The sequence below is a fragment of the Apiospora hydei genome (genome assembly GCF_038363865.1).
Source record: "Apiospora hydei strain CBS 114990 chromosome Unknown utg000004l_segment0_segment0, whole genome shotgun sequence".
Classification (NCBI taxonomy): domain Eukaryota; kingdom Fungi; phylum Ascomycota; class Sordariomycetes; order Amphisphaeriales; family Apiosporaceae; genus Apiospora; species Apiospora hydei.
This window is the reverse complement of record NW_027117363.1, coordinates 3,801,832-4,032,699: the sequence shown is the minus strand read 5'-3', so window position 1 is coordinate 4,032,699 and position 230,868 is coordinate 3,801,832. Positions and strand designations below refer to the sequence as shown.

The 230,868-nt window shown below is 54.0% G+C and overlaps 75 protein-coding genes across 75 annotated transcripts; 38 read left to right on the top strand and 37 right to left on the bottom strand.

The window, feature by feature from the left end:
• Positions 1–679: 679 nt before the first annotated feature.
• On the bottom strand, positions 680–4,931 carry PG997_003806 (C2 domain protein; the record flags this gene model as incomplete). The annotated part of the gene is made up of 4 exons (XM_066808121.1): positions 680–1,606; positions 1,661–2,242; positions 2,297–3,188; positions 3,271–4,931. The coding sequence occupies 4 exons, from the start codon at positions 4,929–4,931 to the stop codon at positions 680–682; spliced, it is 4,062 nt and encodes a 1,353-aa protein (XP_066671739.1).
• A 3,380-nt stretch (positions 4,932–8,311) lies between these two features.
• PG997_003805 (ADP-ribosylation factor (ARF)) lies at positions 8,312–9,315 on the top strand (the record flags this gene model as incomplete). The annotated part of the gene is made up of 4 exons (XM_066808120.1): positions 8,312–8,375; positions 8,439–8,572; positions 8,632–8,976; positions 9,037–9,315. 4 exons carry the CDS (start codon positions 8,312–8,314, stop codon positions 9,313–9,315), a joined length of 822 nt encoding a protein of 273 aa, XP_066671738.1.
• Positions 9,316–9,439: 124 nt separating this feature from the next.
• Positions 9,440–11,908, top strand: PG997_003804 (uncharacterized protein; the record flags this gene model as incomplete). Its single annotated transcript, XM_066808119.1, has 3 exons — positions 9,440–10,156; positions 10,209–10,528; positions 10,579–11,908. 3 exons carry the CDS (start codon positions 9,440–9,442, stop codon positions 11,906–11,908), a joined length of 2,367 nt encoding a protein of 788 aa, XP_066671737.1.
• An 8-nt stretch (positions 11,909–11,916) lies between these two features.
• On the top strand, positions 11,917–12,231 carry PG997_003803 (uncharacterized protein; the record flags this gene model as incomplete). Its single annotated transcript, XM_066808118.1, has 1 exon — positions 11,917–12,231. The coding sequence occupies one exon, from the start codon at positions 11,917–11,919 to the stop codon at positions 12,229–12,231; it is 315 nt and encodes a 104-aa protein (XP_066671736.1).
• A 1,363-nt stretch (positions 12,232–13,594) lies between these two features.
• PG997_003802 (uncharacterized protein) lies at positions 13,595–15,802 on the bottom strand (the record flags this gene model as incomplete). The annotated part of the gene is made up of 5 exons (XM_066808117.1): positions 13,595–14,206; positions 14,275–14,475; positions 14,534–15,205; positions 15,258–15,695; positions 15,764–15,802. 5 exons carry the CDS (start codon positions 15,800–15,802, stop codon positions 13,595–13,597), a joined length of 1,962 nt encoding a protein of 653 aa, XP_066671735.1.
• A 2,198-nt stretch (positions 15,803–18,000) lies between these two features.
• PG997_003801 (uncharacterized protein) lies at positions 18,001–19,331 on the top strand (the record flags this gene model as incomplete). The annotated part of the gene is made up of 2 exons (XM_066808116.1): positions 18,001–18,398; positions 18,485–19,331. 2 exons carry the CDS (start codon positions 18,001–18,003, stop codon positions 19,329–19,331), a joined length of 1,245 nt encoding a protein of 414 aa, XP_066671734.1.
• A 447-nt stretch (positions 19,332–19,778) lies between these two features.
• Positions 19,779–21,359, top strand: PG997_003800 (Bcpcd1; the record flags this gene model as incomplete). Its single annotated transcript, XM_066808115.1, has 3 exons — positions 19,779–19,959; positions 20,249–20,414; positions 20,651–21,359. 3 exons carry the CDS (start codon positions 19,779–19,781, stop codon positions 21,357–21,359), a joined length of 1,056 nt encoding a protein of 351 aa, XP_066671733.1.
• A 353-nt stretch (positions 21,360–21,712) lies between these two features.
• Positions 21,713–22,747, bottom strand: PG997_003799 (uncharacterized protein; the record flags this gene model as incomplete). The annotated part of the gene is made up of 4 exons (XM_066808114.1): positions 21,713–21,830; positions 21,901–22,033; positions 22,376–22,559; positions 22,619–22,747. Coding segments are annotated over 4 exons (564 nt in total), but the record flags the coding sequence as incomplete, so codon positions are not given.
• A 1,260-nt stretch (positions 22,748–24,007) lies between these two features.
• PG997_003798 (3-hydroxyanthranilate 3-4-dioxygenase) lies at positions 24,008–24,741 on the top strand (the record flags this gene model as incomplete). The annotated part of the gene is made up of 4 exons (XM_066808113.1): positions 24,008–24,039; positions 24,100–24,230; positions 24,285–24,484; positions 24,541–24,741. The coding sequence occupies 4 exons, from the start codon at positions 24,008–24,010 to the stop codon at positions 24,739–24,741; spliced, it is 564 nt and encodes a 187-aa protein (XP_066671731.1).
• Positions 24,742–25,146: 405 nt separating this feature from the next.
• Positions 25,147–28,220, bottom strand: PG997_003797 (uncharacterized protein; the record flags this gene model as incomplete). Its single annotated transcript, XM_066808112.1, has 3 exons — positions 25,147–26,718; positions 26,785–27,390; positions 27,435–28,220. 3 exons carry the CDS (start codon positions 28,218–28,220, stop codon positions 25,147–25,149), a joined length of 2,964 nt encoding a protein of 987 aa, XP_066671730.1.
• Positions 28,221–29,964: 1,744 nt separating this feature from the next.
• On the bottom strand, positions 29,965–31,221 carry PG997_003796 (uncharacterized protein; the record flags this gene model as incomplete). The annotated part of the gene is made up of 1 exon (XM_066808111.1): positions 29,965–31,221. One exon carries the CDS (start codon positions 31,219–31,221, stop codon positions 29,965–29,967), a length of 1,257 nt encoding a protein of 418 aa, XP_066671729.1.
• Positions 31,222–32,017: 796 nt separating this feature from the next.
• Positions 32,018–33,024, top strand: PG997_003795 (uncharacterized protein; the record flags this gene model as incomplete). Its single annotated transcript, XM_066808110.1, has 3 exons — positions 32,018–32,152; positions 32,331–32,575; positions 32,844–33,024. 3 exons carry the CDS (start codon positions 32,018–32,020, stop codon positions 33,022–33,024), a joined length of 561 nt encoding a protein of 186 aa, XP_066671728.1.
• A 1,447-nt stretch (positions 33,025–34,471) lies between these two features.
• On the bottom strand, positions 34,472–35,259 carry PG997_003794 (40S ribosomal protein uS19; the record flags this gene model as incomplete). Its single annotated transcript, XM_066808109.1, has 4 exons — positions 34,472–34,541; positions 34,608–34,904; positions 35,010–35,086; positions 35,239–35,259. 4 exons carry the CDS (start codon positions 35,257–35,259, stop codon positions 34,472–34,474), a joined length of 465 nt encoding a protein of 154 aa, XP_066671727.1.
• Positions 35,260–36,279: 1,020 nt separating this feature from the next.
• Positions 36,280–38,592, bottom strand: PG997_003793 (C2H2 zinc finger protein; the record flags this gene model as incomplete). Its single annotated transcript, XM_066808108.1, has 1 exon — positions 36,280–38,592. The coding sequence occupies one exon, from the start codon at positions 38,590–38,592 to the stop codon at positions 36,280–36,282; it is 2,313 nt and encodes a 770-aa protein (XP_066671726.1).
• Positions 38,593–49,031: 10,439 nt separating this feature from the next.
• PG997_003792 (glycoside hydrolase family 132 protein) lies at positions 49,032–50,379 on the top strand (the record flags this gene model as incomplete). Its single annotated transcript, XM_066808107.1, has 2 exons — positions 49,032–50,276; positions 50,335–50,379. 2 exons carry the CDS (start codon positions 49,032–49,034, stop codon positions 50,377–50,379), a joined length of 1,290 nt encoding a protein of 429 aa, XP_066671725.1.
• A 1,770-nt stretch (positions 50,380–52,149) lies between these two features.
• On the top strand, positions 52,150–53,929 carry PG997_003791 (uncharacterized protein; the record flags this gene model as incomplete). Its single annotated transcript, XM_066808106.1, has 2 exons — positions 52,150–52,318; positions 52,461–53,929. The coding sequence occupies 2 exons, from the start codon at positions 52,150–52,152 to the stop codon at positions 53,927–53,929; spliced, it is 1,638 nt and encodes a 545-aa protein (XP_066671724.1).
• Positions 53,930–54,438: 509 nt separating this feature from the next.
• PG997_003790 (uncharacterized protein) lies at positions 54,439–55,937 on the bottom strand (the record flags this gene model as incomplete). Its single annotated transcript, XM_066808105.1, is given in 2 exon segments — positions 54,439–55,518; positions 55,530–55,937. 2 exon segments carry the CDS (start codon positions 55,935–55,937, stop codon positions 54,439–54,441), a joined length of 1,488 nt encoding a protein of 495 aa, XP_066671723.1.
• Positions 55,938–57,480: 1,543 nt separating this feature from the next.
• PG997_003789 (PHD-finger domain-containing protein) lies at positions 57,481–58,842 on the top strand (the record flags this gene model as incomplete). The annotated part of the gene is made up of 1 exon (XM_066808104.1): positions 57,481–58,842. One exon carries the CDS (start codon positions 57,481–57,483, stop codon positions 58,840–58,842), a length of 1,362 nt encoding a protein of 453 aa, XP_066671722.1.
• A 566-nt stretch (positions 58,843–59,408) lies between these two features.
• PG997_003788 (putative UTP-glucose-1-phosphate uridylyltransferase) lies at positions 59,409–61,618 on the bottom strand (the record flags this gene model as incomplete). Its single annotated transcript, XM_066808103.1, has 3 exons — positions 59,409–60,699; positions 60,789–60,961; positions 61,517–61,618. The coding sequence occupies 3 exons, from the start codon at positions 61,616–61,618 to the stop codon at positions 59,409–59,411; spliced, it is 1,566 nt and encodes a 521-aa protein (XP_066671721.1).
• A 3,230-nt stretch (positions 61,619–64,848) lies between these two features.
• Positions 64,849–65,608, top strand: PG997_003787 (uncharacterized protein; the record flags this gene model as incomplete). Its single annotated transcript, XM_066808102.1, has 2 exons — positions 64,849–65,385; positions 65,471–65,608. The coding sequence occupies 2 exons, from the start codon at positions 64,849–64,851 to the stop codon at positions 65,606–65,608; spliced, it is 675 nt and encodes a 224-aa protein (XP_066671720.1).
• A 185-nt stretch (positions 65,609–65,793) lies between these two features.
• PG997_003786 (uncharacterized protein) lies at positions 65,794–68,072 on the bottom strand (the record flags this gene model as incomplete). The annotated part of the gene is made up of 3 exons (XM_066808101.1): positions 65,794–66,000; positions 66,072–66,812; positions 67,785–68,072. 3 exons carry the CDS (start codon positions 68,070–68,072, stop codon positions 65,794–65,796), a joined length of 1,236 nt encoding a protein of 411 aa, XP_066671719.1.
• Positions 68,073–68,814: 742 nt separating this feature from the next.
• On the top strand, positions 68,815–70,633 carry PG997_003785 (uncharacterized protein; the record flags this gene model as incomplete). Its single annotated transcript, XM_066808100.1, has 3 exons — positions 68,815–69,393; positions 69,493–69,682; positions 69,744–70,633. 3 exons carry the CDS (start codon positions 68,815–68,817, stop codon positions 70,631–70,633), a joined length of 1,659 nt encoding a protein of 552 aa, XP_066671718.1.
• A 1,494-nt stretch (positions 70,634–72,127) lies between these two features.
• On the top strand, positions 72,128–74,333 carry PG997_003784 (uncharacterized protein; the record flags this gene model as incomplete). Its single annotated transcript, XM_066808099.1, has 3 exons — positions 72,128–72,572; positions 72,634–74,039; positions 74,115–74,333. The coding sequence occupies 3 exons, from the start codon at positions 72,128–72,130 to the stop codon at positions 74,331–74,333; spliced, it is 2,070 nt and encodes a 689-aa protein (XP_066671717.1).
• A 993-nt stretch (positions 74,334–75,326) lies between these two features.
• PG997_003783 (tetratricopeptide) lies at positions 75,327–77,357 on the bottom strand (the record flags this gene model as incomplete). The annotated part of the gene is made up of 2 exons (XM_066808098.1): positions 75,327–77,123; positions 77,184–77,357. The coding sequence occupies 2 exons, from the start codon at positions 77,355–77,357 to the stop codon at positions 75,327–75,329; spliced, it is 1,971 nt and encodes a 656-aa protein (XP_066671716.1).
• Positions 77,358–78,267: 910 nt separating this feature from the next.
• On the bottom strand, positions 78,268–79,066 carry PG997_003782 (nucleic acid-binding protein; the record flags this gene model as incomplete). Its single annotated transcript, XM_066808097.1, has 2 exons — positions 78,268–78,706; positions 78,771–79,066. 2 exons carry the CDS (start codon positions 79,064–79,066, stop codon positions 78,268–78,270), a joined length of 735 nt encoding a protein of 244 aa, XP_066671715.1.
• Positions 79,067–80,659: 1,593 nt separating this feature from the next.
• PG997_003781 (28 kDa ribonucleoprotein) lies at positions 80,660–82,254 on the bottom strand (the record flags this gene model as incomplete). Its single annotated transcript, XM_066808096.1, has 4 exons — positions 80,660–81,018; positions 81,074–81,666; positions 81,720–82,068; positions 82,134–82,254. 4 exons carry the CDS (start codon positions 82,252–82,254, stop codon positions 80,660–80,662), a joined length of 1,422 nt encoding a protein of 473 aa, XP_066671714.1.
• A 10,702-nt stretch (positions 82,255–92,956) lies between these two features.
• PG997_003780 (uncharacterized protein) lies at positions 92,957–94,178 on the bottom strand (the record flags this gene model as incomplete). The annotated part of the gene is made up of 3 exons (XM_066808095.1): positions 92,957–93,319; positions 93,385–93,940; positions 94,012–94,178. The coding sequence occupies 3 exons, from the start codon at positions 94,176–94,178 to the stop codon at positions 92,957–92,959; spliced, it is 1,086 nt and encodes a 361-aa protein (XP_066671713.1).
• A 1,410-nt stretch (positions 94,179–95,588) lies between these two features.
• PG997_003779 (FMN-dependent dehydrogenase-domain-containing protein) lies at positions 95,589–97,175 on the bottom strand (the record flags this gene model as incomplete). The annotated part of the gene is made up of 1 exon (XM_066808094.1): positions 95,589–97,175. The coding sequence occupies one exon, from the start codon at positions 97,173–97,175 to the stop codon at positions 95,589–95,591; it is 1,587 nt and encodes a 528-aa protein (XP_066671712.1).
• Positions 97,176–97,587: 412 nt separating this feature from the next.
• On the bottom strand, positions 97,588–98,833 carry PG997_003778 (uncharacterized protein; the record flags this gene model as incomplete). Its single annotated transcript, XM_066808093.1, has 4 exons — positions 97,588–97,791; positions 97,922–98,366; positions 98,741–98,747; positions 98,803–98,833. The coding sequence occupies 4 exons, from the start codon at positions 98,831–98,833 to the stop codon at positions 97,588–97,590; spliced, it is 687 nt and encodes a 228-aa protein (XP_066671711.1).
• Positions 98,834–100,968: 2,135 nt separating this feature from the next.
• PG997_003777 (uncharacterized protein) lies at positions 100,969–101,754 on the top strand (the record flags this gene model as incomplete). Its single annotated transcript, XM_066808092.1, has 1 exon — positions 100,969–101,754. One exon carries the CDS (start codon positions 100,969–100,971, stop codon positions 101,752–101,754), a length of 786 nt encoding a protein of 261 aa, XP_066671710.1.
• A 729-nt stretch (positions 101,755–102,483) lies between these two features.
• On the bottom strand, positions 102,484–104,747 carry PG997_003776 (major facilitator superfamily transporter; the record flags this gene model as incomplete). The annotated part of the gene is made up of 6 exons (XM_066808091.1): positions 102,484–102,854; positions 102,985–103,270; positions 103,333–104,070; positions 104,140–104,206; positions 104,281–104,381; positions 104,475–104,747. 6 exons carry the CDS (start codon positions 104,745–104,747, stop codon positions 102,484–102,486), a joined length of 1,836 nt encoding a protein of 611 aa, XP_066671709.1.
• Positions 104,748–107,396: 2,649 nt separating this feature from the next.
• PG997_003775 (uncharacterized protein) lies at positions 107,397–109,636 on the top strand (the record flags this gene model as incomplete). The annotated part of the gene is made up of 2 exons (XM_066808090.1): positions 107,397–107,976; positions 108,033–109,636. The coding sequence occupies 2 exons, from the start codon at positions 107,397–107,399 to the stop codon at positions 109,634–109,636; spliced, it is 2,184 nt and encodes a 727-aa protein (XP_066671708.1).
• A 1,068-nt stretch (positions 109,637–110,704) lies between these two features.
• On the top strand, positions 110,705–112,415 carry PG997_003774 (uncharacterized protein; the record flags this gene model as incomplete). The annotated part of the gene is made up of 2 exons (XM_066808089.1): positions 110,705–111,734; positions 111,781–112,415. Coding segments are annotated over 2 exons (1,665 nt in total), but the record flags the coding sequence as incomplete, so codon positions are not given.
• A 424-nt stretch (positions 112,416–112,839) lies between these two features.
• PG997_003773 (WD repeat domain-containing protein) lies at positions 112,840–116,925 on the bottom strand (the record flags this gene model as incomplete). Its single annotated transcript, XM_066808088.1, has 7 exons — positions 112,840–113,613; positions 113,660–114,105; positions 114,511–115,716; positions 115,780–115,793; positions 115,976–116,472; positions 116,543–116,819; positions 116,903–116,925. The coding sequence occupies 7 exons, from the start codon at positions 116,923–116,925 to the stop codon at positions 112,840–112,842; spliced, it is 3,237 nt and encodes a 1,078-aa protein (XP_066671706.1).
• A 799-nt stretch (positions 116,926–117,724) lies between these two features.
• PG997_003772 (uncharacterized protein) lies at positions 117,725–119,027 on the top strand (the record flags this gene model as incomplete). Its single annotated transcript, XM_066808087.1, has 2 exons — positions 117,725–118,260; positions 118,331–119,027. The coding sequence occupies 2 exons, from the start codon at positions 117,725–117,727 to the stop codon at positions 119,025–119,027; spliced, it is 1,233 nt and encodes a 410-aa protein (XP_066671705.1).
• Positions 119,028–119,279: 252 nt separating this feature from the next.
• Positions 119,280–119,804, bottom strand: PG997_003771 (GroES-like protein; the record flags this gene model as incomplete). The annotated part of the gene is made up of 1 exon (XM_066808086.1): positions 119,280–119,804. The coding sequence occupies one exon, from the start codon at positions 119,802–119,804 to the stop codon at positions 119,280–119,282; it is 525 nt and encodes a 174-aa protein (XP_066671704.1).
• Positions 119,805–121,305: 1,501 nt separating this feature from the next.
• Positions 121,306–122,229, bottom strand: PG997_003770 (60S ribosomal protein uL1). Its single transcript, XM_066808085.1, has 3 exons — positions 122,134–122,229; positions 121,865–122,064; positions 121,306–121,780 (listed from the first exon to the last, which is right to left on the bottom strand). Exons 1-3 carry the CDS (start codon positions 122,150–122,152, stop codon positions 121,346–121,348), a joined length of 654 nt encoding a protein of 217 aa, XP_066671703.1. The 5' UTR covers positions 122,153–122,229; the 3' UTR covers positions 121,306–121,345.
• Positions 122,230–123,358: 1,129 nt separating this feature from the next.
• PG997_003769 (TfdA family taurine catabolism dioxygenase TauD) lies at positions 123,359–124,837 on the top strand (the record flags this gene model as incomplete). The annotated part of the gene is made up of 4 exons (XM_066808084.1): positions 123,359–123,548; positions 123,687–124,209; positions 124,294–124,599; positions 124,675–124,837. 4 exons carry the CDS (start codon positions 123,359–123,361, stop codon positions 124,835–124,837), a joined length of 1,182 nt encoding a protein of 393 aa, XP_066671702.1.
• A 373-nt stretch (positions 124,838–125,210) lies between these two features.
• PG997_003768 (uncharacterized protein) lies at positions 125,211–125,792 on the bottom strand (the record flags this gene model as incomplete). Its single annotated transcript, XM_066808083.1, has 1 exon — positions 125,211–125,792. The coding sequence occupies one exon, from the start codon at positions 125,790–125,792 to the stop codon at positions 125,211–125,213; it is 582 nt and encodes a 193-aa protein (XP_066671701.1).
• A 2,055-nt stretch (positions 125,793–127,847) lies between these two features.
• PG997_003767 (uncharacterized protein) lies at positions 127,848–128,418 on the top strand (the record flags this gene model as incomplete). Its single annotated transcript, XM_066808082.1, has 2 exons — positions 127,848–127,911; positions 127,961–128,418. 2 exons carry the CDS (start codon positions 127,848–127,850, stop codon positions 128,416–128,418), a joined length of 522 nt encoding a protein of 173 aa, XP_066671700.1.
• Positions 128,419–130,518: 2,100 nt separating this feature from the next.
• PG997_003766 (uncharacterized protein) lies at positions 130,519–131,139 on the top strand (the record flags this gene model as incomplete). Its single annotated transcript, XM_066808081.1, has 3 exons — positions 130,519–130,719; positions 130,776–130,888; positions 130,953–131,139. 3 exons carry the CDS (start codon positions 130,519–130,521, stop codon positions 131,137–131,139), a joined length of 501 nt encoding a protein of 166 aa, XP_066671699.1.
• A 13-nt stretch (positions 131,140–131,152) lies between these two features.
• On the top strand, positions 131,153–132,490 carry PG997_003765 (uncharacterized protein; the record flags this gene model as incomplete). The annotated part of the gene is made up of 3 exons (XM_066808080.1): positions 131,153–131,521; positions 131,604–132,158; positions 132,359–132,490. 3 exons carry the CDS (start codon positions 131,153–131,155, stop codon positions 132,488–132,490), a joined length of 1,056 nt encoding a protein of 351 aa, XP_066671698.1.
• A 1,258-nt stretch (positions 132,491–133,748) lies between these two features.
• Positions 133,749–135,754, bottom strand: PG997_003764 (uncharacterized protein; the record flags this gene model as incomplete). Its single annotated transcript, XM_066808079.1, has 5 exons — positions 133,749–134,367; positions 134,425–134,562; positions 134,715–135,482; positions 135,626–135,653; positions 135,715–135,754. The coding sequence occupies 5 exons, from the start codon at positions 135,752–135,754 to the stop codon at positions 133,749–133,751; spliced, it is 1,593 nt and encodes a 530-aa protein (XP_066671697.1).
• Positions 135,755–137,281: 1,527 nt separating this feature from the next.
• Positions 137,282–137,489, bottom strand: PG997_003763 (uncharacterized protein; the record flags this gene model as incomplete). Its single annotated transcript, XM_066808078.1, is given in 2 exon segments — positions 137,282–137,423; positions 137,434–137,489. 2 exon segments carry the CDS (start codon positions 137,487–137,489, stop codon positions 137,282–137,284), a joined length of 198 nt encoding a protein of 65 aa, XP_066671696.1.
• A 26-nt stretch (positions 137,490–137,515) lies between these two features.
• On the top strand, positions 137,516–137,821 carry PG997_003762 (uncharacterized protein; the record flags this gene model as incomplete). The annotated part of the gene is made up of 1 exon (XM_066808077.1): positions 137,516–137,821. The coding sequence occupies one exon, from the start codon at positions 137,516–137,518 to the stop codon at positions 137,819–137,821; it is 306 nt and encodes a 101-aa protein (XP_066671695.1).
• Positions 137,822–138,690: 869 nt separating this feature from the next.
• On the bottom strand, positions 138,691–140,683 carry PG997_003761 (uncharacterized protein; the record flags this gene model as incomplete). Its single annotated transcript, XM_066808076.1, has 6 exons — positions 138,691–139,426; positions 139,481–139,602; positions 139,661–139,871; positions 139,939–139,996; positions 140,055–140,263; positions 140,628–140,683. 6 exons carry the CDS (start codon positions 140,681–140,683, stop codon positions 138,691–138,693), a joined length of 1,392 nt encoding a protein of 463 aa, XP_066671694.1.
• Positions 140,684–143,805: 3,122 nt separating this feature from the next.
• Positions 143,806–145,032, top strand: PG997_003760 (uncharacterized protein; the record flags this gene model as incomplete). Its single annotated transcript, XM_066808075.1, has 3 exons — positions 143,806–143,849; positions 143,905–143,952; positions 144,162–145,032. The coding sequence occupies 3 exons, from the start codon at positions 143,806–143,808 to the stop codon at positions 145,030–145,032; spliced, it is 963 nt and encodes a 320-aa protein (XP_066671693.1).
• Positions 145,033–145,892: 860 nt separating this feature from the next.
• PG997_003759 (uncharacterized protein) lies at positions 145,893–148,929 on the top strand (the record flags this gene model as incomplete). Its single annotated transcript, XM_066808074.1, has 6 exons — positions 145,893–145,925; positions 146,376–146,846; positions 146,911–147,345; positions 147,466–147,993; positions 148,066–148,687; positions 148,751–148,929. 6 exons carry the CDS (start codon positions 145,893–145,895, stop codon positions 148,927–148,929), a joined length of 2,268 nt encoding a protein of 755 aa, XP_066671692.1.
• A 2,180-nt stretch (positions 148,930–151,109) lies between these two features.
• PG997_003758 (C6 transcription factor) lies at positions 151,110–152,115 on the top strand (the record flags this gene model as incomplete). The annotated part of the gene is made up of 3 exons (XM_066808073.1): positions 151,110–151,638; positions 151,840–151,921; positions 152,007–152,115. 3 exons carry the CDS (start codon positions 151,110–151,112, stop codon positions 152,113–152,115), a joined length of 720 nt encoding a protein of 239 aa, XP_066671691.1.
• A 710-nt stretch (positions 152,116–152,825) lies between these two features.
• Positions 152,826–155,585, bottom strand: PG997_003757 (uncharacterized protein; the record flags this gene model as incomplete). The annotated part of the gene is made up of 4 exons (XM_066808072.1): positions 152,826–154,784; positions 154,842–155,158; positions 155,245–155,428; positions 155,511–155,585. The coding sequence occupies 4 exons, from the start codon at positions 155,583–155,585 to the stop codon at positions 152,826–152,828; spliced, it is 2,535 nt and encodes an 844-aa protein (XP_066671690.1).
• Positions 155,586–159,151: 3,566 nt separating this feature from the next.
• On the top strand, positions 159,152–160,997 carry PG997_003756 (dynactin p62 family protein; the record flags this gene model as incomplete). Its single annotated transcript, XM_066808071.1, has 3 exons — positions 159,152–159,462; positions 159,600–159,868; positions 159,916–160,997. The coding sequence occupies 3 exons, from the start codon at positions 159,152–159,154 to the stop codon at positions 160,995–160,997; spliced, it is 1,662 nt and encodes a 553-aa protein (XP_066671689.1).
• Positions 160,998–161,497: 500 nt separating this feature from the next.
• Positions 161,498–162,628, bottom strand: PG997_003755 (40S ribosomal protein eS7; the record flags this gene model as incomplete). Its single annotated transcript, XM_066808070.1, has 3 exons — positions 162,382–162,628; positions 161,928–162,010; positions 161,498–161,864 (listed from the first exon to the last, which is right to left on the bottom strand). Exons 1-3 carry the CDS (start codon positions 162,538–162,540, stop codon positions 161,498–161,500), a joined length of 609 nt encoding a protein of 202 aa, XP_066671688.1. The 5' UTR covers positions 162,541–162,628.
• An 892-nt stretch (positions 162,629–163,520) lies between these two features.
• Positions 163,521–164,024, top strand: PG997_003754 (uncharacterized protein; the record flags this gene model as incomplete). The annotated part of the gene is made up of 1 exon (XM_066808069.1): positions 163,521–164,024. The coding sequence occupies one exon, from the start codon at positions 163,521–163,523 to the stop codon at positions 164,022–164,024; it is 504 nt and encodes a 167-aa protein (XP_066671687.1).
• Positions 164,025–164,858: 834 nt separating this feature from the next.
• PG997_003753 (NADP-dependent alcohol dehydrogenase 6) lies at positions 164,859–166,077 on the top strand (the record flags this gene model as incomplete). The annotated part of the gene is made up of 3 exons (XM_066808068.1): positions 164,859–165,063; positions 165,129–165,357; positions 165,426–166,077. 3 exons carry the CDS (start codon positions 164,859–164,861, stop codon positions 166,075–166,077), a joined length of 1,086 nt encoding a protein of 361 aa, XP_066671686.1.
• Positions 166,078–167,916: 1,839 nt separating this feature from the next.
• Positions 167,917–168,720, bottom strand: PG997_003752 (uncharacterized protein; the record flags this gene model as incomplete). The annotated part of the gene is made up of 2 exons (XM_066808067.1): positions 167,917–168,621; positions 168,670–168,720. The coding sequence occupies 2 exons, from the start codon at positions 168,718–168,720 to the stop codon at positions 167,917–167,919; spliced, it is 756 nt and encodes a 251-aa protein (XP_066671685.1).
• Positions 168,721–169,217: 497 nt separating this feature from the next.
• Positions 169,218–169,886, bottom strand: PG997_003751 (uncharacterized protein; the record flags this gene model as incomplete). The annotated part of the gene is made up of 1 exon (XM_066808066.1): positions 169,218–169,886. The coding sequence occupies one exon, from the start codon at positions 169,884–169,886 to the stop codon at positions 169,218–169,220; it is 669 nt and encodes a 222-aa protein (XP_066671684.1).
• Positions 169,887–170,513: 627 nt separating this feature from the next.
• Positions 170,514–172,744, bottom strand: PG997_003750 (uncharacterized protein; the record flags this gene model as incomplete). Its single annotated transcript, XM_066808065.1, has 2 exons — positions 170,514–172,331; positions 172,427–172,744. The coding sequence occupies 2 exons, from the start codon at positions 172,742–172,744 to the stop codon at positions 170,514–170,516; spliced, it is 2,136 nt and encodes a 711-aa protein (XP_066671683.1).
• Positions 172,745–174,271: 1,527 nt separating this feature from the next.
• Positions 174,272–175,561, top strand: PG997_003749 (alpha-1-3-mannosyltransferase; the record flags this gene model as incomplete). The annotated part of the gene is made up of 1 exon (XM_066808064.1): positions 174,272–175,561. One exon carries the CDS (start codon positions 174,272–174,274, stop codon positions 175,559–175,561), a length of 1,290 nt encoding a protein of 429 aa, XP_066671682.1.
• A 3,221-nt stretch (positions 175,562–178,782) lies between these two features.
• Positions 178,783–181,035, top strand: PG997_003748 (WD domain-containing protein; the record flags this gene model as incomplete). The annotated part of the gene is made up of 2 exons (XM_066808063.1): positions 178,783–179,990; positions 180,042–181,035. 2 exons carry the CDS (start codon positions 178,783–178,785, stop codon positions 181,033–181,035), a joined length of 2,202 nt encoding a protein of 733 aa, XP_066671681.1.
• A 1,831-nt stretch (positions 181,036–182,866) lies between these two features.
• Positions 182,867–183,705, top strand: PG997_003747 (uncharacterized protein; the record flags this gene model as incomplete). Its single annotated transcript, XM_066808062.1, has 2 exons — positions 182,867–183,077; positions 183,461–183,705. 2 exons carry the CDS (start codon positions 182,867–182,869, stop codon positions 183,703–183,705), a joined length of 456 nt encoding a protein of 151 aa, XP_066671680.1.
• Positions 183,706–184,746: 1,041 nt separating this feature from the next.
• On the bottom strand, positions 184,747–187,089 carry PG997_003746 (uncharacterized protein; the record flags this gene model as incomplete). Its single annotated transcript, XM_066808061.1, has 5 exons — positions 184,747–185,866; positions 185,914–185,963; positions 186,056–186,457; positions 186,517–186,622; positions 186,773–187,089. The coding sequence occupies 5 exons, from the start codon at positions 187,087–187,089 to the stop codon at positions 184,747–184,749; spliced, it is 1,995 nt and encodes a 664-aa protein (XP_066671679.1).
• Positions 187,090–187,862: 773 nt separating this feature from the next.
• Positions 187,863–190,344, top strand: PG997_003745 (bacterial low temperature requirement A protein-domain-containing protein; the record flags this gene model as incomplete). The annotated part of the gene is made up of 7 exons (XM_066808060.1): positions 187,863–188,051; positions 188,114–188,137; positions 188,205–188,252; positions 188,314–188,366; positions 188,437–189,008; positions 189,061–189,719; positions 189,808–190,344. 7 exons carry the CDS (start codon positions 187,863–187,865, stop codon positions 190,342–190,344), a joined length of 2,082 nt encoding a protein of 693 aa, XP_066671678.1.
• Positions 190,345–190,882: 538 nt separating this feature from the next.
• Positions 190,883–192,545, bottom strand: PG997_003744 (uncharacterized protein; the record flags this gene model as incomplete). The annotated part of the gene is made up of 2 exons (XM_066808059.1): positions 190,883–192,315; positions 192,410–192,545. 2 exons carry the CDS (start codon positions 192,543–192,545, stop codon positions 190,883–190,885), a joined length of 1,569 nt encoding a protein of 522 aa, XP_066671677.1.
• Positions 192,546–194,057: 1,512 nt separating this feature from the next.
• Positions 194,058–199,283, bottom strand: PG997_003743 (uncharacterized protein; the record flags this gene model as incomplete). Its single annotated transcript, XM_066808058.1, has 1 exon — positions 194,058–199,283. One exon carries the CDS (start codon positions 199,281–199,283, stop codon positions 194,058–194,060), a length of 5,226 nt encoding a protein of 1,741 aa, XP_066671676.1.
• Positions 199,284–201,315: 2,032 nt separating this feature from the next.
• Positions 201,316–203,110, top strand: PG997_003742 (glutathione synthetase; the record flags this gene model as incomplete). The annotated part of the gene is made up of 4 exons (XM_066808057.1): positions 201,316–201,617; positions 201,672–201,747; positions 201,803–201,945; positions 202,000–203,110. The coding sequence occupies 4 exons, from the start codon at positions 201,316–201,318 to the stop codon at positions 203,108–203,110; spliced, it is 1,632 nt and encodes a 543-aa protein (XP_066671675.1).
• A 775-nt stretch (positions 203,111–203,885) lies between these two features.
• On the bottom strand, positions 203,886–206,123 carry PG997_003741 (small glutamine-rich tetratricopeptide repeat-containing protein a protein; the record flags this gene model as incomplete). The annotated part of the gene is made up of 4 exons (XM_066808056.1): positions 203,886–204,126; positions 204,182–205,343; positions 205,433–205,806; positions 205,918–206,123. 4 exons carry the CDS (start codon positions 206,121–206,123, stop codon positions 203,886–203,888), a joined length of 1,983 nt encoding a protein of 660 aa, XP_066671674.1.
• Positions 206,124–208,311: 2,188 nt separating this feature from the next.
• Positions 208,312–209,225, bottom strand: PG997_003740 (uncharacterized protein; the record flags this gene model as incomplete). The annotated part of the gene is made up of 2 exons (XM_066808055.1): positions 208,312–208,733; positions 208,793–209,225. Coding segments are annotated over 2 exons (855 nt in total), but the record flags the coding sequence as incomplete, so codon positions are not given.
• Positions 209,226–211,305: 2,080 nt separating this feature from the next.
• PG997_003739 (Spindle pole body interacting protein) lies at positions 211,306–213,912 on the top strand (the record flags this gene model as incomplete). The annotated part of the gene is made up of 4 exons (XM_066808054.1): positions 211,306–212,181; positions 212,217–213,452; positions 213,509–213,520; positions 213,580–213,912. 4 exons carry the CDS (start codon positions 211,306–211,308, stop codon positions 213,910–213,912), a joined length of 2,457 nt encoding a protein of 818 aa, XP_066671672.1.
• A 1,136-nt stretch (positions 213,913–215,048) lies between these two features.
• PG997_003738 (uncharacterized protein) lies at positions 215,049–215,627 on the top strand (the record flags this gene model as incomplete). Its single annotated transcript, XM_066808053.1, has 3 exons — positions 215,049–215,144; positions 215,237–215,385; positions 215,468–215,627. 3 exons carry the CDS (start codon positions 215,049–215,051, stop codon positions 215,625–215,627), a joined length of 405 nt encoding a protein of 134 aa, XP_066671671.1.
• Positions 215,628–216,427: 800 nt separating this feature from the next.
• Positions 216,428–217,303, top strand: PG997_003737 (S-formylglutathione hydrolase; the record flags this gene model as incomplete). The annotated part of the gene is made up of 1 exon (XM_066808052.1): positions 216,428–217,303. One exon carries the CDS (start codon positions 216,428–216,430, stop codon positions 217,301–217,303), a length of 876 nt encoding a protein of 291 aa, XP_066671670.1.
• A 624-nt stretch (positions 217,304–217,927) lies between these two features.
• PG997_003736 (RNA polymerase Rpb6) lies at positions 217,928–218,728 on the bottom strand (the record flags this gene model as incomplete). Its single annotated transcript, XM_066808051.1, has 3 exons — positions 217,928–217,964; positions 218,076–218,474; positions 218,685–218,728. The coding sequence occupies 3 exons, from the start codon at positions 218,726–218,728 to the stop codon at positions 217,928–217,930; spliced, it is 480 nt and encodes a 159-aa protein (XP_066671669.1).
• A 605-nt stretch (positions 218,729–219,333) lies between these two features.
• On the bottom strand, positions 219,334–221,814 carry PG997_003735 (uncharacterized protein; the record flags this gene model as incomplete). Its single annotated transcript, XM_066808050.1, has 2 exons — positions 219,334–220,460; positions 220,515–221,814. 2 exons carry the CDS (start codon positions 221,812–221,814, stop codon positions 219,334–219,336), a joined length of 2,427 nt encoding a protein of 808 aa, XP_066671668.1.
• Positions 221,815–222,510: 696 nt separating this feature from the next.
• Positions 222,511–224,594, top strand: PG997_003734 (uncharacterized protein; the record flags this gene model as incomplete). The annotated part of the gene is made up of 5 exons (XM_066808049.1): positions 222,511–223,167; positions 223,238–223,378; positions 223,483–223,917; positions 223,941–224,447; positions 224,565–224,594. 5 exons carry the CDS (start codon positions 222,511–222,513, stop codon positions 224,592–224,594), a joined length of 1,770 nt encoding a protein of 589 aa, XP_066671667.1.
• A 785-nt stretch (positions 224,595–225,379) lies between these two features.
• On the top strand, positions 225,380–227,173 carry PG997_003733 (c2h2 transcription factor protein; the record flags this gene model as incomplete). The annotated part of the gene is made up of 1 exon (XM_066808048.1): positions 225,380–227,173. The coding sequence occupies one exon, from the start codon at positions 225,380–225,382 to the stop codon at positions 227,171–227,173; it is 1,794 nt and encodes a 597-aa protein (XP_066671666.1).
• A 710-nt stretch (positions 227,174–227,883) lies between these two features.
• On the bottom strand, positions 227,884–230,540 carry PG997_003732 (uncharacterized protein; the record flags this gene model as incomplete). Its single annotated transcript, XM_066808047.1, has 2 exons — positions 227,884–228,982; positions 229,057–230,540. The coding sequence occupies 2 exons, from the start codon at positions 230,538–230,540 to the stop codon at positions 227,884–227,886; spliced, it is 2,583 nt and encodes an 860-aa protein (XP_066671665.1).
• Between the last annotated feature and the right edge of the window lie 328 nt (positions 230,541–230,868).

Sequence of the window (230,868 nt, the reverse complement as noted above, 5' to 3'; positions counted from 1 at the left end):
CTGTGCGTAATTACAGACAACGGCACGAATCGACCCGAGATGACCCAACCTGATTTTCCCCTGTGCAAAGTTGGAGAGAGTCGTGCTACATACAGATGGCTCGAATTCGTGTTTATGTGTTGGATTAATTACTGGAAAGGCCCAAAAGAAATCGCAGTCAACCAAATCCCTTGCCATCATGAGGGTATAGAATAACGACAAAGATGATGATGACGACGTCCGAATGAACCACCTAAAAATAGCCGCATGGGGAAAAGGAAACACTAACGCCGTTACGCTTCGCTCCTCCCACACACCTCGTCTCCCCGTAACCCCCGTGGTGCGCCACTATGTAAACATTCTGCGGCTCGGGAAGGGGCTGATGTTTGGATGCAAAGTCACAGCTCGACGCTTCCCATCCCTAGTGCCCCTGTCACTTCCCATATGACATAACAAAACCATGTTCGAACAACGTGAATCGGCGTCATGCCTGCCGGGCCACATCCCCATTCACACCAGAGCTGGCAAGCATGTCCCGGTCTGTCGCCAGCACAGCAAGTTTGGATGGCCGTCCCGAGTCATGCTCCCGCAATGTGCCGCCCCATCTGGCACCCACCGCCCATACCAGCGGTACTACAGTGATAATGTATGCACGCCGTAAAGGGTATGCTGCTCGTCACAATGCCGGTGGAAGGAGGTTTCATCTTCTCGGTACGCCGCCACGGCCGAACCCCCCACTGCCGCCGCCATTCCAACCTTGTGCGACGCTCTGCTTCCAGATCATCTGCGCTGCGTTCTGCGCAGCCAGGCGCTCCTTCTGACGGTGCCGATGTTTCAGGTAGTCCGCAGCCTCCGGACGCATGCGAAGGATCCGGAGAATCATGTCGTCGCTGGGGTCAGCCTGCGCTTCTTTGCGCTTCTCCTCCTTGGCCCGGCGCATGGTGCCTAGGTTACGGCTCATCATGATACTCTTGCCACGACGAATTGTTCCCATCGAGGCAAAGGCCGGGCCTGCGCCCACGCCCATGCTGCCAAAAGACGCGGGAGCGGAGAGACGGTTCGGGTTCGAGGTGAGCTGCTGCTGCATCGCCTGCTGCTGGCGCTGGGCTGTGGCTGCAGCCATGCGCTCTGATGTGTGAATCAACTGGTCGGTCTGTTCAAAGTAGAAGAAGTTCAGCGAGGCGAGCTCGTGATACTTAGGCGACTTGAGGACTTCGGCAGGGACGCCGAGAACCTCGCCGTCTTCATCTCTTGCATTGAAGAACTCGAAGAGCAACCCGAGCCACTTATACACCACCTCGCATTCCCGCTCGGTCAGTGGCTTCTGGTTCGATGGCTTATCAGACAGGGGGGGCACAAGAAGCGACTCGATCGCCATAAGCACCTCTTTCCAAAGACGTGTCATGACAGCAACCATGGTGGCTTCTGTAAGCGTCTGCTTCATAATGGCGAAATTGTCGTTGAAGTAGGTGAAAAGCGACTGGAGCGCGTTCTCGATATCAGCACTGGTGATAGTCGGCACGCGAGATTGACGCTTGAAGAAGATCTGAGCGGACTGCATTATATTTCTGCCGAGTAGGTTGCGAAGATTCTCGTGGGATAAAGTCGAATTGATATGTGCCGTAAGCTTGACATCAGGTTAGCGCGCATTTCCATTGATGATGGGCGTGGGTTTCCATACCTTGTCGGTGATTCCTCGAACCATGTCTCGCTCCGCCCGTTTGAGAAGTCTGAAGGCCTTGCCAAAGTAGAACTGGATGTCATCTCGCTCGCCTTCCATGCTGACACGGAGAAGTATGCGGCCTTGCGTATCGAGTTCGAGCCAGAACTCTCTCGGGAGGTAGTCACTGAAATGTATTGGATCAAGCTTCAGCGACGTTCGCCCAACAAAGTCATGGTCCCCGAAAGTATCGTAATCCCATATTGTTGCAACGACATTCAGGGGACCAGTGACAGTAATATCGACAGACTCGTCCCACCGGGGGTTCAGGCTTCTCATGACCACTCTGGTCTTGGCCAGGCGCTTTTGGTACTCGTCGCCCAGAACCACGTAGGGATCACTAGTGCCATTCGCGTCACAAGCTTTCAAGTCCTCGGCTTCGACGATCTTGATCGTAAACACATACTTGTTCGGCCGCTTGGCTTGCTTTCTAAGCCCATCGGCTTTCTCCAGCACAACAGCACAAGCGTCAACATTCATGGACTTCTCTAGTTTGTCCAGCTCTTGCATGGCATACTCGACGTTGTTGAGTTTGACAAGCGACTATAAGAATATCAATAAGGGTTTCGTTTGTGTGGCCTGGTTTGCTCGACTCACCTGGGAATAGAATTGGAATGGCTCGAACTTGTCTTTCGTATTCCACGCATCCTTTGCGTACTTCATGAACTTGCCCTGAGTTGTTTGCGCGGCCTCGGCCTCAGCCTCCTCGTTTGTCCTCGGGGTATTCATTTCTCTGAAAAACTCCGTGTCTACAATCTCGCAGTACTTGCATATACCATTAGCAAAGATCCTTGACAGAGATGTCATGAACCGCGCATGGTGAACATCGTTGTCCCAGCCAAGCTGGAATATCTGGTCTGCAGTTTGGTTGAAGCTTCTGAACATATCAATAATCGAATTACTGTGCCGTTCAGAATCTAAAGTTATGTGTCCCTCTCCTTGTGACCGTACTTGGAAGCTGTCCAGTTTGATGGCTTCAGTGACAATTTGATCTGTCAATCGTTCGGCATTTTCGATCCATCGCCAGACGAAGCCGACCAGGACTTCCTCGATGTCAAAGGAGAAGGGTTTATCCGGCAAAGACGAGTGGTGGATTTGACGTATCTCACAAAGTTCCCGGTAAAGCGCGAAGCCATCGTCGGACCCAAACTCGACGCCTTGGGCTTGTGCAACTTCAATGATTTGGATGATACATGATTCTGCATCCTGTTCGAATGACGGGAACATTGTTTCCACGAGGATGGTCAGAGGGTTGACCCCCATGATCTCTGGCTTAGATCGATACCGTTTCTTGATCCTTTCACACAGTTTAACCACACTCTTGCCCAGTTGGACGACGTGGTTAAAGTCCCATTCTTCTTTCTGCACCGGAAGAACATCCTCGAGGAACCCGCGGTAAACCGCTGCAGCCTTGGCCTGAAGACCCTCCCCGTAATGTGTTCGTGTAATTCTCGTCCTCCTCAGGTCGTGTGGAGAAGCTGGGGTCACACTTGATGTGATTGTCAAGTACGTGCAAGGCCGGGCCAACCGAAGGGGGTTTAGTATCGTAACAATTCATGAAGGTGTCGTACAACTCGCGGAGGAGGGCCTCGTGAAGGGAATTCAGAGTGTGCTGATAGACAGCAAAGTCGTGTAGTGTCCATTTGCTCCTGTCTATGGTTGCCAGGCTTTCATTGAATAAGTATATGTGAGGCGGCTTCTTGGGCTCAGGTGGTGCCTCTTTCACCAGTTCGAACGCATTGTCCAAGTCCGGTACGGTAAACTGTGTATCTAGGAATCTGCCGGCTGCCACCTCCAGGAAGACGACCAAGCGCGTGAACTGAGGAATCCGCCATTGCACACATAGCTCTGTCAAGAGGTCCATGGAAACGTCCGAGAACGGGCCAGTCTGCTCCGAATCTTCACCATGGACAGCGTCAAATTCCATGGTATACTTGGCTATGGTTTTGAAGAAGGCACGAGGTTCTGGCGGGATGAACGTGTAGTGTGCCTCATCAACGCTCCTGATGCTACTGGTATCATCCAAGGTCATGGACCCTAGGTTGAGCTGGTCAAGGCTATACTCAGAGCCAGGGCTCGACAAGACTCTTCCGATGTCTGAATAGGCTTGGTCTTCGGCGGAAGATGAGCCTGGGCTCGAAGGCAAGGGCTTTTCCACCGCCGCGAAATACGTTGAGGTTCTGTTCAGACGTGGATTGGCTGTGAGAATATCCATCATCATCTGGGACAGATGAGGGGCCTCTGCTTTCTTCCATTCTTGATATGCCTCGTCAACATCAAAGTCTCTACTCTGCAGCGCCCCGGCCATACCAGAGTTCATGCGGTGCTGATATGATTTGAGATCCTTCAGTGCAGCCTCTTCGGTCCAGTTGGGCCTTTGTGCATCAATATGCTCCTGTACGTCCGAGTTGGAGACACCGAAGATCCTGGCGACTGATTGTACCATTGGCATGTCTTTCACATCATAGCTCAGAGGAACCGTGACTTCGACCGTGGTTCCCCCGTTCTGTCCGGTGTCGATAAAGAGGTTCTGATCGTTCGTGAGGAGCTTGTTCTCCAGAGTCTTTAGGCGGCTCATGAGTTCAGGCTTGTCTCGATCGCTTCCCATATCTCTCAAGATGTTGCTCACGAGCCGCACGAACATGGCCAGGTGCCTGTCGACGAGAGTCTTCCAATGGTCGTCACCTGGCTTATCTGTCGGGGCAGCACGGCATGCCTTGGTCGCAGAGGAGAAGAATATCAAGATGAGAGGCTCCAGTTTTCGTTCCTTGTCAATGCTCTTTCGAAAGCTTTGGTCGGTAAAAGCAGTGTAGGCTTCGCCAAATGTTCTCTTGAGGGCGGCGTCATTGTATCCCGGGGCTCGTTCGGTTCCCATCAGCACACCCGTCATTCGCTTCTCCAGTGGGCTACGGAAGCCGTGGGGCAGCTTCACGCTCCCTGAATTTCCGGGTATGAACTCCTTGACGAGGTCCGCGACATTGGCAACACTAGAGGCGTGCGATCGTGTTGTAGGCTTCGGTGCAGGCACAAACTGCTTTCGCTTCTGCTTTGGTTGGAGGAGGTACTGCAGGTAGGCAACCCTCAGCGCATATGTGTAGGCGTCATCGTGGCTCACGGTAAGCTGTCGGGCACTCGAGCTGGTCCGGCTGCGTCTGTCGCCTCTCTCGCCTCTCTGTACGCTGTCGAGTCGGCGATTGAGCAACTGGAACGACTTCCTCGATCCCTGGGACATGGCGACGAACGATCTACACGTCGGGCGACGTGTCTTGCTGCGTGCGCCGGTGGTCGGTCAACTGTGGGATGATGGTGTAGACGGTCATCACAGACTGACCGACTTTAGACCAATCAATCGAGCTTCGACGTAGCTGGAAAGGGCGGCAATGGTAGGAGTGAGGAAGGGAGAGAGAAAGAGAAGAAGAATCGGAGCAGAAATGGCGACACGGGCTCAAAAGTCGATGAAGGATCTTGTTGACCTGGCCTGTATCTCGGGTGGGTTTGAGTTCAGGCGCTGGGGCTCGGGAAAGGTTAGGTTTAGATTTGGGACAACGTCATTGCCCAAGGCGACGCATGATACGATGGGAGAAGAACGAGGGGCTGGATTCTCCCAGGAAAGGAAATGCCGCTGAAGCAAATTGAGTGCCCCTGACGCTATCGCTGTGTGTACCGACAGTACACATGCCCGAAATAGACGGAATATTGCTGCGGCGGCTAGTCCCTACCTAAACGTTCGAGCCTGCACGCTAACCTGGGGAGGTAGTGAGTGCCAGGTTCGTAGTAGCACGAGGTGCTAGGGACTTTGGGACTTTGGGACCTGTTGGGGCGCCTGGTTCATTAATTGATTGATTGATTGATTGATTGATATTAAAGTCGGTGAGCTGGGCACAAGTGACATTGATGGAAGTACCCCAGATGCATGTCGTCGGGTAGTAGCGCTCTGTACCGCAACTGGCAAGAGAGCATTGGATCAATCAATGATGATGAGCCTCCAATTCAGATTGATCGATACACACACACTCTCTCTGTCTCTAATGATCCAAAAGAATCTCCCAGGCCCCCGGCTTCAAAAACACGTTGGGCAAAGGACTGTGAGAGTACCCGGATCGCCAAGTCAACAAACAAACGCCGTCGTTGTCATTGCAAAGGTGACCTTAGCAGCCATGTAGGTACATGTATGTAGTTGGACCCCCGCCCCCCCTAGGTAGCATCCATCAATCAATGCTCCTCAAATGTATTGCGACCCTCGCATTCGACAGTCACGGTAGGGCGCTACAGGCGGACAGAGTAGGGCAGGGCTTTCAATATCCTTCTTCACCATGCGTCGGGGAGAGACGACGCATGGAAGAAGATCAGGCCGTGAAGCAGGGCAACCTAAGCGCACGCGAGAGGAGAAGTGGGATATCTGCGATTCGCTCCAAAATGCCCGAATCGTGAGTCTATTTGTAGTACACACGAGATACCTAGACTACTCCACCGGCCCCGTCGACAAACATGCCTCAAGGTAGAAAACTAGTCGCCTAGCCGTGTTGTATGGTGCACATAATCTGGTATTGGCCTTCAGGCCACCCACTTAGGCACAAGCAAGTGAGCGTGATTCTCGATGTCTTAACTGGGGGCCTTGGCCTTTCGTTGGATGCTGCTGGAGTCGAGTAACGCCCTGCAGAATAGTGCGATCGACTTGGTGGTGAAGCGGGGCCTGCTCAGCCTGAATAGCTTCGCGAGTGCATGCACATGATGAGTCCGAGTAGTCAGAAGAACGATCGCGTGGTATGCCAGTAGCGCGTACCTAGTATAAAGCAAGGACGTCAGGGCAACAGGGCATCTATAGAAGGAGAAAATAATGATGTGGAACCGCCCACTACATACCTGCCAATTATGTAGGATGGGCCGAGGACGCATATAGTCGACTACATGTCCTCCGTACGGAGTATATCTATATCTATACCTATACCTATACAACACCACTGCCATACAAGCTGTGCTTACGGATTTTGTGTTCGTTCGTCTGGTTGTCGTCTGTGAATCCGACCAGGAGTGGCAAGGATGCACGAGTACCATGGGCGCGTACGTAATGGGCAGGAACAAGCCTCGTTGAAAACGCCATGCATTCGTATTCTAGGCTACAATGGAAGAAGCAGGAGGGCAGAGGAGCAGAGGAGGACGGTATCAACCAGGGGTAATGAGCTAACAGGAGACAGTCATACGCAGTCGCACACGCACATATTCATACACGGATACGATATCGCGGCGCATTCTTTTCCTCGAGGAAGGAGTCATGTGCTTGGCTGCTTGCTCGGTTGACACATTCCAATAAAGCCAGGCGATTCACAAAGCAAGTGACCGGACAGCCAACAGAGGACGAATTTCGACCTTTGGTTACTTAGGTAAGTGCATGTACGTAATTCCAGTGCTGCTTGCAGCGTCTTGCAAGGGGCACACACATAACAACAGCCTTGGTAATATGTCACCAAGTATGTAGGTAGAGTAGAGTAGAGAGTACAGGTAGGTAGGCGGTGCCTGGTGACAGGTTCGTGGCCACCCCTCAAATCTTTAATACCTATAGATGCGATGAGGGGGCGCAGACATCTAGATGCATTTGATAGACCTGGTTGTCTTTTGACTTTTCTTCTTCTTCTTTTCTGTCACTGCTTGGAGTTGTGGTGGATTCCAGCCAAATACCTCCTGCTATAGGTACGTGCCAAGTCCACCTTACATGGTTCATGTTGATAGGTGCTTGTCGTTAACTCCGTACCTAGGTAAGTTGGGTACCTGGCTCGGCATCATTTCTTTGATGAATCAGTCAGTCAGTCCGTCCGTCCAGTCACTCACTTGTTAGTTCTTCCTCTTCGCTCGTCCCTCGTCCCTCGTCCCTCGTCCCTCGTCCCTCGTGCCCGTATGCTGGCTACGGACGAGATAAGAGACTGACTGCCCTACAGAGGAGCATGCATCCAATGCATTAATAAATGGCTGCTTACAAGTACCCAGGTCCAGGTTCATTGCAGGGTGGTCTCGGCATCGGTCTCGTCCCCTTGGCCAATCCGCCTCCAGTCTTCATGTATCAATCAAGTGGCTCTTCCCAGCTCGCAGTTATTAGAAACAACAACCCCGCCAGCCCCCGTCGCATTCAAGCCTAAGCTTTTGGAGCACCAGATTGGCCGGCCGACGTCGTAGCCCCCCCTCTGTCGCATACCTCCCACTGCAGTATACTGGGCTGCTGCTGCTACTGCTGCTACTGTCGCTGCTGCTGCTACCATCCTTACATACATACATACTGACATACATCAATACCTCATACTCCCAGTTCGGCCAAACACTAAGTACGCTACATCCATTGATTGCACCGCCTACCTTACTGTATCGACGGCATGATTTGCTTACAACCTTCGATTCCCTCGACTTCCCCAGCATTGAATTGACTCGCCCTGGCCATTCAACTTCCGCCCTTGCATTTCTATTTGCATCCAGTCTCAGCCCCAGTCCCAGTTCCCGTCCCAGTCCCCGTCCCCGTCCCCAGACGACGAAAGAATATCGGTACCGTTTTGGCGCGCGCTTTCCGGACTGTGAACACCACGTCGTGAATCGCGGCCAACTTACTGGCTGCAGCCTTCTGCAAACATGGGCATTGTCAGTAGCCGACTCGACGATGGCGCCGCCATCTACCTCAGAGACCAGAACCGATGTGAGTGCGCAGGCTGCGTTGCATTGCATTTATGCGCCAGAAGTGCTGACCCTCTTTCTGTAGTATCGATATCTTCTCTAGTCATATCAAACCCTCGAAGGCGCTCCGCCGTCACCGTCGTCCCCAATGCCTTCCCAGCGACACGAGCCACAGCCACACGAGCGCCGGGCGATACTGGTTCCGTAGAGTTTGTGCAGGTTCGTTGCATATGCGGAAATGTTGTTCTTTGCAGCAAGTCTGACTGCGTTTAAACTAGGACAACGAACCTTCTGCGACCCCAAATTTCTTACTGAAGCTCAGCAACGAAGACGAGCTCGTCTTCAATTTCACATTCATCGTGCGGCAAGAAGCCGGCGCCAGCCCGACGAATACGAACATCAACGGCCTTACCTACGTCTATGCATCCACGGCAAGGGAGGTGGAGAACCTCGTCACCAGGGAGTTTCATGCAGACCCCAACTTACACAAGAACTCCAATGTCGAGCTAGTAGGGGACTTCAGTACCGGCGGCAGTTCCTCGGTAAGCTTTGAGTGGTCTTGGAAATGGAAGCCGCCACGGCCCATCGAGGACAGGGGAGGCGGTTGGAGGAATACTTGCAGCGTATGTTCCATCGACACTGGGAGGGGGAGAGATGGACGCCAGTTGCTGACATGCCGGTAGTTCGTCGAGTACGACCCAAGAGCCCACAAGCTCGTTACGCTTGCCAGCTTCTCGTTTTGGGTTGCAAGTAAGCATCTGCCTGGAGTCGCGATAGAATTGCTGCCTGCGAGTCCTAACGAACCAACAGACGCCGGATTCGCTCCCAGCCATCCCAGCTCACCATCTCCAGTCTTTCAGCTAGCCGTTCCTCCCAAGATTCGCGTTGCCTCGGCCCAGTCGGTCGACTCCCGCATTAGCGAGCAAGATGAGCCCGGGTCACCCCCTGAACTTGCACTATGACCTCTCACCTGCTGTGCCCACCATCTCCCAGTCCACGTATCAATCCGTCAAGGTTGACGTGGCTTGCCCCAGGCCCGGCGACGACATGACTGCGGGTGACGACGGTCCGGTCTTTCGCGCTACAATGAAGGCGCTCGAGCAAAAGACGGGCAATATGCGGGCACAGATGAAGAAGGTGCTGAAGAAGGCGGACCATGCTTATGTGGCCCAGCTCGAAGCCAACGATGCATTCATGAGCTTCATCGACGCGCTGCGGGAAGCCGCCTCGACTAATGCCAATGCTGTTCAGCCCGCCCTGAATCACTACTTCGACCATATTGCCAAAGAAATCGCATCGTACGAACGGCAAAACGCGATAAACTTACAAAAGATCATTGTGGAGCCCGTCAGCAGGCTGTACACTTACGACATTAAGCAGGCAGAAAGCAAGAAGCGTGACTTTGAAGAAGAAAGCAAAGATTACTACAGCTACGTGTCACGTTATCTAGGCCAACGACAAGATTCGGTCAAAACCAAGAAGTTAGCCGACAGCGACACAAAGTACCAGACAAAGCGGCGCAACTTCGAGCTGAAACGTTTCGATTACTCTTCTTTCATGCAGGACCTGCATGGCGGTCGCAAGGAACAGGAAGTACTGTCTCATCTCACAAGATATGCCGACGCTCAAGCAAGGGGTTTCCTGAATACGGCCAAGAAGATAGATAACCTGTTACCCCAGCTGGAAGCTCTCTCGACCGAGGTCCAAGAAGCCGACAAGGAGTTCCAGTATCAACGGCGGGAGAGAGAGGAGAAACGTCGCGTCTTAGAGAAGAGTAATCTCCAGTATAACGAACCGGAGGGTGTCATCTCTGCCCCCGGCATCGGCGTTGTGGCCGCTCTATCCAATGGCGTAGTGTCAACCTCGGAGGGGGGACCTTGGCCGCGCTGATAGCACAGGCTCGCAATTAAGAGCTGTGCCAACCAGCAATTCGGGCTCAGCCACCGTGGGAAGCGAAATCACACGCTCGCCCGGCAGTCTGCACCAGACAGCCGGGAGCCCCGCGCAAAATGCCAAATTCAAGGGGATTCGCGATCTCGAGGAACGAGACCTCAGCATGGTGGCCATTGCTGAAAAGAACTCGGCCCAACGCAAGGAAGGTCTCCTCTGGGCCCTGAACCGGCCCGGAAGCCACGTTGACCCCAGGGCGTTGACAAAGCAGCAAGGATGGCACAAGTGAGTATGGCGGCACCCGGGATGTTGATCACCTAAGCTAACTTCATTAGATTTTGGGTGGTGCTGGATCAAGGCAAACTATCCGAGTACAGTAACTGGAAGCAGAAGCTCGACCTTCATATGGACCCCATCGACCTGCGCATGGCATCTGTTCGAGAAGCGAGGAATGCAGAACGAAGGTTTTGCTTTGAAGTCATCACTCCGCAATACAAGCGCGTTTACCAGGCTACCTCGGACGAGGACATGAACAGCTGGATCGTAGCCATCAACAATGCCTTGCAGAGCGCGGTGGAAGGGCATGGGCTCAGAGAAAAGCCGTCTACGGCATCTTCAGCTAGTGATACTCCGAGCCTGAAACGAGACATTGGCTCGATACTTACAGGCAAAAGTATTAGCCTGAACCATGGGCACAGCCAGAGCGTGAGTGGTTCGGCGGTGCCCCCTCGCCGCACAACGGTTGGAGCTCGGCCAGGTCTCAGCCATCGGCCTTCGAGCAGTACATATGACGAAAGCCCTGATAAGCTCTTGCAATCGCTCCGCGACAACGATCAAGGCAACTGCTGGTGTGCAGATTGTGGCAGTGGATCCAAGGTGGAATGGGTTTCCATCAACCTGGCCATTATCCTGTGTATCGAGTGCAGTGGCATCCACCGGTCTCTTGGAACCCACATCAGCAAAGTCAGGTCGTTGACTCTTGACATCACCTCGTTCACGCCCGACATCATCGAACTGTTAATGCTGGTAGGAAATCGAGTCTCCAATATGGTGTGGGAATCCAGATTGGAGCCGAACGTCAGACCGGGACCTCAGGCGACTCGTGAACAGCGCCTGAGGTTCATCACGGCAAAGTATGTGGACAGAGCGTTTGTCGAGCCCATCTCTGCCACACTGTCGAGGTATCCGTCAGCCGACGAGACACTACTTGCAGCAATTAAGCGAAGCGAGATCCAGCAGGTCATATACGCCTTGGCCCTGAAAGCGAACCCAAACGTGCTGGATAAATCGCGGGGCACGCATCCAGTCTTTCTCGCCCTCGCTGCTGCCGACCCAGCATCGCCTTCCCCGACGACGACGAGCGCGGAGGGACGCTCCGAGCCCAATATACGAACAGTGCCCTTCCCAATTGCCGAGATGCTGGTCCAGAATGGGGCCGAAATCCCGAGCACTATGCCTGCGATCCCTCTCAGCCGTAGCGCGCAGCTCTACATAGAGCAGAAGAGAGGTCGCGCGGCTGCCATCGAAGGAACGGGCCCGTCTACGGGCGCCTCGAGTCTTAGTCCTAGCCCCAGCGAGCGACTCCCGCAGCGGGATAAGGACCGTCTGCAGAAGCGTATCAGTGCGGGAGGCCGTCTTGCTAGATCTCCTATAGCCGAGCGATAGAGACAGCTATGGCCATATGCTACGGGCTCCAGCACACCATCGACCGTGTCACTGCCATTATCGCCGTTGTCGCCGTTGTCGCCGCCACCGACAAGCAAGTGGCTGTTTCGCGCGAAGTCCTTTGCTGGATCGCCTACGTCCACGAGTCCTTCAGAGCGCAGCAGACGACGGTCTCGCTTGTCTGCCCCCTCGCTACAGAATTCGTGTGCGGCAACGCTCAGTGCGCTCTGTTTTCGCGGCACACAATCTACAGCGCAGATTTCACATATCCCAATGTCTCCCTGCGCGGTCGACACGCTCGAAAGCCCCCATGCACGATATGACGTGTGAATCTGACGGATCAACCAATGATGCGAGGCTATATTCTCCTGTCTGGTCTAAGCTGTCAAAGACAGATCATCAGGTGGGGGGCTTCTGGGGGGCTATTACTACGGCTTTACCTGCCCATGGCGACTATCCGGCACGGTTTGTCTAACCTTACAAGGTATCATATGAAACCACTTATCACGAATCGAGGCCAGAAGAAATTTTATTCTGGCTCATATTGGTTCGGTGGCGTTCACGAAGAGCTGCTATTCGAATAGAGTCTTCTGAGTTTTATCATTTGAGGGAAGGACGTCTTTTTAGGTATATACCAAGCAGGTTTACGAATGGAATCCGTAAGCAGTAGTGTGGGCACCGAACGGGTCACGAACCCCCACCCCTTTTGTCTTTTTTCATTTCTTTCTTGTTCTTATTGACGACAAACCGATATCCATGGCGAGAACGACGACGAGAGTCGTGATCTGCTCTGAAATTATATTGCAACGCAAAAGCTTCACTCGAGGAAAGAAAGGAGGAGAAGCCGAGTGTGGGAAAGGAATGGCTATACATTACATTATACGGAAACGGGGGAATATGGGCAGGTGAGAGGCAAAGAAACCTTTCGTGGACTGAGCGTTGCGACTGTGGTTGGATTACAATATCCACATCTTGGTCAGCTAGACCATAGTCGTGTGTGTATGGATAGGATAGTAATGGTAATGCCCATGTGTATGATGCCAAAGACCAACGAATAAAAGAGATTCTAGTTTCACATTGCGGCTAGCTACGTATGCTTTACCCACTCGCCCATATCGTCGACAAGACCATGCTGGCCCAGCGCAGCGACTTCGTGTTGTATTTCTGGATCGGATGCCCTGGAGCATCATTCCCAACAACAACCCGACATGCACCAGGTGAACTGGATAGTACAGATTCAAATCTTTCCATTAAGTCGGCTAGGCTAGGATCATCCCTCTCCGGGACACCTCGAGCTCTTCTTAACCAGTCTCCAGTCTGGTCTGGGATCAACTCTGGCTCCATGTGATAAAGACAGCAAATACATCCTATGAGTACATACATGCAGAGGGCAAAATTAACAAACTAGTTGCGCACCCCGGGCATTCGAGCCGAAACCATCATCTGAACCATGGCCACTCACTTTTGAAATACATATAACGCCAGTCAGTCCTAAGCCGAATGTAAAGATGAGGTAACCGGAAGAGATATTTACACGAAGAGTTGTAGTGCTTGAAAGGTCCAATTAGATTGCGAGGCTCTGTGGAAGCCAGCCAGGGTAGGACAGGGCGAACGTAGAAGTCGCCAAGCTGCGACGAGTTGAAATGATAACATCTAAGAGGATATAGACGGGTCGTAGGGGGTTCCTTATTTCCCGCCTGCTTTCGCTTTGCCTTTATCCTTGGCTTTGGCATCGTCTTTGGCATCGTCTTTGGCTTTGCCGTTGGCGGCGGCGGCTTCTTCCTTGGTATAGTAGCTCTCACCATCGTGACCAAATAACTCCTGGTCGCCTTTGCCTCCCATCTCCATGAACTCGCGAGCGTCGCGTTTGTCTGCCGGTCGCGCTTCCATGGGAGTGACGTTCGTCGGGCTGTGAGAGTGCTGGTTTTTGGCATAGACCTTGAGGGACTGATCCTTCTGCTGCTTGGGGCCAAGAGGTACCTCATGCGCTACCGTGACCGAGTTGATGGACGAGAGCAGTGTTCGCTCGCGGGCCATCCCGCGACGTTTGACATCGAGACCACCGATGCCAGCAACCAGCCCATCGGTACTGTCATTCACACCGGGCATCTGCTGGGTGATCCATGGGTGGGACAGGCACTGGTCGACGGTGAAACGCTTCTCCGGCTCCACAACCAGCATTGAATCAATAAGATCAAGAGCTGGATCGCCCACCGAGTCCCAGTACGGAGAAGGGTAATCGAATCTGCCACTTCGGATCTGTTGCGACAGGGTATATGGGAACTCCCGCGAGTACAGCTCGTCGGAAAAGGAGGGAAACCACACAAACAGATATACAGGACAACTCCCAACGACCAAACGTCGACAGCTTTCGTGTATTTCCTGTGCTTACCGTCGGCGAGGATTTCTGGTGCGACATAGCTGGGGGTGCCACAGAGAGTGGTCGTAAAGGACTCCTCGCCGATGATCTTGGCTAGGCCAAAATCTGCCAGTTTGACATGGATTTCCTTGTCCACGACAAGAATGTTTTCTGGCTTGATATCCCGATGGACAATGTTGCGGTCATGCTATTTCCTTGTTAGTATGATACTCACTAGTAGAAAGCCAGTTAGTTGAAGAGCTTACCAAATACTTGATGCCTTGGAACAGTTGAATAAAAAGCTTCCGGCACTCGTCTTCTGTCAACTTCTGCTTCATAACAATATGGTTGAACAATTCTCCTTCTGGGGCCAGCTCCAGCACCAGATAGACAGCATTCCTCTCGTTAAAGGTGTCCTTCAGACATAGGACATTGGGGTGGCTGACACCCATAAGCACGGCAATTTCCTGCTGTAGACCATCTGTCTTGGACCGCTCTTCCATGCCGGGCTGCTTTGTAAAGATCTTGACGGCATACCTAGTGCCTGTCGATTTCTCAACACAAAGGAAGACCTCGGCAAAATGGCCCTTGCCGAGCCGCTCAAGCAGTGTGTATTGCTGGAGAAAACGGCTTGACATGCGGCTGCGCGGGTATTTGAAAATGAAGCGCGTCTTATCATTGACGGCGATCTCGTCCGAGTCGTGGAGCTCCCGCCGTTGGTTGCGGCCAACCAGATCTTCATTAACAAAGGTGCCATTGCTGGACAGATCTTCCAGGACGGCGATGGCGTCGCTGCCCTTATTTTCGGTGAAAATCAGCGTGTGCCGGTTGGAGACTATGGGCTCGTTGACCACGACGTCGCATTCCTGATGACGGCCAATCAGATAGCCGCCTGCTGGAACGCCCTTGGACTTTTCCTTCTCATACGACTCCTCCTGCTCCAGTGCCCGGGTTTCTTTCTTCTCCCTTGACCTTCGGGGCTGCGCTTACAGCATCGGGCATCGGACAGGCAGCTCTCTTCCGCAGGACCACGCACCTTCCATACTGGGTATCCAGAGGGAAGAGGTAACCCCAGACCCCTTCCTTCACTTCGTCTTCGACCTGGTCAGACAGGGCAACCTGCTGGTCGATGAGTTGTGAAGGGAAAGCCTGGGTATCCTGCGGAGGGGACGAGAAGCCCTGGTTTTGCGAGTAAGTCTCTTCCGGCGAGCGTTGTGCTATTTGGCTGGGCGGGCCACCCGGAGGCGGCGGCGTTGCGCTTCGGTCTTTGGTTGCATCGTTGGAACTGTTGTTGTCGCCAAGCGCGGTCACCGGAGAAGGGAGCTGCTGTTGGTTCTTGGTCACGGGCGTCTTGAGATGCTCGCCGTTGTGGGATATCCGTTCCGACCTGCGCGGCTTCTTGGAATCGGAGGTTTCGACGGGAGAGTCCTGCGCCATGGCCGGGTTAGCCTGTGTCCTTGTCGGCCAGAGACCACATGCAGAGCATATGTACTTACCCGAGCACGCTTCAATTGGCTTTTCTCTCGCGGAGCCATGATGGCAGCTTGTTGGGGTGTGGGTGCGGCGGCAGAAGAGGGCCAAGATAGGATGCTGGTGCCTACCAGACAGGGTAGACTTGAGTCAACCGGTGTCGACTGGGGCGTGCAATTGATTATATAGGACGGGGGTGACCGGCTGGGGATGATTCAGAGTCTGTTGGTATCGAATGCAGCGAGGGATCTGACACGGTTGGTTGTGCTGGTGCGAGGTAGGTTTTGTTCAGCAGGATGTGTCGGTCGATAGGTTGGCCTAGCTCAGCCTAGATGTCGAGGATGGAGTTTATTTGCGAAACAGACTGGGGACCCTGAAAAGCAATTCTTGGGACGTCGGGATGGGTATTGGCCAGCAGTGGGTGATGTGAAATGATAGGTTCTCGAGTTGGTCCAGGCCGTTCAACACCCTGCATGTGCATGTCCTCTGGGAACAGGCAAGTAAGTAGGTAGGTAAGTGCTAAGTAGGTATGCTAACGGGCAGACGGGGAGCGATGGATCAAATGGCCGATCGAGGCAGCGAGGTTCAGTCGGCAGGTCGGGTCACTTGTCACTTGTACGAACGATATGATAGCTAGAAAGGCAGTGGATAGTGGATTAGCCAGTCATCACTGATCAGGCTTGCGGCCAGGACGGGCATGGTCTGACCAGAGGACCAGAAGCCAGAAAGCGGCAGGGCTGATTCGACCGATGATCCGTGGTCACTGCTCCCGCTTCCCTGCAGGCGGCAGCAGCACGGCAGCAGCACGGCAGCCGCAGCCAAAACATAGCAAGAGGTAACATGGGACGTCAACGATGGGCTTTCTCGTCTCTCGTCTCTCGTCTCTCGTCTCTCGTCTCTCGTCCATCCCTGATCAATCATCGCAAACCAAGATGGCCAGACCTGCTGGAGGCGCATAACCATCAGATGACGTCGCTCGTGCTCACTGCTCTGCAATCGGGCCACTGCGCCCTTCCACTTTTTTCCCTCTCTCTCTTTTCTCCTTGCCTGCTTACAAGGCTCGATGGCTCGTCACGTCAAACTGGACGCGAACCACCACCTTGGACAGGCCATGCTCCACCGGCCATGACGATGCCTTGGCTAAAGGCTTGCTGGCTACGGCCCATCTCTGCAGCGCAAGTTGCAGCTAGCCAGGCGCAGTCAGCGAGTGCTGTTTGTCGACTAAGTGCAAAGTACATATGTAAGTACATGCATGTAGGTGTAGTCCAACTTGCGCCCCGCCCCGCAGTCGACTCAAGTCCCATCATCAAATTGATCCAGGCCCAGCTGAGATGAACATGGGAGCAAATGACTCCCTCCCTACTCCCTCCTAGAGTGTCTTGCGGCGACGACTCATCACAAGCCCAGATCATTAGCTTTCTTCACTTGACTGTGTCCGCGATTGCACATTGATTTCTTGCAAAGTCGTCCATTCATCGTCTTTGGCTTTAGGCCCCCTCTTTTGTTCCTCGCTTGTGTGGGAGGCGAAAGAACACATGCACACATTAACGAATTTCCGTCCATGGGCAATTTGAGCAAGTGCCGTGTGTTGGCTGTGATGGCTTACGCATACTTACATGTTCGTCCAAGCATTATCGAGCATCGAGCTACTCCTACACATCATCTGGCAGGTCTGCCAATTACAGCCATGCTTGGATCTTTGGTTTTGGTCGGCCTAAGGCTGTATTCATTGCTAATTTCGTTTGCGGCGTTGTGGAATGTGTACCTGCTTTCCAAGCCGCCTACCGTAAGCCATGAGCCTCTCGAAGGAGCGACATACTATAGCGTTATAAAACTAGTACTTTCAGATACCAGCAATGCGTCTGCATATAAAATGACGATATCACAAGCGACAGTGTTTGCTTCGAGTATACCACTACTGCGCCGTCTGTATTTCCATTTCTTGTGCATTCCCTTGGGGGTTGTGCAATGCCCGATCTCCGTGGCTCGCTCTCTTTCTGTGGCAATCTCCCTTTGTCTGTATACAATGCTTCCTTTTAAACCCTTAGCTACGCCGGAAGCATGTGGAACATAGGTGAGTATTTCGTCTTTGTCGGTTGCGAAGCTCCATCGCCTCCGACGGCGTGCAAGGTATCGACATGACCAGGGATATCATGTCGACATATTCTATCCCCCCAACGCAGAAGTACCACTGCGGAGCACGCTGTCTTCTAGAGTGATATGGAACACCGATTTGGGGAGCCGCAACAGTCGGACGGAGACCATGGTCCAGGCCAAAGGCAACAGAGCCAGCGTCCTCCTGGGGGCCCTTCCACCGGGGGACGTTACCGATTATGTAACAAGGCCACTCCCCAGGATTCCTCCGCCAAGGCCGTCATCAGCTTCCTCCTCGGACTATGAGTCCGCCAGCGTTAGCTCGCGAGACGCCTCGCCAGCTCCGTCGGGAACAGGGACGGTACCCGATGTCGAGTACTCGATGATGGTCGAAGAATGCGGCGGCACTCCAGAAGGTTTCGCACAGAAACACCATACAAATCCGGATCAGAAGACTGCGTCTATGAAAAAGGATTTACCCCTAACTATCAAGACAGAATACGCCGACTACAACGACTACGATGTTGTCAGCCCTGTCTCGCCCGCAACGCCGACACAGTCCTATAAGTTACACGTCGTGTCCCCTCACCACCTGCCCCGGACCCCGGAGGGAGCGTCGACATGCCGGAGCTGATCGAATCCTACAATCATAGCCCGCGTCGGGGGAACTATGACCACACTGCTACCAATAGAGCCTACGGCGCCAACGACGCCAGGCGAACGCAGCCACCACATTCATACCAGGTTCCGTCCAGCCTGCGGGTGCCCAGGCCGCCTCCAAACAACAAGCCAGCCCACAGGCGCAGTGACCCAGGAAGCCCGTCAATCAAGGAGCCGTCGATCTCGGGCGACGCCGCCCAAGGCACCTGGCAGCAAAACAGCCCTCTCCGCCTGGGGCAAATAGGGGCCCCAGTCCACCGAGCGCGAAGCCACGATGAACAAAGAGTCACGCACTACGGCTCCGAAGTACCGGCACCCCCTTCGAACCCCGGTAGCCAATCAGGACTTGTCGGCACGTACAGCCCGGAGCAGAGCAGACCGCCGACCACAAAGGGGAAGAAGATATCCTTTGCCGGGCCCAGGGTGAACAGCTACTTGAACCGAGCTAGGGTCAGCAAGCAAATGCCGCCGCCGCCTCCGCCCCCGTTGAAGCTTGCCGACAACAGCAGCAACAACAATCGAACGACGGAAGGGCACATCAAGACGCCGTTCCCAGCCAGCTCCTTCGACACGGACGAGTCGGATGACGAGGTCGAAAAGAAAGGCCGCAAGTTCCCAAGTCTGTCGGCGTTTGTGGGCCAGAGCCATGGCCAGAGCAAGTCCAAGGCAGAGGGGTACCGAGGGCTAGGAGGGCTCGTGTCACGAGTAACCCACCGCTTCTCGACCGAAGATCCGAAGAGGGACAAAAGGGGCACTACTGCCGCAGAGCAGGACCGGTATTTGCAGGCCGCCCAAGCAGTCCAGCAGCCTCCTCCGGGCGATGAACATAACTGGATCTAAGCTGGTGGCGGCATGGCGTCATTGTCGGATGGACACGACCACCCACAATGGGATATGTGTAGATCTAGATGTAGAATACCAGTGCGCAGTGCCTACCAACTGTCATGTTGCCTTGGAGCTATGTTCACGTATGCTAGGTTTGGTGCAATGTTGGATTCCTCCAGCCAATGTCCGAAGCCACATGCAGTCCGCGGGCCGAGCTTCCCTGTGGAAATACCCCGCGGTCCTTTAAAGCCGTTTGTTGCTCCACGTTCCAGATTTGGACGTCGCATATCTCCAAATCTGATCTTCATACCGTCCATACCCGGCAAGGTCCCCCAAACTAGGTTCATTACGTATGGTCCATGTCGGCTGAAGTTGCAAGCTTACTTGCCTGTGTACCTATCGACCTTGACAAGCGGGCTTATTACATATCTCTCCGTCCTTTCACCCCTCCCTTCGTGTATCATGAACAACACCACCACCAGTCAAGGGCTGGATACTAGCAGAGACAACAAATTGAGCTGCCCACAGCCTGACGTTGACATCGACATCCAGCGGGCGCTTGACCTCGATCTCACTTCGTACGAGGCGGCGCATTACTGGGATGCGTCGACCATGGCACCGCTCAATGAAACCTCGGCGGTCAGTACAATCTAAACCACTTTTCCGCTTTCACATACACATATTTTTTTGTACCGCAATACTTCGTTGCTTGCCCCAATATTCGTGGTTTGATGGGACGGCTGGTCGCACGTCTCCCTCTAAGTTGCCCCTACGTCATCATCCCTTTTGGTGAACGAGAGAAAGAAAGAACACAGCCCCAATCAAGTGCGAATCACGGAGAGGGGAGAGGAGAGAGCAAGAGCGAGAGAAAGAAAGAAAGAAAGAAAGAAAGAAAGAAAGAGACAAGGGACAAAATGCTGAGGAGCTCCAAGGCCGCGATCGCGCGCTTACGCGCCTATCGACCACCTCCGTTCCCGACATGGGACCGGCTGCCCGTAAGTCGGCGGGCCGCGGTACTCATCTTATTGTTCGCCGACCGGCGCGGGGACTTGCGGGTAGTCATCACGATGCGGGCGGCGAGCTTGCGCAACTTCTCGGGTACGACCCCACCCCCTCCTTTGGCCACCTGCGGCCTGCGACAGACCACGAGACCGTAGAATTGACCGCTGGCATTTGATACAGGGCACGCCGCTTTCCCGGGAGGCAAGGCAGATTCTGTAGAAGAGACGCCCTGTAAGCGTTTCCTCTCCCTCCTACCCCTTCTTCTGGCCCTCTGAGACACAGGGCAAGAAAGGGCACCCGATGCTGACCGCGCACCGCAAATGACCCAACAGACCAAATAGCCCGCCGCGAAGCCTGGGAAGAGATCGGGCTTCCCTCGACGACGCCAAGATCCCCAAACCCTTCCACATCGAGCCGCTGTGCCAGCTGCCCTGCAGCCTCGCCAAGACGGAGCTCGCGGTGCGCCCCTGCGTCGCCTTCCTGCACGCCGACAACGTCCCCGGCAAGCCGAGCCTCGTGGTCGACGAGAGCATGATCCCGCAGCTGAACGCCAAGGAGGTCGCCGCCGTCTTCTCGGGCCCCTTCCACAACTTCCTCAAGCAGCGCGACGAGCGCCGCCGCGGTGATGGTCCGGACGCTGAGGGGGAGGAGGAGGAGCTCCCTTTCCCCGATGGCGACTGGTACGACGGCCGCTGGACCGAATGGCACGCCGAGCCCTGGCGCATCCACAGCTTCTACGTGCCCATCAACAACCAGCGGGTCACGAAGCCGCCAGCCCGGGACGGCGGCCAGGCGGCGCTTGCCGACGAGCTCGAGGAGGACGAGGTGCAGCGATTCCTGGTCTGGGGTCTCACGGGCCGCATGCTTGTGGACGCGGCGAGGATCGCCTACGCGGAGGAGCCCGAATTCGAGCACAACGATCACTACGGGGACGAGGCCATCATCGCGCGACTAGAAACTGGCGGGATGCTGCCCGAGAAGAAAAGGAGGGAGGTGGGGCTCGACGCAGTCAAGGATGACCCCAAGGATGCTAAGATGTAAAAGACGTCGTATCGTAGGCCTCCGTTTGAAACTAACTGGTGCGTTTGGAAGAGCACTTAGACAGCATCAAATTTAGACGTGGGTACTTGGGTTGGTCATTGTGCCCGGTGCCCCATTTCATATGCAGTATTCGAACAAACATGGACTTTAGGACCTTACAAGTCGGGAATGACCATTCATGGTCGGCCTGACTCTACTCAAGATAGAGCCGGGATGCCAAGTGAGTGTCACCCCTATCACTCCTGGATCATGTACCTCCCCCAATTCACTTGTTCTATACGCGTGTAATTCTTACACCACGCTTGCTCTCTCTGCTACACTGGGCGTTACTTTCACATCCCGTAAATGATTCTCTAGTGGCAGGCAGTCTCCTTGGTTGCGCTCGTCGATTTGCCGAACACGAGGTATCCCAGGAAAGCCCCAACGGCGACGGCTACCATGATCCAACCATTATAAGTCATGAAAAGCAACCTGAATACCGGGGTCAGTCAACCGCAACCGCCTTCTTGCCTCGCGGGCAATGGCGTAGTAGTGAACTCACATTATCATAAAAGCGTAGAAAGTCTGAACGGCATATAGTGCGGCCTTGACGACATGCGAGCGCTTCTCGACAGTGACCTGGCGGAGTCCTGTGGACCAGAGGAACGGCGTTGACTCAGTAACTTGTTCTTGGGCTTGTTTCCGCAAAGCAACCATGATAAATTAGAATCCAGTTCTATCATCTTTGCCCACGGACAATCTGCCTTTTCTTATGGGGGCGAAGAAGAAAAGGGGTGTGTGTGGACGGATCATGCGCATGCAATGGGTGTGTCTGCCCCGTCTCTCTCCCCCCGTACGAGGGGCCAGAGAGGTAGAAAGGGCAAAGCTGCAAGGACGTAACGCTCCGTGAAGTGGCAATTTCTAGGCTGGGAGAAAGGCAAGGGCGGCTGGGATATAGGAGGCTCGTCTAACACGGTAGCCGCCAAGCCTCCTATACTGCATGTATGTAGATGTAGTAAGGGTTGGGGAGAACTCACTCGGAAGCTCCTCTGCCCTCCTCGCGGCCGAGGCTTCATAACGCCGGATGAGGTCGCGCAAGAACTCGTAGCCGGCGCAGATAAGAACGACGGCCAGAAGGGAAAAGATGAGCGAGACGGGCCCGCGGACATGCCATTGCCGGAACACGATGCAGAGGTTCGTTGTGTCCCACGTGAACAGCATCTAACAAGAAGTCAACCCGCCGCTGGGGGAGTTTGTAGGTCGCATCAGCAGCAACTCACATTCATGTTGCACATGTCGCTCATTCCGCCGCCGCCACCGTGTCCCATGTCGCCGTGATCCATGCCTCCATGGTCCATGTGAGAGTGGTCCATATTCGTATAAGTATCTTTGAAGGGCTCCAGCCGGGTTGCTTCGATCGATCGAGTGGTCCGTCGGAGATCAAAAGTACAGCGTCTAGTCTGTCGGGGGACTAATCGGTAGGGGGATGAGGCGAGTTGGTTTGTTGTCGAGAGCGGGAATGAGGCGCTTCTTATAAAGCTGTACCTATGCCTCGGGTCCCTCGTTCCACGGTACACGTTGCTACGTTGTGTCGGGAGGCAGGCGCATCAATCAATAGCAGGTCGGGATGGTCTGGAATACGGGAATATGGCAGTATACCTGGTGCAGGTATAAGCAGGAGCCAAGGCCCAACCTTGCGCAGATTAGGGAAATGGCGGCCGGATACGTTTTAGCTTGCTTGCCCGCACCAAAACCCGCGCAAATGTGCTCAATCGTGCGGCTGGCGTCGACCGTCCACCGTTGGCAAAGGTTACGTGGGCTCGGTCGCGGCGCGTGGCATGTTTCGGGTCGGTTTAATGCACGTCGCTTATCAGATCAGCCTATCCACTGGCCGTCGCATTCCAGAAAAGCAGATCCTCCATTTCAATGGCCGTCACACGTCTCAAGCCAGGGTTCTCCAAACCACGCCTCCCAGCCGCCGTCCGTTCGAGTAAGTGTCTGAGAGGACTGACTTTCAATACTTGCTCACCATCCTGCAATATTGCTTCATCACGCCTTAGGTCTGGTAGGTAGGTAGGTACCTAAGGCAGTCGACATGCAAGCAACGCAGCACTGCATACTTCAATGTTACCTATATAGCCTGGCAAGAAGTGTGTACTAAACATGTGCGTTCGGTTGTTCTATCCCCAGAAGAGAAGGCCTGAGGGAATATGTGAAGTGCAATTGTATGTGACTGCCGCCCACTCCGTACTTACTGTACATCCTACTGTAAGTTGAGCGGAAGGTGCAATTGTAGCAGATGGTGGGGAAGTGGGGAGAGTTTACAGTGGTGCGGCAACTCGCGGATAGCGTCGACAGAAGGCAGACGACTGCTTATTCACAACCTCCAGTCTCGTACATCTGAAATCCAAACGTCCTTCTTACTTCGTACATGCCAGTGAACAACCGGCCAGACCCAGCATCCTATCACGAGCTATACAACACCCACGAGCTTGAGAAAAAAGTGCTCAGGCTCGACATCAACCGCCTGAAGCGCCGACTCCATGTAAGTGCCACCACTCTCCACACCTCACACTACCCCGAGTCCCTGACTCGTACTACCACGCCGCCTGTACTGACCAGACGGGAAGCAGACCAGTGACAGTAACTCAAAGGATAAGCTACCAACCATGCTTCCCGTACCAGTAAATCTGCCCAAGTGGTGAGTACCGCGAGAACTTCTCCAGATAGAAGAATGGGGATCTACTCACGCTTCGCACAGGCTGGAGGAGAACTCCCATCTCCTGAAGCCCCCGGTAAACAACTACTGCGTGTACAGTGATGGCTTCACCACAATGGCAAGCAACCCCCTTTCCTTGTACATCGAAAAAAAAGGAAAAAGAAAATGGGGAGGTAAGACAAAAGAGGAACGTAATCTCATTTTTTTCTCCCACAAACAGATCGTAGGCGGCCCCAACGCGCGGACCGACTACCACATCAACGAGACCCCCGAGTGGTTCTACCAGTACCGAGGCGCCATGCTGCTCAAGGTCGTGGACCCGGAGACAAACGCCTTCAAGGACGTCGTCATCCGCGAAGGCGACATGTTCCTGCTGCCGGCCAACACGCCCCACAACCCCGTGCGCTTTGCCGACACCGTCGGCATCGTCTTGAGCAGCGCCGGCCCGAGGCCAGCCTCGACCGCATGCGCTGGTACTGCCAGGCCGACGCCGGTACCGGCGGCGGCGACTGTGGCGCCATCGTCCACGAAGCCGCCTTCCACTGCACCGACCTCGGCACCCAGATCAAGGCCGCCATCGAGGAATTCATGGCCAGCGAGGAGAAGCGCAAGTGCCCCAAGTGCGGCGCGCTGGCGGACTCGGTGCCCAAGGCCGGCTCAATTCAGGATCCTAACCTGGCCTAGGTGGGAGGAAGGATCGGCTGTGTTGTGCATTGAAAGCTGCTTTGTGCCCGCGTTCCTCGAGAAAATGCGAGACGGGCAAAGTTCCGAACGGAGAGTTCTTTGCTTGCACCATCGAAAACAGCACTGGATGCATGGATACCGAGTGATTCTTGATGTTTCATTATATTATGGGTGTAAGTAGTATGTATGAATGCCAATATCGCTGTTTCCCCCTTAATGCCCAGCAACTTATGTAGAAGAAGCTCTATCCAGGAATGAAGCCCTTTTCTTCTTCCCCTTCCACTGCCTCTTTTTCAAGTCACCCTAAAATATGAAAAACACCTAAGCTATGCAAAATGACAAATATTTTCGCTGATCGACGACGGCCAATCAAATGATACAAATGGAATTTCATTCTCCCTTGAATTAATATAGCTGTTCCTTGGTCCTCTGCGCAGACTTCTTCCCTTGCCAGTTGACCCATTCGCACTTGCAGCCGCCCGTGCCGCCGTCCACGCCGCCGAGCGAGAGGTCGGGCTCCTTCGAGAGGTCGTTGACGAGCGCGCCGCCAAAGCCCCGGTTGACGAGGATGAGCTTGCTGTCGGTCTGGTTGACGCGCGACTGCCGGTCCATGCCGTAGTAGAAGGTCGCCTTGCGGAACGGGTTGCCGCCGTGCAGGTCCTCGGCGATGGTCACGGGGTACGGCATGGTGCCCGGCCGAGCGTGCACCGTGGTCCCCTCCTTGCCGGGGGCGGTGCCGTTGCCGATCAGGCGCGAGCTGTTGCCCATGCGCGTCCACATCTGCACGACGAAGCGCACCTCGGTCCAGGTGACGAGGAAGCGCGCGTCGGCCAGGCGGGCGCCGCCGCTGCGGTCCGTGGGCGTCGTCTCGGCCGTGTTGAAGAGGTACACCGTCTTGTTGAAGTACGTGTAGAAGCCGTAGTGCTCCGTCGGCAGGCCGCGGTCGTACAGGCGCAGCGGCTGCTGCGTCGCGAGCGGATACAGGCGCGCCTTGGCGCCCGTACCGTCCGGGTTCGTCTCGGGCGGCGGCAGGACGTTGGTCAGGTTCCAGCCCGAGGTGCCGTTGATGGGCGCCGTGTCGATGCCGGAGCCCAGGTCCCGGCGGCCGTTGTTGCTGGCCGAGTCGTCTTGCGTCATGTTGGGGCCCACGGTCGCTTCGAGGGACGGCAGCAGGCTGATGTAGAAAGGCGTCGGCTCGCCGGCCTTGTTGTCCGACTGGATCTCGTCGGTCGTGTTGCCCAGGAACGACATCTCCCGCAGCGACGGCGGGGCCGGGTTCGGGTTGAAGCCAAAATCGTATTTTCCGACGTCTCTTTGGCCTATCGTTCCTGATCCTAGGTCATTCTTCGGGCGGGATGTCGGGGCTGGTTTGCTTGCTGATTGGAAAATCTCTTGGTTTCCTCGCTGGGGTCCTTGGTTGTTGTCATTCTTCCACAGCTGACGGCTGCTGTTATCGTACTGGATCTGGAAGATGAACTCGGGGACCTCGGAAGGGTTGGGGTTCCGAGGGTCTTGCTGGTCCTTGGGCACCGCACAGCTCCACGCGGTCGACGCAGTCAACTCCACACAACCGTCAGTGACGACCGGTGTGTCAGCCCCTGCCACAGTCAACACTCCAGTTGGCATGGGTGGGAAGTCGGTCAGGTTGAGCCAAATTGACTGCTCTGGGCCAGACGGTGACCACTTGCGAGTCAGAACCACGACCAGGACGATAATGAGAATGATGACGGCGAGTATGCCGCCGCATATGCCCAAGTAGACTCTGCGTCGCTGTCTGCCTTCACGTCCGGTACGGCCAAAGCATCCCTCGGCTGGTATGCAGCCGCGCCCCTCCAGAATCCGCCGACTCTCCTGGCGACGACATCTTCCTTTCATGGCGCTGCCTGTTACGCTCGGTCTTGTGCCGCGTCCCAGATGCGTTCTGGAACTGATGGCCAGGCACAAAGGTGCCAACAGGGCGGTCTGGCAGCACGGCCGCTGGGACCATACGTGGTGTGACTGGGATCTCGGACATATTTATCGCCCCCTGTGAAGACATAGTACCCGGTATACCGGGAGAAAGCGGGCCGGGGAGGGAATGGGCTGCGGGCTGTAGAAGCATTGAGGTGGTAGTATCGGGCCATATTTGACCTGCTTATTGGTATTCGGGGGCGGGGAGTATGGGGGCGGCTGATCCGCCGCGACCTGGTTCTCTTCGAAAAGGATTCTTGCCTTTTCGGAATGGGTCTCTTGGCGGTTGGAAGGGCCGGCCTCTGTTGGGGTCCCCGACTGTTGTCTCTGGGCAGTATACACAGTTTGCGCAGTGTCTTGCGGCCTTAAGAAGGCTGGGTGCGAGGCTATATTGCTGTCAGTCCCCGTGGCCGTTGCCTGCTGTCTCTTTTCGTCGACTCCCTGCCACCACTCCTGAGGAGAACTCGCCAGCGGGCTCGGGCCGGTGGGTTGAGTCCTGAAGGGGTTCGACTGAGCGTAAGGGGTGCCGACGTGATCCCACCAACCGCTCACCTGGGTGTCGGCGCTCTGGGGTGTTGCCGCTACAGCCCTGGGCTTAAAGGACTTGCGAACCCCCATCGGACTACCATCTTCCTCGAATAGTGTACAAGGTGTTCCGGTGTCATCATCTTCGGGGTTGGCAACCGCCTGTGGCTGAGTCTGATTGAATCGGAGAGTTGCTGGAATGGCGGGCACGGGGGTACATTGGCATTGCTATCGTTGGGGTTCAAGCCAAAGTGGGAATATTGTGAGTATACACTTGAAGCAGCGCGAGTGCTTGCTGAATAGGGCGACTCGCTAGCTTCGGTGTCGGGAGACCATACGGAACGTAACTGTTCTGGTGACATCATGCTCCCGTTTCCGTTGTTGGGCTTCTTCGATGCGGCCTGGTTGATATAGTTCCGCATGTCAATGGGTGTTTCCACGAGAGCCGTCTGGGGGCTGACTTCGTGTGACGACAGGTCGCCTTCAGGCACAGAAAGGCCTATCACGATGGGCCGTGCTACAGGCGAGAGATCGGTTTCGGTACCGCGAGAGGTGGTGGTGGTCTTCTTGGCGGATTTGTTGTTGTTGCTGCTGCTGCTGTTGCTCTTTTGGCTTGCGGGCTTGGGTTTGAGCCAGGCGAAGCTTCCGATGGAGGCGGAATTGGGTGAGCCCTCGAGTGCTCGGAGTGCGGCCGAGTTCTGAAATCTGGTGGTGTTTGTCTGTTTTCTGGATGTAGTGGTCCGGCGGAACTTGGACATGTCCGTAACCAAGGTAATGCCAGCTTCTGCGTTCTGGGCTTTCTGGCGACGTCTCGATTTTAATCTTTCGAGTTGCCGCTTGGTGCCTTTGAAACCATTGTCTCCCGAGTTTGTCAAAGACTCTCCTTCTTTGTCCAGGTCAGTCACTGGCTCTTCATCTTCCCAGCCTTCCCAGTCTTCCCGGTCCGTATCGTTGCTGGGGGTAAGACGCCTCAGCGGCGCCGTATTTGACTTGGTTGCATCCATTCTGGTTTTGTGTGCTGTCCACGCCTTTCTTGGGCGGTCATGCAATATTCAACAGAGTAAAATAAAAGTAAGGATGTCCTCAGTGAACCGGCAATGAGGAAATATTGTGGGTGGGATTATTAGAGGATCTGAACTGAAAACACAGAATGGGTGCTTTAATATGAACAGAGACAGACTCGAAGGGAGATGGTCAAGTGAGTGAGTGTGTGGGGTGATGAATGTACAGAGTGTCGATGGTTCGGAAACAGAGCCATTCACGGATTGACTGGTCTTGATGGATGGATGTATGGAAGAACAAGGGAAACACGTTGGAACAATGGGATAGATGCAAGAGAAGATTTTGGAAAAGTCACAATGACATTGTGAATTCAAAAGTTTCATTGGGCCCTGGGCTTGGGGCAGCAATAAAGAGTCTGGGGGCCATGAACAAGACCACAGCAGCAACAATCAATGAATGGTTACCACGAGTCTCCCGCGAGTCTCCCACGAGCCTCCCTCTCGAAACCCACCGTTACCCGAGCCAGGATAGACGGCCATGTCAGTCGAGGCGCTCTCATTTCGACCAGATGGTCGCTTAACTCACGACAACTCGCGCTCTGAGTGGTTCCTCGAGCATCAAACCCGGGGGGGGGACCAGGGAGAGTGGATCATGGACCATGCCGTGTTTGCTGTCTGCAGGCCCCGATCGTCAAACAGGGCAGAATCCCAAGAGCCTCATAGTCGCAGTTTGAGAGGCTCGCGCCGCTTCTTGGGCTTGGACATGCAGAGGCTGAAACTCGGGCTCTGAGTGGTGTGTGGTGGTGCAGCTGCATGTGCGTCCGGTATGAAATAGCCGCCGTTGTCGTTGCTTTTGGGCCCCTCATTGGTGGATGTCGGCCAGCGCCAAGCGTCACCACGCATCTGATTGGATCTCCTTCGCTGCCACCGCGGCTGCAGACCCCCGACCCGCCCTTTTTACTCGCCTGGGCTAAAATCCCTTCGTCTTCGTCTGCGCTACTTGCATGCGGCCGGACTGCTTCAGGCCAAGAGGCCACCCAGTGCTGGTGAATGGTGAACCATATGGACAGGGGGAGGTATACCCTCCCCTTCGTCCCTTCGTCCCTTCGTCTTCCCTCCTTGCCTCTACTGCAGGCCCGTCTTGGCGCTTGGGGCAGGTCGCATCCGGGGCCGACCGATCTGGACGGATTCCCTACTGCAAACCTGCATCGCTCGACAACAACGTTCAAAAAGGCACGCGTTGTCGTGTTGGCGTGTTGGTCTCCCGTCAATGAGGCCACGGATACATCCTCTCACACCATCCGGTCACAGTTTAGCCGTATCATGTCGCTGCTCTCTGCCTTTTCCCCGTGACACGGAGGCAGCCTGAATCTAGTGTAACATGTCTGATCGATCCCCTAGGGGCGCGTTGGGGGCTAAATATATATGTCCTGCACCCCTACAAAATCAAGGAAGAGTATAGCGTGAAGACTTTTGGCTTGGGTTATGGTGCGAGTAGTATAGAGCCTGTGTTTTGTCTTTGACGCAGTCATCTCCTAGCAGTCCGGCTGGATACATGTAGTTGGGGTGGGCATAAGGAAAGGGGAGTCTTGACGCAGCTACACACCTATTGGACGCCACCCCTTCAAGTCACCTCATTCAAACGCATAAGAAACACAATGTTTTACGTGCGCATTTGATATAATACATTGTGGCATTGGGTATATCTATATAAAACGCCTAAGAAATACAAAACCCCGTGTGCTTTTTACAGCTCATTATGGGTGGGCGGCACCCTCCCTCCGCCGGGCTGCAACATCGAGTACAGCTCCTGAGCCCACGATTCTTGCGGCCTGTCCTTGATGATACGCCCCAGATAGAGAACCCAGCAGCTGTCGTCGAATTCACGGCCTTCGGTGTCGCAAACGTACACCTGGGTCGAGAATCGAGGTGGCCAAACGCCTGTCTTGGCACCCACATTCTCGTCCAGGAAGTTGTCCATGACAATCTTGGCCACTTTGGCACGCGCTGGTTCCCACTCGGACCCCTTGGTCATCAAGATGCGCAGGAAGTCCTCCATGCCCTTGTTGTCGAGGAACTCGCCGCGGATCTTGTCGGATTTCAACAGTTTCCCAACCACAGCGAGCAGGGCACGCATCCAGGTCGCTTCGTTCGAAGCATCAGCGGAACCCTGCTCTGCCCTAGGCTTGAGTTGACCGTAGAAGGCATCCTTGAGGGATTGCCCGCCTGAGCTAGTCTGCCCAGCCATCAGAGAGTCCCAGACCTTCTCGACATCCTTCAGCGCCGGGGGGTTGTTCTGCAAAGCCGAAGAGAGGGTGGTGGCCGCCAGGAAGTCCCGACGATCGGCATACGAGCGCCTTGTCACTTCTTCGGCATCTCGCTTGGTGACGAGATGGAAGAGAGCCCTCAAGATGTCCTCGTCTCCCGCGATCTGTTGTCCGTAATACATGTCGTGTGAGAAGTCTTCCAGCTCGGCAAGGGCATCCTCTAGGACAGATGACTCGGCCGAGAATGCTGCGTTTCTATGCAGCTTGACCGAGTCCATAGCCTGGAAGAAGCCAGGGTTCTTCTCCTTGGGCTCCTTGACAACACCAACAGGCTCGTAGACAGGCGCACCTGATGGAATGTTGGGCTTCGCCTCTGTCAGGTCCGGGTCCACGACCATGACTGCCTGGTCCACGGGGAGGCCTTCGAGCGATGCATCTTCTGCGCCTGGGGTGTTTATCTTTGCTTCCTTCTGACCGGTCCAAATGTTCATTCGGACATGGAGCCCGGATGGAAGGTCCTGGTCATCTTGTACAATTTGAAACTCATCGGTTGGCGAGAAGACCTTGGGATAGCACTCGGCTGAGTTGTCAGTATGACATATCAGTTCGCCTTCTGCCGATGGAGATGGCGAGGCCGGCACTGGAGATGATACAGTGGCGATGGAGGAAACAACGAATGATAATAGGAGGAATGCGATGCTTAGTCGAATGATTGAACGCATCCTCGAGGAAGCCATTTTCATGTCCAAAGAGGGATGAGGTATTGGGGCTTATAGCAAGTGCAAAGTGTAGGTACTTATTATTAGAGGTCAACTCATGCGCATAAGCTCCGATAGCCAGGACTACTTTTGTAGTGGTTAGTGGCGACAGGACAGTTTGCAAAGTGGAACAGGCCACGAAAACCAGACACATAAACCTAAGGTAAACAGTTACGCAATTGCTTGGATGACTCGGCAGACAAGACAGAAATTGATGCCTAGAATAAGTAGGTGGTGATCTGTACTCAAATTGCTGGAACCACCGCTCTAGAGGCTTCGAATGGATTCTTTTTCTTATACCCAGTCCAAATGAAGCTGTATCCTGACTTCCAACCTTGGCGACTTCCATGAGTTCATGCCGGGAACGGCAGCGTACCTACCTATTGGAAGATGGGCATACCAACCACAAGATGCGAAGCACTTGAACCCTGTTCTTAGTGATGATGTCCCTCCAAATGCAGATTATAACTTTGAGATTGATCTACCTTTGAACGATCCATCAATGGCTGAGCTATCATGTAAATAAGTGTCCCCAATGCCCATAAGGCTGTAGGTATGTACTCCGTAGTGCAGGTCAAGCAGCTCCAACTTCCACTTTGAAGCTCCGACCCGAGAGCAAGATCCCCACATCCTTCCGCTACCCGCTTCTGATTGGCTGTCCGGCTTAGTGCCTCAATTCAACATCACTTGCGACATTGCCGAAGAAACAGTCGAGAGCTCTCCTCCTCGAAAGGCAAGAAACGTCAATTGACACCACCACCCCGACTCGACCACCATGCAGGCCCTCAGGCAAAGAGCGACTTGCGCTGCTCGACAGACCCGCCCGACCTCGGCCATCCGGAACGCCCGCGGTTACGCCTCTGGCCACGACCACCACCATGCCGCGCCCGAAGTGAAGGAAGGCCTCGGCGTACGTCTTCCTCTCCCTCTCTGTCCATCTCCTCTCCCTTTGCTCGCTCGCCCGCCCGCCATGGGGAAATCTGTGGCCTCGAGTGATAAGTCGCGTCAACTGCGCCGAAGGGAGACTGTTGTTACTTTGCGGGAGGAAACAAGGGGGAGCGGAACATTCAGCTAACGCCGGATAACAGCCTGCTTTCTACATCTTCGCCGGCCTCCTCCCCACGGCTGCCGTCTTCTACAACATCTCGCGGCCGGGCGCCGACGGCGAGCCGTCCACCATCTCTAAGTACTTGAACCAATTCGAGGCCCTCAACAAGGACCATGTGGTCCGTAACGCATTGCGCACCGACGCCCTCGAACAGGCCGCCCACGACAAGCACCTTTTCATGAACGCAGGACCCAAGAGCCCGCATGTTGAGCTCAAGACGCCTGAGTAGGTCTCCCCCTTCTCCAAAATGAGGGCTACCCCCGTTGCGAGACGGAAGTATATTATATGCCCAAGCAGGGGCGGCTGGGTGCAGACTGTGCATACAGGCCTAGGAATAGGGAGGGAACAGAAGGAGGGAGAAGGACGAAGATTCGAAGACAAAATCTTAATAGTGGTTGTGAGGGGTCAGAAAAGGCCCTCCGGATCTACTATCACACCTTGAAGATGCAAATTGGGGACAAATCAGATTGGCTAACATAGTACACGATGACAGACTCCTGAACTCCGGCTCGCCATGGAACGTCCCCGCTGGTCACTACGCCAACCTTGACCATGTGACGGAGCACTACCGGAAGGCGCATATCGCGGACGAGGAGCGCAAGGCCAAGAAACTGGCCGAGAAGGCAGCGGCGGCCCAGGCAGCAGCCCAGGCAGCACCCCAAGCCGAGGCTTAGTATGGTCAAAGTCCAAAGGAGAGAGAGAGAGAGACAGGGGAAGAGAGCACGCTCGGTGGGCGAGCCTGCCTCTATGTGTGTGTATCATAAAATCGTACATAGAAATTGGGGTGGCAAATCCAACACACTAACAACAGTTCTTTGGGAGACCAATGACTCTACCTCCCTCCTATCTGTGTTTACCAGATTACAGAGGCGTTGGGCATTCTGTGAACTGGGCATAGGGCATACAGTTTTTCGCATCCTTGATCGTTCAGTGTGGGAAAGGATCAACGCTGGCACTCATCCGTAGACCTACCACTGAGGCCCAAGTCGATGCGCGAACAGCCACCTCAACGGATGTATCGGTATATTTGTTAGCAGGGCCAACGTTGTCGCCGTGGTATATTGGTTCCCTGCTATAATTACCAGGTCCCCGTACAGGGTAGCCTATGTACGGAAACCACCCAAAGCGCCGTCTATCGAAGAGTAGGGTTTAGAGAAATTGCCCTCCAAGTGTACTGACAATCACTATGCTGGAGGTTTGTGTATATACAGCAAATGTAAGGTACTAGCCAGCTATTCAAATGCCAGGCGGATGGATATCCCATGGCTAATATAACACCGAAATATTAAGATCCCCTGGACATACATTCGTGCGCTTACTCTACTAGCAATATGCATGTGGATAATAAGGCATCCAAGCACCCGAGTCAAAAAATGAAGATCCTGACGCTCACTTTGAGTAATCATGTAGTTACTATGCCCAAGTAAATGCCTTCGTGTCGTCAGGGCTAACCTCCATTTAAGCACACAGTAAATCATGGGCAAACAAGACAAATACAAGACACAAGATCAAAAGGATGCAGGTGTTCCACACCCTTGACGTTTGAAGAGCGAAGCAGGTATCAGGGCAAGTCTGGGCCATGCAGAGCACATGCATCCTGAATCTATCCTGCCGGCCGCGTAGGAATCTCTCTCTCTCTCTCTGCCTTTCTATAGTTGGTATGGACCCAGTATTTACGTAGTGTGAACTGTGGATACAAGTAAAAGCGGTTCCAATAGAATGATCACCACAAAGATCATTTCAAGCTCAGTAGTTATGATGAGCGGGAGACGAATGACATGCGGCACCTCGGCCTGTTCTATAAGCGACCGGTTGGTCGGCGACGGGGTCGAGAGACACGGTCAAGAAAGGCTGGTTGATTTAATTCATTTTGCCATCATTTCATTGGAGTACGAGCTATTGTAGCGACACCCATTGAAGTGGCATATCAAACCACGTTGATGGACCCAGAGCGGCAGTTTGTTTGCCAGAGAAAGCGTTCGATGATATTTTATCTCATCTATCATGACGCATATGACATCGTGTGTAGGCCGGATTTCCTTCCTAGCCACACTACCAAGCAAGAACCAATCCATTCGCCTTTTCCATGAATGCAAGGACCCCCAGAATACCCGCAACAGCCTACTTGAGAGGAATGAAACGAGAAGAGTGGGTGGCACCAATACCAGGACGACCGTGCTTGACGGGGTGGCTATCGAGATTGTCAGTCATCTGAGCACACGTCCATCGCGTGTGACGGGGAGTGGAGTGGACATACTATGAGATAGAGAATTCACCCAGGTAGTGGCCGACCATCTCAGGTCGGATTTCGACCTGGTTGAACTCCTTTCCGGAGTAGATACCGATAACGCTGCCAATCATCTCGGGGACGACAATCATGTCACGGAGATGCGTCTTGACGAGGTCGGGCTTCTCGTTGGGCTTGGCCTCCTGCTTCGCCTTGCGGAGCTTCTTGATCAGACCCATGGGCTTGCGCTTGAGACCGCGGTTGATTCGGCGGCGGGCACGGGCGTGGACGACATCACGGAGCTGTTCGGAATCGAGGTCCAGGAGACTGTGCGAACACCATGTTAGTACCCGTTTCGTTTCTTGTTCATGTGGTTGGCGCTGGCATCGGGCGACTGGGTTGAGGTCTCGTAGATGGGGGGGGTTCACGTACGCATCAAGGTCGATGCCTCGGTAAGAGAACTTGCGGAACTGTCTCTTCTTCTTGAGCTCGGCGGCCTCCTCAGCGTTCTGTATTCGGAAGAGGTCTTGTCAGTCCATCATTGTCCAACAATTTGTAATTTTTGGGAATTGATTGCTAGCCATGCGCTCCCACCCCCAAACGCTGCCGGGTGGCGCGCGGAGGGGGAAAGGCAGGGCGAATATTCTGTTGAAGCACGTACGTAATCGGGATCGTCAGCCATGATTGCGGTGATTGAGTGTTGCAGGAGATTCGCTTGTCGATGGAGGTTGGTCGAGGAGCGAATTCAAGGGAGGTTGTTGGATTCTGGTGTCGAGGTCCTATCGATCAAAATTGATGGAGCGGATCGAGCTGCTACCACAAGAACACAGCCTAGACTGGAACGAGCCGCCAACAATTTTTCCCGTAGGGTTTTGTGCCCTTTTCCTTTTAGGCCGGGGGGAGAATCTGGTGCAGTGGGTGGAAATGGGGGCTGGCCACGGACCCACTGTAGGCGGGGCAAAGCTGGCCAATGGGCATGCGGATGAACTTCGGTCTGCTGACATAAGGAATTCTCAGTCAGGTTACTTGCATGTGTGTACATCACCACTCTACAACTCAATGCTCATAGAAATGCTTGGCTCTGCATTCACTTACTTATGTACATGCATAAACCAACTGCACAAAGCCAAGGGTCTATTTCTTTACTCCCTATGTTTGGCATCGCAGACAAATACTTCAAAGAGGTGCACTCCATCCACCATCACCGAGTCACTCATTTGCATGCATGTGTACGGGCCAGTGACAATATTGGGAGCGAACGCGTAGAACCTCTTTTGTCCTGCCACGAGGCAATCTATCTGCAGCCTATATAATACACAAGGCCAGCACTGGTTACTGTTGTCGTGAGAACTATGATATGATGTAGTGTTTGTCCCCTACGCCGTCCAAAGCGCAGCCGAAATGTGACACCGTGAGCCATGCGCAAACGGCTTGAAAATAACAGAGAACGAAAGACCAAGAGCAAAATGCGAACCCGCCCAGTTCAAAGAAAATCAACTTTTGGGGAATAAGGGTGATCACATCACAACCACCGTAACCCCTGAACGCCTCCTCCGCAGTGTCCCGGCAACCAAACCATTCAATGGGAACAAACGATGGCGAAGAATTAAACCCCGGCTCCCATCCGATGCACAATACAACTAGAAATTCCGCTAACGCAACGACAAAAGACAGTCGTAACCCGTGCAAGACCTTCGTCATACTAGAAGCATGCTGCTGTGCTGCCGATCAAGGAAGCTCCTCGGTCAGATGATAGTTTCGGGGCCGGCGCTTCCTCCTTCATCTCCAGCTGTTTCCTTAAAGATACTACCTCATCCATGAGGTGTCCAAAGTCTTCCTTGTGGTTTTTCTCCGACTGCTCCAGTATACTGACCCGGGTGTTGGTTTCTGTGAGTCTTTCCTCCAAACTATGGATGTATGCCCAGATCCCTTGGTCGGTCGCAAAGATGTTGTTGCTTGTGCTGTCACCACTGCCACCATTCTGACTCGCCGCAGTAGATGATACAGCTTGGGCACCAGCAGAGGCAGCACCAATGTTGGACTGCCCAACGGCCGCAGAGGCAGCCTGGGCGGAGGAGATACCGCCAGGGGCGCCAGCTTGGCCAGCTGCCGCGTAATGGCCATCGCTAGAAGGAAACCCGGAAACTGATACGAGTTGAGCAACTAGAGCTTCAGGGTAGGACGGTAGTGACGACGAACCTGATGAAGTCTGACGGTCTGCCTGTTGGCGGCCAAACTGCTGCTGCTGGAATTGTGTCGTGAGACTCGGGGAACGCTGACGCGCAACACTGCCATCATGTGGCTGAAGACCGGGGCTGAGCGGCTTCGGGCTTTCCGTCATGCCGCTTTGCGCATACATAGAGTTCGGGCCACTCGAAGGCATGGAGGATATGCTTGCGTTCGCCGCGTGCGGCGCATTCGAACCGCGCTCCACGTTGGGCGGGTACAATCGCCCGGTAGAGGTACCTGGAGGGGAATATGTTCGTAAATGATGCAAAGATTCATGGGGTTCAGCTTCATTACCTTGAACGTGTGGAGCCTTCATCCCAGACATGCTCAACCGCCGACGCTCCTCTTCTGTCATATCGGCCTCATTGGGGTTTTCATAGACGACGCCTGTCATGGTGGAATCGTCCACATCAAGATGACTGTAATCCTCTGTCTCGAAACCGAGGCTGCCCCGGCGACTAACACAACCACCAGGACCCTTACTATGTCGTGCCAAAGCATCGCCACGTGCAAACTTGCGGTCGCACTTGGGGCACACGTGCGGCTTCTCACCCGTGTGCAGCTTACCGTGACGCTTCAGATCGTGTAAACGCCGGAAGCGCATCTGACAAGTTGGACAAACAAAAGGCTTTTCTTGGCTATGCGTCAATAAGTGGCTCTTAAGGTTATGGTGACGGGTGAACTCGGTTTCGCAGTAGGGGCACTTGTGCTTCTTTGAATTTGGCGATTTGGGGCCACCTGGCTGATTGGGCGTCATAGGCATGCTCATCGTGCGTGGAGGGGCAGGCATCGCAGCTGATGGAGGGACCATGCCAGGATACGACAAGGACGTAGGATTTGACTTGTCCTCCATCTGGGCCTGAGGCTGCGGCGCATATCCTGCTCGGTCGCCTCGTCCATCAATGTCCATAGGACCTGGACTAGCAGTGACATGAGCTGCGTTGTTGCTCAGAGCAGCCAAATTTGCGGCCTGCTCGGCGGCAACATCGCTCCTGTGCTCCATGTGCTCTACATGATCTACATGCTCTACATGGCCAGGGTGCTCCGCATGCTCTGCGTGTCCCATGTGTTCTGTAGGCTCCGTATGCATCATGTGTTCAGGGTGCTCAGGGTGCTCGGTGTGCTCGGGATGCTCCATGTGCTCTGCATGGCCTGCGTGGTCTGCGTGATCTGTATGACCTACATGCTCCTCCGCAAGCTCTGTGTGCTCATTGTGTTCGGCGTGTTCCGGAAGCACCGGTTGCTCAACATGGTCTGGCTGTTCGGCCTGCTCCGGTTGATCCATGTCGCCTCCTGTCTGAGGTGGAATCGAATCGTCACCTTGGTGATCGATTATCTGTTCGTCCGGGTGTGCATCATTCGTCACAGGTGCGTCCTGCGGCCGGCTCATGGCAAGCGCGCTGGCAGACATGAGCTCCGATTGCACCCTGTAGGCTGGGTTTTCGCTGGCACCCGAGACCTGCTGTCTGTATTCCTCCTCGCGCCTTCGTTTCTCGTCTTCGAGGGCGGCAGCGCCGGTCAAAGGGGCTGGAGAATGTCTCGAAGTCAGACCAATCAGCCTAGCAGCTTTGGATGGCGACAGGTCGGAACCAAGGTGAGAGGTGAAAACAGACGAGGGCGATGTGGGCGTGGTTTCCCGGGCGCGCTTCAAAGAAGCTGTCGCGCGAGTCGCGTCAGCCTGCAGCGACTCAACGGAGAAAGGATCGTGTTGGATGGCGGGTTCGGAGATGGTAGAAGCAGGAAGCGGCGGTGCTTCGGTCGCGACTGGACCCTTCTCCGACGCCATGGGAGCTTGGAGGGGGTTGAAAGGCAGACCAGAAAGAGGCGATTGAGATCCTACAATTAAATCGGCAGCGACGACTTCACAAAGTCCAGTTCAATGGTCCGGCGCATCAACGAAGCATCGTCGAACCCGGATAAGACAAGGCTGGGAAGCGTGTGGCTGAAGACCGTGGCTTTGTAAATGAGGTTGATGGTGGACGGAATTGTGGTGTGCCACGTCCAAGGTAGAGACTGGTGGGCTGTTTCGGGAAGAAAACGGGAAGAAAAGGAGGGCAATGAGCAGAGAAGGCCGTGGATGCAGTGGCGATCGGGTTAAGCACGTCGAAAGGACAGTCTAGAGTGAGGAAAACAACCAGTATCTAGTCGGTGTTGCCTTCAACGACCATGGGTGGTGAATGGCGAGAGTGACGGGAACTGAGCCGCAGAAGGAACAGAGTGTGGTTGAGCAGGAAAAAAGTGCTTGGGGTGGGAAAGACAGGTGTGGTGGTGCAACGCAAAGGCAAAGGGCCCTCTTTTTTTCCTCTTCTCGTTCCCTGTGCCTGTGCCTCCAAGCTGGGCGCTGGGCCTGGCGTCCGTCCTCTGCTTTGGGTCAGGTCGAGCAAGCAGCGTCAGACTGGCAGGACTAAGACTGGCGGGAGGGTCTGACGGGTCCCAGGATGTGAGATGGGGAACAGGAGCAGGTACTTCCCAGACGCATTGTATTCGATGTACCTACCTACATCTTGCCTACTCGATTGATCCCAGCAAGGTTGAGGCGAAGGCCGGCCGCTTCGTGGCGTTCGCTTACTTTTTGGCCTGTCCTGTCACCTATCGACTGTCGTCCTTGGTGCCAACTACGGTACATATGAAGTATGCTGGCCAATACCTTGGGTAGTGTGATGTACATGTACTCAACTGGCGAATTGATGTATCAGCATTCACGAGCGTCCCTCTGTTTGTGGTGTGTGTTATGTGTTGATTCCCCCGTCACCAGTTCTGATCAATACATGAGTCCTTGTGAGTATGCAGCTGGCTATATCATTTATATGCCGGCCTCCCTACATACCTCCTACTCAGATCAAGCACAGTCAACTGGTTTAATCGATATATTACCGAGTAGTAGTACCTAGGTACGCGCATCATCCAGCATTGATACTTGCTGCGACAAAAGTCCATCAATCAAATGAGGTATGTACATACATCTTACATACTTACCTAAGGTAGATAGGTATTTGATGTCGAGAGAGTGAGCGAGCGTTTGCCAAGTAAAATGATGTCTTGCCAAAACTTTGGCAAAGAAAGTGGATTGATCGATTCAATAGCGTGTGGCTCCCCTCGTCGCTGCAGGCAGGCTGCTGCGAAACAAAAGGTACTTTATTGCCCGTAACGCACCCCCGGATGGATGCAAGCAAGAATTTCATGGGCAGGGGTTGCTAATAAGGCAAGTATGTACTTGCTTGCTTGCACTCTTACCACCCCTACACGGCTTCAGGACACGGCTTCAGGCGTTTCAAGCACCTAACCTTGTGTCAAGGATGAGGTCCTCTCTTGCGCTCTCTGTTTGTAGGGCTGTATCGGTAGGGACGGCGGTCAAGAACTGTCACCATGGTCTGTAGTCGGTCCGTCAGTTGGTTGGCGTAAGCGACAAATTACCTGCGCTTACTTGCAGATGGGCGACCTGTGCAGCAAGTACCAGCAACCCAGCTGCCAGCTTCGACATGGTGAACGCGTCCAAGACTCGGTCCTAAGCAGTTGGCCTGCTGATAATGTAGATGTGTATGGATTCCATGGCCTCAGAAGGGAGGCGAGTTTACCAAGACAGCGTTGACGTAGCAAGGTTGAGAGAGGTGAGAAGATCGGCGGCCACTCTTACAGAAGTTAATCGCAACTGCCCGGCATCACAGCAGCAGCAGCTGCCAGTCTGCCAGTGCACCCAAACGAGAGGAGAGCTGAGGTGGGAAGTGGCTGTGTAATCTTTGCTGCCTGCCCATTGCATTTCCTCTCGGGACTTTGTCAAGTGATGAAACCAAGCAGCCATGCCAAGAATAATGTGATGTTCACCGTAGAAGTTACATCGCGGTAGCCGAGCGGCCTCGTAGGAGCTAGGGAGGCCCGACTCTGCTGCATGCGAAAAGATGGGAGTGGCTGATGCCCATCGCCAATGACATCTTCAAGGTCGGTCGGCCAGCTCTTGGGCGGCCGCTCTGGGGCTTAAGCCATAGCTGGTAGCTGGTAGCTGGTAGCCTTGTGGCTTCATTGCAAACACATATGTGCCGCTTTGCAGCTAGCCGCCTACCTACAATCGTATCTGTTGGCATATGATATGTATTTCCTAGCCAGGTCGTTGGAATCGTTTGGTGAACCCCCAATACGTATATGCGTTAAGTATTGCTGACTGGGCCCACTTATGGGAGATGGAGGCTAGGCATTTCATCAATGGCACTTCTTGACTGTTGATCATCTCCCCGGACAGAAAATGCGCCTTAGCTTCGATCGATCGAATACTGTACCTAGGCATGCAAGGCAGAGGAAGAGGTCGATGATGCGCAAGAGTTTCGACCACTGTTGACCACGCAACGCCCATCGTCAGTGTGCCAAATCGCACACCTACTGTGGAACTGGGAGGAACCTGACTACAGCTGTTCCTCCTCTGCACCGTTGCGGCAGCCCTATCAATCGTTGTAGTTTCTGTTGCCCGACGAGGATTCCAAAGATTCCCAACAGATACGGGATACCCGATAGAGCTTGTCCGTCCCTGGCCGCATACATCTAGGCAATAAACTTTGGTGGCATCCGGTTTTTGAGCCATGAGAAGAGCGCGGACGATGGCTACATGCAGTAGGTACCTACTGTTCAAGCCACTGGTAAACACCCAAGCCAATCAGAAGCGCCGTTAGATTGTCCGACACCCCTGCCCGGCCTTGGGAGCAGCCTCCCCCGCTGACGTAGATACGCCGCTCCACGGAATGCGTCAAGTCCTAACCTGCATGTATGTAGTGCCGGGCAGTCAGCGCGGTCATGTCATTGCCGGCTGCTCAATCGCATCAATACATTATGTATAGGGCAGAGGCGAGGTTTCCTAGCCCTCAACCCCCAATGGGATCGTAGGCTCCCGACGAACATTGATGCTCATGCTCATGCTCATGCTCGATGAGGTCGTCGGATGGTGGTGTGACATGCGTCATCCCGCGCCATCTCGATCTGCCCAGTCTGTCTTTTTTTTCTTCCTCCTTCCTTTCTCCCTCGCATGTACTGTAAAGATCTCCCGCCAGGTGCCGGATGCAGGCCCCCAGGATTCAAAATGCTTGGGTAGGGGGGGCCATGGCCGTTCAGGAGCTGTAGCGCCGCCGGCGTCTCCTCCCAGCACATCCCAATCCGTCCAGAGTCGTTCTTTAGTTCTTACTATGGACCCCAAACAAGCCAAGTTGCTCCGCATCGAGTTCTGCATCGGGATTCTGTATCGACTAATATGTACAAGGAAGAAATGCCGCTCTGCACCAGCCACCGCTATTTTATCTAGTCGGTGGCATTGTCGCCAAGTGCACTCTGCACTGTCGAGGAAGGTCGGCCTTGCATGCTAACTGCCAGGTGGGCGGGCGACATAGCCAGGCTGTGTTGTATGAGTTCTCTACCCAAGTGTGCATATGAAATCCCAGCAGACATTGCCCGCTGACTCGCGGATGGATGGGTCGTCTCGAGACTCCAATTGCATGTTTAACGCATGTTCATTCGCTATGGATATGGCCCGATTCAGCTCAAAAGAAAAGATACAAGAAGTACGTATGCCGAGTAGGTCTCATTGTGCCACACACACGGCCGGAGGCTCAGCTCCCCACCCAATGCAGAGCCACACTGCCCTGAGGTTAGTGCATCACATTTGCATCTGCATCTTGCTGGGGCCGACAGATGGTTTTTATGTGGTCCGTCATGGCCGCTGTACACCGGCTGGCCGGGAGTCAACAGTCAGCACACACCCACTACTACGTTGGTTTGAAAGCGCCTGGGGTCATGGCCTTTGTCGGTTGGGCGTACGGCCCAACGTCATTTTTAACTTTGCTCTGAATACGGGATACGTGATGAGGGTGTTCGTTACCTGCCCAGCCAGGCAAGACACAGCCACGGATGGCTGCGCAACCGGCCTTGAGGCTGATAGGATGCCATGCCCACATGCCTCGTGATAACAGGCTGGGACCGTTCATTAGACTCCAAGACTATTACCGTAGAGTAGACACAGTATTTGGTAAATTCGGTGTACCTCGACGCAGTTATACATGTGGCTAAAGAAATGCGTCGGCGATGCTACGCATTCTTGACTGCGGTAGTCTGACGGGTAGTGGCTTCAGTGAGTCGCATTTACACCTCTCATGTACTGGGGATAGCCACCATAATTATACAAAGTTGCGATGCTTGACATAGGACACGATAATTCTCTTCTTTGTCCCCAAGTGGTGCTGGCAGTGTTTGGTCTTTTCTGCTCCTCGCAAAATACAAGAAACCATCGTACGAGCCACAACAGATGCGCAGAGCGGCCAGCAATGGCAAGTTCCCCTTGCATTTAATACCTAGTTATCATGATTGCGGCATCTTGTTGATTCAATAAGGTCATAGACATGATGATTGGGGATCATACAAGCATCTTTCGATACACTGGCTACCGGCTGGCTTGGCCGTTCGACCCAAGGATCATGGATGGTACTTCCGTAAACATACAGTGTCATAGACAGCAAGTCAGACTTTGAACTACTTTGAAATTGGACAGGAGTCATGACTCCCACCCCCTATTGCGTATGCAAGATTTACAGCGGTCGCGCTTCTCTCCTACTGATAATGATGTTGAGTTGTCCAGGTCTTTCGATGTTCTGCGGTTCAGTACAGCATATGAACGAGCTCCATCGCAAGCCAAAGTGGACTGCTTGTCATCGATAGCCGTCTTATACCTCAGGACCTGATACCAGCCTGTATGTGCCTATCTGCTCTCATGCCTGGGGAGCAGGTAAGCTAGATGACAACGGGCGTTGCGGCATCGGGGACGCAGGTTCATAACAAAGTGGCCATGCGTCCTAGTTTAAACCAGACGACGTATGCTTCGGGCAGTATTTCAACTTCGCCTTTCAGGAGCTCACTGGGGACCATGAGCTTTGCCACCTCGGAGCCCGGGTTCCTGGTTATGAGTGGTATCATATTGATTGCTGTTTTACCAACATACCATCGACTGTTCCCTTTGCAGCGAAAGAGTCCAGACTCATGTTTTCCCCGAGGGAGTTACTTGATGGCAGCTCTATACCCAAGAGCGACCCTCCATGTGTAAATGTCCTGGTCACTGAAAGGCGCCTTTGTTATACTTCATCTGCAATAAGCTAAAGTGTGAAGCACACAAGCCACCCTGGGCAATACATTCAGAAACAGTCCTCCTTCCGGCAAGTGGTAGTGAGTTCTACCCGGTTTCTTCATATAACAACCCTTCAAGTACCATTCGGTCAAAGCCCCTGGGCCAGATTCAGAGCAACGTAGACGAGCTTGATGATCAGAGAACACGTTTCGCAGTCAGAAAAAATTGCCCAGTTTACAAATACTCTATACGCATGTAGTCATCACCTTGAATGACTTTGGACCTCTGAGTGCCCGAGGCCGGTTTATTTTAAGCAGTGGTTCGGTCGAAGGCATAATAGTACGGGCAGGCTCAGACTCGCATGGGCATGGTCTGACATCGATACCAACCGCGTCAGCTGCTCGGGTTCCATACACTAGGTAACCCACGTGATCGAGCGAGTATCGAATCACCTTACTACCTGGGTCACGATAGAATCTCGACGAAGACGTTTCATACGGCCTACCCACCTTCACGAGACTCGGAGATATGCTGCCTCCGGTTGAGTGCCAGACGCCAAGAACCCGGAATAGCCTCGCCCTTACTATATTAGAAGTCACGACTTCCATGATGCCTATATAAGGCCGTTGCTCCTTAGTATAATACAGACATAGGAAAACGTCCCATGCTAGTATGCGCGCGGCTACCCACTGTTCGTGGAGATATATCTCGCCACATTTAGTACATTACCAGACGACGGCATCATCCCACTCAGCCAGCAATACTGTACTGTTGTTATTCGTCCGACGTAAGTTGCATTCAATGTCTCAGGCCACACTCTCATTACCTTTGAGCGCATTGTACACCAAATGATACTTCAGTGTCGTCGTATTTTGACATGTCCAGGTCCCTTCGCAGGCTAATTGGAGCGAGCAACGAACATAGTCCTCCCTAACTTGGGGTTGTAACTCGCTATCTCGTACCTCGATAGCATCAGGCAAGGTAATGAAAGGAGAGAAGTGCTCAGACATGCGAGCTCGACACAGGACGAGCCTCCCCATCTTCAAATTACTGAAAGATCCTGACAGCCCCACGCAACATATCAGTGGCTAGACAGTCCCTAGGAGGGCACGAAGCACTCGTAGACGTGTTTGTGCGCCACCCATGGCTTGGCCTCCGTTGACGCTTAGATGGAGGCGAGCCGTTCGATAGGTGGAATGTGAGCAATACAAGTCTAGAAGCAAGAATGTAACAAGCAAAAACCACGAATATCCATAAAAAGGACACCCATCCAAGGATATCAGGTAACGTAACTAAGTATGGGGGACACTCATCTGGTTATAGATGTTGCAGCTACGCCCAGACAAGAGTGAGTATCGTGCCTCTTCAGTGGTATGTAGACTCGGGATAGGACTACCACGATAACCTCGGAAATACCATTGTCAGTAGAAGGGCCTACATATATATTATGAACCCAATACAAACCCAGGCCCACAAGCAATCATGGTCGAGGAACCAACCCTACAACTCAAGGTAGGCAGGCTGTTCATCGGACATTGAGTGCAGGTAATAGTGTCACCAAGGCCGAGGGCTGATTTCGTCCGGACAATCGCTCTAGCCCTGGAGGCATCTATACCAGGCGGACGGAGCGGCAAGGTCCAATTCATACACCAGGACCCGAGCCAGCCGGGCGTGCTTGCTGAGCGATTTCCGGTGTCCCGAAACAAAGTCCGGTTGCTGAGCAGGTCGAGCCGAATGAGATAGCCGACATCCATGGCGTGCGCACGAGTCGCGACGCCGCCCCAGCAACAGTTGGCCTAAATCGAAGAGTACCAACCTCCAATAAAATAGACAGCCATAGTCAAAACCCAGGACTTTGAATGTGTGTGTGCATGTGTATGTGTGTTGTGTGTGTGGTGGAGACTGTAGCGCACTGGCACGTCTGCTTGGACAACACAACATGGACTCTAATGCATCCATCTTGGATGTTGTGCAGTGTGGAACCTGCGAATCTGCCTCGATGTTGCATGAAGGTCGAGACGGGGCCTGAACCAAGTTTTGACCAGGAGTTCTCCGCAGAACCGTAACAGATAACGGTCGGCGATCAGCGATGGGCACCCAGAAAGCACGGGGCGGGAGAGTAGTACCCATATATGTAAGTAAGTATGTTTGATTCCCTGCACAGGGCGCCTGTTTGCTCCTGGCCCTGCTTCCAAGGAGGCAACGATGCTAATAAACGGACGAGGATGGCGACAAAATGAAGCTGACGTTGCCTTACCTGGGCCGACGGAGGGCTGACTACACGTACACATCTCTGTTAGGGCCGTGTGGCTTCACTCTCACTCTCACTCTCACGACAATGGGATCATGTCAGCTGTGGGGAACAAATTTGAAACATTGACGCTACCGGACGAACCAAGCAAGGCACACAAATCACGAAAGCGGGAGTGTGGGAGTATTTACATGCCAGGCATGCCGCATGAACATGCATGTCCCTGTGTCCCCCCGTCCCTTCGAGCCTTGACCGCCCACAGCAAGGCGGTAAGTCTCCAATGATATTGGTGTTACCTAAAGTTGGGTACTTACCGAACAAGTCGGGCCATTTTCACACTTTTCGCAGTCCAAACGGGATTTTCATGAGCCCGAAGTTTTGACACAGTTGGGTCATGCGGCACGGCCGGTGGTGCTACAGACCAGTCACAGTCGGTCTATTGCTTGAGCGGCTGTACTCTAGGTACTTGACTATACAGCAGTAGTATCCTGTTTAACCGCCGTCTAGGAGAGAGACACACGCACCACTGGAATACATGCATTTCTTATAGTTTCAATCAATCTAGGCGTCCATAGGCCACCGGCGACTGGAACGAAAGATAGATGATGCGATATCGCGGCAGGAATGGAGTTAATACCCGACAATTCCAGCCTAGAAACAACCAATACCAGTTAAATCGTTCTACCGCGGAAAAAAGGGGGCAAGTCGAGATGCACCGGAGGCCTGCCGTTACCTGGCTGCGGCCCAGCAGATCTGGGTGTCGGATGCCAAGGCCCAAATCATGGCAACTTCGGGGCGTTCGGACGGGACTCTTCTAAACTTGGAGTCATCTCCCGTGCTATAGCTGGCATAATTGATAGTACGGGTCCTAAGTTGCTTGGCTTGCCCGTAGGCGAGAGAGGTGAATGAGCTACCCATTAGCTAGAGCGCGCCAGAAGCGCCCACGACGATAGTTGTTTGCGACTGGCTTGGCCACAATCTCGTTTGATATGGGCGACAGAAAAAAGTGAGCAAGCGCTCGGAAAGACGATGCCGGTTGGTTTTGCGTTGCGTTGCTTTGCGACCGTAGTTGCCGGCTGGCATTTGCTTCTTCGATTGGTGTTCTTCTGTGCCGCAACGATCTCGCATCAGAGAAGAAGGGGAAAAAAAGGATTGCCGATCGCACGATGGAAGAGATGGAGAGGCGATGGAGCCATGGAGGTGGAGGGACCAGGGCCAGAATTGGCCCAGAATTGACCCAGAATTGGACGGGGCTCAGTCCACTGAACAAGGTGATGGCCCTCTCCTCCTCTCTCCTCTCCCTCCTCCTCTTGGCTCCGATCAGCGTGGATGGTTTCTGGATGGTGTGCGCGTGCGGGCAATTATTCGAATTGAAATGAGTAATTTCGCCAGTTTCCCCTTTGAACCAGACCGCAACCGACGGCGCCCCGTTTCTGGACGCCCAAGCCCCAATCTGCTGGCGTAATGAGGCCTGGGCAGAACCTGGGATGGTGGGATTTCGAGCTTTTCGAGCTAAAGGCGGTTGCTGTTCCTGCAGTAGCGCGCCATGCCATGCCGCCTGCTGCATGCCAGTGCCAGTGTTCCAATGTTACTAATATCGACAACCCCCAAACAACATGCGTTCCTGCTCGCCACCCCTTCAATGTGATGATGTGCCCACCCTTGCCTGAAGTAGCCTCCCTTGAATCGACATGGACATGGACATGGACGGCACGGCCTGCTGCTGCTGCTGCTGCCGCTTAGCTACTACTCCTGCCACCTGCCGATGCCTTCAATGCAATGTCCAACCAATCTCCTGTGAGAGGGGAACACGGTGTAACGCAAGAGCGATAACTAATAACTGCATAATCAAAACCGACGAATGTCCCCCTCCTCCTACCTCCTACAATCCAATACCTAGGCCCTTCGCGTACCTGAATCCGTAGCACTGCAACATGAGCCCACCTCCAATCCCCGGGGCCAGATGAGAGAGATGCGCGCAGCGCACTGGCGCGGGCATCCATCGGACGGGGCCTTCCATTATTAGTGGTCGCTGGGCACTATGTATGAAGGTACATAGAAGCAGAACGGGCATCGGTTGGTCGAAGCAAGGGTTAGTCGCAGGCCCAGGTACTGCTCTCCAGTCTTGTCTCCAGATGGGATAGTCAGGCACTAGTCAGAGCAAGGAACTACTACTACTGTAGCAGACTAGCTTGGCTTGGCTGGGCTGACCTACCTGCATAGTACCTAGGTAGGCAAGTAGGTAGGAAAGTAGGTAACCTACTGAGGACTGACTGCCAATCCCCATCCCATCTCATCCCCGTGTTAGTGACGGACTACTAGACTATGCTGCCATCCAACTTCCCGCGTCCTCCCTCTCCCCCTCCGCTTCCCTTTCTCCCTCACGCTCCTTTCGACCCTATTCGCAGTATCGCGCCGCGTCGTTTTTTGTCCAGCCAACTGAGAGTCTCTTGACCTCTACCACATTCTTTTGGAACCCCAACTTACGAAGTCACTCGTTCTACCGCTGAATAAGCACCTGAATCAACAAACAACTATACTAAAGTCTAATCCCGCAAACCCAATCCGTCGCATCCACCCAGTCGGTATAGTCCAGGTGAGTTCAGAGTGAGAGAGTGTGCGAGAGAGATAAATATAGAGGCATACGTCCAGCGCCTTCCTGCCTTGTCTCGTCTCGCGAACAACAACGCCCATTCTCACGAATGCTTTGTTCTTTATATTGGACTCCCTTCAAAGATCGACTATGCGACCCGCCACTATTGCTACGACGGATCAACTAACCGTCCCAGCAGGAACAAGCGGCTTTACACGATATAACTATAAATCGTCTTCCCGGCTGTACCGTCTCAGCTTTGTTATTCGCAAAGTCGCAAATAGAGTCGTCATGAAGACCACCATCTTGAACCTCGCCCTCGCGGCGACCCTGGCTTCTGCTCAGCCTCACAACCACGGCCACGGCCGCTTCCACCAAAAGAGGGTCGGCGCATCCCCCGTTGAGAATGTTGCGAAGCGCGGCGATGTCGTTACCACCGTCGTGGCTGCCACCGAGACCGCCTATGTCATGGGCGACAAGGTAGTCACCCCCGAGGAGGCCAAGGCCGGCATTGACAAGGGTCTCTTCATTGTTGTCGGAGAGAGCACCCCTACTTTCGTCCCTCCTCCCCCGCCCTCGCCCACACCGACGACCGAGAAGAAGATTATGGCTCAGTTCTTCCAGAAGCCCGAGCCCACAACCACTTCTACCCCCACGCCCGAGCCCACCCCGACTTCATCGACCCCGCCGCCGCCTGCCAAGTCTAGCAGCAGCGGCTCCTCAGGCTCAGGTGGCAGTGGTCTGCATGCTGACTTCCCTGACGGAGAGCTTCCTTGTGAATGGGAGTCTCTGGAGAAGTACGGCGCCGTGTCCGTTCCCTGGGCCGGAATCAAGGGATTCACTGCCGTTCAGAAGGTCCCGACTTTCAAGGCCGGCATGAAGATCGCCAACATCATTACCGCGATCAAGGGCGAGGGCTGTGAAGACGATTCCTTCTGCTCGTACGCCTGCCCCGCTGGATACGTCAAGACACAATGGCCCGTGGAGCAGGGTCTGACTGGCCAATCTGTCGGCGGTCTTCACTGCCTCAACGGAAAGCTCTACATGACCCAACCCGAGAAGAAGACTCTGTGCGAGGAGAATGCTGGATTCGTCACGATCAAGAACAGCCTCAGCAAGGGAGTTGCTACATGCCGTACTGACTACCCGGGAACCGAGAACATGATCGTTCCTACTTGGGCTGATGGAGGCGCAACCGCCATGCTGGCCAACATCAAGTCCGCCGACTACTACACTTGGGAGGGCAAGGACACCACGCTGCAGTACTACATCAACCCCTCGGGTGTTGCTGTCGAGGATGCTTGCGTCTGGACCAGCCCCACCAACCCCGATTCGGCCGGCAACTGGGCGCCCACCAACCTTGGTGTCGGCCAGTCTCGTGATGGCAACACCTACTTGTCTATCTTCCCCAACGCGCCCACCTCGTTTGCCAAGTTGGACTTCAACATCAGGATTACCGGAGACGTCACCGAGAAGTGCGTGCTTGAGAATGGTGTTTACTACACCAACGGCAAGGAGACCAAGGATGGCTGCACCGTAAGTACCGCCCTCTATAATGTGCGCTCATATGGACACGTGCTAACGCAGAAGATAGACGGCCTACAAGGAGGGCGCCAATGTCGTGGTTGAATACTACTAGGGGGATCTGCAGGAGAGATCCCAGTGGAAAATATATGGACGCCTTTCGCGTTACCCTTTCGGTTCTATATTTGACTTCTAATCAATATCTATTGACGTCTACCGCACGCGTCGACGCCACGTTACGAACGCCGGCTATGATAGGAACGGCACGGCAGACCTGGCCACTAATGCGGAGTAATGTCTATAGAAGAGGGCGGGGAAGATGACCCTCGATATTGTACAAGGAGTTGACGACGATTACGGTGGCCTCGATACGATCTGGAAGCCGGGTGAGGAGAACACGAGTTTGACGACGAGAGGGTTGGGTAGTGGCTACCAGATGTGGACGGGGGAAAAGGTCAAAATGCACTGCAATCCGAGTCTGCTTTCTTTTGTCGGTCGCGCTGTGTGAGTGAGGGGCTGCGGTCGATCTACTTGTTGTGTTTCGCAGATCAGGGCCTTTCGAAGCTATTTGTTGTTTGTCTGCTGTTGAATAAGTTGGATTTCACCCTGGACCTTTCCTTGTGTCCGTCTAAGAATGTGATCAAGTATGTACGAGTAACGACGATGGCTGGCACTAATGAAATATCCTTCTGATTGGTAGCCATTGGATCTGGTTGATGCACAAGTAACACCGAAGTAAGTCACCCGTTGATTGCGCTGTCGCTGTATCACATCGCCCATGATGAACCTGCATGTACGGGTTGTGTCACTGACTGATTACAATGGATGCAGACAGGTAAGATTGCAGCGGTGTCAGTATGCGCGTGCGACTGCGACAGCATTGAAGGATTCCCAGCCAGCCAGCCAGCCAGCCAACCTTGTATGAGTCCGACTTGTCATGTGGCTTGATGGAGTCGCAAAATGCAACACCCAATTTTTGCCTTAACCGTCTTGCCTTGTTGGGTTCCGTTCCCTGCTGCATTTGCATTGCATCAGCATGGATCGGTTTTTTCTTTCTTTCACGCCTCCGTCCACCGTGGAGCTGCACCTCCGACTCGGCAGTCAGCCAAGCGGACGATGGAGGAGGGAGAGCACGAGGAAAAGGAAGATCCAGTCCTTTTCCAACCGGACTTGGCTGGCCATGGGTTTGAGGAAGCCGCGGATGGTTTATCTTTTGGGAGAAGACTGCTCTCCGGAATTGGAACCTTCAGGCCAGCCAATGGAACCAACTGGATAAAATAAGGTTGCCTGCCCTTTCTGCCACTTACCTACATGTACCTCAGTTAAAACAGGAGGGCTTCTGAAGAAAACCCCGTCATCTCCAGACCTCGACCTTACTCGACCCCACGTTGACTTGAACAGCTTCCTTCCCCGGCAGGCGCCACGCCACTTTGGTTTAGGCCTGCAGACCAGACGAACTACGGTGCCAAAAGCAACGTCTCTCCCGATCCCAAGCGCTGAACCATACCCTACACGTGAGATCCTCACGTCACTGTCGGACTAATCATCTGTGCATTAGTCTACCCCGCCAGCGCTAAGCCTCCCCCAGCTCTCTCCAGCGCTCTCCAGCGCTCCCTCCCGAGCTGGTCCCCTTGGCGTTGGTATAAGACACCACGGGGTCCGGAGAGGTTTGCCTGTTGGCGAGTGGCGCACACGAACAAGAAAACAAGCGCCGTTTGCCGGACTTCTTTCTCTTCTTCTTCTTGTCGTCGTCGTCATCATCGTTGTCGTCCTCTTCTTCTATTTTTCTCTACTTCTTCTAGACCAGCGCACCACGCGCATCGCTTTCGCTTTGCGGCCCCTTGCATCTTTTGTATATATTGTATCTACGACTCTACTTGTTGCAATGTCTCTGAACCGAGTCGCATCCCTCGAGACCTTCCTCAGCGTTTCGGCCGACGACGAGAGGCCGGTGCGCCCCCGACCTCGACGGGACTCCGCCTCCTCCTACGCGGCGTCGTTGCGGGCCAGGAAGCTCAGCTTCAACCCTGCCGGAGGCGTGGGGCCCGGCCTTCGTTCGCGACGATGACATACCGAACCCAGCCGTTGGCGCCTTTGAAGTGTCACAGTGGCGGCGCATATGTAAGCACCTTATATCAATCACCCTGACTTGATGGTAGTACAAATTTGCGCAGGACTGACGATACAACGTCGCAGTGCAGGTGGTCGTGACGGTGATATACTGCCTCTTTTCGGCGGGTGTTGTTTTCGGGTACGCTGCTCTAAAGCCAGTCTTAAAGCGTGAAGGTGCGTACCATGATGTATGCAACGGCATAGACACTTGCGTGGAAATCCGCCTGAACCTTATGTTTACCACGGCCGCCGTGGCCACCAACGTGGCTGCATTACCCGTTGGTGCTATCCTGGACCATTTCGGCCCCCGAGTAAGCGGCTGCCTCGGGGCCATGTTCCTGGCGCTTGGTGCCGTCGTCATGTCTTTTGCGAAGAGATTGCCCTTCGATGGGTTTCTGCCAGGGTACCTCCTCCTTGCCCTGGGCGGTCCCTTCACCTATATATCTTCATTCCAGCTGTCCAATGCCTTCCCGCGCCACTCGGGCTTCATTCTCGCGCTCCTGACGGGCGCCTTTGATGCTTCTAGTGCTTTGTTTCTTGTGTACCGGATCATCTTTGAGAAGACTGGCGGTTCGTTTGGCCACGGCAAGTTTTTCTTGGCCTACCTGGTTGTCCCTGTTGTGATTATCATTTTGCAGTTCACCATACTGCCTGCGCAGTCGTACAAGACCGTGGGTGAGATGATTGAAGACATCGAGGGCCCTGATCCCGAAGAACTATATGTCCCAGACGAGATTGCCATAGACGATCAGGTAGACGAGGAGACGGCCCTTCTCCGCGAAGAGCATCGCGAGCACCGCGAGATCGTGGTCCACGAAATCGAAGAGCTCCTCGGCTCGACGCCCGAAACCGACAAACAAGCTCATCGCGAGGGCGTCAAGAATGAGCGCAGTGGCGTCTGGGGCGTCATGCACGGCGTCAGCGCCTGGGCCCAGATCTGGTCGCTCTGGTTCTGGCTCATCTGTCTGTTCACCGTCGTGCAGATGACGCGTATCAACTACTTTGTCGCAACGATCCGGCCGCAGTACGAGGCCATCTTCCACTCGCACGAAAAGGCCGTCGAGATCAACAACTTCTTCGACTTCGCCCTGCCGCTCGGCGGCATCGTCTCCATCCCTTTTATCGGCGGCATCCTCGACCACACCCGCACCGTCACCGTCCTCGCCACGCTCGTCTCCGTCGCCACCACCATCGGCATTCTCGGCGTCCTGCCCTACGCCTGGGCCGCCTACGCCAACATCCTGCTCTTTGTCCTCTACCGCCCCTTTTACTACACCGCCGTCTCCGACTACAGCGCAAAGGTCTTCGGCTTCCGCACCTTCGGAACCGTCTACGGCACCATCATCTGCCTCTCGGGCCTCTTCAACTTTGTTCAGAGCGGCCTCGACTTCCTCTTTCACGAGACCTTCCACGGCGACCCCGTGCCCGTCAATGTCATGCTCTTGCTGCTGGGCCTCGTCATCGGGGCCGCCCTCGTCGGCTTCGTCGGGTGGAAGGCTCGGATGATGAGGAAGAAGGCTCTGGCGGCCGGGGAGAGACTGGGTAGGGATTGAACTGAGCGTTTTTATTCAGCATATCGTTTATCGTTCAACAAAAATTCGGTAGGATAAAATTGACTACTAGTTTCGGGGTAACGTTGGGGTTGTTGCATAGCCACACGAAGAATGACACATACAAAACAACTACCATATGATCTTTCTTCTCATCTCCTTATTTTTGTTCCTTCATTTAGTGAGTTCCAGAGCTAGATAAAAATAGGTCGTCTCGCCGATTGCCTGTGGATAGTATTGTTTTGGCATTCATGAAGTGCCTCTCGCAATATCTTTCCCTCCCAAGACTAAGACTGGCAACAGGCGCCGGTTGGTTGCAAATCCGACTTCCGAACGAAGTAGTTGGGAACAGCCCAACCATGCAATAGTTGCATACCAAAGGCCAGCGCTGATCGTACTCTACTGTTTCTTCTTTCCCGATACGATGGATTCCAAGATCCAGACCGCCGAAAACTCTTGAATCTCGTGCCACCGAAGAAAATCAACACTAACGGCCGCGAGTTTGCAGCAGATTACATCTCCATCGGCACACCCATAGCCTCCTCCCGTAGTTTGCGCGCATTGTCGTCGTGGATCTCGGCCTCCTCCTTGAGGCGCTGCTCGACCTCGTCGCGGATGGGGCCGAGGTCGGGCGGAATGACCTGGTACTGGACCGAGGGTGCGTGGCTGACGAACCGGAGCTGCTCGGTGACGTGCTGGACGATGTCCCGGAGCTTCTTCTCGGGGTTGCGGTTCTGACGCGGTTCGCCGAGGATCTGCTCGATGGTGGGCAGCAGGGTGTCCTGGCGGAAGCGCTCGCGCCAGGGCGTGTGCTCGGGGATCTTGTGCGGGATGTTCTTGTCCTGGCCGATGGCTACGGCCGTTTCGTAGGCCCAGGCGCGTGCCACGTTGCGCGGCGTGTAGCCGCCGCCGCCGAACATGATGAGTGGGATGCCGAGCTTCTTGCAATACTCGACGCACGACGAGTGGCCCTCCACTAGCAGGTTGAACTTTCCCAGGCGGTCACCTGCCAGCGAGTCGGCGCCGCACTGGAGAGCAATAGCGCTGGGTCGGAACTTCTCTACACACCTAGAGATGACGTTCTCAAAGAGCGAGGAGTACTGCTCATCCGTGATGCCGTCGTTGAGAGGGATGTTGAGGGCATGGTGTGCTCCGGGATTGTGTTCGCTCCTAGGGCCGTTGTCGTCCAGGGCACCCGTACCGGGGAAAAACGTGTTTGGGTCGTACTTGTGAAAGGATACCGTCATGACCCTGTCGGTGGAAAGAAAAGCTTCTTCGACACCATCGCCATGATGGACGTCTATGTCGATGTAGAGAACACGAGGGTAAACGCGTAAGAGCTGCAGAATAGCCAGGACAATGTCGTTGATATAACAAAAACCCGAGGCCTCGGACTTTTTGGCGTGATGAAGACCACCGCCCCAGGCAATGGCGATATCGGCTTGCTTGGAACATATCTTCCTTGCCGCATCCAGCGAGGAACCGGCTGACATGGAGCAGTAGTCGTAGAGGCCCTCAAAGAGCGGGCAATCACTACCGCCCAGGTTGAACTTGAGATCTGGGTGCATGTTGTCCACATCCAGGGGTGTAGGCTGGGGGCTACCGTAGCCAGAAAGTCTACATAGTCATTGGTGTGAAAGTTGGTCAGCTCCTCGTAGGTGGCGGTACGTGCCGTGTAATTGTCCATGGCAAAGTTCATGCCATAGGATGTGACGAGACTCTTGGTCAATGTTAAACGCCAGGGCTTCATGGGATGTGTCTGGCCGAAGTGGTGCCTCTCCATGTTGGGGTTGTAGTGGAAGGTGACATTGTAGCCCTTTGGTTTTGTGATGCCATACTCATGTGCCATACGCTTCACCTTGCTGAAGTAGTGAGAATTTTCAAACTCGCCCGGACGGTCCAGGGGCCTGTTGAGAGTCTCGACGATGGGCTCATCGGCGTCAACATTGTGCGGCAAGTAGTTAGGCTTGGGCACGCGGAACCTGTATGGCGATGCGGGATCCGGCTCCATGGCGGGAGCTGTCCCACTCACTCAGACCGGGGATGGAAGTGGGAGAGAGCCAAGCGATGTGCTGACCGGCCTTGAATGTGAAAAGCAACAGGCCACTGAGTGACGTAGCTTGGCAATGCCCCAAGCCGTACGGATGATGTACTAGGAAGATGCAGACGGAGAAGAAAAAAAGCGATGACAGCGCCGCCACAGGAGCACGGGATCCGGAGGCGGTGGTTGGTACACTCTCGGCTGGCGTACAAGGGACCGGTCTCCAAGCGTGCTTCCAAGTAAGATTAGCGACGTGCCTGGTGTACGTCCTGGTTGTAAGTATGAAATGCAGGTATATTGCTCGAAGAGCAGCCCGGGTCGTGGCAGTAATTATGGGTATGGCTGGCTCTCTGTTCGGGTTTCTTGAACGGAGGGTGCAAGCCGGAAAGCCATCTACAGGCCAGGCCAGAGCAAATTGATCTGAATTACCTAAGACGCTCGCTCCCCAAGTCGCCCAGATCCACCCCGGCCGCCCAGCTAAATCGGAATTCCTAAACGCCTAAGCCTATGTAGTAGGTACATGTAGGTTAGGACCAGTGGCTACAGGCAACAAACACGCAGCAGGCAGTCTGTCAATTTGATTGAGAGGATCGTCTGTAGCCTGTGCCTACCCAACTGTAGCACACTCTACCTGGGGCATGGGAAAGTCAAACAGTAGCTAACCTAAGCGCATGGATGGGTTGAATCTTTTGGGAACTTCCAACTCATCGATCTGGTTTCTTTTCTTGAACCCTTCCATTTCTTTCTTACTTGCCCAAGTTATGTGCTTCCCTACCCATCAATCAATCCAGCAAATCCAACTCCACTCTCGAATCGCATCTTCGCCGCGCCCCATCCTTCACTGGAAAAAAAGGACGGCTGATTGAGCAGACCAAACATCACACCACACCATTTTACTCCTTCATCTTTTTCCCTGCTCTGCCCTTGTCACCTTGCCAGACCAGACCAGACCAGACCAGACCTTCAGCCCCAACGCGGAACGACCCTTGCGGAAATCCATCAACCGTCTCTTTTCCATCTTCTCTCTTTTCGTCTCTCGCCTAGTCACTCTCGCGTCTCTTCGTCAACAAATTCCCGGGGGCCTGGAAGGTGAGCCATTACTGCTCATACGTTGTCGTCTCGTTCTTTGCCTTGTTGCCTTCGTTTGGTCCAGTGCCTGTCGTACCCGCTTGCCTCCTATGCTATGCTATACCATACGCCCATGTAGATGGTTATGTCTATGTGCATGCGCAGTACTCAGCTTGGCCATTGCACAATAACTACATACACTACACTACATACATCATACATATATACCTGCCTACCTTCGGCCCATCCTCTCTATCGCTCCCTGAACTACCAAGTCCTCTGTACTCGTGCCCTCCCATAATACTTCTCAGCTCGTCAGACGATAGAACACTATTTCTGGTGCGAGAATCAAGCCGGGCTCGCTTCCCATGCTCTTTGTTCTTGCCGCCTACAAGCCTATCTATTGCTTTCAGCGACCCTGCCGGATAGGTCCAGGTTAACAGCAATGCCTAGAGACGACCTCTCGATCGACTTCGTCCACAAGATGGCCCCTTCGGTCGAGGCCCAAGACCCGGCCGTCATCCTCGACGACTGGGTCCACCGCACCTCCAACCTTCACGAAGAAATCCGCTTCCTGCAGGACGAGATACAGGACAAGGACCGAGTCTACCACGACTGCGTCAAGAACATTGAGGAGAGCGACAACAAAATACAGAAATTCATCCGCTCCCATTCCAGCGCTCAGCCGAACCCGCGCGAGGACTTCCTACGCAGCACGATCCGCGAGAATTATGTCAAGGCCGATAAGCTGGCAACCGAGAAGATCGCTTTGGCCAGCAAGCTGCAAAACTTGATGGACAAGCACCTGCGCCACCTTGACGGTCAAATCAAACTCTTATACGATCGCGGCGAGCCAGGCTTCACGGATCCCGATGAGGTGCCATCGCTCCTGCGTCCGAGTGCAGCGAACCACAGCATTCCCAACACCAGATTCCCATCTACCGCTGCCGCACAGCCATTAAACCCGGGCACCAACGGCGGGACACAGTCGGGGTCACGCGCGCCGAATATGCAGTTGCGGACGACCCAGTTGCAAGCACACGGCTCAAGTTCGGCTCCGGCTACGCCTGCTGCAAGCATCATTCTTAATAGGAAAGAGCGCGAGATGTCAGCTGGTCCGGGGAGCGGTGTTCCTAAGAGGGGACCCAGGACGAACAGCAGTCTCGGCAGCGCTCCTTCGGCGTCGAGCGGGTTGGCGCGGCACTCTTCGCTGGGGCCTGGGACACCGAAGGCTGGAACACCCGGTATATCGAGTAGAGCAGGCAGCATAGGGCCAAAGGCGCACAAGGCTGGCATCCGGAAGGGAACGCCCAGCGGCGCGGCAGGGCGTAAGAAGCCCGCCAACGCCAAATCGGGCCTCAACCGCGTCAAGCAGGCGGGGCGCTCTAAGGGATCGCCCACCTCGACGGCAGACAGCGAGCTGTCCGATGCCGACTCGGTGCAGAGCTCGCGCGGCGCAGCCTCCAGGGCAGGCAGCGGCACACCGGCGCCCGCGTCAGCCACCACATCGCATGCGCCTGGCAAGCGCTCAAAGCACGCGCCGCCGGATGCAGACGGAGACGAAGAGATGGCAGACCACGAGAGCGGCGACGAGGAGGCCAGCGGCGGCTCGGACGACGACGAGGACGACGAGGGCAAGAAATACTGTCTTTGCCAGCACGTGTCGTACGGCGATATGGTGGCTTGCGACAACCCCGACTGCCCTTACGAATGGTTCCATTGGACCTGCGTCGGCCTCAAGAGCGAGCCCCAGGGACGCTGGTTCTGCCCGGAATGCACCGAGGCTTTGCGTAAGAAGGGAAAGTGACGTGCGATTTCAGCTTGGGCACAGGCACGCTGTGGTAGCTAGGACTGACCCGTTGTGTATATACATCATGTATGAGTTACGAAGACCAAGATACCCCCTAGCCGAGAATCATATTGCTTGCAAAATTGCATCAAAATCAACGATACATGCAGCATTTGACAACTAAACTGGACGTGCTGATCAATACCAACGGAGATTCGAGTGCTCCGCGAGACTCGATCGATTCATACGTAGTACATTTGATCATATTGAGTTGGCGGGTTTGTCACGTGAGGTAAGCAGCAAGGCCTCGGGAATCATTTGTGTATATAGGATATAGCCTATTGCTATTACTACTCTTGGGTGGTTATCGTCTATCCCATCGAGAGCCACGCCGCATCGGCTATCAGTTCAGCTCCCCCAGGAGATAATGACGCTGCCAACCTCTCTAGGTCGTGGTCCCTAGCTTGGAGCAACAACTCATCCCTGGGCGCGGTGTGATTGCATGACTTCATTATTAAAATGCCAGTAAGGGTCAAGAACAGGTGAGAAACGCGAGAAGCCCCAAAATGCTAGCCATCGAGCGTTTAATGCTCGAGCAGACGCAAGCTACCCTGGACGACCACGTTCTCCAGAATGGATCCCGGAGGAATGTCAATTGTCGAGCCTTCGGTCGCGACGATGATGACAGTACCCTTGAGAACGACACCACGGCCAAGGTTGACATTACCAGTAATGGTAAGATGGTCGAGCTCGACAATCTTGGGGATGGAGGCGATACGCTTCTGGAAGTCGGACACCTTCTTGAAATCACCACCAAGCTTGATCAGAGGAGCATCGCCGAATCGGCTGGCGCTCATTTGGAGCTGACCATGCTTCAGGGCGTACAGATCCGACTTCACGAGCATGAGATCGGAGCAGGTCTTGACGGGCAGGAAACGACGACGGGGAACGTTGACACCGTGAGCGTTTCGGAAATGGCGGATGGCAGCACCAACAGCGGTCTCGAGCTGGATAACTGAGATGTCGGACTCGCCCTTCTTGTCGCCAGGGATAGTCTTGCCGTTGGGGATGATTTCCATCTCAAGCTCATCGTTCTCAACGACACGCTTAATGGCCTTGACGTTCATCCAGATGTTGTTGGTGTTGAAGTACTTGAACTTCTTAATCGACTTGAACTCGTTGACGTGCTCCTTGGGAACCTGAGCAATTTCGAGCAGGCGGACGGAGCCCTCGTAGTCGATGATGGTACCACCCTTGACATCGGCCTTGGTCTTGTTGGTCAACTCCATGACGTACTCGGACTCGGACTCGATCATGTGCTGCAGAATGCGCAGATCGACAACGGCTCCCAGGTTGTCAACGTTGGACAGGAAGATGATCTCGATGCCGCGCTCAATGAGCTTCTCAAGAACGCCCGAGTTGTAGAGGGACTCGAAGACGTCACCGTGGCCAGGGGGGTACCAGTCAGATACAGCAGAGTCGAAGCTCTTGGGGGCAGGCAGGAGCGAGTCCTTGAGGATTCTGGGGTACCGAGACTGGTTGAAGGTCATGATATCGACATTGTGGCCCTCGTACTTCTTGATAATGGCAGCTGTGTCATCGTTGGTGTTGAAAGAGTTCATCAGAATGAAGGGAACGTTGGTGTCGTAGGTTCGGTTCAGGTACTCGACCTGGCGGACGGAGAGATCCAAGAAGGACATGCCATCACGGACCTCGATGACGGACTTGGGGCCGACACAGCCCATGGAGGTACCCAGACCACCATTGAGCTTCAGGACAGCGAGCTTGTTCAGGAAGTTAACCGACTCGGAGTTCGCAAGATCCTCGTAGTCAACGACCTGGCCTTGGGCAGGAGGGGCAATGCGGTCCCAGTCGCTAGTAAAGCAGACACAAATTAGCAGCTGGCTCTCACTTGGGTGCGTGGGGGCATTCAAAGAGGGGTGGGCACAGCAATTAATACATACACAGCATTGCCCTTGGACTTCTCGTTCAAGTAGCGGCGGAAGAGCGAGAAGAAGTTGTCCATCTCGGTCTCAAACAGCTTCTTCTCCTCGGGGTCCTTGACGGTCTCGGCAAGCTCCGTCAGGGAGTTGCGCATTTGCGCGGCGGCGATGTTGGTCGAGGCATTCTCGAAAGCCTTGCAACCAGTGTCAGTGTGTCGGCGGGTCATTTCCAGGAAATTGACAGCAAAGCTGGGTAGAAAAGCCACGAGGTGAAGGTGCGGTGTGGTTTGCGATGGGGGGAAAGGGTCTAGTGCTGTAACAGAACAGCAGCAGTACACTGTTGTGTCTGGGCTAAGTGTGATTTTATGGGCAAGGTCGAAGCGGGTGGATGTGTATGCAGCTTAAGCTGGTTGGTTTATGAACAATGACGGGAATGGGCTCGATGGGCAGATGGTGTATACAAGGAATGGTGTAGGGGTGTCTATTGTCCAGTGTGAAGCGAACCGTGAGCTGAGGCAGGGGAGAATCGATCGTGACAGGCTGCGAGCCAGAAGCAACAGGAGTTGCCCCCGTGTTGCCCTGGGCTACAAAGCAGCTGGGTCGTGCTGGCTGGATCGTCAAGCTGTCCACCTCGAGGCAGTTGCACCGTGGCTACGACAGGAAGGGAACGAGAGCTCCTAGTAGCAGGAGGCCCTGTGTAGAGAACGCTCCGAGGGAAAGAAGCGAATCAGCAATTGAAGTGAACTTACCATGTGAGATCGAGTCTTGCCATGGTGACGGCCACCAGCCTCGTCGTTGGCGTTGCCGGGCTTCAGGTGCGAAGGCAGTGCGCTTTTGATAGCCGAGGCCATTGTGATGATGTAGTGGTCGAGGGAGGTATATAGACACGAGCGGTTCCCAGAGTGAAGACGATCGATGATGGCCTCTATAGATTCGGAGTGAGCAAGGAGGAAGTCGGTCGACAGAGAGTGAGGAAGGTACGAACGGGTCCAGAGTCGAGCTGGCGCAAGTTTTTGGCTTTTTGTTGTACAGGAAAGACGACGTTGGTCAAGGCCAGACAGGCCAGACAGGCCAGACAGGGATGCAGGAGATGGCGGGGTAGAAAGAGGGCACTCCCAAGCTTTAGGATTAGGAGCAAGGAGCAAGCAGCAAGGAGCGAGAGCAAGGAGCTGCCTTCCTGGCCGCGCTGTTCGTTCGTTCGTTCGCGTCTTTTCTGGGTAGGTACCTAGCTTGACTCCCCAGTACGTTGTCAGTGCTGCTGCTGCTTTTGTTGCTGCTGCTGTTCCAGCGCTACTACTATATTTTTCCTGAGACCTCTAGACCTCTAGACCTCTAGGGGAGGGGGAGGGGACGCGGGCTCATCTGCTCTCCTTAGAACAGGTTGACGTAATTCTGCGGCAAACAACAAGCAAACTCCATGCAGGGCCGCGGAAACCACCAATCATCGCACAAACCGCTTGCTCGTCTTGTCCGATGTCCTGTAGTGGTATCGTCCTGCTCTGTGGCCCCTCCATCTGGTGTCTGTCTGGCTCTCAACAACCGCCGGGCCTGTACCACACACAACGCTTGAGGAGGGGAAACGGGCGACACAGGAGAAAGACACAAGCAGCACTCGCACTTGCTCTTGCACTTGCTCTTGCACTTGCTCTTGCAGCGATCACCCACCCACCACCACCATCACCACTCAGAATAAGAGGAGAAAGCATCCAATAGCTAGGCACTTGGCACTCACCTTGTAAATCGTTCGACCAGAAGCACCCAACTACCAAGCGATGACGAAATAACAAATTCGGTAATGCGGTATGATGGAAGGGAGGAAGCAGAATTCACAGGAATGGACAGACTCGATACGCCCGCCAGGAGCTTCACTCACAGTGCTGGCCTGTCCTTAAGTACTCCATTCAGCCTCTACGTAGTACTTGCCTGCCTACCTGCCTACATACATTGACATTGGACGGCAACAGCCCTCGATGCATACTACTGAACTTTACACACCTCAAGTGCTATCGAAGTACGGCCCGGTACCTACCTTTCGGCCACCTCGCGCAGCAATATGCCGTTGCTCCAGGAGACTACCTACATGTATTCTATTGACACCTCTGAGCCTCATACTCCTACAAGTCAAATTAATGCCCACCAGGCCGTGGTACCTGACAACCTGATTAACGACCTGACCTGAATAGGCCCGGGCCAAATTTCCGGCCCTTGGAAGAGTCCAGATCTCATGAGAAAAACGCCTTTGGGTGGAATGCGCCCGAGAAGCTGTACACGTACAAGTACAGCGCTGTTGAGGAGGTCCAGCTATTGCAACTTGTGGCGTGGCACTGGCAGGGGTCCCTAGACCGCCATCGGCAGACTGTGCGTTTTAGAGCCTGGGCCAAATAAGTCTCATCTCTGACCACTGGTTTGTTGTCTAGAGATATCAATAAAGGTCGGAAACCCTGTGTAGGATTGGTCAGGGGGAGGACCGGAGGAGATCGCTTGCATCCCGCCTGCTCTCTCGCCTGCTGCTAATAGCTGCAGGTGAGGTCTACAAGTATAGAAGGGTACGTACCCGGCAGGGTCTGCTGGTACAAGTATACCTACCCTACCCTCGACAATTGAAGTCCATGTCAACCTACGGAAGATTGCATGCCGCCCATCATCGATGGTGAGGATCGTAGCGGCGGGCGCATGCAATTGAATACTGAAGCTGCAACACACATAACATCGGGAGCGTTCAAAGTTGCCCTAGGGATACGAGATCCTGCGGGCATCCTCTGTTCCGAGCTGATGTCCTGGAAGCACACGTTGATCTCTGTCCGTTAGGTACGATGAAGACGTGCTTTGTCAACGCATCTCATGGAGAGATCGGCAAATTAAACCCCTCCATAACCCCCCTGGAGATGGCCACCAGGGTAAGGGATCCCGGACCTTTCCACCACGTCCCATGTCGCATCTGGCTTTGCGGCATTCAAAAAATGCAGAAATGCTAACGTAGGGAACAAAAAGCCCGCCAGCCAGCGGGAACTTGCGAGACTGGATGGTGCCTGTCACTTTGAGCTTCAACATGAAGCGTGGTACGTCTCCACCGAATAATACCACTTGGGTGGCTTCCAAGTTAATGAAGCATACGTGGGCATCGTGGGCGAGCCCACTCCGGTACAACAAACCAGCCCCTGGCTAACCTAGATAAGATGGTCAGCAACACCGCCGGATCGGTGAACATGAATTATAGATCCACGCTGAGGCTCAAGCTGGATGCTGAAGCTGAGCTCAATTCCATATGCGACAACGTCAGGCCGCCGCCCCCTATTTACAAACGAACCGGATGTGATGCTGTGGCATGGCAGCCTAGCCGTGTCTTTTCTTCTTCTTTCTCTGTCTCCTTAAATAGATAGTTCTGCGTCCTTGGATTCCGATACTTCAGCCGCAGCAAATAAACAGCGAGAAACACTGCCACGTGCAGTCGGGATGGCGTAGAACAGCAGGGCTGCGTGGGCGAGACAAGATTTGACTCGTAATTTCAATGCAAATCGGCATTTGTACCTACCTCTTTTGCGTCTTGCTGTCTATCACTATGGGGGTGCCGGGCCCGACTCACAAAGTGAATCTGTCCTGAAAACTCATTCTTGCTATCGTATTGTCTTTATGGTTTGGAAAATCCGGACAGAGCTAACTCGTACTTATTATTAGCTACAGATAAAGTATATGTAGCCGCAGCTGTAGGTACCTGCCAAAGCCGGGTGCTGCTTGTTCTCTTTGCTGACTGCAGGCCCCCGTAATGGACCCCCACAGGTCCTCCTCTTGTGGCTTGATGGCTGCGGCTGACTCGCCTATCAATGGGCAGCATTTAGGAAGTGATGAGCTGTACTGTAGATACCTTGAGAGCGCCCAACTGAGACAGACCGGAACCTCATTTATACCCCCACGCATTGCAGCAGTCGTTTGGCTCAGAATTTGAATCAGCCCCCTCTCTTGATTGGATGCCCGAAAGGGAACGCAAGCCGATAACCTTAGAAAGCCGAGAAAGCGAGCTTATCCCGGGATATAGACCTTCCCTATCAACCAACCTACCTTGGGCACGAAAGGGAAGGGGGAAATGGGGAGCACAGAAACCACCTCGGTGCCCTACTGGCACGTCAACGTCCCGGAGTCGGAGCGGGAACGGGACTGCCCCGAGTTCCTGCGCGACCTGAGCGCCAAGGACCGGGGCATCATCGGCACGCCCGACGACCAGTACCGCCTCCTGACCTGGCCCCAGGTGCGGGACATTGTCGCGACGAACCGGCTGGGCAGCTTCCAGCGCGTGCCCTCGGACCTGCGGCGCTACCTGGCCTACAACTGGCAGCTGCGGCGCGAGCACGGCAGCGTCATGAACTTTGTGCTGAACGAGCGCCTGCGCTGGACGATGCCCATCACGCCCAAGGGCCGGCCCTTCGAGTGCCCCGAGCAGGACATCAAGACGCTCTGGAACGACTGGCCCTACGGCCTCGACAAGCGCATCGTGCACATTGTTGTCTGGACAAAGTTCGACCTCGAGGAGGATCCCCAGACCTTGGATCTCACCGATGTGGTAAGGAAGGAGATCAATGACTACGTAGACAGCGTGTTTGGGTCACGTCTGCCAAGGGAGAATGTAAGTTATTCAACCGTTTGCTTCTTCTTTGTCTTTATGCCTGTACTTCTGTGTCTAATATCTGCCGCTGACTGTGATGGAACAGTACATATGGTTCAAGAACTGGAGCTCCTTAAAATCCGTCCATGCCGTTGAGCATTTCCATGTCATGCTCTTTGACCCTGACCCAGCCTTTATTGACGAGATAACGAACGGAGATGTTCCCTTGTGTCGAAAAGTTTAGAGACTTCCGGCGTCTCCTCTTTGCTATGCTGGTTTACAGAACGGACAGGTAGACATGCTTCTAGACTAGCTTGGAGTTGGAGTGGCTATAGAATATGCGAAACGCCCGTTAGACCAAAAGTGACCCTGCTGAGATACTCGCTTCATTCATTTGCAATTGTACCAGCAAGTAGCAAGCGTAGATGCTCAGGGCAATGCACCTCCTGCCTTGATCTCCACCGCTGGGCAGTCGGCAAATGGTACTGCAATGGGCTTGGCCAGACTGATCTTGACTTGCCAGCCTCGCTCGCGGGCAGTCTTGGGCTCGTCAACAATCTTGAACTCGTTCAGTATCTTGTCGGCCAGCAGCGTTCCTAGTGCCTCTAATGTTTCGAAAGAAGAACCCTCCATGACCTGGTTTGTAGAAGTGGATCAGTTACAAGTGTTCTGTTTTCTCTCTCTCTCCAGGACGAGCCAACACTTACCTCGAAAACCAACTTCTCCACCTCGGGATGTATGTCTTTTGTCGTATCGAGCCGGTCGATCTCCACATCGGCCACGACCATCTGCTTGGCCTGCCGCTCGTTGGCGTTGACGCCGATGAGCGTGGGGATGTGCAGGCCGTGGATGCGGAGCGAGCGGGCGTACGACTGCAAGGGGTTGGTCTTCTCCTCGCCGAGGCCCGTCTTGAAGCAGGCCGTGACGGCGAGCGCGACGCCGGCGCCCAGCAGCGACGCCTTGGGCAGCTCCACGGTCAGCGTCAGCGACCGCAGCTTGCCGGCGTCGAGGAAGGGGACCTGGTCCAGCGGCAGGGCGCGGCGGCTGCCGTCGACGACGCGGCCCGTCAGGGTGACCCAGAGCATCTCGAAGGCGTCGGCGGCGCTGGGGCCCTTGCCCGCGTCCGCCTTGCGCACGGCGTCCGGGTTCGTGGGGGGCTGGGCCGAGGCCGAGAGCTGGTCCAGGCCCTCGCGCAGGCGCTTGCTCAGGTTGCCGTAGTGCGCCGTGTCGCCCGAGGCGACGTTATCACCGGCGGCGGCGGCGTGGAAGGGCTGCTGGAACGAGACCTCGGTCGACAGCAGCGCCGGCTGCGCCTTGTTGGCCCGGCCCCAGGCGTCGCGGCCCACGGGCAGCGTCCCCTGCAGGTTGCGCACTCGGACCACGGCGACGGGCTCACCCGCGCCGGCGGCGACTTGCCAGTTGGTCAGCAGCGGGGCCGGGGGTCGGCACTTTGTTGTTGCAATTGAGCAGGCTCCATGGTGATCCAACTCTTGAGGGATGATAGCATTGGCGGGAAGGAAGAGAAAGAAAGTCTATGGCTTGTTAGGTTTGAGACGTTTATCGAGTGTTTCGAGCGTCGTAAGGCAGATGACGTCATTTGCTTCGTAAGATGAGATGCGAGCGCCAGCTCAACAGTAAACGCCAACAAGCATATACACTCAGTGCTTGGGATATCTCGAACTGCTGTATTGGTAACAAAACTTGATGATCGGAATTCGGTTGCGAGGAGTGGATGCTGGAAGATGCAAGGCCCAAGTATTGGATGCCGCTATTGTGAAGATGTACAGTAACATGTATTCATCGGTCCGGAGCTTGCCTCAGCCCCACTACGATATACGTACATCGACTCAGTTGGAATCAAATACAGCCAGCCCGTCGTGCCACGGTGCTACAATATCGGTCATGCATCTTCCAATACCATATCGCCTACGAAGTATGCAATCAGGGCCCTTTGGGGTACCACATCATATTCCAGATCCTGTGCATGTCCTTTGCGCCCCATTGGCTTAGATCAGTCTCCAACAAGTCGACATCTTGGAATCCGTTCCTCAGGTACAAACCGTGGCCATCCGGAGAAGCCTCCAGATATACAGGCAAGCCTAATTCTTGAGCCTGCTCCAGGGCCCATTGGATTAGCATCGTCCCTGCTCCTCGGCCTTGCTGCGCCGGATGTGTCTGTAGCATATGCAGGTCTTTGGGCCGAACTCATGTCAGCATTTCTGTAATACAATGCACTGTGCGTCATGATCTGTTTCCTGTCTACACACTCGTTGCACTGTGCCTCTACTGCTACTTCCCAGCACGAAAAGTCGAGGTCACTCACAGACATGCGGCTTATCGCCCACGAGTCGAGTTCTTTGGGCCAAGATGCCTCCCCATAGCTTCTCGCAGGCCTCGACGTTGCTGCCAGGACCAAATACTCGGGGGGTCAGCTCGGGCGGTTCCTTGTAGACGTGCAGCTTGGCCCAAGCGGCCATCTGCTCATTCTCGTCGCCCTCGATCTCCGTGTCGATAACTTTGACGTGTCGCGCCGTCGTATCCTGCTCGAGGGTCTTGATGAAATACTCAGACCGCATCTTCTTGGACTCCTCGGGGAACGGGCCGGGGAACAGGAACGGCGTGAACGGATTGGGTGCGTAGGCAAGCTTCTCGATCTCCAGCCCGCGTGGGAGATCAGCTAAGGTAAACACTCGAAGTTCTAGCGGCATCTTGTCGTCGTTGTCTTCGACTGCGTGTCTCGACCGAGATGGATCGACTAGCCAACGGGCCACTTCTATCCACACAGCTGCCTACATACCTTGCTGTCCGGTATATATAGACATCATTTTCTCAGCTTCAGTTTCAGGCGACACAAGCGTGGTGAGCACTAGCATTTCTGTCAGAAGACGGCGCCCGGCTGTATGAGTCACCCCGGGCATCATGCTATCTTACAGGCAAGTTGGGCTAGGGTTATTACCGGATGAGGAAGGAAGATATATTCGGGCTAGTTGGGTTACTATAGTGAAGTATACTTACTTACACGAATGGCACAGCTCAGACCAAACCAAACCAACCATGCCAGCTGGATTGACGCAACGAAGACATTCTAGATCTCGGTTGGATACTGTCAATGTAACCATTTCGAAAACGGTATTTGCATTCCATCTAGACCTGCGTCCTTTGCCGCATGTGATGTCGATCGATGGCATATCGGAATCTGAGGCTTCGATCCGGTCGTTCGGTCCATGCTTCCCCCAGAAAACAGGCGGGGCACAAAACTGCACCTGTCCATCAGCTCATGGCCGTCGGGCAACTTTCATTGATCTACTGGCGCCTACAACTTATGAAAATCGAACCAAGGAACAGCCTGCACGCCGTTACTTGAGAAACAAGAACATCGAGGCATAACCGAGGGCCCCAGGTTCTGCACACTCACCACCCCACGCTATCCCCCCACCATCTCCGATCAGCATGCCCACCATTCCTCCCACCCTAACCCTTCACGGCACGCCGTCCTCCCCCGGCGGCCGTCACCTCCGCGCCGCCCAGCCCTTCAAGCCGGGCGACGCGATCGCCTACTTCGCGGAGCCCTGCATAGCGATCCCCGACGCCCCCACCCAAGCGCTGGTGTGCAACTCCTGTCTACTTCCCTCCCCCGGCGCGCAGCCCCGGCTCTGCACCGGCTGCAAAGCCATCGCCTACTGCAGCGTCGCCTGCCAGAAGGCCGACTGGGCCCGCGTGCATAAGGAGGAATGCAAAGTGTTCCGGCGCGTTCAGACCGCGGCGGCGGGCCGGCCGCTCCCGACGCCCGTACGCGCGTTGGTGCAGATGCTGCTCCTGACCGAGAAGATGGAGTCGTCGACGGGGCTGAGGCTGGAGAGCCACGTCGAAGATTTTCGCCGGCATTCTAACGGTGGCGACGGGGAACCCGAGAGGCTCGAGGGCCCGTCGTGGCGGGACTTGGAACTACAGGCCATGGGGGCTGTGCATTATCTCGGGCGCGAGGCCAGCCCCCAGAACATCGCGAATGCTCTGGAAGCGGCTTGCAAGGTACGTACGTTGTTGGGCTGTCGGGTTCTAAGGGAGAGACCAACAAGAATCTGTCTTTTTTCCCTTTCTTTTTGCTAACGGGGTCATGCCCGCTCCCAGCTGCAAGTCAACTCATTCAGCCGTCTCGACCCGGATGCTGGACAGACTGGCCTGTATATGCACCCGGGTCTGGCCATGGTCAACCACTCGTGTACGCCAAGTGCATTTGTGCAGTTCATCGGACGCAAAGCCGTACTTCGAGCGTACCGATCCATTCAAAAGGACGAAGAAGTCACAATCTCATATATTGGTAAGCTGTCTGGAGTCTTATATGTCTTCCTCCATTGCTTACGTTGACACACGTGTTCCAGCCTGCGAACTGCACCGCAGCCACCGGCAAAGGTCACTGAAGGAGCGCTACCACTTCCAGTGTAGCTGTCCACGGTGTAAGGATGATCTAGACGTTTATGAGGTCTGCCAGGCCTATCCTCACCTCGACCTGAACCGCCTCAGTCTGATGCCTGACCTGAACATATTCAGCAACTCCCCGACTAGCGGATCCTTCAGGACCAATGGAGCACTACAACACGTAGTAGATGAGATATTCTTGGAATGCTCCCAACCCCTGGCAGACATGGACTTTGCTGAGCGCTCGAAGCTGTTGGGCAACCGGTGGAAGAAATGCGAGCCCCTCGGCAAGGACAAGCTCTACGCCGTCGAGCCGCTGCCCCGAGTTCTGTCCGAGGCCAGCGTATACTTCACAGAGCTCGGGAAATTCTCGCACTCCCTGGCCATCTCCTGCTTTCTAGCTCTGAATTGTGACCCCTTCCAATATCCTATGCCGTTCCACCCGTTCCGGGTTAAGGGGATGCTTGCTGTAGGAAAACTAATTAGTAACACGGGCCAAGGATACGCAACCGGCGCCGCCCAGAGCAGCATCAATGAGCCCATGGAGAGCAGACTCAAGCAAGTATTTGATACCACCGACTCGATAACAGTGGCGCAGGCGGCCCTGATGATGGGTGCGTGGTGGGGACCCAAGGCACACTCGGAGGAATGGCAACCCTACCAGGAAGCCGTCGAGGTGCTGAAAGACGTGGAGACCATCCCCGGCCGTAGTGATGAGAAAAGAATGTTGAGCCTCTGGGCGAAGGGGTGGGCAGGATCTCGAGGCCGAGCTGTTCTTCAAACACGCTGTACTGAAGCCAGTCCAGGAGCTTGCCAGTCTTGCTTTGGATATCATGGACACAGAGTTTGGTGACCAGCAGTCTCTTGTGAGGAGGAATTAGTCTACTTTTTCCGACCTCAAGAAGACAAGTTGGTAATTATGACAAAATATGCCATGAGTATCAATTTGAGCTATACTGGATTTTATGGACACGTAAGCGCATTACCTCTGCTCTTTTAGCACTTCTTGGATCCTGACATGCGTGAGTCCCTGTTGCGCGCTTGGGAAGGTCCCTAAGGCCGCTTTCTTGAGAATGCCCCTGACGCATCCTTAAACTCTACTGTTCCATCCAATCTGTCAAGTGGTTTCTCTTCAAGCTGTTACATGGCGATCACTTCCCAGTCAAATGTATGGTCACAGGCTGATTCTGGCAGCAGGGGAAGTGTTAGGCTCCAAGCGCTGCACTCTGCTCTTGAGAAGCTGCGATTCCATCTGTAATGTTTTGATCTGATTGACCTGATTACCGAACTTCGTAAAATTAATTGTGAGAATGTCCAGTCCCTCACGAGATGTTACACAGCAGTGTGACGCTTGGGTGTGGTCTCGAGTCGCAACCTCCCGTAACTGTGCGACCTCCATCCGTAAGAGGTGGACTTCTCTGGCGTAGCTATCATCTACAAGGGCGTTCTCCCTGAGACAGGCTTCCGGCGTCTCTAAGCTGGTCTTTGCACTCGTGAAGCTCCTCTTGGATTCTGGCCAATTCGCCCCTGACGCTGTCCATTTCCTGGGCGAAATTTTGCTCGGTGGAACTCACGCGTTCGTCGAACGCCGTTGCCACAAGCTTCCCTAACAATTTAACTTATGTAGGGATTTGACCGGAAGTAATGTTGTGAGCAAGGCAATGCGGATCCCATCAATTGATGCCATTGACATGACATATGGGAGTTTCCCAACATGAGTATTGATGTACGTTCTGATGTTCCTCTCACGTATAGCATATATACTACGGCACCATAGGCACGGTTATGTTCGAACAAAACCATGCACCTCTTTTCATACCGGACCCCAACAAGATATATCATTGGATGATGACAATAAACAGATATAACTACCCAGAGATTGTTATGGTCATTGACCAAGTCCCTACTGTAGGGTCTCGGGCGTGGACGGGAATGACTTCAAGTTCAATCCGATTGTTGATCCTAAGTAAGAGGTAGGTACCTAACCTAGGTACATAAATGGCAGGAGCCCCACCGTGATAAGCAGAGAGCCGCGAGCCGCTGTAAGTTAGCGTGGGACAGCTGTTTTTAGCGCTGTCCCCCTCCAGTGCCCACTGCCCACCCTCTAGTTGCCTAGAATTGTATGCAACTGTCGGCTGCTAGGCGTGCTAGGCTCAACCTAGGCAGGCACCTAGTCCCTAACGATAATCCCTGTCCTGCGATACGGTCCAATAATTCTTTGCCTGGACCGCAAAACTCCATCATCTTTTTTTGTATGTCTTGACATACCCATTTCGACCATCGCTTTCCTTGTCGCGCGCCCCTTTGCCGCCGACTTCCCTGCGGCACACGCTCCTCAGTGCCCAACATGGACGCTACTACTGCGGCCGAGGATATTGCGAACGCCCTTGCCATCGTGCAGGAGGCCGTCGCAAACAATCCCGACGCCGCTGTCGTCAACGGCAGCGTCGCACGTGCCGACATCTCGTCCGCTACCTTGTCCGGATCCGTCGAGGCCGAGCTGAAGCCCCAGACCGCGACGGCCACCCCTACCCCCGAATCCAACGGCCTCAAGCGTGCGAAGCCACACGACGAAACCGCCGACGGCGCCGACGGCGAAGGATGGCAGGTGGTCCAGAAGAAAAGCCGGCCTTCTAAGAAAGCAAAGAAGATCCCGAAAGCCGACTCTTCCAACTACCCGTCCATCAAGTTCAACTACAATGCCAAGCTGCAAGCCAAGGTTTCGCTCGAGCAGCTGCGCAACCTGATCCTCTACATCTTCGCCGACGGCGTGGCCCCCCCAATGGGTTTCAGTCTCACAGCGGCCCCAGTTTCGCAAGATAGTCACGCTCATGGTGCCTGGCCTCGAGGAAGCCATGTTCAGACGGAATGTGGATTTTGCTACGTATAACGACAAGGACGCCGATGGCTCCGACGACAGGCCTCGTGCTATTACCTCTCCTGACGACTACTATCCGCGCTTGTTAAAGAAGGACGAGCTCCCAGAGATATTACAACCTTTTGCCGACATGTTTGAGCACCTTTGGCCCTTGAAGACGCCCGGCAACGAGAAGTACGGCAACTTGCGCTCACCGCTGGGCACAATGCTCACTGCGCCGATGGAGAAATCCCCGGAGGAGAAGGCCAAGAAGGGTGTACAACCTGCCAAGGAACCAAGCAACTGGAAAGATGACAGAACCAGAATCACCGAGTTTCTGGCTATGCCGGAGGACTTTGTGCCCAACGGCTATACCCTACACCCGGCACTCATCGATGACGAGGAGCGCCGGAAAGAGTACCTGGACCAGGAAGGCTGGGTTCATACCCGAGTTCAGGATCTGTCAGAAGGCGACGTTCCGGAGTCGGAAATCCAGCAGGGGTCTATCACTGCTGGCCGCGAGGTGATCGCTTTGGATTGCGAGATGTGCATGACTGGAGAGAAGGAGTTTTCCCTCACCAGAATAAGTCTTGTGGATTGGAGCGGAAACGTTGTTTTAGACGAGCTTGTCAAGCCTGCCAAGCCTATCGTCGACTATGTTACAAGGTTCTCTGGTATCACCAAGGAGATGATTGATCCCGTCACCACAACGCTGCAGGACATACAAAAGAAGCTACTGGATATCCTCCATCCTCGGACGATCCTCGTGGGCCATTCTCTCGAGTCCGATCTCAAGGCCTTACAAATCACCCATCCCTTCATCGTGGATACATCACTCCTCTACCCCCACAACCGAGGGCCCCCGTTGAAGAACAGTCTTAAGTTCCTGTGCCAACGATTCCTTAAGCGGGAGATCCAAAAAGGCGGCGCGGCGGGCCACGACTCGATCGAGGATGCCAAAGCCTGCCTTGACCTGGTGAAGCAGAAGTGCGAGAAGGGCAAATCTTGGGGCAATCACGATCACCAGGGCGAAAACTTGTTCCGCCGCCTCAACCGATCTGGCACTAATTATAAAGCCAACGGCGGTGCGAATGCCACGGGCGGCGTGAAATCGGGCAAGTCGTCAACCATGATCGACTGGGGTGACCCAATGAAGGGCGCGGGAGCTGCCGCAACGTACCGCATTGGGTGCAAGTCAGACGAAGAGGTCGTCGCCGGCGTCCTCCGCGCCGTCCAAGGAGATCCCGTGGCGGAAGAAATCCCCTTCGGCGGCTCCGAATTTGTGTTCGCCCGCTTCCGCGAACTAGAAGCACTCCAAGGCTGGTGGAATACGAACAGAACCTCCGCGGCCGACGGAACCGCGCCCAGCAACTCCCTTTGCGCCGCCCACAACAGTCTCTCCGTCAGATGACGAAGCAGCGTCCTTGGCCGACGCTCTACAACACCTCACCGCTCGCATCAAGCAGATCTACGACAGTTTACCACCCTGCACCGCCTTCTTCGTCTTCAGTGGCAGCGGCGACCCCGCGAGATGAGCCGGCTGCAGACCATGCACAGCCAGTTCAAGCGAGAGTACAACACCCCCGGCAGCAAATGGGACGAGCTTAGCGTCAAATGGACCGACGTCGAGGAACAGGCGCTGAAGAAGGCCGTGGGCAATGCGCGAAATGGAATCGGCTTTATCGGAGTCAAATGAGGGAGTCTTTCCAATAACTTTCTCCCATAGTATGATTCCTTCTCACCAACTACTTCCTTGCGACGTGACAACATCGTCCCCAAGACCGATATCCCTCTCTGTTCTGGGGGGAAACCACAAGCATCTACCGGCAGGGTATCTCAGAAGAAGACTGGCACTACAACCCATGGGTTTTCCTTTTTACGAGACACATGCTGGACCTTACATGTACAAACAGTGTATGGAATAAATAAGATGACCTGGGTTGTTGGCGTCGAGGTATATTATGTATATACACACTACGTTCTTGTCGCCGGAGTGGTGCAAGAAGAGAGAAAACCAGACCGAAAAGGGATTTCATGATACCCCCGTGTTGTTGCTGTTGCTACTCTTGTCATCGTCGGATGACGGACAAGATGGGAGAGGAAGGAGCGAACGGTGGGGGAAATACATGTAGTAATAGTTCCAGCGAATGATTGACTGCAAGATCGATCACAATCAACAACATCAAGAAGGCATGTTCTATGCCATACGTGTGCACTGTCCAAATCTGCTGCCCAATTTATGCCTGCATTTCCTCTGTACGTGTGAGCCTTTTGTTGCAACGAACGACATGGCATCAGTGTTGTGTTCGCGAATTCACTCGGACCCTTTCCGTCTCCCAGTCAGGGGAAGTATCTCACACTCAGGGGTCGCATATCGGATAACTTGTTAATCGCCATTAATGTCCTAAAGTGGGAGTGGCATGTTTCCAGGGATGCGAGATAATGAATACTCCAATGAGTGAACGCCGGTTGATGCTGCACTTTGCTCAAGTTTGCCTCTCGCTCTCCCATTCTCCCCCGAGGGGTACCCCCTAAAACCTACCCGGGCTAATAATGTGTCTTCGAAAAGTAAGCCCCTCATACCATCAATCATATAAACGCATCGTCTCATGGCAAATTTTCCCTTTCCCAGATGCAATCCACCAATTCATTCTGCCACAGAAGCCAGGCCAGTTCCAGACGGGCTCTCCTAAAAGTCGATGTCCCCGCGGAAGACAGATGGATCCATACCGGCGACCACCTTCTCGGCCAAATCGCGGCGGTTCATCTGCGTAAAGACGCGGCGTAGAGTATCGTAGAGGTTGGTGGACCGGTTCTGGGTCGTCATGGCATCGAGCTGCGAGTCCGAGACGCCGCCTCCCAGAATCTCACGGGCTTTCTCGCGCCCTTCCTTCTCGACACTCTTGTGCATCTCCAGAGCGGCCAGCAAATGGCCGGCGGCCTCCTCGTGGCAGCCCATGTTGATGCAGCTGACTCCTAGGTTGTAGCGGGCACGCACAAAGTTGGGCCGCAAGGTGAGCGCCTTTTCGTAGGCAGCAATGGCGTCCTCGCTCTTGCCCGAGTTCGCAAGCGTAGCACCAAGTCGGTTCCAGAGCAGATGGACCTGCGAGCGCTGGTTCGAAGCACCTTGCTCAGCCGAGGCGAGGGCAGCGCTGAAGCAGTCGACGGCTTTGGCGTATTCCTCAGCCCCATAGAACAGGACACCCAGTCCGACCTGAACATCAGGATCCATGCGCTCGCCGCCAGGGCTCAGATTGGCAGCCCTAATGAACAGCTTGGTGATCTTGTCGTGGAGAATTTGGCGATCCGTAAACCCGAGGTCGGTCGCCTGTGACAGGTCGGCTGGCGAGATGATGGAAGGGTACTTGACCGACAGCCAACGCTCGAGCGTTCGGTAAGCCGTACTGTCGAAGCCCTCGTTCGTGTACGAAACTGCCAAGGTCATGAGAGCCGCCAGGTTGTTCGGGTCAAGCTTCTTAGCTTGTTCGAGAGCACGGATAGCTGCCGTCTCCTTCTCGTTCTGCGCCTGTGCAGTGCCCAGCTGTACCCAGGCTTCAACGTGGGATGGGTTCTTCTGAGCGGCGGCCTCGAACGCCAAAGCGGCCAAAGATAGGTTACCACCCTCGTCTATTATGCGCATACCCTCGTCAAAGGGGTTCGCCATGTCCTTGAAGAGGTTGTCTTCCTCAAAGAGATAGTTCTCGATCTGCGGGTCACCCACGAGCCTGCTGCTGTCGCCCCAGCCGTTGGCGAAGTTCCTTTGCCAGTCCTCCTCGTTGAACTTGCTCACCCACTCGTCTTCATCGAGGTTCTCCTTAGCCTGGGCTTTCTCAGCCTGGATACCCCGCCATATGGACTCGAAGTCACCAAACTCGTTGGTCTCCGACTCTAATATGCGCTCGTCCATCTGGTTGAGCTCGGCCTCGATGCCCTTGTTTTGTTCCTCCTCCTCCCGGGCCCGCTGATCCTCGAGGGCGATCTGTGCAAACTGCTCCTCCCACTGGCTGTCGTCGAGCTCGACCAGCTTCCCCTTACCTTTCGCGTCCTGCATGGCATGCTGGGGTTGGGGCTGTTGGAACTGTGGCCCGTAGGCGCCTTGCATGCCGTATGATGTACCCATGCCGCCCATCATACCCATGCCGCCCATGCCCATGCCCATACCCATGCCCATACCGCCCATGCCCATGGGTCGCTGGTAGCCCCCCATGGACTGTGGCATGGGGCTTGATCTCGACGAGTTCGCTTGTTGCATCATGTGTTGGAACTTTGTGTAGTCCTCGGGGCCGAACTTGGTGCCCTGCGGCACCTTGAAGGCGGACTCCATGGCAGCTTGGGGGTTTTGTTGAAACTCGTTGGCCCATGCCGGCGACGTGGAGTTGGCTCGCAGGTGGACGCCCTGGGACGGATGGTCCAGGCGGATCTGGTTCATGCCCTCGAGGGGCATGGCGGGTAGTTGGCCGTTCTGCTGGAGAAAGCCGTTCATCATCTAGGGATTTGTCAGCGAAACCATGGTCTCTCGCTCTGTGCTGTACGGAGCCGGCCGAACCTCATCTTGGGGCGCATGGTTGGGCGTGCTTCGGAAGCCGCCCATGCTCCCTTGAGGGCCGCCATTGACAAGCCTGTCGCGTTGCAAGCTCTTGTCGTCCTGGGTGTGCTTTGCGAATTGGCTGAGCGGGTTGCCCGCGGTCGAGCATTCGGCTCCGCCTCCGAGGAAGGACATGGTTGGCAGGTATGGGAAGATGGAACTAAAAGAATGATGATGCTACGCAGCAAAATAAGGTCTTTAGGTGAGGGGAAACGTCGCGTCGTCGAGTGCGGTGTTGGAGAGAGATGAAGAGGAAGGAGAGAGAAAATAGAAGATAGAAAACAAAAAAAGGCACGACAAAGAACAACGAGGAGATGGAGAATCAGATGTTTGATTCCAGCTGTCGCCCGCACTCTGATTTGCCGACGCGATGCGATGACTGGAAGGCAAGGTAGACCAAAGTACGGAAACTGCTGTACTTTTAGGTGGGGTTGGCCAGGGACCTGCCGAGGGACGATGTCGGCTACCTACCTACCTACCTACCGACTGTACTAGTAGGTCTGCAACTTACCTACCTACCTGTATCTACCTCAGGACCTCTAGATAATCATTCTTCCTCCGGCCTTTCGCGCCAAGATAGTAAGTAGTACATGCATACGCAAATCATTCTACTTCCAACAGCCACGCCACAAATCAAAATCAAAACCAAAATCAATCGAAGCACGAATAGAGTCCAAGTACGGGAGCAGATAGAGGGAGGACATGAGACATTTGATTCGTAGAGCGCCGTTGCTAGCGCTCCTAGATTACCATCTATCGTATTGTACACACGGTTTGTTGTTGTTGTTGTTGTTACATATAAAGGCTACACACGAACCCAACCGGGTTCGCATCCTGAGCCAGTCCATCTTGAGGGGCCTTTCCTTACTCCTCCTTCCACGAGCATATAATGGCCCTGTATCGAGTTTCCCATCTTCGTCTAGCTTCGTAAAAATGAGATGCAGGCTCCAAAGGGCCAAGTCTCAGTTGCAGTCATTGCTTGTCTCAAGGAACGTCCTCGCTCTCAAGCCTGTCGCGTCAACATCATTCCCGAAAGGCAGGAAATTTAATCTCTCTTGCGGCCCTGGCCCTCACGGCTTTCGGAGAAGTCAACACGAAGAGATCGGCCACCCAGTTGCATCTGGGAGATCTTCTCGTGGGCCTTGGTGGCGCTGTCGACGTCGGCGAAGTCGGCATGGGCGAACCCACGCGGCCAGCCCGTGTTACGGTCGACGGCGACACGGACATCAACCACGTTGTCAAGATCGCGGAACAGTTTGTTGAGGTCAGCATCCGAAGTCTCGTAGGGGATGTTGCCGATGTACAACGACCGGGTAGGCTCCGTCCTGCGCGTGGGCCTGGCAGCAGATCTCGTGTTGCCGCCAGCCTCGTTGGAGGATTTCCGGATCTCGACCCGGATGCGGCGTCCGTGCCAGAAGGACTGGTTGCACTCCTCAACGGCGTTCGAGGCAGCCTCGGCCGAGTCGAAGGTAACGAAGCCGAAACTGTTAGGGCTTGTAGTTAGCAACGCAGATTTACGCAAGCGCACAAGAAGCTAGTAGAACATACCCTCTGCTCCGTCCGGTCTGATCGCGGCTGATCATGATATCTTCGATGTTGCCGAATTTGCTGAAGGCTTCGCGCAGGTGGTTCTCGCCAGCATCCCAAGTCATGTTGCTGATGTAGACAGCGTTGTTGTTCTTGCCGGCAGAGCCAGCGGGCTTGTTCTGCTCCTCGCTCGCCTGAGCAAGTTTGGTGGCCTCGTCAACAATAACCTTCTCGTCCTCGGCCAGGCGCACAGACTGGGAGAAGAAACGGGTCATGGGTGTGGCAGCGGGCCGGACAGAGGCCCTGCTGGCTTGCATGGCCAGAGAGCTGAGTTGCAGCCTCGAGGTGTTGGCTGCTGCCAGCGAGGAAGAGCTGGCAGCTCTGAAAGCTGCGCGACGAACAGCATGCCTACGAGGGTTGACCGTTAGCTACCAATGAAGCGCATTTTGCAGGAACGGGGAGTATCTTACATCTTGAGAGAGTGGAAGAGACGAATTGGGGACAATGAGGTTGATCGTGGGGAACACTGGCAAAAAAGTTGATGATGGGAATAGAGAGTGGTGCTGATTAGAAAAAAATTTAGCTGACAAGCAATTAGCCCGAAACAATACCAGAATGAGATCTTTAACTGGGTTAACTGCATACATATGCATGTATCTCTGTACTTGGACTTAGCCCAAGTCCCGACTCATTGCAGTTCAGAGTCCCATACCTCGTCCAGTCACATTCATCGGGAAATCCAGGGAGGTAGTTGTAGGCATACCTACATCATATGCCGTGCAAAGAGAATTGCTTCGATATTTAGACGACGCCGCCCTGAGGCTATGGTTTCATGTCTTCCTAGGCATTCTGTGCCTGGAGAATGGTCCAATGCCTCATAGCCCGGGTTGTCGTGGTCTCTACAGATGATCAATTTTTAGGTAACACCGCCCACCTCATGCAGCGCGTAGGCATCATAACCAGCGTGCTGCAGTGCTTCTTCACCTTGGGTCTTCAAATTACTCCTTGTTCACAATCATGTAAGTGGACGCTTCGAGGGATAGAGACGGAGAGTGAAAGAGGTGAGTGTAAAAAGATGGCTTTGTCTTCATCCTTTTTGCACGCAATGTGCATCGGCAGTAATGATATACTGTAGGCATTGCGTCTTCCCATACCTAGCCCCCGTCCTTTACTGACAACTTCCTAATGAGTGTCAGCAACAACCCTACCATCTGGATTTTCCCATGCTAATACCGCAATTATGTACACGCCCCAGATAAATTTCCTCTGCTCTCGTTCCGCGAAATAGCAAAACAAGAAGGGCTTGTAGTAGCCATTGGGTTTTCGAATGACCTCGGCCCCAAACATGGTGGGTATATACACATAGATACACGCAAATACACACACTGCCCGAAACGAGACACTTCACCGAGTCTTGGTTGCCCTTCTGAGACCAAGCCACATCATCCGCCCACTGCCCAAAGCTTTGTATGCTGGCAACAGTTCTTGGTTCATCAGATGATGATTAATTCGCAGCCCAGTCCTCGACATGGCCGAGCACTCGCGAGCAGTCCGGCCCTCACGGTGCGCCATCACGGCGCTGCCCAGATCCGATATGCTGTTTCCCCGACTCCTGTAAGCTTGCAAAATTGTAACAAATCCCATCGCTCCGGATAGCCCACCTCCATTACCGCTAATCAAATCAAATCAACCACAAGCCCCTCCAGATCTGAGGTGCGATCCTATTTCAGTTCTTTGAAATTCTGCCCCAGCCCTTTTTTATGATGTGTGCTGACTGCACCGATGGAGATGTAGGAATAAAGCAAGCAACACACTGTTGTTACTTGAAGATTGGTCCGATATGATCGCCGCAAGGTATCAAAACAAGTGAATAGAACAATGGGGGTAGACAGGACGCAACCCCTGGTCGTTTAGAAGCGAGCAGGCTCGGGTCGGAACCCGTTTGGTCGCTGTCCCTCGTACTGGACTCCGGTCATAGAGTCCGGTCCGTTGGGCATGGTCGTGGCAAGCGTGCGCAAGGGTGGTAATTCTGGCCGCGAAGCCGCATACTGTGCCTGCTGTGCGTAGGGGTCGGCAGGGGGCGGTTGTGACGATACAGCGTGACTTGCTGAAGCTGGCCCGCCTTGTCCATTCGCTGCCCGTAGCTGCCCATTCTCGTGTTGCAACCGTTCTACTTCTCTGCGTAATAACTCGGATTCTTGGGCAGAATTCTGGTAATGGGCCGTCAATTGTTTCAAGTGGTCTTGTTGTCGCTGGTGCTCCGCGATTGCTGAACGTATGTTAGCCTCCCGCAACGATACGGGATCCCGGAAACAAACACATACCTTTGGTTAAGATTTCCCATTTGGAAGCTTTGGACCCACGCTCTTGAGGCATCAGGTCCCTAAGCTGTTCAAACAGCTCTTTCATTTCGGTGCGACGCTTACGCTCCGCGAGTTTGTGGCTGACACGCAACTCTGGTGTACGGCTGTACGGCTGAGCACCAGAATGCGGACTGGATTCCTCGCTCTGGAGGTCTGATAGCTGCTTGTGCTGGAGAGAGTGGTGATGCACCGCGGGGAAATCGGTCGAGGCGGTTGACAATCGCTGCTGGAAGTCGTTGCCGAGTCCATCATCTAAGCGTCGCTGTCCAGGAGGTAGCCTTGATTCGGTAGTGAATTGACTGCTGGCGATGGACTCTGCGATACTGCTGCGCCGGGAGTCGTGAAGGTTGGTTAACGAGGGCATCCGTTGGATCTCTTCCTCGGGGAAGGCCCAAGCCTGACCTTTGGTAGGCTCGGCCGCTCTTGCAATGTTGCTCGTCGCAGGCCCAGTAATGGCCGGTGCCGTCCGGATCTTGGGGTGAGGCTCGGGGGATTGCGGTCGGCGCTCGGTTGGTAGCCGTTGGATATTCGGTGCATTGACAGGTTCTCTATGCCTGCGCGAGGGTTGCGCTGCTGTGCCAAGCTCCCTTGTATCGAGGTAGTTGACTGGTTGTGGCTAGCATAAGGCGAGTTGCCGAGCTTCATATCCCCGAATCCTTGGTTGATCCTACTGTCGACACTTTCTCGGCGCGAGTCGGGGGCCCCGTTCAAAAGAAGCGATGCGCCATTCGGGTTCACTTCGAGCGAGTGAGGCCGGGCGAAGCTTGCGCTGCCTGGCGTCGTCGGCGAGACCATCGACGTAATGCTCATGCTGCCAACAGGCGAGTGCAATGGTTGGGGCAGCATGTTCGTGGTGGTCGGAGAAGGGGTCTTGTCGGTCGAGTGATAGCCCGTGGATGTTGATGAAGGACTTAGAACATTGATTCCAACACCCGAGGCAGTGGACGTGTCTAAATCTAGTGTAAGAAATACGGTTGCATACCATGCATGCGCCCCCATCACCCCAATGATTTGTACATACGCTTGCTCGAGGCATCCGTGCATGAGAAATATGCAGAGTCGCGGTTCTCCTCTGGATTCAGAACGCCTGCCAGCCCCGCGGGCAGCTTCTGAGACGCGGGCCTTTGCTGCTCGTTGGCCATGTCGTCGACGAGAAAGCTAATGATTCCGGCACACACTCTCTCGGGATGAAAGTGCAGAGAAGATAGAAACCCGAACAGCCGGGTGCAGGATTCGGCAGAAATACTTCAGCGCCACGCAAAGTATGAATTGGTGGTAGTACGTGCTTCCAGTCGGCGGCGCTTTCGCATGACCCGATCGAGGCAGAGGGCGAAGAATTAGACTGCGATGCTGCTTGACATTGGATGCGGTCTCCTCCCTGGTTGCATGCAGGCGCAACTATGTATGTAGACAACAATCTCGGCCGATGGATGGAGAAGGAACAGGAAGGATAAAAAGAAAAAGGGTATAGGTGGTAGCAGCAGCCGTCTTCTGTGACGACGGTCGCTCTTCAAGTCTGGCAGCTTATTATGGAACGGGCTGGGTAGGACGAGACGGCGGGAGGGTACACAAACAGCAAGTTACACTCGGAAACCCAGTCGTCAAATGGGGACGGGGGGCAGCAACGTTAAAAGAGGTTGAGGATATGCCAATTCTGTGCGCCCCGGTTTACCTGGTACTTTGGACAAGACTTGAGGGAGCGGAAGGGTAGGGCGGGGGATCCCAGATCAGATCAGAAAATGAGCGAGGGAGGGAGTGAGAAAGTGACGGGGTCTTTAGCAAGGAATCCGTCGTCCAAACCGAGGCGAGGATGACCTGGGAAAGGCAAGCTAGGCCTATGTTTGAGCACCCCCAGAAAAAGAGCGCGCGAATTGGGTGTGAGGAACGGATAGTCAGTCGTTGACAGGGTAGGCTGTACTTATGCAGGTATTGTTCCCGTGTAGGATGTATGGATACACATCCCAAAGTGCCCTTTCCTTAACTTCTATCTGGGTCTCAATACAGCAGCTTACTTGCCGGGGCAGAGGAGGGAGGGAGAGAGCGCGCGAGAGAGAGTATGTACTTGCTGACAAGCGGACAGCCCCAGGCATTCAGAAAAAGTGCGGAATCGTGCTGGTGCTTTGTGCTGAGCTTGCATTGAGCAGAGCACGGCAGACTGGGGCATAGAAGAGCAGATCAATATTATGGCCAGTGTCAACATCACAGGTACGTTTGTAGACGAGCAGCAGCGACAGCCAGCGGCCAGCAGCAGCGACGGCAGCAGCAGCACTATTCCCTTCACTGAAGCAAGCCGTCGCATGGCTTCAGGGTCAATTTAAACAAATGGACCGAAAGCTACCTGGCTAGTGGATATGGTGTTCTGCCGGGCCAAGGATTACCCTCTAGCGCAGCCTAATGCACCCAATCAACCTGGCGGTACGCACAGGGAGTACGGGTACTTCAGGCATGCAGTGCTGCGGGTGAACATGAACGAGGCGCCCATCCTATGTTGCTTGTTCGTTTTTCCCTCGTGGCGGCGCGCAAAGTACATCAATACATGGCTCTGTCGACTCTCTTAGCCCGAGATTCCCACGAGCAGCCCCTGTCGGTTGACTTTGCGCACGCGTGTGCGGAGACCCGCCCTGCAACCACCACTACACTACATACCTAATGTACCTACTCGAATGTACTTGGACAGCACTGGGCCACTCGCTCTCCAGCTGCATGTGCATACATAATTTACAGCCCCCTTGCACAACACCCTCTGTGCTGTACTGTATGTACTCTACTCTACATATGTAGTTTGTTTCTTAGCCCCCCCTCCAGTAGCTAAGGTCGCTGGTGGGTGGTGGTGGTGTGTACCACAAATAGTAGTGGGAAGAGCAGTGATCGGTTTTTTTGCCGTGTAAGTCGGGAGGGATGGTAAAAATCCGGGAATACGATACAGTGTGTGTGTGCTGCCGACTGCTTTCTGTAGGTATCCAGTTGCCATGCCAGTAGGCACACTTTAAACACAAATTACTTGACGTATTTAAGTCAGAGTTCAAGGAGTGGGAAGCGTTCAAGGCTCGACCCGGGCAGCATCTGAAACCCCTTCGACAGAAAAACAAAAGAAACAGAGAGAGCAAGAGGAAACATTGCTTTTTGGGTAGCTGGCTGGCTGGCTGGCTGGCTGGCTGGCCATCCAGCCATATATCAATGGATAATTACAAGATACACAAATACAACCCAGTCCCAGTCGGCTCGTGAATCTGTCTGTTCCAGCTGCCAGGTAGGTTATTAATTGCCTGGTGAGATTCAAGCCTGCCCACATGATCTAACGGATCTGGCAAGTGGCGCTTGTATTCATAGCAAAATGTACATGTAGCCAAGTGCCGTTGTACGTGGTAGTGCACACGTGGGTGACGGCCATCGGAGTCTACTGCGCTGACGTGACATGACAGGCACATCGAATGAAGCAAGGACTCGTGCCAGTGAACCAAAGGGTAATCAATGCATGTCTACATACTTACTTACTTGCTGTATGCTGTAGAATATTACTGGATGTCCGTGGCTATAAGCTGCAGTGTAAATCTCTGGCAGGGCATCACATCACATCACGCACCAGTACCAGCTGGTTCGTGGCTCTGTCTCTCTTTTCGGTGCCCATCTACATGTAATAATCAAAAACGGCATGGGTCATGTCATACAAAGCAAATAACCTTCCCTTCCCGATCCCTAGGCTTTTGCTGAGCCCCAAGGTCTCAGTCCTTGCATTTGATGGGGAAGTAGGAAGGCGTTCGTGAAGCAGCAAGGAGGAAGGAGTCGCTACCCCCGAGCACAGCCCCCGGTGCGGCTGTCTAAGTACATGTTATGTAGTCTGGGGTATATGGCTGGAAGGTCCCGCCACTCCTGCGATACAGCAAGTAGAAAATCCCGGTCCAACCCGTTTACCAGACGGGTGCACGTTCGTAGGAGGTAGTAGTTGTAGGCAAGCAATAATGACATGTTGTAGCAGTGCCTCGCACACATGTAAGCAAAGCAGGCAACAATAGTGATAAGCCGAGGATTTTACCTTGCTGCTAGGTACTCGACTCGACTCACCACTAAGGAATAGGGACTGCAGAGTGGGTGGGTCCTGTAACCGACTCATGTTCCCCGGCTCGACGGGGGTTTTCTCTCTTTTGGTCTTGGGAGCAGACGACTCCAGATCTTAAGCGTGCATGAACAAAACCGCAAGCTCTAACGGGGCGGGCGAGTCCGTCTATTTGTTTTTCTGTTGGCCGATCATACATAAAAAAGGTTTTGCTTATTCCCATTCCCTCTGACCTCAAACCCGCCAGCCCGCGTGCATTGACAGCCAGTCTTGGGCCTACTACAAGTACTCCAGAACTACGGAGCGACCGCTCGGTAGGAAGGTTCGCCCAGAGCTTGCATCCTTCCGAGACCAAGAACCATGTGGTTGAAGCCGCGTATGTCATCATAGTAAGTGCAGCAGTAGTCTATTCTGGTCATGGGTGGCATGGCATGGTATAGTATGGTAGGTATGCTTACAGTATAGCAACGACGGGATCATTCCTGTGGGAATGCATTTACATATTGCTTAAAATGGCAGGCGGCTGACCCCCTCCCCGATTGCCATCGCCGAGTTGGCGAGAGACAGACAGTGTGTTGAAGTGGCTGGCCGACAAACGAGATACTGTATGTGCCATTCTATGTATGTATGTACATAATGTAGGAACTGCCAACGCCAACCAGCCCAACTCGCAAAACGATTTGGCCCGGGGCCCAAGTGGGATCTTCCCGCGCCACGTGAGAATCGAGTGCTGCCATGTGCGACTTGGCTGTATTGTGTGTATCTGGGCCTGGAGGGTGTCTAGCGCTACGCTCGTTTGGCTACCGGGACTGCACGAGGCATCTTACCGTACATGGGCTTGCTGTCGCTCGGTGGAGCTGGTACTTTAGGTACATGGTTTTATGGGCAGACGGTCTGGCTGCTCCAATGCAACCCGTCAACCAGACTTGCAAACTGGACCGCTGGAGGGTACCACGGTACGGTTCTCAGAAAAATTAGTTCCAGTTCGGCATCCTGTTCCTTTAGGGCAAGCGAGAGTAACCGGGATAGGGATCTCGCCCGTCCCCTAGTGGGAAACACCCGCGACGATCTCTGCCTGGCCGGCTGCGGATTGTTTGCAGCAACAAAGCCTGCCTGTCTGTCTGGCCAGTTCAGTACATCGTGACGATGCTACGTTGTACGGGCGACAAGGCCTGCACTTTTCTTTCCCACTCCATGTTACCTTTCCCCGATAATCTCTACGCCGGAGCGTCGTGGTGATTACTCGGACTGGAAGCAATCACTCCCTCATCATTCCCTCACCCGAGACAGCGCATCAAATCACAAGCCCGTGCCCCAGCCTTCAGGTAACGGCTCGAGTCAGTGCGGTGGATCAAACGATCCTGCCCAGTTGTTTATTAGCCCTGTCTGCTCCATCTTAAGGTACATATTCTGGGCAGCAGTGGGGGGAGGGTCGTCGGGCGGTCGGGGAGCGACGGATGGGGTTTGCTGAGACCAGACTGTTCCACTCATCTTGACAACCGGCGGGTGTGTACATGATCCGCGGGCCTCTGCGCGCCCGACAATGCTACCTCCTCGGCGAAGGCAACCTTGCACTCGACAGCTTCATTACCGAAGCGTGGGCGGCTTCAACAGGCTCGACAGGACAGGACATATGAAAAGAGACGGCACACGACCGACCAAGCCGCCTGCATGCCATCCTGTGTCGGTGACCATGAGCACATGCTGTTACTTGTGGTGGGTGCTCTCTCGTCCAATGGCCCGCGTGTACCTGCTTGGCGCCCACGCGGTTACTGACAGGCTCCACTGTGCCGTTGCTGATGTGATGCTGCGTCGCGTTTAACAGAGATTTGCTGTTGTCCTTGTCGCTGCAACGTCGGTCGATTGAGCCGGAAAGGAAGTAAGTATGCAGTGTTACAGCGTTGCTGATTACAAGTACTTTATGTACAAGTCCGTGGTTAACTAAAGTACTAGGTCCATTCATACTTTGCATATCTCCTTAACACTCCCCTACATACACACGTCTTTAGCTGGGGCATATTTGGGGGTCTCTTCTCTCTCTGTTGTATGTAAGGTGTGTGCAAGGTGTGCATGTACTTTGCTTTAACCAACCAACCAACCAACCACCTTCTTGGCGATGCCCAGGCCGACTATAGTCGTCATTGACGGAATTACACCAGAGTCCATGCATACATTCCCGGCAGTATTGATTTCCAGCGAATCTAGTATCAAGTTGGTGTCGTACAAGCATGGGCAACTGGTTGGTGTTGAAGATCTACAGTACGCCATCTGGGTATCGACAAGCACGTTTGCTCGGGTTCCAGGCCACGAAGCGATCGCCGGCGAGATAGACGACGTTGCGAGGATGCATGGCTATGCTATACATTAGGTACCGCCAAAGTTGTCTGCAGAGGCAATCGAATTGACAGCGGCGAAATCTGCATATAGGCAACCTCGGCCGGGGTAGAACCGCAGACAGGCAGATCTGTTCTCGCTCAGACTTCCCACCCTGATTTGCCGAACCAGGCAAGTTCCGGGAGCAGGGTTAGAAAAGATGCTCAACTTGGAAATGATCTCAGCTTACCTGTCAGCGTCGTCAGACTTTAGGGACCCAACAAAGACAAGACCACAACAACGACAACAACGTCTGATGTTGCAGATTCCGCCGGGGGCGAGGGTTTTCTTCTACCCCCCCCCACGCTTGTACGCCTGTACGACTCTCCGGCTTCTTTCTCAGCCAGCAAGCACGGGTCCTGGGTGCGTGTATGTGCGAGGGAATTACTGCAAGTGCCGGGCATGCCCCATGCCATCCCATCTCCTTCCGTGTGAATGAATGAATGAATGAATGCATGCAGTGAGATTAGCTAGTCTGATCTGGTTGATTATTGAATGGGATGGGATGGGATTGGATGGGATTGCAGGTCGGTCGGACCAGAGGGTAGCTCCCGTCCCCCAACCCGTGCCCGTCCCCTCCATCCCATTCCACACACTCCACTCCCACTCCTTTGTATAGCAACATCGTCATGTTGGCCAGTGTTCGTGTGCATATTACTATGACTATGACTATTACTATCCCATTATATTACATACTGCACACGCCTAGATGCATTGCCTTGCCTTGCCTTACATAGGTATATACATTTTATATATACCTATTGTGACAGGCATCGCACGGTCGAATCTAATCGAATCGAACATGCAACCTTGGAATGTCGGGCCCGAGTGTGTGCTTGGGATATCATTATTTCAACCGGAACATGTGCTTCACACGTTCCAGGAGAACATCCTGGTCGGGCTCTCTCCAGTCTCCCTGTCTCTCGGGGGAACTCTGAAGCAGTCTGTGTGGTTCGTTCAGTGATTCAAGTTGTACACGTAGATGTACGTAGGTAAGTAGGTATGGAAGTGTGTGAGTGAGGACTTTCTTTTCCGTCAAGCTGGTAGAGGAAGACGAGCTAGACAAACAATCAAGCGATCTGACATGGGAGCCCAGCCTTTCTTTTTACTCTTTTGATGTTTGCCTATTTCTTGTTATTTCTTTTCCTTCTTCTTTCTCTTTTTCTTCTTCTTACATGTCAGTGCTCTCCTGCCCGTTCGGGTGGTTCTAATTTCGTCCTACACGCTAGACTTTATTGTTGTTATACATATGCCCAACCTAGTAGGTGCATACGCATCTTAGTACCCCAAGTAGGTACTGTGGTCGCATGGGGATCAACATAGCGAGCGCTAAACCGCCGCTTCTCGGCCAAATGCAAATCTTGGTATGGAGCTTGAGATCTTGCAGGCTTAGGGCGTTGGGGGCCCTGCGCCAATACCTCCCAGAAAGAAAGAGAAGAAGAAGAAGAAGAAGAAGAAAACTGATGCATTGAGTAAGGTTAGTGTCGGTGGCGTTGGAAGTTGGTGGTTTTTTGAACGCTGATGGATGTACGGGAACAGAATATTCTATAGGATTCACGCCTAGCCTAGGAATTAACAGCGTCATGCTCCTTCGTTTGAGTATCCTATGCAGCATGATATGCCTAGTCAGTCAGTCGACCACCGACCGGTCAGCACAATGGGAAGGGTGAAATATGGATATTGCGATACTCTTGGCGCAGGTTTTCTGGTGGCACGGAGGCCACTGCCGCACTGTCGTCTTGAATTGCATACATCCATAATGTTGTATTCACGGGGAGGCGTTGTACATTGCTCCGTCAACAAGCCAACAAACGGTGAGCTTCCCCGCATCTTCTGGTGGTGTATGCCTGGGGTTTATCATTCGTGGAATGGTCATCTGCATATGCAAATACTATATACTCGACGGCTGCCTCCTCTATACCGTTCCGAGAAAGAGAGAAAAAAGACCTGGGGATCTAAGACTTTGGGTCTCGGAACGTAGAGTGGTAGCTGTCAGTCACACCTGCGATCTGTTTCCTGCGCCCTCGAGATTAGTGATCTGACTGGTGGTGACACAGGCAGGAAAGAAGCAAGCAGATGCAGCACGGCGCCGCGGGGTCCACAGACGAGTCCCTTCCCGTGATGCTGCATAGGCCCCATCGATGGGCGGCCGGTGAGATGTGATAGTTGACACGTCTGATCTACCAGAGGTGAAGTACAGATGGGATGAAAGGCAGAAGCAGCAGCACGGGAGGGCCGACGGCAACGCCCAGCCGTTTGGGTCGTCGTCTGATCTGATATCGGTTCTTGGATGAACGGCCCAAACCTTATCTGGCGTCTCCCAATCTATCGAGTCGCGAGCATAGAGGCAGAAGCACGGAAACACGACGGCGCACAACTAAGCCACGCATTCCGTCATTGGCTCTCGCCCAGCGCTGTGGCTTCAGACCATTGTCGCCGGATAGCCGGGATCTCCTTGCTACGGGCCATGACCGATGGAGTAGCGGTAACAGTTGAGATGTCACAAAAGAAGAAATAAAAAATAAAAATGGGTGGGAACTGCCGGGCTGACAGGTCCACTCGCTGCCCCGATCGCGCCGCTCAGGGCTGACTGGTGGCCACCGATCTCGTGGGCTCTCGTGACTTTTGGCAGCGGCTGCTAGATCCGGAGGGCAAGGTAGTAGTAGTAATAGTAGTAGTATACGACCAACCCCCGCCGTAGCAGTCCCTGGAATGAGGTCCCACAGCTCGTTGTCCCTGAAGCCTCGAATTTCAGCAGCCGCAACTGGTGTCAAGTATGTACCTATACTACAACTGCTGTGTACAATGGCGCAACCATGGACGACTATGCTCGCGCCGGAAACGAAAAGATGCCCAGGACGCCAAGAAACATCCACGGCGCCTAGCCAGGCAGGGGGGCTCCCGGTTCACGACTTGACATATTTGTGATCGATCGGACCTGCAGAGAGCAAGCACGGCTTATCTACTTACATATAGATACGATTTGTCAGGTTTCATGCCTGGATGGTTGGACGCCTGGCTCCTGGGTGAACACCGTACGTTGCTCGAGAAAAGGAAGGAACATGATCGCTTCCGCACGTGTGAGCTTGTACGCACTTTTGGCACTCCGTGGGTTCCATGGGGGCGGCCCCTCGATGCGATGCGTGAAAATGCTAGCTTGACAGGTGGTCGCCCACGGTGTTTCACCATCTCGCCCCTCGATAGGCAATCGCGCGGCAGGCGAATGAAGGGTCCCTCACACAATCGGCCGTTCTCGTTGCTGTCCTCTCTCTTTCGCCGAGCGAGCAAGTAAGTAGTACCTGCGTTCTGACGCCTATGTAGTGCCTCGTGTTGTGTGCAAGCCCCAATCAAGGGATGAAGGGGAGGGGGAAAGCCTCCAATCTCGGATCTTCCCCTGGTTTGTGGTAGTCATCGTGTCCCATGCGCGCTACCGATAGTAGGATCTTGCTTGCTGCATGCTGCGGGTGGTCCTTGAAATGAAGCAAGGGGAGACAGATGGAGGAACGGGGGGTATCACCAAAGGAAGTTTTCACCTGCAATCGCCGAGCTCGTCCTACGTACACCCACCCAGCCATCCATCTATCCAGGCCTGAGGATTCCCGCACAGGGGAAACCAAAACCAATGCAGCAGAACGTGACGAGGGCAGTGATGGAGGCAGCAACACTCGAGGCAGCCAGCCGAGTCCAAGTACATACCCCAGGAAGTCCCTCGTATGGGGGCCAACTGCCTAGATCTAACCCTCCGCTCCCAGACATCGATGAGATCTGGCCACACGGGAATGCTCCCGACAAGGGACCATGTCGTGGAATCCCATCTTTCTTCGCTCTCTCGTGCCGCACACCTTTTCCCCTGCCTGCCACCGACGCCCTCCCAGTTCCAGGCCCAAGACATGGTCTTGGACGTCGTGCAGCCGGTCGTGGAAAGTGGCACGGCGGCTACTTGCATTCGTCCGACGCTCATTTTCCCACGTTTCTGGGTTGCAAGCAAAGCACGAAGGAGTAGTAGTAAAAGAAGAAAAGAAAAGAAAAGAATTAGCCCCAAATGTGAGCGGCTTTGTATGCATGCCTGAGGCGAAATGTCTCGGCTCTGGTGTCACACATCAGTAAGGATGGCTGCCTGGGCCCGCCGCAGGATGCCGCCGATGGGTGAAGATGGTAAGTGATATCTCACTCCCTTTTCGCGCCATGGGGATCGTGATTCGCTTACTTCGGGTTATTGGGTGCGCCCCTGATTGAATGTCTGGCCCCTGATGCGTCGATACCTCCCGGTCAAGGCAGAGAGTATAACACGACCAAGTAGGGGGAGATGCCGGGCTGCTGAATCGGTATATGCGTGTGTCGTATATAAGATGGGAGTCGGTTGGACCCGCGGTGGCCGTTGGACCCCACACCCTCCGCGTCCCTCTCCTCTACCGGGGGTGTGATGCCGCCGCAGCTTTGCAAGTTTGCTGGGTCTTTGGGGGCCGTAAGCTTACCCTCCCGGGGGTTGCAGGTATCCCAGTAAGCTCGCGATCCTGCTCATGCTAGGTAGAATGTGCCGATCCGTCATATAGCTCGGGCTACCACTGGATGTGGCTCGTATTTTATAAGCGAATAAGACGTCGTGTATGCGGTGTTTGGCCAATGGGGCGACGGACGAAGGTGTGCTGAATATGTATATGTAAGATGTATATGCATGTAGTAGGCCAATCTCGGACTCCTCTGCCCGAATATAGCAATCCGGCTGCGATGAAACCTCAAAGTTGCCTTCTATAGCAATAATACCGACCATGGTATAGGACTGGGCGCAACAACGGTTTCCCATTCCGGAAACAGAACCCTCGGGATGGTGTGTGACAAATGAGCAGGACCCGGGGGAATGGGAAGCATAGAAACTCTCTCCACATGGGTATTGCATCGGCGCCTTCGTCGATGGGATGGTTTCCGGGCCACTTGCCTGATGGCCATACGCCGAAAGAGTCCATTCTCTTTGGTACAACGACTGACCGAAGATACCAAGACGGGCAAGGAATTTACGTTGGCGTTGAGAAGTCGTTACGACACCGTATCTTCAGTTACGGTCTGGGTTTGGGTCTGTAGACACTATACGACGTGAAATTACCGTACAAAGGCCGGAACATGGATTACTTGCTACCCCTTATAGAAGCACGGAAGTCAGAGACCGGAACTTAGTACAGACCCCCGCTCTCCCTATTTGGCCTTATCGACTCGACCTTTGGCCTGATCGGACGGAGCCAGTTCCCCCAATAACCTGCGACATCGTATTCGCTCATTGAGACGACCCATCAGATGATATATACACACAAGTGAAGCTAGCGAACACATGTGATTAATTCGCTTTTCCGCAAGTCAGCCAATGCACCCGCCCAACCGTCGTCCTTTTGCCAAAATAAAGCTTCCTCGATTTCCTACCGTTTTCAGTCCTCTGAGCAAGGGATTCGGCCCCCTAGCGCCTTGGCGACCGCCGCCCCGACGGGCATGGTCGCGGAGGCGTTGTGGGCCGACAGGGCCGTCGCGAGCCACGGGATGGACTGGCCCTCGTTCTCGACGGCCTTGCCCGAGAGCTGGAACGTCAGGTCGCCGTCGGGCGACTCGCAGACGGGCTTCTTGCCCAGCGCGGTCAGGACCGGGCCCTGGGCGATGTCGGCCCAGATGAAGAAGTCGTTGGACCCCGGGTGCATGGCCAGGTCCTGGATGTACGCGGTCCCGACGTTGGCGCCGCCGTCGAGATAGTTGTTCCATGTGGTGTTGCCCTTTTTGTTGCAAGATACGGCGTTAGTCTATCATATGTATATATATACCTCGCATAGGATCAGCGGATAGGGGGTCATGTGTAAGTACTCACGAGCTCGAAAGTGAAGACGGTGGGGTTAGGGATGTGGACTGTGCCGTTGAAGTTGTTGGCACTGGCCAGCGTGACGTTGATGTTCGACACGCTCAGCCCCGCGAACCCGTTGAAGGCCTTGAGCTCCACTTCCTTGCGGAAGGTGACGGGGTAGTCGCGGGCGATGCCGGCCACGCGGATCTGGGTGTCGCCCTCGACGCGGACGCGGACGGATTCCTTGGCGAGCAGGGCTTCGTTGAAGGCGACGAGCGAATCCACGTCCTCGACCGCCACCTTCTGGCTGACGTTGACCACGACCGACGCCGCCGACGCGACCTCGGGGAACTGGAACTTGGCGAAGGCCATGGGCGCGGCGCCGTCGTTGTTGTCGGGCAGCAGGGACATGGTGCCCTCGAACGCCCGGATGGTGGCATGGACACCGTTATCGGCAAGGATGGTCGAGTTGATGGCCATGTGGAACGAGTCCTTTTCAGCCTGCGAGATGACGATGGAGTCGATGTCCAGGCTGGCATTGTCGAGCCTGGACTGGGCCATATTTGGGACGGCGACGAGAATTCTGGGTAACTGGTGATTTAGTGCAAGCTCTCTCCCCCTTGACCGTCTGCCCTCCTGTGTCTTCCCACTTACACGCATGGAACCACAATCACCACGGTGACTACCAGCAGCAAGACATATATCCACCAGAACTTCTTGCAGTGCCCTTTGGCCCCCTTCGACTTTGGCCCAACGATACCAGCCCCGGATACCGAGCCATTGGGAGTGTCGTGGCGAGATACCTCGGCCTTCTCCGACATGGTTGTGACTTATTCTACCAGGAGTTGTACAAGATGCGCGGCCTCTGGTCTCGCTCAGTCGCAGGCCAGTCGATGTTGTGCAGCACACAACAATATCGAACCGATGGCACGTACGTGCTGTAGACGGGCCGGCGAGGAGACGAGGACGGCGAGAGGGGTGATAGGGTCGATGACGAAAGAGACGGGGACGACGACGACAGACATCAGATGGATGCGAGATGCTGCCTATTATTCTCCAAGTTGGAGAGTGGCCTCGACCGGGAAACGGATGGCAAATCGGAAGCATGGCCCTTGCGCGTCCCTCGAGGCGCCTTCTCATCTTCTTAATTATGGTCACATCTTAGGAGCCATCCGCTGGTGGGCGAGCTTGTGTAGCGAGCCTAGCATATACCCTATGTACGGTATGCCAACGAGAACGAAGATCGCTCTCTTGCCCCCTGCTCTTAGTGGGGGAGGATGCGGTCGCTGCGAATTTCCGCGAGAACTAGGGTAGCTGTCCAATCGCAAGGGAGCCAGGGGAGGTGGAGTCAGAGATCCTCGCCGTCCAAGGGGGCTCGACGGACCAATATGTTGGCGCTGTCGGCTGGCGGTAGAGCACATGCGAATTTGAGTTTGATTGATACTAGGCCTTATTACCATCAGGGACCTGCGTTAGATGCAAAACAGGCAGGTGGGCAGCACATATCAAATGAAAAGGCAAGAAAGTCAAAACCAAAGTATGTATAACACTATCTATCATAGCCGTCCGTATAAAACCATATTCCTTTCAAGATTCCGGGCAAGGCTACTAAAACGGACTGGACCACAAGCAAATGCTCCAGCAAATGCTACGGTACGACTTCTTTCCCCCGCGTAATCTTGACAAGCTTCCAGGCTGTGGAGCTGGATCCGGCCAGAACAGCTTCAAGGTTCCGTTTCGTTCACCACCGTCCAAACACCAGAAATAAGGACGTGCATACCGGTATATCCGTTCTTCTCGAAACAGCACAAGGGCCACCCCTATTTGATGAACTGCTACTCAAATACAATCTAACCTTCCAGTTCAAGTACAGGCAATGCCATTCGTTCCCCTGATACGGCGACGGCAAGCTATACCAAGCTTTTTCTAGACAAGCTTCTCGGCGGCTTACGGCTGATTATAGAATCGAGGCCTCAAAGTCTCGTGAACATGCAAACCGAACTTTCCATCCCCCTTTTCTGCAACACGCCCTCTCAAAGGGAACCGGATAGATGTCCGTGGGTAGATCAGCCCAGTCTAACAATCCAGTATCCTATTGTATGCGCCTGTCTATGTCTACAGCTTCGATTTCGTCCAAAGCCCCATCTTATCCAACCCTGCGGCACCATCGTAGATATCTCTCTCCACCATTCTGGTATTAATCTGCGGTAGTTTATCGGGTTAGCAAGCGTTCATCTCCAATAGAACTTGAGATTTGGAGCAGGCAGAGGAGCACTTACATGTCGAGGACCGAGCGCTGATATATCCTTGGCTCCTAGGAGCCTCATGCACGTCTCCGTTTCGGCCTTGAGAACTGTCATCGTTGCATATGAGTCAGTAGACAGAACAAAGATACAGAGACGGGGTCGGAATGATACCGCCTTTCTTGACTTACTCTCGAATACGCGCTCCACGCCGGCTTGACCGCCGGCGCCCAGCCCGAAGAGGGCAGCTCTCCCGATGCCCACGGCCTTGGCTCCGAGGCATAGCGCCTTCACAATGTCGGTCCCGCGCTTGATGCCCCCATCCACCCATACTTCAATCTTGCTGAGCACCTCTGGACAGTATTTGCGGATTTCGAGAAGCGTGTGGATGGCGGGTGGTGCCGTATCCAGAGCGCGGCCCCCGTGGTTCGAAAGAATGATGGCTTTCACCTGGGGAGCGTATTGGGCGGCCAAGTAGGCGTCTTCATGAGTCTGGATGCCCTTCAGCACGATCGGCAGGTCCGTATGCTTCGCCAGCCAGGGCAGCGTGATTTTCCATGTAAGATCCGCGGCGGTGCCCCAGAATAGCTGCTGGCCAACCCCGCCACCGCCCGGTCGGCTCGCCTCGCCTCCCGTCTTGGCCGCGGCCGCTACCGGGGCGGTGTTGACGAAACTGGACTTCTCGTCCAGCTCGCGCTTCCCGGGAACCGGGGCGTCCAACGTCAAGCAGATGAGCTTGAACTTGTCCGACATCTTGTTGATCCGAGCCAGCATGGCTTCGCTCTTGGCCCGGTCATTCTGGACATACAGCTGCCAGCCGAACATCTGACCTGGTTTGGCGTCGGAGACGATCTGTTCCGGGGTCATGGAGGCATTGTTCGAGATGATCTGCAGCGCGCCGAACTTGCTGGCGGCCCGCGCAATTCCCTGCTCGCCGTCAGGATGGCCCAGCCTTGCCATCGCAGCAGGGGCTACGAACAACGGCAGGCCCACCTTTGTGCCGAGCAAGGTAGTGGATGAGTCGCACAACGTACAGTCGACGAAAACCCTTGGCCTCAATAGAATGTTGCGGTAGACATGGTTGTTGTTGGATTTGGACCACGTGTCGTCGCTGGATGAGTAGTAGTAGGCCCAAGCCCTTTTCGACATTTTCTTCGCGGCCAGCTCTTCGATCTCATTTAGGTTCAGCAAACTCTCTAGCGGAGGCTCTGCTTCGTCCTTCTTCTCCTCCTTGGCTGCCGGCTTCGTCGGGTTGACCAGGGTCTGAGGATCAATCTTGCCCAACTTGGCCTCTGGCTTCAGATTCTCCTCCAACGTCCCAGGCGGGTGGATAGGGTCGTATTCCTCCGTCGCATCTCTACCAGCCAGTTGCAAGATGACCTTGGAGCCTCCCGGATGCGAGGCCAGGAAGTCTGTCACATCGTACACATGACCATACAAGACAACCCAACAGCTGTCGGGCGAGGTGTGCTTTGCCACTAGTATCCGGTTAGACAGGCCATCGTGTAAGTCTTCTCCTCCAGCACCCGTCAGAAACCCTCGAGACTTACCTTCTTCTGCACTGAAAGTCTTCATCTTGGCTGGCGATTCTTGATGAGAATCAGAGGAGATGTCATTGGTGTACACGGTGCAGGCGGCGCGCCCTTTTGGAGTGCTGAGTGGGCCCCCTTGGCCCCGTGGGACCCTCGGCTAGCATTAACCCGCAACAGCAGAAAACCGGGGTATCGTACTTACCCCATACTTACCTAGGTACTTACTCACAAGTGTTTGTTCATTGCGGGCACTTCACCGAGCAGTTGATGCGATGATAAGAAATAAATGGATGTCATATCACAGCAGTTGAATTACTAGGAAGTCCAATCGATGCGTGGCGCATGTCCCTTTCTGATTTTGCCTGCCTATGTACGCGTCGATGACATCCGATGCTTTACACAGGCGGGGGGTCAACAAGTGCAAACCATTCCCCAGGATCTGCCATGTCGTCCATTCAAGAGGGCTTATGGGTGCTAGACGAGGGCAAGATCGGAGGTGGGATGGGGGTTGTGGATTTCCCAAGCCACTCGGTGTAGGACCGTCTTCTCTGCTTCTTCCCCGAATTTCTTGACGAGATATCATTTCCCTTCTGGCCAATGTCGTCCTGTCCTTCGGCATCTTCGGGCGACTCGGACCGCGGCGCATAGCTGGTGAAAGACTGTGGTGCGACAGGTCCCGGAGCTACAAAATATGTTCGCTCCTGACCGAGTTCTGCTTCGGGGATGGTCGGCGCCGTGACGGGGACGGCCGTTGATGCTCCCACAGAAGCTCTGCGCTTAAGACCTAACCATTTGTCTTGGACGGTTTCCCCCCGCAGAAGATGATGGCTTCTTCTTGCCATCTTCGGCTGCCGCGGTCCCTTGGATTCGCTCGAGGTCCTGGAGATAGGACTGGGCTACTGAGCGCAGCGCCGGCAGGGACTTGGCATCTGTTCTGAGTGACTTGCTTGGAATCGCATGCTGTCCAGCATTCTCTTTCATTAGATGCTCGTCCAACAGTTTCATGTGCTTTCGGCACCGCTTCTCCCAATTCTTCTGCTTTCTCGAACCTCTACTGTCAGAAGGGAGGGTTCTTTCCAGGTGATCTCCTCTGCTGATCAGATCCTGTGTCGTTCGTTTCAGGCCTTCATAGTCAACACTTGAGCTGTCTGGGGATGCTTCGGCTTGCTCTTCGTCGCCGCCGCCGCCGCCAGACGTTCTGTGCTTGGGTTTCTTCTTGGGCCGCTCTTCTGTACTGGTTTTGGTCAATCGCTTCTTGGTCGCAGCTCCGTCCTAGGAAGCTGCGTGTCCCTCGGCAACCTTGGTACGGCCTCGCTTTCGTTTCCCCATCATGCCAAGGATGGCCCCCTCCAGTAATGAAGCAGGAGGGGCTCTTTCCAGCTGAGCAAGTGATTCTGCCGAGAAACACAGGTAGACGCTTGAAAACTGAGAAAAGTGACAAGAAAGGACGGTCCATAAACTTTCTCAATTTCAATAGTTCGAAACCGAGGAAGAATTGATACCCACACCTACAATCAAAGAATATCGAGTAAACCATACCTGGTAGCCTACCTTATAGGAAACTTCACTGCCTACACGACCACATTGCTTTCACTCAATCTCACTTACTGCTTACCTTGGTAGTGTGTAATACTAGGTGCCATACATTTCATTTGGGCCAAAGTGCTTACTAGGTAGTTTATTTGAGATCGTCTCCTCCATTTCGTATCATCAATGAAAATGTATTTGACATCTGAGTAACCTGGTACTAAGGAGTTGGAGATAGCATATCTTGTTAATCGAGCCGGAGATATTGGCCGACAGCTGTGTAGAGGAATAGTGGGATCGGACATTACAGTACATTACACTAGACATGTCGGGCACTAATCGCAGGATGCTACCTTAACAAATCTCAGAAACAACATGTGGATGCTCCATCGTGAATGCAGCGTGCAGGACACACCGCCGCTGCCGCCATCACCAAGCTATTACTAAAGATCGACGGGGCGGAGTGAGCAGCTTGAGCGGGCTTGGCGGGAAGGCTCGGCAGCAGCCGGCACGCGGTCCGAATTAGAGCCTTCACTGCCAGAGACAGATAGGCAGAAAGTGAAAGTGGGAAGAGCCGAAGTATGACGGAAAAGTCCCGTTCGTTGTCGGGTTTTCCGTTTTCTTCTGCTTCTGCTTCTTCTTCGTTCTCTCCCACTCGCAGCAGTCCTTGACCCTCAGCAATCAATCCTTGAAGGCATGTGAAATTCTTGGTTGGGGGATTCGGCCCGCTAACGGTGTAATACTTTGATTGTTTGTTAGAGTTGTTTCCAGAAGCAGGCATCATCCAAACCTCCTGAAAACTGTATTCGATTGGTTTCCATCGCCATCCTTTTTCATGCCTACAGAACGGCCAATGACGTGAACTCTGCGCTGCTCAATAGCTGGACCCTGCAGCTCGAAAGCTCCCACAAATTCCTCGCCGCCAGCAACAAACAGCCTGGAGGGGTTGGCTGGGTGGGCTGCTGTATGCAGTTGCCCCCCACGCCTGCGCTTATTACCTACCTTACACATGGACAGTACCTGGCTACAATATGTCACGATGTTGAGGTTCAGCAACCGTTTGAAGTGCTAGGCAGTCATTTGTCGCGCAAATTTCTGCCTACAGCATTGTCATTTAGAGCCTCAAAGGCAATCTCTGCCCTTTGGATAGGTAAGCTTCCTAAGTGCTTAGGAGTTGGTTAATCAAGTAGAAGAACGTGGAGCAAGCTCCGGCCAAGCAGTGCAATCGAACTGAAGCTTAAAACTGGCCACCTACTAGTAGCCTACTACAAGTAGTATGAGGTAATATGCCATTTTTAGCTTGTGATCCCAATGTTTCAAGCTCGTACGAATGTGGGCAAAACAGTCTTTTTGGGCCAGTTGTTATTCATCGAACCTACTCCCCTCCGGAGGCATATGTACGTATCTTAAGTGCTTAACCTACAGTAGGCTCTGGTATCTGATCATAGGTTCGACGAGCCGAGAAACCGGACCAAGGTATGCAAAGATAGCTTCAAAAGTCCGCCTCAAGTTTTGCGACCCCTCTACCCACACACACACATGCCACGGTCCACTCGGGGATCCATCACAACGCTACATCGCTCCCACGTTTTTGTTGATATACCTCGACCACCATATCAGCACCGTCGTCATTCTGCTGGTTAGCCCTCGACCTCACCGATTGATTGACCTGGCTTGGCCGTCTTGTTACGGTACTTCGGTTGCATTCGCGTGTAGCGTAACGGCGAGCCCCGGACGGCTTGCTTACATGGTACGTGCCGGTGCCATGCTGCGCTGACGGACATAACATACGTACGGTCCAGAGTCGGTCGGTCGGTAACACTTGATTCGATCTCCCAGTGCTCTCTATGCGCTTCCATGTCGCTGTAGCCCGCCGTTATCGATAATCGTCGTGGGTCTTGCCTCGCAGCGTCGCAAGGCAGATAGTTCCAAAATATTAACGCTCGTCAGTCACCCCACCATCGTCACCACCACCGCAAGGCAATATCTCCCCAGCTCAAACGGCCGATCGAGACTCCATTACTCTCCTGCCCGTTCTCCTTGTCGCAGTCCGACGCCCCAAACCTGACTTGTTTAAAGAGGTCCCACGATACTTGCAAAAAGTCAGCGCATACCTTCCTGCCCACTACTTGCATTGGTGGAGCTCCGAGTCCCTTAAAATTCCTGCAAGCCCACGAAAGGCCTAAAGTAAAAAAAACTAAATCATCTACACCTACTCACCTATTACTTACTCATCGTCCAACCTGTCCAACGCCCATCACCGCTGCGCTCAACACACATACACCGCCACACACTACACACCACACACAATGCCCGGCAAACAACCCAGCCTGTTCGCCTTTCCGGGCCTGGACGAGCTGGCACCGGCTCTGCGCTCTTATGTCATATCTTGCCAGAACGCCGGCTTGACTCGCCACGGTGCCTTCAAGGTCGGCGTCTCCGGTGGCTCCCTGCCCAAAGTGCTCGCCAAGGCCTTGCTAGCACCAGCCACCTCCGACGAAGACAAAGTCCAATTCGACAAATGGGAGATCTTCTTCGCCGACGAGCGCGCCGTCCCGCTGGATCACGACGACAGCAACTATTGTTTGCTGAAAAAGGAGCTGTTGGACAAGATCCCCGCCAACTTGGGCCAGCCTACCGTCCACCCTATCGACACGCAACATCTTAACGACACACAGGAGTTGGCCGACCAGTACGAGCAACTGCTTGTCCGCTCCTTTGCAAGCCGCGACTCCGTCAAGCTGCCCATCTTCGACCTGCTGCTCCTGGGCAGCGGGCCCGACGGCCACACATGCAGTCTGTTCCCCGGCCACCCTCTTCTACGCGAGACGAGCGCCTGGGTCGCGCCAATTGAGGACTCGCCCAAGCCGCCGCCAAAGCGCATCACCCTGACGCTGCCGGTTGTCACACATTCGGTCAAGGTCGCATTCGTCGCCACAGGCGGTGGCAAGAAGGAAATCATGAAAGAGATCTTTGAGCAAGGCAACGGTCTGCCATGCGCATTGGTGAACGAGGCCACCGGAGAGCGCTGCAGCTGGTTCGTCGACAACCCAGCCGTGGAGGGAGTCAGCTACCCTCGACGCGGATTCCTGTGAATCCATCGGAGCGCTCTCTAGTTTGTGCTACAGAACACTCGCCGCGTCTTCGCAAATGTTGCTTCTCGTTGATGCATATCAAAATCACGACGGTTGTTTCATTCGATCGTTGACGAGATCCATCTTCTTGGGGGTAGTGCAGATACCCATGCCGACATCACACGTCAACACACCTGCATCGGAGCAAATCCTCACTGTTGGGGTTGCTCTGGGCTGACTAGCTTGCGCTCCGTATCGTTGCTCGAGGTAGTCGGCTTTCACACCCCGCTGCATGAATTCTAGACTCTCTTTTGGTTCTCTCCAGTTGAGGATCTCGGCGATGGCTTTGTTTTTTTACTTTAGACGGGAAATCAGGACTCACCCGGCAATGGTCTGACTGATTGATTTTACTTCGCATCTACGGAGACGTTGGCATGGCCTTATGAAATTATGATAGAAATAAAAGAGATTCACCCCCCATTCAAATATCTTGGGATTGAGATCACCGAGCGTGACGTTGCAATGCCTGATACAATCTGATTTCTATATCTTGAGAATATGAAGTTGTAGGGGAGGACTTCCCTATTGGTTTGAGATACTCTAGTTGCTACTTTGAAGCACATGATGTCCATGTATATTCCGTTAATGATATGCTGAAAGAACCTGAATTCGCTCTCTAACAAGCACGCTTCACGTCAATAGCAATATACGGCACACCGGTTCCCGCTGATCAAGACCGGCAGACGCACTTCACCGGTCCAGCTTCTTCTCGCGAATGAAGGTGGTGGAAAGGAGGCACAGGCCCGCCAGCAGCGCGATGGGCAGGAACGCCCACGTGGTCGCCACCGCGTAGCAGTCGCGGACGGTGTCGGCGACATGCGGCGGCAGGGTGCGGATGTAGTCGAGGCTCTGGCGCACGTGCTCCTCGATCTCGGCGGCGCGCCCGCCGTCCTGGAGCCGCGCCGCCAGCTCCGTGCGCAGGACCTGCTGCAGCACCGCCGTCGACAGGCTGATGCCGATGGTGGTGCCGAGCGACCGGAAGAGGTAGGAGCAGGCCACGGCCATGGCCATGTCCTCCGGGGCACAGTTGGCGATGATGGCGATGAGTGTGGTGGTTATGGCTGTGGCACAGGGGTTGGGGATGTCAATATGTATTGCCTTTTTCTTTCCTCTTTTGCTCTTGGCAAGAAACGGGAGAGACCCCTTGGGAGAGGACGAAGCTGTAGTAAGGGCGGGCTGGTCGTGACTTACATATACTTGCCCCGAGTGCAAGAAGCGCTACCCCGATAACGACGCCGACCACAGACTTGGTGAGGGCCCCCGTAAATAGTACTAGAGGTACGACACTGAAGAGAAGAATCGTGTATCCGGTGAGTGTGAGCCCGTAGTACTTGCCGGTCTTCCTCATAACGAGCCCGCCGCCGAGAGAGCCGGTCAGCCCCAGCAGGGTGCTGGGGGTGAACATGAGGCCGGACTGGGTGGCCGTGAGCGCCATGGCGCCCTGGTAGAACATGGCGATGAAGAAGAAGACGCCCATCTGGGCCGCGACGCCGAAGAAGTTGGCTCCGTACGCGGCCAGCAGCGGGGGTCTAGGATCACGTGCCCGGGCGCGAACGGCTCGGTCGCGACCTTGACCTCGATGAAGATGAAGATGGCGAACAGGACGGGCGTCAGCGCGAGCGGCACGACGGTTATAGGCCGGCTCCACCCCTCGTTGGCGCCGTTGTCGAGGCCGAAGAGCAGCACGAAAGCGGCGGCGGACAGGGCAAAGCCTCCCAGGAAGTCGATGCGGAGGAGCTTCTGCCTCCAGTGCTGTTGCTGCTGCTGCTGCTGCTTTGCATCGTCGTCGTCGCCGTCGTCGGCCGCCTCGGGCGACGGCAGCATCGTGAACACGGCCAGCCAAGCCAGGATGGCGATGGGGAACTGGCCCGCGAAAGCCCAGCGCCAGCCGATGGAGTCGGCCAGGAGCCCGCCGATGGGCGCGCCGGAGGCGATGCCGGCCCCGAAGACGATGTTGATGTAGCCCTGCCACACGCCGCGGTCGCGCAAGGAGACGAGGTCTGTCACGAGAATGGCGACGACGGCGTTCATGCCGCCGCCACCCATACCAGCCACCCCACGGGCGATGCACTTGCAACGATCAGTCAGCTCTTTGGTTCGTTCATTCATGCATACTTGTAAGTATATCACTACGGTGTAGCGCTCAGCAAACGGGACTGCTGCGCCTAGAATCCGTAATGCGCCTTCGAACCCACTTACCAGTTGAACAATGTCTTGAGCAAGACCGCAGCCTAGGCACCCAATGCCAAAGACGGAGTAGGCGAAGAGCAAGCACTCCTAGAAGATACGTTGATGAGCAAATACACTTCCACATTGTGGTTGATGAGATGTAGGGCTGATAATCACCTTTCGGCCAAATATGTCACTCAGCCGACCGTATAGGGGCTGGAAGGTAGTGAGAGTAAGAAAGTAACTATATATCATGGGTCAGTTCTGTGAATATGTCTTTGCCTTCCCAGTACCGATCTTTGATGCCTATGCACTCACGAAGTTGCGATCCAGCTTGTGTTGTTCAAAGCGTTCAAGTCACTTCCCATCTTGCCATAGGTAGCGATGGTCAAAGTCTGATCCATAGCCACGAGGAATATCTGCCATTATACGTCTCAGCTTATATCGTTTTCGGTGCGCAATGGCCTGCTTTGGTGCTATTCCAATGCGGTTCGGTTCAGCCGCCAACTTACGCCTATACCCAGGGCCGGAAGTAGTTGAGCCATGTTCACTTTGATTTTCGGCTCATGGCCATTGGCGCCAATGATATCGCCATCGCCGCTGGTTGGCTCCGGGTCCATTGTGTCACGGCTGAACGTGCCATGGGCGCTGGTGCCGTTGGACTTGGAGATTTGCGGTGCTACCGTGTCACCCTGTCCAGAAGCGGCCGGGCCCAACAAAGGTGCAGTCTCGGACACTATGCCGGCGGTTTCTCCTGCTCGAGGAGCATGCTCTTTGGCGGCCATGTTTGCTTCTGTAACGCCAGAGGGGAGGAGGTCCTAACAGCACGTCGGCGGACTCAATGGCAGAAACTGGCCGGCTACTGACTGACCCGGGTACTAATAGGCAGGATCCAGAACCGGCCTGGGAGGAGTGGTTGGGCCATTTCGAGTTATTTTGCACCATTTCGCACAGCTCCGACTCCGGGGGTGGCATTTAGAGTGCCATTTCCCCGCCAAAAGCACATCATTGATAACGGACATGAACACATGGGCCAGCATCCGACGGGTACCTTGCGGTCCCGATCCGTGTTGCTCCCCGACCCAAAAGCAGGGCCTGGATTGCATGTGGATTGACCCTGGTGGTTGTCAAGTACTATGCTTCAATTTGATGCGAGGTTTGGGCAACTGGCGATGGCTTCATTCTTCGCTTACGCGAATGCCTTCTCAAGCCCGGCTGCACCTCATAGACCCATCTCAGCAGTATTGTAAGCAATATTGATTGACATGGCCAGTCCTGCTCGACGTGGCCGTCATCCCATCTTCTCATCGGCATCTCCTCTTCCCGTCCCATCCAATGGGGAGACAAGACAATAAGATGAAAAAAAGAATAGACGAACCAATTACGGTGCAACGTTCCCGCCCGTGAACTCTGCTGTGCATCCCTGCATTCGTCCACGTTCTATTTTGTACATTAGATACGCTTTTTGTGAGCCCTCAATGTCGAAAGCCTCGCAATGCCATCGTCCAAATATGCCTTTCTTCATTTACTGATAGTTCAAGATGCCCGGCACCCAATGTAATTGAGACGCTCGATCCGAGCCGGAGTCAACATCGATCGGATGCTGCCCTAGCTGGCAGCTGGCTCCTAATAAGTTTCACATGCTTGTAGGTTAGGAGGTACCTGGTAGATACGTAGACGCGCATGCATCATTGCCCACATGGTGATTTCCGATCGTGCCGGCTGTTCGCATTGGTAAGCATGCAGCTTCGCACTTTGCGCCCCCTCTGCCGATTGTAGCATTACAAGTAGTATGCCCAGAAGAAGAGGCAGGAGATCAATATCCAGATAGCAACAGGCAAGAGTCCAACAGACTGATAGACAGTCGGAGAAAAAGAAAGAGTAGGTATAAACCCTTCCAGAGGACTAGAACGCCTCTGAAGATTCTTCCCAGTCTTCCATATGCGTTCTTTAGCGAGAACGAAACGACGGCTTCGGCACTACCTGGTTAGGTAGACTCGCGACTACATGCCTTACGTAGACCAGGTGGAGCGGAAAACGGTTTTATTGCATGATATAGTCCACAACTTTGCAGGTTTCGCATCTGGCCCGGTGGACTGGGGCTTACTATCGCAATGTCCAGCTCTCAGGAGTTCCCCAGGGCTTAGGATCGAGGCTGTACACGTACAAACCGAACATGCATCCATCCAGCCAGCACTTGAGAGCACCCCGACGAGTCGTGTCGAGCCGTGACAGTGGCTTGCAAGGCAGAAGCGTCGAGCCCTTGGCAGTTTGGCAGCGTGGGCCACTGGTAGGCTGGTAGGGTCTGATAGGGCCTGATGATCCCCAGGATCATCGCTCGGGGACCAAACCAGCCCGTCAAAAGTGACGATGCATCGTCACACTGCCCCCTGCAAATGTGCAATCGCAATTCCGCCCCTTCTCTGTCGCGGCCTCACGTTACGCTAGCCAGCATGCTAGAAAAGAGAGAAGGGGAAGGGACCGAGAAGAAGAAGAAGAAGAAGAAGAAGAAGAAAAAAACCCTCTGTGGCTGGCGCCCCCATTCTCACCCGTCCATACCGATGACCGTTATTGTTATTGTCTCATTCCGGTAGCCTGGAAAGACTAAGATCTTCCCGCGGAGGGACAATATATTCGACGGGTAAGACGAGACTATGCTTAGTGAATTATGATCGAAAACAACAACAACAACAATAACAACACAATATAATAATATTTTTCATCAGCTTTTACCTGACTCGGGCATATAGACGTAGGTCGTGGCACTTACAAGAAATAAACAGCTCCCGCAGCGCTTGGGGAATAGAGTCGAGAAAAGAGTCGAGAGTGAGTGGCTGCTGACGCGAACCCCCTGGCCAGGGTCAATTTAGACTCTGCCATCGGTCGCGTCTCTCGATATATTCTAGGCTGTTTCAGATGGTCTAGGGGGAGGAGCTTGGACTGGGCCGGAATTGCTTATGACGACGGGACCCGACAACCATCTGAACGACCCATTCGCATATCTCGCAGGGCTCAGCATCCTTGCAACTCGGCCTGGCCTGCGTGCAAGTGAGCAAGATTCTCCACCTCGCCTCCCACTTCGGGCCAGTCGAGGCCATCCAGTCGTCGGTACCTGCATTAGCCCGGGCTCCCTCCAAAGCAGCACACCAGAGCAAAACCTGTTCGGCCTGCAAGCAGGGCAGGGCATGCGGCAGGGCAGGAAAGAGGAGTAAAACGCAGCAGCAGCAGCAGGGTCCTGCGGATGTGTGAGAGAACATGAACATCCAACGCCGGCCTACTTTATTTATTCTTTACAGCGGGACTGTGTTACGCATCTTCTTTCCTGCGGAGACGACATTGCAGGATCGGCATGAACGTCTAAGGGCTGGACCACGCAACCAACTTCGCCTCCTTCATGCCCGTCCGTCTACTGTACTTCAGACGAACCCTCTATAATGGATACGACTTCGCTGCAGACCCCTACGACGGGGCGCTCTCGCTTCTCCAAAGCCCTGCCAGCCCCTCCGCCCGGTTTGCACGACGGTTTACATAAGAGTATACCAAACACGGCCTCGACACCAGGCCCCTTCAAAATACCTCGCAAGCTGCCGTCGCTACCCCAACTACCGCCAACAACACCACCACCAACAACAACAAGGACAACAACAGCTGCCGCTTTCCCGCCCCGAAAGAGCAGCGTAGGTGCCCGGCTCAACCTGACAAACGTCATCCCTCCGTTGCCGGCGCTTCCGCCTCTGCAGAAGCAGCTCCCAACTACCCCCAAGAAGATGAACGCCATTCCTCGGAAGGCTGTTGGCCAGCAGCCAGCAGCGACAACAGCAGCGTCAGCAGTACCAGAGCTTGCGCCGCAGGGAAAGGATGCTTCCACCCCCAGAAAGCTAAAACGCATGTCGTCCATCTCGAGTATATTGTCTGCATACTCCAGCGCATCCAACGGATCACAGGACTCGGCGCACAGGTCGTCCCAGGGCAGTGTTGCAACAAAGGACAGCGAGCCGTCTCTTTCACCAGAGCGTGATGTTGCGGCCGACCCCAGAGCTAAGCTCTTTGAGACTCTGGCGACTACACAGGGAACCCGCACGAAGATGAGCTCCCCGATACCAACGACCAAATGGAAAATGGACAAATGGAGAATGGACAGCAAAAGTCACTGCCACCTGTCCCAGCCATGGACACAAGGCGAGGTGGTAGCCCGACGCTGGGGCTGCCGGCTAATCCGCGCGGTGGCCTACCGGCGACCCCTCGCTCCGCTAAAGCTGTCGGTGGGGAAGCTCCATCGTCAACCACACCGGCGCCCGCCAATTCACGGAACACCCCGTTAACAGCACCAGCCACTCCTCGAAAGACTCCTCCTCTGCCAAAACCCGACAGTTTGGAAACTACTTCATCAACTCCATACGCACCCACCAGCTTGCAGAATACCCCTTCATCAACAAAACCCTACAACTTAGAAGCCGCATCATCGTCTCCATCTGCAGCCGCCAACGATACACAACCATTGTGGCAACGCCGGGCATCAAAGTCCGATGCTAGCATCAAGGTCCCGGACCTCACACTGACTGTTAGCCACGGCTCAACCGGACCACCCGTGCCTCCTAAGAGTGAAGCTTCTAGCACGCGGCCTTCGCCTCTACCCCCGACATCATCGTCAGGTCTACCCGGACGCAATATCCGTCCAGCTCCACCACCCCCAACCAGGATACTTGCATCTAATAAACCGGACGAAGACGGAGAGATGAAAAGGCTCGCGGCTTCAGTGAAGGCTGTTGCTAAGCGGGTAGCTGGTTCCGATGCACCCAAGGAGGAAGCAAGCAAGGCGTCCGCACCCAGCCCGATCGCCGGCCCAAGCCCGGGTAGTGCGCCTGCGCATGATGGAAGTATGCAGAAAGGAGGTCTTGTAGAAAAGAGGAGCCAAGATTTTGTGTCACCTCTGTCGTCGCCCGAGGTTCGTCCTTCGTCCCAACGTGGCCAGCAAGGAGCCTTCCAGACCGCCGGACGTCCGAGCACTGCGCAAAACTCTGATAGCCGAGACCAAGCGAGTCAGCCCCAAATGCCCCGCGATGGACAGTCAATGCCACATCAACGACGTGACATGTCTCGCTCCCACGAGCAACAGCCGGCATCTTCTCCTATGGGTTCTAATGTCAGCCACCAACGATCGCATGAGCAGCTCGACCAGCAGTCCAAAGCGCCCGCAAAGGAGACGGCCTCTGCGACAGTGGATGAGCTCTCGCCCGCCTCTACCGGACAGACCCCTCGCCGCCAGCTTGCCCCCAATGGAGCACCCGCGCCTCGCACCCGCCCTTCTCTCAGTATGGTGGGCGAGGAGGTCTCGTTTACCGAGCCCAGGCCGCTCACGGACGGACAGCAGTCGGATCTGATGAGCGCAATCATGCTGTTCCGCCGCCATGACAAGCCCATCGCGGACGAGTACCCCGTCATCAACGCGGCGCCCCTGCGGCCTTGCCACCTGAAGTGCCTGAACGACCACCAGGGGTTCCTCCGGACCAAGAATGCGTCGCATTCGATTGCGTGCGCCACGTGCCACGTCGAGGACCGGGAGCCGCGGTTCGTCTGCACCACCTGCTCGGTGCGGGTGTGCTCGCGCTGCCGGGACCTGCTGGAGAAACACAGGGACACGCACACGGTGCTGAGCCTGCTCCAAGAGAGCTAGGCTGGGGCCGGGGCCGGGGAAGCCGTGGAGGCATAAGGGGGAAGAAAAATGTATTATGAACGATGGCGTTTTTTTCTTTTTTCAAAGGACCATGGATACCGTTGACTTCTTTTTTGTTTAAATTCTAATGGAAAGAACATGACCAGAACCAAATTGATCTCCGATGGAAGTGATTCTCGTTTTACAACTCTTTTGCCAAGAAGATACAAGGGTGAAATGCAAGACTGCGAAACACTACGTCTCAGATATCGAGGAGATTCAGGGCAGGAGAGCGAGACACGGATACCGGTGTTCGGGATCGTCTAAGCCAACTCTAGTCAGTATATGCCTTGCTCTCTGCCTCTGAGTGTAGGATTGGACATGTTTGAAGGATTGTCAATGTGGCCGAGAAAGGAAGCATCGAGAGGGTTATAGGTCCCGCATTGGGCCACGGAGTGAACTTATGTACATATATGTCTAAGTAGGTATATATTAGACATCTGTCATTAACACCCGCCACTTACACAGCTTCGCGTTACTTGCTCGGCTATTCTATGGACCCCCGGATGATTCCGTCATCGCCAGCTATCCCATGGCCAATGATCAATGATCTCAGGCCCTGCTTTGCTTTCCCTCTAGATCCCATTCAGTGTGGGATTTCTGCTCTGATGCCCATGCTCCCTACTACTTACTTAGATTTGACCGCTATGTTGGACCTAGCGTTCAGGGCGGGTGGTGCCTGAAGTGTGTTGCTTTTAGTGATTGCCTAGGCCTAAGTCAGTCCTACCTAACCTAAAAACCAGCCCCTTCAGGCCCGGCACTTCAGTGGGGTAGCACCCGCAGTCAAGTACATGTCACCCAAGCTACAAGCTACTAATACGGGGCCTGTCAACCAACGCTACAACAGCGAGCTACAGCGGAGATCGACAAGGCAGCAAGGGCCCTGGGCATTCGATCAATCAATTGATTGATTAGGTACCAGTCGATAGATTGATTGATCTTGTTCGATTCCCGCACTTGGCACTTCAGTGCTCGAGGTACGGCGTCCTCTTCTCTTATGTCCACCATTCCGGCCTGTTGCTGTTCACCATGTCGTCGAACTCGGGCCTGAGCCGCACGCGGTCACTACGCAAGCCTGCCGCCATCAATGCCGGCAGTACGAATCAGAAAGAAAACACCAAGTTAGCGCCCTCGTCCTCCAACGACCTCGGCGGGAAAGGCTCGCCCAGCCGACTACCACAGGTCAAACCCTTGACCCGGGCTGCCACGACAACTGCCACGACTTCGACAAGCACCCGCGCTCGGACAACGAACCCGACGAGGACATCAGCAGCCTCAGCAGCAGCACCACCACCGTCGACAACAGGAAGAACCAGGCCACTATCTAGTGTGCCCGGCAGCAGAAATGGCCTAGCCACGACGAGACGGGCGAGCCCAACCACGGCCGAGAACACGGCGGCGGCGGCGAGGCCTTTGGGAAGGACACCCTCTACACGCCCTGCACCTCCCGCACCTTCTGCATCCGCAAACATAAGAAGTGTCAGCAGAGAATCTTCGGCCTCGACCCAACGGCCGTCGAGCTCTGGAGGCGCCTCGTCCACATCTACGTTGACAAGGTCGAAAACGCTGGGGCTGGGCCACGCGCGAGCCAAGTCTACAGCGACAGGTCTCACCGCCGCCACTACCCTCAAACCACCCAGCTCTCGTGTCTCGACCTCTGCCTCGTCGACCGTCTCTGCGAAACCGCAAACCCGCTCCCAGACATTGCAGGCACGTGGCGCAACCCACCGGGCCTCTGCCTCGACATCTTCTGCCACTGCTGCTGCCGCTGCAGCACCGCCGTCCCTACCTGCTGGCTCCCAAAGCCGCCCGGCATTCAACACCAACCAACAGCACTACTCGCCGCTGAAGTCGCACGCGCCAAAGCCTCTCACTTCGACCTTCCTAGCCCCGCCCTCGCCCTCGAAGCTCCCCGCTAATGTCGCCATCACAGCCGAGACGGCGCGCCTGCAAACGGAGCTGCTGCAGCTGTCTCTCCTGCACCGCGATGCCGGAGCCACGGCGGCCGAGTGGCACGAAAGTGCGCAGCGGAAGCTGGGCGCCCGGTTTGGGGGAGCTGGTCCGCGCCGAGCAGGCCCTGGGCGGCCGCGAGCGAGACGGCATAGAAGCGCGCAATGCCGCCGTGCTGGTGCGGTGGGGCGCCGCCCGCGCCAGCACCGAGGTCGTCGGCGGGCTCGAGGAGAAGGTCCAGATGCTAGACCAGGTCGTCAACGGCGTCTGGCGGTTCGGCGAGCCCGGCGGTCGCTACGCCCGGGTCGTCGAGGAGTTCGAAGACTGGGCCGGCCGCCTGCAGGGCATTATGGAGGCGCGCCGAAAGGGGGACGTAAACTCGCTGCTGGGAAACGGCCTAGATGACACGGACGAGGTTCTCTTCATCGGCGATCTGGAGAACCGCTGGAGAGACGAGTGTCCGGGTCTCGTGCGGAAACTGGAGGAGTGGCGCCGGATGCTGCGACACCTCGGCCCGGTGCCCGATGGTAATGGTGATGCTCCTGCTGCTACATCGACGGAGGATGAGGAGAGCGGTGGTGGCGGCCAGAAGTCGAGCCTGGCCAGAATACTCGAGGGCTGCACGAGCATGGTGGACGACATGCTGGCCGAGTTAGCCCTGATGGAGCAGATGGTGCGCGAGGCGGTCCGGGCCGAGGATGACTGGATCGAGGCTATGAACAAGGAACTGAACCTCGGCAAGGAGACGGATTCCCAGGGCGACAGGTCGGCGCCGCTTTGGAAGATGGTTGTATGAAACAATGCCAGCACGATCGATAAGCAAGATTAGCTGTCACAGATTATACCCATGTTCTTCTTGCCTTGTGGATGTTTTTAGAGGCCTTTGCTCTCGCAGGCATCATTAATCGGTCACGCAGTGTTTGGTGATACTCGGAAGTTATGGGGGTTCTGGCAAAAAGCGTGTCTCTACTACTCTCCGGCCGGGTTTGTTCTTCCGTCACAAGTGAGCGATTTCCTTTGCGAGCGAGTATTGCTTTTTATAGAGAGGGGGGCATCCCTGTATTCTGTAGTATATAGAGGAAGGTTCTTGAGATCGGGGTGAACCCCCCAAGACAAACTTGAGGTAGCAGCAGTATCTTGAGTGAATAATACGTTTTATGTATTTCCATTACTTCCTCTACTCTGGGCCCTCGCCCATTTATTATACCCAATAACTAGCCCATGTCCAGATCACCTCCCCGTTTAGACAAACCGTGGGTACAGAAGGGAGAGAACCCCAAGATCTGTGAGGATATTTGATGGCCCCGGGGTAATAGTACCATAGATAAATTCATGGAGATAATGAAGCGGAATACTCCTTTGGCCAAGCAGACGGTGCGTAGCATCCTATTGTCGATGATGGCAGGGGCTTGGGACGTGCAACCCAGTGGCCGTGTTCGTCCGCGGCGGCATGGCCCCCGTTGGACGTGGGCATGGCGGGCATAGTCGTCCGGAAGATCCAGGGCATCGCTGAGCTCGTCATAGTGGCAGCTGAGTTTGCCGACGTCGTCCACCCAGATGCGATCCCCGACGAGGACCTCGGGCCACCATTTGGGGTTGGGCCACAGGGACAGCCGGCGCAGGGACTCGAACCAGAAGAGCAGGTGGACGATCTCAGAGCCCTTGGACACCTCTTCGCGGGTCTCGTCACTCCCCCAGTCGCTGCCGTGGCTGTCGTCAAGGTCGCACACGCGGTTGCCGATGTAGTCCAGCGCCACGTGCTGGAACGACGAGATGATTCTTCGGAAGTGACGGAAGGCGTCCGGGTCCTGGGGGAACTGTCTGGCTATCCGGGCGTCGTCGGGGTCAGGAGTGCTGAGCCGCTGGTGCGAACCATCATCATCGGCAGGGTGCAGAGAGCTGTACTCGGGTACGCTGGTGATGACGAGGATGTCGGTGGTAGGGGTTGCACCGCACAAGACGGCTTCTGCGGCGGCAGAGATCCCATCCTTCACGGGCAGCGGACCTGGGGTCCACGTACGTAAAGATGCGGACGGTCTCTGGGTACGTGCGGACAACGATGCCGCGAGACTCGCGGCAGACGGAGCCAAGCGACTGAAGTGACGACCCAAGAACAGTGTCACCATCTTCGGGGTCTTCGTCGTCCTTGGCCATAGCGAAGAATCCATCCGACATGCATACGCCGATATAGCTTGGTTGCCCCTCAGTGTACTGGAGACAGCGGCTGTGGCGGCCGCAGAAACGCTCGCCCACGGTGACGCAGGAGTGCATGGTCGAGTACGTGCGGTGGTGGATGGCAAGCCGCAGGGCCCGGGCGGTGTCGGGCATGGCCTGCAGCCATACATTGGCCCTGAGCTCTGCAGGAAGATTGGGAAAATTTGGAAAAGTGTCCATGGCTGCGGCCGGTGTCGCCAGATTCGCAGTGGCGATTGGGACTTCTTCGGCTTTTGCTTCCGTGCTGCTTCGGGGCTTTTTGTTATCTGCATCTAGTAGTTTATTGCAGTAGCCGCTCGTCTGAGTGCCAATTGGCTGTGGCGTCTATAACGGCCAAGATCACATGCTTTGCCTTTCCAGGGGAGGGTAAGCAGTCGAACTCTTCTGGCCATCCAGGTCCGGCGGTAATTTGTTCGTCTTGCGCGTTGCCTCTGTCAATGTATATAGCAATGCGGTGTGCATCGGGTAACTGAAACTAGACCGTACTTCCTACTTGCCTCATTGACCAACCCATCATCGCGTAAGCGCTGCGGTGCGTATCGCGCACAACAAGACAAGAACATGCAATCACGATACGGCTACTGTAGCAGGAAATATGTAAACCCCGTGACTGTCAAATATAGTTGAAAGGTATGGTCTAGACTATTTCCCCTTTCGTATTGGCTCCAAACCGAATAAATCTTCCGAAAGCACGGCGTTGCCCTTGGCGTCTAATGGCACCTCGCCAAATAGGAATGCGGTCCTCTCTCTATTTGCATTGGCCGATGGTCGCTTACGGTGATTCCCTGAGGGAGATGCGGTCGAGGACGAAGGCTTTGGCTTCTGCGACCCAAATACATCTGGTTTGGAGGATGCCGATTGGTCTGGCTCAAGCATCCACGAGAATGAGGATTGGGCTAGGGATGAACGTGTAGGAATAGGTGCCGGCGGCCGCTGGAGCACGGTCGCCTGGGTAGGTGTTGCTGTTCTAGAGGTCGATGACAGAGGGTCGGTGTCCATCACGTCTGAATGGCCGTTACTGGTCGTGGCATCTTTCGCCGAAGACACCGAAGTCGTATCGGGGGTCTGGCTGGAGTGCTGGGGGTTGGGAGAATCAACTACCATGTCAGGCGTGCTGATAGCCATTGCTGCGACCGCATCTGTAGGAGGACTTGGCGATGCTGGGTTGGCTTCAGGTCCGGGTTGACTTTGCGCTGGAGGAAAATACTCATCCTCAGGCAGCGCTATAGTCGAATCCTCCAGGTATATCTTAACAAACTGAACTTTAGCGGCAGCTATTTCCAAGGCTTCTGATTGCTTCTGCTTATCATCTGAGTTCGATGTTGCCAAAGCCTTCAGCGTAGTGATGGTCTCATCCAACAGCGATGCTAGATGTTTATTCCTCTGGTCCATAGTGGCCACGGCTTGCATGGCTGTGTTGTTAGGTCCCGGCTCGGAGAAAAGCTCGCGCCCTGCCTTCATACTTGTCTTAGCTTCGCTAACATTGCGACGTATCTCTCCAAGAGCATCCCGCACAGCTTGGTTGATGCCGAGCTTCTCGCCCCTTTCAAGGACGCCCTTAGCTGCGCCTTGGAATAAGGCTTCTACACCACCTTGTTGCTGAATAAACCGTTGAGGTGACAGAGGAGACCGCAGTCCTAGAGCGTTCTGTCTTATACCTAAGCCCAAGGACCTAGGTGTGCTGGGTTGCGAGGAAACCTTGGGCGAGTCTGGTGGTTTACCAGTATACTTCAGGATTAGTGATGAGCCTCCGGCAGGAGTAAGATGATTTCGAAGATAAACGGCGTCATCTATGAATGTATGCGGTCCATAAGGAGCCTCAGGTGGTGGGTACTTCAATAGTAGCTGTAGAGCGACAGAATAGTCCGCCTCAATAACTATGCAGTGTGAGTCAGTGTACATGGAACGTGGCGCAGCGGCTTAATGGATGGTGAACCTACGAGCCCATCGAATTCTGACCATCATGGCAGTACAAACGAGATCCATAAGTTGCAACGAAGGGTCAACGGCAAAAAAGGGTATCCCAAAGCACGAGCATCTGATCAAACGGAAATTCGCGGCTGAAAAGAAGTCGAATCCACCGGCTAGATAGACGTCAGTTGAGCGCACGTCGGGGACGGGTCGGCATGAACTCACATGAGGAAGATCTGAGGTAGGATTTCAATAGCCTTCAGGTGATTGGATAGGTCAGGGTCTACTTTATACAATAAGACTTCGTGGATGTGCTGGCTCTTTTCGACGATGCTCGATTGCCCTCCTTGAGCATCATCAGCGACCTCGTAGAATGCCTTTGCGTGGTCCATGACTCTAGAGAACAGGGCAAAGGAATCATGCTCGGCAAAGGACGCATCCAGCATCTCGATCATAGTCAAGTCGGCTTGGCCCCCGGAGGCCGTCTCGGCTGGAATAATGGCATCTCGTTCGACGACCAAGAGAATAGGTGCGAGGAGCTCGTGCATTCCCTGACGATATCCGCCAACACCAGGATTCAGCTTGCAGTAAATAAAGAGCACATCCAGAATCATGGTTTGGACACGGGGCTCGTGGTAGAAGGGCTCATCCGGTAAGCGCTGGACATCTTGCAAGATCTCGGCCCGCAGGACCTCATCTTGCCTCAATGTATTCCACGGCGACTAAGACAACATCAGGACATATGCTTCATGAGATTGCGGGTGGTGAGTGAAAGACCGTCACATGACTTACATCGGGGTCGTCGGCCAGAGGATCGGTATTGACAGTGGCCAAATACTCGGGATGATTGATGTACTTTAGGAAATGGTCTCTCAACGACGCGTAGGTGCTTCTTGACTCCAGGAGCGCATGGGTCCAGCTGGTGGTACTGGAGCCATGGCCGAGCAAGAAGGTTTTCCAGCATATGGATCTGCAGCCTGAGATGCAGGGGCTGCTGGAGCCATTAAACTTGACAGCGCGCTGTAAGTCGGCCAGGCTGGTATGCTTCACGGTTTCCTGCCATCGTTCACTGGGGAAGAGTTCACAAGTCAGCCAAAACATCCGACTCTATGGCCGGCTAGTCATCATCATCGTCGCATGGGACAATCTCACGTCGACTCGGCCAGAGATCGCATCCTGATGCGACGAGGCCAATCTCCACCAGCGAAGTCCAAGTCCGGATGAGGCGAGCGATGGGGCCGGGTTGCTTGGGCTGAGTCGCAATCGTGTCCAGAGTACCTGCAGATGACTTAGGATGTTGTTGCGCCGAAGTCTAATGCGGCTGTACAGATAAGGTATCTTGAGGCTGCCTGCACTTAGACCGATTGCGAGCTGAGGACGGCGGCGGCCGGCAAGCAGAGCCGTGCCAGCTGCGGACTAGTGGCCGCCAGATGACAGCGAGGTTGCCGGCACATGACGTAGGATGGCTGCAACCCCTCCAGCTACCCAAACCAGTGAAAACAAGAACGCGGACATGTTTCCGTTGCAGCAATACCCCAGATTAATGCCCGATCAATCAAGATAGATAGAGATAAGGAGCAATGCTAAGCACCCGCGATTGCGATCTGGTGCCTCGGCAAGTCATGTCCCATTGATCTACCCAAGTGCATAGTCGATTTGTCATCACGGGTAAGAGAGGAGAGATCCATCCCAATACCGAGACCCCCGATTTTGGGACCCTTCGGAGTTATCGTGATGGTCCACCTCTGCAGTGCCGTCCCAATCTAGTCCTCTTAGAAATGGGCGACGTCCATAGTATTCACAACTACCTCCATAGCAGAACCTGTCTTCGTTGCTTAGAATAACAGGAAACCTTACTCGTTGCCGTTTCTGTCTCCTTTGCACATATCCTCGCCTTAGACTAAAAGAGTTTTTGCTGTATTTTTTGTCGCTGTTTCCGTCTGCCTTCAAAGACGTCATCGGTGAGATAACACGATGACAGCACCGACCCCGGACCTGCCGAACCTTGCCGCCGACGACTCGATGTTGTCGCGAAAGTTCGGCCGCGAGACGGCCAACTACTTCTCGGGCAGCCCCTTGAACAGGGTCTCGTTCCTGCGGGCCGAGCACGCCTTCTTGGCGTCGGCCTTCTCCCACCCCACGGCCTCGTTCCTGCTCATGAACAACCTGTCCCCCACGATAAAGGACGCGGCCAACCTCGGCTTCGTCACCAAGGCCGACGTCGAGCCCCTGACCGGGCCCGACCCCTTCCGGCAAACCGAGGAGGAATGGGTCAAGAGCTTCAACTCGAACGTCATCTCGCCCGTCATCCTGTTCCTGGGTCTGGATGAGAAGAAGACGACGGGCTTTGAGTATAAGGATTTCAAGGGCGCCCCGTACTTCGCTATTGATGTGACCCCGAAGGAAGGCCTCGCCGACAGGGCGGACAGTGTCATCGAGGCGGTCAAGGCCAAGGGACTGGACTTCTCCAAGGCTGCCAGGATGATGTCATTGACCGCACCAGAAGGTGAGTGAGCAGAGGGGAGGGCGAGGGACTGCGAGAGAAGATGATAGGGCAGGAAAGCTGACATTTCCTCATAGCCTCCATTTACGCACAAGCCAAATCTCTACTGGACTGGAACGCGCGGAACCCATTCTGCGCCGGCTGCGGCGGGCGCACACTCTCCGTGAACAGCGGGCACAAGCGAAGGTGCCCTCCGACGGACTATGCGGGGGTTCCCGAGGGAGTCCTCCCAAGGAGCGAGGCGACTGCCCGACGCGGCACGGCGTCTCGAACCTCTGCTTCCCGAGGACCGACCCGACCATCATCGTGGCCGTCGTCTCCGCCGACGGCACCAAGCTCCTGCTCGGGCGCAACAAGCGGTTCCCGCCCGACTGGTACAGCACCCTGGCCGGCTTCCTGGAGCCCGGCGAGTCGATCGAGGAGGCGGTCCGCCGCGAGGTGTGGGAGGAGAGCGGCGTGACGGCCGGGCGCGTGGTCCTCCACAGCTCGCAGCCGTGGCCGTATCCGGCCAACCTGATGATTGGCGCCATTGCGCAGGCCACGCCCGACGGCGAGACGATCGACTTGGGTAACGACCCGGAGCTGGAAGACGCCAAGTGGTTCACCATGGAGGAGGTCAGGGACGCTCTGACGACGGGCGTCAGCGACTTGGGCGGACCGGCGCCCTCCACTTACAAGGAGGGAGGTCTGAGACTGCCTCCCCAAACGGCCATTGCGAACCGGTTGATTGATGCAGTCTGTGGCGGATACCTTGCCGCGGTATCCAAGATGTGAGACAACGGGTTTGCCTTAGACTAGACTGGCGTTGCCCGCTTGTGAGGGAGGTAGATTTCGATGCTTGGCACCCTGCGCACGATTTGGATGGATGAGACGCCTTGGAGGGATTCAAAGGAAGATACCTATACAATCGATAGACACAACTTTACGGGCTCAACACGGGCAAGGGGTGGATATTGCCATCAAACGCTAAGCGGCTATGAAACCCAAGAACTGTCGGATCATGCGTGCGTCGACTCTATCACCATTTCAAACCAAACCCTCTTTTTCTAGCCGTGCCAACAACTCCGCCTCCTTTTGCTTATCTTCAGCCGTTTGGATAGACGGGTTTTCATTGGCGGTCCACCAGCGGCCCTGTCCATCGGCAGTAGGTGCATTCACGTAGACGTTGACGTCCTTGTCAAAGTCGTATTCGACAAAATCCTCAAATCCCAGGTTCGCAATTGACAGGTTAACAAACACGGTCCCAGCACCGTCCCAAGGTACGCGCACGCGGTTATAGTCATGAACGCCAGCCAAGTGAGTCTCGCACCCTCCCGAAGGATTTTCCTCGAAGCTGCAGATGCGCTGCGCCACGATGCAGTTTTTGCCCGCGAGCCCTTCTTCGTCGACCACGAGATACAGGTCCGGCATGATTGCGTTCGCGCTTCCTGGGTTCCAAACCGCCTCGGCGAACGTCTCGATGGCTGAGAGACTCGCGCCGGCCCACGCATTCGAGATGGGCGGGCGAAGGTCGGGGTCGGTGACGGGAGACTCACCAGGCCCTTTTGCCATGGGCCAGTGCCTTGAGGTCTTCGGGACCGTCTGATAGGACAAGCTTGAGTCTCGGAGGGTAAGGAAACGTGCGCAGGTGTACGAGGGCCCGGTTCATGGCTTTTGCGTCTGCGCTAGGTGCGGTGATGAAGAGGAGGCCTGACATTGCGAGGTATGTGGTATCTAGGAACAGTCAAATATGCAGTGGTGACGATTTTATGGCCGAATATGATATACTGTCATTGTGTTTTTACCAACCTAGATGCTCAGAGCTTTATAGATGCGTCTGTTTCATCCTACTTAGTAGCACTGCTGCCTGGTGGTGTGTAAGTTGGTTATTGCAGATCCTTAGGTGTGATGCAATGGTGCAGTCCAAGATCCCGAATTGGGGCATTCCATGTTCTGCTGCCTGCCATCAACAGACAATAAAATACCACCCTGCCATGATGCATAGGTGATCATGACCTGCCAGAGTTGCCCCGACCTGACTTCTTTCTACCCTGAGGCAGCTTACTTATGTACATACTTAGGCATGTTTGTTGACGCTGACCCAGCCACTAAAAATGCCACAGCCTGTCGCCCACCGCAGCTGCAGGGCACTGGCGGCTGATGGCGGGAGCCCCACCCAGCCGCCTCTGGAGGAGAATAAATACTCGCCTTCCCTCCCTCTTCTCTAACTTCTCTTTTCCTTTCCTTCTTTATCATCAGTGGAGGTTAGACTAATTACCGTCATGTAATTAATTTAATTTTTCATTTGAGGCTCCGCTAATGCGGCTTGCTGAGGGTTGATTCTATTCTCTATAATTTTCCTTCCGTTCCCGGCCTCATCAAGTAAAGGAGACGCTCTTCCTAATCAGCCGCCGACTCCAGCTCTTCCTGGTTCGCGACTGTGGGTGTCTGCGACATTTCAATATATAGATCACGATTCAATGTCAATAGGTGAGATCTGGGCGAGATCGCGGCTGTAATCGCCGTCGATCATGAAATGCCTCCGTCCGCAATCTCCGGTCGCGTAGTACGTGCGTGTGCGTTTCGCCGAGTTCCATCGCAATGCCCGATCTGGTCCATGTACAGGACAATTATCTTGGTATCGCGTACATACGTACCTCCGTCGCAGATTGCCATGCTACGTGCTACAAAATTAACGCCCGTGGAAATGGTGAAAATTGCCTTCGACTTTTTGCCGTAGCAAGATTTGCAGCATCTGCGAAAATTTCCATGCGTGAACTTCCTTCAATACGGAAAGCTGCAAATTCTGCACTTTCCACCTTGCGTGCTGCCCTTAAACTGCCACGACTGATGTGCTATCTACGCCGGGCGCAAAGTACTGAGTTTCCTTGCAAGCGCCTTGCTAGAAGCATGCTATCGGACAATACACAGAATGCAGATGATCATAATATAAATATTTTCAAGAAACTGGCAGATATTTGTTTGGCAAGGTTCGTGTTGTCATTGGCTGTCTATCTTATCTAGAACCGAATCCGATCCGATAGACGTGCTGTTCATTATCAGCGTCTTGAATATGGCAATACACTACTTCCTCCTACGACCCAGTGACATGCTTAGTACAGGCGGCGGGGAGGAGACATGGAAGCCTTGATGACCAGGCTTCCAACGTTCTGCCAGCCCTTCTTCAGCAGAGAGACGAGGTAGTTGATGGCCAACATGATGTTGGAGATGAGCTCCTCGGTCTCCATGCCGACGTTGCCGACGGCGACACCCATGCAGAGAACCTTCTTCAGCTGGAACTTGACGGTGGACTTGACCTCGGTGATCTTGCCGCTCAGGTCATCGGCGTGCGAGACGGGAGTGGGGAACTTGCCAGCCTTGGACAGACCGGGACCCAAGAGACGGGGGATCTGCTTGATCAAGGCCTCGGAGGCGATGAAGGCATCGTACTTGCGGGCAAGCTTCTTGATGAGCTTCTTGTTCTTGTTGAGCTTCTTCAAGTCATCGGCGGACATGGCGTCGACACCACCGTGCTTGGCACGATCGATCTATTCATTGCGTCCACGGTCAGTCTCCACGTTTTTCTTTTCTTTCGGTGATCATCGGGTTGTGTCCGGCTCGGGTTTGCTTACATCGTGCTGGTCACCGAGAATGCAGATGGCCATGTTGGGGCGGGGAACGCTGGGCAGCTTGACGGTGCCAGAGAAACGCTTATCACGCTGGGGATCGTAGTTCTTGAGACCGATCTGGAGCTCGACGGTCTCCAAGAAGTTGCGCTTCTTCTCATTGTTGGAGTAATCAAGGAGCTCCTGAACGTGCGTACGCACTCCGGCTGGAAGCGACAGTCATGTTAGAAAACTGATACCGTAGTGTTCGCTTTACGGAGTCAATGGCTGCTTACCGACTGTGATCTTCGACATCTTGACAGTCTTCCAGTAGATTCAATCTAATGGTGAGGAATACTGCGTTCGCGATGGTTGATGGTTGTGGATTAACAAATTTTGGAGGGGAAATCCAGTCGAACTTTTTGGGATTTGTTAAGTTCTAGCAATAATTTCGGGTGGCGCTTGTGGGCGGGAGTGGAGCTTCACGAGCCACGGTCTGGCGGGCTATGTGGCTTAGGTGCCTTTACGATTGCCACTGCTTGCTGACTGAACTGATAGATAGCGGGGCGATGGCCAAACCAGATCTTGAACCGCCAGCGCTCCAGACATGGATGTACCAAAGGCGACTGCTTCTCTTGTTAGATGTTGATCCAAAACATACCTAATCTGTCTGCCGCGAGATACTGGAAGTTTCCTAGCAAGGCTGCAGCATGCTTGTTGGAAGAGAGTATCATCCGCCAAACGGTGCACCGTACGGATCTGGTTATCCTATTTCTTACCCGCTGAACACAGCATGCCACCGTGTTAGTGCAAATCCACGGGTTACATTGCGATATTTAATGTACGATTGGTAGCAGTTTCCATGCACTCGGCAACCATTTGGAATATGTCAAGGCTTGTCACCATCTCATAGCGTCCGGAAGCCTCCCGAGGTATCGCTCCAGGCGGCATGGCCCACCGTTGAAGCCCCGGCGATATGTTTCTGTTCCGACAGACCACCCCGCAACAGTTTGAAACTGGAAACCCCCGTACCGAAATGCCTTATTACAACCCAGTTGATGGACCAGTCGCAACTTGTCATTTTATGGGGGGACTGTTCCCATTCCTGTTGATACTTAGAGTCGCTTCCGCCAAGCGGTCCGGTGATACCTCATGTAATAAGGAGCATCGTTATGAGGAAACGGATTTGGTGTCTACCCCCGTATGCAAGTGCTACTGCCAATTTAGGTTCAATGGACGATTTATGTTATGTATGCCTCAATACTAGGTTACTAAAGACTGGTAGATATTCCCAGCCGGCGTCTCTGTGGACGGACAACGTGCATTAGGAGGGGGTTCTGAAGGAGGGATCGGGAATGACGCCATTGGAGACGGCAATTGCTCATCTCCTATCTCCCATGTATAACACAAACCACAACTCGAAAGCCCGAGAGTTCATCGTCACAAACCTCGAGTACACGACATTCGTACAGTAAAATAAAACAGAAGCGAAGTAGCTGCTTGTCTGTCTCATTGATCGCCATGTCCACCACGACCACCACCACCGTGACTGATACCACGCCGGCCGCACCTGCTCCACCCGGTCAGCCAGACATCGCGTATGCACCAGATCACCAGAAATGGCAAGCACGGGCAGCACGGCGCCTGGCTTCCGAGACTCTTCCCACGGCGGTCCCTCGAGGGCTTCCCCAGCCAGCTCTCGGGAGACCTCGTATGGGGAGGGGGACAAGCTAGCCGAGACGTATAACTGGACTTACGTGCTGAACGAGGACAAACTGGCGGAGATCGACCGGGCCGTCCGGCACTTCAAATGTTTGACTTAACCTTTACGACACATGAAATGAGATAGGTGCATTTTCAACTAACAAGTCACGATTTAGCCCTGGGTTTGTCATTGGGCCACCTCGCGCCCGAGACCTTCCCCTCCCGGCCCTCCACGCCGAGCTCCGGCGCCTGTCCCGGGAGCTGCACACCGGCCACGGCTTCTTCGTGCTGCGGGGCCTGCGCGTCGACGACTACTCGCGCGAGGAGAACGCCATCATCTACGCCGGGGTGTCGTCGCACATCGCGGCGCAGCGCGGCCGCCAGGACCACAAGTTCGTCGGCCAGCCCGCCGACGTCGTGCTGACGCACATCAAGGACCTCCGGGGCGACAAGATCGCCGCCGGGGGCGCCATCGGCAGCCCGGCCTACACGACGGACAGGCAGGTCTTCCACACGGATTCGGGCGACATCGTCTCGCTGTTCGCGCTCGAGACGGCGGCGTCGGGCGGCGCCAGCAAGCTGGCCAGCACGTGGCGCGTCTACAACGAGATTGCGCGCACTCGGCCCGACCTGATTCATGTGCTGTGCAAGAACTGGGATTACGAAGTGTTGGTTCTTGCTCGACCCCTTTTTCTTTTCGCTCTTCCCCTTTCGATGAACCGTTTCTAACAACGTGCACGTGCGCCCCTCAGTTTCGAAAAGGCAGATAAGCAGTGGACGGAGAGACCGTTGATGTTCTACTCGGAAGCGACGGACTCCCGTCCCGAGCGCATCGCCCTCCAGTACGCCCGCCGTTACTTTGTCGGGTTCGGGGCCCTGCCGCGCAGCCCCGATATCCCGCCCATCAGCGAGGCGCAGGCCGAGGCGCTGGATACGCTGCACTTCCTCGGGGACAAGTTCTGCGTCAACACGGATTTCCAGAAGGGCGATATGCAGTATGTAAACAACCTGGCCGTGTTCCATGCCCGCGATGCTTTCACCGATAGCCCCGAGAAGAAGTGAGTAGTAGTAATTCCCGCCACGAACCCCCACCCCCTTTTCACAAGTGTAATACGTTGCGCTAACATATTCAGGCGCCACCTTCTCCGGCTCTGGCTGCGCGACCCGGAAAATGCGTGGGAGACCCCGGAGGTATTGAGGCCCCGGTGGGCGCAGCTGTATGATGGCATTACTCCAGAGAGCCAGATCTTTCCCCTCGAGCCCTATATCCGCAGTGCCGGTAATAAGGGGCGATAAAGAGACCCCCGCTAGATTGGGCTCATGGTCCCAATATTCTTTCACTCCAGGAAGAGAAAACTCCCAGTGGCAGCAAAGTCTTTGTGAATTAGGAGCAAGCCGTGCCAAGCACATTGCAAATTTAGCTTGTTATATATGTACCATTTTTGTCTATCTGATACTTCTCGTAATTGAGCCAAGGGTGATTTGCAGGATGAGTGAACGTTGGCTGAGTACATTACGTGACCTAGAGGGCCACCTCGCTCTTAAGTGAATAAACGTCCTTCATTAAACCCTATACGAAACCTCGTTGGATTCAGCTCCCTGCGAAATCAATCCGATGACCAATCTGATAGAGGGAGGGTCCCGTGGCCAACAGCAGCAACCGAACCGCCTACGAATCCTCGGGGATGCCGACCTTCCGGACGATCTCGCGCGCCTCGGGACCAAAGTCGAAGACCTCGCCGCCAGCGAGGGCGCGGGCCTTGGGGTCCGTCGCGTTCTCGAGGATGATCTTCTGGGCCATGAAGCCGCGGGTCCAGGCGTCGCTGATCATCTCCCTGGCCTGCTTCTCGGGCAGCTTGGGGAAGGGGACCTCCTCCTCGTTCTCGTCGTCGTCGCCGCCCTTCTTGTACCACATGGTCTGGCTCTCCGGGTCGTACTCCCAGGTGAAGGCGTACGAGGGGTCGGCGTAGGCCCAGGGGTTGGCGAGGGCGCGGCAGCGGCGGGTGGCGCCCGGGGCAGGAAGGGGAGCACGTGCTTGATGTACGTCTTCTCGACGAAGTCGGTGACGAAGAACAGGCCCGGGTGCGTGTCGGCGGCGGGCTTCATCATCTCGGCCGTCGAAGCAGTAGGCCGGGTTGCCGTAGAGGGCGCGGAGCAGGGCGGCGTAGTTGCTCCCTAGCTCAAAGGCCTCGGCCGGGGTGGGGTGGGTGATGGGCTTGGTGGAGGCGACGTTACCCGACGATGACGACATTTTCGAGGCTGGTGTGATGAAATGGAGAAGGCTTTCGACCAGAATGCTGAGGGCCTGTGTAACTGTTATATATATACTGCTCGTAAAAAGGTATCGTACGACTTATTGGAATGGGATTGATATGAGGGGAATGAATAATAGCCAACATTATATGAGAAAAGACACACTCCCCTGCTCCTCATGAAGCACTCAAAGCCTGAGGTCTGTGCAGTGATTTGCTTTTGGATTTGTGGGACCGATGGCGATGTTGATTGTTGATCCCCTCATCCCGGCTTTTTGACATCACAGCTGCTCTGCGACCCGGAGATGGTTGGTTTCGATAATACCCAGAAGAGGAGCTTGCATCGCGACCACTGAACAGAATACCATCATCGTGAAGACTCAAGTGCATCGGGTGTAGTCGATGGCTGGATCCTCAGCGGTTTCCCACTACCGCTAAAGATGTTAAAAGGGCGGCAAGGGCGAGGAAGTTGTAGATCGTTGCCGCTATGAGGAGGAAGGTTCGACTAACACCGGATGAACATTGTGTAATAGGATAGCACGACACCTATTCAGCTGTTGCTTCACCACGTCCATATGCCGTCTTAATTAATGAAAACAACATACATTGGTGTTACTGGCTCACTAAGTGCATACCTATGTACTTGATCTCTATATATGAGAACTAGCAGAACGGACCGGGTCCGTTGATACTTATCTCCGTCTAAGGAGTTCTTGATCATTTTACTTTTCATACCCATAGACCCATATGTGCTGCCGGTATACACAGTATAGGGTCGTCTCCGGCACCATCGTTGCTGTCAAGCTTCAATCATCGTCGTACCCAACCGAGTATCTGGGAGACGAGGCTTCTTCATCTTTACCCACTTCGAAGAGACCACTTGAGAGAGACTACAGGAAAACTCGCTTGTCCCCATCCCAATTGAAGAACCAAATTAAACACGTGTTATCTCAAGGCACTTGGGTCTTATGGTCTTGTGGTTTAGTGGTATAATTCTCGCTTAGGGCACATCCTGAGCATCATGCGAGAGGTCCCGGGGTAAGTGACAAAAATATCATACGACCCCATCTGAATGACGACTAACAAATACCCAGTTCGATCCCCGGCAAGACCCCAAATATCTTTTTTGCTTCTTTTTTCTTTTCTTTTTGCTTTTCATCTACCCCTCCTGATTCCTACTTAGCTTGTTGATGGAACTTTTGGTCAGATAGAGAGCCAGAGAGAAAGGAGCAACATCAAGCCTCGGCCTGAAGAGGTCTGACTGCGCATGCATGCAGTAGTTGCAGTCTTCTGGCGGTCTGCTGCACGTACTTGAATGGCATGCAAGGATAGTACGGCGTATGCTACGTAACCTTTTCATCTACGCCAGTCTTGGCTGTAAAGATTCAAGTATGTAACGAGATGTGCCAAGTTTTATAGATGCTTACTATACGACATACGATAATGGCTTTTCTTCGCGGGGTCACCCCTCATAGCTCACTCGATCTCCTGTCGTAATCTTTACGAGCAAGCCCTTTACGAAAAGTCCTCTGCCTAGGAGTGCGCCACATCTCACACCGACCTGGAGAAAAGGAGCGAACGACGTACGAGATGAACGTTACATAGATTCGGGCCAGGCGCAGGGTGAGGTGCATCTCGAGAGCTGCTACGTTGATAGAGCAAATGCACGATGCTATTTTGAGATCAAATATCGAGATGCATATGCTAGAGACGCGGCTGTATGTGGTGTTGTGGGCCATCTGTATTAGCCAAAAATAAGCCACCACTGGAACGAGCCGCCATCCGTGAACCAACCCCTCGATCAGCATGCAGCTGTGATAGCTCCCTGCAGTCTGAGCAGTGCTGCAGAAATACTCGTAGGCAAGAAGTAGTACCTAGCCTAGTAAGCCCTGCTTACTAGAGACTGCAGATCATGGCTATAACTGCCCGAGTATAAGTCAGAGGGCAATCCTGTCTTATATCGCCCTGGAAGCGACGCATTCGATTCACAGTCAACACAGCCAACGAATCGCAAGATCGTCACGATTACTTTGAATCCCTTCAGCAAAGAAAATATGCTTCTCCCGCTAGTATTGGCGCTCGCAGCGTCCTGCTTGGCCTTGTCCGTCCCCAGGGCCAGTGGGGTTGCAGAAGCGAGACAAGCATTCCTCATCCCTCTCGTCTACAGCTTCTCGCCAAGTGGACGACCAGGCGCCGGCAATTCCCCATATTGCCGACTTAGTTGTGAGAAAGCCCTTTGACGAGGACCCCTGTCCTTCCCCCTTCCCCTCTGCTCCCAAGATCCATGAGCTGACCGTGGTACATCGGCACCGAAAAGTCAATGTGACCGACGCCGCCACCAACGACGATACCCAATGCAATGTCGAGTACGGTCCATGTGCATGGAGCGGCGAGCGGCCGCCCGAAGTGCCTAAGCCGGACGCGCCCAAGCCGGCGACTTGCCAGAACGAAGAGTTCAAGTTCTGGTTCAGCAAGTTCGACTCGATGCGAAATTTTAGCGTGGAGATCAGCCACACCTATCATGACAAAGACACGGGATCGGATGTCGTGCATACAGGCGATAGCGGGTGGATCAACTACGATCTCACCTGGGAGAGGGGGTATTCTTTTCGTTTGTGGGGGTAGTGGTGTATGCAGCATGGGGTTCCTTAACAAGACGGATCCTCTCGTGGCCAGTTTCATATGAAAGGGTAAGGGGATTTGTTGATAGGGCGTAGGCTAACATGACTGCTGGGAATACATTACCCGAAAATGTGAATAATCAGAGTGTCCGCCTCGGGGGCGGAGGCAGAGAGGGCTATAATAGTTTCATCGAAATCAGACTTGTGTGACACTCATCAAGATGTCTGCATCTGCTCCAATTCATTGATGCCCACTGGGGCTGTCTCGGCCAAGAAAGCGAGTATATGAAGCTAAGCAGCTTGGCCGTATGAAGCTCAATGCTAAGAAGGCGCCACCCATACGACAGGATCGTGATAGCGGAGTGGGTTGTAAGGCTCCCTCCCGGATATCTCCCCGGACCAGATGGGGGTACGAGGGGCGATTACGGACGACTGGACCCATTCAATGTCATATCGTGGCCCTTTGTTCTCGGCTTTTGGCGGCGCCACCTGCAGCCGGGGTGCTCGAGTGGGGAGCGCGGGAGGCGGATGGCAAAGAGACCAAGAGGCCTGGCAGCCTGGCAGCCTGGCGACGACCGATGGAGAATTCGCCAGTCGTAGCGACCATGGCATGGCAAGGTGATCTCCAGTCCACTGTCCACTTGTGTTGGCACTCTCCTCAGTTTCCCGGATGCAACCTTTTGTTTCACGGCTCGGAACCTGCAGTTGCAGCTGGACGTGACCCCTCGGTTTGTGACGATTCATTGCACGCCGGCACACAGCACAGGCCAGGATATGACAGAGCGAGATCCTGGCTGTAGATCAATCCAAGATGATGATAAAAACGGAGGTGCTATGACTATGACGTCCGGGGCGAATCCTACCTCGCTACCTGCATGCTACCCCAAGGACACTCAGACGTCAGCTCACCTGACAGGATTGTTCGATTGTCGGTGCCGTGCGAACTCGCCCGGCAGTGGTTCGAGACCGTCGTCACTACCCGCCTGTTGTGTGTTTCTCTGCTACCCACCCCGGCTCCGAACACCATGTAGATTGTGTAGTTTCAACCGATGCCGGGTGTCGTCGCTGATCGTTGGGAGAGCAGTCCTGGGGTAGGGCAACCAATGCCAAGCAAGAGAAAGAAGTAGAAAAAGAAGAAGCGAAATGGATCATGGCACGAGAATCAATCCCCAGGCAGGGACGGGCGCTATTGGCGCTGGCCTTCCATGCCTTACCTCTTTCTGCCTATTGGGCCATCAGCCGTGGCGGCGCACGGATGTTGGAAAAAAGGGTGAAGAGAGACTTATTTGTATTTCGAGTGGCATCACCGCACGCTGTGCTTAGGTACATGTACCTAGGTAGGAGCAGGCTGATAAGAGGCTATTCTGACACTTCAATGTTGTTGCTGGCTCCTAGCGTGGTTTGCGTGGCCCCAAAGTCAATGCCTGGAGGAGGTTGAAACATGCCCCGCCGTGTCCCGCCATGGCCTGCCTGGGTTGGCTGCAGGGATATGTCATTGCCCAGTAGCCAATCGCAACCAGCCAGGATCAGGATCAGGATCACACACCCAACACCGATGGGAAAACATCATTCTCGCCATATCGCTTTCTGGGCTGCCAGGCTGCGTTCTGGGCTCGCCGTATCCTCCACAGCCACACGATTACCCGTCTCCGGCCAGAGCACCGATCCCTACCTGCGCACCTAGTCCGTTACACAGAGCACTACCGGTGTTGCAGCAATGACTACATCAGATTGTTTTGAAACCTGTGAGCCGCCTGCCGGCCCACGGTAGGCGACGGACTATAACCATGACTGTGATATACTTATATGGCAGCTTCTGCCCGACTGACGATCTACCGTGTTTTGGTATCGCCACTTCTTGCCGATCTACGAGTCAAGCTTGCCCATCTCTTCAGCTCGCCAACTCACTCGCCATCAATCTGATCCAATATCTACCTATCTGCCCATCCAATACTTACCTAGAGCCCCCCGTCAGCTGCAAGCTTCATACCCTCTTTCATGCGGCCACCTGCAGCTTGTCATCTGTCTGGCACATAGAGAAGTTTACTCTGGCTGCTGCTCTATGGGGCTCTCACCCACCTGAAGCCGACACTGCTTGCTCAGCATGATCATACCTCCTCCCTCCGTCATCGCAAGCTGGCCCAAACCCAACTATGCCAACCCAGAGTCACAAGGGCCTGCCGGTGTCGGCATCGGCAGCACCTTTGTAGCACTCGTCACCATCGTACTGCTGCTGCGCCTGTATACTCGCCGGTGGATCTCCAAGGGATTCGGCCTTGACGATATCCTCATCGTCTGCGCCTATGTACGAAAGACTTACCATACATGTTCGAGTGCAGCTTGCTGACTTCTGGTCCCTAGGTCCCTGCATTGGCTTTCACAATCATCGGCATCGTTGGTGAGCGGAAGCTGGGATGGGGAAGGCATGTGTGGGATGTTCCTCCTGGGGACACCGCCGCATCGCTCAAGACCAGGTACGCACCGCGTTCTACGGGCATAACCGGCAACCCTGTGGGTACGTTTACTGACCTTGACCAGTCTCGCGACGTTGATACTCTTTGACGCAGCGACCAGTCTGACGAAGCTGTCCATGCTGGCCATGCTGTACAAGCTGACCACCGCCTCGGCGGACAAGAAAATGAACAATGTCATCTTGGGACTGTCCGCCTTGATCAGCCTAAACGCTTTCATTTTCGTCATCGTAGAAATGTTTCAATGCAGGTAGGTTCAAAGTCTGCATGTCTGGTGTACGTCGTTCCATCAGAGTACTAACCCCACTGAAGGCCGATATCAGACTACTGGACACCGTCGGCAGGTCGCCAGAATTGTATAGACGAGGCAACACACCTGGAGGCCGCTGGCATCATCAACACGATAAGCGACTTCATATTGGTGTTTTTGCCGATCCGGACGGTGCTGGGCCTGAAGCTCCCGTGGAAGCAGCGACTCATCGTCCTCGCTCTTTCAGCGCCGGCTTCTTGGCTAGCATCGCGGGTATCGTCCGAGTCTACTTTACCGCAATCACAGTCAACGACCCCAACTTCGACCGGACTTGGAACTCGTGGGCAAATTGGATCGCGAGCACAGTCGAGCTCGGCCTAGGAATTGTGAGTAGCCCTGGGAACTCAAACGTGGCCCGTGGGTCTCCTAGGAAAACATAGTACTGACCTTGAACTTACCCCGTTGAAGATCTGCGCATCCATCCCAGCCATCAAGCCCTTCTTTGCCTACTATTTGCCCGTCGTAATCGAAACCACTCGACGACGTTCACACAGACAGACTGCATGGGTCATCAAAGATGAACCCGAGCCTCAGGGTTCCACTTCGCGATGGTCGTATGACGACAAGTCGTCGCCATTGCCCGCCCGGCTACTCCCTGCTTTCATCAAGCAACATACGCGCGGTGCATCCCTTCAGGAAGTCAGGGTCGAGCCCGAGAATGAGCTACACCTCCGCCCAACATTCAACAGCAGCAACAACAAGCAGCAGCACAAGCGCAGCACATCTCTCCAGGACACTCCTTCATCCTCCACAGTCCAGCCGCTCTCGACATTTGTGCACAACCGCAGCGCGTCTCTCCAAAACCCCCTTTCTTCACCTTTTTCTTCAGCAACACCTATTCGACCGCGGCCGGCGGCGATCGGGCATAAGCGCGGCGCATCCCTTCAAGACAATAATGCCCAGCGGCCAAGCCTTGGAGACGAACCAAAGACGCCTGTGGACGTCAACAAGCCCCTGCCCAGTGTTCGACGCAGTCGGGCACTCTCCGATAGGCATCTGGGTCATTCCACCAGAGGCACAGGCACAGTTGGGTATGATCCGACGAAAGAAGCCGTCATGCCTGCCCCTCTCACGCTCCGGCGAACCGATTATGATGGTCCATACACCACAACGGCGGCCAACGCCCCCAGAATTCCGCGATGCCAGACACACCGTCTCAACAGCGGGACGGCGTCCGCTACAGTGGAGAGGAGACGCGTCTTAGTTCGGGGCCGCGCGATGACCGGACCACGGTGTTGATAATGTTTAAGGGGGACGAGGAGCCGCAGCAGCCACCACACGTTCCGCCCATCTGAGCCATTGTCCGTGGATAGGCGAGCCACAAAACGGCATGGGTTCTCTTCCCTTTCCCCAAATTTTAGTTTATATACTCTTTTCGTGGCGACTTGTTTTGTCCTTCTCTTTGCCTGTTTATCTTGGCCAGGCCTACTTGTATCTCAAGGGGGAGTTTCGCATGGAGGGAAGGGTTGGGGATTGTCTGGAAAATGTAAGGGGGCCATCCTGCTAGAATTCTCAAAGCGTATAATGAATGATGACATCAAACAAGGTATACCTTGTATATCATAATGGTGAAACGATGCAAATCGGGGAACAGAGTGTTCAGAAACAGTAAAGTGTGGGGTTAAATATCGTGATACTAAAGTTGAGCGGATGTTGTGTACTGTGTGGTCCTTGCCGTGGGATCGACGTAATAAGGCAGAGGATATCTCATAATAGTATACAAAGGAGACGGGCGGTGTCGAGGCTGTAGTTTTGCGAGCCGAGAGTAAGTCGGCCAAATAAGGATACGTTTGGTGAAATCGATTTTTTCTTTTTCTTTTTTTCTTCAGATATTCTTTTCTATTGCCGCATTTCTTTTTCTCTTCATGTTTTCTTTCTCCCATTTGGAGAGCTGTTCCCCGTTTCTTCCTCAAGTGATAAAAGAGCGTCGACAGTAGCGATGACGGAGTCTCATAATCCAAATCAAGTGTATAATAAAAAAATCCAAAAACAATTGCAATCTGAGATAACAGGCAGGAGAAAACGACTGGTACGCTCCTCTCCAACAACCTCAAAACAGCATCGCAACTCGAGCACAGGTGCCAGCAGCGAGCCTCAAGCTCGTTCAGCTTGGCTAATCTCCTCCAAACCACGGGTGTGGTGTTCCGGTACACGGCTCTTCCTCGCGAGGGTGTCTCGCTCAATCTACCCCAACTGACACCAGCTTTCGTGAGCGCTGGTGTCCACGTCCTTGGCATGCCTTTCAGGCTCATCAGATCCTGGGGAAAATCCGTTCCTTGGCTCGGGCAATCCTGGCAGATGGCCTAATTCCATGGATTCTATTCCAGTCGGCGTATCCTAGTCTGGGCGGCAACATTGGCCTTTCCACTGTGGCTTACGCGCTATAGAGCATGCGGAAGGGTCGTAAGGCTCAAGAATGAATTCAGAGGGAAATGTGCACTTGCAAACCCATGAGTGTCGTTAAATGAAAAACTTTGATATCTAAGCTGCTGCAACTGAGTGTTAGTTTGTTTCAAAATAGTAGGAAGATGATTGTCTACTTACGTTCTTCATTTAACCAGAGTGGTGGTGGTATGCGCGTCGGTGGGACTCGCGAGACTTCTTCAGCTTGCGAGAGATCTTCTCCATGGAACTGAAGTGCTCTCCAGCCTCGCCAGTTTGGTCCAGCAACTCAAAGGCAACTGGGTTATCGTAACGCTGCAGGTACTCCTGGAGGGCAGAGCGGTGCTCATACCATTGCTCAATCAGAGGCTGCTCAGCTGCTCGGGCGGCAGCGGCGGCATCATCAGCGGCGGAAGTCTTGGAGACGGGCTTCCGGCCGTGGCTTGACAGCTCGGTGGAATCCTTGCTCTTACGCTTTCGGCTCTTAGTTGAGTGGGATGTTGATCCTCGACCAGAGACAGAAGATGGGGCACCAGAGCTCAGGGATTGACCGTTATCGTTGTGAACCCGTCTCATGTGGTCCCTCAGGTTCCAGTTGCGAGGGAATCCGCAGCCAGGAACAGCACGGTCACATCCTTCATAGGTGCAGAGGTAGGGCTTGTCTCCGTGGCCATGCATGGCGTGGGCCTCACGCTCATGTCGAAGAAGGCAGGCAGTAGAAGAGAAGCGGGCGTTCTCGCACGAGTCAACCTTGCATCGGTACGGCTTCAGGTGGGAGTCCACGAATTTGCTAAAATATGGGTTAAAGAGGCGAAACCAAAAAGAAACGAAGCCAGGGAGAACTTACTCGTAGTTGCACTTGAGCTTCTCGGCCTTGTGGTTGCAGGAGGAGTTGCCCTCCCAGGGGCAGTGGAAAAGTCCGTCGGCTTTGGGCATGGCATTCTTGTATAGGGGGTGGTCCCGGGCAGAAGACTCACCGTCGCCACTGGAACGACGAGTGAATGAGGGGGCAAGAAGGAATTGTCCATGAGGTCAGTTCCATAGGAATCCTCGGAGCCAATAAGTCCACGGTGAAGGCTGGTGTCCGAAAGTGTTAGAAAACCACCTATTGCTTGATGCATCCATTTCATAACATACCTTGGGGATTGTCCATCCATGACAGGTGAAGATGTGCCAGCATGCGGCGATGTGCCAAGGGGTGCATTGGTCCATGAGTCCTCGGGGATTGCAGGAGATGACATTCGCGACTCCTCGCCAGGGCTGAATGACGACGCCCACGAAGCAGAGGGAGAGTTACCCAAGCTCGCCTCGAAGTCCAATTGCATGTGTGTAGGGTCCATGTGTTGCTGAGGCATTCCTGTGGCAATCACCTCCGGGGAATAGGGCAATCCATCACTGGTCATCCCAACGCCCATAGGCAGAGAAGGATAGTACATCTGAGAGGACACTGAGTGGGCATCGGAATCAAGCAGGTATGTTTCCATGTGCCCGTTACCTGAAATGTCATAGCTTGACATGTGTGATCCATGTGACACGCCAGACAGGATAGTCGGGCGGTTCTTCTGTTGTGAAGCAGCCTTCAGCGTCCTGTGCTTGTGGCTGTGGCTGCCGGCAGAGCTGCGCGAGCTGATGCGACGCATGGGCTCCGAAACAACCGCGGGGGCTTCCTCTGCGGCAATCCATTTACTTGAGATGTCATCCACGACATCAATGTGATCCTGTCCATTTCCTCTGGGAGTAATGTGGCCGAAAGAGAAAGGGAAGTCCTCGGCATCTCCGTGGAAGTTCTGTGTGCCTTCTGCTGTTGTCGTGTCCCATACTGAACCGTTCAGGTCTGATGGTACTGTTTGAGAATAAAGAAAAGGTCCGCTGGCAAAGTTTCCATGGGAGAATGTGCTGTAGTCACTAGAGGGTTGGTTAGTGTGTGCTGTTTACCACTACCCATGGCAGAACTGTATACGCCAAACATAATACAAAAGAAAGATCAGCAGCTGGTCCAACTTTGTTCCTGTATTGACATGGCGGTTAGTAGGTACACTTCTACGGACGAATGAGGGCCATGTTGCACAAACCAAGCTGTTATATGTGGCATCGCTGATGATTGGTATCACCAACGATGCCTTGGTCCATAACGGACAGTCCTCGAGAATATTCCATGTGGGAGCAGGCTGCTCCATTTCGAAAGCATGAACGGAAGAGAAGAAGAAAAAATGAATCCGTAGTCCGGCAAATATATCCGTGGGTGTAGTGTCCCGTGTGGAAAGAGAAAAACAGGAAGCAAAGCAAGAAGCATACGCAATGGCCGAAATGAAGTCGATTGTGTCCAGTCATGGGAAGTTTGTTGCAAGAGTAAATGTCGGCAGCGTCAGGTATCGAAAACTCATCCAGGTGGTACCAGTTGATCCACGTCAGGGCGACGTATGTGCCGGGCTTGAGTCAAAGAGTGCATCCAGAAAACGGTCCAAGGCAGGTCAGGTCAGTCGTAATCCTAATGGAATCCTGTTGGTTCTCCGGTTCTTGGTAGTTCGAAAAATGCCCTCTCTGGTGGGCAAAAACAAAGGCCTGAAACATTGTCGGTTGTGTGAAGAAACGCGATGACCTCTAGGCAGCTAGGAGTCCTGATTGAAAATGAATCCGGTCACAAGTCCTGGTTCGAAGAGTATTTGGCAATCGCCATCCAGATGTAGAAAGTTCCCACGGGTCGCAGTCCAGAAAGTTTTGTCCTTGTCCTTTTGGGTCCATACAGAAAGAAAATCCATGGAAACGTCAAGCTTCTAAAATTCTTGTCACATAAAAACTGTCGTGGGCGATACTCACCGTAGAGACGACGAGGTCTCCCGTGTTTTGATTTTCTGTTTTTGATCCGCTGAGAAGACGAAGGCTTATCTTAACTCAGGTATTGATGATTCCAGGGACTAATACGGTCCTGATCCGGGGCGATCCTTTGTGTGGCTTCCATGGTATCCTTTCCGGGCAATTGTAGTAGTAATGTCCTCTGGGTTTGAACAGTCCTCGGTTGAAACCAAGCGCTTGCTGGTGGTCGATTGAAGAGAAAAAGAAAATACATGACTGTTCGCGCAACATGACTTTGTGGTAAAACATATCATAGCCAACCCCGGTAATGAATAGAAAGCATTGCAATATACCTCGCGGGAGTGTGGACAGAGTCCATGTCTAGAGATGAGCCGTAACTGGGCATTCTCTCCTGGTGAGAAATAACAGTGGCAGTCATTTGAGGGCCTGGCAACAGTCCTGTGGTATGTTCCTCGAGACTGGAATCCTTGTGGGATGCAGTAGAAAGGGCTCTCTCTGACGAGAGAGGCCGTGATCCTTGGGTAGCAGAGCTGGTGTTGACTATGCGTCGCACAGTGACGATCCTGGGAAGATACACTCAAGTGGTGAGGTGAGATGGCTGGAGTGTAGGTTGTGGGAAGCTGTTGTGTAATTCTAGAAGAAGTGGCGACAGTTGGGAGTTGATAAGACGGGAGACGGTGAGTTGGGTCGGCTCGGGCAGAAATGATCTTCAGGCTGAAAGAAGAAGTGGGAAAATTGTGGTGAGAAGGAGGGAAGTTGGGCATTCATCAGGTAACTGGGCATCGGGCGGGTTATATGGCACACGAAATTCATGGGCTGGGCAGAAACCGGGGGCCTGTCCTTGTTTGAGGTGATGAGAACCCCGCTTTATTTCCCTGGTCGCGATGGACTCATTCGCTGACGACGGCAGACCGCTGCTTGTCGACCAACACCCGCCAAGGCTCCTTCTCCTCACCATTGGCCCATCGTGTGGTCTTCAATTTGGCCGTCACACTGGGCGCATGCTTTAGAGCTCTGCGCTGGCCCTCGGTGCTGCACTTACGATAGGCTCGCATGGCGCGACTTGTCAGACGTTGCGTCCGACTGGCCGCCGGCCATGGTTGGCGAGAGGTGAGGAGGGTCTCATGAGGGCTGGGGTGGAGCTGGGCGACGAGGCCCCTAGCCTATCAAGCTCGGAGCACCGCGCTCGCAATGTGACAGAGGACGAGCGGCTGCAGATGGGCGATGCAGCGACAACGCACTGGCACCGACAGGCCAGGAAGGCACGGAAGAAGACTGAAAACACCACCCCCTCCATCACATCATTCACCCATCCGTCCATCCCTTTGCTCGTTGACAGCGCAGCAGACGCGATGGCATCCCTCACGAGCGTTGGCAATGTGATAGATATGTTTTATCCCTCGCTGAAGCCGGGCGGCCTGGACCGGTAGGTTCGGCGTCGAGCCACGCTGCCCTGCTGCTTGCGTTGCGTTGCGTTGCGTTGCGTTGCGGCGCGCGCGGTGAAGCAAAATTAATTGCTTCTGGAAACGAAGCGAGATGCGTGCAGGTGTAGTAATCCCAGGAAGTGGGTGGTGCCAAGTGGAGAAGCCAGGACGCAAGCGTCGGCAAGCGCAGACTCGTCGCGGTCAGACCTTTGTTTCCAAGGCCAAGGCAGGCAAGGACAGGCCAAGGCTCGCTCCCGACGCCAGCGGAATCCGCAACCACCAGCCAAAGCCCGCGTCTGTCATCGACACTGCCTTGTCCCAGTGTCCATCAAAATTTCACCACGAGATGAGAACCAGAGCGGTGAAAAAGTTAAAGTCGACTAGGGACAGTAGTCAGTCAATGCAGAATTTTCTGGTGGGTTTGTTTTACCCCTCACGAACGATTTACGAACCCGAAAGGCTGGAACATCTCCCAGGTATGCTGTAGTAAACCCACATTCAGACGGCCAGACAACGAGCTGGAGGGGCCAAAGACAAACTTCAGCCGCTCACGATACTTTGCTACCACATGCCACGGGTCAGGGTATTCGAAGACGAACCGTAGATCATAGTATCCATCTTATAGATCTTCTTTGCCCGTATACCTATCATATGCTGCCGAGCAACTGGCCCTGGAGTTTTTATGTAGGGGAACAACCCATAGTGGACAGGGTCACCTATCAAATCCATCTATCCCCGATTCTCATGCTTGCCTATGAGGGGGGGATGTTCTTACTGCTTTAGCGCCATGGATCCCGAAGAGCTGCAATATGATGTATATGATGGAAATCATATGATACATTGATGGTCATGATTACGAGTTTGCAATTGGTTGTTCACCAGCCGACCAGCTGGGGGTCGATCGGGCTAAAGCCCATTACATCCTTAACGCCGCCACAGGATACGCCCGACCGACTCCTGTCCGCCCTCCATGTCGCTTCCTGCCAGAGGGCCTTGATGTCTTCCTCGCCGTCGAAGTCGTTCTGCCAGGCGAACAGCCTCAGCACCGACTTGGCCCCTTCCCATGTCTTGATTCCCAGCACCTGGTTTGCCAGAACAATCTTGCCCATGTACACATCCTTTACCGCCTGCATCTGCTCACTTTCCAAGCTCGACACTACTCGGGCAACGGAGACGGCACAGGCGCCAAACATGACAGTCCAGAACCACAGAGGCTGTGAATACTGTCCCTTCTGCATCATCGCCTCGGTGCGGCATACGTCGGCGATCAGCTGTTCAATGAACCAGTTTAGGACAAAGGAGTCAACCCGCTCCTCGCGAAGGATGATGTAGAGATAGAAGTAGCATGCGATGAAGCCGGACCTGCTACAGTCCACCGAGCGCAATGGTGCGATCGGGCCGTTGTCGTTTGATTCGGGATGAGGTGAACGCCGTCCTAGAATTTCAGACAGAGGCTCAGCAGTATCGTCTGCGCCACTCAGCGTAGCGATGCTGTATATAGGCCGCAGAGCGACTCGAAGTAGCGATATTATCATTGATTGGTGGATGTAGTCGGTCCTGCTGATATCAAGGATATCCCAAATTGGTCGGCTGGATACACACTGGGCAGCCCTGCGAGGTATTAGTCAAGCCGACACAACAGGTGACGCTCCGTATGAGACGTACATCAGAATCATGCGCTGGAGAAGCCCCGTGGTTTGTGGCGCTCCAGATCGATCTCGTATTTCCTTTATCCTGGCGAGGCCTTGGAGATGTGATGCTACAGCGTCGATCGTGCCCAACGAATTCTACGGACAGTCAGTCAGCACCGTACTCACAACAAATCGTGGCCCGGGTGATATTTACCTCTACGAGAGCAAGACTTGCTACGGCAGCAACAGTCCCATCGTTCACGGCCATCTCTGGGTCCGCTAGCTGTTCTTTGACGAAACGCATAGCCTGGAGCTTATGATATAAGTAAGGTATCCTGAACTGTTCTCCGTCCCCCGTGGTCCAAGCCCACTGCAAGGTTGTCATGAGCAGGGCTCCATGGAGGAAGCCAGGATGTGAGAATGCCCTATGGACACTGAAGTTGCATGTCAGTACAGTCGGAGATGTTGGTCCTTGATTCGAAGTGTGCTTACACGAATGAGTTCTGGTCTCTTTGTACGGGCGTGTCATAATAAAATTTAGTGTTCATGACTTGCAGCAACCCGTGGTTAGTTTCAGTCGAGCAGGCGTTCCCTGGCGTGCTACTCACAAAGCTGGAATAGAGATCTCGACTTATACGGCATGTCGATGCCAGTGCCGGCGAAAGGGTCCTTAGGGGTGGCATCGTGCAATCCAAGATAGCCCAACGTATCCTCGGGTTCTTGCGATCCATCATGGGAGCTGCCTCCGGTACAAGAAGACGTGGAGTTCGGATTCTCCGCATAGCCGCATTCACCACCGTGCCGTAGACAATATGTGCTGTGCCGCTGTTAGTAAGAAGGTCGGTCAAGGGCGCAGGTCGATGGAGATTTAGGGTGCCATGCCATCGGAACCGAGCACCGATGGATCGGGCCCTAGATCTGCACCCATCGTATGCGTATTTGCGTATACTTATAGATGCATCACCAATTTCCGATGGACTGGAGTCCCGTATATATTGGACCACCTACCATAGAGGTTTTCTTTCGTCGCAACGGATATGCTTCTGTTTGCACACGAAACAGCCTACAATACGTGCGCGCGTTATGCCGGCCGCCACAACGGGCGCCTCGAGCAACGCACGACCCCGTCAGCGCTCGTACCAGACGTGTTCGGCTGCAGACACTACTCACCATTCCGGGACCTCCTATGAAACTTGCGCTGCCTTTGCCGCTGTAAAGCCGTGGTCTGGTCGTACATGGTGAGTGAGATATAGGGAATTGCTTTTGCTTTTGCTTTTGCTAATGGGTTTGCCTTTGCCTAGGAGACTGGGGGAAACTTCTACATAAGGTTGCTGGTGCATTCGCTTCGAACTCCCCGCTTCCATTATATCTCGAATTGCCCCCTCAAGGCACCCGCATTTCTCACGGACCAGGGAATGATATAAGATGCATCGAACAGGTGTGGCAGCACCTGGAATGGAACCCAGAATGACCGACTAAGGCTAGTGATCCTTCCCGCATCAACGATTGAAGCATCGCCTCCTTCCCTAGGTCAGACTGGCGGGCGCAGATAACATCCGGGCCCTGGCATCAAAGTACCTCGCGTATAATGTGGCCAATTACCAGAGCCATATGGCCCGGGACTCGCTATAGAAGGGAGCCCGCATGGCAGTAAATTACAACTCGAACCCGCCGCCCTTCTTCAGGGGTTGCAGATTGCCCATTCTAGCCCCCGGTAGAGACACTGAGACCGCCGAGCACCAAGCTCTGGATTGGAGACGCGTGATTGGTCGGCTTTACGACAAAGATGCTGATAATCAGCCCTACAAACGTGCAGGACGTTTGGAGGGTTTCCCGCCTAGGTAAGGCGGGCGAGAGGGGATGAAACCAGGCTACGTGATTTTCCAATTATAGGCCCGGGAGCAGACAAGAGCAGCGGGGAATAAATGGAGAGCTGACAGGCAAGATGCGGAATGGGTTCAGCCATGTTATTGTGATGATACAATTATTAGAAACGAGGTGGCTTGCTGGCCCTCCAGGCACCCGAATAGAATTGACGCTAGCCGCGCTTTCGCTGGCAGCTGAAATAGTGCACGACTTAGGGCAGAAGGGAGGCGGCTTGGCGGGTAGGAATCTGACGGGCGTTTTGGTGCATCCACGTGGGAAAAGAGACTCGCTCGGGAAGACTCGCTCGGGGAGTCAGCCTCTGAATACTTTAAGGTTACTAAGAATTGTTCAATCGCGGGGAGACTCCCAACATACGACAGACAGTTTCGAGCTTCCGGGGGGGCTTTCTCCCACTCACAGCCGACTCAAATGCTTTGATTCGTAAAGGGTTACTCCAAGTCTGAGTCTGGAGAAATGTGAAGCTGAAAGACCGCATCTGTGCATTACATGAGATGGACGGGGACGTTGTCAGAACTGAATGCAGTATGGCTTCCAGTTGGTTTCTAGCGAAGCGGGTCCGCCGGGCTTCGGCGCTGTCGGCGACTTACTGCTGAATCTGCAACCGAGGCATCGGTATCGAGCTAATCCATTCCCGCTGGAATCTTTTGGTGTCGGCTTTTTTAGATTAGCTAAGACTGGAAACTTGAGCTAGAATCATCCACCAGGCCTTGCATAACGCGGTATGTCGTGACTGGAGGGAGGTCCATCGATGTAATGCATGTATGTGCATGTTATCAAATGTACCTATGCTCGACTCTACCGGAGTACCTGCATCAGTATCAGTCAGATATCAGATATGGCTCATATCTCCAGCCGAATTCGCTTGTTCCGTTTTTTTATTAACCAAAACCAAGAGAATACCAGTGAGCTCGCTTTCGTCTCCTCTTGTTCTTGTGTTCTTCTGTTTCCTCAACTCCTCGTTTCTGATGCATACATCGATCGCTACACTGTGTGTTGGAGGGAGGAGGAGTGCCTGCCAGCCCACCACAGCGCGACCCGTACAGCACTCTATACTTCAAAGTATCACTGTAACAACAAGACGTCGGGCTTGAGATGAGACTCGCGCCATTTTTTGCTCTTCTCGCTCGACAGTCGGAAGATCATCGCACAAGGCTGCCTGCCATCTACATCAATCTCGCATCGTGCTCCCTCACTCACCAGGGGCAACCTAACAGTGCATGCACCTGTTAACTTTAATATATTCCCTCCAATCTCCCCTCTTCCTTGGCCAAGTCTGCTGTCGTCTTCTTCCTCGTCCGATCCGCCCGGCTCCTGGGGTTGTTGTGTACGAGGAAGAAGACGACGGTGGTGAGATTGGTCCAAGTTGGGCGTGTGTCCTTGTGCAACCCCCCCTTGTTTTTGTGCCCAACTGTTTTGCTTGGACACCGCTCATTCGCTGGCCAGGCTGACCCTGCTATTGCCGTGTCTAACCAACCCACTGGTGCATCTCGTCTTTTGGCCCAAACCCGGCTCGGAGCTGCCCAATCGCTGCCTTATCGTCTTCACAACTTGCTGATGGGCGACAATGGTCTCCGCAAACTCGGGATGGCATAGTCCCCAAGCAGCATAGTCCCAGACTGATGTTGCAGCATGTCCCGGGATACACCTGGTAATAATGCCAGCAGCACTTGGTGGTCTGCATAGGCTTCATGTTCCTTCTTTTCGGGCACATTGCCCAGCGTAGATTCGCATCCATTCTAGGCGCGCTTCTGCTGCCGCATGCCTGCCAGCACTGAATCTTCTAGTCGCGGAGACGCAAATCGGGCTGCACGTCACCTGGGCAGAAGTTCCATTGCGCTCCAGTTCAGGGCAACGATCATCCTAGCCTACTCTGCTCGCTTGCTCTGCTGCTGACTTGGATACGGCCAGTATCTGAGTGGCGAAATCATGGCATTCTCGCTGCATTGAATCCACGGTGCGGACGGAACATAAAGCGCCAGCGTCTCGAAGAAATTTCTTTATAATATAATCGACCCCAGACCGAGCTCTTCCACTGCCGAAAAGGACACTGCTGGATCCTGACTGTCGAGTAAAGTCTAGTGACGCTCAACATTCATCCTCTACAGCTCCCCCAAGGACAACTTTTCCCGGAGAGCGCTGGTGATAGTCCCAAGGATTGTTCGTCCATCTGGAGTCACGATACCTCACCGCTATAGGATCTATACCAGTATATCCCGGATAAAGACACACTTCGGCCGTGGATCCTTGGTCTTCTGGACGTTCTAGCACGGATTTTTTTGTTATTTTTTTTTCTTCTCGTCAGAGGGAAGCTCCCGGACCTAGCTTCCCGTCCAAGAGGAGTACTTCTTCAGCCCATCTGTAGAAGCGGACTTTGATGCCAGTTTATCTCTCGGACTAGGTTCGAGGTGGCGCAATTTGATATTCCCGGATTCAATTAGAGGAATGGCCAAAGCAGACGTGCTGTACCAGACAATGTCGAACGGATTTCGAACAGATTTATGGAATTCCTCCCGCAGGTGCGACCAGAAAATATTGCCTATTGGAGTATATGTCAAGACTAACCGGTTCAAGTGTTGTCTATGATGACCCTTATATGAACGGTGGCTACCACAGATCAAGGTAAGGCTCTCGGCAGAGACACCCTCCATCGCTCCTTGGACTGCAGGAAGTAACCGTGCATCTTGAAGTGTCTCCTATCCTCCTCCCGCAACAGGTTCTTCGTATGGCGTACCTGCAGCTGTCAGTACAGCTGGCCCAATCGGACGCATCGAGCCTGCATATTCATCGTCGCCAACCTACAACTCACGGCCGATATCTGCGACCTATAGTAACTCGACGGCCGCTTTCGGATCGTATGGCGGCCCAAGTCCCTCAGGGTGGGAGGCCCGAGGCAGCTATTCGCCACACGACTCCCTTGACGACCTTGTGGTGTCCCCCAACGGCCTAGATGGCGAGCTGGGAAGTTCGACGGCCGGCTCCTCGGCAAGGAACAGCGGAAAGGGACGTCCCCAGAGGCGGCCTTCCAACCGGGACGAGTTCGACGGGCCGCACCAGTTCCTGAAGCGACCGCACCCCGAGTACATTGCATCGCAGGAGCGAGAGCTGCCCCATCTCCCCACGCACCTTCTTGTGCAGGAGCAAGATCATATTCTCACACAGGTCAACGACCGGTTGTCCCAGTGTGCTTTTGACTTTGTCGCAAAGTATCAGTTTCCTATCCCTTTGACACAGGACGTTCGGCCTGTGGAGAGACCCTCGGACCGTAAGTTATGGTTTCCGGCTTCATTCCAGCATAGCCCCCATGCAGCCCGATGTCCTCCCCCTCTCTTTCGGGCCAGTCTCTTCTCTTGTTCGTCAAAGAAGCTAACAGTAGGCGGCATAGGCGAATGGACCGAATGGGTCTACCTCCTGAAAAGACTGGCAACCAAACGAAGAATACCCGCCAGGGTCCTATACAACGGGCAAATCAAGCAATTTGTGACCATTTTGGAAAACTCCCTAGAGATGAGGCATGCCGCGAAGCATCAGTCGCGCCCTCTGAAGGACGACCGAAACATCTTGCAACTGATCAGCGCAGGCATCCAAGTCGCCAAGATCCTTAAAGACGCCGCGGCCATGGACTTTTTGGACCACCTTTACGTTTCTACCCAACGTCAGATTGACGAGCGCAGTGCCGCTGCTCACGCGCGGTTCCGCTAACCATTGGACACATGGGCACCCAGGATCGTGAGATGAGTCTCATGATGATACCACAACGTTATTCCGGTTGACGGAAATGAAGAATTATGATATTTTTCACGAATTTCACAGATGCACAGGACACACAGCCAACGGGGCGTGGCAAATCATGGATGTGCGCAATGCAACATCTGATGATTGAATGGATGAATGGATGGATGGATAGGACTGGGCGTTTGGGATGAAGCTTCTACGACCGTCTTTCAATTGTTGTTTTTTCACACTCTCGTCGAGTGTATGTTTATGTTTGGTTGGTTGGAGCGCGTTTACCCTCAAGGACAGAAGAAGCCAGGATTCGGATGGAACAGACTATATGGAAACCAGCACAAGGGGTTGCCCGGCGCAATTCAACGATTTGCTACATCGTGGAGTAGAGGTACAGCCAATCACCCTCCCTCTCCAAGTGTCTCTCTTGGCTATGTGAACTACCTGCATAGCCAGCTGGAATGAGATGTTTATTAGGTAGTAAATGTACAACAGCTTGTTTGTGCCATTGGGCGCTCACCATTCCGGATTCTCGAGGCGCATTCTTTCAGGCGTCAATATGTGTGGTGGAGGGTATGTATTTATGATCAAGGACCTTCTTCGCCCGACGACATACGCTGAGCGCTGGAGGACCTATCATTGGACCAGAGAGAACACGCGCTTCACTCGACGCCTGGTGCAAGCGACGACGGCCTTGCTGACAGCTGGAGCCTACAGGCGGGAGAGGTGCACCGTGCCGCCCGATGGACATGGTTGATACGATCGACCGAATCCCGACTGAGTTTAGCGTGTTCTGCCACCCGCAACGTCGGTGATCCCTTCGAGTAAGGCGCATCATGGCGGAGTCTGCATCTCAGGAACCCTTAAAGGTGAGCAGGCCCTCGTCCCCAGCTGTTCTAACACAGCATTGCGTACATAACGTAGTCCTCTCTGAAGACTAGGATAAAGATCCCGTCGCAACAATTCAAGTCAACCTAGTATATGAACTTCCTGGCCTTTCTGAAGTCTGTTTCACATCCCGACGACTGCAGGCTGATGATATATTCCAATTCGGGTGAAGCCATCAATTGATTCGCCCCCATAGCGCAGCGACTCTCTCTATCTCTCTCAGCAACGAGCGTCAGCATACTACTTGTGTACCTATATTTATCCCAAACCACCTGATTGAGCCCTGGTTCCCGCCAGTCGGTCCGATCTGAAGCTCCTCTCATCTGGTAAGAAACAGAAAGAGAGATAGGAAAACAGCGACTTGTATTTGGTTGGATTGATACCTCCGTCCGTGGAGCAGAGTTTCCTGTCCTCCACTCCACGCCAACCAGGCCAGCCAACCATGGCTTCGGTCGCATCTGCGTCGCCGTCGGGGAGCAGCTTCCCAACACCCTGACTCGGCGGATGAATCAGAATCATGGCAGTATATTGAGTCGAACCCTGGATCCGTTGCTTTCTTCCCTAGCCCCGCCAGCGGTAGTCTGAACAGCTGGGGTCTGGTGGGCTTCCCGGACCAGCTCGAGAACTCCTCGCCTGGGCCCGCCGCCGTCTCGCCGCTCCAGCTGAATGACCACCACGGGCAGCAACAGCAGCAGCAGCAACAAGTATTCTCCGGCTCATATACTGACCAGGCCAATGCTTCAATGATAGCATCCGCAGGCATGGAGGGACAGTTCCTCGCGAGCCTGGCGAGCGACCCTCAGCTGGCAGCAGCAGCGGGCCAGGACTTCATGTTCAATGACCAATACAATCCCGACTTCGACCTGGCGGCGCCCTTCTACAATGCCTTCCCGAACAACAACGTGGGGGACATGGCGGATCTAGGGGGCACTCGACGGGATGGGAGAAAACATGGACGCCCCCCAGCAACCCGTCGACCTGGGCATACCCCAGCAATTCCGCAACACCAGCGATGTGCCGCCATGGGACCCGACAAACCTGAAGAACGACGAGAATACCTTTGCCATGACCGGGCTCCATGCTTCGCCTGGCGCCTCTAGCTGCTCTCCGCAGACCTCGCCAGCTCCAAGCAGCAGCTCGCAGCTGTCCCTCAGCCCACGGTGGGTTGACATCAAGCCGGAGTCGGCCGCCGGCAAAGCGCCGATTCGCAGGACCAAAGGCGCGGGTAAGATCGAAAAGAAGAGACCGGAGCCGGTGAACAAATTCGTCATCATGACCCCCAACCTCATTAGTGCCTCGGCCGGGAAGCCGAACCCATATGAGTGTTTCGACGCCATGCGGACGACGGCAAGGGGGAGAAAGGGGCCTCTGGCAAACGATACAAAGGAGAGCGCCCTTCAAGTGAGGAGGCTAGGCGCCTGCTTTTGTTGCCACAGTCGAAAAGTAAAGGTATAAGCCTTGCATTCTTTTATCAGGCCCCTTTGAAAAGTTGACGCGCTGATCGATCTCTACCATGTCCAGTGCGATAAGGAGCGGCCCTGCAAGAGCTGCAAGAAGCTCACGCACCAGCTACCCCAGATCGTATGCTGGCAATTCCAGGACTTCCTTCCTGTTCTGTTTCCCGACTTCATCCGTGGCCACTTCAAAAAAGATCAGATGGCCAAGTTCATCAGCGAAAACGTGGATGGTTTCACCGTAGGCGGCTCGGAAAAGACATGCACCGTCGAGCTCTTCTCCGGCCAGCGCTTTCAGTCGACCCTCACCCTTCGGGCCTTGTTCTTCACGGCGAAAAGCCCCGAGGTCCTCCAGCATTGGCACATGAACGCTGGCGTGAACTCGCTCGAGCTCGAGTCGAGGGGTGCTGTGCCGATCGGCATCGATCTCGACAACACGGCGGTTCGGGAAGATGTGAGGCGGAAAGCCAGAGACTACGTCCAGTCTCTAATCTTCGAACCCCAATACGCCGAGCAGGTTACCGACTCGGTCCGCCACACGGAGCTACCGAGAAAGATCCTCAGGGCCGTCCAGGTATATGGCCAGCGATCCGATGTAAGTGACTGCGAGTGCGCTAGCTATGGTTCTCCTGGCTATTAGATACTGATACATTCTTCACTCGGGCAGTCTCCTATCGTTAAGAAGGCCCTGTCTATCTACGCCATGCACTACGTCCTGACGCGGCACCTGTGCATTACGCACGCCTCCATGGCGGAGCTCCAAAACACCAACCTGGTGCCCCGCAACATCCCGTGGGTGACGCCGCGGCTGCTCAACCGGCAGGTCAAGGCGATGCTGGATGAGCACCTGCTCAAGGAGGTCACGACGCTGTTCGAGGGCTTCTCCAAGTCGCTGAAGCCCAAGTCGCGCGCCGGGTGGGCGCCGTGCCTGGCGGCGTTCCTGGTGCTCTGCCTCTTCATGGAATCGGTCGAGGCGGCGGCCGACGTCTTCGTCGTGTCGCAGAACGAGGTCGACCTGCGCAACAACAACCGCACCGCGCCCGGGACGGCGTCGCCTCTGTCGTCGTACAATCGCGCCTTCGCCCGCGCCGTCTGCCGCGAGATCGAGAACATGCCGTTCAAGCAGTTCGCCTACCAGTTCCACCAGATCTACCAGACGCACTCGCGCGACGCGTCCACCAAGCCCTTCAACCCGCTGGTCGACGATAGCTTCGCCGAGCTGGGTGAGTTGGACGCCGCGTCGTTGGAGCTGGTGATGACGTTGAGGGAACTGCTTCAGGGTGATTCATGTGAGTACTTCTTCTTTTTTCCCTTGCCACTTTGCCTAGACGATGCATGCAGAAGCTGATCAGTTCTCCCCCGAACAACCACAGACTACGAGTTGGATTTTCTGGTGGCGGACCCCATCTTGCCAAACGAGGACAGTCATCCGTACCCCCGCGATTTGTCGATCAGTTATACGGGTCGACTCGTGTCAAGATTTCTGCTCTCGTTCCTGGATGAAAAGTATTTGTTTGATGGCCAGTACTAGCGGGTATACTGATTTCTTATGATATGAATTCGTTATTAAAGTGAATGTGCATACGAATGAGCGGTTATGCACGATCCAGCCTGGGATCGGTAGGCTACGAGACATGACGATACGACCAGCTTTGGATCTAGCAACATACACACGGGGGACAAGGAACACGCATTGGATCAGAAGAGTCTTTGTATCATAATATGAATTGTATCAAATAGTTGCTAACGTTCTATCTATGCATTGAGATGTATGTCCGTATTAGTCCCGTTACCGCACTAAGCAATCTACGGCAGCAGGGTGGAATGGACCGGCTGTCTAGGCCGTGGCGTTTTTCTTCCACTTGAACGATAACCTGTAAAACAGATGTTTTGACACTCCAGCGCACCGAGAGTCGCGGAGGTAGGCATTTTGTGGGTTTGGTTTGGTTTGGTTTGTGTCTGATGTGCAATCTTTCGTATCCAGACAAGATACTACTAGATCAGAGCACACACAGAGCCATGATATGACATAGGAAACAAGAAAATGTAGATACTTGACCTTGGGAAAACATACAAGAGCCATCAACGAGGTTTTCTTTGCCTGCACTCTCGAAGTCGTAGAAGCATCGAGGAGGTTTTCACCTGAGCTCTGGATGTTTTTGCGTGATGAGAAAAATAGGTTGGAAGGAAGAGGCTTGTGACGGAGAAAAGTTTGTAGATAAAAGAAAACCGTGCACTGGATAAGCCACGTGATCGAGAAAAAGTCCCGGCTGGCGGGGCTGGGAACGGACAAGCTGGACAAAACTCTGTGGCATGGCCGCGATGCCTCTTTTCTTTTCCCTTTTTATCTTTACACTTTCCGCACGATTAATCAATCGGTTTCGAATCGCCCACTTGCTACCGGTCATATTTGCGTGCCAGACTAAATCTTCTCGTGACCGCTGCCAATTATTACTTTTGCGCGATGCCTCCTCCGAGGCGTTGCGCAATGGTGGCACCCGTACATCTTTTCCTCGTTTTGCCTCGTGTATCTGTGCCAATGAGGGTCTCTGCATATGTAAAGCGTGGCAGCCGACTACTTGATAAGCTGTGGCCGTTGCCTTGAGGCCATCTAGCACATATTGCCTGTCTGTGTTCATAGCCCGCGTACTGCGTTGAAGCCAACCGTTGCCGGGAATCTGGGCCATTCTTTGACAGCCCTGTGCGACTTCCCATCATCCCTCACCTTGGGGACCGATGAGTTAAGGGATGCCCAAGCAATTAATTAAGCCTGCGATCAGATTCCCTGACACCTACCTGCCCGTCTTCCATCGGGTATTGACTTCGCTTGGCCAGGGAATCTTCCGCCCCTGTGCCATATATTTCAAGGGACAGTCGACTCGACTGGACTGCTCGGTCAAATCTGAACAAGGTTGATTTTTCATTGACTCGGGCTAGGGCAGGTTAGAGTTCGTATAGCACTAGTTGGCCTCTAAGCTCGTAGCTCATTGAACAACATCGAATGGTTGCAACGATAGTCGGCTTTGCACAGAGTAAGTATGTACCTACATGTGGGTTGGACGATGCCTGACCACCTGTTGGAATATTTATCAATACAGTAAGCACTTCAGCGCTGGCATTCCAAGCATACCAGCAGCGAATAGCAAAGACCATGTTAGGTACACAGCCGGAGTGTGGCATGTACGCAGCTGTATCATCGTAACAAACCAATATAACTGCACAATGGTATAGGCATACCTTTATATATATATGTATGTATGCCTTCATCGAATGATATACGAATGGCTTTCTCGTCCGTCGCATCCAATCTCGGATGAGAGAGTGTCCGGACACTGCAACGCGAAGAAGACCCTTGTCTCACTATGGTTTCCTCCCAGCTACCCTGTCACTAAACATTCCCCCCGCATTCGTGTGAGGTGTCTGTCTGCCCACCTTCCTGCTGGGGCGATTTGAATGTAACCGGGAGAGCTTCGTCCTACGAGCGAGTGGCAAGCGATTGCGTCGTCTCTATTGATTCTTTGTTTGCGTGTAGTATACGGTACTCTTCTCCTCTTTTAACACTTTCCTAGGCAGCGTCTGCGTAATTAATTACCTTGCCTTTCTTTGCCTGCCCTTCCACGCTGTTGATTGAGCGTTTTGACCTCGATCATTCGGACTCGCTACCTCCAAATCCCGACTCGCCCCCATCACCACCCATACTTAAACTGAACTATGGTCACCACCCGTTCTGGCGCCGCCGCTGCCACGCCTCAACGATCCACTTCCTCCTCCTCGACGACCATGGCCCCGACTTCGAAAGCTGCCGCGAACAACCCCGCCGCGGCCGGCGTCCGCTGGCTGCACGCCCCGGACCGCACCACGCTGTTCTGGTTCGCCGTCTCGCTGCCGCTGGTGATCTGGGACAGCATCTACGTGCTGGGGCGCCCGCACACGATGGAGGGCGGCTGGCTGCACTGGCCGCTCTGGGCGCCCTACAAGCTCTACGGCGAGGTCGACCACGTCTACGGCTGGAAGTCGTACAACGCCCGCAACGGCTTCACCGCCGCCCAGGGCGCCCTCAACGTCGTCGAGACCGCCATGTACCTCGGCTACCTCTGGCTCTGGCTCACGCGCGCCCGCGAGGTCAACGTCGCCGCCCGCGGCGGGGCCACCAAGGTCTTGAGCGGGCGCCCGGCCGCGATGGCGGTTTTGCTGGCGTTCACAGCTGCTGTCATGACTGTCAGCAAGACGGTGCTTTACTGTGGGTTTGCTCTTGTGACTTTCATTAGTTGTTTTTGTTAAGGGGGAAAAAAGAAAAAAAAATATTGGTTGTTGTTGTTCGTGGAGGGGCGGGAGTGAGAGATCGTGTTTTACGCACATGGACTTTGGCTTCTCGAGAAGTAGCCAAGAGGAACAAGAAAATCAAATCGCTGTACGGTGCTCGACTAACTTGGGTGCATAGGGCTGAACGAGTATTATTCGGGCTTTGACAACATTGGCCACAACTCGATCCAAGATCTGATCCCTTTGTGGATTATTCCCAAGTTAGTTCATCACCACCTGCCTCCAACCCATTTGTGTGCCGCGTCGCATTCTCGAGACTAACAATATATTTCCCTTCTTTTCCAGTGGCGCATGGCTCATCTTCCCGTCGTACATGATCTATGTGATGGGCAATGAGATCATCGAGGGGCTGACGGCAGCTTCAAGCGGAGGTGCTGGGATTAAGTCTGAATGAGGATAACACGTCAATTGTGTGTATGATCAGGGGCCGAAAGGAAGCACTGAAAAGCAAGCAGCGTGTGGTGGCATAACATATGGGTAATACCATCATGTATGCTATTCAAGACATGGATGTGCGTGATTCCTTTCATTCATCACCGTAAGATAATCAACCGCCTCGGACGGTGAACATAACGAGAGTCCTTTGTCTAAGTCTATCCAATCATAATCAGGTCGCTTTTGGTATTCGTTGGTACAGTCTGGGAAATAAGTACCCAACGAGGTGATGCCCGTCAAAGTCTAAAGCCAGAACGTCCGCCAGATGTGTGATCCCGTGCCCTCATTCGATGATAGCCCAGCACTTCCCAGCGTCGGCTCCTCTTGACGGCCTCGGCTTCCTAGAACGCCCTGCCACAACGAGTGAAGAAAAAGAATAATAAATAGAAGAGGACACTCTGGATAAATTAGCTACTAAGTGAGTGAGGCTTGGGTATCAAGATATAGATGTGTAATAAAAATAATAGGTTCGGGGGTGAAGTGTGGAAGTGGGTGATATGGCCCAGCATACTCTTAATCCAACGGGCCTGCCTGTTTGGTCGTTTCCTTCCACCTGATGTGGAGTTTCTTTGTCTCTTTTTTCTTCTTTTTCTTTTCTTACTTCCAGAACCGGGAACGAGCGTTGCGGTTATGGGAGAGATCAATACGATATTGCTCGCCCAGCCATCATCAAGGTTTTGGCTCCGTAAGGCCACCGAGACCGTACATGTCCCATTCCGGGAGGATGTCATCCCCGGTGCCGCTCGGAAACCCAAGCCTCGAGGCACGCACTTCCATGAGTGCCTTGATGTCATCCCAAACCGTGGGGCTTGAGGGCATCGGCATTTGCAGCTCATCCTTATCGCCGAAAGGAGCAGCAGCAGCAGTAGTAGAAGCAACAGTAGTCGTGGTAATGGTAGCATCCGACTCCCCCTGGGTTTCCAGCAGAGGCCGCGGGCGCGAGGCCCTGAGGATCGCATCGGTCTCTTCTCTTGACGTTTTGCGGATCTGGAGCGGCAGCGGCTCCATAGACTTGCGGTAGTCGTGATTGTTAACGCTGTGCGATCGCTGTTTGAGCAGCCCTGGCCTCGGAGGCAGCTGCATGTGACGGCGCAGACGGGGTGGCGATTTTGCGCATACAGTCAAAGATCGCGGTGGTGGGCTGACACTGTCGAGGTTGTCAACCCTAGACCGAGCCGAAACGCAGATGCTGCTTCGTCGACTGGCCCAGGAGAAGTGGTTATGGTTCGTCGGAGGCAAAGTAGGGGTCATGGGAGTCGGGCTCTCCGCATATGAGGAATCGGCGATTGAAGTGGCCTTCGTCGAGGTTGTACCATGCTCAGAATTAGTCCCGTCATTTGATCCACCCGTGTCGGACGCCGTGGATGATGTTCCTGTGGTATACATGTCGGACGCAATCTCTGCTACAGACGATGGCTTTGATGTAAATTCGACATCGTTCGTACCGTTCCCGTAGCCGTGGACGACAATCTCGTGGTACTGCGCCGACTTTCGGTTGGCTTGTGGTGATGTAGCCTCGGCCTGAGACGCCATGAAGAGGCCCAGTGAACGCCGTTTCTCACGCAAGCTCTTTGTGATTGATGACCTCTTCGTCGGCGTCCTTGGGTTGCTGGTGGCAATTTTGGTGTCTGAAGCGTTCCTTTGACGACTTAGTGCGAAGTAATCGATATCTGGCTTGATCTCTGCTTTCACATCTGGACTAAGGGGTGTTAGAGGAGGCGTCTGATACCCCGAAAAAGCACTCCAGCGTAAGGTCGAAATAGACGGGTTGCGCGTAATCTCGGCCAGGTGTATCTGGAAGTTGGGATGCACCGGTAGTTCGTCCTTCCAAGGCGGGATGTTGGCAGTCGATATGCAGAGGTGATAGGGGGTTTTGGATGTTTCTTTGATTTCCGGTGGTCGCTGCATCACCTGCCTAAGACACTGGTGAACGGTGTATACCAATATCCATCGAACTTTGCGGGCGTCTACTGGACTCAGGTTCTCCAGTCGGTCGGCCTTCAGCGGGTTGCATATCGAGTCCTCCTCGAACTTCCGATAAGCTCTCACCAAGTCGTTTTCGAGCAACTCCACCTTGTTCTGATTAGTGGCCTTGAGCAAAGCAACGTGGGTGTTCGCCTTTTGTTGCGCTCCAGGTTTGACATAGATGCCAAACCATGACGTCCTTTTGGATACAGTAGTCGGCTGAAGCTCGGGCAATAGGGGGAACGGTTTCGGCAGGGTTGTGAACCTGTAGCGTGCATCGAATGCCTGCACGCTTTGAAGGGTGCATATTCCTCCTTGGGACACGATAGGGATACCCTGGGTAGAGCCTAAATCCTCATTGACGAGATAGTTATAGAGTGCTTCAAAGTCGCGATTCATGACGCGGAATACGTTAAGCTCAAAGACCGTCGTCCGGGGATCAATCGAAGGCGGTGGATAGTACCCAAACTTGGTGGCATATACCCCTTGGAGAAGCGTTCGGAAGCGTTCGAGATGTGCTCTTGCGCCCGGGTTCAGCCCAAGGTGAGCTTCGGAGAGCTCATCCTGGAGAAACGTCTTCAGCATGCTTCCCATCTGCCCGAGCCTCAGCTCCATTTCCACCTTGGCGCGTCTTATCAAACGCCGTGTGACGGATGATACAAGCTGTGGGATATGTTAGCTGTGCTGCTGGTTGAGTGGGTAACATGAACGGATATTTACCTGATACTCCGGTCCAAGAAATAATTGATCACTCATTCCACAACAATGGGCGAAGGCATTGATGTATAGATCTCGGATTTGGAGGACCTCGGCAAGGTGTAATATAGCCAGTGCGTGAGACGGCTGGCTCTTCAGGTACAGATAGCCTTCTTCGTCCATATAACTCATGAGGTCCGCGAGATTATCCACATCATGCGTGCGAAATAGGTGCATAGTCTCAGCGAGGGTGATTAGTGCGCTCCCAGATGTTCTCCTACCAAGGAGCGCCTGAAGAGAAAAGCAAAGAAATTCCGCGTTGCCAGATGGAACCGATATGCCTGCTTCTTGTCCAGGCTAGGAGGAGCAGGAATGTAAAGCTCGGTCTGGCAATGCCTGCGCCGTAAATTCCGTGTGTTGTACTCACAGCCTGCTGTGGCAGACGTTGATGGATCGGCCGCATCTTGCCAGATGTATTTTTCAACGAGCGGGTAGCAGTCTGCCTTGAGCAAGGCGGAGAATGGGATCTTGAAGGCCGGTCCTCTCTGCGACTGGCCTCTTCCGTAGAGATGCACATAGCAGTCGCCCTCCCGATACCACAGTTCCGGATCCTGAGTCGTTTGTAAGCTTGCATTCCATGAGCACACGAGTAAGTAGACAGGGAGGAAAGAGGCCAGCCGATCAACTACCTACCCTTCGAAGGCTGTCCCAGGATGAGCTCGATCGCGCCGCACCATCCCACCTCATGACCGCTGGATTGGTAGACATGTGGGCCCCGATGTTTTTATCCGATTTCCTCGACTTCCACCCCCGTAGACGTTGAGAGACTCCATTGTATAGCGCTGGATCTCGGTGCAACGACATGTCCTTGGATTGTTGCGATGCCAACGATGCTACAGGAAGAGCGAGGCAAGCGGCCGAGAGCACGCGGCTGGCAGTACTTGGGTGTTTATCTGACAGTGCTGAGAAGCACCAAGGTTCAGTCCGAAAGCAGTTGATCGAAGGTAAACTCGCAAGGAATGTTGGCTGACGATCATCCAATGGGTTCTTCCAACACAAGTCGACCGGGATCCTGTTCAGCGACGAAGTTCACTGCATCTGCCGGCCACCGACTGGCTAAAACAAGTTAACGAGCTGGGAGCCTCATCGGATTTGAGTTCTCGAGAAGGAAAACGGTGAGTCAAAAAAGATCAGGTAGACGTCAGGTCTTGTTTACCAAAACTCCACCCCAAACTCTGGACGAACCAGTACATGTTGTCAGGGAGGCTTCCCAAGATATAGCGAACCAGACGTCAGCAAACCCAATAATAAATAACATGGGGACACTGATCCCCGTCTCGCTCGCTTGGGAAATAGCAAAGCGCGGGCTGGGTGTTCTCGACTCCCCGACGGAAGGCCCATACCAGACATACCATAGTGTCAGGCAGACGCTAACACCCAGGAGAAGTCGAGAGGAAAAAGTCGACGGTAACACCGACATGACCTGGGTGTGCTGGGTTGGATTGGACTGGGCTGGGCTGGGCCAGGCGTGAGGTACTGGCAAGACGCCCTCAGGCGCCACGGACTCTAGCTGCAGGCCGCGATCCCTGCAAGACCCTGTTGGAGTTTTCGAGATAGTTTCCCCTTGGGGCTCTAAAGGTCCATGGGTTGTCCAAGCTGCACGAGAATCGGACGCATTAGTCTTTAGCGTGGTCGATAGTCCGGGCGTGCGCTGAGATCGCAGCTGAAAGCCCTGAGCCATGGTGCGGTTGCCCGAACGAGCGTTCCAGGCCAGAAAACTCTGTGCTTGTTGTTCAAATCTTCAGATACGGACGAACTGAGGGTCGCCCATAAGGACCCCTGGGCCCTGGCCCTGGAAGTCTGTTTGAAGGAGCCTCTGGCATGCAGGTTGCTTTTCTTCTTCTGCTCTCCCTTTCTTTCCGATGGCAGTCTGTATGGAGTGGCGGTGGGTGGAGCACAGCAGCATATACGTACGGCAAGTTTATGTATGTACATGTAGTTACCTACTTCCTAGGCAGGTAGTTGGTTGCTGTTCATGTTATGATGAGTGCAAGCCAAGACGCAGTAAGGATGCAGGTATGCATACTTGCACTACATACATGATGTAAGTACTGCCTGCATTCGGGACGGTCCTAGACCGACCCCCCACCCACTCTTCGGTTCTCGGAGTGATCAACATTGCCTTGCCTACCTACCTAAGTACATACTTACATACATTACAGTAATGTACATGACATATCTACTAATGCAGCCCTCGGCCGATTGAAAGCATGCTTGGCCAATCAGATGCAGGCTCATGCTCGAATTGAGCATCTTGCAGGGCCAGCTTGGCACTTGCCCAATAGCGAAATTTCCGGCTTCTTGTTAGCAGCAGTGTCTGTCTTGTCTAGTTCACCAGCCTAGGTAGCCCGGCCTGGCGCATCTTTCTGTCACGTCACAACACAGCACAGCAGTATAATGCCTTGCTGTGACTATTCCATCTCATGCAAATGTATGTGGATATGTACGCATGCAGGCAGCCAAGTCGGCGACAATGTCGTTAGCTTGCGCCATGAGAAAAGGATGCGGCTTGGGATTGTTGCATGCTCGGGTACATAGCAGATGCGGTGGGAGGACAAAGCGCCTGTGTGACACGCAATGATATGCCAGCCACTGATCCCGTGCAGTCGTCAGCATCGAGCACTGAAGGAAGGGGGCAGCACCCCCTAGATTTAGGTACGCATTTCATCTGTGAGGATTTCGGGGCAGCATCGTGGCTTGGACGGCTTATAAGAAACTCAGTCCATCCCGTACTGTATCTTGGTGGATCAAGTTGCCCCAGATTCAGTTGGCCCTGACATGCATGAACATGTATCAGTTGGGGCGGGGGTTCGGCGTCAACCCGTTATCTCGCTGGTATGAGCCATTGATTCAGCATGATCTCACCACACGCATTGTGGAGGGTCCGTTGGTGGTCTTGTGACGGGATCGGCCGGTGTGTGGCTGTTTCGGAACGGATATCCGGGTATTGGGCATCCAAGAATAAGACGTCTCATGGCAGTATACTTCTCCATCGATGGTAGGAGAGGAGATATAGGACATACAATACCTTTTTGTCCATGATGCTTTTTGCGTGTAACGTGATAAAACTGAAAAAATTTCTAGGTTCGTTCGCTGAGATGATGGACTATGTACCTAATGTCCATCTGGGCACATACCTTGATATCTTATCAATGGAGGCACTCAAAAGTAAGCACAAAATCGTGACCTATACACATTACCTACCCGAATCCATCTTTTTTATGTACGTCCCTACGATCGTGATAATTCAAGACACTGTGGAGGAGAAACAGCCGGAGAAAAAGAGAGAAAAGAAAAAACGAACCAGTCTTGTGCTGTTACGATTAGCGTACCAGCAACTCGGATCTGAACTGGTTATTGCTAGTGCCATCTCCGAGGTACGCCCATTGATAGATTCTACGATACATAGTGGAACATCTCAGTAGGTAGGTAAGTAGGTACATACATGTATGTAGGTAGTAGCTGTACAGTAGTGCCTGCTTCGTGGAAGTTCCAGTCGTGAGGAACAATAGCGTCTGGTCTTGCGTGGCGTCGCTGGAGATCTGTATTTCCTTTTCTTCGCTACATGCTAGATCGCTTCCGGTCAAATCCACTAAACATTAGATGAGGCTGAGAAAAGTTTATTCAAGGGCGAACCCATCTCGGTATCGCCTCTGCATTCGGTAGGTCTAGTCAGTCTAGGGATTTACTTCATTCAGCACTTGCTCATTTCAGTGTGTCTTCCGCACCTAGTGAGGGCTGGTGCTTTTCAGGTACTGACTGCCAACCGCCATAGCTTCTGATGGCTGTTCGCACGTGATTTTGCAGTGTATGTACGTACTTAGGTTAGGTTGGCTCCTCACCCGAAGGCCCCCGAAACAAAACCGAACATTCATATATCCATGTTGCCTTCATGTTACCATGCAAGGAGACTTCATCCAATTGACGTTGTCATTTCTGAGATTCGATGAAAAGTCGGAATCGTACCTGATGAACTCTACCTAGGTAGGCACAAGGTGCGTGTACATGCATAGGTCCGCAAATGATATGGGCATCCTATCCTACCCGGCTCACAACATTAGGCACTTATCTCTCATTGAAAGAAGTAGGTAGCGGGAGCTGTGCCTGCACCTAAGCTTCCAAGGCCAGTCCTGCCCGTAGCGTACGTGATTATCAACCTTCACTCTGCATACCTACCTACCTACCCTGAATTGAACCCAGTCTGCAACCTTACGCCGTTCCCGCCTCGCTGCTATGTGGCATTAGCCCGCCAGTGCGACATCTGATCAGATCCAATGGCGTCCTTCACACCCTACACCTACATCCAATGTCCTTGCTTCGACTTGTCCAACCAAACGCGCCACTCCGACGGCTCACCCTCCCCCACCTCACAGGACCTGCCCGAGGATGATGACGAGGACCACGCCTTCGACCCGCGCTCCCCACGCTCCAACTACAGCCTCTACCCTCTCGAATACCTGCTCTACTGTGTCGATTGCCACCAGATACGTTGCCCCCGCTGTGTCTCGGAGGAGCTAGTCACCATCTACTGCCCGAGCTGTCTATTCGAGGTCGGCAGCAGCAGCGTCAAGACCGAGGGCAACAGGTGAGTCTGCCAAAAGCCCGTCCTGCCCACTTGCATGGGCGCACTGCCTTGCGCTGGAGCTCCCGCTGGCCAGAATACCCCTCTCCGTGCCGCTGCGACGTGCCAATGCCTTAGATTGACGCGTTTTCGGCTTGCAGGTGTACGCGCAGCTGTTTCCAATGCCCCGTCTGCGTCGGCCCTCTTGCCGTCCAGTCTCTCGAATCCGCGCCCGAAGCGTCGCTTCTCTCAGCCGATAATGCTTCCGCATCTGGTCCTACGGGCCCTTGGGCGCTGACTTGCTCCTACTGCAACTGGAGTTCTTCGGAAGTTGGCGTCAAATTCGACAAGCCGCAGGGCATCTTTGCCCAACTGTCCAAGCTTCGCAATGGCAGCAATACCGGCGCAGATGTCCCTTTGACATCGGCCGGTGACGCTTCTCCTACGAAACGCGATATCAATATTCCCGAACCGGAGTCTACGCGCGCGCCTTCTCCGCCTTACGGTCCTTTTATCAGTCACAGCTCGCAAACTCGAACACGGGATCTTCTATGGCGGGAGGCATGGGGGACTATGGATTCAGTTCGCCAGCCGCCCTGACCCGTATCATGAGCATATATTCGGGTAGCACGTCGAAGCCTAAGAATAAAGCGACCGTCATGCGTGAGGCAGACGTCCCCAGTGAAGGCTTTCGGACGAGTAACCTCGACGAGTCGGAGGCCATATCGAAGCTTAGGGCCGAAGGATATGATGGAACGGTAACAATGGAACAGGCTGCGTCGCAAGTAGAGGAAGGCGCCCATTTTGCAGACGAGCTATGGCCAGTGGCGTCCCTACTTCGCACGAAGCGAGCCAAGCGGTGCCCCGCGTGCCGCCATATTCTCAGCAAGCCCGAGGCGAAAGTCAGCAACACGAGATGGCGTATACGGCTGGTTGCCGGCAATCACATCCCTTCTGTCACCATCAAGCCTCTACCAAATCCCGGCGCACCGCCTCCCTCCGCCCTCACCCCGCTGAAACCCACGCAATACCTCCTGACGTTCAAGAACCCCATGTTCGACAGCATCAAAGTCACACTCGCCACGCCGGCTACGACGCCCGGTAGGTTCTCCTCCAAGGTGACCATCTTGTGCCCGCAATTCACCGTCGGGGCCAACTCGGACGACTACGACTTGAATGAAGTCCTCAAGGCCGAAGACCGGGACCAGCGGGACCGGCGCCGAGAGGACGACGGATCCCACCAGGTCGAGGCAGGCAAGGTCTTTGAGCGCGGCCGGAACTGGGTTAGCATCGTAGTCGAGGTGATTCCCGCGTCTCTCCAGATCCAACCCACACCATCCATTTTGCAGAAGGCAGGCGAACCCGACCCGGACTTGGCCCCGCTGAGAGAGGACGAGGACATCCTCGAGATACCCATGTTTGTCCGGCTCGAGTGGGAGAGCGAGCCCTCGCAGGACCAGGTCGGCGTTGCGTCCAGCGGCAAAGAGAAGGATGCCAAGGAGAAGAGAGAGCTGGCTTACTGGAGTGTCCTTGGCATTGGTCGGATCAGTCAGGAGTAGGACGGGGGAAGGAAAGCAATGTTATGAAGCCATTTTACGAGATACCCCATAAGAAAAGAACTTGGCCATAGATAACTACGTAGTCTGGATGTTGATCCAATAAAGCTTGCTCACACTATAGATATCTATTCAAGTTCCAAGCTCCCAGAGTCGGGTAGCATAGACAGGTGGCATGAGAGCATTGGTTTCTAGTAGTTGACCCCTGAATGCCAGCTTGATCAAGGTAAAGCATATCACATGTATACAATTAAGAGAACGAAGTAGTTGGTGTGTCATCAAAGAACCGAGCTTGTCATTAACCTCATGTGGAATGTATCAAGCTATCTAGACGCCATACCCTTTTTGTGTGATCCGAATGTGGCCTGCCAGGAGGGAATCCCAAACCTTTCCGTCCATGCTTCTACCGAGAAAGCAAATGCAGGAAATTTCAGAACGACCACATTATCGTAATCATTGCATCCCTTCAACGTTCAACCCCAACTCCGGTCCTCCGCTTAACCCTAGTACTCGGGGGCACCAGACTGGGGGAACTCGAAGGTGACACCACGGCCTGTGAGGCGGCGGTAGACCTCGGAGTAGGTGTCCAGGCGGTAGTCAACACCACCACGCTCCTTCTCGTCAAGGATGACCTTGAGGACCTTGCTGCCGTCCTCCTTGGTGCGGAGACGCTTGCCAACAATCTCGACGGGGTAGACAAGATCGGTCAGGATGGCGTCGTGGACAGCAGTCAGAGTTCGCGAACGGGGGCGCTTCTGGGTCTGGGTGTTGCGAGAGCGAGCGGAGCGCTTGGGGCGGGGCAAGATGCGGCGCGAGGCCAGGATCAGGACGTGGCGGTCGGAGAACTTCTTCTCGAGCTCACGGGTGAGGCTAAAGAACAGAATTAGTACACCTGCCGGCCAAAGAGCCTATGGCGGGAATGGATTGACTTACCGCTGCTGGACGCGGTGGAAGCCCTGCAGAAGAGGAACGGGGACAAAGATGGCAATAGCCTTCTTGCCGTGGCCGACTTCGATCTAATTTGAGACCCAAAGTCAGCAGGCGAGCTCCAGGATATACACGTAAGTGCTTCCTTGGACCGCTTCCCGTCCTATTCCCACTATTTTGTATACAGCTGCTGCATGTAGTGTACGTGTGGTCTACGAAGATTGCTTCGGCCAATCGTTCGGCTCGACTTTTCCTTCAATCAACCCGTCCATGATCGAGCGATGTCCAAGCGAGCCGAAAGCGACCAGAGTCGGCAAGAGCAGGAATTGTGCGCGCAGAGGCCGGCAACAAATCTTGCTCAGGCGTCGTCGCACATGTGTAGCAGGCAGTGTGTCGAGAAGGAATAGGTACAGATGGCGGTCTGGTAGAAGGATCATCGCAGGTCAATGGCAAATCTCACCTCACGGGCAGAGACGAACTGCAGAGGTCGGAGAGCGACCTTGAGGTCGGCAGTGTTTGTCTCGAGATCGTACAGAGCACCAGCAATGCTGGTCTCCAGCTCGGAGGGGTTTTGCCGCGAAGGGCTGTTGGGGGCGATCTTGTTCAGAGAGGCAGACATGCTGGGCGACGTGGTGAAGGGGATTGTCGACAGGAATTCGGACTGTTTCTCGATGGGCGGCACGAAGTAGAGGAAAGTCCTGGACGGGGTCGCGAATTTTGGGGTACAAGCCTGCGACTGCAATTCCACAAATTTCTGGCAGGGCAAGCAAAAATTGCCAAAACGAAAGTGTGGGAGAGAGAGTTTGGGGGGTGGAAGGGTTTTGCCGGGGTTGAGCCTTGGGCCAGAATGCCCCGCCCTTGTGCCCGCCTTCCCGATTCGGTTGCTAGGTATTGGTCGAACAAGCACTCAACCACTAGGTACCTACTCGGGAGCATTACCTAATCAACTTCGGCTATTCGCGAACATGGCATTGGAAAGCATTCAATGAATTAAAGGAACATTAAATTAATAGTAATTTATTGAATGGCTTACTTGTACCTCGAGACTCGTGCCTGTAGGTGTATCATAGCGGTCTTTTTGTATAAGTATTCTGGTGTTGTGGTTTGGTCGGAGGTCTTGATATGCAACCGTACTGGAGCAGCTCGTTGGGCGTGCCGTCTTTACTTCTAAAGGTGTACAAACACGCTGACGCATTACACCTCTAACTAGATGAGGCTCAATCTATGTTGAAGGCGTTTGCTCAACGATACTCGCTGAATACGATATACCTAGGGAATATGGGTGGTGAATAGAGCAGGTAAGCCTTGAGTAAACTAGGCGTGCCTGTTGAACGTCCAACACTGAAAATATCCCACTTCCTGGTCGGCCAGTCGGGGTCTGTCTGTCACTAACCAATGAAATCACCGCCAACATCTAGAGGACCCCCTGGCATTAAAGTGACAGTAAGTTGGTTTTGACCAGCAAACATCGGATGATATCAACGACACTGCGAAGTGCAACGACACAACACAAGCCATTCCGGTGACGCCGAGTTCAGTTTTCAGGGTCATCAAGTACTTGTGTAGCTCCCAACTAGCCCTCGCTACAAGCTCTACGCCATGGCGAGAACCAAGTCCACCGCGGCTTTTACGCTCCCACTCCCCTACCGGCTCTTCTTCCTGGTGGTCGAGCCCATCTCAGCGCTCGTGGGCGCCTACTACGCACACTTCCACCAAGCGGTCTACTTGACGCTGACGCACGCGCCCACCGCACCGCCCGGAGACGCCATCCCCGCGGGCACCTCGATCGTGCTGTCCCAGCTCGCCAACCTCTACCTGCTCTTCGCCCTGAACGAGGCCCTGGTCCTGCGCGCCACATCCGACCTGTTCGTCTGGAAGACGGTCCTCTTCGTCCTGCTGCTGGCCGACCTCGGCCACCTGTACTCGGTCTCCGCGCTGGGGCTCAGGGTTTACTGGGACGTGGCGTCCTGGAACGCTATCGACTGGGGCAATGTCCCCTTCGTCTACCTCGGGGCGTCGATGCGCCTCGCCTTCTTGCTTGGCGTGGGCATTGGCGGTGGGCGCCCGGTAAAGACGGCCACAGCTGTGAAGAAAAGCGCTTGAGCTTGGGCGCCGCCTAGTGTCTGGTATCATGCGCCACTCAAAACGGTGAACCTGTGTGCGGCAAGGGGTCCATCGCCAGCTTTCAGGCCCCTGAGGCTGGCTTTGCGGAAGGCGCCTCTTGGGATCTGATGAAGTATTATGCATCAGACAATTTGTTTGCTACACATCCACGGAAGCTGGATCAGTGTGTTCTACACATAACTTATCGCAGATGGGCTGTAGCACTTCGAAATCTACAATATCGGATACTCTTGCAAATCGAGCAGAAGCTCTTCGATAAGTCTATAAAGAGTGATTTCCGGCACCGTCCCACCCACAAGGATGCCAGAGCGATGTACCCCGTTTCCCTCTTCTGTTTTCTGACTGCACAAATGATCCGGCGGGTGCCAAGACTTCATACAGACGGCACAAATGGAAGCGCTTGAGTGGTGGAATTATCGGCAGCATTTGTCCGACTCATCGCCTGCCCACGCCGCAACCAGCAGTTGGTTTATCTTACATGCGTGGAGACTGGGGAAGTGAGTATGGAGACATCCCGCATTTGCTGGGATCTGTTCATCTGTCCAAGGCCATTGACGTTGCTCATTGGCCCTGCCGGCTGATATCGCAATGGGGAAGTTGGAGAACCCCCCCTCGTGCCCCTCGTTTACCCTGAACAGCATCGCTGGGGGACAAACACATGATGGTGGGGCTACTGTAGCATCGCATAGCTCATATCTGACCGGACTTCCCAATATCGCCGTATCCTGTCTCTGCGTGATTTGTCCTCTACAGTTTTCACTCCCATACAGAAATAAGAATAACAGTAGCCTTGGACAGCTTCCCGTTACAACGATGGCCAAGTACGACAAGTATGTTGGCTTCCAGGTCAACTCACCTGACTCCTACAAGTCATTCCACAAACAGGAGTTCGATGTGAAGCCGTTTGGAGACAACGACGTCGAGATCAAGATCGAAGCGTGTGGTGTATGCAGTTCCGATGTTCATACCATCTCTGGCGGCTGGGGTGATCAAAAGTTCCCTCTGGCCGTCGGCCACGGTGAGCAACATGGCATTATTGTTTCTCATTCGTAAAAGTCACTAACACCTGGCCCCGTGCCAAAGAAATCGTCGGCCGAGTCCTTCGCGTTGGCCCCAAGGTGACGCTCGCCAAGAAGGGGATGCGCGTTGGCGTGGGCGCTCAGTCCTGGTCCTGCCTGGAATGCAGACAGTGCAAGAACGACAACGAGACGTACTGCCCCAAGCAGATGGACACATACGGTGCCGTCTGGCCCGACACGGGCATCGTCACCCAGGGTGGCTATTCATCCCATGCCCGCACACACGAGTACTGGTACGCAGCCTGAATGAGTCTAGCTTCACATAGGATGAGAAGATGCTTATACAGAAATTCGGCGACAGGACTTACCCTATCCCGGAGGCGATCCCGAGCGCAAGCGCCGCGCCCATGCTCTGCGCCGGCATCACAACCTACTCCCCGCTCGTGCGCAACGGCTGCGGCCCGGGCAAGAAGGTGGCCATCGTGGGCCTCGGCGGCCTGGGCCACTTCGGCGTGCTCTGGGCCAAGGCGCTGGGGGCCGAGACGTGGGTGATCTCGCGCTCGCACAGCAAGGAGGCGGACGCGAAGAAGATGGGGGCGGACGGGTTCCTCGCGACGCAGGACCCGGGCTGGAACGAGGCGCACAAGATGACGTTCGACCTCGTCGTCAGCACGGCCAACAGCTTCGGCGAGGGCTTCGACATGGCCGCCTACCTGGCGCTGCTCGACGTCCACGGCAAGTGGATCTCGGTCGGCCTGCCCGAGGAGGCCACGCTGCAGATCAAGCCCCAGGACTTCATGGCCAACGGCTGCCTCATCGGCGCCTCCCACCTCGGCAGCCGCCGCGAGATGCTCGACATGCTCAAGCTGGCCGCGGAGAAGAAGATCGACTCTTGGGTCGAGTCCGTCCCCATCAGCGCCGAGAACCTAGCCAAGACGATTGAGAGGCTCGAGAAGAACGACGTTCGATACCGGTTTACTATGGTTGACTACGACAAGGAATTTGGAGCTTAGGTTCGTCTCTGTATTCAGTGACCAGTTTGGTAATAACTCTCCACACGTCAAGCACAAATAATATAGCGACCAGTTTTTATTGAGATAGGAATGATATGTCTTCTACTGAATGACACGCCGTTTTGTTTATTGCCTGGTGTGTACTGTGTCTATGAAACTGCAAACAAGTCTTCAACAGCGTGTACAGCAAATTCGATATCAGCACTATCGCGCGCTGGCGTGACCGTACACCGGTTGGGCTATCATCCAAGAAAGTCGTTGTTGATGGCTGCTGCTCTTCGAGCCATGACGGGTCCAGCGGTGACTGAGGGCTTATTCCCTCTCGTCGATCTATCAGCCTCGCTCATAGACACTTCTCTCTACTGGCTGGGAGGTCCATTGCTGGGTCTGGCTGGAGGCGGTTGCGTGAATTCGACATCCGCAAAATCGGGGAAATGACTTGAGTGACGTTGAAAGACTGGATAGTCGTTGCCTTGGTAGCCGGGGGCAAGCCAAGGTCCAAAAGGACTACCCTGACCTGCCTGCTGAGCGACAGGTGGCGGCGTCAGGAAAGGATACGGCGCTGTATCGGGCAGCGGACGCGGCCAAAATGGTGGACAGCCCAGTGGAGGATTTTCCCCGGTAGCGAAAGCCACGTATTTTGGATCCGCGATGTCCATCGTCATCATAGCCTTTGCTATGTTATCGCGATGATTGGTATTGGCCAGGGGGCGACGTGACCTCGTTGGTGTAGAACGAAGAGTAGTACGATTTCCAGATGGATTCAAAGAGCCATTCGTGGCTTGGCTGGACCTGGACGATGTAAGTCCCAGGGAAGATGCGTTTCATCGACATGGTGCTTAGGGTTGTTAAGTATGTATGTATGTGTGTGTGTGGGGTTAGTGTGTAGAGTTGAGGACAGTTGAGCTGTGGAATGATATGTGCTTATATGAAAGTTAAGCAATGAAGGTACGGGTTTATTTTATTACTGCTTGCCCAGTTCAAGTGTAAGAAGCGTAAGTTGGCCATGTTGTCAGTCAGGGGCTTCCATGATGAGTCAAGACAAAATGTAATGAGAATATAACAAAGAGAGCATGTCGCCATCACCAATCAAGGCCCATGTCGCAAGACAGGCCTATATGTGTTGTAATTGCCAGCGTTGGACCTCATATGAAAACTCTACAGCTGATTGAGTTGTCCGCCCTGATAGTGTCCAGGACCTAAATTAGCAATTTCGTCCGGATTTGTATCTCCAAGCACCGGTATTCGGGCTGATGAGATGGCTCTCAGCCAGTTTGCAAGGACAAATGTGCCGTACTACAGAGGCTCAACGAACCACCTAACTGATAACACTTTACACGTCACATCATACTTCAATCCGCGGATCATATGTATCGAGAAGCCGATATTAACGAAAGTCATGTCTATTCATGGTTGCTGCGACAAGGACAGCCTAGATACAACAAATGAAAAAGAAACCTAACAAGAGAATGTGTGCAGGGTACTGATCAAGCAGCACCTGAAGATGACTCCCCAAAATCCCTATCGCCAAAATCTGGTTCTAATGAATGTAACGAAACCAAATGCAACTTGGTATAGTCAGGTAGTTCTCCCCCTGAATATCCAACCGCCCCCAAACCGAGATCGTAGTAATGCATTCTTGCCTACTTAATCATCCCATAGCCTTTTCGCCATCACCGCAACGCGCGCGAACAAAAGTGACTGATTGTAGCTAAAGGTCCATGCTGTAATGGACACCGAAACTCTACCTCGGCGGGCCCTTTTGCAAGCACCCCCTGATGCTGCCTTTAGACAGCGAAAGGGCGTGGAGTTACTTCCATAGCCATGTATTGTTCGCGCTTATTTGGCAGCCCAGGTCGAGGGCACGGGGCGTTGGGCCAAGGCGTTGGCTTCGGTGGTGGCGGAGCCGGATGGGGGATAAGGACGGGGATGGCGAGGATGAGCAGCTATCTGCGCGTAGGTGCGCATGTCACGATTCCGCTTATAATCCTCTGCGTCAGCAAGGTCTTTGACCTCCTGGAGTCCAGGAAGCTTAGAAGATCGCCTTCTGTGACGTCTGCCCGGAGTGGGCTTCTGCTGCAGCTTCAAAGGAGAAGCGATAGGGCAGTCAGGGTGAGGAGGCAGATCCTTCAGGAACTGTTCGAGAGCTTCCAGCTTGGAATCAGAGGACTCTGACTGCTCAGACTTTTTGGAGTGTTTTTCATGATCGTCGTCTTCTTCGGTCTGGTCGAGCTTCTTGGTGGCGATGATATAAGTTGGAAGCTCCCGGCTAGACGACAATGGGGATGTCGATGACGATGGAAGGTCATTGAACTGGGGGGCATAATGTTTCCAAAGCGCTTCAAAGAATGGAGCACCAGAAGGCGTGACCTCAACGACATAGACGCCGGTAGTATTAAGCTTGGTCAACGACATGATGAGTGTGTTTGGTTTTGTATTCTGGTATGAGATTGTACTGAGTATTGAGGCGAGCGAGGTCTTGATGAGTAAAAGAAGTGTGTTGGTGAGTTCCTCGTTCATGAAGTCAGAGAGGGAGCTCTTCACCTATATACTGTACAGAGGCATCTTGGTTGGCGGTAGAGTCTTTGTTACGCTGGACTGCAGCATGCTGAGTTGGCTGAGGATGTCGCAGATTGCTTGCATGTTGTCTGTCAGAGATGCTAGAAGCAGAATATATGTCAACTGCCAACTCATGCCAGGGAACTACATGAATGAAGCATGCCTACACTTTAGGGCTTTGGGTCACATATGATGGCCTAAAGTCGGACTCTGTCGCACGTTGTTGTGATTCAGGGGCAATCCTCTTTGGGCGTCTTAAGGCCCTGGCAGTACTAGCAGTAGTGTGGTATAGGGGGTGAGCACACCTTCATGTCGTGTTTCGTGATAGCATTATCCAGTTAAACCAAAAAGACAATTTCGTCTATTTCTCTACAGAATCTAACCTAAGATATCACACACTCACACTGCTTAATTTCCCCAAAGTACGAAGTAACTTTGTCGTCTAAGTAAGAAAGAAAGACACATGTTACTACTCGTACCGACCAGACATCTTGAAATGATCGCCACATATCACACACTCAGCAGCCGGCGACTGCCCTGCCGCTTGCCCACCCTTCAGATCCACGCCCGGAGCGGAGGCTTCAGCATCCCAGGTAGTCGTGGACGAGGATACGCCAGACGACGAGGACGGGGCCGATTCGGTCTCTAGAGTGACCTCCCCCCGAGGTAGAGGGCTGGGAAGACATGCTGCGAGGTGAGCGAGGAGGCCCCGACGCGTTGGCAGTAACGCTGCGGCCCTTGGGGATGTACGAATGGGGCCGGGGCGGCGGTGGCTGAGAGCGGTTATCGGGCGCCTGCCCTTCCTCGTCCTCCTTGGGCACCACGAGAATTAAATGGACATTGGAGTCTCGGAGGCCAGGCCCGGGCGGTGGCATGCTCTTGGGCTGCACCGCGGGCATCATGACGATGGAGTGACCTTTGGGTGTGCAGGGGTCAGGTCTTGCGGGCATAGGCCCTCCCCGGGGAGGCCCTCCCGCCCGCTGGGCGAAGGTATAGGTAAGACAAAGACCCTTACACTGGGTCGGTTCATGAGGATGAGGGTTGCCGGTGCCTGTACTCGCCCCAGGGTGCCCGGGGTGGTGGTCATCGGGATCCGTAGACGACTCTTGGGCCAGGGCACCACCGACATGCCCGGTTGGAAGGTGTTTCCACGTTTCGGTGAAGTTGTCGCACATGTCTTCGAAACAATACTCCATGGATGGAGGAATAGTGGCGATATAGAAGCCGGGGCCTATCTTGCGAAGCGACATCTTCTGGCATATGGTGAAGTGAGGTTTGTTCTCTTTTCCTAGACCTTCTTGTCTGTACTGTGTGTTGCTATAATTTCATCAGAGAGTGTGGGATGAAATGCTTTATGCTTCTTTACAGTGATGGAAAGGAGGAGTTTGGTATTCCCTTGTCATAGGGAGTCATTGCCAGCAGAACGATTGCCTTTGACTGTATGTGACAATGTATTGAATTATTGCCAGCCCATGCAGTTTCATCTACCCGGGTGAACAAACCCAGAGATGGTATTCGAATGTACTGCGATGAGTCCAAATACCTCAAAATGAGGTATGATTTGACGTCTCCAATTCACCGAGGTGTTACTCATGAAGCTGGGAGATTAACGTAGCCTCCGACTTTCCTCGTTTACTGGACAGCTGCTGGGGGAAGGCTTAGGAATTGCACGCTATACTTGGGAAACACAGCACCGTTTTCAGCTATACCCTAGGTCTGTAGAGAAAGTCTACATGGATATGAAATAAGTGTTCACCCAACATCCGGCCCAAACAAATGGCCAGTAGTAACCACATTCTCTAAACGCCAAACTCCAGTCGTATTACCCATAAGAGCTCCCGAACGCTGAACGGGACAAGACGGCTCGAACTGACTCATCACCAAGCCCACAAGACCTTATGATGTAACACCCTCGCGCCCAACCTCTCATGCTCGAACGGCGTGATCCAACTGTCATTTGCCGGTAGTTTAGCAAACACACTAGCGCCTTTCCAAGTGACGACCTGCTCGTCCATATCACGAGCGCTGCGGGAAACCAGGATTCGATCAAACAGGTCTGGGCGGCGGGCCTTCAGCTTGTCCTCGAGCGTTTGAGTGAAAGCGGGAGTCTTGGACCCGCCGCCAATTACCATGATCGAGCCAAGGTAGTCACGAAGCTTCTTATCATCGCCCTTGGCGGCGTTCTGAATTGATGTAAGGATGGCAATGTCAAGAGGTGCAACAGGCAGCACGGCATCACGCTCAATGGCCAACGTTTTGGCACTGCGAGCCGTCGAATCGACAAACATCCCCGGTGGCGGTGGGGCAGGCGATAGACCACTACGCGCGCCATTGACACCGTTCGCGCCTGTTGCGCCACTGGGTGCCGGTGACGCCGTACCGTTGCCGTTAGCAGAGAAGAGAAAAAGAGCCGGTGCAGGGGTGGAATTGCCTTCCGGGCCAGGTGAGGGAGCGTTGGAGCCCATGGGAGTGCCGTTCTCACGAGATAAGAAGTTGAAGGATTGTGACTTCTCTTTCATGGGGGTAGCCAGGTTCGGGTCCGAGGCAGAGGGCTGGAATCCATTGGCACTGGAAGCAACCGATGGTTGAACCAGGGCCAGGATGGCGAGCTGAGCTGCTGATTGCGGGTCATCAGGGACATCAACATCGTATGAGTTGTATGAGCGGTCCATCAGCTTCCGGCGGCCGCGCAGTTTTGTGCTGTTGTCGAAGATGTTGGGCTCGTAGAAACCCATAGGGGCCAGAATCACCTCGTCGTAGGTCTTGAACTGGTATTTATGGGTCGGTTGGTTTGGCGCTCGCAAGTGGAACTGGTAGAGCTGTACGGATATGTCTGCTTGCTGCATGGTGCAGTGCTTGATCTTGAGCTCCTCGGCCAGCAGGAAGTCGTACCGCCGGCGGAGATTGATGTCCTGGTAGGGAAAGTTGTCGTAGAGCATCATCCTAATGAAGGTGTCGGTAACATCAAAACCGCCGTACTTCATGTTGATCCTCGAGTCTTCTACCATGAGACCGTCTTCAACACAGGCAATGGATGTCTTTTGCGCACCCACGTCCACTACGCAAGCCTGGGTGTAGCCAGCACCAAATGCGGCAGCCATGCTCTCCTGGATGAAGCAGACCCTGTTGAACTCGAACCAGGACATGCAGGACTTCAGCACTTGCTCCACATACCGCTTGTCGTATAGATCCGGGATGACGAAGACGCAGCTATAGTTCCTCCAGGAACTGCTCTTGGTCAGCCCAAGCTCCTGTCGAATTGCTTTATCTAGCAAGGTCTCGAAGTCATCGCAGAGATGCTCTGCAGTCGTGTATTCGTCTTCGTTAAGCCACCCGTAATGCATAGGCCACCAGACTTTGAACTTGGGGTTTGAGTCGTCAGGCACTCGCAATGCAGCCTGACCGATGAAGCAAGACGCGGCTGAGTTGGGGTCTTCGAGGTTCTCGAGATCGGTCCATTCGACCTGCAACGGATCATTGTGCGTGGGGATCTTCTCGGCCTCCGTCCGACGGTTGTAATTCACCACCAGCTCCTTGGAATTGGGTAGAACCTTGCGCTTGTTGGCGCGCATGTCGACCTTGAGCTCGTTGCACATCTTCTGGTATTTCTTGGACCACTCCTCCCCGTACTGCTCGTCGGGGGTCTTGCCCTCGAACTTGCGGCGCGGCAGGGCCTCGTACATCTCGGATTCCGTCTGGGGAACTTGGTAGCAAGGGCTGTCGGTATCGTCTTGGGCAGCGCATCACTGGCAAAGCCTATGCGCAGGTTTTGGCTGCCTGGGTGTATGACGATGATCTTGGACGGATCCAACTGGCCATCGGCGGTGGCGGTGGCATCCTCGACCCCTTGGAGGTCGGGTATGGGCAAGGGCACCTCGGCATGGCCGTTACGGGCGAGGGCTCGGTCGCGGTCTTTGGCAGTCTGGACCAGACGGTCTCGTGTGGCTTCGGCCTGGGGCCGCAGGGCGAGGACCTGGTCATCGCGCTTCATGTAATCGGTATAGTAGTTCTTCTGGTTAATGGCGGGCACATCAGGCCAGTTGGTCTGCTTCATGCCATTATCGGTTCTTTCGAGCCCTGGATAGGAGCAGCACGCGTAAGCAGCCATCGCGCAGCAGGGAGAGGGGGACGGCAATCACCATCGCGGAGCGACAGCGAAAGTGGCGATGATGGGATTGATCAATGGGACTTACCTTCCCGAAGGAGGACGCGCTCGCTAACTTTGCCGACCATGGTTGCAGAAGAATTGGATTGTGCGACGTCCACGGAGGAAAAATGGCTACAACATTACCACGGAAAGGTTTTGAGCGACCTGACGTTTATTTTCAGGTTGAGAGGCCACTCCAAGCATTCCGCGCCTTGCCTTGCATTGTTCGAGCTTCATCCGACAGCGCCAATCCACTCGCATGCACCAGGACCGGCCCAATCGATAAGCGTCCAGTAGCTGACAAGGTTGGGGAATCATGAATGCACTGGCCTACAGCGCCCCCTGCAACTTGAACTTGCAACTGTCATCAGTCCAATTGATTGGCTTCTCCGCCGCTTGCCCTTGGTCGTATCATGACTCTCGTCACACTTCTTTCAATCCCGCCAACGTCCAATTGCACTCAGTGCACGTTATCCGACGTCTTTTGAAACTGCAATATACAGACTGAACCAACTCTTAAATGGAGAGTCAAAAGGGTTTTTCCCGCCTCTTCTCTCTTGCTGTAAAAGTACATTCCATGGGTTTTATGACTTTGAGTATCACCTCATGGACGAGGGGTGATCTACATCCGCTCAAGACATTTGGCCGCGATACAACAGACTTGTTGGTGTTGCTGGGCGCTGCTTCCTATGCCCCCTGAACTCATTGTGCATTGTGCTTCCGCCATCGTCCAAATACCTGGTTTGGGAACACTTCGGATAAATGGGGGAGATGCCATAATGCTGCTATAAGTAGCCAAGCTTGCCGCTGATGTTCCAACAAAGTATTGCGCTTGATCTTGACGAAACCGACATTAATGGTTCCACGATAACCGCTTTGAGCAACAACATGCAGCGAGCAAGAGCCGTTCACACCCACGTTGTGAATACTTGTACGTTTGATAAAGGCCAAGATAAGTATCAAAATGGAGCGAAACCTGGCAGGAAATCTGAAGATGTTCTTAATCGACCTCGCGAAGTAACTTTGGACGTTGCATTGTGGCTCCCATGGTAACAGCACTTCGCTTGTGGACGTGACAGTTTAGGTGCAAGTTGATGTGCTTGGATTATCACTCGGCATTACGGAGTAGTATCAAAGGAATAGCCCCCAAATTACTATGTATAGCACCCTTTCGTCAGGCCAACAAAACAAAAAACGGACGCGCGCTTAGAGACTCAATATGTTGGTCCTACATAGACTCATGTTGTTGGTTCCAGGTTCTGATAGTCGACCAATAGCGACCTGCGAGCATAAACAGGGGCTCTTCAAAGCAAAACTCCCTTGCCGGACATCTGGGTTGGGAGGGAGGCGCCCAACTCAAACACTTTAGCAGTGTGGTTGAGCAAACAACTGCTCGTTTGCTGAGATCTGCCATAAGACTCTGAGGCCCTCTGGGCCAATTATTTTGAATTCGGCAATTCGAAGATCCTTCTAAACACTTCTTCAACGATGTCTGTCATGAGTCGAAGGTCACTGAACTTGGCCTCGTGCCTCATTTTCCTCGCTCTTGTCTTGTGTGTCCTATATGCCCAACAGAGGAAGCCCTCCCCTTTGTCCATTCATGATTTATACATAGAACACGAAGAGGCGACAGAATTTGAACCAGGAGAAACAAGAATACTTTCGCAGGCCGAAACTACAGCTTATGTCAAGTCCATCCTTGATCCTAAGGAAACGCATACCTCAAGACTTCAATGCCCATTACCAGACCCAAGGCGATATGGACATTTGAAATCTAGATACGCTCGAAAATCGCCGGTACATTACCATTTTGCTTTGAACATACGGCAATGCCTGAATTTGTTACCTCAGCTGTTGGGTAGCGTGGTGGAAGCCATCCGGTTCTTGGGCCCGGAACAATGCGCCTTGTCCATCATTGAGGGGAACTCAAAAAACGGGACGCCGGAGGTCCTGGCAGCCCTGCGAAGGGAACTGGGCAAGCTCATGGGAGACCGCGTGCGTATTGTCCTAGGCGACAACATCGACCCTGTTTCTTTGGGTTCGCCAGGAGGGGCAAGATTCAGCCGGCTCGCTGAGCTGCGCAACATGGCCCTTCAGCCACTTGTCCAACACGCCGAGCGGTACGCAGAGGAAGCCACGGTCATCTTTGTCAACGACGTCGCCATCTGCACGGAGGACATTCTGGAGCTGGTGCACCAGCGCCGCGCTCTGCGTGCTGACATGACGTGCGCGATGGACTGGGTGGTGGGCGATGACGGACGCTCCCTCTTCTACGACTCGTACATCGCCCGCGCCGCGAACGGCGATCTCTTCTTCGACATCCCGCCCGAGACCGGGAGCTTCGGGCACGGAGTGGACGGCCTGTTCTGGAACGAGCCGGTCGCCCGGGCCCGGCTCGAGGCGCACCTGCCCTTCCAGGTCTTCTCGTGCTGGAACGGCGCCGTGTCGTTCGCGGCCAGGCCGATCCTGGAGCGCAAGCTGGCTTTCCGCACTGCGCGGGAGGATCTGGGAGAATGCTACGGCGGCGAGCCGCAGCTCTTCTGCAAGGACATGGCGTTCCAGGGCTATGGCAAGATCGCGGTGGTGCCCAGCGTCAACTTGGAATACTCAATCGAGAAGGGGGAGACACTGAAGAGGCTCAAGGGATTCGTGTCCTCCTTAGTTGAAGACGACGGCACGAAGGACGCTATTACCTGGCAACCGCCGCCGGATCAGGTCAAATGTATGCCGACATTCAATAACCAGTACTGGAGGCCCTGGAATGACACATTAGCATGATGCAAGTCTTCCCAGCCCAGCCTACCAATGAGAGATGAAAATCTTTTGAATCATTGCTTGTAATGCGATTTTCCCTCTTTCTGAATCCCCTATAACTCCCTAGAGGATTTAGCTTAGTGAAACCGAACTAGCAGAATTGCCAGGGACAACACTCTTCTTCATTTCTGGTGATAACCTACGTGTGAAAACTGACGATGTGCTCTGTCCTAGTTGGACTCGAACTTTGAGTGACAAACCATATACAATAATACCATGGCGGTTAAAACGGCATGGTGAGCATCGTGCGTGCGCGTGACGCCGAGTGATATGGCCGCTTTGCAGTTTAAGCTGGACTCTCACCCACACGACCTGGTTGGTTGGGGGAAACCGTCGTAAAGTAGCGGTCTCTAGAGCGGATGGGCCCCCGCCCCTTGATGCGTGTTGTTTGGTGATGCGGTGACAAATAGCCAAATATAAAGCAGGCAGACTATACGCAGATAGGGTGACGACAGACACCACCCGAGGATGGTGCCATTTCCCTCAGCGTTCTGCTGATGTAGTCAGCCCAAATGAAGACGGCTGGTATGCAATAGCAAGCTGGGAGGAGCAGTAGAGGAGCTCGTGACGAGTTAAGCATCAATGTGTGTTGCCATTGGCAATATAATTATACATGTACTTGCTGCAGGACTGCAAGACAGGGGTTGCTTGGACATGCAGAGGGACAACTCGGTAGGCCTGCGATTGGGTGGCCGGTGGAGATATAGTAGTGGTGATGCAGCCACCCAGCCATTTGGATCCCTCGTCTGCCTCCTGGAGGGGCGCCCGAGTGCAGACCAGTAGTTCGATTTCCCTGCAGTGGGAATGCACCCGCCCGTATTGCGGTCGAAGTGGTTTATGTAAGGGGTGTCAAAAATGTCTTGCATGCAACCAACCCACGGCCCTAGGGAGCGAATACTTGTGTAGGTACTTACTTAGAACAGTACATCAAATACATCCATTCCTTGGAAGGACGGAAAACTTCCGGAAGGGACTTGGTGCCTGGGGAAGAAATTTCAGAGTTGGAGATCAGGGGTCCAGCCAGCTCCCGACCGCCAGCCTTCTACAGTACAGTACCCTGCATACAGTCGAAGTTTGAGCTTCTAACCCTCCACGAGTCAGTGTAGCCAGGTAGCCTAGGTAACTGAAAGTACCTATCAGTGTCTTGTGTTGGTCCGGCTTTTGTCTGGACCGGGAGATCTCTATTATTTATTAGCGAATCCGTAGCCTCGGGGCTGGCGGCTCCCCTAATGGCCCAACTTGTCTGGTAGAACGGGCCCCTGTTTATTGAAGAACGAGCAGCACGTCTCTTTCTCTCTCTCTTTTCTTTTTTGATGCACAAGTGTGATTTTGATGTAAGACGAGCAGGCGTGAGGAATCTGCGGTGAGACGGAATATAAAAGATATGTACGCACGGGGCAGAAGGCAGCTGACCGCGAAATGTTTGGGACTGTCAGATCGGCAGGTCTTTGTTGTGTTGGTTGCTGGGGATGCGCTGGGACGAGGGAGTTAGGTATGAGATCATCGCCAGAGGTAGGGATTTGGGAGGCAGGCTGGCAGGCTGGCAGGGGGTTTCTTGGGGCAGAACAGGGGTCTCTTGTCTCTCTTTTGCTTGCGAGAGGCAGGATTGCGCTTGCCTGCTTGCGGTCGGTCCAGAGTCGGTCGGCTGCCATCAACATCTGCTGGAAATGGGTGTTGGGTGCTGTGCATCACTTTATTTTCTGGACCGAAATCCTGGCCACTGGGAATGAATTTCATTGCACGGCAGCGCAACGTCTCATTCATTTATTTTCATTTTTATTTTCACCATACATACATACATCACTTTCCCGTGTCTCGCTTCTCTCCACCGGGATCTGGGCCGCCTGTCTCTTTCGTCTGCGATATTACATGCCTCCAATGTATGGTGGTTGGTTGGTTGATTGATTGATTGACTCTTAGTTTCCCGTCCCCGTTCCATCCATTCCACCCACTCATATTGCGCCCTGTCGCTTATCTGGAAGTTGCTTGTTTCCGTCAGATCGAAAATATCATCACAAAGAACACACGCGTACGAGGCCTAGGGCAATCCGCAGATTACTCTTTCTTGTCCGTTCCACACTCATGGCCATGTCTTGACTCAAGATCCATATTCCTGTATGCCCTTGAATCGCTCGTTTCTCGCTCCCTCCGTTACCAGATCTCTGAACTTTCCACTCTTCACCGCCTCCCAGACCAATCATCCCCCTTTGTCCGCCCTCTTTACCTGCAATCCTCTCCCAGCTTCCAGCTTAGGCCTGCTTAGTGCAAGGAACCAGCTCTACTAGACGCCATAGTCGAAACTCTGACTTGGTGGCCAGCGGCCTGCCCAACCCTCTAGCCCTCTCGCTGTTGTCCCTCAACTTCCCTCTGCCTGGACCCTGAACCAGCGCCCAGAAGAGACGAGTCGAGCGACGCTTCTGAGCCCAGTTCTTGTGGGCTAAGCCGCCGCCTTTGCGATTTCCTGTGGAACCGTGGGACGTGCTATACCCACCGCAGCACGATTGCATGTGTGAATCGTCCCCATTATACTATAATATATTTCCCCAGTCTCCAATTCTTTCCCTAGCCCGCCCCTGGTCTGCTTGGTCTTCTTGGTCTTCCTGGTCATTCTGGTCTTTTGCCCCTTGTTCGCCTTGCTAGAAGCAGAAGGATTGCAGTGGTGCATATCAGTATGTATCCGTCTTCGTATCAACCCGTACCAACGTTTGTCCCCCTCGGCCGCCCAAAGACGCCACCGGCGCAGTCGGGCTTGCTTGGTGGAGAAAAGAAAAGTGTTTCAATACACGACTCGCTCTGTCAACGACTGTCAAAAAGATTGTTTGTCGCTGGCGCTTGAAGAGAGATCATAGCCGGTTGCGCAGATCCGCTCGTTTTTGGCGTTACCGGTTACCCATCCTGAAATACTAGATCGTGCGTCGCTGACTAGTTAGCAACAGCCACTGTTACAGATTCCCGCGCCCTTTGATTGTATCGCTTTGTTTCGCAAAAAGGGGGTTTGGCCGTTTATAACCCTCTCCGTCTCCCGGGCTTTACTTTGCGTCCCAGCAACCACGAGAGACCGACCACTTGACCGTGAACTGACCAAAACGCTACACCGAACACCTGCTATAGTCGATCGGCGGCCGAGCGCAAAAGCAAGCTTTTGTGGCCATTGCGCCTTGAACGCGTCCAAACACACTGGCGTAATGCCGGCTACAGCAACACCTTCGGAGCAGGCATGTCTCCCGCCAACAACAGCCGCCGTCTATATCCACGACGGCCCTTCTACATCAAACGCTAGTGCTTTCTCATACGACACTGGAGCCGACGGAATGGAGAAAGAAACAGCGGTGGACCACTGTAGACCAACCACGGCAGCCCCATTTCGGCGCAAGCAGAGCCTTAGCTCGGCTGTAACATGGCGTCGACGACCGAAATCGCTAATGCTGGGCTTCGAGGGCGAGGCGAACGGCAACGACGAAGACACAACCCCGAACGACGTGCGGTTTCAGGCAATTCAAGAGACTGGCCCGAGCATGGATTTCGAACCGGGGCAAAAGCCAGGCACTTCACTTAAAGGCAGAATACGTCGGGCCTCAATGAGTCTTGTCAAGGGGATCGTGCAGCGTCGCGACCGCCGTTCATCGGAACCCAGCAACGTCCTCCTCGAGTACCAGGAAGACCAGCAACTCCGACCAACAACATCTCACTCTGCTTGGTACAAGTTGCGCCACGCTGCCAGTTTCCGACATCCGAAGTTTGCAACCAACAGCCGGGGGAACCTGGAGACCATCTATTCGCCCTTGGAGTCCAACTTCTCGAGTGTTCCTGTCCCTGGCCGCGGGCTTGAGCCTCCTATTATCCCTCGTCACACCGGCGCTGCTGCTAAAGCCTCTGCTGCCCTTCAGAACGAGTACCTGGCCTTTGCGCGCCAGCACGAGGATTGTTGGGTTGAAGAGTCACAAAATGACCGCGAAAGCGGCATTGGCATCAATATGGGCTCTTCCACCGAGCTTGGCCTCGGCCAATTCAATGCTGCCCAGGACTCTGCTATCAGCAGGGTTGACTTTATTTCCCAATTGCCTTCGGAACTTGCAATCCAGGTACTGTCATATTTGGGCGCAACGCACCTCGCTGCCGCGTCCAGAGTGTGCAAGGCTTGGGGCGCGGTCGTCAAAGACCAGCAAATTTGGCGCGATTCGTTCTTGAGGGAGAAGACCACCACGTTTGCGACCGGTGCGCCAGTTCCGGTTGGGATGGGATTGGGAGTGCCACGAATCCAGCCGGGTAATGACTGGCAGAAGATCTATCGGGCCAAGCATGAGTTGGAGAAGAAGTGGAAGGAGGGCAACAAAGCTCGCCCGGTCTATCTAAATGGACACTTCGACAGCATTTACTGCTTGCAGTTCGATGAGTGAGTTATACAAAAGTACATCGCCGCATTGCCTGGCTAACTTGTTTCTAGATCTAAGATCATCACTGGCTCCCGGGACAAGACGATTCGCATTTGGGACATGCGGACTTTCGAGTGTCGGCTTGTGATAGGGCCTCCGGAGGTGGTGAACGATACCTCGGTTCTATTTGATGCGAATGGCAGACCAACCCATTACACATCTGGACCTGATGCCGAAAGAGCACACGAGTCATTCCCGGCAACTGTGTCATTTCCAATCCACCACAAAGCATCCATCCTGTGTATGCAGTACGATGATGGCATCTTGGTCACGGGCTCGTCTGATTCTACTTGCATTATTTATAACATCAAGTCCGGCTACCGCCCGGTCCGCCGCCTTGAACATCACACAGCCGCCGTGTTAGACTTGGCGTTCGACGATAAGCACATCGTCACCTGCTCCAAGGATATCACCATATGTGTCTGGGATCGTCACACTGGTGCGCTCTTGAGACAGCTGAAAGGTCACACTGGACCGGTCAACGCTGTGCAGCTGCGTGGCAACACCATAGTCTCGTGCTCTGGCGACTTTCGTGTCAAGATGTGGAACATTGACAGCGGCAAGGTGATCCGGGAGTTTTCTGGTCATACCAAAGGACTTGCGTGCAGTCAGTTCTCTGAAGATGGGCGATACATTGCGTCGGCTGGCAGCGACAAGGTCATCCGCATCTGGGATGCCAACACGGGAGAATGCATTCGTGAGATGCAGGCGCACGAGAGCCTCGTCAGAAGCCTGCACATTGACAGTATCAGCGGTCGTCTTATTAGCGGCAGCTATGACACGGACATGAAGGTGTTCGACATGGAGACTGGCGACCAACTCCTGGACTTTCCCCGATGGCACGCGAGCTGGGTCCTGAGCGCCAAGAGTGACTATCGCCGGATCGTCAGCACGGGACAGGATCCCAAGATCCTCATCATGGATTTTGGCGCGGACGTGAAGAACGTGAATTTGTTGGAGAGCGTCCCAATGGAGGATGTGGCAAAGGGAGCAGGCTTCATCTGAACAAGGTTTCCTTCCGAACTTCCCCGTGCTTTGCGTTGCTGGGGAAGTTCTGCTCGTTATCTTCATTGTGTTTTCCTCGTTTACATTTGACTCTGGCCGTCCTGTTCTCAGACGGACTGACAGCCCTTTGCATTGCATAACATAGCGGGATCAGGGGGCATGAAAGTTGAGGCTTCGTCATATACGGGAGCGAGGTGTTATTAGCGCCCCTTATTTCCGAAGACGCCTCGTACATTTGTTTTGTGGCCGGTCTGGTTATGATCCATGGGACAGCGGAGTTCGTTAGATGCTGGGGCGTTTTGATTCTTGGGGCATTGCGAAGCGTTTGGTTTTTTATCTAATGTAATATCGACTGCATATAGATATGTTGATGCATCATAGACTTCAAGTTTCCTGCAGCGCCAGAGTTGCAGCACAAAACAATCAAAGGGCCTTCCCACGTGCAAGATCAAGAAGCCCTTCAAAGGCCTACTTACTCGGCGTTGCAGTAGGGTCAGCATTGATATCGTCAGAGCTGTAAACGTTGTCTGCAAGACTTATCATGTCATCTGTCTGCATCGTTCAAATGAAAAGACTCATCATGTTTCCCACTGTGATAGGAGGGGCCCAGGCTGAAAGAGGCTGTCTATTTCCGCCCAATATAGCATGCCACTCATCTGATCTTTCATCAGCCCAGCAGCCGTACTTGTCATTCCCGCCCGTGGCTTGGCGATTTTCACAATCGATTTCGATCTCCAGAGCCCCGGGGAGTGTACCGCTGCCGAACTGGATGGCCGTCCATTTATCGAAGCTCTTCTCATCTCTTGCTGATTTATTGCTGTCGTAAATACGGCTCGACATACCAAGTCTGTTCGAGGCTTGTACGCTTTCAAGATATTTTCAGGCCAAGAGCTGTTCATCTCTAGTATTCCAGCTGTCAACTGTCAAAAGGGCCAAATTCGGACGGACTCGCTTAAGTATGGCGAGGCCCAGGCTTAGTACAAGCTTTCGAAACCTCGAAACCGAAGGGCTCGAGGTCAGCAGCAAGTCATGGACGGGGGCTTCTGGAACGTCATGGATGATCGAGAACCTGCGGACCGAGCATCTTGGGTCTCGATTCGACTTGGGCGAGTCTCTGCCTGTCACATTCACTCATTTGGCGCGCCTGGTAAAGAAGGTTGACAGTCTCGAGCCGCAAGCGCTCAGGCTCGACTGAACAGTCTTCCGAGCTCTAGACCATTCGTCAGCATCCGCGTCAGAGGGAGGGCCCAGCCGCCCAGACTTTGAGTTGGAATAACCTCTGATTGATGGGCGGCCCGGCGCCAGGGCCGAGGGATAGGGCGAGAGCTCTGGGCATCTCATGATGGGACGAACGTGCCTGTCCAAGAGAGAAAAGAGAATTTGGAGAAGCTTAAAAAAAAGCTTCGACTTACTCGCTTGACACCGTGGCCTGCATAATCGACCTTCTCTTTGTTCTCTTCCGCGCGGGGACGGGCTCAGGGCCTCAGCGCAAAGCAATCATCGTACGATGAACATTGCAAGAGAAGGACGGCGACTGACGAACCAGTAAATGCGCAAGAATCGGGAAGCAAAAGCGTGTTGGCATTGGCGAAGCATGTACAATCCTACCCACCGTCTGCGAGCATATAAACCCTCTGGATTCCTCGACATCTCACTCGATTTTCTTGCCTTTCCTTCATCAGCAGCACATGGTCAATATCAGTGCCATCATATCCTGTCGACAAATTCCTACCTAATCACAAAGCCACCTTCATCTTTAGTGGCCTTCTATTGTTCATATACTTGCACATCCAGTAGCATATCACAAACGATACTTCCCTAAACCAACAAGATGCAGAACATTCTTGCAGTCGTCCTGCTCGCCATTGCCGCCCTTGAGGGCGTCGTAGCCGCGCCTCTTGCCTCCGCCGCTGCAATCGACGTCCGCACCAATGAGGTCCCCCAGACTTCTCCCGCCTTCGACGGTGCTGAGGACATCTATGGTGAGCTGTTCCTCCAGCGAACCCCTCTCCCTGACCCTTCTCCAGTGTTGCTCAATGAGTGTACATGCATCCCCCCTAGGGATTCGAGTTAACTCCGTGTCATAGGACGAGATGTCGCCGAAGATGATGAGAAGCAGAACCGTAGGTCCCCAACTCAAGACTCTTTCCGACCTCCTCCTTGTACATTGGTATATTTCATGGCGACATGTCTGGTATTAACCAAGGATGGGTAGTGAGCCCAAGACAAGGCCCACCGTCTCCCGCCTTCGGAGCCCCAGGTGCTCCTGGGGATGCAGGTTTTCCAGGTGAGTTGACACTAGCATGGGTTCCCCCTTTTTCTATCAATATGCATGCGTACCGCCGCGAACTCTCTGGGTTTTTGGGAAAGTGTGCTTGGCGCTACCTGCTCCAGCAAACAGCTAAACTCTCTTTCGTCATTCCAGATGCTGACGGCGGCATGGGTGCCCCCGCTCCCGTAGCCGACCCGACCCCTCTGGACTCGGCTCCAGACCTGTCGGGAGAGCTAGGTGCCCTGCCACCGAGATCCGCCGACATCGAAGAGAGAGACCTCGCCGGTGGCTACGATGACCAGTTGGAGGCCCGCGATATCGACACGGAGGGTAGCGGTGGCCTCGAGAAGAGAGTAGGTTTACCCCCACTTCCAATTCCTTGCGATGACGTTCTCTGACTTGAATCTGATATAGCAACGACGTGGCGGCCGCGGAGGAGGTGGTGAGTTTGTGACCTGAGGGGCGGTTTTGCTTCACGATAGGAGACGACTAACGCTGGGGACTGTAGGTCGTAGGGGTGGCCGTCGTGGCGGCGGTGGTGAGTTCACAATCTTGCTCCAAGTTGCCGTACAGCTGAAGAATACTGACACCGAGTGCTCAAGGACGAAGGAGTGGCCGAGGAGGTATGTGTCATATTCCTAGAGCAGACTACTTTGATAACAGAGAGATGCTAATGCCCGACGCCGACAGGTCGACGAGGAGGTGAGTCCGCGGTCCCGGGGGAGATTCCCCATTCGAGGAATACTAACGTTGGGCGATATAGGACGCAGGGGTGGCCGCCGAGGTACGGATAATTTCCTTCTTGCCCCTTTGCCCCTTTCGCCCCTTCTATCCCATACACTCCCCAGTAATGTATACTAATAATATGTAACCACAGGCGGAAGAAACTAATCGCAACACAAGAAAAGGGGGTGGCAGTGGTATCGGAGACGATTACCGAACTCCGGTGAGATATGATATCCTAATGCAGAAATTTAGGGAAGAATTCAAGCTGACTGAGTACCAAGCGTATCAAAGGTACTAAGGACGAGTTAGGCTTTCTATGCGAGAGGAGTCGCCTGTGGGCAGAACGGAAAGGAGGACTTGCGTCTGAGAGTGTGATGGGCAAAACATCGATGTTTCTTGTCACTCCTTCATGTATGATATTAGGAATAAGTCATCGTGTCTTTCATTTCGTTTCTTTCTTTTTCCTGAGGGGCACTTATCGCACCTCTATTATTGTTTCTTACTTCCCTAATTTGAAAAGTTATCTGTGCCTTATTCCAAGTAATTGATCTGCATGAAAGTGACGGACATTATCCTTGCACGATTGGAATGTGCCCATTGCCAAATCAGCGTACATACATCCTCGGCCACCAAGCCACCCATGCACGGCGCCAGCCCCCTGAACCGCTAGCCCATCCTCTCCCCCCACTACGTGCCAACCTTCCCCATCGCCCTCAAGCGCGGCCCCCAGCACCATAGCACGACGACCGAGGGGACCCCAGTGCCACGAAGAGGAAGGCCAGCAGGCCGTTGCCCCAGCCGTAGCCCAGCGGCCCGCTGTACAGCTGCGGCGCGAAGAGGGGGAAGACGAAGGCGAGCAGGTTGCTCAGCATGCGCGCCGCGGCGTTGGCCGAGGCGGACTCGCCCGCGCCGAACTCGTCGAACAGGTACGCGTAGAGGCCCTGGCTCAGCATGAAGGAGGCGCAGCAGAAGACGCCGATGCCGACGTCGATCACGGGCCATGGCGACTGACGCTCCACGGCCCAGCCGTACCAGAACAGGCCCGCGGGCATGACAAGTGTGGGGGCGACTAGGAAAGGGACACGGTACTCGGGCACCGCATCGTCCTCTTCGTCGTGCTCCTCGCTCATTGCTGATGTTGTTGTTTCGGCGGCTTCAGGGTTTGAGGATGGTCCAGTCGGAGCTGGCAGCTGCTGCCTGTGTTTATCCCTTTGGAGTCTCCATAGCCAATCCATCAGGGGACCACCGGTTTGTGTGCCTATGACGGCTCCTACGGCGATGGCGATGTAGTTGAGAGAGCTTTCGGTGGGTGTCTGACCACGGTCAATCCACATCTGCGCAAAAGTGGACAGTACGAGGAAGTAAATGCTGAAGTTCAGGGCAATATTCAGTGAGAGAAAGGTTACAATGGGCCGGTGGTGGAGGAGTTTGAGAGGACGGAGCAGGGCGATCTGGATGGGGTAGACTATGTTTCGAAGATAGGGCTTTGTAAAGGGCTTTGGTTTCACCTGTGGTGATAACGACGATGCTGCCTGAGATATACGTTTGAGGAGAATCTTGCCGTTGGTTTCTCTGAGCAATAGAAAACCTGAAACGGCGATCACGGCGCTCGCTGCCGACATGATCCAAAAGAGCAGCTGCCAACGCAGATGCTGAGAGACCAGGCCCCCGACAATAGGACCCAGGGCCGGACCGAGATATGGGAGCAAGGAGGCGATAGCAAGGGATCTATTGACTCGGGGGTCAGTATTGCTCTCTTGGGGAAACCAGATCGCACATTTCGGGAAGGGATGTGTTGTGAGTAAAGCCGCGATGTGCTGCATATTGACCATCCTGGGAAACAGCTGAATAGGAAAGACTGAAATCCGGCAGTCGCTTACTTGCCACGATCCTTTGGGCCATACATATCCGCCAGGATCGGTCCCGTGAGCTTGAAAGGAGATGGACGTCAGTTCATACGCACACAACCATCTGTTGCCCCTGACATCACATAACGCGGGCTCTAGGCACACACACACATACCGAAATGCCTACAGACGAAGCCGAGCCAGCCAGCAACCGACCGAGTATCATCATGCCCTGATTGCTGCCGACGGGACATAGCGAGTTCCACAGCACATACCACACATTGCAGGCAATCCATACGGGCTTCCTGCCATAGAGCTCTGACAGGGGGCCGATAATGAAGGGTCCGAAGGCCAAGCCAAGCGTATACACGGAGAACGCGACCTGCATAACCGACTCGGACATGCCGAGATCCTCTGCAATGCGCCCCAATGCAGGAGCTACGATGCTCACGGACATGATGCCCACCAGGTGGCCCAAAGTGATGATCAGAGCAATGGTGAGTTTGCGGGCGGTGGGCCAGTTGTAGGGGTTTCTTGGATCGTCGGGTTGCCAGCCTGCTTCCGTGGCCGTCGCGGGCTGTCGTTGGCAAACGGTCAGTTAATAAGCCGGAGTAGAAAGAGAGGGGGATTATTTACCTGCTGCTTCTCCGAGTCATTGCCTACCGTGGCTGGGACTGGTGGTACTTCACCGAGAGACTTGACTGGTGCATCATGTCTCTTTTGTTCAGGGTCAGACATTATTCTAGAATTGTCTCTATATTCGTCTGAAAAGTTGCGTTACATACATGATCAAGAAACCCATTCGAGGGGATCACCAACGTCTGTCTGGTGGCTTACGGCCTCTTTATGCTACAACGGCACGCATCCTGACTCCGGCCTTGGGCTGACATACTCTGCCGTGCCGCAGTCGGACAGATCAGATAAGCCCAGAGCCCGGATCTGATAAACATCACCGGCAGGGGGTCGCACATCTCCATTGGTCACGACGGGCTCGGCTAATGGTATGTTTGCATGGCCAGGCAATAGGAACTGGCAGGCCATGCCGCTTTTGTTAGGACGTACGCGGCAACGTCGCATAGATGACTCACCGTCGACGGTGAAGTCATGGGGCTGGATGCGGAGCGAGTGAGTGCCCAAAACGAAGGATTTGTGTAATATCCGATCCGAGCCGAGCCACCGTGCCCCTTTGAATCCAGGCCCATGATGCATCTTGACCTGTTTGCTTGCCACTCCATGCTCCAGACTCATTTGGTGCCAAAATCGAGGCGCCCCTACCAAAGAGGGTCGTTTCCCGTTTCCTCTAGTGCTTATGCGTTGAACTAGGTAGATAACAACACATGCTAGGGCTACTACTCTTAGTCCTCCTGATCAGCGAAACCAAGGTTCAAGCTTTTAATATGAAAATTAAAGTAAAGTATCGGAGAGAAAGGCTTTTACTCTGCCACAGACACCAAGCCAGCCACTCACTGCCTCCATAGCGAGATGGCCCTCCTTACCGACTTCATCCCTTTTTCTCGTACAGGGCCGCGAGAACAACGGCCCCCGACGAAGATGTTTACTATTAACTGCACATAAAAAAAAGCAATGGGCCATGGCTCTTTGGGATGTACCTACGATGAGCCCCAGGTGTGACGGATGAGATACCAACGAGGTAGTACGGTGGCTTATACCGCTCAGCCCTATAAACTGCCCGTCTTTGAGTTTCGCCGGCATGTCGCTGGGGAGGCTTCGCCTCCGCCTAGCTCAACTGTGCATCCAAATTGGCAATCGACCAAGGCTGGAACCCCTGGTCCATCAGGAGTATCACGCCCGTTTGGACGATTAGGAGTCGGGGTCTAGATCCAGGCCATCAGAAGCCACTATTCTGAGTACTCTAGTGTATATAGGATGTCTGATGGACCTCTCCCTCAGCCGACGGTGGCACCCCCATGTGTCTCGTCTGCGCACTCTTGCATCTGCAGCGTCGTCGTCTTTGTCAAATCATGCCTACTGGATCTGATCTTGACTATGCCGGTGAGCGCCTCCGGCTCATTGCTTCGCGGATAGAGGACCCCAGAAACCCTTCCAACCACGCTTCTGGTCATGGCCATGGCCATGGTCATGACGACCACACGGCCCATACGGCTTCGATACCGGCTGCACCAAACATGGACGTGCCCGCATTCAAAAAGGTATGTAACACTCAGAGGTTAGACTTTGGAGGAGATAGCAATTACTTACTAGCAATTGACAGAGCCATGCCGCGTCCAATTTTGAGGTATGCAGGAATCCCCTCCCTCCTATGGCTGCCGCACCTGTGACCCCTGGCTCTAATCCGGTTCCAGCTATTCTACGACCTGTGGTTCGTCGCAAACCTCAATGTGTTTGCCGCTGTAAGCCGCACCGAGCCCCCCTGAAACTACATACGCCACGATTTGAGACTCACTGGCCCAGATTCACGGTATCACAGACGGTGCAGCTTTACGGTCCTTCATGGGTTTTCTACTGTAGGACTTTCCCCCGTTGTCGTTGTCGTTGCCATCATGGGCAAGTACAGGACTGATCTCTCTCCCACAGGATGCTTTGGACGACCTGGCTCGTGACCAGCATCTACGACGTCCGGTACACCTCAGAGAGCATCCTCGAGCGCTGCTGCCGAGGCGCCCACCTCGGCGTCATGACCGGCTTCGCCGTCATCGCCACCAAGTTCAGCCCCGACGACCAGAAACCGGCCGTCTACCAAGTCATGTCGCTCTTCCTCGCCGTCTCGCGCCTCGTGCTGACCCTCCAGTACGCCATGTCGGCGTGGCAGGCCCGCAAGTTCACGCACGGGCGGCGCCCGCTGCTCGCCACCGCCGCCTTCCACCTGGTCGCGGCCGGGGCCTACACCATCATCGCCTATCGCTACGTGGTGCGCGACAGCAGCCGGGGCTACATTGCGTGGTACGTCATCGGCGTGGTCGAGATGGCGCTGCACCTCATCTGCTCGCAGTTCTCGCCCGTCTTGACCTTCATCGGCTCCCACTTCGGCGAGCGGCTCAACCTGCTGACCCTCATCGTCATGGGCGAGGGCGTCATCATCTTGGCCAAGAACATCACCCTGGTCGTAAAGGATACCTACTTGAAGGATAGCACCGCGAAGTTGTGGAGTAAGTTTAACCCCCTTCCCTTATACACACACCCCTGAGATGAACATGGAAGCTGACGTGGTTCCCCAAAAAGGCCCTGCCCTGATCGGCATTGTAACCGCCGCGACGGCCCTGATCTACATCATCTTCCAGCTGTACTTTGACTGGATGCACGGGGAAGATGAATCCATGTCCACGAGACACCAAGTCTTGTGGGCGGTGGTGCACCTCCCCTTCCATATTGCCATGGTCCTGCTCGTCGAGGGCAGCAACCAGTTCATCAGCTGGTGGCGCATATACGAGTCCATCGACAAAGCATCCGACGCTCTCCTGGATGTCCGAAACATGACCTGGACGTCCGCGGCGGTCGCCAAGGAGCTGGACAAGCGGGTCATGAAATGGCTCTCCAAATACCCGCCCCCAGATATCATCAATTCGTATAACGGGGTCAATGCGACGCTGAAAGATATCAAGGCGTTACCCGACAGCTTTTGGGGCAACCAGACCATATCCGACGACGATCCCATCATGATTCAATGGTCAGATGACGTTACCAGACTATTCCTGACCATGGTCAGTGGTATCTTCAACAACTTCAAAATTGAAGCACCAGAGAGCAAGAAAGGCGGCGATCAGGCCGATGATAAGACCGCTGCTGCTGCTCACGAGTCGTATGACGTGCTACCCCAATCAGACATGATAGACGGCATTGCTATGAGGTTCAAGCTCGTGGTAAGTTCTCGGATCCGCGGTAGACGCATTACTGCGTGGTTGTTTGCAGACAAGAAAGATTCTGACCACTGACCGACGCCACCCCTAGTTCATCTACACCTTTCTCTGTGCCGGCAGCGTGCTCTTCTTTCTGACCGTCATGCACTGCATTTCGAAACAGCGCGGCTGGACGCCCTTCAACATTGCCCGGACCGGCGTCTGCGTCGCCCTCGCCCTCGGCCTGGCCCTCACCGCGACCGTGGCCACCAACGAGGACGCCGTCGACACCTTCATTGGCAGCCCCTGGATGCTGCCGACCATCACGCTCAGCTACTTCATCGCCCTGGTGCTCACGCACCTGCCGCACCCGCGCAAATTCGGGCTCGGCCGGTTCGGGCGGGGCACGTACAAGGAGGTTGACCACGAGCGGCAGCAGCACAACGGCGAGAGCGTGCCGCTCAAGCAGATGGCAACCAGCATCGTCATCACGCGTCCCAGCCAGGAGTACGATCCGTACGAAAGCAGAACTGGGGTCTTCATGTCCGTGAAGGGCGGTATGCCGCCGAGCCCCGGCCACAATGCCCATATCGATGCACATGATCCAATGCAGACACCACCACATAGCAGTATGCCAGGATACATTTAGGTTCGGTGAGCGTCATGGTTTGCCAGAAATTAAAATGGTGGAAGGACCCAAGGGAAAGGGATGAGGAGTGGAGGTTGGAAATGTTTTCGGGGTTTTGTAAAGTTTTGTACTATTCACATGAGCCTTTAATATGGTAATGAGTATTGGATTGGCGGAAAGAACACGCGCCTGTCGCTTCCTTATCGACCTGCTAGATCAATGTACATTGTACAGCAGCTTCCGGTCTTTCTCGTTTAATGTATTGAGCGGCAGCCACGTATATCAAGAAGGCAGGTACATGTGGCAAGAACAGAAGAAGCATGGCGAGCAGCCAGAAATGGCATAAGCAGCTATGCCACCTAATACTTGGAGGCAGATGGGTTAGGTAGGTAATTTGAGACTGGGATAAAGTCGATCGGAGTGATGCGCAGAGTTATTTCTTCTGCCCCTTTGTTGCCAACCGACCAATATATAAGCTACCCCTATTCAACCGCCACACACACATACACCCACACAAGTAAGAAATAGGGGTAGCTCGTACATCTTTTTCTAGCCAACCTCAAAAAGACTTCCAATCCACTGCCTGTTCCCACGCATGAGCGGCCTTGAGTATCGTAGCCTCATCCCAAAACTTCCCCACGATCTGCAGACTACAAGGCACCATGACGCCCGGATCCGCCTCCGACGGCACCAAGCCAACCGGCACGGCCAACGCCGGGTGTCCCGTCCCGTTGAAGCCCGCCGTGTTCTCCGTCATGCCGCGGCCCGCCTCCATGTGCGCGACGGGGCTCGCGTCGGCGGGCGGCAGCGGGAACGCGGCGCGCAGCGTCGTCGGCAGGATCAGCACGTCGTACTGCCGCAGCGCCGTGTCGTAGCTGTCCCGCAGCCGCCGCATCAGGTTGACGGCCTTCCCGTACGCGAGCGGGTACTCCGACCAGCCGAGCTCGCCCGCCAGCAGGCCCTCGTGGCTGAAGGCGCTCATCTTGCTCAGGGCGTCCTGCGTGTACGGCAGGCCCTTGCGCTCTGCCAGGTCCGTCAGCATCACCTGGCGCCGCCCCGTCGCCCGTCCCAGCATCCCCATGTGGTTGCCCATCTTACTCATGACCGAGTAGATAGCGCGCGATGATGTATGCATAGGCACCGACACCTCCTCGACCACCGCGGCGCCGAGCTTCTCTATGAACACCTTCGCGGCCGCCAGAAACTTGGCTTTGACAGCGTCATTCATCGCCGCGCCCTCGAGGCCCTCTTTCAGGATCCCTATGCGCAACCCCTTGGCCCCGTCCGCTCCGCTAGCCCTCAGCTCGTCCGCGTAGCAAGGGACCTGTCCCGGGAAGGGGCACCCGGCACCCTGACGATCGTCGAGCCCGTCGGCGCCGGCCAGGACCTCGAGAAGCGTCGCGCACTCGAGGCAAGTGCGGGTCATGGGGCCGACGAAGTCGACGCTCGCGTCGTTGCTGGCGATTCCCGTGTATGGAACCAGACCAAACGTGGGCTTGAAGCCGTACAGCCCGCACATGGCGGCGGGGATGCGCATGCTGCCGCCCTGGTCGCAACCGACACCGAGATCTACCGCGCCCGCTGCCACGAGCGCGGCCGTGCCCGAGCTGCTGCCACCCGCCGAGTAGCCCCGGGCGAAGGGGTTGTGGACAGGGCCCGTTGCCGCCGTCACGGACACGGCACCCCGCGACAGGTTCTCGCACACGGCCTTGCCCGTGATCTCGGCCCCGGCCTCGAGCACGCGAGTCGCGACGGTGGCGTCCGTTTTCGGCGTCCAGCCGGTGAACGACTCGGTGCCCAGCAGGCAAGGGACCTGGGCCAGCGCGATGTTGTCCTTGAGGCACACTGTCTTGCCCTTCAGCGTCGTTGATGAAGGGCTAGTGTGCGCGCAACTGCAGCGCCACGCCCAGGCGTTCAAGGCGTTTTCTGCCTTTTCTGGGAAGTGGACGTCGAGCCTGGGCGTGAGGTTGAAATCAGGTGTCGGCTGGTAGTCTTTGGAGTGAGAGGTCAGCAGTTTAGTCATTGAATGGCAATACTCGGATCTGAAGAAAGTAAAACGCCCAAAGGAGATGGGGGACCGGAATACCATCCATTGCTGAGACCGTCTCAAACGTCTGTCGTGCCCTTTCGAGCAACGTGGTAAAGTCGTCTACATCTTGCTCGGGTATTTCATAGCTAATTGCAGTCGCGATCCTTTGCAAGTCTTCCTTAGTTACCGGCATGTTGTTTTATCTAGAGATGAGAGGATGGAAACTTGTATTGAGAATATCGTAGTTCCAAGTTGAATAACAACCAATAATAAATCAGTTGTTCAGACCAACAAACCAAGGGTTACCTTCGATCCTTCGTGATGTTGGCGATAGTTGGGGTATCATTAACAACAAATATGTCCGTGTTCGGCATGACTATTATCGGACCTTCACCGGGTGCTCCCGACTACTTCGGCATACATCCGATGCTAGGCCCCCAAAGTTGCACATGTATTTCTCCAAACAGATATGAACCTTCTTTACCCTAACTGATAGTCAAATCTTACAGCAATCAGTTAATTTACGGTGGCCCTCTCGCTGCCATGTGTTAGTTTAGAGCTATCACCACTCTTGGCGAAGCTGTCACTTTTGCACCAGATAGTTAAGAGGGCGTTTTGTGCAATATTGCAAATCTTCGCTTTTTCTGGCCCAGAGCAGAAGCCTCTAATTAGAACTCCAGTACTGCATTTACACCAATGTCTACCGTGTCTGTCCGAGTCGCGAGACAGGGGCCGTTCTTGTTTCCCCAGCCTCCCTTGACAGCCAAGGCAGTTTCCTCCCCTCCATTTCTCTGCCTGTTGTCCTGTTTCATTTCCGTAATGTAAACGAAACTGCTCCATGGGGTATCTCAACGAAATAGAAAAAGGAAGCCAATAACGCTGGTTTGCTTCCCTGCGAAGCAAACGCCGAACCAATGCAAAGTAGAACCGAAAACATGCTGTGCTGTATGACATGACCATGTCTTCCACTTGCCAACATCCACAATGAAACACAGAGTAAAGCCCCGGAGATGCGAAACCGCCTCTGCCAGTGGGGCACGCAATCGCCAAAAGAAGTCGCGAGAAGGGAGTGGCATCACTGGAAGGGATTTTTGGCGTTGCGTTTTCTAGGAGCCGAGGATGACCCGTCTCTCTGGGAACCGGTTACCGTTTTGGCCCATGGTGGCAGCCTGCTGCTGATTTGCCCAATGCTGATTTGCCCACTCTTTTGTGCCCTGAACTCTTCAAGAGCGATCTGGTCATTTTGCCGATGGATGTTTGCAGGTTGGCCGCGAGAAGTAGAAGATGACCGCCCCTGTCCAGGAGTGACCTAGTGATCGTGTGAGGTTAGCAAGTGTCGAAAGGAGTCGCTGCCTTTAGACTTGTGTTGTAGACCCGTACTGCAGGCCCGATTATTGAGACGTAGAAGAAGCAAACGAAAAAGTTGAATGGGGCTGTCCTACTGTGGTGTCGGCCTTGTGACGGTGAGTGGAAATCTCGTGATCCCATGATGCTTGCGGCAGGCTATCCCAAGTTTTTCGTTTCGCCGCAATCTCACCAGCCTCCATCTGAGCGAGCTTGATCGGTGGCAACAAGCCAGCCACTATAGCGTCGACGAATCTAGACGAAGCTGAAGACGAGTCCATAACTGCCCACTTTGTCTCACGGATGCCCGGCAACTGTCTTTGGTTCTGCTGCTGTTCAAATGCCGCCGCCACTGTATGGGCTACCGCACGACATCTTGCCGCATCGCCGCCGCTTCCTTTCGAGGAGAAGACTCTACCAAGCTCGCCCTTAAAGGCCTGGATATTATCCCAATACACATTTGCCTGTCGTAGTTGCGTACTGGCACCGGGAACAGGCGCGATAGACCCTCCCCCGACACCTGGTGCACAGCCGGTGCAGGCAAATGGGGTGATGCCGACTGGTGCACCAATTGACTGTGGGCCGGCGAATGAGAAGTGCCATTTGCTACAACATTTCGGCTAGATGCGACGGGTGCAGGAGCGGTGCTCCAAATACCACCAGGAAGGGCCTGAACTGAGTTCACCATAGTCAGGCCTGCTGGCTGAGCACCTGGAGCGGCGAACATGGAGACGTGCTGCGGCTGCCCATTGGCGGCAGCTAGAGACTCCGCAAAACCAGGACCAGTGGGCAAAGGCCGGCCTTGACGTGCATGAAACTCGTTGATCAATCTTTGTGCTTCCACCTCTTCTTCTTGCACCAGGGTCTCTTCTTCAAGGGCTTCCTCCTCGAAAGTGTCCGTCATCACGATCGATTTGACATGCGATCCCAGATCCGACTTGAGTATACCGTCAAGTACAGCATCCTTGCCCAGATGCTCCATCACCTCTCCAGGCTCCGGGTCGCTTGGCATGTTGAACAGCTCCGCCAGACGCTGTGCTTTGGGGATCGGCTTCTGGTCGTCAACAACGCGCTGAGCCAGTTGCATCTTGAAGATTTGCCTATGATGCAACTTCACCTCAAGGGTCCCACCGCAGACGAGGCGGTAAACGAAGACGGGCTTGGTCTGACCGATACGGAACGCTCGGCCTACTGCCTGTTGCTCTTGCTGCGGATTCCACTTCGAATCCATAATCACCACCCGATTCGCACTGGTGATGTTCAGTCCCAGGCCCCCTGCCGTTGTTGAGATCAAGAACACCTCGTAAGTCGACTCCACTGCGTTGAAATCTCGCACCATGCCCGGGCGTTTGCTGGCTTGCGTTTTCCCATCGAGCCTTAAATAGTGCCGGCGCCTGGTCCGCAGGATCTTCTCCAGGTAGTCCAACGTTTTCATGGACTGAGAGAAGATGAGAACTTTGTCGCCCTTGGCTTTGCTCTCATCGAGAATTTTATCAAGGAGCAGCATCTTTGACGAATACGATGCTTCCTTGAGGTCTCCAGCAGACATCATCTGCAGCAATTCGCTGACTAGCACAGGGGGCAGGTTGATTCGTTCTGCTTCATCAGGTCCATCTTTGGCGGAACCGTGGTCTTTCTGCTCTTTTAGTAAAGCCCTGAATGCATCTGGGTGGTTGCAAAGGACGGTCAGGGTGGTGGCACTGGCAAGCAGCTTCATTGATCCTTTGTCATCTGTTTGATTGAACTTGATGTAGGTCTCGTAGAGAGCGCGTTGCAGTTTGGTAAGCGGAACGCTGATAACGAACTCCATTTTCGGTGGGACGTCATGATGCAGAACTGCGATAGTTCGTCGATGCACCTTTGGCGCAACCGTCTGCTTGAGGGCTCGCAGTTTCGTCAGTGCTTTTCTCTTTTGGGCACGGCTGCTGTCCACAGACAAACCCTCCTCAATCGGTCTAGCATAGTCGTGGTCAAACTCTTTCTTGTTGGAAAGATAACCAGGACAGACCCAATTCAGCATTGAGTGATACTCCTTGACGTTGTTTGCTAGGGGAGAACCGGTCAAAGCGATTCGGGTCCTGGTTCTGAATCTCACGGCTGCGTTATGTAACTGGGAAGTCTCGTTCTTCAGCATGTGAGCCTCATCAGCCACCACGATATTGGCCTCGTCGAACAAGTGGCCAGCCAGCAGGGTATTCTGTGCGCAAGTCTTGAAAAGAGTATAACCTATGACCAAAATTCCGCCGAAATTTGCCCAGTCGACAATCTGATCATGTCGATCACGAAGTGAGGTATCCGCATCGATTTTGTATAGATTCTCCGACTCATTCCCGAGTATTGGATGCCTATCTGGTATCCAAATCAGGAGCTCGTCGGCCCAGTTGTTTATGAGCCCTGGCGGCGCAAGGATTAATGTTCTGGATTCTTTCAACTCATCCGGAATCTGACCGGAAATTGACGGGTCGTCAGACGCAGCCGCATCTGCAATCGTGACTAACAGAGTGATGATCTGCATCGTCTTGCCTAGGCCCATGGTGTGTGCTAGAAGACAGCCTTGGCGACTCTGAGAGTCTGCAACTAACTGGTTCCACATGAAACGAACTCCTTCGACCTGATGCTTCTTGATACGGCTCGCAATATTATCAGGGACGTAAATGAAGCCTTGGTCATCTTCCTTACTCTCATTGATGAGAAGATGTGAGTTCTGGCTAGCTTCCGAGTGTCCTTGAGCAGCAAGTTTGGCACGAAGTAATTCCCGTCGTTTCGCTTGCTCCTTAACGCGAGCTCTGTCACTGTCTCGCAGATTCTGGGCCGCACGATCCCTTTGGATTGGTCTGCGCTTCTTAGTCGGGGACACGACAGGTTCCTCCTCAGTCTCGTCATCATCAGTGTCTTCCGAGATGACTTCTGGCTCCTCCAGCTGTTTGGGATCAGGTGCTTTTGACTTTGTGCTTGCAGAACGGTCGGCGGGGGTTGATGATGGGGTGTTGTTGTCAGACGATGATCGCCTGAGTTCTTTGACCAGCTTGCAGTAAAAGTCCATGAACTCTTTGAACTGGCGTGTTCTGGAGCACAGGTTTCTTTTCATCTCGTCGCTTACCTGCCAGTATTTCCTCAGGGGGGGTGCCACTCCCTCTGTGTATATATCGAATAGCCGTGCCATGTAGCAGGACACATAATAGTGTCTTTCACTTTTGTGTTGGTCGTCGTCTTTCTTTCCGTACTTCGGGTCCAATGGAGAACTGGTCCATTGGTGACCGAGATGGGGAATAATGTAATCTTCCCAAAGGTCGGACCCATCTCCTAGTGCATCCATATAGATTTTGCAGATGCCGAAAATGACCTCTCGGTATTCATGGGGAAGCTCTTTCAGGGTATTCTTCACTTGCTGCTCATAGAGGCCTCGCAGGGTTGGCGAGGAACTTGGGGATTCTTTGATCAACGCTTTACGAGCTAGAGACGACATCTTAAGGGTTGAAATCGGTTGCGATGATTGGCTCTGGTTCTTTAAGCTCGGTGACGGCTTTTCTGGCGTGACAAGGTCCACGACACCCAGGGGATAGGAAGAACGTCTTGGTGTCTCAGGGGGCCTCGATATACTTGGTCGCAAGGGCGCAGGTGACTGAGTCGCCTGAGTAAGGTCTGTAATTTCGTCCAAACCATCAGCATGCTTGCCCAGCACATCGAAGATGGAGGGAGTCGAACGGCTAGGATTTTCCACCTCGCTATTGCCTGCGACATGTGCTGGTACGTTTTCTTGAACTGCAGGCTCTTCGTCATTTGACGGGGTAGATAATCTTGCGCTACCAAAGGCGACAGATTCGGCACCGGGCAGCTCAGGAGCTGGGGCGCCTAGATCGTTGCCGATTGCCTCATGCTCAGAGTCAATTGCCATCTCATCTTGTGGTGGAACTTCTTCCGGGAGAGGCGCGTAATCCTGCCCATCGTCTTCAACAATGAAATCATCCTCGGAGTCGCTCATTAGTAGTTCCCCTTCATCGTCGTTGACTTGAGGGCGAGGCCGCTGTTCACGTTTCTTGGCAGGCCTCCGAATCACGTTCGAAACCCTTTTCGGTTCCAACGGTGACTTGAGGACATCAAGCCTCCATAGCCATTCTTGCAGGTCTTGCACTGTAGGTTCAAGATTCCCCATACTGGACTTGATGTCAGCCTTGTTGCGCCACTCCTGGTCGGTTATTTCTGCGCGCAGATCACCGAGGCGAGTTTGCAGATAATTTATACGTTTCCGAGCATTGTCGAGTGCCGCTTTCGGACCAGATCGTCTGGCCTTGTTCCACTCGATGTTCGCACCACGCTCCAAGTTGGGCAGTTTTCGCTCAGTCCAGGCTGCGATATATTCATTGACGCCTTCATCAAGAGCCAAGTTAACATCATTCGCTGACAGCGTAGTGTTCACTTTTGCCATGGCCTCGACGCGCTCTTTCTCCTCGGCCTCGATCTCCGCCCATGTATCTGAATCGTACTCGTCGCCGCTATCAGACTCGCCAAGAAGAGGAAGCACTTCGCCATGATCAGGGTCGTTGGCCCCAAAAACAGTGTCAGCTTTTGCAGGTGGGCGGTCGGGTCTGGAACTTGGTAAGGGGGTAAGGCCTTGACGTCGGCGTTCAAGTTGAGCTTGCCGTTGGGTTTGTCGTTGAATTTGACGTTTGTAAAGTCGACTGACCTGCCGGCGCCGGCCAGCAGGAACCTGTTCCCGAAGCACAAACGTCATATCCGCGTCGGTTAAGCGAGAAGAATCGAAATCAATCATGTCGACACGAGTAAGAGAATCTTTACCAAGATACCAAGACTCGTCGTTTGTGAATTGACCACTTGCAGGCATGGCGGGATCCATGATTGGTGCTTGAAGGAAAGGGTTTTCCTTGAGACTACCCTTGCGCATCAACTGCTCGATCACATCGGCCTGATTAGGTATGACCTGACTGGCCCGCCCCAGAGGATGACCAAGAACTTGTGAAGGTTCGACCCTTCTCTTCTTGCGACTAGGGGCGTCGTTGGATGATATGCCCTTAGCATGACTGTTTTCCTGGTGACCATCAGAATCCGGGATAGTAGCCGATGTGGCTACTGCTGCTGCTGCCCTTTCCGCCACGGGTGCTGGGGCTCGGACAGGGTCCAGCTGTAAGACTACCTGGTCTTCTGAAGCTTGTGACATCCGCTCAGCCTGGAGCTTTCGTTTTCTGGTTTCGATATCCTCAATCTCGTCGTCATCATTGTCTGACATGACCTCATCCTCGACCTCGTCTTCCAGTTCTCGCTCGACTAGGTACTTTTTGTATTTGCGGCTGCGACGCCGAAATTGCGAAATGGCATCTCGCAACGTGTTCTTGTGTTTGTTTGCCTTGACACCGATATCCTTGAAGAAACACTCGTCATCGGCATCCTTGAGAATACTTATACCATTGATAAAGTTGTCCCGTAGTGCATTCTCAAGGCGGGCAGGGTCTGGTAAGATCGGAGGGTCCTCGAACGGTTTCCATGAGCGCTTGCTAGTGCATAGTTCTTTTACAACTCGATTGGTATCCCAATCCCAGGGATCATTCCCCTGGGCTGCTGACGGGGCCATTGTTTCGATCCAACAGTCTCAAGTTGACACCAGGTATTCGCGTCCGGCCTAAGGTAACCTCAGTTCAGTAAGCTCTGCAAAGATATGAAAAATTGGTGCTGGGGTGCAGATTGACGACCAGCATGGCAAAATATGTAGCTGGAAAGTAGGGAAGGTGGGGGTAGATTCAAGATGAGACGTTTGGTGATGGTGAAGGGCCAGAAAGCCTGGAATGCGCTCCTCGCAAGCAGTGATATGCGTCTACCCCAGGCGCTAGGAGGCGTTGCTGCCTACATACCTTTTTTCTTCGGTGAACAAGTGCAACGGTCCGAAGCATCACCGACAGGCCCTGGGGCTCGACTCCAAGATCGCGACAAGGTAGACGATACTGAAATGGATGCCAAGTGTGTAGTACTTCGAGTGCTCAGAAGATGGCGTAAGCAAATCCTGATCCGATTGACCTTGCACGAGCAGGGCAGGCGCAAGACCAAGCGAGAATGGGGATGTTGTCTTGTGAACTGGCAGTGGGAGTTGTTGGCCCGGATAGGATGTATGTTGTCTGAGTGCACACAGGTGTACAGATGATTGAATGGATGTATCCCAGGGCCAGTGACGAGTGTTTGCATTGAATCACCTGGTGAATATATGCATCAATCGCCGATTGTGAACCGTGAGTGTAGCCGGTCGGGTCGAATCGCCAGGTGCTTTCGAATCGTGGTTGGAACAACAGGCGGGATCGTGGGTTTATCTGATTATGAATTTCGACAGGTTCATCGCGTACGAAGTCGGACAATGCATTGTAGGGCAGTGAATACGATTGTTTTTGTTTCCACTGTCCGATCGCAACACATCTTCAAAGTGAATGGCGGGGAGGCTCTGAACAATCAGTCGGCAGGCCGCAATAGCTGAACCACGGCGTGGGGGAGAGGTAGGTGGTAGAGGTAGGTAGGTATGTAGGTAGGTCGTTCAATCGGTTCACGAATCTCAACTGGAACCTACACGCGCCTGCGAATAAGGTGAGGCGCGACTTGCTCGAGACCATCCAAGACATGGGACTTGGGGTCAAAAGGCGCTAAGGTTGCAATTTAGTGGGAAGAGCCTGACCAGGCAGCAGGGGTCTCAGCAGGAGGTAGAGCTTGAGTGAGGTGGGGGTGGGGCAAAGCGGCTTCTGCATTCAATTTGATGAATTGATTGATCAATTCTCCCAGCTCGATTCCCATCCACAGGCTTCCATGTGAGACAGCATGAACTGAGAAACCGAGACATGTGGTAGAACCAAGAAGAAACCGTTGCTACAATGGCGAGAGTGCTGCTTTTCGTCTTGACGATACTTCCCTTGAATGGTCGACAAGCCTGTTTGTCCAATTAGAATAATTAGGTCTGTCCGGTGGAATAAACGGTTGAAAACGTCATTCCAATAGAGGGATTAACCTAGACTGTCCCCTGGTGCGTACAGTACGACGTAAGCTGGCAATAGCAGCGCTTTCAGCACCAAGGGGAAAGTACATCTTAAGTCGTGATTGTTCTACTTCCACACATATATCTACATGTGGTTATACAATCCTTCAAGAGAAGATATCTCCTCCGGTCTGAAATTCCGCGACTACTTCATGTTCCGACTACCCAGTACTACCTACCGTGAACCCCACATAGATTCCATCTAAAGGCACAGCTAAAGTCGCATGGCAGACCATGCCGTGGAAACCTTCCGTCATCACAGGAGGCAGGCGGGGTTGCTAAAGCAGATTCGCATCCATCTCGTGAGAAATCCATCCCATTAATAAGCCACTCCGAAGAGCTCCCCGGCATTCTCTCCCGAAGCTAGAAAATTAAGGAGTGTAAATCCTTTACAACTGCACTTTGAATACCTAGCAAAAACTTCAAGTATTTTTTGTTTCTTTCTTCTTTATTCTCAAAGCTCATGAATGATAGTGCAAGGTGAACAAGTCCCTTGATACTCCCTCCCGGCCCCCCAAAAGGATATTGTAGCCCCGCGGTCTGTTATATCTGTACACCCAATCACGCCTTACAAAGCCTTGGCGACTCGAGCAAGATGCCTTCGACCCTGCCTGCAAACTACCCGCCTGATCTCACGGCCTCGGAGAGCGAACGGCTGGTCGAGGTGGTCAAGGACTGGGCGGCTGCTCACGGACTTTCTGTTCGGCCACCGGCCACCGTCGTGTCGGCCGAGACCGACCCGGTCGGTATCCTGTCGACTGCCGTGCCGGTGACCATCTTCCCCAGCCCCTTTCCGCAGATCTGCTACGACCAGGGCAAGGTGGCCCAAAAGGCCTACAATGAGCTGTATGCTGCTATTAGCCAGGATGAGGAATTTCTAGCTCAGATTGTCAAGAAGTAGGTATACCCATGCCAAAAGAGGTTGAGATGCAAATCGCTAATGCTGTGTAGTATCGGCGACAGCGATGACTTCATCACAGAGCTGTGGAAGGTTCACCTAAAAGTTAAAGAGGAGGGTTATGCCCAGGTAAGCAGCATGGCAGGTCTGAATGGCTCGGACTATATGTACTGACCAAATTCAGCATTTGTCCCTTGGTCTATTCCGTTCGGATTACATGGTCCACCAAACCACACCCGAAGCAGATCCTCAGATCAAGCAAGTCGAATTCAACACTATAGCCTCGTCTTTCGGAGGCCTCTCATACCAGACTTCGGCGCTGCATAAGTAAGAGTTTGCACTTGCTTCTCCCGACGAGCAACTTCACTGACCAGACCATAGGTACTTGGCCATAAACGAGTATGCTTTGCTGGAGCAGCCGATCTCACAGGGGCAGCTGACCCTCCCGACCAACTTGAGTGCGCGAGGCCTTGCTGCTGGTATCAAGCAGGCCTTCATCGCTTACGGTCATTCCGCCACCCCGCACCCCAAGTGCGTTATCTTCCTGGTCCAGGATGGCGAGCGCAACGTCTATGATCAGCGCCACCTCGAGTACGAAGTCCAGGCGCCGCCGAGCACCATCCCAGTGTTCCGGCTGCCCTTCTCCCAGATCAAGCAGCAAACTCACCTTGCCGAGGGCGACGGCCGACAGCTTTTGTTCAGCCCGCCCCAGCTCCCGAAACATACCTTTGAGGTCGCTGTCGTGTACATGCGCAGCGGCTACGGCCCAGGTGACTACCCGGATGCCTCGGCCTGGGAGGCCCGCTACCACATCGAGAGGTCCGCCGCCATCAAGTGCCCCAGCGTCCTGACGCAAGTTGCCGGCACCAAGAAGGTCCAACAGGTTCTTGCGACACCCCCGAGCGATCCCATGTCAGAGCCTTCGATCCTTCGCCGCTTCATCGGCTCAGATGACGGCCGCAATACACGGCGCATCCATCATGCCGACGACACTATTGCCGCGCTCCAGCGTACCTTCACCAATATCTACCCGCTGGACAACAGCACCGCAGGCCAGAAAGCCCGCGCCATCGCCCTCGATGAAGACCGGTGCCAGTCGTACGTGCTGAAGCCGCAGCGAGAGGGTGGCGGCAACAATATCTACCGTTCGGCCATTCCGGGCTTCCTAAAGTCCATGCCCGAAGCCCACTGGGGCGCCTACATCCTCATGGAGCTCATTACGCCGCCCCCTGTGCACAACACAATCCTGCGCCTGGGCAAGCTGGAACAGGGCGGTGTTATCTGCGAACTCGGCATCTACGGGACCTGTCTCTGGGATCAGCGCGAGAAGCAGGGCCACGGCATTGTCATGAACGAGCAGTCTGGTTATTTGTTAAGAACCAAGGGTGACAAGAGTGAAGAGGGTGGTGTTGCGGCAGGCTTTGGTTGTATGGATAGCTGCGCGTTGGTGGGCGGAGGACATGCCAAGAATAGCGGCGAACGACATGTTTAAATGTCCATGCCCAAACACCGCCATCGCATCGTCGGTTTATGCATTATAGATAGCGAGGACGTTGGGTGAGAAATAAGTCAAGACAAAATACCTATAGGTCTCCGTCACTGGTATTCGTTCGAAGCCATGTTAAGAAAGTGTCTTTGTGACAATCACATTTGAAAGAGATGTATGTATCTTGTAAAATAGATTGTCTATTCATTGGTAATGCAGGCAAAATTTTGCCTGTCAAGTCTTTCGAGATGATATCCTCGCGACGCACGGAGATGAGCAGGCTGTCTATCTACGTTCTTCATGATCAGAATGCATCTTTCCCCTAAACCGCAAAAACGCCGCTTGGATGATCCAGTTCATGTCGAGGAATTCGAGAGGAAAAAGTAATGCGAAGATGACGAATCATCTATCAACTCCTTTCGTTCTTCTCATGTCCCCTTTCCGACCTTCACCAGTCTGTTGAAACCTGAAACTCCCATTGCCCTCTCTACCAGACCGATGAAGATCCACGTAAAATGCCCAAAACCTTTGCACAGATGTACAGCATACCCAACAGCACGACCAAGACACTTACAAGCTCACGCGGGAGGAGAACAACTGCAGCAACAAGAACAACACCCCATCGACGAAGACGAGCAATGCGGTGGTCGAAATTAGCATCGCTAGACATCGTCTCGTCAGGTGCGCCTTTGTACCCGTGTTTCCATGGACGATCACCTTCCCAGTCTGAGTCAGACTGGCTTTCTTCGGTAGTATCGTCGTTTTCCTCAGGCTGGGGTTGTCAGCCAAATTGGAAGCCTCCAGGGAAGCCACCAGGTCGGCGACCACCACCACCAGCTGAGAAGCGAGCGCCTCCGAAACCCTCTCCACTGCCAAAGCCGCCACCGCCGTTCATCATGCTGAAGAGGATCTCGGGGTCAATGCCACCCATGCCTCCACCCATGCCGCCCATTCCACCGCCTCCCGAGAACATGTCGGAAGGATCAACCAGATCTTCGCCGCTATCATAGCGAGCACGTTTTCTAAGCAGACGAGTTAGTACCCAATATATCACAATCTAATAGCTCTCGGACTTACTGAGGATCGCTCAAGGTTTCATAGGCTTCGCCTATATCCTTGAAGCGCTCGGCGGCGGCGTCATCTCCGGGGTTCTTGTCGGGATGGTGGACAATAGCCAACTTTCGGTAGGCCTTCTTGATCTGGGTATCATCGGCGTTCTTTTCGACATTGAGAATCTTGTAGTAGTCCTTTCGCTGACTCTTCTTCAGCTCAAGCTCCGCCTTGCGAACCTCCTTGGGAATGGTTCTATCCTCGGGGTCCATCTCTTGAATGGACTTCCACTCGCGGACAGCATCTTCCCATCGGTCGGCTTGACCCAGAGCATTGGCCTTCGTCTTGCGTGCCTTGATATATTGCGGGTCGAGACTGACAGCTCGGTCGCAATCAGCCACTGCCTCATTGTACTGCCTCAGCTTCAATCGGCAAAGCGCCCGGTTCTGCAGGAGCTTGGCGTTTGTACCACGATTAGTAGGGTCCACCTCCAAGGCTGACGAATATTTGTCAAAGGCAGCCTGCCACCGGCCAGCCTTGTAATCGCTGTTGCCTTCTTCCTTCATGCGGTCAAGCTTCTGCACAGTCCGGAGCCACTTGACGGCATCCCGGAAGTCAGGGTCGCAACTGAGGGCCTTACGGAAATGTTGGATCGCCTTTTCGTTGTCTCCCTGGCAATACAAAGCACGCCCACGCAGTACCAACGCTTCGGGATCCTGGCTGTTGAACCTGAGGAGGGACATGGCTACGTTCTGAGCCTCACCGAGAGAGTTGATACCGCCAATCTTGAGGTGGGCTGCACCTCTCATCAGCTGCCACTTACGAGGCTTCATCGCTCCGAGGCCTAGGAGCTTTTCGGCTTGGTCCAACGCATGCAGCACCATGGAACCAGAGGTGCCATTGTGCAGAGCATCTTGAGCGGCCCTGACGTGCGACGACATTTCCTTGGCTTGTGCCATATCCTTGGCCGAGGCAGGGGGCTGGATGCGGCTGAAAGTTGTCAGGGCTTCTTCGGGCCGACCTAAGCTGGTATAGATACGAGCAAGCCGAAGCAGAAACTTGGCGTTGGTCGGATCAAGATCAACAGCTCGGGTGCAATCCCCGAGAGCAGCTTCATATTGCCCGTGGGACATGTAAGCTGCTGCACGGTTGCTCAAGAAGGTTGCCGAGTTAGGAATTAATTCCACGGCTGCGAGAGGAAATGTCAGTCAGCATTCTGTATTTTGTAATGGGGGCGAAACGGAAAAATTGGTAGAAACCAGCAGATTTGAAGCATACCTCTGGAGTACTGTATAATGGCATTCCGGTAATCCCTCTCTTTGAAGAACTTATTCCCAGCAGCCTTGTACGACTCAGCCTCGTCTTCTGAAGTGGGCACCGGGCTGGAGGGGTTGGACCGGTGAGGTGGGGGAGCTGGCCCTTCGTCATTTGTGGGCTCCTTGGTCCCGTTGGTGTTGGGCGGGATGCTTATGGGCACCGTGACCTTCTTCTTTGCAGGAGGCTGAGGCTTCGCCGGGGGGAAGATGGAGGGGCGGCCGAGGCCTCCCGGTCGACGTCCATTTTGTCGAAGGAACTGCGGTCGCTCATGGCGGATAAGGCTGACAAGCGCTTGTACTCGTCGGGGTGCAGGTTGAGAGGATGTGTGTTGGGGTCTGACTTATTGCGCCGCGACGAGAATGAAGTGCTACCGAATGAACGGGTGCTGCGAGACCTTGCAGATGGAGGGGGCACAGGAGGAAGGTCCTTCTGCGTATTCTGCGTACTCTGCGTGTTCTGCGTGGGCGATGCGGACCGAACGGGCTTTCTCCCTATCGGCTTTGCTTGAGGGGCAAGTCTTAATAGGCGACGTAGAACCAGACCGAGATCGATTGGCGTGTGGACTGCGATTCTCGTCGTTTTCCCCGGTCGCGTGCTTCTTGGTGGGCGAGGGAGAAGCAGAGGGTTTCTTGGGCGAAAAGAGACCCTTCATTTGGAGGAGGGAATAGAAGATTCTATACGTTACTTTATTAAACCCGATTCCAAAAAAAAAGTTCCCACACCACCTAGAATGGCAGGGCCAGGGACTCGGTTCTGTCCGCCCTAAGCACCTCCCCAAACTTTTTCAGAAGCCTTTGCAGCTGATTGTATGTATCCTAAAACTTTCCGCCAAAGGAAAAGCCCCGATTAGGAAAACGGCCCTGGAATGTGTGTGTGTGTGTTGAAGCCAGCTCATGCAAGCCCGTCCTCTTTGAATTTTTTTTCCTTGGTTGGTAGCCCGGTTTTTTATTCTGTGTCGCGGGTGGATGCTGTCCAGTGTTCACCGCAATGCGCGCAGGTACAAACGGTCGGTCGCCTTCTGGAGCGCAGCGCTTGACTCAGCTGCAGGTCTGACGTCTTCAGGGAATTAGGCTGTTGGCTTGCTGGCTGCTGGGAGCAACTATAACACGAGTCGATATTATCGCTGGCGTGCTCGTTATAGCACGGAACGCAACGCGCCTAATGCGATTTTAGAGCCGACTCGAAAATAGACACAAGGTAGGAGGTGTTGCAGCGTAGTGCAGCACAGCGTAATGCAGCCGCAAGGAGCTATGGCCTGAGACAGTGTACTAAGGGGAGGAAAAGCCACTACTAGGTCGCGCGTTTTGGTACGGGCCAGGTGCTGGAGGTGTGTGGAAGGTTGAGACAGGAGGTGCGCAGAAACAATATGATATTGAGCTTCGGGAGAAGACCAAGAGGATGAGAGGTTCGAGAGAGACCAGAGTGAACTTGAGAGAGGGACGAGCTTCCTCAAGATTGGTTTTAAAAATGCGACAGACCAACGAGCCGCCCGCCCATGACACTACCTATGTATTTCCATCCGGTCAGAGGGACCATTGATGAACTCGGTTTATCAGCCTAGCACAGCCAAACCCCCAGTCGGATTGCACAAATTCCGTGGTGGCATGCCACTTTGTTCTCTGGTTCCTGACGGGATAAAAAATCCTCGTCGCCAATCCGTCTCCTCTCCCCAGCCCGTCGATTTTTTTTGTGAAATTGGAGAAGCGAGAGCCACCCAAGTGCAGAATACCTTTTTCACTGGCTATACCCACGCGATAGGCAACGGTATAGGGTACTCCAGAATAGGCCCCCACACTCGCAACCGCCGCCCAACGTTACCACAGCAAAAAGAGTGGTTCATCCAATAGACACAGCCAGACTCGGCAGTGTTGACCTCCAGATGCCACCTCCAGCGCATAACCGTCGTCCCAGTGGCCAATGGTGCAAGTGCTTGCAGATAGGTAAAATGAAGAGGTTGACCTCGGGGGTCGCTCTTGCTCACTACGAGTACCTACTTCTATGGGGTCTTTGAAGGTTTGCTCGGATATGGGCCCCGGGGGCCACGAGCTGTGCTCGCTCGCTTCTCCTGGCTGGCTGGGAGGAACATCCTTGTGCGCCCGCTTTGAACATCAATAAGTTTTCATAACGGTCCTTATCCACCAGGGGGTGCAAAAGGGGCCCCTGCTAAAAAGCTAGGCACGTCCCGGCTGACTGCCTGCGCCAACCCAGCTCACTCAAAACTCGCTGATTCTCGAAGGTTCTGTGGAGGTGGCAACCTCGAAAACGAGGGCAAGGCTGATGGAAGCCGCATTGCCGCAGTCGGAGGCTGGCAGGCTGGGACGGCTGTAACACATAATATGGATTCGACCAGACTGCATGGGGGTCATGTGTCCAGGTACACTACTTGGCATATACGTCATCGCTTCCCTGCAGCAACACATGAACGCATTCATCGCGATATCTGCTCCAAACAACAGCGATCCAGCGAGGTCTGCAACCGATCATCATGAGGGCCACATTGATTTGAACGGCATGCTGTCATTTATGTGCATATCAATCAACAACGCATAACTCGAGGGGTGTTCAACTTATGTATGCAATTACATACATATGTACCGAATGCGTGCTTATTATCTAGGCTGATGCTGTTGTTGTCGCCCCTTGCTGTTGAGCCAAAACTTGATTGAGACACGCAGTTCACCCACCCATAGCTTGTTTTTTGTTTTTACAGGCAGGCATAAGCAAGGACGAGCTGCTGTGTGGAATACAAACATGTGTGCGGTCTCATAAAAATATCAACCATTTTGGGTCATAGTGTAGAGCCAGCCCATCCTACCTCACGCCTCTGTGCATCCCGTGAGTTATTGACTTTCAGAGCCTTCTTGAGAAGCAGCTTCCGAGTTGTTATTCCCTCCCACAATAGAGTTGACAAACTCCTGATATCTGAACACCTCGCCCCTTTTCCCTCCTAGTCCACCTGTCATATTCTTGCTGAACGCCCTCCGCCCACTGAAGCTAGCCATGATCTTCTCTACTTCTGTCGCGGAAAGTGCGCGCTCGCCTGACTCCGGAGCCGTATGTAGCAAAGCATCCCGCAGTTCTGCCAAATCTACCTGTCCACTATCGTCATCATCGAATGCCGAAAACGCCGACATCAGCTCGGCACTTGGGGACATCGAGGATAGCCCGGTTGCAATACTATTTAGGAAAGCGGCGAGTGTCATCGTTTGGGGTCCGCCAGGTGGGAAGTATTGGGAGAGGTCGGATGATCCCGAGGGGAGGCCTGTGTCGGGGGTGTCAGCTCTAAGGACTTGGCTTGTATCCATAAGTCTTGTTGCTTACCTAGCTGATTCAACATATCGACTATGTCCTCTCTGTTGACAACCCCATCGCTGTCTCTATCCAGGATCTGGAAGCCGTCTCTGAGGGTTCGTACCTGCGCAGGTTGAAGTTGTGATAAGGCATTGCCATGTGCAGCGCGTGACGCTGGTTGCGCTCGGGACGACATTTGCACCGGTGAGCCGAGAGAGTTCAAAGACGTGTCGTTGGTCTGTGTGTGTGACAGCGACTTTCTTATTTCGGATAGATCTGCTGCAGACGACGAGCTCACAAATCGCGACGGTGTGGGCATACTGCCGACCTTGGTAGCAGAGCCGGGGGGTGTCGATTGTCGTAGAGTCGATGGCGATGAAGGTGACTCTGGTCTACGGAAGGGAGAGCCTCTATTCGTGCCGCCGAAGCTGAGAGGCGAGGGTTTATAGCCAGCCTGCATCGCCTAACGTCGTAGATGTCAGTTGGGAATGCTCTATACAGCCAGCTCCACTTGACGATTCAATGTTTACCATGGATTGTAAAATGGAGAAGGCTGGCGATGTATGCAACTAAAAGTCTTGACTTTTATGCAGAAGCAAAGTTCAAGTTACGCAGATGCTGATGCCGGTGCTGGTGCTGGTGCTGGCGCTGATGCCGGATGTATGTAGGCGTCAATGGATCCTCGTACCGGTTCGATGTCGCTTGATTGTTTACAAGGGAAAGCAAGGGGAATATGGGAATGGCGCGTACCGCCAAAGGACCCTCAAAAAAACCTGGGGATGGATTTCAGATGAATTCAATTGGGTAGGGGCCGCCAGGAACAGAAGATTATAGCGATTGATAGATACAACATGGACAACAATCAGATTCCGTTGAAGTCGCTACCTACATTCCCATTGCCCATTTGCAACCAGATTTGGATGGCCAGTGACAGTCAACAAGTCGGCTGATTTGACCGGGCAACCAGCTGGAAGGCAAAGGATCCTGGTCGGTCTGGCTCTCTGGCACCTAACCTTAGAAGGTAGCACCACAGGTAGCACCACAACATTACTTAAAGAACTGGCCAACTGATGTGCCCGCGCTAGCATCGAATTGCACAGGCCGCCCTCCGGCTCTAATTCCGGGGGAGTAGCAGCAGTCGGCTGGTACCTGACTTACACGGGGCTTACTGCTTACTGTACGGAGTACGCCTGCATCGATAGTACCCAAGTCCCAAGGTAGAAGAAACTGTGGCTTTTTATTCTCTTTGGGTCACTGTAGGTGAGGCTTGCAATCCTGCCATGCAATAGGTGCCGGTTTTGGGACACCCAACCCCGACCCAACCGCCCGGGTTCCATTCCAGTTTCCAATTTCAGGGTCCTCTGTTCCACCAGATACCTACCAGAAGCCGGCTGGGGCTATCTCCATGGAGAGAGAGGGTCACTTGCCCGTCCATACATGCTTCGATGTTGTAGCGGGATTGAATTAGCACATGGCAAGATATGCCAGTTAATCTCCCCTATCGTGCGTGACCTACAACACTTGGCATTTTGTGACGAATCAAATATGACAGCAGTATTGCAATGGATGTCCGTGGTGCTGTCGCTCTCACTTATTCCGGGGGCCTATACGAGGTACTTGTGAGGGTGTTTTGTTAACACATCCTGAAAGCCATACGCCTATGTATAGGTAGGTGGTATCTTGACTACTCCTCTTGCTTCACATCATGTAGACCAAGACGGTCCCATCGGGCACATATCACCAGATACATCCGACATTGTACGTAGTATTGTAAGAGATGGGTATCAGCGCCAGCTCAAACACCAACTCCAGTAGCCAAACGCTAGGCCGGAGGAACTAGACTCTACCTGCAAACAGACTCTAAGTAGGTGGGCATCGGGTTTGAGGATGATTGATTGATGAAATTAATTATTGTCGACCTTCAGTATGCGCCTACTTTAACAATGAAGCCCGCTCATCAGTCCCTGGTTGCCCGTAGGTAGAGCCATATGTACTCGTCTTCTCCCACCGAACCATTCATTCCGAGATCTTCACCCCAGGGGAACCGATGGGCGAGCTGATTACCGCTCTTTAACAGCGTTCGGGTGTCTCAAAAGCCGCCGAACTGTTACTTCGGCTCCACGAATGGCAGGGGCTGTTTGTCGATCAATTTCCAAACCCCCTTTTATCTTGCCTGCCCCCATCCAATTCCGAGCGAGCTGGACCGACCGCCAGGCCAGGTGAAGGACGACGGGCATTTTGGGAGAGCGCATCAATCATTCCTGTCACGCGAAGTACCTACCAGACACCCAGGCATTGGCTTTTGCGGCAGCCGATCAATTGAAGCCGAGAGAGTTCAGCAGAGGCAGGACTAGCCCAGAGCTTACAACAAGCCGCGCGCATTCCCACATACAGCTCCAGCCAGACAGTGAGTGCTACGCTGTTAGGTGCTGCACCAACGCACGCACGACGCACGCCCACACGAGCTCACACTTCTCGGTCCCACCCACCAAGAAGACGGGCAGCGAGGGGGCTTGAAGGGGAATTGATTGGAGCGAACGAACATGACTTCAATCCATGGCTCCTTGCCTCAACACACGCGGATCACAACGACTCAGTCTCACTCGAATGGTCAGCCCGGCGCGGCGAACCCGCGCGCATCTTTGTCCTCTTTTCCCCCTTCGCGATCCGCCTCGCAGATGTCGCACAGCTCTCGACCCGCCCGGTCACCACAGCCGCCTATCGCGGCCGATACCGACCGCACGTCCGATCCTAGCTCCAAGTCCAACAAGAGGTCGTCGGCCGGCAGTCGTACTGGCGCATCCTCCCAGCACTCCTCGCTATCGGCCCCGAAGCGCTACAACCCCGATGCCCAATCACCTAGGCGGCTCCGGTCGCAATACCCACGCGGCTCAATCGATAACCATGTCGAATATATCCTTGTGGCATCCTTTGACATTGACCGTGGCCCGGTGATGGAACACCAGTACCCTGTGGCCATCACCGGAGACGAGCACATGCTGGCCGAGCTCATGCTGCCGGACCAGGCACACGTGCGCAATCAGGATTGGACCATCTTCTTTCTGCACAAAGACACGAGCCAGGAGGAAGACGAGGAAGATGCCAAGGCAAAGGCAGAAAGGCGGAGAAGGCGAAAGCGCAGAAAGGACCGGGCAGCTGGACTGATCCCCGATCATGACGACCAAGAACCCGACGAGGACAGCGAAGAGGACGATGATAATGACGACGACGAATGGGACGATGAATCGACCGACAGCGAACCCGAAGGCGGAGAAGGCCCCCTTGATTTACGTCCTAAACTTGGTCAACACGAAGCAGGACAAGACGGTAAAGAGAGGTGCGGTAGTGAAGGCCATGGCTATATGTACACGGCATCCCTTCCTGCACATCTACAAGGTATGGCCCTTCGCCTTGTCTATGTCTGCTCCTGCTTTCTTCTACTAATCTAAAATAGCCTCTCCTGTTGCTTGCCCTCGAAGAATACTTCAAATCACCTGTCCCTGAAACTCTGGCGATGCTTTACGATGCTGTTAATGGCATGGATCTCTCACTGATGCCAAAATTGAGTTTACTTGAAAGGCACCTTCTGCTGGCAAGCGACAACAAAGACCTTTTCGTTGAGAAGTTTGCGCAAATGATTGAGATGCGCATGGCCGAGGACCAGAAGGAGCTGCTGAGCCAGCCAATTGAGTCAAGTAAGGGTACGCCGAAGGCGCAAGAAATATCTCGTGCAGGGACCAGAGCACATCTACAGGGCTCGCCCGGGTACTCGATCCCACGAGATACTCATGAGTTCGAAAGCAAAGTGCTATACAAGGGGATACCCATTCCTGTAAAGGTGCCAACTGCTGTCATGCCCGAGACCGTGGGTGACTTCTCCCTCATCAAGTTGATTCAGACCTTCTCGGACCCTCACGCCAAATCTCCTCAACCGTTTCCGGTTCATCCTCACTTGACAACAAATGGTCCAAATACGCATCCCGTTATCGTATTGGCCAATGCGCTTCTTACACAGAAGCGAATTATCTTCCTCGGCCACAACATGCCATCGGGAGATGTGGCCGAAGCAGTGCTTGCCGCCTGTGCTTTGGCCTCCGGTGGCCTCTTGCGTGGTTTCACGAGGCACGCATTCCCCTATACGGACCTCACCAAGATCGATGACCTCTTGAAAGTCCCCGGATTCATTGCCGGCGTGACGAACCCGACCTTTGAGAATCACCCCGAATGGTGGGACCTCTTATGTGATATCCCAAGCGGGCGGATGAAGATTAGTAGCAAAATCGAGAACACGCCCATCACCGAGGGCTTGATATATTTCCAGCAACAGAATCCGTCATTCGCCAATCTTTTGGGTGGGGCTAGCACGACTGCGAATACCGATCTGACGGGCGATATGGTTTTCATGGGTGATATCCTGAAAAGCATTGTGGCAAGACGCGGTGAAAGAGCCATCAGAGCAAAGTGGCGAGACTGGGTTCTTAAGTTCACACGTATTGCAGCGGCCTTTGAGGAGAGTGTATATGGAGCCAGCGCGTTGTACATAGGCGGCGACGAGTTTGAACATGTGGCAGGAGCAGGAGGCCATGGCTACGTGTGGGCGGACGACGCAGCTAAACAGAAGGAACTGGCGGGCAATGTTTGTCGGATCGAGGGCTGGAGAAACACCCGGAGCTACTATAGCTATATCCAGGTGGGTACCGAAAGCTACCCTTATTCATTGAAAGCATCGGCTAACCACTGCTGTAGGATCTGGCCCAGGTATACACCATTAGGCCTCTGAAAGGTCTGGACTTACATCACATGCATGACCGCCTAAGGACGCAAAGCTCAATCCGACGCAAAGTCGGGAGGTTTATTTAGCATTTGCAAAGTATGTTCACTCGTACGACGAGATCTGCCTGCTCCTTACGGTGGCGCCCGAATCGCACGCCGGTCTGTTCTACCTTGCGCTCGGCCTTTTCCACAAAGACAGGGACGTAAGGGTCAAGACTACGCACCTTCTGGAGCGGGTCAGCGACCACATGGGAGGACAGCACTGGTGGCGCGGACTCAGTCGGTTTGAGAAACTCGCGTACCATCGCATCAAGAAAGAAGCGGAAGCTGAGATGAAGCTCAAGCTTGAGAAAGAGGGGGTTGGGCCCCGAAGTTGAGAAGAGAGCCAGTTAGACAAGCCATGTCGGGCCATGATACATTTTGTTGGGAAGGGGAAACGTCGTTTCGTTGGGACTATTATTAGACGTCCCTTCTCATGCTTCTAGATCTAGTATCTCAAAGCGTGGGGTGCTGCGTGCGAGCGAGCTATTTATTCATCCGCATCGCTCTTCCTGTCATCTACGATGAAGAAAAGAGCACATACTACCTAACATAAGTATATATACTCGAGAGCCAATTTCATATCAAGATACCCATTACCTGGGCCTGCCTGGAACACACACAAATGGCGAAACGACCTGCTCAGAGCATGTACATCAATTCCGCATCGTTCAGGCCACCCTGCCGGGTCTCGAGCACCAATTCGTAAACTGGGCCAATAGTCTCAAGCAAGGAGCTCGCACGAGGTTGGGATGCTCAGCTTGGTTGCCTTTACGGGTATGCAGTTTCCCATTGGATGAATGGTAACAATGCATTCCAAGCCCTGCGTCTAGTGCTTAGTTCACCTGCACGTTGACGACAGGCTCATGTTCCAGATCCCCGGATCGCGCGAGAGTTTCTGGATCAAATGACCAACCTCAGGTCAGATTGATGCGGATCAGAACCAAAAACACGATGTGTCTAGTCTGCATCGCGCCTATTACGTAGCTTCCTCGTCGTTCATACCATCATTGATGCTCACTTACAGAAACATGCATCAATGAGTGATGGGTTTGAATGCAGCTGGGGTCAGCCTTCTTTGCCCAGCAATCAGCACTAGGCAGGATACAGGCATATTGCAAGACCGGCCTAGGCAGATGAACACATCAAATGGAAGGGAAGGAGAAAGAGGCTGGAAACATCCGGGATGCAGCTTCCCATGCTTGAAGATGACATATTGTTTCTGGGATGCAGCTTCCCGATAAACGGGCACCCCTTGTTAACAAACATTCACCATCAATGTTCCTTGCAACCCAAATTTGACACTTTGTGGGAAAGCTGTCATACCCCTGCCAGCTGATTTCTTGCGCATTTATAATACTTCGGGTCTGCCCTGTACTCAGAAGCGTAGAGAAATTTCGCTTTGTCCCGTCTTACAGCCGTACTCAGCAGTTCAACTTATCCCGTCCAGCCAAGCAAGGCCAAAGTAGTAGCCATGCAGTTCCCCACGATACTCGCCGCTCTTGTCGCTGCCGCCTCTTTCTCGTCAGCGGCCCCGACACAGCAGCTTGCCAAGAGAGAGCTTGGAGGTGTAAGTTGATTTCCTTCCGTACCTTGAGGACACAATCTTCATGTTTTCCCTCTTTCGCCTTGAAGGGACTTGCTTGCTAATCAGTTACGCAGGTCTTGATCTGCCAGGGAGTCAACGCCACGGGCCCATGCCACTACGAGGTCTACTCGATGCAGGACTGCCACGACCTGCCCGGTAACTTGTCGGGCAATGCAGCCACCTTTGCGCCTGATGGCGACAACTTCTACTGCTATCCGCGCGTGTAAGCTTTTGGCGGTCCTTTCTAGCAAGAGTGGTTCGTGAATGTTGTCGAACCGACTATATACTGATATCTGCGCCCACAGTGGTCGCTGCTCGGACATCTGCACCAGTCCGACTGGTTGCACGTTTGGTGCCGTCAGCTTCTCGTCGCCTGTCAAATACGACTTGACGTCGATACAGTGGAACACTCTCATTGAGGCATTCCACTGCTACGACAACTCAACCTCTACAGCAGCATCGTGACGGTCGACAAAGTCACACAAAGGAGAGAGGAAGGTGGAGACTGCAAGGGATTCGCGAATAGAGTTGAGCTAACGATAATGAACCCTGCCTACGGGGACGAGTAATATTAGGGAGTGGCCAGTGCTGCAACAACTGCCGGGGCTGCGATTGGCACTGCCGCTGGCGTCGGGAGTGGTTCGGCGTTTCAGGCTCTATGACGATGACGCCAGTGCAGTGTTGGAGGCAGGTTGGAGCTTGGGACGAAGAACGCGGGGAGCTACGATATCACTGATGCGGAGCCAAGATGTGCCTATGACATGAACATGCAGAAACATACCTAATACTTCCAATGGGAATGAATATAATGATTAATAAACGACTGCGACTTATGCTGGGTCCTGGACGTACTTAGTAATGGAAAGCAATGGTTCAATGAGCTTCCAAGGCCCAAAGGGGTATTGATATGGCTTGAATACGACTGATACTGGCAAGACTGGGGGCGTTCGGTCAATAAGCATTGACCGGGTGGTGGGGTTAACGTCTCCAAAGACAGTCACTTTTAGCGGACATGGCGGGGTTGCCAACACTTATCTACGACACACTTGTGACTTGAGTAAACAGGATATGTAAGTTGGTATTTGCCGTCGGCAGAAGCTGAAAGCCGCGCTCTCTTTGGGATAAACCAAGACCATTGAATATCACTACACGTGGAATCAACAGCAACCCGACCTCTCACCATCTACATCGTCTTCTCTCGTTGCATGTCATTCAGCCGACTCTTCACTGCTGCTACCACCGTTACCAGACGATCATTCTACACGATGGCGTCGGCATTTGAGACCAAGGCGACCATCGCCACCTTCGGCGGCAAGCTGCTCAAGCTCTCCCACAAGTCCAACGCGACCCAGACGCCCATGGACGTGAACCTCTACCTGCCCCCGGCCTCCAACGACAGCAAGGTGCCCGTCCTCATCTTCCTCTCGGGCCTGACCTGCACGCCCAACAACTGCTCCGAGAAGGGCTTCTTCCACGCCGCCGCCAGTAAGGCCGGCCTGGCCGTGCTGTACCCGGACACATCGCCGCGGGGCGCCGACCTGCCGGGCGAGAAGGACAGCTGGGACTTTGGCGAGGGCGCGGGATTCTACGTCAACGCCACGGCCGAGCCGTGGAAGAAGCACTACAAAATGGAGACGTACGTGACCCAGGAGCTGCCCGAGGCCGTCTTCGGCGCCTACGGCGACAAGCTCGACCGCTCCCGCGTCTCCATCACGGGCCACAGCATGGGCGGCCACGGCGCCCTGACCCTCTTCCTCAAGAACCCGGGCATGTACCGCAGCGTCAGCGCGCTCGCGCCCATCTGCAACCCGAGCCAGTGCCCCTGGGGCGAGAAGGCGTTCGGCGGCTACTTTGGCCAGGACGGCGACGCCAAGGCCCTCTGGGCCGGCAGCGACGCCACCGAGCTCGTCCGCGCCAAGCTCAAGAGCGGCGAGAAGCTGCCCTGCCTGATCGACGTCGGCACCGGCGACAACTTCTACAACCAGAAGCAGCTGCTCCTCGAGAACTTCGAAAAGGCCGTCAAGGAGACGAGCGTCGAGGGTGTCACCGTACGCTACCAGCCTGACTACGACCATTCGTACTTCTTCATCTCGAGCTTCGCCGAGGATCACGTCCAGCACGCCGCGAAATACTTGCTCTAGGGGCTGTAGTTAGCCTACATAGTACACCAAAGTAAAATAAATCAACGAAAACAATCTAGAAAACATGGTAAAGCCGTTCAGATTTCTGGTTACTTTGATGATAACAGTGCCCGACACCCGCCGTTGATTGACACAGTGCCATGGCTGATTGATTGGCTAAGCCGTAACACGAATTTTAACCCCCTATTAGAACCTACATACAGGTCAGTCAGTGTCTTATGCCGACTCATATTAAGCCTTGATCAAGGTAGCCTTGTTCGTACTCAGATCAAGTACAGACAAATCCACATCACTTTCATCATTTTCAAAGACCTTTTGAGTTTATATACGACATGGCACAGTATGGGTAATTCTTTGTGACCGCCCATTACAGCCGCTACTATCCATCACAGCGTCATATCAGCCATGTTGAGGCAAGGCAGTCAGTGGACAAGGGGTGGGATCTGAATTGGTATATTCCTGGAAAGCAGCCAAACAACGCCTCGCTAAAACACCATTTTTCTTGTTTTTCTCTCTTCTCTATTCCCTATGCTGCCGTAGAACGTTGGGCAGGCCAAAGTGATCTAATTATAGCAATTTTTCGCAGCAGCTGAGCTGAAGCTCGTAGCTTGACTTAAAGCACTTTTACTGCAGTAGCTCTTCGCATGTCCAATCCTCGTAGCTATGATGAGATAGTCAGTACTGAAGAACGAAATCGGAGATCCTGCAGTCCACAAGGGACCCATCAAGACAACAGAAAGAGTGAAAAGGGGGAGGGACACAAAAGACGTACTATCCATCCGGCATGTACCTGCGCACGATGAGGGGGATCTTCTTCTCACGCAGCTCTTTAATAGCGATCTGGAGAGGGTCGGTCTCGCCTTCAAGGTCGACGAGAACGGGGGCGTTCATGCTGATCTGCAGAGCGCGCGTGCCAAGGATGCGCGCCTTCTCGTACTTGGTCATGTAAGGGGTGGTGGTGCGTTCCTCGGTAGGGATCTTCTTGTCCTTGTGCGCGAGCCTGTTGTCGCCGCCCTTCTTCCTGGCCTGCGCCGCGGCCGCCGATGGGTCGCCGCCAATCACGACGTTCTCCTCCTCCTCGGCGCCCCGGCGTCCGTAGTCCTCGTCCTCGGGCACCTCGGCATCGAACTCCTCGACGGGCTCCTCGTCATCGTCGAACATGGGCTCATCGCTGTTGCGTGGGTGAAGCGGTCAGTCATTTGATTGTGAAACAAGTAAACGAGATTCCAGCAGGCAACGCGATACGAGAAATCTTCTTCCAGCCTCTCGTGCGCGAAGGCGCAATCGGACGGAACGGTTGGTGGCGGGATGGCATTCGACCAAAGAAGAAATCCAGCAAAGGCAGAGAGGCAGAGGCAGAGGCAGAGGCAAGGAGACTTACCCACGGACGGGATCGTCCCGGTCATCGTCGCCAAAGTCAGACATTGTGCTTCGGATCGAGGTCAAAAGAAAGCTTGCTGGTGTCTGTTGGATGTCGTGTAAAACTCGAGGAATGGGAGACTTGAGGGCGTCCGTGTGGGTTGGCGCAGCGCAGAAAGGCAAACTACTTTGAACTTTGAGATGCAAAATTTAAGCTGCAAGGCTGAAGATCCGAATAGACGAAGAAAGTTCCCGCTGTCGCTTTGGCGCTTGGCTTTTTTTCTGCTTGCGTCGAGGTAGCGCGTCGGATTTCTTTGCAGGGGTCCCTGTGGCTTGGCTTGAGCTTATTCGCTGCTGTGGCTGCAGATGTGGCTGTAATCCTTAAACCGTTGGCGTTTCTTTTGGTGGTGGCCCTTCTCTTTGTACTACTTCCCGTCTTTATCCATCATAATCATAAGAAATATGATTTCTTGGGCTATTTACACATACTGGTTGGTTCTCTGCTTCTCACATTCGTGGCGGTATGTTGCGAAGTGCATTTGATGATCATGGGCGGCATACATACATGAGTGCATTTACAACACAAACGCAGTTCGGCTGGTAATTTACAAGTGACGTAGCACCGTGATTATGATCTGGGCTATAAATGAACAATCTCAAGCTAATGGGCTCTATGATCGGCTGTCTGCAATCAAATACTCCGTGACAGCCAAGCGCAGGTCTTCGTCGATATCCAGCGTCTGGAGCTGCCCCAGTTTGTCGACCGTCGATACCTTCGTCGCTGACACGACATCCCATACGGCATCCTTCACCTCATACTCGTTTTGGGCCTCTGTCAAGATCGGCTCGATCAGAGACATTGGGTCATTGACTGCCAGCTGAGGATTCGGGCCTAACTCCACCACGATCTGGGACGCGGCAGGCACGTCGGAAACGCTGATCGTATCTCCGTTGAACGACCGCGTGTAGTCTTCCGTTAGCGACGCAGATATCACCATCACCCGCAAAGACATGTCTTTTATCGTCTTGAGCCCAGGGAACCGGAAAGACCAGCCACGGGTTTCGTTCTTCGCTTTCGAGCCTCTGGCGTCCGATGTCGATGCTACATGGATTCTGCCAATAGACTGAGTGAAGTTGATGGATGTTCTGCTCCACTCCGGGTATTGGTTCAAGTCGCCACTCGCCGCAGCAGAATCATCATTGTCCTCGACGAGCTCGAAGTAGCCATCGGTGCCAACGGCTATGACGACCTCAAAAGCATCGGGGTTCCCACCGCCGTTCTTCGGGATCTCGTTCTGGTCTAAAGGAACAATGGAACCCTCCTTCAACAGTACTGGATATTGCTCCAGGGGGCGGTTAAGCCACAGCTCTCTGTCTCCATCGTACACGACTTCACTGAAAAAGTCGACGTAGCGCCCTGGTGGTAGCCATGCTTTTACTTTCCCCAATCCCAGGCTGCCATTCTGGGGCGTTGTTATAGGGGCAACAATTATCTGGCTTCCGAAGTAGTACTGGTTGGGTACGTTATACGCAGCATCCATGTAAGGGTACTCCCAGTACATCGGCTGGATGAGCGGCTCGCCCTGCACTGCTGCTCTGACGTTCATTGTTTGGAGATAAGGAATCATCCTGTGCCGCAGACGCATGAATGCAGTCACGATCTCTCTGGAAACACGTGGTAGCTTCCATGCCTCCTTGGTCACCCACAAGCCTTTGGTGGAATGGAGTCGCATTATCGGCGAGAAGACACCGTACTGAACCCAGCGAGTCAGGAGATCATAGTTCTTTACACCGTTCACTTTTGTTCTCTCATGTTAGCTCACGCTGCTCCAACCGAAAGGGGGCGACTTACTGTGACCGCCTATATCATGGCTCCACCAGCCATAACCAATATTGGATGCCCTATTGGTAAACTCGGGCTGGAAGTTCAGACTATCCCATGATACCACCGAGTCGCCGGAGAAACCAATGGGATACCTGTGACTGCCAGGCCCGGCGTAGCGAGAGAAGATGATCGGACGGCCCTGATGCATCTTGGTGTTGTGCATGAAATGATAGTGGTTCAACACCCAGAGTGGATCAACGCCCATCAGCGAGAACTCACCCTGCTGCCAGTCCACCCAAATGAAATCGGTGCCGTCTTCTTCCAGGGACTTGATGATGATGTTCATGTACGCATCCAGATACTTGCGATTCGTGATGTCGAACGGCACTGGGTCGTTGTTTGACGTGTCATGTCCCACAGCCTGCGCGAATTCTTTATACAAGTCCTCGTAGCTATGGATACCATCCGCTGGGTGGTCATTCAAGGTGACCTTGAGGTTTCGCTTGTGCAGTTCGTTCAGGAAAGCTGGCGGGTCAGGGAACAACTCCTTATTCCAGGTATACCCCGTCCAGCCTGTCATGCCTTCATCGATGATACGTGGGTCGTCCACCAAGTGCCAATCCATATCGATGACTGCTGTGGAGAGCGGGATCCCGTTGTCGCGGAACTGGTCCATGAGGGCCAGGTACGAGTCTGCCGTATACTCGTAATAACGCGACCACCAGTTTCCGAGTGCCCAGCGCGGCAGGATGGGCGGCGGCCCGGAGATGGCGTAAAGCCCCTTGACGGCCTCTCGATAGTCGTGGCCGTACGCAAAGAGGTAGCCATCGACCCGTCCCTGCCCAGGCCGCCGAGGGGCTATAAAGCCATCCTCTCCGAAGAGCATGGTCGTCGCGTCGTCGATGGTAGCAAACCCCTTCTGTGACACCACGCCACGTCCGATCTCCATTCTGCCATCCACGCCATCGAGCGTTCGCGCCGTGCCGCCCTCGTTCTCCTCGTCCTTGCCGTACCGCCAGGTGCTGCGAGTATGGTTGGCCACGATGGCAAACAGGCCGTGCGGGCTGAACTCCTGCTTGTTGTACGTAAGGTGGAAGCGCGCCGTGATGATTTCCAGTAGGTTCTCGCTTTCTTTGATTCTATAATCCGGGATCGTGCTCGCGCTCGAGGTGCTGCCATTGCGCGCGGCGGCAAAGGCAGATGGCCTGTCCTCGAAGATGCCGTCCGGCGCCCACTCATACCGCAGGAGTCCGTCCGTCAGGAGCGTGAAGCGGTATCTCGCGCCATCCCGCCCACCTATTATATGCGAATCTGCCTCTGGTGACATGGTACTTGTAGCGATCCCAGAATGAGAGTGGCAGAGTCCTAGGCGACTGTACGCAAGCCCAGTAGGTGAGTAGCTACCTGCTTATACTTTGAGCTTCGTTCCGCAAGCCGGTATATAGAAGCCAATGGTTATTACTCTCTGAACCTTAAGTAGACACTAGACCTGTGTTCCTTTATATCAGCGTGGTACTCTTACTCAAGCTTTCCCCGCATCTCCCCGCAATCCTATTCTGGGCAGTATCGGGATCTGCTCACCAATGGGAACGAAGCAAATGTCGACGAGCAACGGGAATACTAATCCGTCTTTTGCCATGCCGCCACTAGTACTGCGTTTCGAGAAGTCAGGTTCCCTTCGAATCTTAAATCCCTGCATACGATCCCATTGGTGACGATGGCGGGTGAGTCGTTGGAAAGCTTAACGGCAAGCTTGGCGCTGTTGATGCATGCAACCAGTTGCTTACATACTTACCTGGGCAAAATGTGAGCTAACAGCTATGAAGAGCACAATGGCTTTTGCTCGATGCTGCCGGAGAACCATGGAATGGTCATACAAGAGGAAGGGACACTTTCCGGTTTGTACTGATATGTTTCTTCCACCACTTGGTAACCCTTTTTTGTATGCCAGAACCTGAAGTGTGCACCGCAGCATAGCGAGGGATTTTGGTTGTGCGCAAAACAACCGCCTAGATCAGACATCATGGCGAATGAGTTGAAATCTTCGACAGAGCAGCATGGGGGAAGCACGATAACTGTCGCCCCGGCGGCTGGAGCGGTACGTCTGGACGACGAGGTGCTGACCAAGATGGTTGCGGCTGTCAGCGATTTGGGCGACATAGCGCACGATGCGCACAAGGCCACTAACTACGAGCACGACATGACGCTGCGAGAAGCGCTGAGGCTGTACCCCAAGGCCATCGCCTTCTCCATGATCCTGTCGATGTCGCTCGTGATGGAGGGCTACGACACGGCGCTGCTGGGAGGCTTCTTCGCGTTGCCCACGTTCCGCAAGAAGTTCGGCGAGCCCGTCAACGACGGCTCCGGCTCCTACCAGCTCACGGCGTCGTGGCAGTCCGCACTTGGGGCCATGGTCCAGGTCGGCGAGATCATCGGTCTGTATCTGGCCGGCATCTTGGCGGAGAGGTACGGCTACAGGAAAACGCTGCTCGGTAGCTTGGTCTTCATGATCCTCGTCATCTTCATCATGTTCTTCGCCGACAACATTGGCATGCTGATGGCTGGCGAGCTCCTGTGCGGATTGCCTTGGGGGGCGTGGCAGACACTGACTACGACGTATGCCGCTGAGATAGCGCCGATGGCCCTCCGCCCCTTTTTGACTACCTTTGTCAATTTGTGTGTAAGTCCAGCCGCAGTGAGCAGGAAGGTGGCGACCATCTCGGGAACTCGCATTGCTAACCTCTAGACAGTGGGCAATAGGTCAACTGATTTCCCAGGGCGTCCTGCGCGGCTTTTTACACAGACAAGACGACTGGGGCTGGCGTATTCCGTACGCAATCCAGTGGGTATGGCCCCTTCCAATTATTGTCGGAGTTCTGTTGGCACCTGAGGTACGTCAAGAACGCTATTAGACACTTGGATTGCTCCCTCTTGCGGCGGTGGTCGACCGACCCGGCTGCCCTCACGATGTGCTTTATCTAACATTGCAGTACAGTCCACGTGGTGGCTGGTGCGGAACGGTCGTATTGAAGATGCTAAGAAGGTGCTTCAATCCCTGGTATCGGCCAAGGACAGCAACTACAGTGTTGATCGAAACGTGGCCATGATGATCTATACGGATGCACAAGAGCGAGCTGTGGCCCAGGGCACCTCTTATCTAGACTGCTTCAAAGGGATAGACCGCCGTCGCACGGAGATTGCCTGCTGTACCTGGCTGATCCAGATCGGATGTGGCATCTGGTTTGGGGGCAGTGTCACCTACTTCCTCCAGCAACTAGGCTTCGACGACGACCAGTCTTTCAATTTCGGCCTTGGGCGCAGTGCCCTCAATGTAGTCGGGACGATCTGCTCCTGGTGGGTGATGCAGCACGTTGGCCGCCGCTCGCTGTACCTCTGGGGCATAGCCATCATGCTCGTCCTTCTCCTTGCCGTCGGTTTCCTGGGAATCCCCAGCCATCAGCCGCCATTGCCTACGCATCAGGGAGCCTGCTCATGCTGTTCCAGCTGACCTTTGGCGTCACGGTCGGCCCTGTATGCTACTGCCTCGTCGCGGAGATGCCATCAACTCGACTTCGGATCAAGACGGTGGCGCTCGCCCGCAACCTCTACAATGTCATGACCATAGCTGCCAACTTCCTGAACAACCCTATCCTCAACCCGACGGCGTGGAACCTCCGGGGCAAGGGAGGCTTCGTCTGGTGCGGCTTTAGTTTGATTTCCTACGTGTGGGCTTATTACAGGCTACCGGAGCCGAAAGGGTTGAGCGCCGGCGAGATGGAGGTCCTGTTCCAGCACAAGGTCCCAGCCCGTCAGTTCACCAAGGTCAGGGCTGATCCGTTCCGGTCAGCTCATTACCAGGTCGAAACAAGTTCGGCCCCTGACATTTCATCGCAAGTAAAGGGTGAGGGGAAAGTAATGGGTGTCCCTGAACCCAACACACCCAAGGACGGGACAGCTTTCGTGCCTAGGTGTTGTTCCATGGTTCGATCGTTGGCATTCCCAAGTAAATGTGTATCCATCCATACTTAATAAGTATGCAGTTGATCATGAAACCCCTCGTACTCGTCCCATTTCTAGAAGCTTGGCTTTCTTTACTATGACGCTTGAGTTGTAGGCACCGACCAGCAACCGGCCCCTGTTGGTCCTCAGACTTGCTATAAAGGGTAACAGGGAGTTGGCGACGACTGGATAAGCTCCTGTACGCTGGAAGTAGACCAATGTATGCATGCCGAGGGGTCATTGCCAGGCATTGATTGCCCAATAGGATTGATCAATTCGACTTCAGGCGCAATCAATCCTGTTAGCAGTATCATGCATGTGCACAACTTCCATTGGCTTCCCGTTCACGACATCTATCCTGTCACGGTATGGATGCATGTACCTAAGGTTACTTCCTTACCTAACGTAGACCTACACACACTCTGAATATGCCTTCAACTCTTTGCCCTTGGATCAAATACCCACGATGGAACGTTCTTTCTCGGCATGCGAGGTCTGATTGGCCCATAGCGACGCACCTACAATTAATCTACTATTAAGGAAACTGCAAGGAACCTCGGCGCACAATTGCGTAGCGCCTGCTTGGAAAAAAATCGAATCAAAATGGAAGGCGAACTTTTTTTTAACCCCCCTGCCTCTGATAAGATCCCTGCCCCACCAAAAATTTGCTTATCCGAACTTTTTTTTGAGCCGCCGCCCGCTTTCCTCCCAATAAGTTTTGGAGGGACGAAGATCTGGAACGTACTGGCTGGATGCGACCTGCCCTCAATTCAATTCTTCACTTGCCCTTGACACAAACCTCAGTCGAGACTGCTTGTGCCGTTGCCCCGTATCACTGCTTGCTGCCTCATGCCTGGCTGCCGACTGTCCCCGTCGACTTCACTACCGTCACTATGAAGAGACTCGCTGATGCCGCCGACCTCGACGAGGAGGACTACCAGCCATTCACCAAGAGGGGCCGGGTTACCACGCCCTCTACTGCCGGCACCGACCACCATGACGGTTCCATGTTCGATGGCGAATCCGACTACATGGACGAAAACGGTTCCATCCATGCGGCGGCCACCCCCATGACGTCCTTTTCCGGCGCCTCGCCGCCCGCCCGCAAGTTTCCATCCGATTACAAGACCATCAAGTGCACCTGGCCCAACTGCACAAAGTCCTTCAATAGACCTGCCAGGCTCACCGCTCACATGCGGTCTCACAACAATGAGCGCCCATTCGCCTGCCCGTACGAAGATTGCGACAAGGACTACATTGAAGAGAAACACCTGAAGCAGCACATCAAGGGAACCCATACCAAGGAGCGTGACTTCACTTGCACCGAACCGGAATGCGGCAAGAGCTTCACCACCTCGACCCGGCTCAAGCGACACCAAGCCGTCCATTTGGGCCAAGAAAAGTTTCGCTGCCGAGACTTCCCGCCTTGTAGCCTGTCGTTCCGCAAGCGCGAGACTCTGGAGCGACACATCCGTTCTGACCACGAGAACAAGCCAGCCTTTGCCTGCACCGAGCTTCACGCCGAGACGGGCCTGCCGTGCGTCGCCGCTTTCGATACCTCCAATGCCCTTAAGAGACATAGCGAGCGGGAACATGGCGAGCCGCGCTTCTGGTGCGAGGAGTGTGGTAATAAGGAGGGCGGTGTCAATATCGGCTTTCCCACGATGGACCTGCTGCAAAGACATATGCAGACTTCCCATATAGGTTGCACTTTCTGTGATCGCGTCTTCACGTCGAGAGAGAACCTGGACGCCCATGTCGAATTAGATCATACCAAGCGCTCCAAGGGTGGCAGAAAGGGCCAGGGCTCTGTCCCCTGCCCGCACCCGGGTTGTGGAAAGACTTTCTCCAAGAAGTCGAATCTGACGACACACTACAACAGCATCCACTTGGGCAAGCGCTGGATCTGTGGCGAGGTTGATTTCCCAAAGGTCGAATGGGACAAATCGAACGCGTGTAGACAGGGGTTCGTGACAAAGGGTAACCTTCTTGAACACGTTACTCACGTACATCTTCGCGTTCCTCGGCCCCCAACCAAGAAGGCAGTCTCCAAGAAACCCAATGATATGGTGGGAATGTTGGCGGGACACTCTGCGACGACCCGATATACCATTCCTTGTACTGTCTTAGGCTGCAGCTTTAAGTTCGCATCGCAAGGTGATCTTCAAACGCATTTGCACATAGAGCATGGCAAGTCAGGCATCCGCACACCTAGTGAAACCGACTCGGGTGCCTTCCCATTCACTGGATTCAGCGGTGCTTCCACGCCTGCTTTATCTGTTTCAGACGAGCAGTCGCTTGCTGGGCAGTTTCCCGTCACTACAACATCGCAGACCGTCCAGAGCCTGCCCGCCCCAACCGGACAACAACTCTCGCCTACACACCCCATCACCACGGCGCCTCAGTTTGACGCTTCACTTCCTGCTGCAGGCGAGCACCACTTCGGCACCGAGTTCCCAGTTGTTTCTGATTCCCAGTTCAGTCACCAGTCTATCAACTCCGAGCATTTACCCACTCATACGAACAACTATTGGCCTCATCCATCACCTCATACAAGCAGCCACTTCGATGCCCCAGTGTTCGCTGCGCAGCAACCAGACGACCAGTGGCAACACGACGAAGTGGAGATGCGACAGCTCATTGGGTACACTGAACTTGATGGCTTCATCGACCCGGCCCTGAGGTAGTTGCGTCGAGGCAATACGTAAAAGTGGATATCATTGCTGATCGCAAAAAGCGAGAGTGTTGATATTTCTTTTGGCATGGAGAAGGATACGGCTATGGAAACCGGCGCTGTGGAGCGGCGCAATGGGCAGGCAGGCGAGCGGGCAGGCTTGAGAGTTCCATCTCGCCCGGGCAATGATCTCGAGTTAGGGGCGCAGCCAGGATCAAGATGTTTTTGCGATGCGTTTTTACGACATTATGATACCCTTTGCTTTTTTTTACTTCTTCATCCGAGCGAACATCTATAGACATGGTGAGAAACTGATATAAATGACGAGAGGAGGTGGGCATAACATTCCCACAGAGTGCATATTCACGGAGTTTGGGAATTGAGGAGATGTACACCTCCGAGCTGCAGCTGCTCTTGATAGGTGAACATAGTTGAGTTGATGCAAGACGGCTGATTTGCCAACTCTTGCCGGCCTGCTGTCAATATGATTAAAAATACACCAGAATACAATAAATACAGCATAACATGAGCCAGTTGAGATTCGCATTTGGATGATGAATTATGCATATCTAATGCTATATACCTTTTCCATCCGTTGGCTATGCAGAAACGTTTGCTTTTAGGTCCCCCAATCTCTGATGTTATTTCCGTTTTAATGGCGACGCGAAGAAAAAGCTACCGCTTAAGGGTAGTCACCAAAAGCTCGTGCTCAAGGACTGCCACTTAGTCCTCGGTGATGTCGCCGTACTCCCACATACCCATTCTGTCCTGCTTGGCTTGGGTTTCGACCTCGCGGAGCTTCTTGAGAATTTCGACGCTGGATGGGCCTCTTTCCCAAGTCTTCAGCTTCTTGGGGATCATGGCGTGGCCATTGGCGACAACCTCCTTATTGACCGAGTCGGTAAATGTGCCCTTGCCAGACGACTTGGAGTCGAACAGGGTGATGTAGCTCAAGCCTTCCTTGGTGTCCACGAAGTCAAAGCTGGCCACAAGGGTCTTACCATCAGTGGCGTCAGCGATAAAGTCAATGGCATCGCGGAAGTAGTCAGGCGCGGTGGGCAGCTGGATGTACGACAGGACCGCGTCAACTGCCTGGGCCTTCAGCTTCTGCGTGCTGAACTGGGGCTGGTTGAGAGGACGCAAGTTTGACCAAGAGATTTTTTCGGAATTGCCGTAATCAATGTAGACAACCTCAGCAACCTTTGCCGTGCGGTCGTTGGATCGGATCTTGGCACGGTACCACTGGCCATCAACCGAGAACTTGGCGGACACGAAATCGCCAGCCTTGGGTGGGTTTTCGAGCGGTTTGTTGTTCTTGGAGTCGAAGTGGAATTTGTTGAACTCGTTCATCATAATTTCAAGAGCCGATGTACCCTTGCCGATTTCCTGAATCTTCAGCTTGCCGTTGCCGTCGATGTTAGTCACGACAACCTCACGGTAGTCGGCGGGCTTCTTGTCAGTTGCCGTAGCTGACTCGGTAGCAGTCTCGACTTGGGCCTCTGCCTCTTCGTCCTCTTCTTGCGAAGGGTCCCAGTCGTGCCACATGCCACGCCTGGCTTCCTTGGCACGCTTCTCGGCAGCATTCAGCTCATTTGAGTTTCCAGCCTTCTCGGCAGAGTATTGATGAACCGATGCGAATCCTTCTTCGACGAGGACCTTTGCGAAGCTCTCTCGGTTGATGTACAGGTCTCCAATGAAACCACCGACCTTGTCAATGTCGTGGATATCAACCTCAACATCTCGCTGGTTGCATCGTCGGTTTGCCAGGTCGAGAGCCTCTTGGCCGAACGGCTCGCCCTTTTCTTGAGGCAGTCGAGGAGCTCTGGGCGCACGGACACCGGCAAGTACCATAGTAAGCTTCACGCCCTCTCGGGGATAATAACAGTAAATCTTGACCCGGCTTTGCAGAAGTCGACAATGCCCGGGACCTTCTTTTGCCGTTGCAGGGTGGAGAGCTGGATCTTGGCCTTTTGGACCGACTCGGACGCGTCCATGTAGTTCTTGACCTTGGGTGACTTTCCAGACCACATTCCCTTCTTCTCCTCCTTTGCGGTCTCCTGTGCGGCAAGAAGCTCGTCGTAGTTTTGGGCTCTGTCGGTGTCATCTTTGCGGTGGCGAATGACAGTACAGTAACCTTCCTGTACCAGTTGGAGGTTGACGTTCTTTCCCTTCTCGGTAATCGTAGCAACATCCCGGGCTTCGAACCCTTCGCTAGCAGGTCTGTGGCCATCAATGCTGACCTTCACATGCTTGCCGATGATACGTTTTCGCAACCATTCCTTGGCTTCGTCCCTGAAAGGGCCTTCAGAAGGCTCCTTCGCACGAGGTCCGCGAACACTGCTCAAGCTGACCTGTTTGTCCTCGCCAGACTTGGTTCGTACTATTATCATGTCGGCACCGATGATCTTGGACACAATCATGTCGGAAGTGCTGCTCTCGGTCTCTTTCAGAGTGCTGTTCTTATGCAATCGCAGCTTGCCGATCTGCGCCTTCTTCTCAGCGGCGCGGAGGGGTGCCATCTTCTCACCGAGCATCGTCGAGTGGAAATCGTTGCATCGTGCCAAGCCGTCAGCCAGCAAGAACTCAGCGATACTTCCACGAGGGTGCAGAACATGACCGACCAGCTGACCCTGCGGGCTGACTCCGACCATAACGATCTTGACATCGCGCTGTAGAAGTCTCGTCTCGACATACCCACGGGCATCATTACCGTATTCCTCGGCGGCCTGGGTCATGCCCGTGGATGGTGTGACCCTCTCAGTTGCGGGGGTACGAATGCCGGCAACCAGAGTCATGAGCTGGAGATGCTTCTTGTCGTTCAACATCAGGCGGCACAGAAGACGATCACCGCTCAGCACCCGCTCAACGATGGCGGGAACGGTCTTTCCCTTCCACTGGTTGAAGAAATCGGGGGTTCCGAGATCGTTTTGGACCTCAATGACTCCGCCGGTACCGGCATGTAAACCCTTGCCGGCGTCCCTTGCCTGCGACTCCAGGTTGCGCAAGGTCTCCAGCCGGTCCAGAATCTCTTCCGATTCCTCCTTGCGGCCTGCGTCCTCTCTGACCTTGACCCAACCGGCCTTCACAAGTTCATCGGGCAGCTGTGTACCGTCTTGAAGCTCCACGGTGCCGTACTCGCGACCAGAAGGAACAGAGTAGAGAATAGTACACTTGGCGGGCTTTCCGAGAATAAGGGCACGGAGGTACTCTCGAGACTGGAAAGCAAAAGGCTCATCGCCCTCCTTTCTCAGGTGAGGAGCATTGACGTAAGCCAACGACATGGTACGCTCAAGGGTTGGGTTGTTTGTCGAAGCCAAGATCAATGTGTCGCCGCTGAGTAGCGACTTCACATGCGCCATGAAAGTCTTGGGAGCCGCCATGATGAAGCTTGCCGAGATGATGACGTTCCACTATGATAAGTAGAGGTAGTATGCGTTTTTGGCTGGGCTCCTGCATGTATTAGTAACTGCCTGTAACATGGATAAAAAGAGTGTGTGCACTTCCGCAAGTAGCAACGTACTTGGAGGTGGATTGGATTTAGGAGAGGAGATGATGAACAGGGCAAAGATGGAAGAAGGGATGTGTATCAAGATGGAATGTATGGACCCCAAGACCGCCTCATGAACCACCAGATTCGGGTCACACTACAGTGCTGAATAAAGGCTCAACCTTGTACCCAAGATTGTACTCCAGTGCTGGGCCTGTGAG

Coding starts and splice junctions, on each gene's coding strand:
- PG997_003770 (XM_066808085.1), bottom strand. Junction 121,781..121,864: donor TTCTCGGTGACCAGCACGAT/GTAAGCAAACCC, acceptor CGCAATGAATAG/ATCGATCGTGCCAAGCACGG.